Consider the following 288358-nt stretch of genomic DNA (forward strand, 5'->3'; position numbering starts at 1 on the left):
AGTCGTTTTTGACGTAGATGGTTCCATATATGTGTAATAAGTCAATACCCTGGAAACACACAAACATAACCCGCAGAGACGCACTTGCACAAGATGACACTATAATCTGCTGCCAGGACACTGACCAAGGTCTTTTACATCACGAAAATTTGATTATTACCCGCGTTATTATCTTCATACTAGAAAATAACTTTGTATTTTTATTCATCTTATACAAGTCTCAGTATCTCGAAATTAAGATTTATTTGATACGGTTATAAACTTCAAGAAATATCATTTTACGGCTGGCAGAGCTGCACAAGGCACTGCTCAGCTGATTTTCCGACAGGTAGTGTGGCCAACCTTGGCGCCCGTTGCTGTGGCGATACTGTGGTGAATGTTTAACACTGATTGATAAACATGTTATTCCCTAGTTCAATATAATCTGAGTACTACTGTACTAGTCTTTACAAAGTTATAACAACCCGAGCTACAAGCTGAATACTGTAGTCTTTAGTTCAGGGTCATACAGTATCGGTATTGTTTATGTAAATTCTCAAGGCTATAACAATTTGTATGTGAGGAGCTGAGCTGCTTCTCACTTCCCAGAACACAAAGATCTTATCTCTCGTGTTGTGTTGTGCCTGGTTGTACCAAACCATCACGGCACGCGCGTTATGTACAACAAACGTGTACAGTACATCATTTACGGACATTAAGCTGAAAAACTGTACCTCGCCTCCGATTTGTTATCAAATCTCAACACTTAACTCCCATACCTGTTCTTCCTTCACAAGTGTAACTTTCACACAACTAACACCTGTCATCGGAGGCGGTGTGTTCCCTAAACGTACTGGTAAGCACGTGAACCACATACTGTACGGGCTGGTATACTGTACACGGACATAACCTCAGGGATAATTGAGTCATGGGCGACAAGTGGCGGCACAACGCCCACAGGTAGCGACGGCGGCCCAGGTGTTGCTCACTGCACGGGGGCGGATGCCTCTATCATCACCACCAGGCACCCACTGTCTTCACCTTGTTCCTCTCTCCTCCACAACAGACTATTCCAGTATCATTATCTTTCTCGCAAAAAGTTACCGCGTTATGTTTATTAAGTTCAACATACATTCAAATAGTTAAAGAAACTTTAGTGTTTTATTTATTTATGTATTACTTAAAAATAATAGTATATTTGATAAGCAGAATGAAGTATTATGTCCCCAGCGACTGAGGAGAAACCGGTAGAGAGTAAGGGCACACTGGGTGGTGTCCTGCCACCCACACTGAGAGCGTGAGTGTGGTATACACCACACTGCAGCGTCGCTGCCGATAAAACTCTGGTTATTTGGTGCTGCTGCTTCTGGGAATGCAGTACAGGCTGCCCAGAATACTTGGTGGGATGTTCCCGAGATCGGCGCTTCCAAGAAGGAGTAAGGCATGATGGAGGGTTCTCGAAATGCCAGTGTTCCCAGAACGTTGGTCGGCACGTTACATGGATGTCAAAGGTTAAGGCTCGATTAATTACAGAAATTTCCAGGAGATGGTGTGTGGCCTGCGGGAGGGCGCTTCCCTTGGTAGCAGCTACACGCAACAAGGAAGAGAGATCGATTCAAAAGGTGGTGGAGTGACCCTGCCCTTGCCCTCCACCTTCCCCATGTGTGGTGACACTCTGGTCACCTTCCTTATAACTTGTGACGCCTCTTGTTATCTAGTGTGCCCTCCGACCCTTATGCCCCGCCCTTTCCTTGCTACATGGTGTCGCTTCTCTCACCTGCCACCTTGTCAGTAGGCACCCGTTGAGGACACGAGACACCATAACTGTGTCCCAGCACCAGGACTGTATATAGTGTCCACACACACACTACCACAGCTACACACAGGTCACGTAAACAAACCACAGCTCATGCACCCGTCCCTCACAAGGCAGTGCCGGCGATAATGTCTAATCATTCAGTATAAAAGATATAATTCTAACAGCATTCTAATTCCCGAATCAATAGTAATGACGTTATATTATTGTATATAATAGCTCCTCATCTTTAAACTAAAATATAATGTGAGGTGATGTCTGGAGAGGAGGAGCACGTGTCGGGTGTTGTGCGAGGGTAATAAGGTCTCCGAGCAACAACATCCGGAAGAGGTGTGGACACGTGCAGGGAGGAGCCCCCCTCCCACCCCCTACTGTTGCTACACCATAACGAAGTTCTACACAACCCAACCGCTGCTACACCTAGTTCATGTCTAGTGTTCTTCTGAGTAAAAATAATATGGAATCAACTCTGTAATAAGCTGGCGAGGTTATTTATCTGCTGAGACGTTCTTAAGCTTTCGTTCAAGTGAGAAGTAATGACAGACATTCGAGGTACAGAAGTATACAACAGAAGGTGGACCTCTGATCAACATAATCACACGAGGCCTTAACTTCACCATAAGTTGAAACATGTCAGGTGAACAGTTTATTGTCACACACACACACACACACACAGTTGTCAAATATATTTCTACTGTAGGTAGCGCTACATACATCATCATTGTGACAGAAAAAGGTAATTGGTGATTGATGAATAAATCCTAATATATAATGGCGTTTTATCAATACCTAAAAGGGTGCTATTAACCCATTGTGTGTAGAGTTGGTTTAAATATATTGGCGCCATTTTAAGTATTTTTTTTCCTATGAGCGATGAGTCATGCCCTTCTCCCTGTGAGCCAAGAGCAGGTGGTGGTGGTGACGGTGGCTCTTTTAAGGTATATATTTTGCTGAGCTACGTCACCTTCCTCCCTCCAACACCTCCACCACTTGACACGTTGAGTAGACGTTTGGACATGGTTAGGTTAGGTCCGAACCACCCTGGCCCATACCAAGCGTCCATGGTCCAAACATCCTATATTCCTTCACACACACACACACACACACACACACACACACACACACACACACACACACTACAAGGCATACTACTGGTGTACACACAGGGCGCCGTGGGGTTATCGCCTTCAAGCTATCAAAATCGATCCGTACGTGGTAATCCCCGAAGGCTGAGAGCTATTGGTGAGGATCAAGGGTCAGGGTCACGAGGTCAGGTCATCACGGTCGACTTCCTCTTTAAATTTCAGAGGAGGTCATAGGTGTTGAGTAATTAGTGCTCTTGTTTGCGTTTTACCTATCGTATACTGTTCAACACACACACACTGATTCATTGTACTTTATGGGTTAGTACGATAATGAAACGGGTTAACACGGCTATTTAAGAGGTTAACACGGGTACTTAAATGGTAATCACTGAATTAACACCCAATGTCGAGAAGGAGAAAATAATCTAACAATTCATGACCGCGGGTGTGAAAGTCATATACAGTCGAGGTAGTGAGAGGATTTAGCGTGGTGGTAATGGTTCAGCGAGCAGGTCACTCAGATTTACTCAGTCAACGTGAGGGAGTCCGCGAGTGGATGCTGCAACACGAGTCGGTAGTGGAGTGGGATAATAACTGGTCAGGAAGGGATGTAGCGTGGGAGGATGGGTGAAGGATGGGTGAAGGATGGGTGGGAGGAAGGTTAAAGTACTTGTGATATTGGAAGACTCGGCTATGATTAATAATGAAACACTGGGGGGGGGGAGGATCTCATTAATGCGTAAATATCTGTTAAATGACTTGGCTTTAGATACTAAGAGTGGCATGTTAAGGGCGGGAGCAAACAGCTGGCTGCCTGTGTTTACACAGGCGAGGCAGGAGTGTGTCTCAGCTCCCATATTACTCGGAGGGTTGAGTGATGGAGTTGTATGGAGCAAACAGCTAATTTGTTTTCTGTAGCTTGAGAAGCGAAGGATGTGTTAGTGATACACACGACTAACGCTGAGAGTCGTCAGAACAGCAGATGAAGAGGTGGGTATACAAGTGTAGTCTTCCTCCAGAACACAACGAATTAAATTAAGTAAGTCTGTCACTGCAACATATAAATTAGCCTTCTCAAAGAGTCGCTGAGTCACGGCTGTCTAGTTTTATCCGTTCAAGCGAAGAGGACGTCAAGGCTGTGTTTCGTGTTGTATATCACTCATGAGTGTAACATACAGTCCAGTCATGGTGTGGCACACGGTCCAGTTATGGTGTGACACTGTCCAGTCATGATGTGACACACGATGTAATGAACTGTTTGCTCTCCAACATCTGATGTCATCGGTAAAAATAAAGGACTTAAATCCTTACCTGTTGTAATCTGTTTCATTGTGTGACTCTGACCAAGGTAGTTTGACCATGACTCTGACAGGCGACACACACACAGTCCACGTGTAGGGAGGCTGCATGGCCACACACTCGTGGGACCGAGAACCCACACTGGTTGACGGAGACACCTGTAGAGAGAGAACGTTTATCTGTTAGGGCGATAAAGAGGTTCAGAGTACAGGCAATTAAGGGTGACGGACACCTAATTATGAACATATCTAGCCAGGATGTAAGTTTATCTCATAACCCGATCAGGTAATAAGGTTAAGTGAGAGGAGTGAGAATCTGTCTATAGTATAGAAAGGGGGGGGGGAGAGTTGTCTGGAATGTGAGACAGAGTTAATGAGGAGTCACGCTAAAAGACATCCAGTGTGTCCGTAGGAAGCTGGTGAGTGTCGCAACTTGTGCTCAGGATTTAAACAGATTCACGTGCATATCATTACACGTTCTCCCGAGGCATTTTGTTCTAGAGGTCTCAGTATGTTAAAACTTTCAGATACATTATACAAAAGCTTAAAGGATAATACTGATAAGAATAATGGAACTAGTATTCAATTAAATTAATCTATGAAATATTAAATTATGAAGTGAAACATTAAACTAGTGTATTGGAGTTTACAAACACTCTCTCTCTCCTTCGAAAAATACCAGATAATGCCAAAGTTCTAGATAGCGCCCAAAATGCCAAACAGTGCCAAGTAATGGACGGTGTTAAAGACTAAATAGTACCAAAATGCCAGAGTGCCAAATATCAAACAGTGCCAAAATGCCACAGTGCCAAATGCCAGACAGTGCCAAAAGTGTCCAAGGAAGTTTGTCCACAGGTGTTATTGAATGTCTCCAGCCGACACTCAACCTAACCTGCAGTTCACTATACAGAGGAAATACTGGATCATGCCTGCAGGTGAAAATTTGTGTGGCGAGGTGGTGAGGTGGTGAGGGAGGGACTGTGGGGGGGGGGGGTTGATATTGTTATACTACTGGTACTGACTCACATCCGGGATCAACTGCCAGCCCAGGACATTGATCACAATACCAATCTGCATTATAATCATCAACATGAAAGAAAAAGGTAAATAATTTCACAAACTCGTTAAAACTCGGGCTAAAGATACAGATGTTAAAACAAAGGCTATCTGCATCCTGTTACAGCGGGGGGTGTAACCTTAAACTGACGCCCACTGCTGCTGGGAGTACCCATGTTCAGGGCGGCACTAAGGGCACCACACACATTAACAGTCTTATTAACGACGAGGTGAGTCCCATTTCTAAACACCTTTATAAAGTCCCCAAAACTGTCTTCGTATATAAGACCAAACTTCATCAAGTTCTTGGGGATTCAGCTGAGTCTCAATTCTAGTCGGTGTGTCGTTTCCGGCAGTATGTCCTCCACTTGCACTGGCGATTCCATCATGCTTGGCTGACTGTGATGGTCGTGTGTGTGTGTGTGTGTGTGTGTGCAGGCTTACTCATGACAAGTGGCCTGCAACACTCACCACCAGTTGACAAGCACCACCACAACCCACCCCACACAAGGAAACATAACCACAAACTTTATATTCTTAAAATATGTACAAAAATAAATAAGCAAATGAACGCGGTATAAAGCAACATTGAGATAACCTTAAATTTTCGTCAGTAAGGTAAAAAGACAAAAACTTGCCCACTGGTGATGATTTATCCGCTGGAGAAGTTGTAACATTTAAGATAGTGTAGTGTTCGTTGGGTTCACCTGAGAGTGGATGAGACCGTTTATGGGAGGCTGCCTGACTACCAAGTGCTGTGGGGGTGATTATTAACTCTACTGCTGGCTCATGCTCGTCTTGTGCCTAGAGTTAAGACGCTTTATGAACACCACCACTTTACAGTGTGTGTATCGCACAAAATGAATAGTGTCTACCTGCCTTACGGAGAGTATTACCTGTGTGTGTGTGTGTGTGTGTGTGCTCTAGGAGAACGGGTGAGAGACCAGCCCAGGAAATACTTGGCTTCTCACTGGCTAAATTGAGTAAAAAAATATATATATTGAGAAACATTCATTTACATCACCTTTGTTGCAACCTTTTACCCCAGACTTGTATTAAAACTGGTCCTGTGAATGACCACCTGCCAACACTGCCTTGGTGGTGGGGTGAGTACTGACTACCCACTCCCTATAACTCCATGTCACCCCACCCGCTAACTCCATGTCCACCCATCCCCTACCTCCGTGTCCACCCACCCACCCCCTCCGTGTCCCTGGGTGCTGCACTCCGTCCTACAACACACAGGTGATGGTCCGTTGGTGTGAGGCAACAGGTGGCCCTCACACAGCTACAGTAGGAGCACCTTCTCTCATCTGCGGCAGATGAGCGTCGTGTTACCAGGCCACCACCAACCCTACCTTCCCGACCTGCCGTGCCTTCCTGACCTGCCGTGCCTTCTGACCTGCGTGCCATCTTGACCTCCCTGCCATTCTGACCTGCCCTGCCCTGCCTTCCTGACCCGCCATGCCTTCCTGACCTGCCTGCATCCTGACCTGCTATCTTAGTGTTGTTGCTGCAGGTTGTTTCGGGCTCAGATGAATATATGTTGTGCAATTATCTTATGCCAAAATCTGTGTGTGTGTGTGTGTGTGTGTGTGTGTGTGTGTGTGTGTGTGTTGGCGTGAGTACAGTACATGTTTAACCAGCCCTTGTTAGTTGAGTCACCGTCTATTATTTCATTGCGTCAAGACAATAACACACCCGCACGGTAACACTAACTGAAGCTTAACGTAACACACGGAGCTGTACCGCGTCACCACCTACAGTAGTTTCCGAGTTCTATTGCCTTAGAGAACGATAAGGAAAAGAGTTTTTTCTTCGAATTTGTTGTTTTGTTATGACCCATAAATTATGTTATTGTTTTTGTTATAGTGTGTTCATATAAATAATACTCAACACTGCACAGCACACGCATACATACATACATACATACATACATACATACATACATACATATACACATATACACGCAGGGAGGAGTATTGATGGAGGGGTCTTGGAGGAGGAAGGAGGGAGAGGGGGCGAAAGGGTAGGGAAATAAGACTTCCTGAGGAAAGGGGAGGGAAAGGGGGGGGGGAAGTCTTGGGGTGGAGGTGAGGTGGAGGGGGGGTAGGAGTGAGGGAAGGAGGGAGGGCGTCCTGGGGGAGGTGCCATCATCTTTAGTGTGGCTCGCCAGGTAACGCTCCCCCCAATACACCGCCCGCCGCCTACCTCAGTTTATTTTCCACACTGACACAGTAACATACATACATACATACATACATACATACAAAAAAGATGTTCTATACTGCCACACACTTACACCTGGGTCAGTATTTATACATTGAGCTCCACACAACCCGTTAATAGACAGATTTGTTAAGAGTGTAATCCTCCGCTTATCTATACACGCTGATATTACTATTTAGTTATAGTCTACATTCAGATTACCAAATATGACGCCATTACCTTCTATCTGATACCTGTTGGGTGGTGGGGGTGGTGGGGAGGGGGGATGGGTAAGGGGAAGAGAGGGGAGGTGGAGGGGGGATGGGTAAGGGGAAGAGAGGGGAGGGGGAGGGCGGATCCATGCACAGGGGAGGACCAAACCGCCATATTACTGTGTTAAATGAAAGATTAACCAAACATTATGTATTTCTGTCACAACATGTCAGTCAACATGGCAACACGGGACAGGGACACATAGCCAACATGCTAACACGGGACGGGGACACATAGCCAACATGCTAACACGGGACGGGGACACATAGTCAACATGCTAACACGGGACAGGGACACATAGCCAACATGCTAACACGGGACGGGGACACATAGCCAACATGCTAACACGGGACGGAGACACATAGTCAACATGGTAACACGGGACGTGGACATAGCCAACATGGTAACGGGACGGGGACACATAGCCAACATGGTAACGGGGGCGTGGACACATAGCCAACATGGTAACGGGGCGTGGACACATAGCCAACATGATAACACGGAAAAATTCACTCCACAGACAAGGCGAGGAGAGTGTGAAAGCATAGAAGAAGATAAACAAGAATAAGGAATGTGCCGAGAGGAAGGTTGGAAGATGGAAAGTTACAGTAATGGTGACAAGAGAAAGTCCGGTGAGAGTTGGTCACTGCCGGCACTGAGGACGAATCTCTTTTAAGTGAAGAATACGGTTGAGAAATTCAGAGATGTTGGAGTCTTAAGCCTGTGTGTGTGCGTTACTCATCATCATAAACAATCATGATAGGATGACAGGTAACAGGTAAATATGAATATAATCTTGTTAATGACCTTGTTAGTTCTGAGAGTGTTGTGTTGTAACAGCTTAGCACTGCATTGAGATACGGGAGGGAGGGAGAGGGAGGTAGGGGGGAGGAGGAGGTAGGTGAGGTAGGGGGGGGAAGGAGGAGGTAGGTGAGGTAGGGGGGGAGGAGGAGGTTGGTGAGGGAGGGAAGGTAGTGAGGACATGAACTCTGTGACGTCATGTACCCACGTGACCCTGCTCTAAGTTTAAACGGTGGAGTCCTCGCCGGTCGCCAGTAGTGATGATGGTCGTAGGCAGCACCCTGGCTCTGACCACCGCTTAACGTTCACGCCATTCTTCTCTTGATTGGGGGTGAAGGGGAGAGATGGGGTGAAAGGGTGGAAAAGAGGGTGAAGGGGAGGAGAATGGGGGGAAGGGGAGGAGAATGGGGGGAAGGGGAGGAGAAGGGGAACAGTAGTAAAATAAATAAATAGTTGAAGATGGTACAGGTATATGACAGGTATGACAGCCATTAATAAGACACTGGAATGACTTGTCCTTGTACACTGCTATTCCGCCCTCACTACAAACGCCAACTACTACCCAAGTCATAATAATAGTGTGTTATAATGTATAAGTGTTAATGACAGGTGGATACAGTACATGGTCACAGGTGTTCTGGTGAAGGTCACCACTTACTGCCTCGTTAACCTCCAGGTGATCTGTGTTAACAAGTTTATTATAATGTACAATATATTCCAGCGTGGATGATATGAAAACTGGGAGTGTAGACATGTACTCTCGTGGCCATGGTCTCCCAACCTAATCTAATCTAATCTAATCAAATCTAATCTAACCTAACCTAACCTAACCTAATCTAATCTAACTTATTTCATCTTACAATAATTATGGATTATCACACTTGACACACCGGGTAGCCTTACCCCCCGGCGGATATTAATGGAAGCTTATAAGTGAATCATTCCTCTTGGATGTTTAAGTGTAAGGTAACAAAATACAAAACACCCATAGTCTTCTGTCGTTACGAGGTGAAACATTGTCTAGAGGGATTCCTTTAGATATGATGTGTGTGTGTGTGTGTAGTAATCAGGCTCATGGGGGACGTATAGTGTTAGGTACAGTAGTCGTCCACACACGTTACCCTGTAGCTTGACTGTCGACATAATATATACTTCACTTCCGAGTCTTGACAGAAATGTGAACTTACTGTTTTTTCCCCTGCAGCGTCAAGCAGCTATATGAATGCCAACCCTGAGTGACTCTTACTGACTCACACGATCGGTGAAAGAACTTTTTTTGCTTGAGCGGCGACTACTGGAGAACTGATATTGTGGGGGAGCAGCTGCCGGGTTGTACGATTATTTCTGTACTGACATTTACATGTTTAATTGCACGTTTAAGCCCTCATAAAAAGTACTGAACACCTCAATACTGACGAGATTTAATACCGTGTTCACTACAGGAAATAGGAAGCTTTCATCAATCATTATGATATCTTCAATGTATAAATATATTCCTGGTCGCTGTTTATGAGATGTATACGGCTGAGACCGTGGCCACGAGAGTACTGTACGTGTCTACACTGGAGCACTTCATTGTCATTTCATAGACATCCTTGTTTCCTTGGTGCCTTCCACAAGCATCATTAAGTAGTGATTGTTTGTAACATCTATAAAGTATAAAGTAATCAGTTTCTTCATGTTTTAAGCAGGTGGTCGGGAACCTACCCTGCTGACCTCCCGGGCGCTTCTGCTGCTCACCAGGGACGATCAACCAACCTTCCTGGAGGTACCAGGAAGTGTTGGTGGCTCCGCTAGGCCACACCACCACCTCTCTTGTTAACATTCTTAACACACTAGTAGTTGCCCTTATTCCTGACACACCAACAGGCGTCAGTCCTAGAAGATATATTTACAGTACAGTACAACATCCGGGCAGTTGTGTATTTGTACAACATAAACTCTTTACAGCGCCTACAGTCGTAAACACTGGAAACCGATGATGTTACTGTATGTAGCTACTGTGAAAGTGCGCCCCGTGTGTATGGCGGCCCGTAAGGGACAGTGTGGTCGGCACTGCACTGGACCGCCTAGTGCCCTGAGCGTAACCCTCGGGGCACTGTATCCACCCGGCTGCCACATCCGTTATGTTGTCTAATGCAACATTTATCTAAATTCTAAAGCATGATGCATCGAATTGTGCGGTGCAACAATACAGTATATACAGGTATCACATGCAGAGTAGTTACGGTATATATCGTTCCTTCATTGGTGAAAAGATGTCCGACAGCACACTGTAGAGTAAGCCGTTGATGCACATGGTGGCAGTGTGGACGACCCCTCACTCCTCCACCTACGTGTTCTCCAACTGTAAAGTTAGTTACCCGTGTAGAGCTGGGTTAACTGGGGGTACCGTAAATGCGAACCAGCGACCCTAAAGGCAGAAACCGAGAGTTATAACCACAGGGCCGCTGCACCACTATTACATGCTTTAGGTTGGCTTCAGTGTTAAGACTGACAGTGTTAATAACCATCAGTGTTCAGGCTGACAGCTTTACAGCCACCAGTACCCCACAAAAGGCAGGTTGGCCTCCAAGCTGCCCAGAACAAGTGTCAAGAGTGAACATTCAATCGCATTTCACTAAACTATTTGGTCATTGATGGTCAGTGATGAGTTCTCATCCACTGTCGCTCATGATGTGTCGAGGATGAGGTGGTGGAGGGGGAGTGACCTCGAGGATGAGGTGGTGGAGGGGGAGTGACCTCGAGGATCGTGCCCCAGACGACAGCAAAAACCTGTGAGACGTGTTGAAGGCGACTCGTACTGTGGTCATTGTTTTGTCTTGTGTGTGTCGGAGAGCTGGTGGCTATCCCCCACCCTGCAGCACCTCCTCCTGCTGGCGTCCTTCAGGGGGTTTACTGGGGAGTTACAGCAGGGAATAATGTAGACGTTCATCACATACTTTCATTTAACAGCGTTCTGTGTGAGAGAATAGCGGCGACATTCATGGAAATACAGTATTGTCTCCTTCCTGTGGTTCCTGGAGCCTCAGCGGGGAACAGTGACCTCGCCCCATCATACCACGGCAGAGAAGGTCATGATGCTCCCATAACCTTGACTCACTCCCCTAGATCGACCTTCCTCATATGGTCATACCCAGTACGTCGCTCCTACCGCTGGGGGCGAGACACAGCATAACAACGGTCGTTCCTCCCTCCTTCATACCGACTCGTTTCCCCGCCAGGTGTGTGCGACAGGCCTTCACCACATGAACCATCATCCCGCAAGGTACTTCACAACTCTTGCTACCTGTTGTGAAGAGTCATGCTGGTCTACCTTATGTTCCTTAACCTACAAGACAGTTCTGAAACATCTTTGTGCTTCTGTTTAGTAAAGTTTAGTCCTCGACACCTCAACTTAGCACAAAAAGAATATCCTATGGTTTTCATACACAGGTGGCACAGTAGAGCATAGCTGTGAACGTAGCAAGTAATGAGCGGAATGTCCCAGTGAGGCTTAATGAGGGTATTCCCCACCTGGTCGCTCAGTTGGTGTGTGTGAGAGAGGAAAGCGAGCGACCAGGTGGCGCACCTCTCAACACGTGCTCTTATCACACCTGTACACCCGCCACTCTCTTACACCTCTGAATAAAAGACTATACTGAACGTCCCCAACCCAGAAGTCACAATACTGATCAAGAATTAAATGTCAATGTGATTTTGGAGAAGGTAAATGAAGGTTTGAGCATATGTGGTTTAATGGCAACACTGAACTTGTATCCCCTGATGATAATATTCGTCCTGAACTTCTGAAGTGTCAGTCACGTTATTACAGTTTTATTACAAACATAGAGGATCGGGTGGGTGTTTAAGTTCACTGTATCGACCAACGTAAAACGCTACAACACTCAAACATAATTCTTAACCACAAACAATTTCAATCCTAATAACTGCTAGTTTACTTCCTTCAGTAACTTATATTTGAAAACATATTGTTGATTAAAATTAAAAGCATAAAGATGGCGTGGCGTATGGAAGTCAATTATTTATAACAAGAACAACTCTCAAAAACAAGAATACGGAAATTGCAAGTCGTCCTCATTGTTTGTGATTTCCTCGAAGGAAGAAAGAAATTGTCTTACGGAATAAAGACATACTGTTGTAAAGTATGAAAATATACACCAACGCCAGGGTTCAAAGCCAGCACAGTATCTCACAGGTATAGTGATGTACTACACCCCGTATAGATACCTGTAGAGTGGTACACAGGTAGGTATTGGACCACACAACATGACGAGTACAGTTGTATGATACCAATTTCAGGTAACACGTGTAGCCGAGGATGTAACAGACAGATAGACAGATAGATTAGACTTAAAGCCATACATCAGGGGGAGGGTGAGAGGGAGGGGGGAGAGAAGGAGGGATGGGGGAGGGAGGGAGAGAAGGAGGGATAGGGAAGGGAGGGAGGGATGGGGAAGGACCGAGAGAGAGAGAGAGAGAGAGCGGGGAAGGGAGATAGAGGAAAGGGAAGGAGGGAGAGGCAGCAACAGATGACCTTGCCACAGGTGAGGCCGTTCGCCGTCTCCCTACAGTCTCTTTAATGAAACGCTCCTCCCCACCAACACCTGTCTCCTCACTTCTCCTACCATATTATCACCTGTACATCATACAAAAATATACTAGTAATTACAGGGACAAGTCAGTGGATATACCCCTCCCCCCTCTCTCCTTGACACAAGTATTTGTCTCGGATACTTCAAGTTTCCGTCCCAGTACCTAAACATTACCTGTCCAATTTTCTCGCTCAAGGTGAATCGGACTCTGTCAATCAGCTCTTATCGACAACAGTTCCATACCCATGACATTTAGTTGTCAAAATCAGTAAAAAATATGGACATGACAAATATTAGTGGAGCAACGCCAATGGTGGAGTATTGTGTTGAGTATATGCTGTGCAGGAGTACATGGTACACAGCAAAAAAAAAAAAAAAACTTACGACAAACCTTATATACCCTGTACAACGAGAATAAAACTAAAATAATTAATCAGTAAAGAAGATGTTAGAAATATACTCATCCTTGTGCCTGTAACTAGGAAGAGGAGTTTGTCCACAGTGAACCACGTAGAGTTACACAAGATCAATTAATGGCCTTGTTAAGTTGTATATTTCGACGTAACAAAAATCATTCATTAAAATATTCAAAACCTTTACACCAATAGCAAACGTGAAGACTCGGGCGTGTGGAGGAGAAGGTCAACAGTCAAGGGTTCAGGGGCAGCAGATCATATCAAGCGGGCTCAGGCATGGTGGGTGGCGGCCATCAGTCACGTCAGGGTTACAGGTTTTTCTTGTAGCCAAGTCGAATATTTCAGTTAATGTAAATCGTAAATCAGTGTGTGTGGACGCGCGCTTTTATAATGTCCAGTCAGTAAAATCAGTATCGACCGTCCCAAGGAAGGAGGAATAGAAAATAAGTGGTAACAACCAATACATTGTACTGTATAGAAGAGCAGCCACTCTAAACGTTCTCGGGCTGTTTTTACCAATCTTCCGGGATTTGCATCTCTTGGGACCCAGTTTTTAATTTCATTCATCCACCAGTCTCTGCCTTTCCCTGACCCTCCTACCCTCAACTTCGCCCATTATCTCTGCCATTATCCCCTCAACCCTAATTATATGACCCAGGTATCTCATTCTCATTTTTTTCTATAAATTTTAAGTATGATCAACTTCACATTGGTTCAACATAAATATAATCGACGCATATATACAAACAATGTGCATAAACGGTGTAGATATTGCAAGTATAAAAACACTATACACAAAGTACAGGAATATTAAGACATGAATATTGCACGAACACCAACACAGAGTACAGGTATACATTATAAAGCATAAGTCGGTTTGACCAAGGACAGCACAAAAAAAGGATATTAGAAGCATTTTTCCATGGAGGGAGCTCTATTTCCACACCGCTATTGGTTCCTCTTCACGCTGCTGTGACTGACGAGCGGTGGTCACCTGCTCGTGATGGTAACTATTGATCGGAGGAACATGTTACACAGTGAACCTCACCACAACTTACACCAATACTCGACCAAGAATCCCCAATTGAAATAACATTTAATGGCTTTTGGGGGTTCTTCTTTGTCAGATCGACTCAATGTTTATCTGCACGGTCTATGTATATGCTGAACCAATGTTAATTTGACGGTGATTTTACAGAATATTAATTTATCTACATATCCTAATATCTATGAGGTCAACGACTTAATAGACGGTGGACTCAGAGTGGCGTGAGTAGTGACGGTGTGTTAGTCATAACTCACCTGAATTACACGACCTCGAGGGACGATGTTGTGACTCACATGGCAACACCACCTAGCTGTGGTGCCCCCGTGTGGTGATGACTCGCCTAGCAACACCACCTTCACCTGGTTGGAAAATTACTTTCCTGACAAGACACAGTAGAAGAGAACACAGTGCTTTCGTGTAAGTAACTTAGTGAAAACATTGACGTATGTCTCACCTACCCACATGTGACTCTCTTAGCTTTCTCTCTATTCTATAAATATTCTCTCAGTCAGAGTTGTGACGAGCTATACTCAATAGTGCCACCACCCATGACTTTTTTATACTTACATTTTGAAGAACCTCTGCTTACCAAAGCTCAAATATACCCCAGGAATAGTCATGTGTGGCACTCCCTACCTCAGAGCGTTTCTTGTCATATAACTTCCACCAATTCGCCTCGATGAATATACTTGACAACAACGTTTGTTTGATCTCTCTTTGCCCTTACCTCACCTTGGACACCTGTGATCGACCAAGACCCTACACCAACCCACACCCCATTTTGAACATTCACCGCCATTGAGTGGATCACACACCCTTGTTCCAGTGTGTGTACAGTAAAGGTGGAATTAAACCGGTGTGAAAGTGTCTCTCTTTGTAGACGTACACACTGACTCCCACATCTCTGTGCCAACACAAACCTTATTACTTTACCTGATGTTTCAGCAGGTGCTGTAAGTGTGCCCCTCGCTGCTCCATGACACTCCTTGATAACGTTATACAGTGACTCGTAAGGCCCAATACAACCATCGCTGCCTCACTGTTGGTGCCGCAGCTCACCTCTGTAACAGGTAAAGAGAATGAGGAAACTAGTTATACTTTGGGAGTCACTGTGGCCTTCACTGCCACGAAATTTTGCGTAGTACTTTATGTAAGAGAATATAACAGAAATATCTCTGGTTTAGCGAAGAATCTTAAATATTTTCCACGTATTCTTTGTGGAAGGTGAGCAAGGAAAACTACAAGAGGAATATATACAGAGAGAGCCACAGACCAATCGACCGCCCTATAGCAACAACCAAGATATAACTTCCTAAAATATCTTCATTTGAGTAGCTGGTGAATATCTGATTTACTTCTCTGAGAGTGTAAGAAAGACGAGTAGCCGCGGGGAAAAGGTCACCAGACACACGTCCTGACACGCGTAGACACTCGCCGAAGGTGAGTATGTGGTAGTTGTTAGGGATTTAGAACTGACTGTAACTCGTGCGTGGTGGACGGTACCAGCTGTGTGTACGTGTGACAGGACGTCAGAGGGCATGACAGAAAGGACGTAAGAAGGCAGGGCTGAGAGAGAGAGAGAGAGAGAGAGAGAGAGAGAGAGAGAGAGAGAGAGAGAGAGAGAGAGAGAGAGAGACTATTAACGAAAAATAAAATGTGTGCGTTTCAAGACATTAATTACCAGACACAGCTTAGAGCGAATAAAACAGTTTTGTGTGTGTGTGACAGCCATGTGGGGTTATTATGTACTAAAAGGAAGGAAGGAAGGATGACGTCTAGGATAGTGTTTGAAGAAGGTTAGATAGACTATTACAAGCTTGAGACAAAGTAGAGAACAGACTGATCGTGCAAAGAGAAGTGAAGGGATGGAGTAATGCAGATGAAGATTGAATAATAAGTGAATGAAGATTAGGTGAAATGGATACATACGTCAGTGTGCTTGTGACTGACAACACATCATCCTCTGAACAAACACCCGTACACATTTACACACGGTGCAAGATACAAGGAAAAGGAGGGTAAATAGTAGTATAATGGATGTTGTTTTATAGGTTAGGTTAGGTGAGGCCAGACACAGGTAGAAGAGAGGCCAGACACAGGTAGAAGAGAGGCCAGACACAGGTAGAGGTGAGGCCAGACACAGGTAGAAGAGAGGCCAGACACAGGTAGAAGAGAGGCCAGACACAGGTAGAAGAGAGGCCAGACACAGGTAGAGGTGAGGCCAGACACAGGTAGAAGTGAGGCCAGACACAGGTAGAAGAGAGGCCAGACACAGGTAGAGGTGAGGCCAGACACAGGTAGAAGAGAGGCCAGACATAGGTAGAAGAGAGTGATGACCTGAACAACTCTCGTCTCTAGAATCTCACTTCACATTCCTGGCTTATCAGAGAGTCGCTGTGTCCTGAGGAATGTTGAGGACAAGTTGGCAGTCGATTGATGGGGGACTGATGGATCATTATTTCCCTGTGTGTGTGTGTGTGTAAAGGAGTCACAACAGGTAGTGGTAAAGGTTGTCACAACAGGCGGTGGAAGGGGTGTGTGGTTTGTCTCGGCCAAGTTCTTCTGTCAGGTTTACAGTACGTAATCAGCTGGTACGTCAAGGTCTCTTTGTTTACATTCTACTGGCCACATTATATCCACCACCTAAAGCACTAGCTGGCGGTAATCTACCACGTGAGGCACCAGTTGGCTGTCGAGGTGTTTCACCCATCGTGAGTGTGAGTCTATGGTCAGGTAGGATATACAGGTATATCATGGGCAAGGAACCACCGCCTTCCTCACTCCACCGCCTCCTCCTTCACTCCACACCGCCGGAGTTTGGACCCATTGTTTTCGTTTTGTTTATTCTCCATATTCTATATCCTTCCAAAGAAAACAAATCACCACTATATTATCATCAAAACTCACAGGGTAAACAACTCTCTTCTAATAACCAAACAAATCCTATTTATCTAGATTGTTTTTTCATTCAGTTGATGGTAAATCTTCCGTAGTTGTCATTCGCGGAAATTTATAAGGGAAATAGGTCTATATAGTGTAGTATTTCGCTGTTTCATACGAATTTCACCTTCATTTCCGTGGGATATATATATATCAGTAGTAATGGAGATATGACCTAATTACCAACTCGTAAACTATAAATTTCCCAACTGAACGTTATATACAGATAGTTTGCTACGGCTCACACACACTGGCGATTATAAACACTGTTAATGTGTCTGGTAAAATGCTCTTATTCGCCTCCATAGATGGCGTGAGACTTTTCTCGCTTCGTCACATTTCGGCCGCCACCTGATGAACAAAACGCTAACATTAATAATCCTGGGCACATAAACTTGGTACTTTAGAGACTTTCGAAAACACAAAAAATATATATATTTACCATAAGAGTAGTTCATATCCACCCCAGGAATAGTAATTTACATATTCAATTTTTTCATGGCTTGCTTACCGAGGAGTCTAATGCAATTCGTCGTCTCGCTGGAACTGTTTTGTGATTACGATCTCTACATCGTCATTCTTGATTTTGTTTTTACACGTGTAATACTTTTTAACATATTTCTACCCATTATAAACTAAAAAAACAAAACAAAACATTAAACTCTTAAACTGCGACTGTCAGAGGCAGACTCGACGTGAAATCATTTATTCAAGACATGAACATTAAAATACATTTAAATTGTGTAAGATATGTTAGATTAGGTTTGTTTGGTTCGCTTCACCTGTTTTAAAAGACTTCAAATTTCGGTATTATTTTAATATCGGTCATCCGGAGAATCTTAGGAATTTGGGTTAGGTTAGATATTCCTGGGTTCTGTGGCTAGTTTAGGTTAGGTTACATTAGGTTAAGTTACGTTTGTTTGGTTAGGTTTGGATATATAAATATAGAGATGACCGAAACTAAAATTTTACCTAAATTTCTCCAGAAGAACCATGGAAAACCAGAATGTGTAAATTACAATTCCTGGAGTGGATATGAGCAGCAATGGTAGGAAACAAATTTATTTCAGAAAGTCAGCAATAGCCTGTTCGGGTGGGCAAAAATAGCAAATGATTACAAATAACAGTAACACTGGAGAAGGTTACCACCGCAAGTTTAATTTCGTTCGTTTTGTCCACGGATGTTCTTTTCTATGTGGTAAGTATTTTAAAACAGACGAAAACTTTATTTTAATTATGTTTTTAGCTTTTTTCTACCTACGATCACAAATTACTTGTGGTGGGCAGGGTAGGAAGGATGAGGGAAAGTGCGGGGTAAAACGCGGCGAAATTACTAATCATATGACACTACGTGCTTTCTACGCAAAGAAATAAAATATTTACCGTAAAAAATCCCCCGACTCTGCATCTGCTGTCCTCGTCAACACGTGTGTCGTAAACTATAGACCCATGAATCTGTTATTTGCCCGCTTGAAAAATAAACAATAAAGCATCGTATTAAGAGCTGTAATACCTGAAAGAAGCATTCAAGGCTTTTAATTTTAACTGATATTGTCCCGGGTAATTTTTTGTGGTGTCTATTAGTGTGCAAATCCCTTTCAGATTTTTATGTGCAGTGCCATAGGTATCAGAAACTATTTAATGTTTACGTTAAATAATCATATAGTTGGAATATAACCCATACATGGAGTTTGGTATTTAATGTTTACGTTAAATAATCATATAGTTGGAATATAACCCATTCATGGAGTTTGCATACCTTTCGTTTAATTTTGAAGTTTTATTTTCAGGTTGTTGTGTGAAATAAGCTTAAAATAACTAGATCGATTCAACACACTGTTTACCATTGGGTTAACACAAACACGAACACTAGTATCAGTATCAGATCGTTTACTTTTAATTCACATGGAAAATTTGTACAAAATAATCATCTCACATTAACAAACAATAATTTAACAACAGAGTAACAAGATGCGTCCAGGAAGAGGCTGGTGAGAAGTTATAATTCATCCTTTTTGTTCTTTTTTGTATCATTTTTCGTCTTTGTCTTCTGTTTCGTTTTTTCCTCCCCTTTTTCTTTGTTTTCTTTTTCTTCCCGTGCTTTCTTTTCTTCAGCCGCTTTCTCCGTCTTTTCCTGAAATAGTGAGAGAATAGTTATCATGATATTCCACGTCATTACATACATAAATACACAATCCAGTCTTTTTTATTGATACTTCTTGGAATTTAAATTAAATATATAAACATACATTGAAAAAACAAACAAATAGACAATAATAAATAAATATAATCGCCTCATGACAACAACTTCACGTGACAGGGTATGTAAAGGATTAACGCCTGATAACCCCTTCCTGCTTTGACAGACCCGACCATTCGAGAAATAAGTTCCATATTTCTTCTTTGTCATTTCTTGAGAACATTTAATCTTTTAGGTCTCAGTTGAATAAGTCTCCGTTGTAAAATTGGAGAAAATTGAGAACACGCACACACACACACACACACTTTACTTTTGGATATATTAAAATCCTTCTAACAGTATAGCCAACAACTGTTCATGAAGTCAACCCGCCTCTTCGCCTAACCTACAATAGTGTCCATGATAACACTGTCCCCACGCCCACACAGTCACCTAGTGTGTCCTAACCTAACCTAACATATATTTAACTTCGGTGTCCTCATATCCTTAGTAAATAGTTTTGGTAAGAGTACTCTATTGTATATTCATTTGTCACTTTAATCAAACAATGTTAGACTTGAGATGTTTTTAAGAATCAAAATGTGTTGGTACCTAATTTTAATCTTCTAGTCCTCTTGTAACATGTTGTATGAAATTTTACTCAATAAATTCAGATCAAATCATGCGTTAACTTTTCACACACAGTAAGAGAACACTTTAATATACAGTCTCAGTGAAATTCTTTAACAGAATTTGGCCATCGTGTTTGTGTTGCTGGTTAAACAAGCCAATTAGACGGTGGTGTCATATCTCCAGTCAGGGGAACATTCAACATACGACCCTCTCAGAATCCAGGATCTTAGTGTACAGGAGTTTATCGCGGTATTCCCTGACAACTGCTGTGACGCAAAATGTCTGCTTTGTTGATGAGGAAATGACACTTCACTGGGCTTTTACAGTGACGGTACGCTGATGACTCAAACTACTCTTAAACTGCCGGGAACTCTGACACAACAAGGAAAAAATCGCCCTAAATTCTGGATCACGAAACAGTAGTTGAACAGGAAAATTTGCTGGTATTATTGGTGACTTGCAGAATTTTCCTTTTGTAGTGAGCGGTGGAATGTGTGTGTGTGTGTGTGTGTGTCAGGGCCACTCTATGATATCCCTTTTCCTGTTGCTGTCGTCGTGAGTGTAGTGGGACTTCCCCAGTGTGCGGGATAGCCCCCTCGCCTCCCGCTGCTGGCCGGGTTCCCGTCGCCCACGTCTTCATAAAGGAATCATATTTTCATACTTCAGTTTTTCTGTTTTGGGTTATGATTTATTTTTGAAATCTTTTCTAAATCTCCTTTTATGACAACCCCAAACAATTCACAAGTCGAGAGTCAACACCTGGTGCCCCAGCGTCCAGTTGGCGGTGGTGATGGGTGAAGGTCCTACACCATCACCACCACCCTCCCCCACCCACACCTACTATCTCTCACTCACTAAAATATACTTCACTATCGGGTTCTCTGTCTTCTCTTCTCTTTCCATTATTACACACACTCATATTTATTTCATGCGCCTCTCCTACACACCCCTAAGAGCTACATTCCTCAGGCTGGCCACTCAATCACATCATTATTTTTGTTTATCCCTTTAGCAGCTCACTTCTATGCCCGCTATCCAAATATTGTCCCTGCCTTCTATGTCCTCTTCCCTCGTCCTGCCCTGCCCTCCTCCCGGCCTTGCCCTCCTCTCCCCATTATCCCTCCCTGCTACGCCCTCCTCCCTGTCCTGCACTACCCATCTCCCTGCCCAGCCCTCATCAGCCACAACACAGGGAGGTAGGGGCTGGATGGAGGCGGGACAGGCGGACATAAACCTTGTGTATCTGAAAATAGACTGGTGACGACTGTCCTCTCCCCTCCTCCCCTCACTCACCCATCCTTCCCTCACTCTCCCATCCTTCCCTCACTCTCCCCTCTTCCCCCCTCACCGTGTTCAGATCAATAGATGGGGAGAGCAGGCCACAGAAACCAACGGGAAGAGGGGAGACAAAAAGGGAGAGGTTGCAAAGGGAGAGAAGAGGCAGAGGAAAGGGAAGATAAGGTAGGGGGGATTTAAGATGGGAGGGGGAGGTAAGGGAGAGAGGAGTTAGGGGGAGAGAAACAAGGGGAGAGGGCAGACAAGAGAAGAAAGGAAGGAGGTGATGCAAGGGAAGAGTGTAAACAATAGGTAGCTAATTTTACAGTCTAGGGAGTAAAGATGGTTGAGTGCAGTGGCGACCGAATAGAAGCTTAGTGTACAGTGAGGATGAAGAATGAGGCCGCAGCTGTGGTAGCGAGGAGGACCACTGACCAGGACTCAGCCTTCAGGAACAGATAGACTCTTGTGTTTTGAGGACGTCCCTGCCTCCACAAATTATGGCTTAACATCAACAGTTTTATTCAGTGTTAAGACCACAGGGATACATACAGTTTATGATCCAGACGGCCTCTGCACTCAGCCCGTCAAAGGTATCAGACAGACGCTTAGGTCAGGATATTCATAGCCTCGTAAATTTTAGCCGAGGTTGAGGATTATGACGACGCATACACCTGTCTCCCTTCCATAACGTCTGGCGCACAAAAGAGGTACTGTACATAAAGAATAGTGTCATTCTCCCATAACTAATGCGTCTCTCGTCTCCAGTTAGAAAAATATATATGTACATAATGTTCGAACCTTAAAAAATCATTTAGTGAGCAGACCAAGCGAGCGCGCGCACACACACACGTGTATCTATAATAATAAATTGAAATAAAACGCTTCCTTATATATGTTTTAATATGAATCGTGAATGTTAGCTAAATTCTGAATATATGAAGCAGAATTCTGTTCAATTGCTAACACTTGACACAGCTCACTGCGAAATTAATAACGTCACGAGTTATTTTATTTTCAAACAATAGTTTAGAGTTGGTTATTTATATCTGTACAACAATAACACCACCAGATTGTTGTGTGGGTCAGTAACAGTAACAACAGAAGCATGACGAGACTTTATAAACACCAGTACCTGAGAGGGTGTTGCACTGTCAGGCGAGGAGCTAAATGTTTCTACGACTCGTCACTCTTACCAGCCTTAAACAAATATCAACACATATTTTGCAATTTATTCTGTCTCTCTCGACATGTTTTTTTTTTTTTTTGCCCCAACCGACGTAAACATCGCTCAACAAAACCAAAACATTTTAGTGCAGTAGAAAACGCAATGTTCGCTGATTTTTCCAACTTGTATATGTATAAAACTGACACTATAAACATAGCCTCGGGGTTTGATTTTTCTGTGAGGTAAAACTAACTCGCATTGTATTTTATTTCCTCTCTTATCGTCTTCGTTTTGTCTCTCGTTCGTTGCGCTTCGCTGTTTACTATGATATAAAAGTATGAATGTGTAGATGTTCTCGTGAGGTTTCGAACATAAACAGGCGATCAGAGAGAGAGAGAGATAGACAATTAAGCGGTGTTGAGACGAGTGGCTCTTAATCCCAAAATTACTGGAGTTCGTCTTTCACTCTTCAAATTTCTAGATGAGCGTAAGACGATCCTTGTGAGAGGGAGGGAGAGTCTACCAGTAAGGAGGGAGAGCCTACCTGTGAGGAGGGAGAGTCTACCTGTGAGGAGGGAGAGCCTACCCGTGAGGAGGGAGAGTCTATCTGTGAGGAGGGAGAGTCTACCTGTAAGGAGGAAGAGCCTACCAGTGAGGAGGGAGAGTCTACCTGTGAGGAGGGAGAGCCTACCTGTGAGGAGGGAGAGTCTACCTGTGAGAAGGGAAAGTCTACCTGTGAGGAGGGAGAGTCTACCTGCCTTAACACTGATCAACTTCCTCTCGAACCATCCAACTCATCCTCCCAATCGAGCCTGTGGGATGGCGGTCAGCAGACGATCAGTAACAAACAGATGAATGACTTACTTTCTGTATCCACTTGATGCTTAATGAATTATTTAGTCTATCTTTAATTATCGAACCTAAGTGTAGAGAGTGTACTTTCCTCGTCATTTTACTTAGTATTAGAAGTTGTCGGTGTACACTTTATGTACTTTTGATGATGTAAAGAGATTGTGTTTACAAATCTCCCAGTCCCAGGTGAAGCCGTTTTCTGTTGCACACACACACACACACACACACACACTCACAGTAGTTCTGATATGACTATCCATTACCATTCATTTCGTCAGTTGATGGAAAACTTTAACATACAGTACTCTTTGATATAGATTTTACGGAATATTACGTCAGGATTCCTCACATTGGCAGCACAACGTATCAACAGTACCCCTGCTGTTAATACAAGTTACTCAAGGATGTTAAGCAAACATATAACGTCTAAAAGTGAGTTATTAGCACGAGGTTCATTGTGTACTTTTCTATTTTGACCCAATAGGAAAATCTAAGATTTGGTGTAGGATACCCTACAATAAGTTCGTTTTCTTTGAATGCCTAAATTTCACAAGTTACTTTTAAATCCCAGTACAATGAAAGATCTGTGCTCTGATCACCGAGGAAAGAGTTAAATTATTAAATAAAGGAAATAACAAAATATATTTCATCTAACACTTTATATCAGTACAGCTTTAACACCTTATCTCATTATCCCGAAAATGTATACAAAGATTTACTGCAGGAGATATTAATGGTATGAATAAAATCCTATTTTAGCGGAGACTAAATTAATTTGTGATGTAAATCTAGGTGATGAATCTGTCGTTTTATATTACGTCCATAAATCATTATAAATAAAACATATAATTAATTTAAATACATATTATTTAAAGATCTGTATTTATGTAATATCGGTTATTTCTGAAAATGAGCCACGGCCCAGGGCATAGTAAACAAACGTGCGCACTCATCACCTCTGAGGATGATCGTAACAATGGTCGGTTTTTCCACAAACACAGTAGCTAGACAGCCTTCTTTACCCGGTAGATGTATACACAGGTATTAATCTCAGCAGGGGAAATGTGGATACTGGTATATCTGATCCATAGTGTTACACCGTGCCGGTATACTTGTGGTCTATATTTTCATACTATAGTGGTATATCTGGTCTATATTGATATATTTCACTTATATAATTGTGGTCTATACAATATAACCTGACCAGGACCATATTACACACGATTCTCCAGTATAACCTGACCATAGAAAATGTCACCCCGTCTCTTGCACGTCACATTCAGGTACTTTCAAGAGCCCATGCATACCGACGACCTTCTAGTTAGCTGACAAATGACGAAGATACAATGAGGATTAATTGAGACTCCTGTGCCTTCATTAGACACGTGATGGGTTGTAAAGTTATTGACTGACCTTCCTGGCGACGGACATAGGCTTGAGTCCTTTAGGGCAGGCTGGGATGGTCTTCTTGCAGAAAGACTCAAACACCTTGTCAACACTAGGCTTCTTCTTGGCGGAGTACTGCTTCAGCATCACCAGCCCAGCCTCGTCCTCGTAGTGAGCTGCAAGTTACACGAGAGTCATAGCCAGACAGGAGTGATGTGTGGGGGGATGGTGATGATGGGGGGTAAAGCTGCTACATTGTGGTGAAGGCGTGAGCCAGATATTGGTAATAATAGTATTAGTAGTACAGCACAGTAATAGTAGTAAGAAGTACATCGATAATAATTATATTGATAGTGGTATTAACAGAAGCACTAACCGTAGCAGGACTGAAACAAATAGTACGAGTAGAAAGAGATGTAGTAGCTCATGTACCTGACTCACTGATCTGAGCACAAAGATTACAGCCCACAGTGGAGGAAACAGCACCCAAACTCTGCCATGTCAAGATATTTTTCTTTCTTCTAATTTAGGAAGAGTGATTAATGTATGAGTGTACAGAATGATACTTATTACCCTGACTTGCAGAACTGACCTCTAATGCCGGAGCAGAGTCGCACCATCTTAGGAGGAGAGAGGACGTAGGCCCTAAGGCGGTCTGTACTACACACCGCCAGCAGCGCCGCGTCGATGTGATCCTCCAGGGAGCCCTTCTCCTTCTTCCACTTTAGCAGCAGTTTGTGCAACTCTGTGTGAGAGGGTAGGAGTAATGTCACCCTGAGTGGTAAGTGAATACAGGGTCATATTATCACCCAACTTGTTAATAAGGGTGAGTACCAATGTTTATATTACTGATTATTGTTAACAAGGCTTAACTACCCCGGGTTGATTAGTCGTTAGTTTTCCTCATTTATTCCTTAATATGACTAAACAAACTGTGTGGTGCACTGGAAGAGACGCTTGATGGGGAGAGCCTCAAGCGACCACGATATGAAAGCAGCCATCATAATACTGTCTGACTAGCGTGTCTATTAGAGCCATGGAAAGTGAACCACCACGGGCCCGGACGACTCTCTGATTCACTTTTAACTTGTCTGTATGATGATAATACTATCTATCTATCTATCTATCTATCTATTTATCTATCTACCCATCTATCTATCTATCTATCTATCTATCTATCACTGTGTCACGAGAGGACACCCACCAACACTTTAACAATATACACAAGTGTAGTCTCCCCCTGCAGGCGAATAATTATGTCAATACAACTTTTTAGCGACGTATGTTAATGAGACGAGAAGATTATTACCATTATCTTCCTCTTATAAAAAACAGGTGTTGGTGGTTTTATGTAGAACGTTTGTGTCAGTGAATTGTGTAAATAATCATAAGGTCGTACACCCAGACACATACACACAAACATACACGCTTTAAAACATACATATACAGTCACACACACACACACACACTTATATATATATATATACCCCTACTTTTCTGCCTCTTTACTTTGTTGTTTCTACATTTACCTCTCTGCACACGGTCGTCAGTACCCCAGCAGGTCACTACTCACCGTGTACCATGCCATAACATCCTTCACAGAAAGCGGCGGGGTCCTTGAATAAGGTGTCGTCAGGCAGTTGTGTCTTGGGTCCCATTTCCTTGACGCCTCCCACCGCGTGCTGCCCGACCACCAGCACCGCCGCCACCATCCACGCTGCGGGGAACCCCATTGTGTGTCTTTCACTGTCAATAACACACCCCGGGACCCCCTTGATCTCCTACCGTCACCTGTGTCTTCCTCGGGAGGCTTCGCTTTGCCTGCTGGTGAATTTGAAGTCGCCCAGGGGAGGAGGAGGAGCAGTAGCAGTGTGCAAGGGCGGTAGTGGTGCAGGAGAGAGTGTGAGGCGTATGGGCACCACCTGAGTTAGTTAGGCTCCTTGTTATCTTATCTGACGTTAGGCAGGAAGGGTGTGTTCGCCCCGCCTCTGATAACACACTCTTTGTTTGCACCATACTTCCCTCTCAACTTTGGTTATGTTCAAAACTTGTTCATTGTGATTGTTTAATTGAAAGACGATTACATTGATCGGGACTTTAAAGGAATGATGTCAAGTGTTTTGTTCAGCAGTAGGTGAGAGTAGAGGAGGGTAGGAGGAGGTGGGTGGTGGCAGGTGATAACAGTTGTAACTTAGTCGTGGGCTGTTGCCACGTGTACGTCTTTGTCACCACCGTAACTTCTCTACAACAACTCTCATAATGTTACCCACACCTGTGACGGTACACACACAGGTACTATGTGGTGTTCTCACGTATGACATGTGGTTCTTGATGATTTGCAACAAAATAAGTCTTTCAATGGAGTAAATTATAAAAAAATGGTATTATTATAAGTGTTCACGCCCACTTATGAGTGGGACCTACCACGTGACATTAGCCAGAGTTGTTGCCACCTGCTGCAGTTGTCACTTTTATTGTTTCTCATATTTTTATAATAATGTTATACATTGTGGTGTACCGTGAGCATAGAAGATTGTCACGTCACGAGAAGAGTGTTGATGTCACCTATTAAGAGTAACGTCATAGCGTACTTGTAACCATTACTAGTGATCATGACAACAACGTTGTACACACCTTTCACCCCTGGCTGATGAGATATTCTAGGGAGGCGCATTAATGTTTCAGAATATTGTTTAATGTTTCAGACGTCACAAATCAGGTTAATATCAAAAATATTTTATTTTTTTCTGTACACAGGATAAGTCTGTCGCGTTAATGCGATTAAGCGATTTTTTTGCAGGTCTTAGAAGTCCTTCCTGTCAACAGCTGGTGTTGAAACTGAAGAAGTATATAGTTGACTAATGAGGTAAACATCTTTCAGTTCAAAGGTGTAAACAAACTGACGCGTCACGTGCAAAATATCTTATACTCTATCATTTGTTTCACATACACTCACACACAACACACTATGGTAGCATGACGGTGTAAACAAACTGTGACGCCACGCGCAAAAACCTTTTATATTCTATCTTCGTTTCACGTACACACTTGGCTACCAGTTTAGTTATCCACAAACCACACGATGAAGGCTTCATGTAAACTAATGTATAGTATTATATGTTGTAAAGTTTGATAAGTTAGCGTAGTGCGTTCACTATAATTTACCCGATTTTTACAATTTACAATTGTCCGATCAGAATTTAAACAGCAATTATATGTTTACGCTCTGAGAATTGTGTACGTGAGGAAAATTACGTATTATATTTATTAGAGTACTTTTACCTCCTAATATTTATACATATAACATATAATTTTGTTAATAACTTAATTGTACTATCATCGAGGCTTCAGTGTCTCGACAATGTTTCACACACCCACGACCCCACGAACCCAAACCTTATATATTAATCAGTATTTTCTAAAGGATTTGATTCTCAAGTAATGTTACAAAATCACTTACCGGTAAACTGAGGCTTACTACTGGATCCTTGAGTCTTAGCGGAGACTTGACTCACAAATTTTACAGGCTAAGTTATCAACTTCAGTGAGAAGAGTAGACTTGCGGTAGTGAGTCGGTGAGTGAGCTGCCCGTAGGTTTGTAACGTTTGAACTAAAGAATTCGTAAATAGATCGCTGATATGAATATTTCTGATGAACAGATTAACATGTGCTACAAGACGTGCCATAATTTGCTATTGACGGACTCGGGACAGCGGACAGAGTAAGCTGATGTCACATCACGTGACACATCTCGTTAATTATTGCAGGAACGCTAGTTTTTCCTCTTATAAAATCTGACTCATAAACCTGCGTTAAGCTTCGTAAATCGTAAATAAATGAGGCAAACTCTGGTGTGGAAAAGATTAATGTTACTTTAGAAATACGTATAAACAGACAACACCCCCGACACCATTGCAAATTGGCCACCTGCCGATGTAAAATAGGTCACGCATTCACTACGTAATGACTCGCAAGGCCATTAATTTTTGTGATAATGAATGCTTTCATAAGTCTAGCGGGGTACAATTACTCTCTGCAAATTCACTCTAACTACCTCACTATGGGACCACACCTGCAATCACGGCGGAAGGGGGGTCCACTTTTTGCCAGAAAATACACTAAATATACAGTCATGTTGGACGTAGGGTGCATAAGACGTGTACATGGTCCATTTGCCTTTTCAAATCACACGGTCACGGGGAAGCATGAAACTGAATTATAAACACGTCTCTCATGCAAAAAAAGTGTGTGTGGTGAGGCGTGGGAAGATGGCCGCCACGCACCGCTATGAACAATGTATCCAGTAAATTGTCCTTAATAATAGAATTACGTAATCATCATCGTGTTCTTGTTTTATAAAGTTATTTAAGACTTTATTGCAGCTACGCTAGTGGCCACCCTCCCCAGGCCATTATCTTGGTGCCCACCCTCCCCTGGCCACTACCTAGATGCCCACCCTCCCCAGGCCACTACCTAGATGCCCACCCTCCCCAGGCCACTACCTAGATGCCCACCCTCCCCAGGCCACTACCTAGATGCCCACCCTCCCCCAAGCCACTACCTCGATGCCCACCCTCCCCAGGCCACTACCTAGATGCCCACCCTCTCCAAGCCACTACCCAGATGCCCACTCTCCCAGGCCACTACCTAGATGCCCACCCTCCCCAGGCCACTACCTAGATGCCCCACCTCCCCAGGCCACTACCTAGATGCCCACCTCCCCAGGCCACTACCCCCAGATGCCCACCCCCCCCAGGCCACTACCTAATGCCCACCTCCCAGGCCACTACCTAGATGCCCACCCTCCCCAGGCCACTACCTAGATGCCCACCCTCCCCAGGCCACTACCTAGATGCCCACCCTCCCCAGGCCACTACCTAGATGCCCACCCTCCCCAGGCCACTACCTAGATGCCCACCCTTCCAATAGAATACGATGAGTAAACCTTGAGTACCATGATTTAAATCTCGAGATGAATTGGTAGACTATTGAAAGTGGCGGGACAATTTTTAACCGACTGTGTTGTGTACTGAGAGTGGGGTGGTCCAGACTACAGAGGTCACTGTGGGTGGCGCGGGTCTCTGTCCAGGAGGAAGCTTCACCCGGATGTAGAAAAACGCCCGACTGAATTTATCTAATGTGAGGATAAAGATAAAAATATAGTTAAAGTGAAGGGAACAAGAAGCAGAGATGACCAGGTGTGAAGATAATGCTGAACAAAAGAGAGAGAGACAGCCATCATAAAGACTGTTGAAGGGAAGCGGTGGAGAGGTGTGAGGCAAGGAAAGAGATTGGTATGGGAGGGAAGGAGGGAGGACCAGGTATCACGACCCCTGCTCGCCTGACCTTCTGACCTGCTGATGCATTACACAGTGTGCGTCGCCCCCCTCAACCACCACCACACGCACAAACACACACACAAACTCTCTCTCTCTCTCTCTCTCATATCCTCGACAACACCACAAAAGTCCATGTAGTAACCCCACCCCCCCGCCCCCCAGATAATGTTCATCAACTTCCTTGTCACATCATCAGCCTTGTACCCAAAACACCAACTCGCCATAAATGAACAAACACACACATGAAAATTAATTCAACCCTTTAGCTATTACACAGGTGGTGAGTAGCCCTTGTTAATACCAAATAATGGAACTGACATTAACACACGTCTTTAGGTCTATTCTCGTTTTCTTGCCGACAAATTCTCGTCTTCTTTCGTCGACATAATTCACCAGGTGTTTGGGGCTAACTAAGTGTCTGAGCAGGTATGAGACAGGTGAGGTGGGCAGCGTTAAAGTGGACACACCCGTGCAGGTGAACCAGTGATTGGGTCAATGAAGGGGATAGCTTGTTTACACTCCTCACCTCACCCCTCTACTTCTCCCGCGTCATCCTCCTCTCTCACCTCACTAATGACACTCGTGAATAATACAATAAGCTTAAAGGTGAATAAGCTTAAAGGTCAATCTCTCCCAGTGTGAGGAAGATGGATGTGAGGAAGACAGATTTGAGGGAGACATGTGAGGAAGTTAGGCGTATGGAAAGGTTGAGATGATTGGTGAAGGGAAAAATCCAATCCTCGTGTTTCCTTTTTTTTATTAACCTTTAACTATATTTCGTAATCTCTAGTGACTTAATCATTACACTCCCGAAACACCCGAATCTTTCTGCTAATCCTTCCCCGCCCCTCCCATCCCCTTGTCTTTAACATATCTGGCGGCAATAATAGTGAATCCATTATTGTTTTACGTCACATTATTGTGTATTAACGAAGAGTTTGTATGGGAGTGAGGAGCATTATCACTCCTTACTGATAATCTGATTCAATTATTGTCCAAGAAAAGGGATCGTCACCTAATGTGCAAAATGTGCTAGTCAGGTGTTCTGATTGGTTGGAAATGTGCTCGTACACCTGATGTTCTGATTGGCTGTAAGAGTCCTCTAACGAATTTAAGAGAGGCAATAAATTGTGTCCAATATCCATTTGGCGAGGTAATTTTTATTTCCCCCGCGGGACAATAAGACAGTTGCAGCGTATTAAATTACCAGATGCTGCGGTGAGGGTGGCGGCGGGCAACATGCACCTGACACTGTGAGGGTGGCGGCGGGCAGAACCTATTACTATGAGGGTGGTGGCGGGCAGCACCTGACACTGTGAGGGTGGTGGCGGGCAGCACCCATTACTATGAGGGTGGCGTCGGGCAACATGCACCTGACACTGAGGTGACGGCGGCAGAACCTATACTATGGAGGGTGGTGGCGGCAGCACCTGACACTGTGAGGGTGGTGGCGGGCAGAACCTATTACTATGAGGGTGGCGGCGGACAGCACCTGACACTGTGAGGTGGTGGCGGCAGCACCTGACACTGAGGGTGGTGGCGGGCAGCACCGACACTGAGGGTGGCGGCGGGAAGCACCTGACACTGTGAGGGTGGCGGCGGGCAGCACCCGACACTGTGGAGGTGGCGGCAGGCAGCACCTGACACTGTGAGGGGGTGGTGGCGGCAGCACCTGACACTGAGGGTGGCGGCGGGCAGCACCTAATACTTGGAGGGTGGTGGCGGGCAGCACCTGACACTGAGGGTGGCGGCGGGCAGCACCTGACACTGTGAGGGTGGCGGCGGGCAGCACCTGACACTGTGAGGGTGGCGGCGGGCAGCACCTGACACTGAGAGTGGCGGCGCGGCACCTGACACTGAGGGTGGCGGCGGCAGCACCTGACACTGGAGGGTGGCGGCGGGCAGCACCTGACACTGAGAGTGGCGGCGGCACCTGCACTGTGAGGCGGCGGGCAGCACCTGACACTGTGAGGGTGGGCACAGCATCATACCAGAGTGGCGGCGGGCACCTGACACTGTGAGGGTGGCGGCAGGCAGCACCTGACATTGTGAGGGTGGTGGCGGGCAGCACCTGACACTGAGGGTGGCGGCGGCAGCACCTGACACTGTGGTGGCGGCAGGCAGCACCTGACATTGTGAGGGTGGTGGCGGGCAGCACCACACTGAGGGTGGCGGCGGGCAGCACCTGACGTCGGAGGGTGGCGGCAGGCAGCACCTGCCACTGTGAGGGTGGCGGCAGGCGGAACTGACACTGTGAGGGTGGCGGCGCAACACCTGACACCGCCATATCGTTGAGGTCGCGTGTTTTGTGTAACGTTGTTCGTTGTGAATCTTAACATAAGTTCAGCTCTCGGCGCCATCTTGCTTGGTCGTATGTAAGATTATTTTTAACATTTTCTTTCCGTAGAGTTTTTATTATAATATCGGTTTAGAAAGTCATGTAGCTCAAGTAGGTGTACGTAAAATGCCAACAGAAAAAAAGAGTTGTGTTTTGCTTTGCATTATGTTCAACAGTAATAATTGAACCACAGTGTTCTGGCAGGTGCTAGGTGTGTGGAGGTACAGTGTGTGTTAGCTGAACCATAGTGTTACTGGTGCTAGTGTGTGTGGAGTTTGAACAATAGTGTTACTGAGTGCTAGTGAGGTACAGTGTGTGTCTGAACCATAGTGTTACTGGCAGGTGCTAGGGTGTGTGAGGTACAGAGTGTTAGCTGAACCATAGTGTTATCTGGCAGGTAGGGAACAGGTTGGGGGGGTGAGGAACAGAGTTAGCTGAACCATAGTGTTACAGGCAGGTGCTAGGGTGTGAGGTCAGAGTGTGCTGAACATAGTGTTACTGGCAGGTGCTGGGAACAGGTTGGGGAGGAGCTGAACCATAGTGTACAGGCAGGGGTGAGGTACAAGGTTACGCTCCATCTCCAGGAATCTGATAAAAATCGCCTGTTTTTGCGTCTCACACATTGTGATTATATTGTCCTCGTTCCAACAGAATACCGAGATATCTAGTCTTACGTTTGACGCTTGTCTACCTATCGCCCCTTATTATGTCGCAACAAAGGAATATTACTTCCCAGTAAAGATGTTGTTAGTATGTAGTGTAGTGACAGCCAGCGAGCTGAACCATGTTGTCCAGCATGTGAACGAACATAAATGGAACACTCTCACGTATCAAGCACCAAAAACACTTGCTGGAAAAACCTGATGTACAGGTAAACCCATCTATTGAACTCTTTTATAATAATGTTTCACAGTGTGTATCATCACCACTCTCCTATGGAATGTCCTCAGGTTTTACGGTTCAATAATTTCTTATATATATTGCACGATGTCATGTTCGAAGAGATTCGGACTCTCACTGAGATTGGATCGTTATTTGGTCACATGACTGATACTGGCCTGCCTAGTAACAACACAGTAACCGATCACAACACCTCGACCAGTACAGTAACAACACAGTAACCGATCACAACACTGGCCAGTACAGTAACAACACAGTAACCGATCACAACACCTCGACCAGACAGTAACAACACAGTAACCGATCACAACACCTCGGCGTAGTAACAACACAGTAACCGATCACAACACCTCGACCAGTACAGTAACACAGTAACCGATCACAACACTCGGCCATACAGAACACACAGTAACGTCAACACCTGACCAGTACAGTAACAACACAGTAACCGATCACAACACTCCAGCGTATCACAACACCGACCAGTACAGTAACAACACAGTAACCAATCACAACACCTCGGCCAGTACAGTAACAACACAGTAACCAATCACAACACCTAGTACAGTAACAACACAGTAAGTACCAATCACAACACCTCGGCCAGTACAGTAACAACACAGTAACCAATCACAACACCTCGGCCAGTACAGTAACAACACAGTAAATCACACACCTCGGCCAGTACAGTAACAACACAGTAACCAATCACAACACCGGCCAGTACAGTAACAACACAGTAACCAATCACAACACCTCGGCCAGTACAGTAACAACACAGTAACCAATCACAACACCTCGGCCAGTACAGTAACAACACAGTAACCGATCACAACACCTCGACCAGTACAGTAACAACACAGTAACCAATCACAACACCTCGGCCAGTACAGTAACAACACAGTAACCAATCACAACACCTCGGCCAGTACAGTAACAACACAGTAACCGATCACAACACCTCGGCCAGTACAGTAACAACACAGTAACCAATCACAACACCTTGGCCAGTACAATAACACCCGAGCCATTGTCAACAAACTCACTCGTGTAATAGTACGCGTGAAAGTAACTCCTAAAGTCTTGGTCATATACCTGCTGATATCAGTAGTTTCTAAAAGAGTTTAGTCAGTTAAGGTGTATCATTCTATTACGTCACTTAGGTCTTTGTTATTTACTCTTCTGAACTGTCTAATCGGAAGGTAATATTTCTTACTCTTGGTAGCAATTACTCCTATTGAACTTATGAAAATACATTGTAAACTTACATACAATAATAAATGCTTACAGGTGCAGCTTGGTGAGGTGGATTGAACACCGTCGTGGCCGTGTGGGCGTTTAGAGGAAAGAAGCGACACGAATGACTAATCAGGTAGAGGCAGGTGTGTAGGAAATTGAAGCATAAATATAAAGTGAGTAATGCATATATGAATTAATTGACAAAAAATATATAATTAACATGTAAGTGCGCCATCCCAGCTCTATGTTGATACACTGTACCAACGAAGTGAGATGAAATTAGTTTTAATTACACCGATCGTCATATGAGTCTCGTGCTTCAAAGCTGAATTGAAATCTTTGCAATAATTACATATATGAATTATCATTAGTAGTCAAAATATTGCTTGAAGATTATGTACTGTAATTGTTGGTTTGTACAGGAACGCTCGGTAAGATTACATGCAAGCGACAGCAAGAACTTGTTAAACACCTCCAGTACAATTATCTCGTGTTGCTGTTACTATACTGCCAACACCGCTTTATTCTCATTCGTTTCTTTTCCGTTTTCACCTCTTCTACTGTTCATTATTTGCTTCTTTTAACACTTGTTTTCTCTTTTTCGTTCATCTATACTGACCCCTTCCATTTGTCTCTTTCCGCCTTCTCTTTTATTTTTCTTATGTGTATTTTGCCTCTAGATTTTGACTCTGCCTCTCCTTCGTTTCTTCGCCTTTTCTTCCGTCTATTTAGTTCTTCATAATTGTTTTCTTTTCGTTTTTTAGTTTAATCTTATTTCCTCTTCCTTTGCTTATTCTATTTACTGCCACTTAACTACTACTCATCAGGGGATATATTTTCACTTAATTAATGGTCTAGAAATGAACAAATGACGTCGAATAATAATTATATTCAATTTAATATGTGAAAGTAGAAATATGTTGAGTTAAACGATGATTATGTGTTATTTGATACAACTAATTATCACCAGTATTGACGAAAGCTCCAATGAAATCATTGCAACTATGACGTCAGTCGTTCGATGTATCTAAAGTTTATTTTGGTCTGTGATGATATTATGTATTACTGGATGAACAAATAAGATCCTTAAATGCCTATTCTAGCTTTGTAAACCAACAGTATATGATTTAGAATTTATGAACTTATTATGGAGACTACGTTTTTTGTAAGTAGAAAAAAGAAACGACCTTTTAAAAGCCAGCACAGCATGAACTAAAAATCTGGTAATAGAAATTAATTACTTATTTTAAAGTAACAACCGTATAATTGGGAATTTCAGATTTAACGAAAAAAGTTATGAGCTATGGAGACTAAAATCACTCGCATTAAATGGCAATTATATTACGGACGAAGGATTTATACGGCTCTATCGTGTTCTTCATGTGGGCTTCTCTTGATGTTATGTTATGTTATGTTATGTTTACAGTGGCATAGCGAGGAAAACACTACTTTGAATATAGCCCTAGCATGAACTGGAAACTTTCTTTATCAGATTACGATCACAAACATATGGTGATCAATGGAACGAAATCGTTATGGGTACTGTACTGTCCCAGTGACAAGTGGGTGCCATAAAGCAGTGTGTTAGGACGATGTTGTTCGTTTGTTTTAAGTTATAGATGATATGCCAGATGCTATTATTCTTCAATGCATATGTTTGTAAATGATGTTAAGCTATAGGTACTCGTGCCCACATTGGAGGGAAGCGAACAATTGAGCGATATACTGTACACATATACTCAAGTTTGGCGATACACAATGGTTCTTGTCTGCTAATCACAGCTAATAAACGAATTCACAAGTAATTGTTTCATGCTCAACTACTGGATTTACATTCTTTAGATTAAAGCAATGTTTTATTTGTGAAAATTAAGAGGAAAGCAATCCATTATCACAATATACCCTAAAATATAGAATTATTCTTGTATCCTAATGATATATATTTAGGCCTCAGTAGCAGAACATGACATGACATTTGAATGAAGTACTCTTGTTACTGCACGAGTTAAAAAAAATTGCTTATCCTCTCCCTGGTCAGCAAATAATCTAATGAGCTGTCGTCTTCCGTCACTAGTTACCTGTTGCCCGTAAGTGTATAGACAACAGGGTACCACTTTATGGGTCTGTAGCATCCCTTGCCAGATGTTGCGGATACAACATTATAAATGACAAAATTGTTTGAACTTATCGGAATTACCTTCAATTTTTAATATATGGTTTGAATTATTTCAAATTTAGTGCATAAATATTTTGAAACAATACAGAGTAATGCTATGAAGTGTTCTTAACAAATACTCCGGGGTTTTGCATAACAATTGTTATCATTCACATAAAGCTTTTATAAGCTATGTTGTATATTGAAGATTTCTCTCACCTAATTTATTCAATCGGATATAGAGTACGTTTTGTAAATAACAAAGAAATCATAGACAATAGGTGAAATAAAGGAGTGAGGCGTTAGAGTTTACACACAGGATCCCTAGCGGTGTGCCCCACTACCTGTGGTCTCGTTGTCGCGTCTCGCAACTCGCGAGAACTACGTGCTGGGGTTTTTGTAAACAGTGGACTTTGTTTACTTCATATTCTACCTTCGCATCTTGAACTAATTTTTTGAGTGCTGAGGGCTTCTGTTGCTCAACTAGGCGGTAGAGATGGCTACTGCAACAACACAAGTCGTTCAAGGTAACTATTGATAGAATATTTGCCTTCCAAATTATTATAATACTCATCCACCAAATTAATGTAGGAGAACGGGTCTGGTCAAGCATCCTAAATTTTTACCGCACTCATTCTCGGGATTATGCTTTCAATGTTGAATTATGAGTTTATGCCGGGAATGGGACTTGTGAAATGCCTCCTCAATGCTAAACTTAATTGTGTAATTCCGAAAATTGTATCCGGTGAGTAAATTGTTTTCCATGGTCAACTAAATTACTGGTTGTCAGGATGACCAAGCTTGTTTATCTCCTCTATAGCCAAGTGTTGGATTGATCTTATCTCGACTTATCTATAAACTGTGTCAGAAATCATTTAGTTAACTTCCGAATCTTAACCCACTGCTTTAGAAAAAATGGTGCAGAGGCTCATTTAAATTATAGCAGCTAGGGTGCAGTGTTGCTAGACCACGGATGATAAAATTAAATTATACTTGTATCATAGTGCATTAGTTTCTCATTTAGTTGTTTAGTAGTATGTTACTAAAAAAAGACAAGAATATAGAGGAGTATGGGGGGTCCAGTGTAGTTGATATTGGCTGCAGCAAGTACAGTTGTGATGATTCAAGTTTTATTGCACCTGGGAATTAAGGTTTTATTACTGCATTGAAATGTTTATGCAGTTAATAGGAAAATTTAATGTCTTCAGTAGAAAAATTATTGGAAGTTAGATGATTTTTCTTTACTGATGAGAACTGTGATGCTGTATGACAGGATCTTAAACTATGGCTTGGTGTATGCTTTTCAAGTTAGTTGGTTGACGATCTTGGAAATTGCAAAGTTTGAATTAGAGTAACCGATCACAGAAGACATATCGGTCATAGTTTACCTTCATGCCGAAGTTACTGTTGCTCTACAGCATCTATGAATATATCTCGTCTTTTTGATCAGGTTTCTGTTTACGATATCTTTTCTATATTCTGTTAATCATTACATTACAATATGATATTAGCTTTTGTTAAGTTTATATGGTGAAGTCAAGACATTATAAGAATGTCTCAAGTCTGTTTTCTCAATTACAAAATTATTGGAACATGCTATACCCTGTATTTACAAATGCATTCTCTGAACTGTACAGTATATGATTTAAGCAATATGAACCAGTGATACTGCCAGGCTTGAGTGTGTATTGCTCATTGGTTTGCTTTAGCTAAAATCAGACAAAGCTTGGACTACAGCTTACTTGCTATTTCTTAAATAATAACTTTATAAATGAGAAAATAAGCAATTTAGTTATTTTTCAAATTTAATAAACGCATAAGAATTTACAAAATTTAGTACAGTACTGTATATATGTAACATAGTAAAACTATGAGAAAGAACATGTTGAAATCTATTGAAATGATCCTGCATTATAAAACACCACATTACATCAACTTTCTGTGTTATGGTATTAGAACAAAACACAAGTAATGCTCAGTGACAGTTCATTGATTAACTTAAAAATTAAATACAGGTACAGTATTAAAAAATACCAGTTTTTCAGTCTTTGAGACCTAATTTATCTCAGATACCAAGCAACTTTTATGACAAAAAATCTATTATTGTAATAGTTAATGGGGGAAAGTAAAAAGAAGTACAGTACAGTACAGTACAGTACTATACAGTATTACCAATTGGGTAAACAGACTATTACCAGCCCATTTAAAATCTTTCTAAATTTGAAAAGATTTGTGTTGGCTTTTTTATAGTTGAGAAAGCATCTTGATGTACTGTAATTTTTTGTAGATTTTTTAGTTTATGAGGCTGAATGTATAGTTTTGTAGTTACAGTATTTTTTTCTGAATAAATGTTTACAAAACCAGTGATAAAGATCAGTTTTTGATGCACATTGTTTAGTATTGGAACCTTAGTGTGTTTCTCCAAGATAAACATCACCATCAATGTTTTACGGCCATTTTCCATGTTTGTATGGGTTAGTCACAGACTCACGATTGCCTGTTGGCAGGGGAACAGCCCAGAAAATGTTAGACAGACATCAGAGGATGGACTTGGCTCTGCTGGCCCAGTTGCCATCAGGCTGTAATGTTTTTATATGCTATTGAATTACTGTGAGTATTAATGGTAACAGTGTGATAAGTATGGTATAAAGAGATTGGGAATGTCATATTTGTTTTTATATAATTAATACTGTAAAAGTAATCCTTTGGTGGTTTAGTGGTAATGCGCACAACTCTCACCAATATGTCAAGTGTTCGAGCCTTGGCCCGGACACACGTGAGAAGGGTGTTATCCAGTGTGACCCTACGAAACACCACAGGTTTCCCAGTTTCCTCTTGTACTAACACTGTATGAAGTGGCCAAACGGCTAGTAAGCTGATAAGTGGCGAATATGAAAAAAAAAATTACTGGTTTGATATTTTTAGTAAAATGTTTTACTCAATTTCTTCCTTACCCTGTCACCAGCCAATTGTGTGACCATTTAGAGGTGATCCTTAATAATCCATAGACAGGGAATTTCTACTACAGATGGTGGTTAAAAGCAAGTCTTCACATGGCAATATGCATTTATCCACTGGCTACGGGATCCTTGTGTGCCGAATAAAATCGTCTGGCGTTAACCATATAAAATATTAAAAGTGACGTCCCTATAGTGAAGGGGTCAGGGGAGTTATTCTACTAACCATTTGTGTACGGGATCCTCTTTCTGCTGAATAAAATTATCTGGCGGTAACCAAATACGATAATACAGTAAAATTGGCATCCTTTATTAGCACCAATGATGGGACATTTCACTCAAAGACTTGGACTACCATACCCTACAAAAGTGATAAAATGAAATAGGTGCTCGGTCATTTATGGATTTCTTTGACCTGAAATGTTAATTTTTAGTAATACTGTACTATATAACGGTCTAAAGTACGACATTAGGCCAATTGATGTAAAGATGTCAAGTAGTACCAAAAAGTTAAACATTACATATATAGAATTGTCCGTTACTGTACATGATACTGTATGTGAGCTTAAATTTTTAGACATGTTTTGCAAGACAAGCAGTTGGTCCTCATGTGTGATTGACTGAATTTTGGTTACCATTCAGATAAAGAAGGTAATGGATGTTTGCTCAGTTACACACCACACTACAGTGTTATGCAATAACCCCAAAGACCAGCACTTGACGTATATAAAGATATATTTGGCGACTTCTTGGCTACTGGCCATGGAGGCGGTTGAATACTAGTCTGTGATATTTGTTGCTTCTTCTGGTGACAACGAGTCAGGTGTGTCATAGGAGTATATTACTGTACTCACAATGACATAAATACATTGGAGATGGATTTTGAGGGGGGTCACTTCATAGTTGAGGGCGTATTACTGACTTGTACTTGACCTCACCCCTCAACATCTGATAATTCTTACTTAAGTTTGTGGTATGTGCGGTTGAGAATTTGAATCCTCTTCTGATCCTTGAAATAAAAAACATAATAGCACCGAAAACATTGCTTACATTATAAAGTTAGAGAAAAAAGAAATTTAGCAAAAAAGAAATACTAGTTTATTTTGTCATTTTGCCAACTTTCATACAGTACTTTGAAAAATATAACCTGTAAATTACAGTATATATTTATTTTATTTTTTAAATTGTTACACATATTAACCACTTAAAGATATTTTCTTTATGACTGTAATTTTTGGGTTATTCATACCCTGTATCTCATATTTTTTTACCAGAAAATACTGTACAGTAATCACCTACTGCTCATTGCTCATCAATGCAGACATTCAGTGTGGGAGTACTGGAGTACTGTTATAGTTTATTTTCCCCAACTGGTTAAATATCCACCATTTTGGAATAGGATCATTGGGCATACGGGAGTTTTAGATGGGTTAAGACTGAATAGTACTTCCTGGGAACTTGGTCCCAAGTGGAAGGTATTCAGATATCCTGCTGGATATGTTACTTAAATTTGATTCAGGTTTTTAAGCCAAGTAATTTTTGGTGAAGCTTTCCCATATTCCAAAAGTAAAGGATGATCAAGTAGTAATTTTAAGGCCCACATCAGTAATTTTGGTGTATCCTTATGGAATGTGGTATGATGGGGTGTCGGGTATTCTGATACAGTATTTATGAGTACCGGTAGATCCCAGTCACACGAGGCTTGTTGGCTGGGGATTCAACCCCCTAGGCTTGTTGGTTATAGAGTTGTCTATCCAGACTCTTGTGTATAACATGGGGCCTCGGAATCAATCCACCGTTCAGTAAAATTGTCAGTTGAAAAATATTATTGAGAATAACAAGTTATTCCGGAATACTACATTATCAAACAAATTTATGTCCAAATTTGGCCAAATTCCATTGTTAGAAAAGGATGTGATGGATTTTTATTATTTTTTTTTTTTCATTACAAAGTTAAAATTTTACAATAAGGGACACCACTAAACTAGTGATTTTGGGATATTTTTATTACTGTACATGTAGAACATCTGCAACTTAAATATACTGTACTTGTAGTTAATAGATCCAGTTTCAAATTGCCAAAGTTGACTCAATATTGTATGTTAAGAAATGACATTATGGCTGTAAACCCCATGCTGTCTGTGTTTATTGTATCAGTGTCATCTGGGATGTGGGTGATGGGCATACTGTACCTTGAAATGTAAAGTTATTGCTCCTGCACTCCTCCTCATTTATGTGAAATTTTTGAAGGTGCCCACCAGGAACAGGTTTGTTGATTATACAGTAATTTCCAGTCCACTTACTGTATTTTGTAAGGCAGAATTGTCGGGAGGGAAAACAGTTTTGTTGGACTGAAGGATTTCACTGAGCTAAGTGATTATTCTGAAGAGATTTAAGAGATAGTTTGCCATGGTAAGGAAAGAAAAGCTAACTATTCTAGTTGACACCATCTTTGACATTCCCATTGATGCTACTATTATTGGATGAGCTTGCAAGATGTTCACAGTGTAATGTAATAAGCAATTTTAATTTAGCAGTTATCAAAGAATATGATAAAATGAATGTATTGTACAGTATATCGGTACGGAATAAAATATATTACGGTACATTATTTTAGACCTCGGCTGCTTTGGGTATGTACTATATCTTTATCTAATGTGTCACTTGTACTTTACTTTGATGTGATCGTTTTTTTATTATTTTTTCTGCTCGAAAAAATCCAGCAAGCTGCAACTTACTTTTTGTATTTATTAGATATCATTTTAATATCTCTTAGTAATAAGTGAGGAAAATGCAAAGTTTAATTGAATAAGTAGTGAGATTGTTATCAAATAGATAGAAGATGGATGTGGTAAACAACTCGAAATACAACTTGAAACTGACATTGTAGATGTTATTCTTGAAGTTTTGATAATGTTGCCTGCAGATTGTTATTACAGTAAATTAGACATAGGGTGAATAAAACAATATTATTTATTTATTATACATAATTTATATGCATGGTTTATTGAACAAAATCAAATAGTACTGGTACAGTATTAAACAAAGAGAAGAACATTTTATGAATTTTCACGGAAGGGATCTTTATATGAGAAACTCAATCACTGCACCCAGGATCATGTCTTGTGCTATATTTTCCATACTCAACTAAAATGAAAGTCTGGTGATGACTGCTTGATCATTGCCGAGGGTTCATGCCTTCTCTCACCTCATTGCAGAAATATAACTCCAATAGTACTTGATGCATTTGCTTGGTATGCTCTGCCAATTGCTGCAGCTGTTATAACATTTTTAAGACTTTTCAATACTGTATCTCCAACTTAATCTAAGGTTTCATCATGAGGTGTGGATTACATGTAGGAGGACTCGATGGATGCTTTGGGGGAGCCATTATTGATGGCAAAAAAAAAAAAAATCAAGTTTGTGAATAGAACAAATGTTTGCACTGATCAAGGTGCCTTTACTGGCATGTAAGATGTATTTTTTCTGAAGCAGTACGTATGGGAAACAAAAATATTATGTGCATTTGCACAGGTGCAAACCTTAGCCAGGTAAAGCAAAATTTGTGTTATAAAAAGTAAACTGTATGTGAGTAATGCTGGTAAAGGTGAGAATGACAAGTGTACAGTTGTGTTGTTCTTCAACACTTGCCCTGACTTGAGTGACTGAAAGAACTTCTCAGGTGATGTCAGTTGTCATAAGAGATACCAATAAGATGGTTTCATTTGGGGCCCAGCTCTTGTATAACAAAGAACTGGCATATGGGAGGAGCATTGCTGGATTCAGTAGTGTTCAGGGTGTGCGCAACATTATTTGGGCACCCATCTTTAAATATAGAAAAGAAAGTATAGGAAGCTAGCTTCTTTAGGATTATTTGTATTATGGTATGTTATTGGCTAGCTAATTTTTTCATTTGTTGTATGTAGTACCACCTGGGAAGATATGTGTTGCCATATGGCATCACAAATATTGTGATAAGGCCCCAGGTTGTTGATATGGCTGACTTTCTACCTCATTTACACACAATTGCAGGGTCTCAATTGTTGCTCTTACTTTGGCAACACAAAATGTACAGTATATCGTTTTTCACTTTTGGTCTGTTTTATTTTTTCTATTTCTTCATTTATGGTGCAATATATTTTTTTCCTCTCCGGGCCCCGATGTTGGTCGGTGACCTATGCTCGGGTGGGCCAATCCCCTTAAAAAGTTGGTAACCCTAGGGGGGGGGGAAGTATACCTGTTTAAGCCAGGATATTCCATTGTTTACTTAGAATTTTAAGGTAAAATAAATTTCCCATATTCTAGGCCTAGGGTAATACCGGTAACTTTATTGGGCATTTTATAACTCAACAGCTTGTGGGTGTGTTATTAAAATTAAGTACTGCAGTGTGGAGCCCAAGGCTCCTACACGTCTGAACTGCACAGAGCCCTCACAGGCCTAAATCCGGTGCTGGGGAGAATTTGTGTAGCTTCATATGTGGTGTCTCATGCGAGTTAACATTTCAATCTATAGGGCTGCTTTTGATCCCAAGGAAAAGCATTATCATTAGGGGCTTCGTTAAAGGGAACTCTGAATAAATAGTGATGTTGCAACGTCCTACTCTGTGTTAAATCTGTCTATGGTGGGAATTCTGCCTGAAGGTACAGGTATAAATATTATGGCAAGGACTGTTGTATGGTAAGGGATAACTTGAAAGTTTATAGTACACTCCAAACTTTTATAGATAACTAATAAAAAGAAAGGATCAACTCTTCTGGGGGGGGGGTTGCTTGACTTGTCTTGGAATTATTTTATACCACCACCTTCTTTTTGTTTAGCTAACTTTGGATTATGAGAGGCCTGATGTTGGGCACAAACCAGAAATGTGAGATTAATTCTGAGTTCTCGATACGGAGGCTCGGATACCCTCCCTCCTCACTGAGTTTTGTGCCATAGTTGGTTAGGAACTGATTCATAGATAATGGACTGAAGAAGCTGAATGCCCAGTTAGCAGCCTCTGTTACATGAGGAGGCTACCTGGCCACATACTCTCCCACAAAAGGGTTATAGGATCAGTCCTGCATCTACTGTACAGTATTTATATACAGTGTTCTGTGCTGTATTTACAGGATCGGTGAGAAATAATTGACATATAAGTTATTTCTCACTCAGTGTATTTGTTGAAATATTCTGTATTAATATCTTCTATATATAAAAATTTTCTCCCCATTGGCAGTGTGCATGTTTATGATCACTGAGGTTCATACAGTATTAATAATTGTTGTGGATCTACTACCTGTAAGTTGGTTGTTGATTAGTATGGAAAGATGATAAGAAATCAGATAGTTTAAGTAATTAATAGTATCACATCAGTCACTGCTATAGTGAGGAAACTTTACCTGAATTTTACTCTCTGTTTACTTAGTGCCTGACCGGAATGACACTTCTAGTGATTCAAGTGAGTGTACTTTTTGTTTTCTTGCGATAGAGCAAAAGAAATAGCATGTGCCTGAATTTGTAGTGTGCAGCTGAGACTTGCACTCACTGTTCTTGTGTGACATACCACGGCCATTACTACTGCTGCTGTGGTACTCTTGATTAGAATTAACATTTTTGAAATTCTTAATTACATCATTATGTAATATTTTATGCATAAAATTAATCTCAAAGGTTAGACGAGTTCAATGTATTGTGTGGACTTGGGTCATGTTAAGCACCACATTTATTTTTTGAGATTTTACGTTAGATTTAATGAAGATTTAAGATGCTGTATATATTTAGAAAAATTTGTAGATAACTCACAAAATTTAGTGTTACCTTAAAATTGATATTTAATGAACAGCCAAGCATTGCATGATTATTTCAATCTTTATAATGAAAGATTCCTTTATTGTATACTTCAACCAGAACACGTAATTGTGAACGAGCACATTGTTCACTAGGGAGACTTTATATCTTGTACTGTATAGTATTTACTTTATTATATGCAGTAATGGTAATATAAAGTTTGTTGTTCGTATTTTTATTTCCGTTTACTATAGTGGTCTGTGTGTATGTGTGTGTGTTATAAGTTGCCTGTCTATTGTATAATCATAACTTGTTTGTCAGCAATGAAAAATTATCTGCCACAAGCTGTCTGCTCTACTATCACCAAAATATCTGATGGGTTTGTATTTAAAACAATAATTAAAAAAAAATATATATACAGTATTCACATTTTTTTGATGAAATGTTCTTCGGGGGGGGGGGTGAATATTAGTGTGTGTACGCTCACATAAACTTTGTTTTAGCTGTACACTACATGTCTAGGATGAACAAAACAACTCATTAACCGATACAATAGTGTAAAGACTTTTATTTAAATATCTTATGTCTGGTGGGTTTGTTTTGAATGAGAATGATATACAATACAGTACAATATACAACGTCGATAATTTTTTTTAAATACAATTGTGCAAGAGGAGATGAGAGTGAGACAGTGTTACAAATTATGGTCAGTGACAAGCATGTACAGATACAGTGGGGGCTCATGACCATTCAAATTTGAGCGACTGCAGATGATTCATAATCAGAAGAGTACAGTTGATAAATGTAGACTGTAGATCATTTGTACACAGCTATTATTTGAATATAAAATACATGTGGTGGCTTTTAAAAGTACGTAATGAAGCTATTTGTAACTTTTTAATTAATTTCTATTCATTGTAAATATAAAACACCAGGAGAACAAGAGAAAGCAAAAACCCAATGTCTGTCTAGCTCTCAACTGAGGTGTAATACTGTTTCCATGTCACCTATATGGGCATCGTTATGTGAAGTTAAAGTGTTGCCATCTGTTTTATTGAAAATACTGTGTGAATATTTTGCCCAGAGGTCAGTACAAAAAAATAAATGATTTGTAGATATGAATTGGCACAACTTTTTTCAGCTTCAGGATCAAAATATCTTTTGTCTGCCATATTTTTTCCAAACACATTCACAAGCTTAGTCCTTTATATTATACCCAATTGAATGTTTTTTCAAAATCCATAGAACATAATACTGTACAGTGTGTGCAAACATCTTGAAGATGAGAAGTAGTGTAGTTGTTTCATATCTAAGCTTCTTTATATCTCTAGAGCGTTGAGGGGTCATTCAGTAACTCTGAGAATGTGACTGCCCTGTGTGTACAGTACAAGAACACACCATTGTTACAAGGAACTATAGAGATTATAAGCAGACTAATTAAATCAAATCAATGAGAGAATCTTTGAAAAGTATAATTAAACAATTAATTGATTTTGAGCTCATATCATGACTTATTATATACAGTACTGTACTGTATGTAGGTGATGAAATGTTAAGCCTCAATCAAATCAACTACAAGATATTCTATATTTTTTTCATGTTTTATTGACTAATAAAATTTTTTCGCGATTAAAGTTTTGATTTTTACATGGCCAGCTTTTTATGGTTAGGTTTTCTTCAGAGCACCAAGGAAAGAGTGTGAGGTCTTCCTCAAGAGTAAGTAGGGTGTCCTACATGTTAAACTTTCCTCCTCCCATTTTGAGAGGTGCTTACCGTAGGGACTGTGAGAAGTAGGTCATTTCTTCAGCTTCATGTGTGGAGCTGTGGAAGTATTCCGGTTTTGAGACTAGTAGTCATCATCATTGTACAACTATTTTCCACGCTTGCTTTGGTTAACCGTAATTACCTGATGGCATGCTGTCTGATTGCCATCAGGCAGATTTGAGGCAAGTTTTATTGCTTATTGCCCTTCCTATCACTAACCCACAATATATGTGGGACATTCAAGCACAAGACCAGGCAGGGTCGCTATTCCCTGAGATAATCAAAGGTACCTGTATTATCAATTTGAAAGATTCATATACAGATAAGGTCCCTTTCTTATTGAAGCTTTTCTGTGCATTTAAATGGTGAAAAACTACAGGTCAGAAGTTTTCCAGTTTTATCAGGGCACTTAAGTAAGTTGAATTATAAATTTGGAAATGTATTTAACCTGGATAATGACTGACATTTTTAACTCTTAAATATTGGCCCAAATCTGTTTAATGTTGTGACCACCATCAATGGATGTTTCATGTTCGTTGCATTCCAGTTTTTGCACATGGGGCAAATCAGGGTATCCTTACCCATTGTTTCAGGGCTAAGTGTGAACTCTGACCATTTAGTTTTTTCTTGCTACACAGTATTGCCTTCTCTATATTTTTCTTACATTATAGTACTGTACTGTACAGTACTTTACAAGTAAAGGTTTAATGAATACTGTTGACTGGTTGTAGTCTTATGGTTTGTTTATTTTTTTCATGAAATTTTACCTAAAGTTGAATGAAAATAATCATTATATTGTGGAGTTATACATTGAAAACATTTTGCTTTAAAGCCAGAGTAGCATTTTTAATAATTTAGACTACATTTGATATAATGTTAGCTAATTTTTTTACCATAATGAAGAGGGAATCCATCAATGCTCTCCAGGCATCCATCCATTTGTGATAGCAGGATATGTGAAAATTTGCAATTACAAATACCTTTATTGAAAATAAGGAACAAATTCTGATTTACAAAGTTTACTGTCATACATTGAAGAATTATATTTCTAGGGTAACCTCCAGTATTTCACAAGACACAAAATAACCCATAGTTACTGTAAGCTAAAAATAAAATATGGAAAATACAGGATTACACTGTACACTGCAGTCATATTGGTTCACAGGACTGGTACAGTACAGGAACCAGTAACCAGACATTGACCCAGGGTTCATATGCTAATTAAGTATACATGTACAATATATAATGTTAAAAGGTGTACCTGTACTGTACTGGAGCATTCAATATTTAGCAAAAGTACAAGGTATAGATCATAACATACTGCACAGACATTCCCCTATTTAAAAAAGGGTTCCATTCCTGAAAAACCTTTCATAATTAAATTTTTGTGGAAATCGGATCTAAATTACCCATAGACGCCTATTATAAAGCTGAGATATGTTCTTGTGTGAAAAAAATTCCCAAAACATCTTGAAATGCTATGAAACATATTTTTGATGATATTTTTTTTGTGTACACAACTATTAAAATTCAATTACAGATATAAACATAATAAGTGAAATACTATACATGCAGTGGAGGACGTTGATGTTTCTGAGGAATTATGTCACAGGTTGTGATGCAATGTGAGACTGCGAGGCCCAGCCAAAACATATGGTTTTAATTTCGTAGAGACACCAACAGTTAGTCTACTGTGCTGTACGTAGAGGGTATACACTTTGAGATGTTTTAATGAGGTTTTATCTGAAGAAGAAATGCTAAAGATATCCATTTAACATTTTATTTTCCATTGACATCAGATCAAACTTTGGGATGCTACATCGCTGCTGTGCCTGTATTTTATTTTTAGTTTAATGAAGTTTATTAATACAGTAGCTACAGTACTGTACACTGTACAGTACAGTATTGCTTTTAGTTTGTCTTTATAAACTGACCAGGTCTGATACAGGGAGTCCTGAGATGTCTTTGTCAGTGGCTCAGCATCTTATAACGCTGTGAAAAATTCTTAAAGGGGGATTTTTTCCTTAATTTATGATTTTCGGTACATAAATCGAAAGTTGGGACTTTTTTTAATTTCACATTTGCGTAAACCGGATATTCATAAATAGGAGATTTCTTGTACTGTATATGTATTATCATTGATTTGCAGTATAGATCATGTTTCCTATTAATATGCAGTTAAAAAGGCCTTAGATGTAAATAGGGTTTGGACCATGTTATTATTTAGGAATATACAGTACAATAGCAAAAAAAAGTATGACAGGGTGGGTCCGACGACTTCAAAATTATACGTACAACTTGTGATGTCTCGGGAGGGTTAGTATACGTGTCTTCACCCACCGCCATTCAGTATCCAACACAGGGTGAGTTGACATATAGGAATAAAATAATTGGTTAAATGATTACTATCACATAGTATAAGGAGACAACACACATATCCCAATACCTATCGTCTATGGTCTCATATTGTTTCACTCAGAGTATGCACAGTTACTTTTTTTTAGCTACTGTACGTATCTCTGATTATATAATGGAAGTCAATGGGAAAATTGAATTCAAATTATGAATGAATACTGTACTCAAGAATGGAATGCTTTTCTATACCGAGGGATGTGTGGTTTATTTGATTTTTTTTTCATACAGGCAGACCTCTTATAATGGACATGGACCATTCCCGAGGAGTGTCTATTAAGCGAATTATCCATTAAAAGAGGTCAATATTACTTATAGAGATACATTACTGACCGTGTCAATTCTTACCCTATAAATACTACAGGACAGCTTGGGTGTTGGTAATGGCACTGCAGATGTTGATCTGGATTTTTGTAAACAATGATGTTTTTTTCTTAATTAACATATGAAGCTAAAGTTAATAGACACTCAAGTTAATTTTGTCGGCCTATTGGTTTAATGGTAGAGGAAACTACTTAAAGTGACTGACCCATGTCAGCATGACACTTGCCTCCATCAACCCTCCATATCACATTCACTTTCACATCCCCACCAGTTCTAATGACTTTGCTTGTCACTTCAGCTGCTTTACCAACACACTCTTGCTGGCTACTTTCCAGTCATGATGGACCTAAAATTTTTGCTTAGCACCCACAGAAGTTTGTAAAAAAAAATTATATGGTACAGACACAAACCACGCAAGTTTTGGCAGGTGAGCACTGATTGGCTGATAGGACTTGAACAGAGATGGCTGTGAACTTGTTTGTTGCTTTTTTCATTTGATAGAATTTTTTCTTTATAAGAATATAGAATATTAAACACACACACACACACATGGTGTGACCATGATTTAGTCACTGAAAGAATGAGATTCTGTATACTGTATTCAGAAAATAATCATGATAAATAGAATGTAATAATTATGATTTTTTGGGGGGAACACTGTGCCTTCATGGTGCTTTGTCTGATCATCAAGTATTTCCACGGAAAGGATTACAGTACTGTACTGCTCATTTGTTTCCCTCTCTCTATGTGTAATTTGTCTCCTAACTGTACAGTACACCATCATATGACCAACATGGATTGTTTTTACTGTACTGTGCTGTATTCAGTTAAGCTTATGTGTACAGTACAGTACAATATATTTGTATGCAGGTCTTTGCACAGCCCCCCACACTAGTGAATGTAGCCAGTTATTACTGTGATAGATAGATAGTCTTGTTCATATGCACAGTGATAAACTTCCCCAAAAGTTTGCATGCCATTAACATATTTTGTAATACTGTAGCTGTACACTATGATATTTTGTGTGCTGACAGAATTTCATACTTCACCCAAATTAAGGTAAAGGTTGCACATTAAATTAAACAATTAATGAAATATCCTTTAAATTTTATTCTTACTATTTGTTTGAATATGTTATAGACGACTACCGTATATTTCTGTTTGAAAGTTATGTGTTTTAAAATTGTATTCAGTAATTAAAATACTGTGTCAAGTGTGAACAGAAGTTTTCTACAGTATTTTATAGATGGTTTTACAATTTTTTTTGACTAAGGCTGTATTTTTTGTTTTTTTTGCAGGCAACATAGATGCCAGAAAACGACGTGCTGGCTCCCTGGGGTAAGTACTGTAATATATTCAAAATCTTAATATCATTTCTTTGAAGTCTCTTTTCCTAATTTTTAAATTACGAGTACAATGAAACCTCACTAAGGCGGACTAATTAGGGGGAAAGGGTGTCCGGGCTAAGAGGTTGTCCGCCTTAGAGCAAAAAAAAAAAGAAAAAGAAAAGAAAAAGACCTCTATTTAAAAAAGAAAGAAAGAAAGTACAACACCAATGTATCCAATTTTTATGAATGAAATACATGTTTTTTAATAAAAATTAATAAAAAAAAGTAATAAACACAAAGAACTGTACACCTACCCCCCAAAATGGAAGGCAGATCCAGCTGGACATGCCTCTCACTGCAAGAGGCTTGCAGTCTGAGTGCTTTGAAATTCCATATTCAGCACATATTTGTGAGGGAGCATGTCATCTTACAACAAATTATGTCCTTTTTTTCCTTAAAATAACTTTGTCCGGGTTAAGAGGGGTCTGGCTTAGCGAGGTTTTACTGTACAGTACTGTACACAATACACACTGTGGAAAACAATTACTTGTATACTGTATAGCACATTCTGATAATGGTAGATCATTTTTCATCCCTCGAATAACTTTGATTTAATCACAGTTATTCAAGGCATGTAAAATTATTTACGATTATTGCATCATAATGTGCTATGACTTTGAAGATGTTTCAACAGTTCGATGGGAGGAGGATTATGGTTAGAGTACATACAGTACAGTATGAAGTGGGTTCATGGTCCCTGGGTCATATCTAGCAGTGATTTATATGTGTGATACAGGCACCTTGTTTCACTGTCAGCCCCAGGGGTGTCTTTAACAGCTGGTGTTCAGTAATACATGAACCGGTATCTGTCATCCTGGTGGCAACCCCTCCCTCCCTCCACCAAAAATAAAGTAAACAAAATAAAAACCAAACAGAACAGAATTAATAGATAAACTTTTAAAGGGACAAAACAGTTTAATTTTCCTGTTTTAGAGAATTGTGCTTGTTGTCTTTTGAAAGTCTGAAATAATTTTATATTGCATTGTAATGATTGATGTATGAAAAATGAAGTTAGGTCATTTAATATATCATCAATGAAATTTTTGACTCTTAGAACAAAGTTTAGAGCATTGCTGTCATAAAATTTTTGTGGAATATTTTTTAAATAAAAATACTATACACTATAGTACAGTATACAGTAGTTTTTCATGCCCAATCAAGAAACAAAATGGTCAAGATCACTTTGCATAAGAATTACTAGACTCACTACTGGTACAACAGTGAGTCTAGTACAAAAGAACCATTATTGTTGAAATTGAGAGTGAAGACACAAGAAAAGTTATAAAATAAGAAAACCAAGATGTTTTACTGTACTTTTAGCAATACTTGTACTGTACTGTACTGTACTGTGATTGACTTTGTGGGTTTTTGTTACTAAGTGGACAGGTTAGTACTGTATGATGTTAGTGCTCAGGAATAAAATTCAATTTCAACCTGGACAATTTACTGCAGATTATATACTCCCTCTCTCTCTCTTGAGGGAGAGAGAAGGAGGGTTGGTGGGGGGGGGGGGGTACAATTGGCACCTTTCTCCACCCCGAGGGCTTGGACCAATGCCCTCGGCTGGTCAAGTTTTTGGCGCCCTCCGGCCGGGTCTAGGAAAATTGCATTGCTGTCCGCTGCTGTCAAGAGTCGATTGGAATACTTCCCTTTTTTGGGGCAAGTTTTAGGGCGTTATTACCTAATTTGGGCAAATTGTTGATAATTTTTGGCTGGTAATTTCCTCGACTCAAAGGCGTAGTGCAAAAACATGAGTTGTAAATTCTTTTTATTTATGCGAGTGAAAAAGATGGTTGTGTTTATTTTCGCGTTACCCAAAGATTAAGCTTAAATGGGCTGGATAATATAAAGCTTTGAGAGATAATGATGCTAGTTAGGTTATTAGTGTGATAATTCTTTATTAGGACAAACATAGATGTGTGGATGCTAAAAGAAAAAACTGAGAAACTTTATCTGATAATTTTATCGGTTGGTTAGCCTCTTCTGATGTGTTTGTGTAGGTACCGCAGTGAGGTGGTGGACCATGCCGCAACCCCTCCACCAGCAGGCCCACGCTCTTATCTATTACTGGGCAGCATCACTAGCTGTTGACACTGTGCATGTAGCCTTTTGATAATAAGAGAGCATGTCACAGCAGTCTGGTGTTGGTTAATTTGTTAATTGTATCTTCTGAAGATGACGAGATTATGGTGTTTCTATTGTGTGTGTATGTCACTCACTCATGTCATTTATACTTGCTGCGACTCTGTACAGTATAGAGCAGTGGTGATGCACCAGAGCTCTGTTTTTGTGGAAGTAGTTAGTGTACACCAGCTTGTGTTCCTCTGGTAAAAGAAAAAACAAACAAACGTAAATTTATAGACAAATTACTGAATCATACGTCAGTGCGAGTCTAATGGATTTGATTACTGTATGTAGCTACAGTAGTTGATATTTCTTAATTTTAAATACCCCACACTTAACATTTTTTCATATACTTTTTATCATTTTAACCTGTGCAGGTTTTCTTAGGTTGGGTGTACTTCACATAATAACAGGTAAGATGAAGTTATTAGTTACCAGTAACTCTGTACTGTACAGTACAGTAAACTTGTCTATTTTATTGTAAGAGTAAGCAAGGTTTATTGAAGTGTCATATTGTTATTAACTTAATATTAAATGATTTAAGGATAAAATAATGAATAAGCTTTGAAAATGGGTAAACTAGAGGTTTTGTAAGCAAAGCTTTTAGCATGTTTGCACTGTGGAGAGAGAAACAGAGTTGGGAGGGGAATAACCCGAGTGAGAACATCTGCATATTATTTTCTCCGTATCATAAATATTTACTGGAGTGTTGGATATTGCCAAGTTTGGGCGAGAATTGGCTATTTTTCAGGTTCACTCTGCCCTAAATTGACGTCACGTGGGACTGATATTCAGGAAATTCGAATGTAAGATTACGGTACCTGTATTTCCGGAGGCTACAGGTGTGGTGTTGGGAGGGTATGCAGTAATAATCTTCAGCAGGTGCAGCGTGTGTGGGTTACTGTAAGAAATGGTAAGTGATTATTGTATGAAAGAACAATAAAACAAACAATATCCTTTAGCTGACAGGGTTATGGACATAAGTTAGTGATAAAATTGGGAACTTAAGAGTAAAGTACCTGTACTATAGCAGAGTTTAGTACAGTACTGCTTAAAGTAATGAAGTGTGGTAGGAAATGGCGGATTTAGATAGTTTAATTGTGATGGATGTTTTTACTCCTCGAGGGGATATTGTTCTGGCAGCTGACATTATTTAACGAAGACGAAGCAAAACACGGCAAGTAAAGGACACGGGTACTTGATATAAAGAGGGTAGTGTTAAATATTAAAGGATGGGACGCAGGTAAGATGGTAGTGTAAAGTAAAGATGTGTGTGTGTAAAGAGGAACACGAGGGTGAAGGATTGTGTCGTGTTGGGTCACTGTGTGCTTGTCTCACCCACCGTCTTGTACAGCAACACTCAACCACGCTCGTGAGGATGAATTTTTATCATGGTAAGTGGTTATGTTGACGTGTGTGTGTGTGTGTGTGTGTGTGTGTGTGTGTGTGTGTGTGTCTTTATGCTGAAGCTTGTACCTGCTGGCCAACGTTAATCCTCTGCATACCCACGAAGCTAAATAAAATGTGCTAGATGTTTCGTCACCTTTAGTATGTGGATGTGTCTGGTACTATTCCTGGGTCCTTGTATTAAAGATTAAGTTTGTGGTGTAAGTTTTATACAAATTTAGTTGATAAAATTGTAACGTATCTACCGGGTGTGTTGAAACGATATCGTGGGTTAGTGACGACGGATGCAGAGCAGGTAACACTACACTCTGCTGTTATTTGGTGTGTTTGATAATTTTGAGTACAATACCGATTTTGTTGTATTTATATGTGCATTCGTGCTGCATCACATTCACCGCCAAGTGAGTGTTGCATCACGTCTCCCGCCAAGTGAGTAGTACTGTATTATGTCTCCCTTATGGTGAGTTGCATTACTTCTGCCTAGTATTGTAGCACTCACTAGGCGGGGGGACGTGCCGCAACACTCACTAGGCGGAGAGAATGAAAACCCCTTAACTAATGTGCCACGTGCCAATGACTCGGTGGGTAATCCGTTTTCTGCTTATGAAAGGTCTGAGTGTAAACAAACAAGCTAGCAAGACTCGGCTGAAGTTTTGACCGGTGTGTTTGTGTACGACTATAAACGTGTATGATCCGTAATAACTGCGTATTAACCATCATAAATGCGTATTAACCTTCATAAATGCGTATTAACCTTCATAAATGCGTATTAACCTTCATAAACGTGTATTATAAACCATCGTGTGCGCGTAGTATCCTGGTATTTCTGAATTACTTGTGTCCCCCCTTTTGTCTGGCGATTGTTGCTCCTGGCTCGCCTTTTACGGTACCCGTACCTGGTATGAGGCAAAGTACATATACAGTTAACACTAAGCCATGGTAATATGTAGCACTAAACTGTACCAGTGTAATAGGCTGTGTACATAATTAAAGAACGCACGCACACACACACACACACTCACTGTTTACAAGACGTAATGAGCGGTACATAATATCTTCCAAAAATATACAAGTATACAAGAGACGTATATAAGCAGTGCTGTACTCAAACACAACGCAAATATACAACGAGAGATACGGCTAAAAATACATTTATAATTAGTTTAACATTCACCTATCCGTTGACAGGCAGCAGGTACTTGTGGACATGCGTTAACAGTCATAAAACCTAAATAACTGCTGCATTCCGGTCTTGGCTGATTCGAGAACAAATTAAGAATGTCAGATTAGAGTTGATGGGTTAGCTGAATGTTTTAGAATAATTCATTTGATATTATTCTGAACAGCTTCTAAGTCACAATTCTCCCACGCTCTTTAGTTACACTCTTTGTTATTTTTTTTAATAATTCATTTAATAATTGACGTTTGATATTTGTAATTTCAGTGAAAAAGGGGAAGGCGTTTATAGAGCTGGTAAACATATCCACCTAACTAGAATATTTTGAGGGGAGACCCAGTCCAGTTCTTTATATACCGAAGTTGTTTACTTGGTTAGGAAGGTGTGTGTGTGTGTGTGTGTGTGTGTGTGTGTGTGTGTGTGTGTGTGTGTGTGTGTGTGTGTGTGTGTGTGTGTGTGTGTGTGTGTGTGTGTGTGTGTGTGTGTGTGTGTGTGTGTGTGTGTGTGTGTGTGTGTGTGTGTGTGTGTGTGTGTGTGTGTGTGTGTGTGTGTGTGTGTGTGTGTGTGTGTGTGTGTGTGTGTGTGTGTGTGTGTGTGTGTGTGTGTGTGTGTGTGTGTGTGTGTGTGTGTGTGTGTGTGTGTGTGTGTGTGTGTGTGTGTGTGTGTGTGTGTGTGTGTGTGTGTGTGTGTGTGTGTGTGTGTGTGTGTGTGTGTGTGTGTGTGTGTGTGTGTGTGTGTGTGTGTGTGTGTGTGTTATATCATGTCACAAGAGTCAAGACAGAAATACCTGGAGTGTATGAGGGTAAGGGTGGGAGGATTATGGGAGATGGTGGTTGTTGACCGTGGGAGATGGTGGTTGACTGTGGAGATGGTGGTTGTTGACGGTGGGAGATGGTGGTTGTTGACGGTGGAGATGGTGGTTGTTGACCGTGGGAGATGGTGGTTGTTGACGGTAGAAAATTGTGGTTGTTGACGGTGGGAGATGGTGGTTGTTGACCGTGGAAGATGGTGGTTGTTGACGGTGGGAGACGGTGGTTGTTGACGGTAGAAAATTGTGGTTGTTGACGGTGAAACTTGAACAGTGGAACACAGCCGTCAGTGAGTGGAAAATGGTTGTCAGTTTAGGAGAGTTATTGTGGGCGGGGATGGATGCCCAGAAGGTGGCGAGGGTCAGTCACCGGAGCAGCGGGGATGGGTGGGAGATGGGGTGGGTGGGTGGCGCAGGGCTTCCTCACCACCGTTACTCTCCTTGCATTAACCACTTGCCTCGTCCACAATTTTCTGTGTCAGTTCTCAAGTATTTTATTTTTTTTTGGTAACCTGGGTAATGATTATTCGTGACGTGGTGGGTCTTGTGGAGGACTGCCAGCCAGTCAGTCAACCAACCAGCCAGCCAGTTAGTTAGCCAACCAGTCAGTGTCAGTCAGTCAGTCAGCAAGTCAACCAGCTCGTCAATCAGCCATTCAACCAATCAGTCATCCAGCCAGCTAGCCAACCAGACTATTATTCAATCAGCTAGTCAACCAGCCAGTCAATCAGCCAGCCAGTCAGTCAGCCATGTTGTGTGGAAATTGCCTTTAATACTCGCCAAGACTGTAAAGTTGGGTGTTGTTGGTCGTGTGTTGCGGGTGAAGGTGATGTGTATCGTTGCGGCATTGTCAAGGACCTACTGGTGTCGGTCACTGTGGCAATGACGAGAGAGAATGTGCCAGTAGTTACGTGTGGTAGAGTAGTTACCTCTTCATCCTCCTCTTGGTGCCTTGTTGTCTGCTTATCACACACACACCAGACCTCCCTCTCCTCATCTTTCCTACCCTCCCCCCCCCCTGTCTATCCCCTTCTTTCTATCCCCTTCTTTCTGTCTCTCTCTCTAGTCCTCCTCCTCCCCTCACCCTTCGCAAGTCTAAGCTCCGGATGTCATGCACAGTGGCCGCCATTAGTTTGGTGTTTTGATATATATCCTCTCGTGATGTGTTGCCTTGTCTGCCAGCACCGGTCCTCACCCCAGCCTGACGGGCCGAGTGCCTGCCTATAGGGACATCTCTGGACACCTAACCTCGCCTTGTGTTGTTCTGGGGTTAATTTATTCACTCCACTGCCTGATGACCTCCTATGTCTTCTACTTCCCTTCCTTCCTTCCTTCCTTCCTTCCTTCCTTCCTTCCTTCCTTCCTTCCTTCCTCGCCAGTTGGTACTGTTGCAATTTGTCGATTGTTTATGTTCTTCCCCCAGCTGGTGTATTGTTACCCCTATTCTCTCTCTCTCTCTCTCTCTCTCTCTCTCTCTCTCTCAGCTGGCGATGTTGCGGAGAGTGGGAGAGTGCTTGCTAGTGTTTTAAAGCATCCTGGTGGTACACACAGGTCGTCATGGTGTGTGGTACCTTCGCCCGTTCCTATGAGATATGTTGGGCCTGTCCACACATCCTTGAGTCACTGTTTTGTCAGATTTGCCCTGGGAGGTTTCGCTACAGGGAGATTTTACAATGGCCAGATTATGGGGATGTCATATGAGTCGTCACACCACCCACCTCGACACGTGTAAACAAGATATGTAAACAAAGCTAAGGTGTCTTTTGAGGCCTTGTTTACCCACCACTTTATTTTAGTATCGTCTATGCACTTTTACCCGACCCTAATACAACGACAGAAGGCCGGTGTACTTGAGTGAAAATTGTATTGAAAATAAATCTTTTCACCGGGAGAATAGCCAACTGTCTGAATCTGGGTGAATATGAGTGATTTTATTGGGTGTCGATTTGTTGGGCGGGGCGTGGTATCTGTCACCTTGAAGACATGGTGATTAGTGTATATTAACCTAACGTAACAGAATTTATGGAAGGGAAATAAAAATGAGTGTTCTCGATTGTGTTTTGTGTAATTTACCTCTTGGAGTTATGTGACGTGAAATAGTCATTTGTGGAGAGACTAATCACAAGGCACCGTCGATATTTTGTGAAGTAGACACGGTGATTGGGAAACCTTATCATGTATTTCTCACGTACGGTTACCAATTTGAGGTGATTCAGCTGTCATAGATGATTTCTTTCGTTTTTGTATCTAATTTGAGATTGGTTGATACGTGCTCAACACCCAGGGGAGTCTGGCTCGTAAGTGTATACATAGGGAAGGGCGCGCTCTGATATACGAGGAGCGGATGTGGCGGAAGAGGGTAATCTTGGGGGTAACCATCAAGACAAGAATTATACTCGTTTCGTGGGGGCAGGTGCAAGGACCATCTGGTGGGCGGCCATGGTATAGAAAACCTCTACTCGTGTGGTGCCTCTTCTTACTGTCTGTTTACCACACACACACACACACACACACCTGTCTCAGTAAACCTGTGTTAATCTCGTCAGCCCCCCCACCTCCACTCCCCAAGTACCCACGTCTCAATACATGTACAGCCGCGTTATTGTGATCCACCCCAGCCTTTCAGTTTGTTTTCCCGTCGCGACTGTCTACCACCTGCGCTCGTCAAGCTTATCCTAACCACGACATATTTCACTCCCACTGCCTCTCCTCACTCCCACTGCCTTACCTCATCCCCACTGCCTCACCTCACTCCCACTGCCTCTTCTCACTCCCACTGCCTCTCCTCACTCCCGCTGCCTCTCCTCACTCCCACTGCCTCTTCTTCATCTCACCACCCCTCGACTACTCCATGTTTGTCACTCGTGTGTCGCGACAGCTTGAAAACAAAGCTTGGCAGCCGTTTAAAATGTTTGTGCGCCTGTTGCTGCCAGCATAACAAATGTTTCGAGCTTAAATTGGTAGGTGAAAAATCTAAATTCATGTCAGTGAGACAATGTTGCTCATTGGAAACTCGTCCCCTCCTCCCATGCCTTAGTAAGACCCGTGTGTTGGTGTTCCCGCTGTAATTTGCATTAGTAAATCACGCACCGAGTGTAAGACAAGAGGTGGCCCCCAGTCATGTTCAACAGGTGGCCCCAGTCATGTTCAACAGGTGGCCCCAGTCATGTTCAGGAGGTGGCCCCCAGTCATGTTCAGCAGGTGGCCCCCAGTCATGTTCAACAGGTCATGGGCCCCAGTCATGTTCAACAGGTGGCCCCAGTCATGTTCAACAGGTGGCCCCCAGTCATGTTCAGCAGGTGGCCCCAGTCATGTTCAACAGGTGGCCCCAGTCATGTTCAACAGGTGGCCCCAGTCATGTTCAGCAGGTGGCCCCAGTCATGTTCAGCAGGTGGCCCCAGTCATGTTCAACAGGTGGTCCCCATATTCAACAGGTGGCCCCAGTCATATTAAACACACTTTCACACTCTTGTTTGACTACAGAGGTAAGTGTGACTGAGCGTGATCGTTAGTTGAAAAAGATGGCGGGCAACACACGCGATGATCAACATGACTCAAATTCCTTTCTGGTGATAAAAGTATATTAAAAGTTTCTTCTCGCGAGTGTTCCTCCGTCTTACCGATGGTGGTACCGTGACACTCAGGCGCCCAATGATGAACAGAGGGGTAAATGAAGGTATCATTAAGAGAAAGTGAGATCATAGTGGTAGTGGTAGTAGTAGTAGTAGTGATAGTGGTGGAAGTGGTAATAGTAGTGGTGGTAGTAGCAGTGTTAAGATCAAAAAGACTACTGGATGACTTTTTTTAGAAATTGTTTTATTATTGTGTTTTATTTGAGCCTTGATCCTGCTTCCACCTTCCCCTCCTCTCCTTCCCTCTCTGAAAATGTTATATACTTCTCCACTCGCCTCTAACCCCCCAACAAAATAAAAACAAATAAACAAACTCCTCTCGACCCTATAAATGATATGGCTTTTGTTAATTTATCTGATTATTTAATACTATGTTTATTAATTCATTTATGCCAAGGTCAGATGTGTGTCTCATAAATATTTGACCCAGCCTTTGCAGGGTAGCATCCCGGCTGGTGGAGTTTGTACAGGTAATAGGTTGCCATTAGTGGGGAGGACAGACGATAGTATTTATTGAGGATAAGTGTTGGAGGAGGGGGTGAGGGTGAGGGGGGCGGGAGGTAGAGGGTAATTTGTAGGCATGATCGGTGGGGGGTAGTTTGCAGGAGCTTAATGATCGTCTTTGTTCCCCGGCGCCGTCGACCAACACCTGTTATAGCGCGACACCACCTTCTCCCCCTCCTCCACCCCACCTGATGACCTGATGGTGCCTTCTATAGTACTGAGTGTTAGAGGGATAATTACATATAAAGTCTCTCTCTAGTGTGTGTGTGTGTGTGATCAGATAGATATTAAAATATTCTACCAGAACAAGCCCCCGGGAGGAGGATCACCCGCCTCCCGCACTTCGTCCCTAAGGAGGACAGTCAAGATGCTTTCATCATCCGGGGTTTTCATCCCTGTAGAGGAGTGACTACAGTGGGAGGTGGAGGGGTTATGAGTACCTTGCCAGGTTGTCTTGATTGGTATTACCTGTATTGTTGTTATGCTGTGGCCGGTCGTGTGGGTAGAACATTACACCCAAGTTGTGCCCGGGATTGTAAATGGACTCCAATGTCTCTTCTGTTTTGAACTTAAAACATGTACTGTACTTACACTCAGGCTGACTCAGGGTTGGTCTGTCTGCTAGTGCTCGTGCGTGGTACAGAGCGATGGAGAGAAGAGGTAAAAGTTGGAGGTAATAATAGATTGAGTAATTGAGGTGTTGCGAGGCAAGAGGAGGAGGAGGAGGAGGAGAAGGAGAAGGATGAGGAAAAGTGAGTGAGGGAGAGCCGCGGTGAGGGGGGGGGTGCTGCCGGACACGTGACCCCGGCCTATAAATCGAGCCATATTAATCCCAGCGTCACTGACTCTTGAAATAAATCACCTGTAACGAGGAGCTGGTGGGTAGATGGTGACCAGATCTGAAGTGCTGGCCAGGCGGTGATGAAGGGGGGGTGGGGATGCTGAAAGGAAGAAAGTTAGGTACACATTGATGGTACAGGACGGAGAGAAGTGCTGGTAGGTAGATTTTGTAAACTCTCAGGTGTATACGGCCTCGTTCACTCTTACCTCAGTGTTGATGATGATGTGGGACGGTAAGGACGGGGAGCGCTGGGCTGGTCTGGAGGAGGGAAGGGGATAGGAAAGGCTGGTCAGTGGAAGGTATAGTGGGGCTGAGAGTTGGTGATGGGAGAGAGCCGCCCCCATCACCGCCGCCACAGCAGGTAGTTTTAACATCCCGCCGGAGGTCAGTTTAGTGGGTGCAGCAGGTCTTGTTTACCCCGTCTGCTGTAGGGTTAGTTTTAGTCTGTAGCTTTACAAATAACAAAATGAGACGAAACACACACGAAAAGTTTAACAACGTATATTGATTTAAGGTGAAGTGATGCTTGTGAAATATTTATAATCAAGAAAATATGTAAAAAAAAATATGAATAACGTTTGCTTGTTCTTCCCGTTATTTTTATCAACTTGTTCGTAAATGAGTAGATGAGAGCTGTGTGGATTAGGGGAGGTTAGGTTAGGTTTGGTTAGGTGATGTGAGGTTAGGTTAGGTTTGGTTAGGTGATGTGAGGTTAGGTTAGGTTTGGTTAGGGAACGTTAGAGATGTGTAAATGCTCGCTCCAAAAAAAAAAATCTTTACGGAGGGGTTCAGTTAATTACAAAATGAACACTGCGACTCCTGTTGTCTCGGTAGGGTTGTCAAAAATCCTTCTTCCGTTGTGTCATCGTCGTAAAGATACTGTTTGGATACATTAAGTCAGATGCTAAAGCCCTCTTTCTCCGTGCTGCTGATGACCACACCTTCGACTGCTGTACCTGACCCTTATATATCGCCAGTGATTGGTAGACATAGTAACGACTTACACATGGTCGTCCTGGTGTTCTGGGTATATGTGTGAGAGTGTATGCATGTCTGGGCGGTAGAGGTCTGGTGGTTGTGATAGCGTGAGGGTCCTCGGTGCAACTACTATACAAGACTCGCTGTGACTCATTGTTCACCGCTGATGAATCTCTCCATCGCATGCACCACCCCGCCTCCCTCTCTGTACCCCCGCTAGTTGATGGTAAAGTAGCACCTTCACTCTAAATACTCATTGATGTGCCTGTCCACCCTTTTCCTCCCCCTTTTTGCTTTTTCTTAATTTTAGGTGTGTGTGTGTGTGTGTGTGTGTGGTAATATTCAGAGTTGATTATTTCGTTTATCTTCGCGTGTTGATGTTTTACGAGTCCGGTTGCAGGAAGCTTAGTTAGTAAGGTGTTTATTTATTTGTAGGTGACGGTTTGAGTGTGTGTGTGTGTGTGTGTGTGTAATATATATATATAATAATTAACGGTTTATTGAAAGCTTGGCAGCCAGAAGGCTGAAAATATACAGTTACATATTTGGGGAATGGGTTACGAGTTACAAATAATGTGTGTGTGTGTGTGTGTGTGTGTGTGTGTGTGTGTGTGTGTGTGTGTGTGTGTGTGTGTGTGTGTGTGTGTGTGTGTGTGTGTGTGTGTGTGTGTGTGTGTGTGTGTGTGTGTGTGTGTGTGTGTGTGTGTGTGTGTGTGTGTGTGTGTGTGTGTGTGTGTGTGTGTGTGTGTTCACCTTAGCAAGACACACATACACACACTGGACGGTAAACCATATTAGTTGTTGTTAATTCAGGTGATACTCTGTATGTTGTTTAATAAATTTCTTGTGATAATTGTATAATATTCATCAGGTATACCTTCAAGACAGCTGCTGAATTTAAAAGGCTTTGTCATGTTCTTCTTCTTGTGGCTGTTATTGATGTTGAAGTTCTTGTTCTTGTTGTTCACTGTGTATTAATTTGGCTATATAAACAGTTTCGACTTTACCTGTCATGGGTTAGTCGTGTCAGAGAGAAATGTGGTGTTACAGGTGGTATTTTTTTTAGGCTTTAAGTATATAAGACATTACGAGCTGACGTTCCTCTGAAAATGATATTGTTTATTCCAAGTAAGGTATAAGGTGTTGTGGGTGGAGGTGGGGGAGCAAGGTGGGTGTTGTGGGTGGAGGTGGGGGAGCAAGAGAGGGAGGGTGGAGGTAGGGGAACAAGGCGGGTGGGTGAACCATTGAAGTGTGTTGACCGATCCCGTGTTCACCATTCGTGTCTTTATGACTGTGAATTAAAAGGGCGGACCACCTGTTAATGAGGTGGGTTAGACTTGCCATGTGTAGCCGTTTTTTTATTATTATTATTATTAATGTTGCCTGTGTGTTAATTCCGAGGGCGTGGCCGGTGGGCGGGGTCGGGGCCGTGTGCTGCTCCCGTGTGCCGCCTTCATTAGGTGCGTGTGTGTACCCTCACCAAATTTACGGATTATTTGGTGAGAGCTCAGTTACTCCTCGTCCATTTACCAATATATTTTGTTGTTGTTGTATTGAGTTAGTTAAGGATCAACACTGTTTGAGGAATCTTTTAAGGTACTCTGTTAGCGGCCTGTTCACCTAACACACAACTCTTTCTATATTACTGTTTGTTACACAGAAGGTCGCGCGTACATTAAACATAACATAATCCATAACAAAGGTGAAATTTAATTAATATAGGAGATATGTGTTGAGGTATTTAGCGGTACTTTTAAGGGTGTGTTGTTAAGCCATCCCCACACACCTAGGTGATATATGGTGTCTTATCCTCGCCTCTGTTTATGTTTGTACTCTGATGTTATTCTCTTCCGGGTGACTATTATTAATGTTCCCGGATTGAATAATGTCTCGGAACAGGACTGACGAGAGGTGTATATATAAACTGGTAAAGGTGTGCTCCTACATACTGCTCAGTCATTGTTATCCCCGGCGTGCTGGAGGCGAGGGACTGGTATACGTCTGTCTGTCTTCATTCTCCCAGTTGCAGGACATCTTGTGAACACAGTGCAGTAGATGTAACCCACTAAGGTCTCGGGAGAGTTTCATCATTAGTGTTTTACTTCCCAAGTCTGGAGAGCTTTAGACCAGTGTGTATCTGTGCCGATGGCGGAGACTGGATATGGCAGCCAACTTATTTACTTTTTTGTTTTGTGAAACTAACTTATATTTTGACCAATAGTTACGGGAGTTGTTTTATGTTTCATAGTGCGAGAAGTATTGAAAATGAAAACTAAAGTAAGTAATTATATTGTTAACAGTATTTGAAACAGTTAATAGGATTTCAGTCGCCATAGTGACAAAGTGTAGAGTTAGGTGATCGGTCGGTCGTCCAGGCTAGAGGTCCACCACATCACTGTGGGCAGACATATAGGTCGCACCGCCACACTTCTGGTGCACCAGTCACTGTCCTCTGAGAGTGGACTCCTCCCCCTCCTCATCTTTCACAGTCATGTGTGTGTGTGTGTGTGTGTGTGTGTGTGTGTGTGATACAGCTATCGAGGCGTCAGATATTGATGCTTATGGTTCGTTTACAAGTGACGGGTTCATGTTTTGACATAATTAATGGACCAGATTATTTTGGTCTTGGGGTTTTTAGTGGAGAGATCGAGTTAAACATTTAGAGACGAGAAGCTGGTGAGAATGGGCCGAGTCGGGGAAGATTTTAATAATAATAATTAACGGTTTATTGAAAAAGCATGGCAGCCGGAAGGCTGAAAATATACAATTATATAATTGAGGAATGGGTCTCTTGATTTACAAATGATGTACAAGTAACATAAGTGATACAAATATGATATATAATAATTAGGTGTTGATAATTTTTACAATGGTTGGGACTGTGCTGTTTGAGGGATTTGATTGAAGTTGCTTAGGTTAGGTGGATGGTTAACCGGGAAGGGATAGGTCAGTGAATGTGGAGTATGGTTGATAGGAAGGCAGAGTGAGGGGCGAGGAGGTGGAGCAATGGAGGGCGAGGTGAACTGAGTAAAGATAAGGTGGAATTAAAGGGAGAGTCCAGTATGAGGTCGACTAAAGGTAGACAGTGGTGGACGTAATGTTGGTGAGGGTCCAAGGTGTGTTCGTGATATCCCCGGCCGGAGGGATAGACTGCATCTTGGCCAGGATCTGCGGGCGTGAGCGGTGGGCGTGGGTGGGGATCCGTCTTCCCACCAATTTCTTCCAGTACGCTGTCTGGCTCCATAATGGCCGGCGCGGGAGGTAAGTTTATCTCGCTGTTAGTGTGAGGAAGGTACCGAGCGCCACGAGGAGATGGTAATGGTGCAGGTTGATGGTGGAATACTCCTCTTGTGGCCTACTACTTCCCCCCCTCCCGTCCTGTCCTCTCCTCTCACACACAGACACGAGAGAGAGAGAGCAATAACTCAAGAGTCTCCAAGGGCCTACAGGAATGACCGTAGGAAAGGTGGGGGGAGGTGGAGTGGGGCTTCGTTAATTATATGACGAGAAGGTCAGAGGTCAATGGCACTAAATACAAATATAAGTTTTATTCCTTTACTATGACATAAATTTTCCTGGATGTGTTTAACAGGAAGTGGGGTAATAGTCTGTTTGTTAAGATGCATATGAAGTTACAGAGTGGCGCGTCAGTAATGGGATAAACAGTAACATCGCCGCTTTTTAACGCAGTGTATCATAAAAACAGTGGATTGACAGGGGACAACAGGTGTGGCAGGTTTGACAGTTCCCCAAAAAACACACTTAACACCCAGTCATTTGTGCCCAACCCGGGTTTACTCAAGTGTGTAATACTCTTCTTACTTGTACTCTGTCTCATGATGGAAGTTTTTAACACAGTTGTATCATCTGTTCAATACTGTGTAACATGCTATAGTGTCTAGGAGCGAATATTTTGTTATTATGGAAAGTAAGAGGGGGGGAGGGGGTTACCAGAGAGACAGACAGACACATCCCTCATACAAAACATTCACCAGATACAATTGGGATATTTTTTTTATCAACTTTCAAATGGTAAAGAATTTGGTGCAGAATACCTTCATGTTATACTCGTCAGATATTTGTTCTCATGGCAGATATCAGTAGTGTAAAGTACAGCATCTTAAGTTGTATCTTCGAGGGCCACCAGCTTCATCAGTGTGTGTGTGTGTGTGTGTGTGTGTGTGTGTGTGTGTGTGTGTGTGAAAGAAATATCAAGATATGTGAGGTTGGAATTTACCTTATTAATTACCATGTTGATTCGGGTGATCAGGAGTTGTCCCATGGTGGGTCCCAAACACACTGGTAACCAACCCTCAAACGGAAGGAAATAAAGACAATGAATTATTTTATTTTTGTAAAGCGGAAATCGTACCTACCTACCTACCTCCTCTTCGTCGTCGTTGTTAGTTTTTAGTTCACTTTTAACGTTTTAAGTCACTTGAGGTGGTTAACGTTTGTGGTCACAGTGTTCAAGACGGGGACCTCCGTGTCTTACCAACACAATTTTCTCGTTTAATCCATAACGTTTTTGTCGTCAGTCGCGGTTGACCAAGCCTGTGAAGTAGACGTTACCACCAGTTTACATTTATACGTCCTCTTGAAGTTTAAACATAGTTATGTCCACGATTTAAAGGTTCAGTAATTACATGTAAGATTTTCTTGTAATAATTTATCGTAGCACAACCTTGGTTCAGGTTCTTGTAGAGAAGTAACATAATAACCATGAATGTTGTTGCTTCCTATGGTGTTATCTCTTATGATGTGTAGCTACTTCATTTCCCCACACCATTGAAACGTCAAGTAATACCCTTCAATACTAGTGACACCTTGTTACTCTACGCATTACCTGTGATACTTTACACGTTACATTGGACACCTTAATTGTTTCTTTTTATTCTCAGATAGGTATTTATTCTCAGGTAATGGATTAATCGTGTTTACATAACGCTGGGGTTCATTGGAGCGTTACTCAGTGTACAGAGAGGAGCTGGCTGGGAGGGTTGAGTGGCAGGGTAAGACCGGAGGCAGGAGGACTGGAGGTGTAGGTAGGTAGGTAGGTTAGGTACTGCTGCTGTGTCGTTAAGGGACAAAAACTTGTGTGTCGTCTCATTGAGTGACTGGCCCGTGAGGTTCATTGTCACAAAAACACTCAATAAAGACTTGGCGTAACGCAAGTGCCAGTCAACATCCTCTCTCCTTTACAGCCTTCTAGCTTTACTGTGGTGCTGAGAGAGAGAGAGAGAGAGAGAGAGAGAGAGAGAGATATTACTGTGGGGTCTCCAGGTAGCTACTTCAGGTGTTTCTTGTGTTGATGACCTGCAGATGACCTCGTAGTAAACCGCCTGTGATAGTGACGCCTTGCCTCTTGACCTTCCTGGTAGCTGGTGGTGATTGATTTTGTTAGCTTTGGTTCACATAAGCTACCTGTAGGTGGACGTTCATGGTTGTTACATCCCTCTGGTTTGTATGTCCGGACGATGACAGGTGAAGGGCGGTGGTAGAGGTTTTAAGTCACCTGAGCTTAAAAAAATGGGTGGTATAAAATTTAATTACTTTCACGGGTTTTTTTTATTTGAGGAGGTACAGGTGAGAGTCGTTGAAAGGTCTTGCTGTTGTGGTTAGTTTTCATCCTTACCGGTAGAGGGTGTCTTACTTGGTATTCTATCAGGTGTATACGAAGGTGTGTGTCTTGATTAGGTTTTTGTTTACGTCTCGCTATAAACATATTATTGTGGTGTATATCTTGTGCCTCCCGTGGTGTATGTTAACCCCTTGTGTACACGGGGTAACCTCTGAGCTGAATAAAATCGTCAGGTGTTAATCAAAAGCACTGTATTCCTCCTGTATCCACCTTGGTACAGGTTTTGTACGTCTCCTGATACAGGGTAATGTTTTGTGTGTGTGTGTGTGTGTACCCAGTGGCAGGTTGTCGAGGAGGGTAGTGTGCGCCGTCCTGTTAAGAGTTCCCTTGACGTATCACGTTCACCTCATTGCCGCGGTCCAACTTCCTTCTCTACTTATTTATTCACCTGGTCTACCTGTCGTGTTTGGATTTTTTTTTATTTGCTTGCAGATACACCTGTGACTTAGTGCACTGGTTCCTGTGGTGTTGATGGAGGCTACCGAGCTTATAGATAATGTTGGGGGTCAGTTATTTGTGGCCGTGGGTAGAGTTTGTAGGTATGTTAGGGAAGTGTAGCCGTGTCAAGGAGGATGAGAGGAAGGGTTGTGTTTGTGGTTTACAAGTGGTGTTCATGTTGTGGCTTATTGTAAGTTGTTTGACGGGTGGCCAATGACGGGTGGCCAATGATCGGCAGCCAATGACGGGCGGCCAGTGATCGGCGGCCAATGACGGGCGGCCAGTGATCGGCAGCTAATGACGGGCGGCCAGTGCTAGATAACAGAGATTGTACGTGGTGATCGTCCCAGCTGGAGTGGGTGGGTGTAGGTTGCAGTGAGGCAGGTGATAAAACTTTGATGGGCTGGCCACCGTGTAGCGAGGATCAGCCTTCATCGTCAGTATCAGTAACAGTAGTAGCCCTGCCCTGCCTACCTTGACGCGCCTTAAGAGGAGGTCAGGTCCGCCAGAGGTGTCCTGCCTGCCACCAGTCATAACGGCAACACTCGCGACTCACCCACTGGGGTGTGGCCCTAGTAGTGCCTGGGGGTGTTACTCTCGTATTATTGCTAAGGTCTTCGTCAATCTACAGGTATATCCACGTTTGACTCACCATCGAGTAATTACTTATTCCTTCTTGACATTCGGTATTTTTCTCTGCTCTGTTGTTAAATTTTCGTTCTCATTTGTTGTCGATAAGTTATCCACGTTTGTTATCCATCAGTACATAAACAAATGGTCCTTATGTTACCCTCAACAGGACACTGATGTATCTGGTGCATATGCCAGGAGTCTGGTCTGGTTGGGAACGTTTGCGGTGGCCCCAGTAAACTCACGGCATTATTGTCTGATAATGACGTGCGGATTAAAACCTGACAGCATTTCAATTGGGTAATTTGCAGTGTTTTCCGGTTATTTTCTCAACCTGGTGTGTAATTTGTGTTATCAGCAGACAACGTTCCTCAGTTTCACACACACACACACACACGATGCTTCTCGTTGTGGCCAGTGTACAGTTTTTATGCGTAGAGTTCATCTGAATGGGATGCAATTATCGTGAGTTATAAATGCTGGCGTGTTCATATATCTCACGGGATAATGATTTATGTGACGGTAAGTTCTTTGGTCCATATCTTAATGAAAGTGGTGGTTGTGACGATCGCTCTCAGTGGCTACTGTGTAGGCAATATTGACTGTGTTGTATCTTGGATATTTTGTTGCTGTTTACTGCGCTTGTGTCGTCATCAGGAACCACTAAAAATCTTGTGGATTTCTCAATAGTGAGTTATGGATGACTAGTGTATATAGTACTCTAGAATACACAACCTTAATTGCTGAAGTCCAGTAATATACTATAGATAAACACATCACTTTGTCACTTGTTAAACTAGACAAAGGAGTTGGTGCTAGTAAGTTTATTTTTTTTTTTTACCGGTGGAAGAAAGCATTACCCTGACCCATGACTTTTGTTGTGTCATAGGGAGCAATAGGAACCATTTTCCCCCTTTTTCACCAGATATTTTTACGTTCTTAGCTCAGGCCCAACCTATCCCCCCCCCCATTTTGTTTACAGATTATGAAACCGATGACTTTATTGTTCAAGAATAAATATTTGTAATTTGTAGTAAATATTCAATAAATAGGTAGATCGTTTCTCATACTTCCTTGGCCTCTTCTCTGAGCTGTCTCGTACGCTACACCTTGACATTACCAAGTTGAATATATTATTACATTGTGTGGTTTGACATTAAGAGTTTGTATTACATTAAACTTAACCAACCTTAGACCTTTTGATATTGATGTTAGTGGACGGGAGATGACACCCTGATCAACCACTCTTAATATGTGAGTAACTAGACCAGTGTAGACGGTATATTGTGGTGGCGTGTGCAAGCTGGGGAGTCTGTCTGCCTGTCTGTTGGTGGATTAAACAATTTTCCTTTTACGCTCTTGTTTACACACCTGTCTTTGCTACCGTCACCACACAAGTTTGTTATCAGGATTACCGAGTGGTCTTGGTGGTGGTAGTGGTAGTTGTGGTGTGGTGGTAGTGTTGGTGATAGTGGCGTTGGTAGTAGTGGTGATAGTGGTGTGGTGGTAGTGTGGTGAGTGTGGTGATAAAGCTCCCCCAGTGTCGTATAGTTCATTATTAGTAAAAGCAAAGTAAGTTAATAGGCAGCACACACACACACACACACACACACACAGCATCTATATACACGTCTGTGATTTACTCGTCCATTATAAATCATTTCACCAGGAGAGAAATACTGAAAGTTGAATACCTCACTGTTAATATATATACCATGAGCTTTGGTAACACTATTAGGGTGAAGTTATAACGAAGTGTGAGATATAAACATGTTAAGTGGGTCTGGCTGGGTGGTGTGGCAATTCGTTTTACATTTTCACAACATTTAAGTTTCGTATTAAATCTTTATGTATGTGTAAGTTTGATCGGAATTATATTATTAAGGATTTTCACCTGATTTTCAACCTGATTTTCACCTGTATTGTGTTCATATTATTTTATTCAGAGGCTTGGTGGGTATATACTAACTAAAAGATATTCTCCCTTTATTAAGTCTTACGAGTGAGGATATTTATATGAACTCGTAACTGTGAGGATAATTTAAGAGTCAGTTATAAATAAAGTCGTGTTTGTATTCTTATCTTTATTATAATGTTGGTTATGAATAAAAACCTCTTTGTATTTTGTTCAGGGGTTTGAGGAACGTGTGGTGTTTGTTTTGTCTCTGTCTGTCTGTCTGTCTGTCAGGAACACAAACGATTCTCCACGGACTCAATTAAATGTTCTTCTCAGTTGTGTCTAGAATGTATAGTGTGGTGTAGCAGGTTCTTGTTCCGCATAAATGGACGTCTTGCCAATCCGAGTAATTTTTGGGGAAGAGTTACATAGAACCACCCATTTTCTGCCGGAGGTGATGCCCCATTCTCCAAGTGGCTCACAGTATCATTAAGAGTGCAGTTGTGACTCCCTTTGCTAGTCACGTGAGTAAAGGTTTAATTTTGTTGTCACATTAATCAGGGAGTTGTATTCGTGTTTTGTTTATAGAAGGACCTGTGGGCGGTCTTACTCGCAGGCTGTGTCCTTGTGTTTGTGTCATGTTTCCTGACTGAAGGCTTAACTGTGGGGGCAGTCTGTGAGCTGTCTGTTCTGTGGGATTGTCTGGGATATCGTAGTATGGGCTCGCCTCACAAGCCAACGGTCCCGGGTTCGATCTCCGTGAAGAGTGAAATCATGGGTAAGTTTCTCTTAGGTTATTTGCCTCTGTCTACCCAGCAGCGGTAATTGGGAATCTGGATGTTAATCAATTATCGGATCGTGTTCCGGGGCATTAGTTAGTCAGGGCAGTTGGCGAGTTGTCCGGTCTTCATGGATTATTTCTTCACACTGGGCTATACGGCTTGATAACTCGGGATGTGATGGTTGTGTTCGCGATAGTCTCTACAGCTTCAACAAATTCGTACGTATTCGGACCAACCAGCCTCCAACACGAGGGGCAGCAGTAATATATAATTTTGGGATGCATTTACTAGCGTGCGGTTGACAAGAATCACGGAAGATGTTTTACTGTCGATTTTTGATAACTGGAGAAATTACAGTGACTGAGTTGATACAACGCGCGTCATTCGTCCTAAGGGTCGCTGGTTCGCTCCCGGGACACCCTCTGTCAACCCATTTGTGAATAGGCACTTAACTTTACAGTCGGGGGAAGTGAGGGCGGCCGAGTGCAGTGCCACCTTGTACTGTATACCGGAAGAAACTACAGTATACAGGTGTATCTATTTTGCCCCCAGGTCTATGGTGTTGACTTTCACTTTCACTTTACGTGGCTCTTCTTAACCGTCGTGCCACAACCGCCACACTTCTTAAACGAAACTATTTTGTCTCCGCTTGGTCTTTATCAGTTCATTTCTATTCGAGGTTGTGGCCACAGTCCCAGGTGTTTTGCATGTTAATCACCGACTTATTACTCCCGGCTGGCGACCGTCCCTTTCTCTCTACACCACCAGGTACTGTTTCCTCTGGCTCCTGGCTGGCTCACACTGATGTAGTTATGGTGACATCCCTCCAACCTGTTCCATTTAACCCCTCCCATCTGTTCCAGTTAACTCACCTACCTCCCTCCCTCCCTCCCTCTGTACAGTGTCTCGCCTCAGTGACTCCTTGGTGCCAACACTGCCCACTGCCCCCCTCCTCTCCCCGCCACTCATTCACTCCCCTACCACAACCCACCGACTACCATCTCCACCACCACCATCCTATCACCACCATCTTGTCATCATCACCACCCTCCTTCCACTACCCTACCATCACCATCTTGTCATCACCACCACCCTCCTACCACCTTCACTACACCACCACCATCATCTCACCATCATCACCACTACCCTCTTTACTCTGCACGTCATCGCTCACACCCCTTGATACATCATTTCCATTTTTGGACGATAGAACAACAGTGGCCAGACTGAGAGTAAATAATTAACTGGCAACGTGTGGTGTTATGGGGAGGTGTTCTGTTAGTGGGGAGGCTATGTATGGTGGGGTGTGGCATGGTGGGGTGTGGGGTGTATGGGGTGGGGTGGTGGTGTGGTGTATGGTGGGGTGTGTGTGGTGTATGGTGGTGGGGTGTGGGGTGTATGGTGGTGTGTGGGGGTGTATGGTGGGGTGTATAGGGGTGTGGGAGTGTATGGTGGTGTGTGGAGGTGTATGGTGAAGGGCGTCATGATGCGTGAGAGGCTTAATATACTAAACGGTAGAGGTAGTTCAGGTGTGTTTCAGCTAGGGTGTGTAATGTCAAAACACGGGTTAAAAGGTTACCTAATAGTGAGGTCATGTGTGTGTGTGTGTGTGTGTGTGTGTGTGTGTGTGTGTGTGTGTGTGTGTGTGGCTGAAATTGACTTAATGGAGGTAGATGTACGACTGGTCGTTCACTGTAGGACGGAGCTACGACCATGCTGAGATACAGGTATTGGTATGGAGAGGAAACCCGGAAGGTGGCCAAAGAGACCTTGGAGGTGATGGTAGGGGGTGGAGGAGACCTGTGGTGTAGTGGAGTGAGGGTGTGGAAGTGTGTTATAAAAGGGGTGTAGATGCCATAGTGGGGGTGTAGTTGTTTTAATGGACGTGTATAACAGTGGAGTGAGGAAGATGTTTAGGTATAGTATAGTGAGTATAGTGTATCGATATATGAAGGTTTGTATAGCCGAGGTGAGGAGATAGGTTATGGTGTGTGTGTGTACAGGATATGGTGAGTCACGCTGCTAGTATCTTCTCTGACAGTACTGGTGTGGTGAGTTACAGTATTGGTATTTTGTGTCACTTGGTATAGTAATGTTATACCTGGTGTTGTATGTTGTGGTATGTACCGTAGTGGTGTTGATGGCCGAGGTTAATGGTGTTCCTCTACTTTAAAATGATACTGTTTACATGATGTTTATCCTAGTATGTTATAGTTATGTTTACATGCACTTATACCGCTGTGTTGTGTGGTGGAGGAGCCAGTGGTTGGGCGGAGGGAGGGTGTGGATAGGTTAGTGATAGTAGTTGGCATTATGGCGGCGGGGTCGGGGTATGCAGGGTAGCCGCCACAGTACTGGTGGAGGCTGTGGGGCCGGCCACAGGATCGTGGGCGCTGGTCACGACGGTACAAGTGGCCGGTCACGAATCCAGAGCGGGGCGCCCCGGGCCGCCCACTGCACCTCCTGCGTCCACTGCCCCGCGACCACTCACCCACCCTACAATGCCCCGATGCCCCGAGCCATAGTTATGCCGTAGTCCACCCACTTGGATCACATGCTGCCCGAATTGCATATTATTACCCCAACCAAGCGGCCACCCACTGGTCACCTGAGAGTCAGTTGTGGCCCGTCCTTTGTGGTCCATTGTGGCCCCTCACTGAATTGCACCAGGTCCTGACCACCACCATGGTCCACTTCAACTCACCCAGGCAGCTGCAGGACCCCGCCGTGGCCACATACCCTGGTGCTGCTGTTCTTGGTACCTTGAGGGGGAAGTACTGGCCGGCCACACGCTGACCTTTCACACGTACCCCTCCACCAGTCCTGCCTCCACCTCCAGCACTCACTCACTCACACTTCATTTAAAGCCCGCCATCTTTTAACATGGACTTAATACCAGTCAAACAGGTGTTCCAAGTCAGTGGATTAGGTTGGAATGTTGATCCCGTTTTCCCATCATGAAGTTGGTGTTTCAGTAAGACGGAGGCAGAGTTAACAAGAGCCCTCTTATATATGGCGCGTCGTGGTGAAATAGGTCATCTTACCCAATGGTCCACTCTCTCTCTCTCTCCTTTCAGTTACTATTATGTGTTTAACTTAGGCTTCCTTCCTTCTTTCCGCTACAAAGGTTCTTTTCTCATTTTATTTACGGTACATACATGCACTATATATATATATATATATATATATATATATATATATATATATATATATATATATATATATATATATATATATATATATATATATATATATATATATAACTTTCACTGCTAAGAGTTTAATTTAAATGACCTGGCGATAATGTATTAAACATTTATAACTACAGAGAAACACCATTTCAAAACTCGCTTTTTGCGAGTTTTATATTATAATTTTGTAAGTTTGTCAGCCGGAAGATTGAATACGATTGTGATGTGCTTGTATGTAAGACATGGGAGCGGCAGTATGAACAGCAAAGAGCAGCAGTGAGAGCAGCCTTCGTCACCTGGCGGTTGTTGCCTTCATCGGGATGCTCACCACCAATATGCAGATGTTGGAGCCACTCCCCACCACCTCTCCAATAGGGTCAGCTGCGATCCTCAATATAGATTTTATTATGATATCGTGAAGCCACTCTGGTAACGTGATGTGCCCCCTACACCACCGGCCCTCCGTGTGTTCACGTCGTAATCCTGGCGTTTCTTTTATGAGTTTCAGCTCCGTGACCTCTGCTGGGCCGCCAAGTAAAACCATTAAGATATATCGCTTGTACTTCAGGAACACCAGACTTGTGATGCTTATAAAAAGTGATTCCGAACGGCGACGTCATCCAGAATGTGATGCTCACACACACACACACACACACACACACACACACACACACACACACACATATATATATATATAGGTAAAGAGATATACAATAAGGAGATTGAGTGACACTAGCAATATAAAACAATGTAAGTTAAGCCAGAAGCTGCGGTGTTTACGAGTGGCAGCGAGGAACACTTCCCAACAAGGCCCACCTGTTGGCCCGGGTGGTAATGAGAGGAGTTTACCATGCAAGGCGGCGATGGGGATAGTCCGTGAAGGAGATTATAAATGGCAGCCCCTGTGATTTCGTGTATTAATTAGGGACGTTGGTGATTCCTGTTGTTGGAGGAGAACAGTTTACAGGCGTGAATATTAATGTTGAGGATTATATATGTGCTCATTGAGCAGCAGGTACTGAATCTCAATACCATATACAATAGGGAGTGCTTCAGGGTTGTGAGAACAGCTCCTGGCAGCGCTGGTTACCCGGGCAGGTAAGAGAGTACCATGCTGTGTCGGGAAAGGCAAGATGAAGTGATGCATGAGTGCAGGGTCACGCTAGGTCATGTGGAGCACTCACCACACCCTCACACACAGCACACCCTCACACACACACACACCACACCCTCACGCACACCACCCTCACCACACCCTAACGCACACCACCCTCACCACACCCTCACACACACCACCCTCACCACACCCTCACACACACCACCCTACGCACACACACACACACTACACTCACACACTATTTCACACACACTCACTAATGCACACTATTTCACATACTACACACACAGCACGCACACCACACTCACTACACCCTCACGCACACCACCCTCACCACACCCTCACCACACCCTCACGCACACCACACCCTCACGCACACCACACTCATCCACTGTATCTGACCTATACAGAGCGTTACAGAGAAATGATGTCTGGCCGTAGCTTGTGGCGGTGAGGCAAGGAAACACGAGCGTGAATGGCAAGGCTGAAGAAGCTCAGGAGATCATGACGAATTTTGCGACGTAAGGGAACAGTTACCTGACCCCTGACCGTCTCATGTGTGTGGTGGGAACGTCCTCGCTTGTGTTCCATAACCTGTGTGTTTGTTGATACTATTCTGTAAGGGGTAGCTGTTGAGATATTTAACCTGTAGATGAGGTCTCCATCCCGTAGGAGAGCTTTCATATGTGTCTCAGTGTATCATTGTAAAGATGAGATACGGCTTAAGAATTGATGATGCCCACGTACTTAAATTTTGCGTTGGTCTGTTTGTATTATTTATCAATTAGCTGGTATGCTTTTGCCTATTAGAAATTAAGTTTTTCAAAATGTTCCCCCGTGTACTGCCGCTACATATGTAAGTAACATACATACATACATGCATTATATCATTTGTAAAGGAAGACTCAGGTCACTTATAGTGCCCTGTTGTTCCTGTTTTCAGTTTCCAGTTTGCAGATCAAATATTTACTACTTACATATACAGTTTTGTAGCGGGCAGTTTCTGTAGCTGACTTTGTGTAGACGTTTCATTGCAGGTTTTTACTTTCTTGGGAATTAAAGTTATGATTCAAAGTACAAGTATAGTTGAGAGGGAGATATGGCAGCTCTTATCACCCAAGAAATTTTAATATGGTCAATACCGACTAGACTAGAGTGAGAGTATTGATCAGGAGGTTAATGCTGTACGGCCCAACATGGGATCACGGTAAAAGGTCATGGCTGATGTATTTTACCGAGGCTAATATACCATAAACCAGTGATATAGAACTTATTGGTAATGTTGTTGAGGCTCCATTAGGCTGTACTAGGGGACAATAGTTCTGTTCTTACCTCGTCGGTGTACAGTATGTGATGTCAGGTGGTGGTGAAGCGGACCCCTGCGTGTGGTACACCTCACCCGCGGCTCCTACCCTGGCCGACCCACCCACCAGCGTTCGGGGAAGAACCTTCTCATGGTCTGAACGTCGATATTAATGGTCGATATAGACTGCGAGGCATCTACCTGACCGAGGGAGAGTAACTTACTGGTGTAGGTGAGGAAGACACAGGTGGTAGGTGAGACCAGTGGTTGGGGCAGTATGAGGGCTTTGGGGGAAACTCATTCATGTATACTTATGAAGAAGGTAGTGATTCCTGCCCCCAGACAAGGAGACTCCCACGCTAACACCCGTCACCTGTATATACTGTACAGTCAAGAGCGGCGAGTATACACTGAGAGAAGTGCGTCGTCACTATTCCTTATATCATATCTGTAGATTTTGTAGCTGGTATTTGTTATGTTTTAGGAGACAACAACCTAACTAATTTGTTATAGTTAATAATAACCAAACTTGTTAAAATAACTTTATAAATTATTGAAGATGAGACTTGTACAATGAACATGACAAGTCTCATTATATTAGTAAACTATTGACAAAGTTCTGCCGTTGTTTGGGAAATGTTAACAAAGATTGAATAAATACGTGTGTGTGTGTGTGTGTGTGTGTGTGTGTGTGTGTGTGTGTGTACTGATAGTTAGATACCATAGATAATTTGTGTTTATTGTTTGTGTTTTTCATGTAAGACGCCGTTTACTATCATAGTGTAAACAAACTGTACGTAATTTTGGTTAGCTTAGTAAATCATAGTTAGTATTGCGATTATTTACTTGATAATTCCTCTTTATAGATTTACTAAGTTTACAAACGCATTACATAATTTTTTGTTGGCGTTTTACAGTTATCGATGTAAAAATGTGATGTGTATAGAGGTACTGTAATAATTGTTGAACATTTATGAGGTGAAGTGCATAAGAAATCGAAATAGCTTGATATTCTTTGTATTATATAAGGAGACATGACAGTTTGCACGGCTGGTGGTCACACTCGTAAATTCACGCCATTGTTCTGGTACGCTGAACAATATTGATGAAATGTTATAAACGCTAACACGTCTGGAACGACTAACTCTCGCTATAATGTAAAGTTTTTTGTCCAACTCTTCACGAAAATAGTGTTATGAAGTTTGTACTGAGAGAGTCATCCAGGGCTGTAGTTACCAATAGACCAATTAAGACCAACAACGGGGTGGGATGGTGATTAGTGTTACTTATCAGTTTGTCAGCATTTTAACGATAGGCAGGTGACATTTTTTTTAGTGACTCCCCTTCCCTCTCTCCCTCTCTTCACACACACACACACACATGATGGGCACGCACTTAGGACCCCGCCCTCAATATGAACCCAAGAATGAAAGAGGAGAGGTCATCCTTTGTCCACAAGTGAGTGTATGTCTTCAGTAAGTTGCGTAAGGCCTCCTGGCCAGCCGTGCTTACTGCAGGTGTGACCAGCGCTTCCCAGCTCCTAGTGAGAGCATACCTCAGGCAGTGAGAACTGACTTTCCTGACGCACTCTTGGCCGTATACAGTCATGAAGATTCACCACCACGTGCATCTTAATAAGTAGGCCTAGTAGAGTATATTAGAAGACGTAGGTTACTTTTACCTATAGGCTGCACGCCCTCACCGGAGCACCTAAGCTACGATTACCTATATTATTATTCTTGGTGACCTTGATCAAGGTTTGGGTTAACCTTTACGTTTGTTTCATTTTAGGTGTTAAGTTTTGTGGTAATTCCTTTACGGACACCGCTTACTCTTGGTCCCCGTCGTCCTGGAGGAGCACAAACATACACACGTCCGTCTTTCCGTCCCTCTGCTTGACTGAAAGCTTCCAACAGAATAATTGGACTGTGTAACAATATTATTTGAGCGGACTCGGTACATAGATATACCGTAACAATAAGGTATCTGATTTGTTTCCTAATCAGTTGTTCCGTCACCACCGTCCAGAGTTGTGGCCCCGTGAACTTTAGTGTGGCGGGAAGGGGGGTTAAGCCCACCCTTAGTTTTTGTCATTATATATTTTAAGTTTTATTGCGTTGAACATAACGGTAGAGTGTTTATCTCGGTGATGTGTGAGTCATAATTACCGTGTATGTTCATTTCTTACCAGTGAAATCCATGAAAGTTGTACACAATGTTTACCTGCCAGCCTGACTCGCCCGTACACGAGGACGGCCCTTCACGTGTGTAGCTGACGGTGAGAAACACGTAGTTGAGTTGGCAACCAGTAAGATATGACCCAAATAATTCGAAGGTTTTGTTACGACTGTGTGACGATGGTCGACTGAAGACTGTTTGAACAGTTACCCGATTGGTTCAACCTTCATCGCTCTTGAAGTTTGCTATTGTTAGTAGAAAACTGTCAATCGATCTATTAAGGTGCCGCCATCATCAGATCTGAGGGTAGGTGACCTTGGACCCCTCCCCCTTATTCCAAACGTTTTCGGACTGCCTTTACCAATCCTTCCACCTGGACGAGCGACACACCGTCATTCATCAGTAGGTACTTGGAGGTGTGGCAGGTACCCCGGGGTTAGTGACTGTCCGCACTAACCACAACACACACATTGTCTCTCAGTCTCAGTCTTTTACTCTCTCATTACTCGCGAGCCTCCTCAAGCGTGCCTCCACTACACTTACTGGTGGAGTAAAGCGTAAAATTCTTGTATTTGAAAGAGTGACTTAGGAAAACTTTGTACTGAGATCCCTCTTTCTCTCTCGTCATATTCTATTTAGTTTCCTTTATCTGTGATTTTCAGCTCATGTGGTTGAGTTGTAACTACGGCCGCCGTCCCTCATCTTAACACCTTGTCTTAGACACGACTCCCATGATCACATGACTATTTGGCTGCATGCACTCTGGAGCTGCTCTCTTGTGTGACGCTAATTGTATCCCAAGTTTGATATATATATATATACCCTGTACAATATCGCCTATGCAAGTGTTATTAGTATGTGTTCTCAGTATTGTACCTTCATCCTATCTAGTGGGAGGCAAAACAAGTGAATAATTATATGGACCAATAAATAACCAGGCCAGCAGGTAGTGGTGGCCGCCTCTGTGTGTCCAGCAGGTAGTGGTGGCCGCCTCTGTGTGTCCAGCAGGTAGTGGTGGCCGCCTCTCTGCTCAGCAGGTATGGTGGCCGCCTCTGTGTCCAGCAGGTAGTGGTGGCACCTCTCAACGGGTAGTGGTGGCCGCCTCTGTGTGTCCAGCAGGTAGAATAAGACACTTGAGGGAACTGTACACGAAGACGGGGCAGGACGGGACACATGAGCCTCCTGATGACAGTGACGCAGATGGTGGAGGAAGAAGATGCTAAGTGATGACGATGACAGACTTTGATTGTTGTGATGACAATAATGATAACACCCAGGACGACATGACTGTATGAAGACGAGGACGACATGACTGTATGAAGACGAGGACGAGATGACTGGATGAAGACGAGGACGAGATGACTGGATAACAACGGTGTGAAAACTGTAGTAACAAAGGAGTGGCAAGTGTCTTTAAGTTAACAACGACACAGGTAACAATATAAACTGGTGTTGGTGGTGAAGAAGAAGTGTAGTGATGATGATTAAGACACAGCGGCCGGAGGTGACAGCGAAGAGGCAATGGTGGTCGTGAACAATGCAGTAATTCGTCAGGGTTTCCTCGCCACGGCCGGCCCCGCCATACTTGTCGGTCGTGTCGGCGGGGTTATGCTTGAACAGAGGGACATTTCTAAGAGGGTATTCTCTTTATATGTGTCTGGTGGGATGTTTGTGATGTTTTCAAGGTTGGATAATGTTTTGAGTGGCTGGATAATGTTCTGAGTGGCTGGATTGATAATGCTGTGAATCCTGTGATGCTGTGAATCCGGTGTTCATTTGGAAGTAGTTAAAGTGAGTCCCGAATGCATTACGGCTCTTGGGACAGTGTGGATACAGTACACTGGACATCAAGACTTCTGTGGCTGACACTGCGTTGGCCGCCTTCACCTATCCAGTTGTAAAGTTTGGTACCCAATTATATATCGATGGTGAGGGTATCCACTCAGCCGTCGTAGCTTTGTGGTGATTTTTTTTAATTGGTTATCAGTTTACTAGCCGCTCGGGCGGTTGGTTTATCCAGTGTTAGTACACGATGAAACCGGACTCCAGGAGACGTTAAGTTTGGTAGTGAGGGTCACACTGGATAACACCCTTCTCACGTGTGGTCTGGGTCAAGCAGGATTCGAACCCTTTACATATTGTTGAGAGATGCGCCCGTTACCGCTGTACCACCTACATGGTGATAGACAACAGAGAAACCATTAAAACGGATGGTGTTGTGGTGGTGGCAGATAACAGGAATAATTAAAGTAATGGCAGACAACAGGAACAGTTAAGGTGGTGGTGGTGGCAGACAACAAACCATGAGAGTGGTGGTGGCGGCAACAGTAGTAGTCGTCACGACAAAGGTGGATGACAGTGAGGGTAGAATGTTAACGATGCGATACCATCAGCCGGTGGCCGGGGCTGTCATTGGCTGTCGACAATTGCCTCGTTGCCCTGCTGTCATTAGCCTCTCCCACCTCTTCATTATCAAATCCTGGTCATTATGTCGCTCTGGCAGTGGTGGATCATGTTATGTTCACCATGTGTTCATATTATGGTCGGTCCTCACATCCACCATAGTGCTGTCATCATCACTCGTCCCCGTCATGTTTGGGTCATGTCCGCCAGGTGTAACTGAGGGGGTTTAGGGCATTTATGATGGACTCCTTCGTCAGGTGTGTGTGTGTGTGTGTCATTCTTTGTACGAAACATAACAACATGAGCATCACTTCCTGGCCAGCCACCAAGTCTCACACAGTCAACAACACGAGATCTAAAACATCAAGAAAAGTGTCCAAAAATCAGAATGTGTTTCGGGTTTAATGGAGTCCTGTCGTCACCGTAAAATTGAGAAACGTCCGCGGCTTAATAACAACACGGAAGGAAAAAAAAGGTAAAAAAGAAGAAGGTAATATTGTTTAAATGGTATCAGATCTTACTGTGATGACTGACGATAACAGCGCCACAGTCTTCCCGCTGGTCTATGTTATTACAGACGGATGACCAGTCGAGTCACGTGCCGAGAGAGGACCAGTGCGAGGAGAAATAAACATGAAACTCGTGAAGATCCGAATAATTGTCTTGGATATATTGGCCTGGATTAGGAATACAATATTGAGGATTTTTTTTTTAGACCGCGTTAATTGCCGCACACGGTTGACACCCCCACGTAGACACAACCAACAGGAACACCACCGGAAGTTTGTTATAGTTATGTGCCTTTACGTATCGAGGACAGAGACAGGAGGTCGAGTTGCATGTGAGCCAATAACGAGGGAGTTGAGGGAGGGATTTTAGTGGTATCGACAACTATTGGTATGTGCAGGTGAGCCATGACCCACCCCACCCCACCCCACCCACTCTTCCTGTAGCATCTCGTGTTCACCCTTCATCTGTTATTGAAACATTCGTGAGTGTCGACCCTCGATTAATACATTCGTCTTGCGTTTTATTTTTTTTTCTCTCTTTTGTCTTCATTTTTTTCAAGCCTCGGAAAATGTTGGTTAATACTGAATAAGAATCATCTCTCTCACCTCCCCTCAATCCTTCCTCCTCCTCCTCCTCCCCCTCCCAGTTATCTCATTGTTATTAATTCTCATCCTCCTGTTAATGAAACTTCCTCTTCGTCATTGTCCAAGTGTCTTTTGTTTTGTTGTTATTATCACCAACTCGTTTCTTGTTTCGCCTTTTATTAATTTTTTTTTATTTAGTCACGTTTCCGATCTTAGTTTTCCTTTCTCCTCTTCGTAATCTTTCTCTGTTTTTTTTACCGGTTGTTGTTGTTGTGGTTGTATAGTGTGACAGGATTTACAGTATGGACGTGATTAAGAGGCCCGAGTTGTAGAAGATTAGGAACAAATGGACACAGGAGGATATCGTTCTCTATTTATCCTCCCCCATTGCCTTCTCCCCAGTTGTCTCCCTCCTCCTCATTTGTCTTCCTCCTCCCCAGTTGCCTTCCTCCTCCCTATTTGTCTTCCTCCTCCCCATTTCTCGTCACTCCTCGGCCCAGCGTCCACTTAACGCTGATGGTGGTCGTGTTGACGGATGACGGGACACTTGAGAGTCATATAAACCGTAATATATATACGTGTGTGTGGGGGGAGGGAGGGAGGGTGGAGGTGGCGCTGTAATGTTTGTGTACTTGTGGAGAGGCGGACGGTGTTGACAGAGAGAGTAATCTACACCATTTTATATTATTTTGGTTCATTCACTGTGTTGTTATTTGTTTTAGGTTTACTTGCTGGATAGTTTTAATATGAAAGACTCCAGATCCTCCCTCCCTCCCCCTTCTCTAGCTTCCTGTCATTATTCTTCCACTGTATGGCTTCCGTTTAACTAAGACAATGAACATTATTACCGTCCCTTCGTCGATGTGATAAATGGATACGTATAGTAAGGGTCGATGGCTCTATCCCAGCATCCTTATAGTCACGTGCATCATACTTCAGCCCAGTGCAGCAGCCAACAGTAAGAAGAACAGCAGTAGCAGTTGTGAATTTTTGTATAAACAGCCCAGGGCAGGTGGTACGGTATACGTAGGAGGGGACGGGGCGTGACGTGGGTCTTGTAATGAAGCCTTAATGATTTCTTAGTCTCACTCTCCTTCCTGTTATTATTTCATGTCTTCCTTTGTGTGTGTGTAAAACATGTTGTTGTGTACATTTGACCGTCTCTCAGGACAAAAACTGCAGTTCGGGTCATTGTGATAGTTATTCTTCAGCCCGGGAGTTGAGAGAGAACTGATCTTAGTGAAAGTAGGTCCGGTGGGCCTGATGGATAGTCTGTTAGGGGCAATGCGGATATAGCACACCGTATATTATGCCAGCACTGAACTCGACCTCTTCCACTTCCCCTACTTCAATGTTCGATGCTCCAGGCACGAATCAAGGACCCTCAAGGATAGTAGTCGAGCATTGTATCTCCTCGACCGCCTTACCCCAAGCTTACCTCAGGGTGATGCTATACTGGACATACCCAGTTTATACACGGATGCTTTGAGGAGTGGGTGACCATCATGCCACCTACACATTGACTAGAAGATGCCTTGAGAGAAGATTCTTTCCACAAGAAGTCACGGTGTGGATTTCTTGTGTGTTCCATACACGAGTGTCTCAAGGATTGGTGTTTGGTTCAGTACCTAGGGTCGGGGGTAAAGGTCAGGCTGCCGGGTTGAAGATATTGTCTATAAGCTTCCATAATAGTCTTGGGCTTTCAATTGATAACTTCTTCAGAACGACTGGTGTCGACTTTCGCCAAGAACCTCTTGGGAGCGAAGTTTTTTGTCCCCGGGATACCAACGTGCACTTAATCGGAACAATATCAAGATGTACACCCAACTTAGGTGCCAATTTTGCCAATTTTGCTTCTTTTATATGCCGACATTTTCTTGTATGTCGCAATTGGATAGTGCAGTTTTGTTATTCGTTTCGTTTACTTCTTTTGTGAATGAGAAATCTTGTTGAGAATTATCGCCTGTGATGTTGCTTGTAACAGTTGGTTGTAGTGTTGCAGCAGTTAGAGATTATTACCGAGGGACTAGCGGAACAATGGTCCCGTCCCGTGGCTGCCGCCTCCCCACTTGGGAGAAAAACTGGTGGCCGCCTCGGGAAAATAACCATTATTACCAAACCAGAAATACGACTTTGAGTGTCACTCCGCCAGAAATATGACGGACGTAAGTACGTAACTCCTTATCGCGAATATCATGAATATTCCGTGAGCAGAGATTGAGGAGGGGGAGTTTGTGTGACTCAAGTTGACGACTCATGGTGGTGAGTGTGGTGCGTCTCATGAGTGCTGCTGCTAGATCTTTCCCCACCACACACTTGGTTGTTACTGAGAGATGATGATGACGACCACATTAGTAACATTGGTGAACGTGTACACCATCTTGGCTCAGCTCAAAAGTGTTCCCTGGATTAATGTACTCCAGGTTGTCATTGGTGACGCTGGTGTGAACACAAAATGGCCTCACCAGTCATTCACACAATTTTGGTAATTTTTTGTCTCCCGGTAAACCATTAAACTGTTTTTGTACCTTGGGTGTCTTATTTAGTTTTTTATACACCGGACTGTCTTGTGGCGTTGAGAATTAAACGGGAACCAACACAGGAGTCACTTGATCATTTTATTTATTTTTATGTCCTCTCTGGTGTCTGGTGTCTGGTGTTGGTTGTATAAGGAGAGCCGTGTTAGGTATCAGGATGAGAGTAGATGAGGCTGAAGGCTGGCGGATTTCTGTGTCAGTCCTTAAAGTGTAGCGTTTCTTTGCTCTAAGTTAAGGATTCGACCACGCACTGGTCTTTAGATGGTTTTGATTACAAGCTGGCGTGCCGTAGGTGGTAGTGTTTGTTCGACGAGTCTTTTTTTTTTTAATTAGTGTGTTGGTTATGTCTTTTTAAATGTCATTTTATCAGTGTTGGAGGGTCACGGCTGAAGACTGGTTGTTTTTGCTTAAGATCAGTCAGAGGTGAAGGTCAAGGTCATGTGCATTGCGTGACCTCTTGAGAACCTTCGGGTGGCACTGGCAAGATATGAGTTCGCTAAGTATCATCGAATAAATTTTAATGTTGTATTTTGTTGTGAATAAATACAGTCTTGACACATGACCCATTTGTCACTCAACATCTATTAAAAAAACACTTAAAATTTAAAGTAATATAAATATTGTCAATATGTTATTTATATATTTGTGGAAATAAAAGCTTCATGTGGTGTTAAATAAAGCGAGTCATAACTGGTTGTGTTACAGTGTTATATTAATGATGAAGACACCAGGATATCATCAGGAGACTCTGGCTTAATTTAATGAGAGGGTGCGTGAGCCTCTGTGTTGGGCTGCGTATCACGAATGCTTGATTATAATTTTGTTTTACACTTTATTGAGGTGCGGGAGTGAGGCTCGTGTTGACGTTTTTACGACTGACTCTTCCTAATTAATATTTATCATCCTCAGATTTTTAATAAAGGTTTAAAATTATAAATTGAATAACTATTTAAAAGAACTCTATAAAAATGATGAGCCAATGATGTTATTTACAATCTTGGTGAATAAACTAAATATTACTTATAGAAATAGTCAAAAAATTACGTAATGTTTAGCTATTTTCCGTCTATAAACTTATCATTAAATTACCCCATGTAGTTTATTCATTACATTCTCTGACGTTTGAATGATACTGACTCTTGTTCTTGTTTTATTTTTGTTTGGTTTTATTTCATTGTTGAAAGTAATTGTAGGTGTTAGGATGCTGTGGGTCAGAGGGTGGGGCCCTTCTGTTATCTCTCTCTCTCTCTCGGTGTTATATATATCCGTGATAAAAACTGGTCTTGTGTCGTGTACTGTACTCCCCCTTCCCTTCACTCACATATTCATTATAACCTCGTGTTGGGGGGGGGGGTCATTATAGTGTCTAACTTGGATATCATTTTCATTGGGGGGGTGTCTTATTTCCGAGTCTGCCTAGTGTTTGTTCATCAGCTGACCGGGGTTAAGCAACAGGTATAAAAGTGTGTGTATGGGGTTGTCTCAGTCATGGCTCTCGTTCTCCATAAGATGTGTACAGTACATCTATCTCACTCGTTACGGTAGTCGAACCCTTAAGTACTTATTGCACCTACACACGGTACACCTGGCGACCAACCCACCTCAGTTCCTCTGCATCGTCAACATCTGCCAATTCCTCTCCTGCCAACAACTACCATCCCTCCAGTGTCACTTTCTCCAGGTTATAAACAATATTATTTTCGAAAGTTACAATTGATGTAACCTTGGATATTGTGATTTCCTGAGGTGAAAGTTTTGATAGGCTGTGTATGTAGATAATCTCGTTACTAGTGTGTGTGTGTGTGTGTGTGTGTGTGGTATAGTGAGGGAAACGTATACCTGTGTTACTTTTACTTCTGCAACACCTGTCAGTCTAAATGAGTCACCTGTAGCAGTATATTTTGACAGGAAAGTAGTGTAAGTGGTGGAGACAGATGACAACAATACTAAGGGTGTATAGTGTAGTGTAGTGTAATATAGTGTAGATGTAGTGTAGATTTAGTGTAGTGTGAGATGTAACAGAGTCCTCCTCCCTGCCTTCAACACTGCCAGCAAGCGTAACCAAACAGCGCCATCATCTCCCTTGGACCAGAACTTGGGTACGAACTTGAGGAACTTATTATACCTATCTTAAAATAATTATTACCATTAAAGTCCTGAAAATTATTACACAGGTGAAGTTAATTCTCACTCAGGTACAAGGCGTACATTGTTAGCGCGTGAAAGACTTACGAAATGTATACCGCCCTTAATCCCGTTTGATGGTGAGAGAACTACGCATCGTAATAAGGCTAGGGATCCCGTACCGTGAATAGGGGTTGGACTAATGTTATTGTTGTGGTTGTATAGTGTCGATATAGGAACCTCTTTAATTCATCACATGTCACCTGTAGGCTAATAATAATTATCTCCTGCGGGTGGGTGTCGTCTCCCGGAAGTTCTCGTCGTGGTCATCAGCAGGTGTACTGTGGGTTGTGAATATTTTTACGGAGCTCATTTGGGATTCTTGACTCTGGTCGCTTTGGTGAATTAAGCTGACCTTCATGATGTGTTCCTGGTTCAGTAGGGAGGTGGTCCTACGTGTGACAGTAGGGAGGTGGTCCTACGTGTGACAGTAGGGAGGTGGTCCTGGGTGTGACAGTAGGGAGGTGGTCCTGGGTGTAACAGTAGGGAGGTGGTCCTAGGTGTGACAGTAGGGAGGTGGTCCTGGATGTGACAGTAGGGAGGTGGTCCTGGGTGTGACAGTAGGGAGGCGGTCCTGGGTGTGACAGTAGGGAGGTGATCCTGGGTGTAACAGTAGGGAGGTGGTCCTGGGTGTAACAGTAGGGAGGTGGTCCTGTGTGACAGTAGGGAGGTGGTCCTGGGTGTGACAGTAGGGAGGTGGTCCTGGGTGTGACAGGGAGGTGGTCCTGGGTGTGACAGTAGGGAGGTGGTCCTGGGTGTACAGTAGGGAGGTGGTCCTAGGTGTGACAGTAGGGAGGTGGTCCTGGTGTGACAGTAGGGAGGTGATCCTGGGTGGCAGGGAGGTGGTCCCAGTAGGGAGGTGGTCCTGGGTGACAGTAGGGAGGTGGTCCTGGGTGTGACAGTAGGGAGGTGGTCCTGGGTGTGACAGGAGGTGGTCTTGGGTGTGACAGTAGGGAGGTGGTCCTGGGTGTAACAGTAGGGAGGTGGTCCTGGGTGTGACAGTAGGGGAGGTGTGGTCTTGGGTGTAACAGTAGGGAGGTGGTCCTGGGTGTAACAGTAGGGAGGTGGTCCTGTAACAGTAGGGAGGTGGTCCTGGGTGTGACAGTAGGGGAGGTGTTCTTGGGTGTAACAGTAGGGAGGTGGTCCTGGGTGTAACAGTAGGGAGGTGGTCCTGGGTGTAACAGTAGGGGAGGTGATCTTGGGTGTGACAGTAGGGGAGGTGTTCTTGGGTGTGACAGTAGGGAGGTATGATAGCAGGAAGGAGGGGTGCTCCTGAAGGTATCTCGCAGGTGTTATAGACCCAGTGTGGATGGGGCACGTCAACACACACGGCCGCTACTCCTGCGTTAGTAATCTTATTATATCGCGTCGGGTACATTAGCAGTTTAGCATGTAAATAACGTAGCGTGAATGATGTCTGCTTCTGGGTGGTGAATGCCTTGGTCGTCTGTATGTATGTATGTATGTATGTATGTATGTATGATTGTATGTTGTATGTATGTATGCTTGTATGTATGTTTGTATGTATGTATGTTACAAGTTAAGAGTTTCCGTTGTGTCCAGTTAAAGATTATCCTATCTCGTGTTTACATACCGACAGTGGAATAGTTCTGATGCTCCCCTTTCCCGCTCGTATGTACACAAGAACCGGCCGCTATCTTAAATGTGAACTCGTTACTTAAATTTGTTTGCCTGTAAGTAAAGCAACAAGTTCATTTATCTATGCAAAGGGGGACGGAGATATTAAGAACAGTTTTTCATTGGCTGGCGTTGTGAGGGGGGTAAAATTGTGTAGGATCTGATTTCTGACTTGGTGATAATAGTAGAATAATGGTCACCCCTTAATTAATAGGCTAGTCAGGGGCGGATCCAGGAATATCAAAAGGGGTGTCCCAAGAAATTGTGGGTGGAGGAATATGGCGAGTCTGAGTACAATAATGCATTAGAGAAGAGAATTGAAATTTTCCGGTGAAAAGGGGGGTTCGGGGGATGGGCCCCCTGGATCCGCCCTTTCTAGTGGATGGCATAGCAGTGAAGGCAGGATCGATACGGGCTTTATTAGTTCTCAGGGAGCGATATCAATTAGCTGGCCACTTGGTTATGTTAAAACAGAATGAGCCGGGAGAAGGCGGGGTGTAGTAGTCCCGTCCTGCATGGTGATGATCTGGTGGGTGACGGCTCTGAATGTTTACTAGTGTGTGTCTGTGTTATGTGTTTGTCTGTCTGTGTGTGTGTGTGTGTGTGTGTGTGTGTGTGTGTGTGTGTGTGTGTGTGTGTGTGTGTGTGTGTGTGTGTGTGTGTGTGTGTGTGTGTGTGTGTGTGTGTGTGTGTGTATGTCTAGCGTTGTTTGTTGTGTGTATGTCTGTCTGTATGTGTTGTTTGTTTGTCTGTCTGTAGGTGTATTGTCTGGATATATGTATATTCATATGTCTGTGTAATGTTGTGTATTTACGCGTACGTGGGTGTGCGTGTGCGTGAAAGAGTATCTATTTTGTTGCATGTGAGGGAGGAGGTAAGTATTTGGAGGAGGAAAGGGGGGTAAGTATTTGGAGGAGGGGGAGGAGGTATAAGGTATGCGTGCCAGTAAAGAAGGCTCGCTGGACATCTGCCAACTGTTTCTTACTGGGTCTTATTTTTTCATTATTCACCAGAGAGGTTTTTGCTTATTGCTTGACTCCAAACACGAACTTTAGCCGAGAGAGAGAGAGAGAGAGAGAGAGAGAGAGAGAGAGAGAGAGATTTAATTGTTAGGGATATTTTGGGGTCGAATAACAGAGATAAACAATTACGCTGAAATTACATCGTGATCGTCGGGTTTGTAATGATATGTCAAATGATTCGGTATAAAAAAAGTGAACTGGGGTGGTGAGGTAGTGTAGGAAGGGGTGAGGGGGGGGGTAGGGAGGGGTGAGGGACTGAGAAATGGCCAGTGACGTGCAGTTTCGTGTGGAGGTGAATTGCAGCAAGATGCATCCTGGTATTTTCTGACTGGTGATAAGTTAAGAATTACGGGATGACGACTAAATTTGAGGAGCTTGTTTTACCTGTACTGCATGAGGAAGAAATATTGAAGAGGAGGGCGGGGAGGGGTCCTGGTGATACCCCCTCCTCTCTGTGTGTGTGTGTGTGGTTCAGGTGATCACACGTGTACTATGCACGGGCGAACTTGTCCAATTGGTTGTATGTGCCTGGCATGAGAGGCTATGGGGGGGCTGTCATCGCCTACTGCCGTCGATGGTGTGTCGCTCTGACCTGGTATATGACACTTGAGGAGGATACACCGACACGTCTTGGAATCGATAAAGGAAACGGTATATAAATAGTTTATGTTGTTAGGTTGAAAAGTGCTCAGAATGTCTCGTAATAGTTTGTTAGTGTTTGAGTATCAAGAGTTAGTTTGTTTCATCATTGGTATTGACGTCTTGTGCATCATTGAATATTATTATATACGTGTTTATCCTCTTGAGAAATTTTTGATAGTTTTGTATTTTATGTTTTGTGCAATGAATAATATCCTCCATTTTTGTAGAGTGTAAATGTGTGATATAAGGACTTAATTCTGTATACACACAAGGTGATGTACCTACAGGGTAAGTAGATGTTTATGAAGCTATTGATGTATAAATAAATTAATGTTTTTTCTTCTGTTTTTCAGGTGAGTACTTGTCGTTGGTAGCCTTCCAAGGATGTATTCAGGCTAGTACAGTGTGAACCTTTTCTGTAGTTTGGCCCAGTGCCCCTATAAGGATGGGTGACAGGTTAATTACCAGGTGAATGATCCTGGCTGACGAGGGAAGGTGTATTTATATATATAATTATGACCAAACAGTGACACAGAACCAGGGAGATGATGACCATAGTGTTATTATTTATAGTGTTGACATGATGAGAGTAAGTTGTTTCTGCAGCTGTTATGGTGTGTACAATACTATATACTTACAAGTATTTTAATATATATTTTTATCCCTTAACCTGTAACTTGGGTAATATGCACAGTAATGCCGTCCATCCTTGGGGCACTCGCCTTTTAATTCAGTGGTCGCCGGTTCGAGTTCCACGACCTACCACTGAATGAGGCACCTCCAGTCGACCCAGCTGCAGAAAGGCCATAGAGTTCAGTGCCGGCCGCGCTGTCACCATACTTTATATACCTCAGGTTTAATCTCCAGTTAGCTGTGTCATCGCTGCCCTTGGTGTGACGTCAGGTATATGGGATCTACTCTCACTCTTCTTTCTTCCTTCGTCTGTCAGTGGCGAATTTGTCTTCTCTTCCATAAATTTCCTTAGGCGACACTTAACCATAATTTGAGAAAAAGGCTCCAGAAATGTTATGCATGGTCAGTACTGTCGTGTGGGGCAGAGGCATGGACACACACCAAGGGGAGGCTAGAGGTGTGGTGCTACGGGGGAATGTTATAAAGATAAGATACACTGACACGTAAACAATGAAGAAACACTAAGACTTAACAGAAACATCAAGAGTACTACCTGAGATGGTAATGAGAGGTATTGAGGGTAGGATGACCAGGAGACGGTAGGGACTGGGAGGGAGATGAATACATACTAAACCAGGCTGCTGCAGTATACCACATCATCAGTCTCCTCTCTGTGATTTGGTTCGTTCCTGGTTCCTTTGTGTCCCTGGGGGTGTGAACACGGTCTTATCTGGCATACATTGTGGTGGATGGCACTCACTGACCATGTTGACGGGGTGACAGTCCTCCCGTCTCTCCTCCTCACTCCCGTTACTTGCTGGCAAAAAACACTCCTGGAGGGGAACTCTGGAATACATGCAAATTCCTCCTTTCCTCTCCTACTCTCTCTTCTCTCCTACTCTCCTCCTACTCTCTCTCCTCTCCTACTCTCTCTCCTCCCTACCCTCTCTCCTCCCTACCCATCCAACCCCCCCCCCCTCCGTGAGATGTGTGAAGGTGATAACTCCAACAATGGCAATGGATTTTAACCAAATTTGGTGTGAGTGTTAGTTACCAAAACAAGATCTCAGACCAGTTGGATAATCAGTATTTTTCCGTCATTAAGTATGGAAAAATTATGGCCCCTTGAACTTTTGGCGTGGTAAAGGTGTGTGGGTGTGGGGTGGGGTGGGGTAGGGGTGTGGGGGGTGTACCTGTGTTATGTAACCTTGTCGTGGTGAGGGGTTTATCTCAGGTAAAGAGAGATTCTGGGGGATATGGTACTACTTTTTATATATAATGCTTTCTTCCATGGCCATTCTATGACCTCTGAAAGTTTGTACTGGGTGTGAGAGGCCATCCTACGACCTCTAAATGCTTGTACTGGGTGTGAGAGGCCATCCCACGACCTCTAAATACCTGTACTGGGTGTGAGAGGCCATCTTATGACGTCTAAATGCTTGTTTTGGGTGTAAGAGGCCATCTATGATCTCTAAAGGCTTTTAATGGGTGCGAGGCCATCTATGACCTCTAAAAATTTGTACTGGGTGTGAGAGGCCACCCTACTTTGTTTTTAATATATATGTCTTGAGATAATTTATGTACGGATGTGTGTTGTAAGAGATATTCTCCCTCAGCCCAGTAAGAGATATTCTTCCATACCCCAGTAAGAGATATTCTCCCTCAGCCCTGTAAGAGATATTCTCCCATACCCCAGTAAGAGATATTCTCCCTCAGCCCAGTAAGAGGTATATACTGTAGCGTTTCAGGTAAGGCAAGGAATAATTTATATACATTTAAGTCGTGTGTTAGGATGACGCGTGAAGTGGATATAATGGTGAAATAAGGCGAAGCGAAGCCTTAAAACACCGCCAATGAAAAACCTGTTTTAAATGGGCTATGATGGATGAAATCGAGGGGGGAGGGGGATACGTGCCTCCTGAGGGATACCCACTTGTTCAGGGGTAGTAGATATATAGTTAGTTTTTGTCATTGGATTATCCGAAGGTGGTGGTAGGGGGAGTTAGTTCCCCGTGTGAGGAACCAGGTGAGCCAATTGGATGTGTTGTCCAGTACTTGGAGATTATGTAATTGGATTGGTCCTGGGAATTGTATCTGGCAAGCCTAATGATCGGTTATGTTGGTCTGTGCTCCTGCCTTTGCCCTGGTATCAAGTGATCTCATGATGACTGTTATGGATTTCCCTTCATTATTATTCCTCTTGGCAATATTAATGTTGGCCTCGTCCTGATGGATGGCTCGAAATTGCTGGTCTCCAGACTCAAAATTTGGGACCGAATTTTGTCCGGTGATTAATTGGTGTTATTTTGTTTCCCGAGGTAGACGAATATTGTGAAAACATCGACTCATTAGTTTGATTGATGAAATTGCATTAAAAGTTATGAGACGACTTGTTCATCAGGGAAAATTCTCGTGAACTCAATGTAAACGTTTGTCGGTGCGAGTTGCCACGTCGTGTATTTAGCGTCGCTCCCAACCAGCAGAGCTGTGGGTCTTATTTCACTGGCTAGTCATGTTTTGTGTGTGTATATTCACGAGTTAGTGTCACATGTTGCAGTAGAACACAGGATAATCTTCGAGGTGGTCGCGGAGACGCTGCCTGGGCGTAAAATAGTGTAAAAATTGTCGAATTGGTCACCGCGAGGCCGAGTCACGATCATAGCGTAGACTGGGATGTTGTGTATTGAAGCGCGGAGGTGTGCGTTAGTGAGCGTGGTGTTGTGGAAGATGTTGTAGTGCAGACCGCGTCCACCGCCCCACTGTGAGCTCCCACGTGCTCCCACAACCTTACTGTGCCACAAACACACAAGGGAGCGCCACCCCTTAAGTTACCGATACCGACCTCGCTGCTCTTGTGAGTGCCGCCTGTGTGCGCCAGCGGGAGGTGGTAGGTCGCCTCTCTGAAACACACGCGTCCTGGGCACCACTCAAGAACTGGAGTTTTGCCGAAGGACTGTACTGGTGCCACCCACAGTGAGGGTCTGAGGTGTGTTAGGCCCTGCCGGATGTAGTGTACTTAAGGACTTATGTCTTGAGGTGACAGATGGCCGCACGTCATGATAATGTTGGTGTGGATCTGCCTATTTATCGTGAGGGCGCTAACAGATGCTCGAGTACGTGTGATTATGCAGGTGTTTACTCTGCGTGTATTACCGCACATCGTGTTTTGGTGGAAGAATAAATTACATGTGTTCACAACAGACATTGGAAAATCTGGCAACTGTGCTTGATGTAGTGGAATAGTGAAGTGAAACATCGGGCGGGAGACAGTGGAGAATAAACCATTGGGCGAGTGATGTGTTGGCCCAGCCTGTGTGATCATCACCTCGGGGCTCTACGTTATGGCTGGTTCACCCACAATACTCTTAATATATATAAGCTTAAGCTCCATTGTGCCTCTGCCTATACTGGCTGTAACGTCTCAACGGTGAACATTAAAAAAAAATATGTAATTGTGCAAACCAGAAGAGATTATAATTATTAGCGCCGTGATGGTGGACGGCCTCGCTGTGTGGGTGGCATCTAGGAAGGCGCAGCGCAGCCTTAGTGTTGTACACGTTGTGGACTGTGGCAGGTGGTGACCTCCTCTTTACTTAGGTTGTGACATCCGCCAGGATACTGCCACTTCAGCCACCATCGAAGGTGGTTCAAGAGGGTGTTGCTCTAGACGTGAGAACACTGTCTGTCGCACTGGTATAAGAACACTGCAGGTAAACGGGGAGACTACTGGTGCAGGAGTAAGGAATAACCGACACAAACCAGCTGGACACCACGTAGAGAAATTATCTTCCACACCGCCAACCTGGTGACGGTGTGTGTGTCCTGCTCCGGGTACTGTGTTCTCCCGCTGGTATGTGACGTGCGTGGGTATTGTTCACAGGGATTTATTAAGTAGTACTGAGTTTGGGACAGTTTGTTGTGTTCTATAGAGATTTATTGCATAAAACTACAGTAGTGGGCGACTAGTTCGTTGTTCATGACAGGGCCCACAGTACACAGAGGGTGCCGGGTTCAGTGTCATTCACGTGAACACATTGTACTGTAGTCGTTTACTTTGGACCTGCCAAGTTATTACTGGATGTGGCAACGAGTGGTCGAATTATTGCCCCAAGTCCTATAATCATTTGAGTCCCTTGCCGTAAAATTTTTCAGAATTATTATGTCCGCTCTGTATGTAATGTTTATGCCAGCTTTTATTCATCGTCTTTCTTCTTTGTCTAAGTGTAGTAAGGGGAAGTTTTTATTACCATAAATATATTTTGAATATTCTGTTTTTGCTTCTTATGTATTTAATGACCGAAGATAAATAGTGTAGTGTATAAATTTATTCCTCGAATATTACTTTACTTCGGTTATATAGAATATCATATATATATATATATATATATATATATATATATATATATATATATATATATATATATATATATATATATATATATATATATATATATATATATATATATATATATATATATATATATATATATATAATATATATATATATAATATATATATATATATATATATATATATATATATATATATATATATATATATATATAATATATATATATATATAATATAATATAATATAATATATAATCGTTACTTACCAATTATTTCCATATCAAATTATTGAAACTTAGTGTTGAATTAGTCAACAGTGATATACCTGTAGACCGATATTAACAGATGAAGCTTATTTGGTTTTACTGTATATGAAGAAGACAACTTCGGTTTAGTTTAGTTATATTTTTCACCTTCAGGTAGAGGCGACACCCACAGAAGGTATTGGCGGTAACCCAAACTAATGAGCTGTATTACAGGTAAAAACAGTACCGGGGCAATTATGTTACCTGCCAGAGAGGAGGACCCAAACTAGGGTGAATATCACCTACGTTAAGTAAAACAGATACCGGGACTATTTTTACTGGTCGACACCGGGGCATATTAATTACCGGTGAAGGTGAGGACTAGAGGCTGTACTGTAGTGATAAACAACAGGACTGGGACAGGATTGGTGATTAAGTGTAAATTACAAAACCTCTCAGGGAATTATGTTCTTATATATGAGCTATAAATTGTACAGGTGGTCGCTATACACTGTAACACCTGAAATTATCCTTTGAATATGGTATTGTTAAGTGACCTGGTCATACTCAACTACACTATTACTCCTACAACACCGCCAGAGTCCACATTATTAATATTTAATCATGAGACCAGTTTATCCCGTTAATGTAGATTATAAAGAAGTTTGTATTTGTGGGTAGAATGTTCCTGCTACAGTGATTTATTAAACATGTAACTGAGGGGCTAGGAGTGAACTATGTCCCTGTGAGTGTGTAGCTGTAGCACCTTGTAGCCAGCACGCCGCCCACCCAGATCACTAAACACTTGTCTAGTTTAATTCCCGACCTGTGAAATACGCCCACCTGACTGGGGATTGAACCCGGGACCTTGGAAGTTCAAGGCTAGTTGTGCTATCCTTGGTCACGACCAGCGCTAGTCCTGTTATATAACACGACAAGTAGTGTATAGTGGAGAGTATGAACAGTAAGATAACAACGTGGGGTCGTGAACTATATAAACGCTCTCGTATAAACAGTGTAATATTAAATTGATAAGTGATGGCGGTGTCAGCAAACAGATCTCTCGTCACTACGTATACAATATTGGACTCGTTATATGCGAAATTATCTGTAGTGTTGATAATTTGTAACTTTACGCTTTAATATTAGTGAATACTGTACGGTGATGGGGTGTAGTAGACGAGGGTGTGCGGTGAACATTATTATTATTATTATTATTATTATTATTATTATTATTATTATTATTATAATTATAATATCGGATGAGCTGCGACATCCATGAATGACAGTGGAAAGACAGCCAGTATTTTCTTATCATTTCGTCCCCAGAAACTTATGTCCCAGTAATTCTTATCTATAATAAGTAATTAAGAGACAGCCAGTACGTCACAAGCGACAGGAGTGAGATAAATGTCTTGAGCTCTTATCAGTCCAGTGGTGATTGTGTGGGTAGTCCGCGGCAACGGTACCTTATCAGTTGCGTTGATGTGCGATGTGGTTTATACTGTATAGTGAAGGTGTGTTATAGTGTAGATCAAGTCTACAGCAATATAGTTTACGTGTAGTGATGTGTAGTTTAGTGTTACCTGAAGGAGAGAACATTTAGGGGACTTTTTTGTTTGTCTTGCGTGTCCGTCGGTATGTATGGACGACCTTCTGACCGCCACGCTTGTACGCCCCGGGTGTAATTTTGAAACTTTGAGATTGATTCCCTGAAAGTTTCTATGAGTAAGAAGAATCATGGGACGGTGTTCAGTACTGGGGAACCATAACTCCTTATCGTGAAGGTCAAGATGATGATAAAATTACACAGAATGAACGAGTAGTATTTTCCTATTGATATTATGTACGGTAGGACTGACAGTCACATTCGCATAAGTATAATAATCTGAGTATTTAAATTTTGTTACTTAATATCGGACAAAAGTCAAGATCACGAGGCTCTTAAAGGTCCCTTTCTTGACGTAATATCCACATTATTAAGTAAAGTTGATGATAATGTCACATCTGATTAGGTTATGAGTAATTCGTTATCTGTAAGTTATTGTCGAACTCGGTTTAAAGGCCAAAGGGAAAAAAGGTGGTTGACCTCTTGATTTTTCACAATTATGAATTTATCTCTGCCCCGATGACCACCTAAGAAGGTCAGTGTCAAAGGTCACCAGAAGGTACCAGAAGAGTCAGTAGGCGGACTACACTGGGACTCACGCCAAGTGTCAGTGTTCGTCACGTTTCAACAAGACTGTGTGTGATTCGCGGACAACTTCTTTCTTTCTTTCTTTTTTTATTGGGAACCCCCCTACATCCTTGTGTAAGGACAACTACCAGGTCTGTTTCGTGAAGGTCAAACGTAGAGGTCAAAGGTCAACAGCGGGTACAGTATTGTGTTGGAGGAGCATCTATCTTTTACCGACTCTTTTGCTAGGTTGGCGGTGCGAGCGAGGTCTTGTTCCAGGAAGTGTCTAGGTGAGGTCATCTACTGGTAGGATTAGTAATTATTTTATCATTGCATAACATTAATATATATACTTGATTATTATTTGACTATTTTTGGGGGTGTTCGTGTTAGGTCATCTTGGTAAGAATTTATATATATGTATATATATTTCATGTAAATCCACAATGGAAACGTGGATAAGATAAATCTTGATAAAATCACACGGGAAAATGGAAACAACGGAGTACCTTAGCTTTCGTCTTTATTCAAGACATCTTCAGTTGCCTCTGAAGATGTCTTGAATAAAGACGAAAGCTAAGGTACTCCGTTGTTTCCATTTTCCCGTGTGATTTTATCAAGATATATATATATATATATATATATATATATATATATGTATATATATATATATATATGTATATATATATGTATATATATGTATATATATATATGTATATATATATATATATATATATATATATATATATATATATATATATATATATATATATATATATATATATATATATATACTGTAGTGTCGTTAGAATATTTTTATCATTGAGGAGTAATGCCTAGATGAGATAGGAAATGTAGTGTTAATCCGAATTTAGTGATTACTGGATGGAAACTGGTACCCAGACAGCGGGATTGTGTAGGTCACTGCAGCAGCGTTATATGTGGCTTCTGTGTACTGTACTGTACATCCTTCACCGTCCGGGGTGTTGGCCGGGTGTAGGTCAGTGATCGTTTACGGTGACCCACAAGTAACACTGGCCGCCAGGTTGACACACTTGTGGATGATGCCGCCCCAAGGTTTAGGAGGAAGACGTGAGAGTCAGCCGTGAGTCAGCAGGTGGAAGTTTATCATATGTCGTTTTTTGATGGAGACGTTATATTGTTTTGTCATCTTGGTTGAGGAAGGACTGGCTGTGACCCGCGGCGTGTAACCTGTCTTGTGTACTGCGCCGCCCGGCAGATGTTCACTTTATTCCTCTTAACACGAGTTTTTCTGGCACTTCACAGGCTGCTACCAGTGCCAGACGAGCTTACTGGCCCTCGCTTACCTTTACTACACTATATAACACTGTAATCAGAGTGGTGAGACGGTGATGCTGTAATACGGATATTATTGTAATAGAAAAAGTGTTGGCAGCCTCAAGTCGACTGTTTTAATTATTTTTGTTTTTAATAAATTGAAATATTTATTGGATGACTTCATAAATGATTGTGTTTTCCTTGTATAAGTTGAAAAGATTAATTTTTTTTAAAGTTCGTAATGGAATATTTGGTAAAATATTAAAATTAAAACATTATATCGACCTTTTTCAGATAATTGTATCATTAAAGAATAAAATAAACCTTATATCCTTTTTTACTCTCGCCAGGAATAACTGTGATAACACACCTCGACGCCGTTGTGTTAGTCGTCATTATCATTTTACATTTTGAATTTTTTTTGATCTGTCATATTTACTCAAACTCATTTTATATTGTTCGTGTAAGATAGTGTTCACGCGACAGTTGGTTATCTGGTACTGTAACCCACTGATACAATGCCTCATGTTCTGTTCTTGGTCAGTATGGAGGCTGTAGGAATCGCTAGGAGAAGGTGAACGTGCCCCCTGTAGACTAGTGGCGTCCGTTTACGTGTACGACGCTGCACTTTAATTTTATTATGTTTATATATTACGGGTTAATCTTCTCATTACGCCATGGTTGTGTTTATGTACTGACTGTGGATTAAAGTTCAAAGGAGCCCCCAGCGGCCCTCCCTCCCTGACGTGCTTAGCGGCGATAGTGGAGGTTGTGTGTGCAGTTGTGTCAAGAAGCACAGGGTGGTGTTGGCCTGCTGCACCGCTCCTAAAGTTCTCTACTCAGTATTTAAACTCAGTTCCAGAAAGTTTATTGGGAAATATTAGCACAAGTAGCTGCAGGTTTACATAAGGTACAGGTAAAGTAATTTCTTCATTATGGCATTATGAATGATGTAACTTCTCTTTGATGTGATAAATATGCGCCTAACCTGACCTGTTGTGAGGTACTAGTAGTGTGTAGTGCTGAGGGGAGGTGAGCCACATAGGGTAAGGCTGCCCCGGCGGGAGGTAATCACCAAGGGGCATATATGGAGAGGCTCGGTGTGGGGCACGGCTCTCACATCCTCCTCTGGTAATAATTAAGGATAGAGAATGACGGACGAGACGAGCCTTGTTGCCCTAGTTAGTGTCGTGTGGTGGGCCGTCCTTGTGTGGTAGTACAGTGATCGTCTTGACTGCTGGCCGCCATACTCCAGTGTGTTATCATGTTTTGGTTATTGTGGTGATGTAACAGTTTCTTAGTATTATTTTATCAGGTAAAATAACACGTTTCTAGCGCTGTTTAAGTTAGGTTATAATTACACTATGAAATGTGGCTCGTGGCACCACACCGGCGTCACACCTTGAGGGATCATCTTGCGGAGAAGAAATAACAGCTTACACGGTGAAGGCTGTAATCAGGTGTACCGCACACTGTTGTGGGGTGATGGTGTTGTGGTGGCACCATAACACTAGTGCCAGGGTGGGTGTGGTGGGTGCCACGCTCCAGTCATCACTGTGAACCTCGTCTTTTGTTCATCATCATATTTGCTCCTCCATATTACCACTTCATAAGTTACCTGCTGGTGTAGCTTCTCCCTGATTTATTATTAATTAAGCACGTGGTTTGTGAGGGTGTAACATGTGATAACTTCTTTGAGACTCGGTGTTTTGCCTAATTTATTATTAATACACAGACATGAGTGTAGCAAAGTGATGGCGGGCTGTCACGTCACTACAGTACGCGTTACTGTGTTGAGGGAGTGTGAGGTGTAGAGCACTCTGCACCCGAGTATCGTCTTGTCTACGCTGCACAGAAACTATTAAACATATACTGAAGCGGAAGATTAACTGCCGCGTGACGTTGGTGGTACAATACGACATTTCACAATATTTTGCGGTAATGTTAACACACCAGAATATATTACCTCGCTGTGCTAGTAATTTGATGTTCATTATATCCACACTGTTGAATATTGGCGGAGTAGCGCGATAACGTGTGCCTTGCCCTAACGTATCTCTCACGCGATCTTTTTCATTTCCAGACTTAGCTCTTGTTTCTGGCACACACACACTTTTATATATATATATATATATATATATATATATATATATATATATATATATATATTATTTGTTATTGTGCAGTGTAGAGTTAACGAAGGCGATTATTATATAGGATTTCTTGTTTTTCTTTTTGGCTTTTAGTATATATTTTCATGCCTCTTGTACGTCCGTTCCGAAACTATTGTTAATGTAACTAGTTTGATAGTTTCTGTTGGATTGACTTAATGTTCCAGTGGGCTATAGTGTCTAACCTCACCTCACCCAACCTCACCTAACTCCCTATACCCAAATCGAAGACAATATTTTAAACCTCATGTCTCGTGCCTGGTGAGGTTGGTGCTGGAACACGACTTGACCTCCCCAGCCGAAGAGAACTCCCGTGGGCTGGTGTTGCTAATTACTGTAATAAGGGTGTGGTTACGGGGGCAGAGAGCAGGCCTCGGGGCTCAAGATGAACCCACCACCACAGTCCCGCTACCTCTGCCTCACACTTGCTAGTCGAGCTAATAATTGCCTTTACTCTATAAGGTTAATAATGTGGTTTAGTCATATCGCAGTGGGTTTTTTTCTTTTTTCTTTTTTTTAGAGTTTTATGAAATTAGTGTCCTTGATGCTCCTTTGATTAAAATTTCTTTGTTTATTTATTTTCCTTCTTGGTTTGACCGTCAGGAAGGGTGCAGCCAGGTAGGTGTATGTATGTGTGGCCGGCGTGTCTAATGGTTATGACTGGCGCTGTGACACCCTCTTCCTCGTCCACTCTTGGTGCACCGCCTTCCACAGCATGGCTCGTGTTCTTCAGTGCATAGTGAATCCTTATTGTAACTTTTGTTGTTCCTTGTACAGCGAGACTCTTGGTTGCTGGTTACAACAAAACTATTGTTCCTTATACAACAGGACCTGGGGTTGGTGGTACAAGGGGACTGTTGTTTCTGCAGGGTGTTGTGATAATCTCCCTGGTTGAGGACAAACACCCGCTTACAGTCTCTGATGTATTAATGAAATCTTCAAGTAGACGGACGATAACAGTTGAAGTCCGTCTGAGGTTAAGTTGCAAGAGCTCAAATGGGATGGTACTCGACGGTCTCAAGAAGCCAAGTGCGTTGTGTAAAAGCGACACAGACCTACTTACACGAGATCACAACACATGAAGGTTAAAGGTAACGGTGCCGTGTGTGTGTGTGTGTGTGTGTGTGTGTGTGTGTGTCCTCGTTATTGGCTGTGGCAGTTCTATTAGTCTGCGTTATTATGACACCCTCTTTATGAGCGTCAGCCTGAGACCTAACAACCTCCCAACAGAATGAATCACTCAGCTGTTATTACCACGAAGCTTTTAGCACTTCTGTCAAGTCAATTTTCTGCTGACAACGTGATGTGTGAGAGAGAGACTCATTCACACATACTATAATGGTATCCCCCTTACCCCCCCCCCCCCTGGCATACGCATGTTACGGCACACACACACACACACCGACATGGAGTCACGTAAATGCGCGCCGAGAAGGAAATTATCAACTAATATATCGACACCCTCTCGACTTCTTCATCTCCTCTTAAGACGTCACCTTAATACACTTGAACGCCACAACGATCATCCCATTATAGGCGAGACCACCCCACACACTGACGGGAGAGGGAGGGGAAGTTGGCTGTCTGGTGATACTGAGTTAACTGGTTGAGATAGTGTATGGGAGGAGTTATTTGTAAAGGGGGAAGGTGGTGACGTTGTGGTGTTTGTGGTGGAGATATTGTGGTATCGTGGTGGCGGTGGGTTAGACGTTGTTGTGGTGGTGGTGATAATGAAGGTAATTTTGAAGTTACGACTCCAAGAATACGGTGTGGAGGAGATTGTAGGTGGTGATAATGTCCAGAATTATACATGGTGTGTGTGTGTGTGTGTGTGTGTGTGTGTGTGTGTGTGTGTGTGTGTGTGTGTGTGTGTGTGTGTGTGTGTGTTCACCGGAGAGATCGTGGTGGGGTAGAGTACAGATGCTGAGCTGGTTCTGGGAATTGGTTGTCACTCGTTTCCACTCTCCGGGAAATTGGTTCTGGGAAGAGTTATTGCGACGGTGTCTCCTCTACTCTCGGCTGTTGGGAATGATCTGTATACGTCCTGGAAATCATCTATTGGTAGTGTTGTTGAATGTATCGGTAGGTGGAGGAATGTTTTAGAGGGAAGATAATGAGTCGTAAGTCGCAGATGTTAAATTCTCTTTTTAGAAATCTTGCTATTAAGTGCCTTCGATTTCTTTTTGAGTAGAGAGTGAGAATAATGCGTGTACGTTTGTGTTCATGCGTGCGTGTAAGTATGTGTGTATATCTCCATGTGTGCCTGGTTACACCCAAGTGTTTTTGTACTCGGTTGTGTGTTTGTATTTTATAGTACAGGTCAAGGAAGGAACTATAACTAGGAGGTTCAGTTCAGCACATCGACCTTGAAAACTGAACATGGTACATAGTGCGTCCTGAGTGGTGAGTGACGCCCACACACCTCAGGGAGTTCTGGAAGCGTATAGAGAGGGCAGCAGCTGAGGTTCCATGCCCTCCCCCCACCCCCCACACACCTGAGAAAGAGTGTTGGCCGCCATGATAACACCTAGGTGTACCGGAACACTGCAGGTCTCTGTTGGGCGTTACACTCTCCCACATCCTCTGGTCGCTAATTCTGAAACTTATGACCAAGAATTACATTAATTCGCGGTGGAAAGCATGTTGTGGTCAGCCGAAGAGTGAGCAGGTCAGCTAGGTAATCTACTGTGGGTATCAGATAATGAAATACTCTTGTAGGAAGACGCTGCATTCGTGATGTCGTGAAAAGGTTTTGGGAACTTCGCCGTGTTTCAATTAATGGATTTCTGTGAATGGCTTTGTGTAATGTAATGAAAGAAATTGGAACGCTCGAGTCATCCAGTTATTTTAAGACTGAGCTGGCATTATTTTTTAATATAACATAATATAATCTACTAGAGTGGTGACTGTGTATTAGGTGGAGGGAAGTGAAGAGTATAGATGTACGCTGGTGGATAAAGGTTGGAGGCTGATGGTGAACCGGTATAAAAACATTGTACAAGACGTCTGGTGCTACTCGTAATACCTGGTGACCGAACATTTACCAAACTCAGGTCGGGTGTATTTCTAGGGACAGGTTACAGGACAGCCACACACCAGGCTATAGATGGTCAGCAAAGAGTTAACGAGGCTGAAGGCTGTTAGTGTGTGTGTTTATGTGAGCGAACTAGCTAGCTCTCGTCTGTCTGCCATCATAATGTGTTGAGAAGGCTGGTGGTGGTTTACCTGGAGTGTGGGATTAGTTAGCCTGGAGCAGGTGAGGGGCGGAGGACCTTGCGTGTTGTCGGCCCGCCAGCCCTGGATCCCGTCGCACGCCACCCGCCCGAGGGGAGCCCAGGCCTCCATCACTCCAAGAGTAGGCCCGACCTGCATCATCGTGAGGGGAGGACACGGCCTACAGTATAATACCCTAAGGGGAAACTACGCGTCTACCACACCAGATAAGGCCACTACCTACAGTACTTCGATTTATGTCAGCCAGGGCGAAGTTCCACCCAATACACCTGTAATAGTAGGCTCGGCTTGCACCACCGCTGGGGCGAATTCTTGTGCTTATATTATCATGATGGGAGGTCTAACCTGTAACCCCTCCCCGCCCCGTCTATACCTTGGCCTTTTACCAACAATTCCACCCGTACCCGCCCGCCCCATCTTGGCCAGGTTTCTGACACAAGCTACTGACTGCGCCCTTTGTTAGTGCAGGCAAAAGCGCTTCTGTTCGACCGCAACTCAACACTCCTTGTACTCTATAGTTGGGCCACCCTTGTGTGGTTCTTGCCCCCCCCTCTGTTGTCAGGCATTCCTGTTGCTTGTGTCTTTCTCCCTGTTGATTGTGACTGTCTTTTTTCTGCGCCGTTGTCTTCCTCCTGTTGTCTGCGCCGTTGTGTCGTTCCTTTCGAAGTTTATTGTTGTTACCGTTGTTATTTTTCTTCAGTGCCCCTGCGTGCAGTAAGCGTGTGTTTATTTATTTATTTGTTTATTTATATTGTTTGTGTACTGTATATGCATTTGCAATCGACCTTCTTGTTTAAAAAGCAAACTCGTAAAAATATTACAGAACTAAATTTCGAAACTTTCCTTCGATGGTATTACGCAACATTCACTCGCAACGTAATAATAATAATAATAATAATAATAATAATAATAATAATAATAATAATAATAATAATGAGAAACAGTATCCGACAACAGCCTCGGTACACCACAATATTTTTTTTATATAATAATAATACCGCATCTTGCTTGCAAAATTCCTCGACAGATTGTGATCAGTATTCTGGTGAAATATTTCTACACTTTCCCACGATGTTCCCTGACACAAACTAAGCCCTTCATTTCTGTTATTATTTCCTCCTCGTGAGTGATGCCGGCGGTGAAGAGTACAGACTTGCCACCCGTCCGCCCATCACCAGCTGCTGTACTATGTGTCTCTTGAATTGCTATATACCTCAAGTGTTGCACAATGATTGCTCGGTTCATTAGCTGGTCTGCACGTTCTCGATATTTTTCCCACGAGAGAATAAGAAAGTGGTGAATGAAGACCCCGGGGGCTTGTGTTACACCTGTGGGGTTTGTTTCTCTTACCCCAACAGGTTAGAGGTTGGGTATAGTGGTCGAGACGCCGAGGTATAGTAGTTAAGTGTGTGTGTGTGTGTGTGTGTGTGTGTGTGTGTGTGTGTGTGTGTGTGTGTGTGTGTGTGTGTGTGTGTGTGTTCTGGGCTTTTACAGGTATACAGTTCATAACTATTCTGAGATATTCTTATAATATAGATTGTGAAAAAAATTTTCTTGTGGGATGAACATGTACTTCGTGGTTCATCATCATCATCACCACCACCACCACCACCACCACACACCCAGTCTTTTCTGAAGTAGAGTTTCCTTGTTGTAGAGTTAATTTTTTCGTGGTGTCATCGCCTTGTTTACATATATCTGGGACGTGTCTTTATCGGCCCCTCAACACGTGGCACTCGACCCATAACACGACCTGCTGCTGGGGGTCGTCTCCAAGTGTCTTACCTCGATATAATTTTACTGTTAAATTTGTTGCCACTTCAGCTGACACTTCCCTTTTATGCTCGTTGATAAAATGTTATAACCTGTTGGCACACGTGTATCAGGACAGCTTGGCACTCTTGCTGTAGTGTTGGCTCGATCGTAAGTGACGTTTTGGCATCGTTCCTCTCATCAATTCCATACCCCGTGGTGTGTGCCTTACTCCCTCATCAAACTAGTCTGTTATGGTATCCTTTTTAGTTGGCTAATTAATTACACTCTAGATATTTGTGCCACTGTGAAATTATCCAAATTTAACCCTTTGAATACGAGGACCGAGTCAATGCAGTATGAAGACTTCTCAAGATGGTTGCGTCATCGGCGTACTCAAGGGGATAACTTCTTCGTCTGCTCCTTCGTCATCACCTCCATAATCGTGGCAGCAACATTAGTTAGTAATTCAGTCGGGTGACTTTGATAGTGAACACCACCGTCATCACGAGGAGGAAAGTGATGAGTAAAATAATATAGACGGCCTTGTGGGATATATATCATTTGATAATGCAGCGTTTGTGGTGGGCGGTGGTGCGAGGGAAGAACTCGTGTGGTTCTAGACACCGCTTACATATACTACCTTATCCTGCTCCACTATTCACTGCGATAAAAAAGAGATCACAACGCGGGAGCAGTGTATATAGTCAGCAGGAAGAGATATCCAGGCAGTCCGTAGATGCTCGTGTACTCGTTATCAAACCCGATAACACTCTTAATACTATCGTAGTTTAAGAGCGTCGTTATCTGGCCGATTTTCCATCACTTTTCCTCCTGAATGATTATTTTTTATAAGAAATGACATCATTACAGAAGAGATAATGTACTTGGGAAATATTTTATAGTTAATGAGTGAAGTGTGCAGACGGTGATAAAAGCAGTGGTGGCCCTGGGGTGTGGGAGAGCACAGCAGTTAGACAGTTGTATCGGTGTGTTATGGGTCAGCACCGAGGAAGTATAGTTTGTTTACCATTATACTAACACCCCTTGTTGCTACACCGCGGTATATTTATCTGTGTATCATTATTTAAGTGTAGCGTGTTAGTAGCTCGACAGTAATTATAACTTGTGGTCAAAATAGAGGAACAGTTCAGTGTTTTTTACATGATGGCGAGAGTGACGTGTTAAGACAAACACTGGAGGTGACAGTGTCTCCCCCACACCCACCAGCACCCACGTTACTCTCCTCGCTTTAATTTGACCTTTTGTTCCCAGACTCCTACAGGTCTAGTTTATTATGTTTGGATATTCGGATCACCGTAATGGGGGTTAGATTGGGGTGGTTATTCTTCAGGTGAAATAAGGCTAATATTCAGGTGACCAGTACTACTTGAAACGTTCCGCTACCCATACTAACATTAATCTTTGTCATAAATAATTTTGTGTGTCGTAAGGACCGTATTTAACATTGTTGTGTTATTTCTTTGACTTCGGGAAGGGGGGAGTATCGCTGGGGCCGGGTGCGAGGTAGTCCACGTTCAGTATAAGCGGAGTCTCTTATGTGTGATGTTAGTGTTAATGCTTGTTGTCGTCTTGCTGCCGGATGTGGGCCCAGCTGTCATCTTTATCATGTGTGTGGTCATCAGCGACACCTTGAAATATAGGAAGTTTGGTTAGGTTAGGTTGGGGGGGGGGGAATTTGGGGTCGTCAATTTCACTCTATTAAGTTGCAGAACTACAAGAGTCAGGTGAAAATGTTCAAAATAATCTCTGTTCTTTAGGAGGCAAAGTTTAGGTTCGAACATGTAATTTCATGAACACAGGTGACAGCAGGAACCACCACATAGGATGACAGTATTTAGTGAGGTTTATTGTCACGACGGGGAATGTAAACAAGATTACACAATTAGACACGCGTTTGTTGTTCGGTAAACCGACTTGACAGCTGATACCTGGTAAACACCGCCGTAATTACTGGTAATTATCCTTTGTTATTTCCGGTAAATCAGCAAAATGCGCATTAATACAGAATTTCACTGAGTGAATTTCGAAGCGTGACGGTCTGGGATTTTTACCTGGGCGTTAATAATTCAAGCATGGCTGGTCCACCTGCTTGACCCCTTGTGGTGACCACGGATGGTCAATGGACCTAGACTCCTCACAACCCTTAAACACCGAATTTTCCTTTGAATCAGAGGAGGTCAATGGTGGGGGGGGGGATAGTTCTGTTCTGCTCCATCGACTTCACTTGTAATACTGTATTTGACAGCTCCGACAGGCGGACCCTGCCAGGTAGTAAACACACGCCGGCATTGTTATTTTTTTATATGCGTGTGTTGGTACACAAGGTTTATTCCGATAAATTAAAAAACTTAATGGAGAAACACAACTACGGCTCAGACAACAAGACCGGCGTTATGTCATGGTGTTGGTCTCACTGTACTTGTAATTAAACCATCATTTGTAATATTGAAGGATTATGAGTAATAACAAGGCAGCATTTTTTGTTTTTACTGGTGGCCTTTGACTCATGTTAGAACAACGTAAACACGCGATGTTAGTTCCGTTGTTAACACGACGCGCCCTGCTGTGTTGTAGTAGCTAGCGAGGGGAGGGGAGAGGTGGGGGTTGGGGGTGAGAGGTAAACAGTGAATGGTGGGGAAGACAGCAGGAGGGTAGGGTCTTGCTGGTTCCGTAAGTTAATTATGGTTCATTATAGTGTTTGAGCATCAGACTCTATTACAGCAATGGTTGTTCCCGTGTGGTCATCTGTGAGGCTCCCAAGGATCCTCGACTCTTTTTTATTGTTTTTCTGATCCTTCATGTTTGGGTTACTGGTCCGTTTTGCATATTGACTGAGTTTTTGTAGTGGTGGTTATGGTAAGTGAGATGCAGGGTGGTGGAGTGGGAGGGGGAGTCACCGCTGGTAATTTAGATAAAGACTGTTGTGTCCTGTGTTTTTGTTCATCTCAGCGAGTGATGGTGATGAGGGGCGGCAAAGCACCCTCCATTATTGACATTGCCTTGCCAGGTTTTTACCCTCGGTGGGACACGGACCAAGTGTGAGTGATGGCCAGAGGTGCGGGGATCCTGGTGTACCTCAGCGCCGCCGCCACCCTCAGGAGACCACCACGTGTGAGACAGACTTGTTCAACAGTTCGTGAGGGTGGGACAGGTGTCAGGCGGTGGCTGTACCCATCACACACCTTTATTATGGAAAATATAATAACGAGGGTGAGTGTGGGTCGTCTTACTGGACTTAATTCAACCGTAGCACTTTCTTCGCCTGGACATGATCAATGTGACGGTGGCCCCGCATGTTATAAAGCATTGTAGTCGCTGGATTTTCACTTTGACGAGCGCGGCAGACTTAACAAAAGACACTCCCCATGGATGTAGGTTGTATATTTTAGTAACGAGCGAAGGGTCTCGTGCAAGGCTTTGATCAAGTGACAAGTTCACGAAATATAACCTCAGTAAAGTGTAATTGTACCGTAATTACGTTTCAGTGACAATTATTTATTGTGAACCATGTGCGGAGGTGTAGTGAGGTGAGGTGAGGTTGAACCACACGGTCGACGGTCGTGAGTGCAGGAACAGTGTGTGTGGTGAAGCTGTGGGCTGAGAGGATAAATAAGCGTGTACACTGACCACCAGCAGATGAAGGGCACCACTTTTGTTGTTGTCTATTGCCATGGTAACGGTGGGTAGAGGGAGGGGGGGGGGCCTCTGCGTGCTGCACCTCAACACACACACACACACACACTCACTAGTGCTCCTTCTGTACAACTGTGTGCACATAAACCATCCTGCTAGTATACATGATGAGTGTTTTGACCCATACACTCATCTCTTCCCTCTTGGTGTGATAGAGTATACATATAATGGTTAGGTCATTACGTCACTAACCATTTGTTCTAGTGAATCATAGCAATGAGTGTAGGAGTAACTATCGCCTCATGTCCTTCCAAAACTCTGTAAGACGTCATCGTTTGTGAGGGAGGTGGGTAGTGTAGGAGAGAGGGTGAGGGAGGTGGGTAGTGTAGGAGAGAGAGGGTGAGGGAGGTGGGTAGTGTAGGAGAGAGGTGAGGGGTGGGTAGTGTAGGGAGAGAGAGTGAGGGAGGGTGGGTAGTGTAGGAGAGGGTAAGGGAGGTGGGTAGTGTAGGAGAGGGTGAGGGAGGTGGGTAGTGTAGGAGAGAGGGTGAGGGAGGTGGGTAGTGTAGGAGAGAGAGGGTGAGGGAGGTGGGTAGTGTAGGAGAGAGGGTGAGGGAGGTGACTGACGTGGACACGGTGTACTAATTATCAAGCCAGACTGGGTAACCTAACCTCTCTCCCATAAAAAAAAAACATCCACAAGAAATAAAAAACCCAATTTAATGTTGCTTTTAAAATTAAGTTGTCGTAAAATCTCTTCGGGTAGTGTTTATTTTATAATTTTAATCCTGGAAGAAACACCCAAACACTCTTATTGTAAAGTTAAGTTAGTGTGTATCTCTCCTGTCTATCAAGAAACTTGGTGTCAGCATCCCGTAGACTGTAGACGTTGGGGGGGGGTACAGGTTTAGTGAGACATAATTCTTAGAGTGAAGCAGTGTGTGTGTATGTCCTCTGGTGTGGTGAGGTGATGTCCGTAGATGAGAAGAAACACAAGTTGTTGGATGTGAGAAAATAAACGAAGGCAAAAGGAGAGGAAGAAAGAAATATTAGATTAACAATTACTGTCTGTACTGTACCTTTGTGTTAGGGGCCAGAGGCTATTGTTATATACTGTACAACACTCTACGTATCTTTTACATCTTCATAACTGATTAAGTAGACAGCGGTAAGTTTCTGTAGGGTGGTGAATGCGTACTGCGGCTCCACCACCCTGCACGACTGGCCAACCAGGTATCGGGGAGAGCGGGTGGGTCGCCATCTTGGGTGCGGGAGGAATGGTTTGTTGCAGTTCACGCGGCAGATTATTCGGGGTCGTGGGAACGTAGGGAAGTTCGGAATGTTTAATGAATGGGTGAGGTGGTGAGTCTGTGGAGGAGGGATCTAGCGTGTTTAGCCTCGCCTTTACCCCTCCTACATCTACCTCACTCCTATCCTAACCAGGTACCGATGCCCCTCTCTCCCAAATATCCCCCCCCCCCCCACACACACACCTGCTGGGTACGCGGCAGATGGGCACACCAAAAAAAGAAGAAAAAAACACGCCTTGCTCCCTTGTGGCAAGTGTGTGAGCTTTATTATTTCCCCATGGTATTCTCACCCAGTAAACTGAAGACTGATTTAAGATTGGTGTCTCCTCTTGACGCACAGACAGACAGTGAAGATGAAAGGCTGGTGACAGACCCGGGTGTTGTGAGCTGTGCAAGAAGGTGAAGGAAGGGAATGACGGAAAATTAAGGGAAAATGAGGGAAACTTTTGGAGAACGACGGAAACTAGAAGATTATCACACTCATCCTCGCTAGACAGTATTAGACGCGGTTGAGATCAATCATAGTTGGATTTCAGACGTCATCCATGTTTTATTTTTCTCTAAGGGATGATAGCATGTATTAAGGGCGTCCTCCGCCTTATGTTCCCCATGTGTGTATTAATATATTCCGCTTCTGTCTTCATTTAGTAACATCTGTTGTGGTCTTGGTATCAGAGAGAGAGAGAAGAGAGAGACAGACTGTCGGCCCGTCGGAACACACCTCACGAACTCGAGACTCTTAACATGTTGGACAGAAATACAAGCGAAGACTTTATGTTGATAAGATGTGACGTTGGTAGATAAAAGAGAGGTTGGGATTGTGGTAGGTCGACAATTTGTGATGAGGGCTGGGCAGGGTGGGCTCGGGTCGTGGTTGGGCTGGGTCGAGTCGGGTTGCCAGCGTTTACAGGATCATTGATGTAGCAATTATTATTCCCAGGTAAAACAGATAATGGATATAGAGTAGCCGTAAAGCCTCAGGTGATGGTGATCGTGTGGGTGAGTCGTTAGCGAATGGGGTGTGTGTGTACGGGCCTTATTGTTAAGAGTTTATTACGGGGGTCGTTAGTGATGCGGCGCACTTACTGCAATACCCGGCAAACACCAGATGATTACCGCTAATTAAACACACACACACACGCCTGAGGGGGGGTTGTGGAGGGGTGAGGAGGGGAGGGAAGAGGACACACCTATCTGACCCACCGGTAAATTGGCCCTAAGTCCTCTCTCCCTCTCCTCTCCCTTCTCTCAATCTCAACCTTCTCATCCTCCCTCTCCCTCAACCCCCCCCTTCCTCAATCTCCTCCTCTTCCTCCCCTTCCCTCAACCTCTTCCCTCACCCCCCTCTTCCCCCTCCCTCAACCTCCTCCTCTCTCTCCCTCAACCTTCTCTCCCGGATATTATTTTTTCACACCAGGAAATTGACGGAGGGATGACCTGGTGTGTGTGTGTGTGTGTGTGTGTGACAATAACTAAAACTGATAGCCTCCCACACCTCCTCAGTATACACCTGGATCACACCTATCGTTAGCTTTAAGCCAATCACGCCATCCCCCCTCCTTCTCCCACCCCCTAGTCTTCTCTTATCACAACGAGTCGTATCATTATCGTCTCGTAGCGTTGCGGAATGTTACTGTTTTCCATCATTGTTAATATTATTTATCTTACATACATACATACCAGACATAGCTAATTTTGGTATATTTATGTATATTTTTATTATTAACTCTTTACCTGTCCATCATCTCATGTTAACTTATTTATGTTAAGTTCTGTTTATTGCTGATGATTTTTCACCTGTATTATTAATTCAAGGTATCTATAAGTCAGTTTAGTTAAGTTATTTTATCATTCCATGTTAATTACCTTCTTATACTCCCAGTTAACATTCATTATCATCCATTATGCTTGTTAATCATTCCATTGTTAAATACATCTTAATACCCCCCTCTTGTTAACATCCAGCTATATGTTATTTTCCTCGTTTATCATTCTGCTTTCCTCCCCCACGTCGTCGACTCTTCCTCAGTCTCTCTATTTCCTTTACCGGTACTGGCCGTGTAATTAGAGGTCAGGGGATAATGGTAGTGATATTAATGGTGTTGAAGCGAAGGTAGGAGGAGGCAGCAGGTACAGTGTCTCTTAAAGGAACAGCTTCTCAGATTTGTGGACTGCTAACCTATCCTAACCTACCATAACTTAACCGAACCTAACCCGGTGAAAGGGACTTATCTTTTCGGAAACCTGTCATGAGGGGAGGAGCTTGTTGGAAACCTGTCATGAGGGGAGGAGCTTGTTGGAAACCTGTCATGAGGGGAGGAGCTTGTTGGAAACCTGTCATGAGGGGAGGAGCATGTTGGAAACCTGTCATGAGGGGAGGAGCTTAGAAACCAGGGGCGAGGGGCGGAGCAGTGTGTGTGTGTGGTGCCCAATGAGGGGAGGAATGTGTGTGGTGAGGTGGGTGAGGGGGGGTTGGGGTTGGCGTGTGGTCCCTCGGCCGTGTGGTTGTCAGTGCACGGCACATCCAGGCTGCTCCTGTCAGCCCCGCAGCCTCTCTACTTGTCCTTCTCTCCCCCACTTCAACCCCCCTCCACCACCCTAATACTGATTGCCCTTCCTCCCCTTTCCTTCCCCTCTGTGTACTCTTTCCCTCCCCCCTTATTCCCCCTTTTCTTCCCCTCCCCCTCATTTCCTCTACTCCCCTTGTGTACGCTGGCACCATGTCGTTGCTCAGTTCCCTGCTGCCAGAGTCACCTGTGTCTCACCTGCACACATGTAGCGCATACACACGACCCCCACACCTGTTGTCACCTATCGTTTCTCGTTTACCTCATAGCAGCAAGTTAGGTAACGTATTCCTCTGTCTGACATAAGTCGAGTGGTGGTGGCTGTGTGCGGGATCTGCTCACGTGGACGAGGTTAAGTGGTTATGTTATGGAGTTAATAGGCAGTTGTGTTCTACCGAGGCAGTTGTTGTGTAGAGGAAGTGAAGGTGTGTGTGTGTGTGTGTGTGTGTGTGTGTGTGTGTGTGTGTGTGTGTGTGTGTGTGTGTGTGTGTGTGTGTGTGTGTGTGTGTGTGTGTGTGTGTGTGTGTGTGTGTGTGTGTGTGTGTGTGTGTGTGTGTGTGTGTGTGTGTGTGTGTGTGTGTGTGTGTGTGTGTGTGTGTGTGTGTGTGTGTGTGTCTGTGTGTGTTAATACCGATAATAATGATAAAACTATAAATCTTGTTGAAAATATTACGATTATTAATAGTAAACGTGAAGACACTTAACGAGAATGTAATACGTATCACCGCATGTTATCAGACCACAGTGTGTAATGTTATATAGAGATGCTGTATATACATTTCAATACTCTTTACCAGAAATACTTGGGATATCATTTTATAATAAGTAACGTGTATATGTCACTCTGTCATGGTAATACTATAGTTGTCACGGATGTATGTGTCATGTATATATACGTATGACTCCCATGGTAATGATATAGTGAGCGTGACACAAGTCCTTTTACCCTCTACTTGTTCCCCACTGAGACACACCACACTTGATGTTCTCTGTGTTTTACTTATCTTTACCAGGTAGATCATTTTCACCTTGTACCTACGTTGATTGTAAGATGTAGTGTAGTGTGGTGATAATGGTGATTGTTATGGTGTTTAATGGTTGATATATATATACACTGTTAGGTTATTGTTATTAGTGGCACTGGTTAAACACGCTGATGATTGTGATGATCTTGGTAGTGGTAGTAGTGGTAGTGGTGATGGTTTCAATCAGTCATGTGGCGTGTGGTGGTGGTGGTGTGGGGGGGGAGGTGGGGAGGTGGTAGCCCAGCCAGCTAGTCAGTCAGTTATTCATTTCGTGTCAGTGTGTGTGTGTGTGTGTGAGAGACTTATGTGCTGTTCAACGAGGAGCTTCTTATTAAATTCTCCCTCATGGGATTATAACATTACTCGGAGATGGGAATGTGAGGATTTCCACGTTACTGTAGTTGTAGCACACATGGTGAACTCTCTTAACAACTGAACCACCCCAAGACGACCCCCCTCCCCCAAAAGACCCTAAAACGACCCCTCCTAAACCCCCCCAAACAAGGTGTTGTGTTACATTAATTGTGGAAATAAACGAGTGCCACAGTGGGTAAACAAGGCGTGGTGTGGCGTCTGTCATGAACGGCGGCTGTGGCGGCGGCCTGGTGTATTACCGACCCCATGATTTGTGTTACAGCCGGTTAAGTGTGGGAAAGGTGAATGGCGACGCTGTTCAGTGTCAGGAACATGTCACTGGTCAGACGTCTCCTGTCTCCTGTCACCCCCCACACACACTCCATCAGACTTTACTCACTTCCGTCATATTGTATTAATCACGTCAAAAGGAATCAAGATCCTTCACACGCGATGGAACTCTACTGAACCCAGCAGGAGTCAGGGGGGTGAGGTGCGGCCGGGAGTCGTTTAGTATTGGCAGTGTGAGGGGGTGGTGAGGGGCTGCAGGTGATAGGGTGAGGGTGTCAGAAAATGAGGGCCAGGCTTCTGAATGGCTCCGCGTGGCTAATAATATTTACTTTCTCTTCTTCGGTATTTTCACCATTTATTAGTTTGAGGTCATGAGAGAGAGAGAGAGAATAGCGTTGGACGTTACTTAAATTATGAAGTGTTAAGTAGGTCATTGCTTACGTGTGCTCGGTATGCTGTGGTGAGTGAAATCTTGACCATCCCTGAATACTGTCTGATTTTAGCGGGAGCGGACCATTCTAAAACTAAGGTTCAAGGATGGTTTGTTTTTATTGGTCTGGACGGAGGAACATACACAAACCCAGTGGCTAACTATTAATACAAATAGCTGGAGATCATAGAGAAAAAAATAACCTTTTATGTATTCTTGAGGGAGGACGTGCCAGCTTATGTTATGAGCTTGGCCCTCGTGTACTGGTTACCTGAGGGCTACCTGTTTATCACCTGAGATTTATTATTATAGGGAATGTATGGCTACCTGTGTCTATATATATATACTCAACAGGTATTTAAGTGTATTGAAGTTATTGGGCGTAGAGTATATATACTGTAGACCAGAGGAGGAGGGGGGTGTACAGGCCATGGGTAGACGTACAGTGGCGTTAACGAGGACTTGGAGTATCGATCATGGAGGACCTGCGTGATCTGTCCTGAGCTAACAGATATGATGGACAGTTGGGCGGTGGTAGTCCTTCTCCCCTCCCCGTGCCCTCCATCCTCCGTCTCTAACCTCCTCACCCTCTTAGTCTCGCCTCCCTCTCCATGAGTCTTATATAGCGGCCATAAATAATTCATATCAAGTTATTGTTGTTTCTTCCTTTGTTTATGTGGAGGAAATATTGAACAGTGTGATCCAGTGTCCGGTTAACTGGTTATCGGACGTTCGGTATCGGCAAGACTGTTAGTGTTATATTGTTGTGGTTATGTTGCGATGTTGGCACTTTACTGTCCACAATATTCATCCCGTTTTAAGGAAAATTTCACAGTGGTCGACCTTGGTCCACCAGACGCTGAGCTATTTTTGTTTTTATACGTTAGAGCGGCAAGACTTAAGTGTACCTGTCCTTACCTTAACTCTTTGAGAAGCTAATTGTGTTTATTCCCATAATAGGTTACAAGAACTGACAATAATAAACTTGATATTTCACGCGATGAATTGACAAAATCTTTACTATGTTGATTGGAATTACTTAAGTGGTTAACGGCGTGCGTACACAGACGCCCACACGTGAGTGAAGGCAACACTGTAGAGTAAAACAATACATTGGTGTTGTTTGTGAAGTGACAGGTGTTGGTATATTTAGTGAGTGAACCTGTACCAGAGTACATGTCCTCGAGAGTTGTACTGGTGTATGTAATGAGTGATGTTATATAATACAAGTGCACCAACGTCTCTCTGTATATAGTGAAGTTATTTTGTGTGTATACCATTAATGAAACAGGATATTAGTGTTGTGTTAAGAGGGGTAGTGGTGTTTAGTGAAGTCTGGAGTGTGTGTACAGACTATGCAGTGGTTGGCCCACTGGCGGCCAGGAACCCGGGAGAGCTGCTGCTGCTGCAGGTGATGACGAACACCGTGTAGTGTGAAGGTGGCACCACCGCCATGTACACCTACGCTGGAACCTACCCTGGGGCCTACATGGGCGTGGGATCAGGGGTGGGTAGCCTGTCAGGCGGGAGCATGACGGCGCCCTCTGCTCACCACCACCAGGTGCTGGCCACGCCCACGCCTATACCTGCAGCAGCAGCCGCCGCCGCCCACTCCATGACCACCTCCCTCCCGCCCACCACCGTCAAGAGAAGGTAAGTATACGCCTCACTTGTCTCATCTCTCAAGTTGCTGGGTTTTGAGTTTTAGTATAGACTTCTGCCATTGTATTAACTCTATTGTTACAGAAATTCTACTGTTTTATTTTACTGACATTGTTGGCTGTCATACACAGTACAGGGCCAGGAACACCAGATCTGTGGTCCAACATGGAAGCCATCATGTTTGGCAAGAGACCTTGATGCTGCCTGGCTGGTGAGCGACACAAGGCGGTGTTGACAGACAGACCCCTGGACAAGGACGGTGTTTAATAGTTCTCTTACATGTTGTGTTCAATGCTACCAACAGTTAATGTGTGGGGGGGGGGGGTCCTCACGTCTCCCAACAAGATTTAATATTGAAGTAAACCAAGTCGCCATTCAGGTGCTTAACGTAGAACCTTTTGTGTTGAGGTAGGCAGCGCCAAACCCCCTTCAGTGATACATCGAGAGAGAGAGAGTGTATATACCGCAAGTAATTGATGACCAGAGAGAGTCGCTCACCGTGAGGAAGATAAATGTAGGGGGAGGTGTTGAAACCCCATAAAAATTGATTAGGAAGTCATAGAGCGTAGAACCCACTGTGGCTCCAGGTACTGTGAAGAATGGGTTGACCACACTACCGCACTGTGGTGATAATGGGTCTCAAGTGGGTGGTTGAGAGAGAGAGAGAGAGAGAGAGAGAGAGAGAGTTCATCACCATGTACATAAGTGATGGGATCGTTCCTGAATGACTCCCTCCCTCCCTCCCTTAATTAGCTTAGTTACGTCAACACCAAGTTTGTTCAGTAAATTCATTCCCGTGTAAGCTCATTGCCTCGTCAGAAGAGAGCCGAGAGTGAACTTGGCGGCCATGAGTTCTAAACCTTCAAGTGCAACAAGAGAGTGAAAGAGCTCGTGTTTGTCTATCTTAAATGGATCACCCCATGAATCTCCTCTCCCGGTTAGGTTAGGTTAGGTTAGGTTAGGTTAGAGGGGTTAATCTTCAGGTGAGGAGTTAAGGTCTTAGGTTGGTGAGGTTAGGGTCTTGGGTTGAGGGTGAGGAGTTAAGGGTCTTGGGTTGAGGTGAGGGAGTTAAGGGTTTTAGGGTTGAGGTGAGGAGTTAAGGGGTCTTGGGTTGAGGGTGGGAGTTAAGGGTCTTGGAGGTTAGAATTTGAGGAGGTAAGAGGTCTTGGGTTGAGGTGAGGAGTTAAGGGTCTTGGGTTGAGGTGAGGAGTTAGGGTCTTGGGTTGGGGTGAGGAGTTAAGGGTCTTGGGTTGAGGGTGAGGTAAGGGTCTTGGGTTGAGGGTGATGGGTTCCACCTGGATTAGTGTGATTTACACTGAGGAGGAAATGAAGTGTAGTCATGATTTAAATGTGTGTGTGTGTGTGTGTGTGTGTGTGTGTGTGTGTGTGTGTGTGTGTGTGTGTGTGTGTGTGTGTGTGTGTGTGTGTGTGTGTGTGTGTGTGTGTGTGTGTGTGTGTGTGTGTGTGTGTGTGTGTGTGTGTGTGTGTGTGTGTGTGTGTGTGTGTGTGTGTGTGTGTGTGTGTGTGTGTGTGTGTGTGTGTGTGTGTGTGTGTGTGTGTGTGTGTGTGTGTGTGTGTGTGTGTGTGTGTGTGTGTGTGTGTGTGTGTGTGTGTGTGTGTGTGTGTGTGTGTGTGTGTGTGTGTGTGTGTGTGTGTGTGTGTGTGTGTGTGTGTGTGTGTTGTGTGTGTGTGTGTGTGTGTGTGTGTGTGTGTGTGTGTGTGTGTGTGTGTGTGTGTGTGTGTGTGTGTGTGTGTGTGTGTGTGTGTGTGTGTGTGTTAAGTCTCAATATATCAGGCTGACGAGGGGAGAAGGGAAGCAGTCACTAAGTAGATCAATTAAGCCATCTAGCGTGTCCTCATGAGACTTTTGACAACAATCCAGCAATCAGATCAGTGCTGTGGTGGAGAGTGTGGTAAGTCCGCCAGCAGAAGATGCAACACAAGAAGATGCAGGGGGGAATTACCTTGTGGTCTCCGGCGTGTGACCGACCACTTGTTACTTGGCAATATTCGAAAAATTCCACCAGGTATATCGATCCACTGGGTGATTGTGTATTGTGTGGTTGAATCACCTGTGTTTATTGTAGCGTGACCTCTGCCATCAAGACTCGACCATCCATGTAGTTATCGTCGTCTCCTGTCTCCTCCTGACGTGATCACCTCCGTCAGTTGTCGATGAACGTTATTATTATATTCTGAAAATGTCTTAAGAGATAATTTTCACCTTAAGAAGATCAAAATTTATACTTAAAGAGACAGTCAACACTAAATCTGGATATCATTTTCATTAAAGTATATGCCAGTTACTGTCGCACCCTCGTAGTTACTCTCGCACCCTCGTAGTTACTTTCGCACACTCGTAGTTACTCTCACACTCGTAGTTACACTCTCACACTTGTAGTTAAATGACACACACTCGTAGTTACTCTCGCACACTCGCAGTTACTATCACACACTCGTAGTTACTCTCACACTCGTAGTTGCTCTCACACTCGTAGTTACTCTCGCACACTCGTAGTTACTCTCGCACACTCGTAGTTACACTCTCACACTCGTAGTTAAATGACACACACTCGTAGTTACTCTCGCACACTCGCAGTTACTATCACACACTCGCAGTTACTATCACACACTCGCAGTTACTCTCGCACACTCGTAGTTACTCTCACACTCGTAGTTGCTCTCACACTCGTAGTTACTCTCACACTCGTAGGTACTCTCACACTCGCAGTTACTATCACACACTCGTAGTTACTCTCACTCGTAGTTGCTCTCACACACGTAGTTACTCTCTCACACTCGTAGGTACTCTCACACACTCGCAGTTACTCTCACACTCGTAGTTGCTCTCACACTCATAGTTACTCTCTCACACTCGTAGGTACTCTCACACTCTCGCAGTTACTATCACACACTCGTAGTTACTCTCACACTTGTATCCGGTCACTTGAAGTCAGGGGTGCGTGTTGACAGGTGGTATTAATTAAACAGTAGGTAATAGATTCTTCAGGTACAATGGGCCACTTACGCGGTGTTTATGATGACGTCGCTTAATGAAACGAATTAATAACTACCGCGCGACATTGAGCGCTTGTCTGTGTTTACTCATGCGGGGAAAATATTGTGAGAGAGATTTTTTGGCCCAGCCTGCCAACGGCCTGCCAATAGCCTACCATCAGCCTCTCAACAGTCTGCCTCCATGGTCTTTTGGCCACCAACCTGCATCCACTGCCTATCATGGTCCCAACTGTTACCGCGTCTTCTTATCGCACTCGACCTACTCCGCCATACTCGACCTACTCCGCCATACTCGACCTTTACTCCACCATACTCGACCTACTCCGCCATACTCGACCTTTACTCCACCATACTCGACATCTATCCCACCTTCCCTTCCTCCGTGTTCCCACTTGTCTTCCTCTCCCGCCGTGTGTGCCGTGTTTGTGGCGTACCTGTCATTTGGTAACTGGATATTCATGTTTGAGCGCCGTACATCAGTGTGGTGGACCCCGCCCTCCGCCACGCGTGTAAACTTACCTTCTTACCCCTCATTACTGTCTTCACTACGCTGCCACCTGGCCACTCTTTTCCTGCCCTCTGATGTATCGCCCCCCCTCCCTCGTTACCTCCATCCCCGTGATTTTTTCTTTCTTTTGTATTAGGATCAACTGAAGATTATCCCATCCCTCTCCTGCCTTCTCTAAGTTTATTTCACCTGGCGGGGTGTTGGGTGAAATAGGCTTGGAACTAATCATCAGGTAATCCCGTATTATGATTGGTATTGTTTAAGCCAAATAAATTGACTTGTTATGTTTATGGTTATTATGTTGGAAGAATTTAGACTCGGCACAGTAATGTTATGTACCGATATATATGTGTGTGTGTGTGTGTGTGTGTGTGTGTGTGGGTGGGTGTGTGGGTGGGTGTGTGGTTGATGAACTTATATTGTAAAAACCTTTTCTAAAAAATAATATGCGACAATTAACTATTTTATATGATTAATAGGAAAGAAATAGTCAGACAGACAGACATACCTTCAGTAACTTGTAATGAAAATAGAAGTAAAGGTGTACATAATATATACCGTACATGTAAGTAAAGGTGAGTAGCCGTAGTACTAGAGGGAGGCAGAAGGTGGCGTGAACCGTGGCGATGTTTGCCATTACTTACAGCCGCGGACGAGGCTGTGTTTACCCACTGATCCCCCGACGATTCGCTATTTTATATAACTACGTGTGCGTGCTTCACAAATCGGTGGGTATTTGCCCAGCGAAACGTGTGTTATTTGGTGCTCAGGGATTAAATAGAATTGTTTAGCAGTCAATCAGGGAAGTGATAGCCTGTGGGCGAGGCGGAGCGTGGCGGTGTGTCAGGGCGGGGCCTCACACCTCCTGTATAAATGGTGCAACACACACACACACACTCGCTACCTTTTATTTGCTCAGCCACACACATTAAAGGGCAGTACTCTGTAATGTAGTTTTAATAGATATTAAACACGCCTTAGGTATTAATTTGTCTCCATCTGTCTTGGGCAGGTGTTTGTTAATTACTGCGCGACACTTCCGGCTGTGGGAGGGACCTCTTCACACCTCTGCTCACCGTGTGCAATGACAGACACACACACACACACATGTACGGGAGTGTGGTGGGTCATGTTGTGGAAGATGGTGGCAGTAGTAGTAGTAGTGGTATTGCTAGTAGTAGTAATGGTGATGACGAGAACCACATGGCTGGGGATGAAGGCTGTCTCTGTTGTTGCTTGTTAATACATCGCCTCTCGCCGCCCCTCTCTGTTGTTAACGTGATCCTCCATCGTATATTCCTGTTACTGTTGTTATTTTACCTGCTGTTCCATCCTCCCCCCTACTCTCCATTTGTTACTACTATCGCTACTTATGTTATTACGATTGTTAATATCTGTAGTTATCGTCGCCGCCTCTCCCATTGCCGTTCGTTCGTTCCACTACAGAAATTAGGCAGTATTGTCCTCCTGTGTTGGTGTATGAGCACTGAGCAGCGTCGGTGTTATCTGGAGTTGTTGGTATTTTCACTGGCGGAGAAGGAAAGTAATGGTGTGTGGTGTAGCGGCCAGTATGAATTACGAGTCAGGTTCAGTTTTGACTTCGTTGGTTTACCAGATTACGCCACGAATAGCCATAAACTCTCTCTCTCTCTCTCTCTCTCTCTCTCTCTCTGTTTTCCTCCATTATATTGACTCGTCCCCTCCTTCCCTCCCATCCTTTACTCTCTTCATCACTACACTCATCCTCTCCTACCTTCCCCTCTTCGTCTTCTTCCCTCATTTACCCTCCAAATAATCCCCGTTCCTTCTTTTCTTCCCCGCTCCTCTCTACCACCTGTCGCTGAGCCTGGGTACATAAACGAATCTCCCCCAAAAAATTCAAAACAAAAGAAAAACAAAATGAAAACACCTTGAAGTCTTCAGTACAAATATGAAGTACCTTTCGCTAACCTGGATTACTTGCTGAGACGTACAAGGAGGGTGGGTGTGGTAACGAGACAAACGTACCATTACAGCCGTCACTACTCTCTCTCTCTCTCTCGGTGGTAATGGTAGTATGTTGTAGCAGTAGTAGTGTGATAGTACCGTGGTGGTGGAGCCGTGCAAGTAGCCTGAGGCCAGCCAGCATCACCAGGACCCACGCTCGTCACCTGGCCCCTCTCAGCCTCCCTCACCCATATTAACCTTCAATAATTACCACCATGATATAAGTTATAAAAGAATAAGTCATCCTCGTCTCCTGTAAACCATCTAATTATCTTATATTATTTATCTCGTGAGTTTCCAATAAGTGATGATTATTCTCCTCTGCTTTAAGTTCGTTTATTATGATTATCTATGGGACATATTTTTAGGCATCGTGGAGAGGCCAGAGATGAGTCCGGCTTCGTTACTAAGACTCACGAACTGGGAGTAATGGTAATGGGAGCGATCATTGCCCAAGGGTGTAATTTGCATGTGTGTGTGTGTGTGTGTGTGTGTGTGTGTGTGTGTTTTATCTGGAGGCTGCTTGAACAGTTATGGTTACCTAGAGGCTAAGGTGGTTTCATGGTGCGTCTCGGTTACCTGGAGATGAAATGAGTTACCTGGAGACTATTACCTAGAGACTGTACTGGTATTAGTTTCCTGGAGACTATTACCTAGAGCTGTACGGGTATTAGTTACCTGAAGACTATTAGTTACCTGGAGACTTTGCTCTTGTATAAAACTTTTAATACTTGTTTAAATCTGTTTTGAAAGCTGTTTTTTTTTTTTTTTTGCGTCTATATAAATTGGAGTTAATTTTTGGCATTAACAAAAGTGTGGGGTGATTTATTTTCCTTAATCAACAAGTGAAGTAAATATATATTTTCCTCTAATTTGATTATATCTGTATTTCCTTTATCCAGTCTTGGAGTAAGAGGTTGAATAAACTACAGGTCGACGATATGGTTGTATAAAAGAAGTGGAGTCATTTTAATACAAAGATACATTTAGGTAAAAAGTCTGTCTTGTAAAATCGTGGACTGTGCCTGATGTATATAATATTATCGGAATTTTGGAGTCACCGGACACTTCAGAATGATACAAAATTGAAGTTGATAACCGATGACTTTGAGAATTACAGGTAAAGGTTATTGTTTGAACACTAATTTGGATTGTGAGGAAGATTACAGGTAGGAAGTAGTGTTTTAGCGGCAAGAAATTATTGTGGTGTGGCAGAGCTGAGGTGAGAACGCTGCTTTTTATACCTAGACGGCAGACTCTCCTCCCCCCAAGATGGTCTCTTAACAGCCACATAAATAACAAAAAGCAAATTAAGTTTTGTTGGTGTAATGAGCTGCCGTCTCGCTCGGCTGGACCGGGTAAGACCATTAGGGAGAATCAATAGGAATTAGAGATCGGCAGCTTGTTCAATTGGTTGTAATACTGCGCCTTGCTTGACTTACCAAGATTTATATTATATTACCTTGCCAATAAAACGTTGGGTCTCGCCTGAGGTAGAGTGGTGGTGGTGTGCTGCAGTCACTAGCCTCCCTGCTGGTGTGTGTCGTCTCTTACTTAACTGATGTGGTGCTGTTCAAACCTAACCTTACCTAACCTAACCCTTCAATTGATGGGTGTCCGAAGTTGGTGTGACTTATTAACAGGACACGACTTGTATCACCGCTCTCATAGTTATGTTGCGTTATTATGCCTATTGTTACCTCAGTGTGAATTACTTGACCAGTGGATATGTGAGATAGGCTGATAAAACACGACTAAGCCCAACACACCTGATATATTTGAGAATCTAGAGAGTCAACTTAACAAGACGTGGAGGGGAGTGGTGGGATAGTGTGCAGTACAGGTGTGTTTAACCAACCTGAACTTGTTCCAGCTCAGGGCAAAATAATTGTTGAGGAAAGCTTGTACATTAGTTAAGTCTCCTCACACCTGCCGCTGCTGTTCACATCAGTGATAATAGTTAATTGGATGGTAACCACCGTTACCACGAAGCGTTAAGAGGAAAAGTAAAAATAAAAACTGATTTTAATTAGGTACTTTGAATACATTGGCTGTCCTCAACCTATAAGGAAACTACTTCTCCAACACAGCATAACGAGGTGTTACCAGATGGCCTGACACAGTTTCACTGTTGCTCTGAGGTAAAGTGCACCAGGTTTTTTTATCTCTTCCTGACCTTACAGTGTACGAGGTGACAGGTAGAGAATATTATATCACCAAGAGGTTAATTATTGTACTGTGTGTGTGTGTGTGTGCGCGTGTGTGTGTGTGTGCGCGCGCGTGTGTGTGTGTGTGTGTGTGCGCGTGTGTGTGTGTCTGTGTGTGTGTGTGTGTGTGTGTGGAGAGATATATAAATGCACTCGGGCGGTGTGGGTAAGGTCAGGCAAGAGGTGGGCAGTAAGTTAGTGTCACAGGTGTCGTGAGTGATGGGTTGTGTTGGCTGTGATTGCCTTAGTCCAGCGCTGTTTGATCTTTTCGTTTCGTTCACTTATTTAAAGTGTGGATTTTACAGCTGCACCAACACCGCCATTCATGACGTGTAGCACCTTTGACAGTGTTCGTGTACACCGGCCGTTGTTGCTGGAGTGTTGCAGTATGTCATGATAATGTTATGGTCAAGCAGCAAATCTCTCTTTAATATATGGCGACCTTTACTCTCTTGGATATTATTCTCGCCTCTCGAGCCAGAGGACCTGGTCTCGATTCACGGGTAAGATGGAGCTTGTACAAGGTCTTTTGTGACCGAGGCCTCAATCTACCCAGGTTCGGGTGGGACACGGTCTCTGCCTCTTCCGTTAGTACCTGCCAGTGGCACCCCCAGACCACCCTGATGCGAATCTCTCCCTAACATTGCAGTTGAGGAAATGAAGTGCCGTCCACACTGCCTTCTTGTACCAGTGTACTGTACTGTATCCACACGGCAATTAACTGGCCGCCTGGCATATGGAATGGACTGTCGCCCAGGTCTGGGACTTACTGTCTCCCCTACCCCGGCTGGGTCACTGCTACGTGTTGTGCCAAGAATATAAATCATACAGTATGTGGACATAAGTTTTGGTAGTTACACTTAGGAGCCTTTGTGTCTCGCGTTCAGTGAGTGATAGACGGTGACCGCACCGTGTGCCCGTGAGTGAGGATGTTGGCCTGGATGAGGGTAGAGGACAGTATAGTGACGGTGATGGTCCTGGACGGCAGCCATGGTCTTAGGGTCGAGTAATCGATACCAACGCATTCCACGGCGTCCTGGTGTGTGTCTGTCAATCATCGCGTGCATGACTGCCCCCCCCCCCATCCACCCACCCGTCCACCAACCCGTCTACCAACCCGTCTCCCCCACTTCCCCCCACCGCCACTGTCCCCTCCAGCCGTCCATATGGTCGTGTTCTGTACTGCGGGAGGATTGTAATCAATGTATATGTAATGATTCTTATCATACACGAAAGTTATTATACACGGGCGAGGAAACCTTCCTCGTGCATAGTTAACAAACCGTTTTTGTCGACATTCAGTAAACATTTGGGAAGTTTCACCTTACTGACGATCTGTGTTAGGACGCCAGTTCACCTCCCTCCCTCCCTCCAGTTAATTACTTTATGGTGTATCATAGAGGGTGGCGCCCACCAGCTAGGGTCATGCCGTGGCTCAGTGTGGAGTTTGTACTGTGTATGGGCCTCTTAGCTAGTATCTGTCCTTCAATCAGGTTAAGTGCATCCTTGACACACTCATTACATACAACGAAATTTCAGTTGCTTTTATGTATTTCTTTCATATTTGTAGTATCAATAACATGTGGTATTAATAGATAGTGACGATGCAGGTTTGTAAATTACTTTTGTGTAGTACACTATAAGTTGAGTCATTAAGGGTATTTAATTGCTCCCTTCTCTATCATGGTGCTGCAGTCGGTGGCGAAGTGGACATTTAGTTGAAAGGTGAGGAGGGAGGGTGTTGAGGTGGGTGGAGGAGCGTCGTGGGGGTGTTGGGTCAGGTAGTCGTCGTTAAAGTGATCAAGTGATGGTGTGTCTCCCAGAGGTGGTGATGGTTCCCCCCGTGTACCTGGTGGCTGCCACACGGGGGACGTAACTCGCCCCCATGAACCACCTAGTGTCGTTTTACGGCTCGTGTCAGCATGATGGATTTGGGGGGCCCGGTGAGATGTGGTGAGCGGTTAGCGTGCAAGGGGGGATCGATCCGGGTGAGGTGTGGTTGTGCTGGTGGACCCCACACTCCCACACTCCCTCTGACGGATGGATTGATGGCGGCTCACCTGGATCATACCTTACATGGCCGCCACACTTACCCGCTCTTTATATGTTTACTCCTGTCTATCAGCATTGGGTTAGGTTAGGTTAGCCATCAATTTACTTCACTGTTTTGATATGTTCTGTACACTTACGTCTCCCTGTTTGTTATCGTTTTGTTAATGGGTAGATAGATACCTCTGTCTCAGTCTACGGGTTACCTTGATACCTTTCCTCAGACGTAGGTACTAGTCAGACTCTTATTCTGTATGTGTCATTATGTTTCACTTTCTCATTACCTGCGTCGTTACCTGTCTGATCTCTTTACCTTCCTTTGTTCTCTCCTGCTTCTGAGAGTCAATCGTTTTTTAAACATCTGTGTATCTTTTTTTGTTGTCTTTTTGTTTACCATTTCTGTTTTTGTTCCTCTTGCATCTCATATCCATTGGTCTCTCTAACTGCTCGCCTCACCTGGTCTTACCTTACACTTACTTGCTAAATATCTCTCTTTTAGCCCACCTAGTGAGTCAGTCCACCAACGTCATGTTTTACTAACCAAGCATATGTTCGTACCCCCCCTCCTCCTCCACACACTGTTATTATGAGTGTTATCCGACAACACTCGCCACCAAACAAGATCTTGATGGGTTGAGTGAGGATTTATAAGACGAAGAACACGTCTCGTTTCACACTGAATACCTGTTTTATTCTAAAGGTGTAATCAAAGTCATTGGCCAAAAGCGCCTACCCCCGGAAATTTGACTTCATGTGGTGTTGTAACTGGAAATTTTAAGGAAAAGGTCCTCAATTTAGCCATGTAAATTACTCGGCTAAAGTAGGTGTTCCGGGTGGCAAAGCTGGGCGTTGATTACAAGGCAGGTAGCTCAGGTGGACCAGACGGAACTATCAACCCTGACTTATTTATTACTCCTAAGCTGCAGCCTCACGTTACTCTTAAGCCTCTATGAAAGTTAATCTTATATTCCAATGTTATCTTCACGCGAAATTTGACGTCATGTATAAAAGTTAGCGTCCGGTACTGTGAGAGAGTGAAGGTTTTTTTATGTTGCCATTTATCTACATGCGACGCTCTTCCTCTGCCTTCCCCCCCCCCCCTCTCTTTCTCTTCTCTCCCTCTCATAGGACCTCAGTAGACAGTATGTGTGTTATTAAAGGGATCCCATTTCGTGTATTTCCATAAACACCCCATTTTCTTCTCGTGTTTCCTTTCACACCTTAGTTTCATTGTTGCTGTGAGGTGTGTGGCCACGTTCTGGGTGTGCGAAGTTGTCACGTATCGTAAAATAAACACGAGTAGAGGTTCTTTATTATGTCTTTTTCAGCCATAGTGTTGTTGAAAGAACTAATGTACACACACACACACACACACACGCACGCACACACACACACACACACACACACACACACACACACACACACACACACACACACACACACCGGTATTTGTAACGTAAGGCCATAGTTAATTACAGGTAGTAGTATTTCTAATGTAATACCTGAGTAGTTAATTTGTTGTGTAATTCTTTAGTTAATCAGTAGTATTTATCGTGTTGTACCCAAGTTAATTAGTAAGTATTTGTCGTTTCATGTTAATTAATAGTATTGGTAATGTTATTACTTCGTTACTAGCATCTATAGTGTTATACCCTAGTCAGTTAATAATACTAATACTAATAATTCGATCAATATAATTAGTTGTTGACACGTTATATTTTGTATAAGTAAAATTATTTCTTCGTGAGCCTGATGGACCTACTGAGACTTTCTTTCCAAATGAGAGTAATTGAGTAAAATTAGCAGGAAGAGGAAGAAAGGGAAGAGAAGAGGACAGGAAGAGGAAGAGAAAGAGAATGGGACTGGAGAAGGATGAGAAGAGGATAGGGGGAGGAGGAAGATGAAGAGAAGGGGACAGGAGGAGGAGGGTGAGTGGGTCTTGTAAGGACCACCCCGCACTCTCTCTCTCTCTCTCTCTCTCTCTCTCTCTCTCTCTCTCTCTCTCTCTCAACACAGTATTAATGCCACCCCGAGTTAGTGGTCAGCATTATGTGTTGTTTCCGCTGTTTGTTTCCCGGATTATGACATTTTGTGGTCGCCGCTGCAAAAGATGAAACGTAAGAGATTATATATATATTTTTTTTATGATTCAATTTATATACTTTCCGAAATTGTTATTTTGGTGTTATTAATGCGGGGTTTAAGACATCGGTTACAACACGCTATCTTGATTTCAAACTATCCTTCCTCCTCCTTTGCCTCTTCCTCCTAGTGTCTCACCCCCTCTCACTCCCTCTCACTCCCCTCACCCCCTCACCCGACTGTAGCATTTAACTGGTTGACTGTGTGTGTTTTAGTTGAGTGTGGTGTTGTTTCCCTCTTAGTGTCTCATTCGTTACACTTAAAAAGACTGACTGAACTGTTAACGTCAAGTTGTACTCTGACGTCTTAACTAACTTAGCGAACACACACACACGTCTGATTTTTATCCCGTGTACACTGATATGCTTCCAAGCACGACCACTGGTATTCCCCCACTCAGTTGACATCTTCGACACGTGTCAAGGTCGTGTGTTGGAATGCCTGAAGCTTATTTATGAATGCCTGAAGCTTATATGAATGCCTGAAGCTTATATATGAATGCTTGAAGCTTATATATGAATGCCTGAAGCTTATATATGAATGCCTGAAGCTTATATATGAATGCCTGAAGCTTATATATGAATGCCTGAAGCTTATATATGAATGCGTGAAGCTTAGTTGTAAATGTTTGAAGCTTAATTGTGAAGGCATAGATCGTGAATAAGTAAGATTGCTGTGTACTTATGAAAAAAAATAGGAGTCAATTATCTGGGTGAATATTTTTGAAAGAGAATTGGTATGTCGAGGGTAGAGTTAGGACTGCTTAAATCCCTTGTTACCTCCCTCCCTTTCACCTCCCCCTCCTCCTCCCTCCGTACCCCACTCCTTCTCCCTCCCCCTCCTCCTCCCTCCCCTCGCTCCAGAAGGGGAAATTACAAGCTTTCATATCCCTTAGTGTGTGTTAAGTTTAAAATCTTTAGGAGGTGACAGGCGGGTTACGCACCGCCCGCACGGAATACATGAATGAATTAAACTGTAATGGGCCGGTGGACAGCTGTTGCACTCCTCTAGTTTGCGGCGATTAATTCTTACTAAAACAACATAATCTGTGGTCCGGTAATCTGGGACATGATATTAGGGATTTGGGGAGCGATTACCTCGAGGCCAGGCAGCTACTTAATAGCGGGGATTTACGCTATTTTTGTATTGTTAAGCCGGACTAGTGAATAACCCCCCAACCTCCCCACCCACACCGGTGATGCCTGCCCGATATGCTGTCTTCTTCCCCTCCTCTCTCTTTCTCCCCACTCCTCCCTCTCTCTCTCTCTCTCTCGGTAGTGAAGGCCACGTAAGGACAGAAGAGAAGAGAGGTGTGCAGTAGCGTGTGCAGAAATAATCAGGTGGTGAGGAGAGTCGTGTAGTCACCAGCCAAGAGAGAGATATACTTTATGGCTTTCTAACTAGTCCACGACACACAGAGTCACTTTCCAATTCGACGTTGCATGAAATATGAACATGTTAGTTATTATCGGTGATGGTGACAAAGAGAGCATAGTTGAATGAAGGGGAGAGACAACTGTACCGCCAACCATACAATCTGTGGTGGGGAACAGGTTTGCTTAGCCAGGGTGAGGTTATTCCATGCGTGTTTGGTCTATTAATGTGGTATTCCTGTGTCGTCACTCACAAGTTCGGCCGGATATTTTGGCTAGTGTGTACAAGGTCGAGAGTTCACCTTGTTAAGTAACGTCTTTTTTTTTTAATTAATTGGATGACTGTTTAGTGTTTAGGATTGTGTAGTTAAGTGTTTTGGAGGGGGGGGGGTACTGGTGTTGTGACGTATGGGAGTACAGATTAAGAATTCCGTGTTATGGATACAACTTGTTCAGATCCTCGCGTGGTGTGAGGCAGGTAAAGGTGTCACCAGGTTTTGGGTTATAGTCAAGTAACTGGTATTATGTGTAGGTATGTGTGGGGCGGTGTTCTAGTGGCTAAGTTTCTAGTTCAGTGGAACATTGGAGACAAAGTTGTTGGTGCGCGGTAAGAGAGCAAGTGTGTGCAATTGTCTCCAGATGTCACCAGAAAATGGCCTCCACTACGAGATTCGTGCGGTGAATAATATGAGTGCTTGGCTGTGGTGACGCCGAGAGGTGCATCATCATGGCGGCCACCGTGCAACGATAAGGTATAATATTAGCTCACCCGCCCACTGTTAGAAGTGACCCATACTGCTGGTGGAGGTGTGACCGCTGATACTGGTGAAGATGTGGCCACACCACCTCTGGTACTGGTGATGTGGCTTTACTACCGCTGTTACTGCTGGAGATGTGGCCATACCACCGCTGCTACTGGTGGAAATGTGGCCACACCACCGCTGCTGATGCGTAACGCTCAGTCATTATCAGTGGTGGGCGTGACACTTTACATCTCTCGCTCATTATGCGTCCGCCCATTATACTCGCCCGCCCTTCATACACTCATGATATGCACATATATAGCAGTGAATCGTCGTACTGTGCATGTATGCTTACCTGCTCATCTAACTTACCTGCCCAGTCGCCTAAATACCTGCATATAGTTACCTGTTCTCACGCGACATCTCCGGCACCTCCCAACACACCTGGCTCCAGCACTATGTAGAAATCTTATCCCTTATTGGCCGTATCACCACAACCCCTCTCCCCCCCCCTCCTTAAGACACACCAACCCCCACACATCACACCCCCCTTTACCCCTCCTTAAGGCACATCCTGCACACCCTCCATAAGGCACATCCTCTGCTCTGGTGGTCTTCACGCTCATTAGACACACCGAAATGTTCTGTGTAGCCTCAATAACGGGAAGAACGATATGTATTTAGTCTTGTTTACTGCGGCGCGTGCTGGCTGTCTGGGAGGAGGGGCAGGAGGAAGAAGAGGAGGAGGGGGGGGGGTGTGTTAGGGACCCACTGCTGCCCCATCACAGTAACTCGGGCACTCGTCACTCACTGGTCACTCTTCGACGGTAGAATAATGTAGTAAATCACGTGCGTTCTTGTGCATCGAACCGCTGTACCAGATAGTCACTCACTCACTCAGTCAGCCAACCACCCTGCCACTCTGTCAGTCATTTACTTAGCCAGCCAGCCAGTCAGTCATCCCGCCAATCATATGCCGTTTAGGTAGGCAGACAGGCATGTAGGCTGACTGGCTACTTGGATGGTTTTAGGTCCATCTGTCGTGTCAAGGTGCCTGTCCGTCTCATCTATCCGTCTGTCCTTCCATTCCTTCTTCTGTGTTAGGATAGAATACATGTCTGCCCCCCCCCACTCTCTCTCTCTCTCTCTCTCTCTCTCTCGCCTGTGTGTGTGTGTGTGTGCGCGCGTTTAGAGATGATCTTGCGGCAGGAAGAAACGGATTATAACTCATTTTTATCTTGTTAACATCTGATTGTGTTTGTTTTCCTTCAAGTTAAATTCATCTGTTAATACTTGTTTGTTTGTTTTGATTCGATATCGTCTTGTAATTATCTCTTCCTTGTGTTTGTTTTTATTGTTTCACCTCATTTGTTATCTGTGTTTGTTTTGTTGATAGCAGGCTCGTTTGTTTGGTCTGTACACATCTCTACCTGTCAGTTTGATTCAAATGTCGAGGTCGATACTGTTGAATTTAATCTCGGTCGATTAGTTGATGGTTTGAGGTCGAGGTCTGGTCTTGTGACGGTCGAGTGATGTGTTAATTGAGCTCTTGTGACGGTCGAGTGATGTGTTAATTGAGCTCTTGTGACGGTCGAGTGATGTGTTAATTGAGCTCTTGTGACGGTCGAGTGATGTGTTAATTGAGCTCTTGTGACGGTCGAGTGATCTGTTAATTGAGCTCTTGTGACGGTCGAGTGATCTGTTAAATGAGCTCTTGTGACGGTCGAGTAGTAGTATTAGTTAGATGGACATGGGTGCAGCAGAAGGAGGAGCAGCAGTAGCAGGAAGGAACAACAGTAGCGGCAGGAAGGAAGGGAGGAAGGGAGGGGTCAGGGCAGTCAGTAGCAGTGGAGGGAAGAGGCGGTAATGGTGTGGCGTGAAAGAGTGCGAGCGACCATTACCAAATTAGCGGTGCATGAGGACAAAGTGGCAGCCACATCAGTGTTGCCTCTATGGACGCCTCTGCCACCACCACGACTACTACTACCATCATCATCATCATCATCATCATTATTATCCATGTTTGAAATTTGTTAATGGATTATATTTCTCTTTTCGTGGCCTCTTGTGGTCTGTGTGGCTGGGTGTTGACCAGTGTAGAAGCTCTCAAAGTAAACTGACTCGGTGACATCTTGTAGTGGTCTTGTGGGAGGGGGGGGGCGTCTGTTGGTGTGGTCTTGAAATTAGTTCATCTTTCAGTTTTCAAGAATTTCACACAACTTGGTGCAAATGGTGATTGGATGGTGTGAAGGGGTGATGGTGGTGGTGAAGATGGAGGTTGTGATGGTGGTGGAGGGAGGGAGATAAGATGAAGGAGACGTCAGGTGTAAGTGAACAGCATGTAGTTTATGGCAGCTCTCACACCAGGGAGAGGGAGGGCAGCGTTCAACACCGGTAGTTATTACCCAGGGGAGAGCCACTTCCTCTCTCTAGCTACGCCCTCGCCCGCCCACCTGCCTCACGCCCACCCTCTACCCCACACTTTGTTTCCCTCACCTACTCTCTGATACACACGCTCACCCCCACCCCGTCCCAATTACTTACCTGGGTGCTTCGCTTCCGTTCAAAAATTTTAACAAACGGAACGGAAGCAATCCAGAAGTTGTCAGCATGTATCTATAAGAACCTTAATTGATCACTTAGCTCCCAATACATTAATAAATAATTTTGTATTGTTTTTGGACGATTTCATTAACTGTAATTTCCTGTATGTACTTTCTGATTTGTTTGTATTGGTTAGAACTGTCCGTCACTGTGGGGTCGGCGTCGTAACCAACTTAGGTCTCGCAAGGTGCCCATTCCAGCTGGGTCGACTGGGGGTTGCCCTGGGCGACATATGTATCCACTGGGCCACCACACACACCATTTACCCCCTAGCCAAGGTCTACCTGATAATGAACCCTCCCGCCAGTGGCCTTCAGTAATTTGGCGAAGATAAAAAAAAAAAGATAATCTGAGGAGCGCCGATGCATGACATGTTTTTGTTCTGTGTTGACCAGGGCCGCGACCCACCACATAACGCTGACTAGTTAACACATCCACACACACTTTAGGAGTCACTGGTGAGAGCTGCTGCAGTTTAGGAACAGGAACACGTTGATAGATAGATATATAGATCGATAATTATTCAGTCCATGCAGTGTATGAAATGATAAAAATGATGACCAGGCTACGAAGAAAAATGTATAATCAGTGTTCCCTCACATACATTACCGTGAAAGTGTTCCTCGTTGCTGCCTACAGTGTGGTATATGATGACTTTACAATGTAGGTTTCCCGTCAGGTGGCCAGCAGGGGCGTGGAAGGAAAGTGAGCGTGTGTTTAGTTTTCAGTTATGGTGGGCGTGGCTGTTGACGGTGATGCTGTGGGGGGCCTCCTCCTCTTTCTCTCATATATTGTACCTGCCCTCCTCACCTCTCCTCTCCCACGTATCTTAGAAGAGTGTGTGTGTGTGTGTGTGTGTGTGTGTGTGTGTGTGTGTGTGTGTGTGTGTGTGTGTGTGTGTGTGTGTGTGTGTGTGTGTGTGTGGTTCTCCAAATACCGCAAGGTTAAGGTATAAGTGTCAAGTATCCTCAGTATTTGCTGCGGTTCCTGTGTCGGTATAGATTGGTTCTTGTAATAAGTGCTTGTGGAGTGTTTGTGGTCCCCGTTCACTATAATTGTGGTAGATGTGTGTGGGTAAACGCCGGTGATGGGGGGGGTAAGTGTGTGGCCGTGTGATAGCCGGTGGTTGTGTGTGAAGTGTGTTAGACTACGGAGGTAATGGTGGGGTGTGTGGGTAGGTTAATGTTGATTGATGTTTTGGGTGGGTGGGTGGTGGATGTTGAATGGGTGGGTGGGTGGTGGGTGTAAGTGAGTGGGAAGGTAAGTGGGTGGGTGGGGTGGGTGGAACCTGGTCGTTTCAGGGGCTCGCGTGATGGTAATTAGTTCAGCAGAGGAGATTGGCCTCTGGATCATCCTCCTTGACCCCCCCTCCCTTACCCCTCATACCAGACCTTCATTACCCTAGTCTTTCTCCCAGACCACCACCACCCTTCACCATACCCGGCCTTCCTACCAGATCACCATCACCCTAACCTTGTATGTACATCTGGACGTTATACAATAGTTACATTATATTACACCCACGTACTCAGCAAGTCAGTCAGCCCGCCATCTACTGCCTCCGTCTCCATTTCTTCAACTTTCGCTTCGTCCTTTACAAAATAAAAAATGACGGGGATTGGGGCGGGGCGGGGCGGGGCAGGACGGGGCAGGACAGGACCTGGAATCCCTGCCATAGATGTGAGGATCAGTGTAAACTAAGGTGGTGGTGAGTGAAGCCTTGTGAGACATATAACTCTTAACATTTTATAGGTCGTGTCTCTGGGCACCTCGGCAGCAGCGTGAGGCCTCTTGTCTTCAGTTTCTCTCCTCCCCCCCCAAGGTCCTGTTCTCGGAGAAGAAAAAAAAAGTTTAGATTAATTATAATATATCGGCGTGAGTTATTAAGTGGTAAATAATTCTTTGTGGTTCTTTGTAGTTTGTGTTAAGATTATCACCGTGTAGGTCACCAGATACTCGGTATAGCGACCAGAGTAAACGTCGTTGATTGAATTGTCTTCTCCACTAAAGTTTCTCTTTCTTGGCCGTGTTGTGAGGGCCGGGGTGTGGTGCCTCACGCCCTCTTCCAGTACTCCAGACACCACCTCAACTGCTCACTATATTAATTATTTTCAGTATGGTGATAATATTAAGTATCTAGGCTGAATAACATATCGACATCATCTTATTTATTGTCGCTGTGAGAGTTAGTGTGATGGTACTGACAGGAACCCACACACACACTGTATAATGTCCACCCCCCCCACCTCCGCCTCCCCCAATAGCTCGGATATATGCCCACTAGGTCTGATAGTTAATTCGTGTTCCGTTTTTGTTATTCTCCTCACCATCGTGTTAGCTGATGGATATAGCGGAGGGATTAAAAGCTTTGTATAGTCACCAGCTCCTCAGTAAACAGTAGGTGGTGAGGAGACTTTGCTGTAAATATAATAGACTTGTGTTTGTATTATATTGATGACAGAAAAACTTGAACTTGTGATCATTTTTCATTCCCCTGTTCTTATAATACCCGCTGTACAGTTCTGTGTAATTAACTCTTTGCAGTATTATGTGGATTGGTGTTACTTGCCGCTGTTATTACATTCACAATAGAGTTTGTGCTTGGCATTATGGAGGTGATTACGTCTTCAAAAAATAAATACACTTGGCTTTTCGAGGTGGTGTGGGGGGAGGAGGGGCGGCTTGGAGGTGTGGAGGGGAGGGGGGTTCTAGTGCGCCTTAATGCACTCCCTTGTTTCAGGTTTGTGTGTCTGTGTGTGGCGTATGGCTCCTGACCTTTGCTTGTGCTGACCTCGATACCAGCCTCTGTCAATACTCTGATTTGCTTACTGTGGCGGCTTTCATCTTTCACGTTAAATCGTCCTCCCTCCCTCCCTCCCCCCCCCCTTCCTCACCCCCATTCGGCTAGTGATCCCCTGAGCTTCCCTATAATTAAGGTAAAGTGTTCACTGTTAACTACATATGTTTGTCATTAACCTGAGGATCATACACAGTGAGGAGGGAGGGGTACAGAGGTGTTAATATTTCACCTGTGTTCTATTTAACGCTCAGTTTTTTACCTCAGTCCTGCGTGGATTAATATGGAATTAAAAGGTAGAGCTCTGTTTGTGGGTGCGTGTGCTCGCGCGCATGCACCACTACAAGAGACAAGGACATATTGTGGTGATAATTGGTGGGGAGCGCCATGAGGTGGGTGTTGTTGTGGTATAAGATTAAGGTAAGGTATTGGGTGTTTAGTGAGAGAGGGTCTTTGTAGTAGTAGTGACGTAGGAGGGACCACGGCTTACCCCACACACCTCGTGACCTGTACCACCACCAGCAGTAGACAGGGTCGTTAAAGCACAGGTGAAGGTGACCTGTTTCCGTCAGGTGTGTAGTCGTTCGCCTTGACACAGATCCATGGTGGTGGGTGGAGGCAGGAAACCAAGAGCTGTGTTGGGAGGGTCTTGGCCTCACTGGGGTACACATGCCCAGTGTTACGTGGTCATGCAGCCCCTCATACCCCTACCCCCTCATCCCCCTCCCTTAGCCCTTCCCCCCCCCGCCCCACAATGCCGAGCTTGACAAGGTTCACTTCATGCTCCCTCATTATAGTGACAAAGATTCCGCTCTTGCATGCTGCTCTGTGTATTCCTCTGGTGTTTTTGTTTATCCAAGTTAACTTATTACTTGTGAAATTACTCTGGATGACCCACTAAGTGTATCATTTATAGAGCAGCCTTCACAGAGGACTCCCCCACACACAACTTAACTCACCGTCCGTCACTTTCCCGTCTAGCCTCACCTAGTTCTTTGTGCACACGTTTTGCACCACTTTGTTTTGTCCTAGTTTTTGAGTTTTCTCTGCCTCACAAAGTTGAGAGTAAAAATATTATAAAAAATAACAGTTAGATCAGAAAATACTAATACTTTTATGTCTGTGTTGCTAATAAAAGTAACGTAGTGGTACCATGCATGACTGAAGGTACCAGTAGAGATGGTATGTGCTGTGATGTGGTAACTGTGTCTCTCCATGATGTTGTGGTACCGTTAACTGTGTACCTCCACCATGGTCTTGTGGTAGCGTTAACTTCCTCTCCATTCATCTTGTTTAAATAATGATGCAATAAAGAATTCTCGGAAAGTTGTGTTCTCGGTAAAGCCACTTATGAGCCACCCTGTACTGAAGGGAGGGTTAGGTTAGAGTGAGCGCCCTGAGTCTCCACAGATGCCTCACTAGGAGCGCCTCTCAACTGCTCGCTTTGTTCTCCCACACATAGTCGCCGCTGCAGGAACTTAAACTAAAAATATTTAAAGGTAATTAATAGGTTAGTAAGGTACCAACAATGTAATTACACTTTATAAACTTTTAAGGTTCATTTACATTATATAAGATGGATGATATACTTTGGTATTATTGTCCCATTAAATAAATTGTTATTCTTATTTAATTCTTATTTACCCCCCTTGGCTCCATCTCCCCCGGCCCCCTCCCTACTCCGTCCGTAAAGCTCAGGATGTTTATGTTATCAACGCGTCATGCAATGTTCAGTGAATTCATGTAGTGAACTTGACACATTAGTTGTATATGTGATGGAGGTGTGTTTGTTTGTTTGTTTGTTTGTTTGCACCTGTCTAACCATCGCTCTATGGAGATGTCAGAGGTATATATTAAAAAGGTGTTATGGTTTGACCTTATCCCATGGCAGGTGTTACTGATTTTAACTAACGTACGGTATAAGAAACTCGACCAGGTGTGACTCTATCATTAAGTGCAATTTGTGATGGTATCTTCCCGTTATTAAAGTAATTTATGAGAAGATAATTATTATTGTCTCTGAAAGTATTGTTATTTTTTTTTACAGTAATTGTTATATTTGCTGTTTTACTCTGTTTATTACGTGTGTGTATTACTGTGTTTATGTGAAATATATACCGTATGTGTGTCTGTCTGTCTATCCATCTTTCCATCTATCTATCTATCTATCTATCTATCTGTCTGTCTGTCTGTCTGTCTGTCTATCTAGCTATCTGTCTATCTAGGTATCTATCTATCTGTCTATCTATCTATCTATCTATCTGTCCATCTATCTATCTATCTATCTTGTACTGTAAGTTAGTAGCGTCGATACAATAAAGGCAAGAGTCTGTATATGTATTTAATCGCACAAACAACCAGGTGAATTTCGAAGCGTCTGTTATAGCGGCCACCAGTCACTTCTTAACCGCCCGCGTGTTATTGTAGGATGTCGTTACCTCCGGGATGAGCCACAATTTGTCAGGCTTATGTTAGGGAATTTAGAACGTTGTTTAAGTGGTTTACCGAGCCATTGAGGCGTGGTGGGGGTCGACCATTACCTGGGTGGTGAATGACGGGGTTCACGAGCTGGAAGAGACCTAAGCTGATCCCGTGTATAGGGCGACACGTTCACGGCGGCGGTGTGTTGTGAGGGCTTCTTCCACCAGGGACGAGTTTTACCTGTCACTAGCTACCTGAGAGGTCACTAACGAGGAAAGGTGTATTGTAATTGATGATGATATTTTTATTATTGTTTTTGTTTATTATTATTATTATTATTATTATTATTATTATTATTACCGGGTATTATTATTAACGTTGTAGTAGTAGTATTTGATAGGGTAAAACAAAGTAAAACCACAAAAGTCTTGGAAAAAAAACCAACCAGAGATGTTCAAATTCTTAAATATCTCGAAAGGCATCTGGAAGCTGTAGTGTTAACGAATTTACGAGTTACTTAAGGCAATAGAGGGCGTTTGTGACAAGCCTGGGTACTTGTTTAATGCTGTGTGATGTTTTAGAATATTTTATGTGTGAAGATGTTAGTTATGAAGGAACAAAATTTAATGATAAAGTAAGAACAATTATAGTGGGAAGGTAGATGCTGCTGCTGCTCTTATTACCGATAGTAAGGAGGCGTCACAAAAACTGGTCGGCAAACTAGTGGAAAAAGGAGAAGATTGCTTGGTATGAGTTAACGCTGTAAAGACGGAAGTAATTGTGGCTTCCAGAATTGAAAGTAAATTCTGAAATTCAAGTTTTAGCTGACAACAAGGGCCTGGGGGGGGGGAGATGATGACCATTTATGTATATAGGAAAGTAACTTAAGAGTTGAAGTGATAGTTGAGAGAGAAATCAATACACAAATAAACTGAAAAAATACAGTACAGGAATTGATAATCTTAGTTTGGGTAAGAGATTGATATCGGTATTGTTGTAGGGGTCAGCAGCTTTGAGACTTACAGCAGATGCCAGGAGGAGGTTAAGAGGCCTTTGGGATGTGGTGCACAGGAAAATGATAACGATGTATTAGACTAGGATATATTATTATATATTATTTACATGTATCGCTCGTGTTTTGAGTGGTGGGGACACACAGGTACAGGTAGCGGACTTTAGGAGATGTTTTAATTTGTTTATTAATATTAGGAATAAATATGCATCTAATAAATTATAATGTGGAAAATAGTAAGATTAGATTTAGCATTAGATAAATTCTTGTCAGTATGTAGAATAAACTGTTTTTTTTAATCTTTTTGTCTTTGGTTACAATATAAAAGTTTAACTGTTTCCTATGAATTTATTGATCTATTAACGAATTTCTATGTTCTGTGTGAATTAAACTGTCAAGACACGAACACTTTATTTTATTATTATTTAATTTGATGTACAGTGTTGTGATGGTAACCCAATTTTATTTTCACGAACTTATATACTGAGTGATTGTTACGTGTGTGTGTGTGTGTGTGTGTGTGTGTGTGTGTGTGTGTGTGTGTGTGTGTGTGTGTGCGCGCGCTTCATCAGGATACATGAAGGAGTTGTGGAAGATACTAACACGGAAAAATAGACAGTGACGTTACTTTCAACTCTTGGAAGACAAACGAACATCTGACTACATAAACACGTAATTACACTACAACTGTTTAACTATACCTCCCCCCCCCCTCCCGCTACACACCTCACACACCAGGATGACGATGGCTTAAGAAAACTGTACTATGTCTTATGTCTTATATTGTTTTTAATCTACTACATAGTGGAAAGTGTTCGGATATTTTTAATCATGTCATTACGTTGTGGAGAGTATTCTTTTAGAGTGTTCGGATATTGTTTTTAATCATGTCTTAATGTTGGACAGGTGTAAGACTTAAGGCAGAACGTAAAAATGTCACTGGTCGCTACACACGGTTGGATAACATCGGTAAAAACCTAAGTCAAGGATGTAAAAAATAACGATCCGTGATATGTTGACGAGCTATGATGCAAAGTTAAACTACTGCTCTTTTAGATCAGTAAATGTTATTGTTGACAGTGATGAAAAACGGCGTCAGTGTGTATGTTTTCAGATACATTATAATTATACCCTGAGGTCCTCTCCTACGCCTCACCTTTCTCTCTCTCTCTGGACCCACAAAACCTGGGCTAAAGATTCACAAATATTCAATAAACTTAATTTTCCTCTTAGATGTAAGTTATAAGAGTGTAATGATCTGGTCGTAGGTGTTAAAGTGTGTCTTATAACCAGGTGTGTAGATGCCACCTGTCGTTCACTTACATTGTTAATTCCCATACTTCAGAAACATACAAGTTGGTTGATAGTAATTTACGGATACCGAGAGTTGGTTGACAGTGTAGTTGTCGTCAGGGGATACTATTTAATTCACGAAAAATATTTATTGTTTATGGTTGGTGGTGTTTGTGTGTGGTGAGCGAAATTTTATGGCGTCTCAGATTTACTCGTGGAATGAAAGGTAATATTGATCTAAAATATACTGTTAACGCTTTTTTAATTTACGCTCGCTTAAGATCTAACCTTAAGGTGTGCGTTTTGTACAGGTGAGAGTGACACCCTCGGCACACATACACGCCCACACATACACATATGCTAGGCAGCTTCTCTAACCTCATAAGTACACAACCCTCCTGACTTCATAAGTACAAAGCCCTTGACCTCACACATACCCTCCACACCTCATACGCACACGGCCCCTCCTTCCCCGCAGATAACCCACCAAACGTGTCGTCAGCTTACCTTTGCTTCTTAAGGTACATTCCTCACCAGCTGTAGGACGGGTAGGTGTTAGGCCTGTGGTAGGTCCTGCCTTAAGATCCAGGTAGGAGAGAGAAGTCTAGGCGGCCGTCGTACCATTCCCCTTCCCATAACTATCAGATCATGTCTTTCAGGTGAGTTGTTTAGTATTTACCTGGGTGTCTCCCCCACAGGTAGGCGGACACGGTCGTGTGTGCGTGTGTGGTGGTCAGTTTTGGCCTTTCTTGGGAGGGTGACGAGTGTGCGTGCAGTTCACAGATGCGGCATTTTGTGTGTTGAGTCCTGGCATGACACTGTGCTGTCCGGGTTAAGCGACTGGCTAGTGAACCACTGACCAAGAACCTCGGAACTGAATGCAGCTTTTGACACTGATGATGAATACTAGTGAGGGGGAGACTAGTGTGTGTGTGGCTGTGAGGCGCCATAGTGATACGTGTTGTGGTGATGTTGACGCGCCTCGGCAAGTAGACGCCATATCATGACTGAAGATGCCAGCCAAAATGACACGGTAAGAGACTGAAGTGTGGCATCTGTCTGCGGTGTGATCCAGTGTCGACGTCCTCCATCATGTACCGCCAGGGTCAAGTTGACAGTTGATTTACCCTCGATATATCTCTCTAACTTGCTGACGTAAACAAGTAGAATTATCACAGGATGTTCTGATGAGTCTTGGTAAGGCAGTTCTTTAATCATCGTCAGTTTATAATGCAGGTACTGTCAGTGCTGGGTATGGTGGTTGAATGCTTTGATGATAGGCACGGGACAGCTGGCCAAGGGAGAGAAAAGGAACAAATGTATCTGAAACGTTTAGTAATTATAAGCTTAAATGATCAGAGTTCCCCTAACCATCACGTTATTAACCTCGATCGTGAGTGGCGAGGTACTTGAGTCCGTCTACACCTTCCTCACCTGACCCCTAGTACAGCCTCACTTGTTGGCCTGGTTCACATAGACTCGCACCACTAGTAGTTGTTCATCAGATCACGTGTTGTGTGTCCTGGTGTTTATCTCCCGTCACATTTTTTTTACGTAAGTGAAATCTGAAACTTGTTTGTTTTTAAGTTCTTGTTATGTTAGTGTAAAGTGACTCGTGTGTGTCAGGCGGAGATGTGTACGTTCTCGAATACAAGTTGCCTCTGTGTGTGTGTGTCAGTCAAGAACGAAGAGTGATGGCAAGTATTGCTGTTGTGTGCTTATGTTTCAAGGAAATAGCAGTAAAATATCTTGAAGTGCATTTTCCTGTGATTTGTGGTAGAGTGTTGGTGGGCGAGGAGTGTGAGCGGCAGCTATGTGAAACTCACACCTCACACCACACCACAAACACCACATTTATCGTCACTCAGTCATGTCTCACGTGTATACCTTGCTTGCTCGGTTATTACTGCGTATTTCTCCGCCTCGTGTACACTGTGTTGGTCTGTGAGTTGTATTAATGTGTGAACAGATTGGGAACTACGCGCCCTTGATGTGGACTATGAAGGTGTTGACAAGCCGTAGGTAGTGAAGATTTGGGTTATTTTCCCCTAAGCCTGTAGGCACCAGTCATATTTGGAATTGTAATATTTAAGTGTATGGTGGTGATGTAATGTACTCAGGGCCACCACAATTTAGAATTACAAGTTGTTGGTATGTGATTGACGCTCTCGTAGGGTCGTTTCCAAGGAGGACAGGAGGAGGGTCTTCTTCCCCTGTGAAGTGTAAAGGCTCACAAGTAACATTATACTGATTCCTGTTTCTCCAGATCTTGTTGTTGAGCATTATAAAAAACAAAATCAGGTTTATATATATATGTGTGACTAAGGACATTTGTTGTAAGTCTTCTTATACTTGACATATACTAAATTTATTATGAGATGTGACTCGATGGCTTGCCACGCTACATTGTCTTGGCGACCATTGTGTGCGTGTACAGGTGTCGTAGTAGACTGGTGTGACTTAACGGGGACATGTGTTACAGGTGTTCAGCAGCAGGTGTTCCCATTGATCATGAGGATCCTGTGTGCCATTAACTACATAGGGCAGGATGTGACAAATGTGTAGCAGGATATAAAGCAGGTTTTCTCGTGTTACAGGTCAGATGAGGAGGAGAGCTCAGGGTCCAAGTATGGCCGAATGGAGTCGGCTGATGACAACATGCAGGACAAGGAGCGATTTGCCAGGTAAGAGGAGTCTACCGTTCTCTCATTATGAATCACAACAGATGATGGCTACTGTAGCAAAGCTCTCTCACCGGAATAGTTTAATGTGTGGCTAAGTTACCTCTTAAAGCACTCCATCCACCCCCCCCCTTTATCCCCACCACCACCCCTCACCTTACCCTCCACCACCACACGCACCAACACTGGCCACCCACCACCCACACACACTCACACTCGTAGCAGCCTTCGCTCAACACTCACGCACTCACAAGTGGAACACGCAGCATGACCCTCTAGCTTGGTCTTAAAGGACAGCTGGGCTTGGGATGTGTGCCTTATATATTAATTGTGTAAATAACCTGTTACCCTCAAGTGTGTGTGTGTGTGTGTGTCTTGAGCTAGCTACACCCTCCCCAGGTGGTGTCATCTACGCTACACTCGGGGACAGTTAACATTCCTCCGTGTTTTATTTTGTTTACACCTGTACTTTAGCTGCTACCTACCAGCTGATGCACCCCGCGGCTGCACGTCAACAACACTGTCTCTGAGGACACCAGGGAGACACACTACTGCACCCACACACACACACCCGGACAGACACACACACACACACACACACACACACACAGCTCTGGTTTACAGCCTTTTCCCTCTTTCATTTTGAATTAATTTTTCAGTAGCATGCGCCTGTTCTTATTTGATATGATTACTAATAATTAAAATCTGTTTTTCCTGATTTTTAAAAAAATATATATATTTTTTCGCTTGTCTGGTTTCTGCTTTCAGGTTAATATTCTTTGTTTTTATCCACGGAACATTTAATTTATCCGTATGTTAGGTGATTTATTTTCTGGCCAGTGTGTTTTATTTTGGGTGTGTGTGGTTGAGTGTTGTGGTGCAGGACGTGGCGTGAGTATCGTGGCTGCTGCTACGCTTCGTCAGGAGTGGCGGGCCAGGCTGTCACTTCGGGAGTCAGGGGGAATGGTCAGAGGAAAATTAGGGAGGGAATCAAGTCCTTCAAATGAGGGGAGGGGGGGGGCGGAGTCCCTCACACTAGGGGAAAACCAGAAAAATAACCCCTTTAGTGGAGGGGAGTCCAGGGAATTTACTGGTAAGTCTTGATATTTGTTTCTTGTACAAAGTGTGGAAGATGAGAGACCCGCACGACGGAGAACTAGACCATCTTCCTCGTGTGTCGTGGAGTGTTCCTGGTGGTGGCGGGTCAACAGCAGGAGTCGTCGTCGTGTGGAGGGGGGGGGGGTGGTTAACAGCTAATTTTAACATCATTATGGGTTCATGTTAACATTGTACGAGCTGGTCGACGACTTCGGAAGTGTTGAGGACAGGACGTGTGAGAGTAACGTAGTAGCGAGGCGCAGAGATATTGTACCGGGACTGAGACGAGGGTGAACTAAATTTATACTTGGCGCTGAGCTGCTGTGCTGTGGGGGGGATGATGTGTATGTTGTTGTATAATGAAGATCTGGTGGTTATCTTGTAAACTACACTACAGCATCCCTGGCTCATCCACCACCTTAATTCTAAATCTTCCCTCCCCCTCCCTCAGAACCCACCACACTCAACACACCCAGATACCTATTACACCCATCCCATCTCAGCCATAACCTCCTGCGTCTTAACCTTGGCGACACATGTCTCCCTCCATAAACTTAAACACTCCCCACAACCCTCGTCCTCTTCCTACAACTTTTCTTCTTCCTACTCCTCCTCTTTTTTCTTTACCTCTTCACCCATCTCCCTCCCCCCCCCTCCTATCCTCTTCCACCCACCCCAGCACCATCGCCGTTCTCGTTGTCGTTCTCAGGCCAACTCGCTGTCCAGCCTCGGCAACAACCACCCTTCATTACCCGCGTTGTCTTCAATATTGTCTACTGGTCCCCTGGGTCTCTCTGCCCGGGAACATGTCTCTTGTCAGTCACGGATACAATTCCAATCGACGTGGGACGTATTTTACTTCACAATTGGCCGTAGGGGGAAGGATTAAGTAGGTGGTTGGGTGATTATGATAGAATCAGTGGACATGTTAGCGGTAGACAGCGTGTAATTTGGAAGCGAGGAAGCTGTGCGGGTGACCAGAGGGAGTAAATTAGCGCAGCAGAGGGAGAGAGCTTGTGTTTACGGTTGACAGGGAGGTGATTGGTGATGGTGGTATTCGGCGCACAGTTGGCCGAATGCCTGCCAAAAATTGACAGGGAATTGACACCAAAAGTCGGCAATCATGCAGCTGTCTACAGCATTTGGGATAGTGTGTGTGTGTGTGTGTGTGTGTGTGTGTGTGTGTGTGTGTGTGTGACAACTTGTAAGAGGACTTAACACCTGACTGTCACTGAGGTACATTATGACTAGTGGTGCACCTCTCACCTGGGTAGGACGCAGGTAACATCATTACTCACCAGGTAGTGGATTACATTACCAGGAGCGAGCGTGGTTAATGGCGGGTCTACACTACACCATCTCATCCAGACCTAAGCACCGAGGTAACACAGGGGAGTGGTGTTAACGGAGGTAGAGCGGTTAAGTCAGTAGTGGTAATAACTGCAAGAGGGTGTTAGGTGGTGGTGGTGGTCATACACGCGTCAGTACAATATCCAATAATGACTTAACTTCTCCCCCCAAAACGTCAAATATTACAGCAGGAAGACCCGAGTGCTCTGGATCACTCCTGCCTGGCGTTAAATGGGATGACGTGCAGACTAAACAGATGTTGCTTCTTAATTCAATGCGATAAGATGAATTGACTGCGCTTGAATATTATTACTTGTATCTTTTAAATGGAAGGAATATTAACTCGTAGTTGGAAGGTGTGTCGACTATTGTGAGTGGTTGTAATTTCCTGCGGTGTAAGTTAGGGAGGGGGGTGAGGGTGAAGGAGGGACGTGTGGAGGGGGTGAGGGAGGAACGTGTAGTGGTAGTCAGGGGGAAGGGTGTACATATAAGGGGTGACCAGGGGGGTGTACAGGTAAAGGGTAGCCAGGGGGTGTTGTATACCTGTATAATCGTACACTGAGGACAGGTAGGTGGGTGGCGGGGTATGACAGGTGATGACTATCGCGAGCGTAATTATCGGGGCTGGTGACAGATAATCAGACGAGATAATTGGCGGTTTTTTTATTTCTTTTGTTTTCTCTCCACTAAAAAGTTGATCTGTGTGAATAATAAAAACCACTTGAAGTTGTAACGAGTGTTTTTAATTGGGAAGATGATGTCCCTGACCATTCAGTCTTCTGTGTTTTAGGAAGGTTTCATCAGGTTCACTGTATTACTCGGTTTATGATTGGTTGTTGTGGGGGTAGCCTTCAGATATCAGCCAATCAGATTACGTCGTGGTGGCAGCAGGAGACAGACGAAGCTCCTCGTGTTATAAGGAAGGTTCTTGTTATAACTCGTTTTAAAACTTCATGTTAACTGAAAACAAAATGTGTATTTATGCCTATTATGAGTGTAGTTATTGTAGATTTATGCCACAGCAGTAACACAAGAATATGTTTGTTTTTTATCAAGTGTGTGTGTGTGATGGTAGTTTAAGCTGTGGCTAATTGAGTTTTTTTGTGGTGGTAGTAGTATGTACACCTGTAGGAGTCATTAATTAGGATGTAGGTGTTGTGTTGACTGGTGCACCGCCTCTGGTTGTAAGGGAAGTATACTGTATATAGTCGTGATACGCCAAGTACTCTGGTGGTGATCAAATTGTGGTGGCACGAGCAGGTAAGTTTATTCAGGTAAGACTTCTTCATAATAGATGTTGGGCATGATGCTGAGTGTGAGGTGGTGACAGAGATGTGTTGATGAAGGGATCCCAAGACGGTGGCAAGGTGAGGTGTGTGTGTGTGTGTGTGTGTGTGTACAGTAGATCATGTATTTAGAATAATATAGGGTGAATTTACGTTCCATCTTCGGGGTAATGAACGGGACAACTCAGTCAAAGGAGTGGTGTGTGGGTGTGTGTGTAGGAGAGTAACTACTGGCCGGCGCTGGACCCATTTTACTGCTGGATTTTATTTTCAGGTCAAAATCATGCTATTTTTGAGGACCTGCATATTATCCGCACATTATATTAACGAGTAGCAAAGAACAGTTTGGGTGAGCCAGCCACTATTCCAGAGCAGGTCTCTCCATAAACATATATATTAGGAGTGTTGTGTGTTGTACAGAGCTTTCTGCTGCACTCTCTTGCACCTACAGAAAATTTCACTCAGCGGTCCCCCCTCTCTCCCTCTTTCTTCACCTCCCTTCCCTTTCCTGTTTTCACTTTGGACTCTCATGCCTAGATACTGAGTGAGGGGGAGGGGGGGGGACCATACTCTCCCTAGGTGTCACCGAATGACCCTCTCCCCCACCATCACCTGCATCGTTCAGTTTTTGTACAATGCACGATGGTAAAGTTTGCTGGAACTTGAGTGTGAGTGATCGGATGTCTGGAGGGTAGGAAGTAGTGACGGAGGAAGCCAGGCCAACAAGGAACCAGGCATCTGGTTGACCAAAGTGGTGGGAGGTACTGGTGCTGAGGGTTAATGACTTCATTAAGATGACGCAGCCGGAACGGTGAAGGCGAGGAGGAGGAAGAAGAAGAAGTTTGTGTAGCGAGCGAGGGTCCCCGGCACGGTGGGCGAGAGAGAATGCGGCCACCATCACGTACTGGATGATGGAGGCTCCAGGGGCAGCGCGGCTAATTAAACTATGGCGAGACCACTGGAAACAATCGGCCAGGGCGTCGCTCACTGGCAAATTGGCCGTGTTCGTGCGCTGCCTTAGTCCGCCGTCACGAGCGTCTTTTGGGAGGCAGGAGGCGTTAAACCCGCCTTGGTGTGTGCCAACTCACGGGTATTATGCGCTATGTAAACACTAGCACAAACCACCTCCTACCTGCCTCCTGGCCCACCTCCCTCTCCACCTCCTCCTGGTCCACCTCCTCCTCTTCCACTCTCCCCTCGCATTCTTTATCGTCGGGGCTGCTGCTTCCGCTCCAAGACTTCGCCCTCTTCACTCGTCCTTAACTAGCATATTCAGCCTCGAGAGAGTTAATTTGTACAATCTCTCTCTCTCTCTCTCTCTCTCTCTCTCTTCATCAACTTCACTTTATTGTGGGAAATTTTAGATGTTTTGCTGTGAAATTCATAATGACAATTAAAAGATTAATTCGATAGATTTACGGGGGTATTATTGTTTACATTTCTTCTGTATTTTAAGATCCCCGAACCTTTTGTTTGTTTGTTTGTTTGTTTGTTTAAGCAAGATTATGTAGAAATGTAGAGTTTGTTTGCGTTTGTAATTGTTGTCATCGTGGGACACTTTGTGATGAGGGCAACTAGTGTACACGTGAGGGTTATACTGTGTGTACCCTCATGAGTCCCCTCCTCGCCACCACCCTACACTCACCTCACTCACCTTGGTCACCTGGCCACGCCCCCCTAATACTATCTTACGGAGACTACCTGTTGGGTGCTTTATGCCTCTTTAACAGACACTGGTAGTGGTCTCTGGGGTGGTGTCAACAGAGAGATATGTGGTGGGAGGTCAGTCAAGATTGTGTTTACTCTAGCGTCGTGATGACCCTCTAGTGAACGTACAAGGCGACTCATTCAGACATACTGTACAGTAATGCATTATCACCATCAGTACCGTGAAGTAATCTGTCGGCCGTCAGTTCCAGATAGAGAAATAATTATACAAGAAAAGATTCATTTGATATTTTGAACATTAACGTCGATAGTTAGAAGTCAACTACTCTGTGTGTGTGTGTGATTGGAAAGCACTTCTACTGTTAGTGTACTCCTCATCGTTTTATTCAACTGCGGCACTGAGTTGAATCCAAAGTTCACTAGGACACAAATAACCTAGATCCATTCAGTGCCACTAACACACACACACACACACACACACACACACACACACACACACACACACACACACACACACACACACACTACCGGCTTCCATTACACCCAGTTACACCCACATATCTAATCACGCCCACGTTACCAGCCGCTAGTAACGGCCACATTATCAGCCGCTAGTCACGCCCGCACTATCAGCCGCCAGTCACGCCCACACTACCACCTGCGAGTAACGCCCACGCTATCAGCCGCCAGTGTCAGTGTACGTAATCATACAGGAACTATTAACCTTCCCTTGGAGTCACCACGTTGTTCATATTTTAGACAATGTAACCAGGAAATTGTGGGACCTTCCTTTGTGTTCGTCATTGATTTATTTCTCGATCCAGACAGTCTTTTTCCCATTTACAGTAGCCATATCCTCTCCCAGCAGTGCTCTCAGGCGTGGCGGAGTGCACACTCCCTATTTATCATTATTAAACACCAAAATTGAACTCTTAAAAAACTATTTTCATCGTTCACGACTATAGCCACTGACTTCCTCCTTACCTCCCCCTCCATACACACGGCCGGCGTCTCACTCTCTTCTTATTGTATAGTTAAGTCGTTTAGCTCTGACTTCCTTATTCATCGTGTATAAGGCGAGTCTAGGTTGTCACTTGGCTTTTGTATAACAATTGAGAAGCTACATGTCCCCCCCCCCTCTCTCCACCCATACAGTCCCCCAAACACTGTGGAGAAGGATTATGTCCTCCTTTGTCCCCCCTACCCCTCCTTCTATGTTCCCTTCACCCTGCCTTCCCTTCACCCTGCCCTCCCTTCACCCTGCCTTCCCTTCACCCTGCCCTCTCTTCACCCTGCCCTCCCCACTCTCCTACCTTTCTTTCTGTGCTTCCTCCTGGATATTACCTCTGTCACCCACACCAGCGTTTAATGATACATTTTCTCCCTCTCCACTGATTATTTTTCATTATTTCTTCAGTTATCATGTTGGCTATCTACCATCCTCACACGTTTAAATCTCGCCTGAGTGACATACAACTCTAATTGAAGTGTGCTCCTCCTCCTCCTTCACACCTTCCTCCACCTCTTCAGAAGCGGCATGTTAACTGTGTTGGAAGCAGAGCCTCATTGTGTCCATAGCCCCACCTCCATCACCTGGCAGTACCCGAGGCGTATAATACCTGCACACATGTGACTGACAGATGTAAATATTCCAGTACAGTCACAGACGTAGACCAGAATTAATATATTACTTTCTTGTCAGGAGACTTCTTTTAACTCCCATGGCTTGCGTTGACGGCTGTATAGTAGTGGGGCGCCCCGCTATTGTACATACATTATTTGTTATTATTCATTCAAATCATGACCTCCGCCTCATTGGTTCTTGAAACAGTAAAAATATCGAACTTTTTATTTCTTAATTTCGTGTCGTATTTTTTTTTAACTTGACTGTGGATGGTAGTGGCTGTTGTAGCTACTCTTAGTGTGGTATAGAAATGGCCAATTTCTGGTGCACCTGTATTTACAGAGTTCAGTTTTTTTTCAGTGTTGTGTGTGACGCGAGTTTAATCACCACTGTCAAGTAACATACACCAATCTTTTCCTCTAATCACTATCTAATCACGACCATTAAGTAGCATGTACACAACTTGTTTGCCTAATTACCAGCAGTCCACCATTACACATTATCATCACCGGATGTTCCCTAGTTTAACGAAGAATAGAAATGTCTTCATATAGAGCCAACACACACACACACACACACACACACACACACACACACACACACACTTAATAAAACTTTCATGTGATTGAGATCGGATTTGAAATGATTAAGCGGAACTTAAGTAAAAATATGTTTGAATTTGATTTGAACTAAACCTTTATATGCACTGGTATAGGAGAGGTGTGTTTGTTGAGGCTGTGTCTGTCACCTGCCTCCCGCTTGTTACCTGAGTTTACCTGTTGATGTTGTCCCTCAGGTTTGATATTACTCGGGTTAGAGCGGCTGTTGATTGGTGGATTTTATGGCTGTGTAGGGGGGGGGGTTAATTACTCCCTCCAGTTCAGTCCTCCTCCTCCCCCACTCCCTCCTTGTCCCTACTCTCATCTTCTCCCTGACTCCCAGCACAGGTGTAACTCAATCAACGTCTTCTCAGTGCTGGTCCAGTTCTCTTCCTCCTCCTCTTTCTCTTCTCTCCCTCCCTCCCTCCATACCTGCCTCCTCAACGCTACTTCAATCTCCCTCTCTAGCTCTTCTACGCCGCTCGAGCTGACTCTCCCTTCTACCCTTACACGTCACCCTATGCTAATTATTTTGTCCCCCAAATCACCTTAAACCTCACTCACTAAACCCCGTATGTGGCTCCTCCGCGTAACACCCCAATGATTTTTTTAGCTGTCGACCATTACTTCTAACCCCAGTGTAGCTACTCAACCCCATACCAGCTTCCCCCAGATGTATTTCAACCTTCCAGTATTATCCCTCACCCCACTCCTCTCAGTCCCTCCCTATCATCACTATAATTAAACTTAGCTCAATTCCTCAACCTCGATTTCGCCCCCCCCCCCCCCCCTCCCACCCAATTCCTTTCCAGACCCACGACCTACCTACTCCCCTCCCCGTGTCACCAGCCCTACTAGTTGTAACCCCCGACACGACGTACAGTACACACCATAATAGCCCCGTGTCAACACCACCTCACTGCTACCACACCTCACCTCACGCTATACCCTATTGTAGCCCGAGTTCTCATTATTCATTGAGGTGCCGCATAAAGTTCGATATATCCTCATCTGTCCCCACCCTAACATGGCCATAACCTCGAATACCTTTCCCTCCGGTAATACTCCAGTTGATGGGTTCACTGCTAACCTAACTCCGACCACTGTCCACGCGTTGTAGAGTCAGCCAAGGTCTTCGTTCTAGCTTTCGTGTGTCATCGAATTCACGGTCCTCACCACACTCACCACCTTCACCCCACCCACTGCCCTCACCACACTTCATTACCCCAGCCTTCCTCCATCTTTTCATCATTGTGCCAGACTACCCCCACCCCCCTCCACGACCCCAGCTTCGCCTGCACGCCACAGTGCCACCTGTACCCTGGCCCCTCTCGTCATCCTGGCTCGGTTCACCTTCCCAACAGTACAGTAACTGAGATGAAACTACCCTATAGTATTCTGAACACGCTGCCTCTAATAAGACTATTAATGGATCAAGATTTTATATCGGAAATTCTCCAAAATGAAGTTAGAGGTTAAGAAATACTGTGTAGTGTATGTATCGGTGGTGATGGTAGGGGGTGGTAGTAGTAGTTGTAGGGGTGTAAAGGTAGTGCCGGTGGTGGTGGTAGGGGTGCTGGTAGTGGGAGGGAGAGAGAGTGTGTGTTGGGGGTTAAGCTAAATAAGGTGCTGCCTCCTCCATATATTAAGTCTGCATCGCCAGCCAGGAGTGTCATACCGTCTCCATGTTGACTCGTATACAAGTGACCTGGGCCTCTAGTGAAACATATTGTCGGTATGATGATGAACAACGACTGTTAAATGGCTAACGACATGGATTTGCATTATTTTCATAGATTGATTACGCTAAGTTACCAAGGTACAGTAGGTAGGGTGGACGGGTCTTGACTGGTCCGTCTCTACCCCTGTCACCTGTCTGTCTGCTTTGAGCGACGTAATTATAGCAGAGAGAAATTCCATGGATTTCATACCGTATACACTCACTGCGTCTCCTGGATGCTGTGTATAACTGCGTACACACACACACACACACACACACACACACACACACACACACAGCCAGAAAAAAGTGTACCAGTGCGTCACTCCAGCTATGCGGTAGACGTTATCCACTCGGCGTTATTTGATAAACCAGAGGACCATAACCAGACGATGTGGTGTTGTGTTGCTCGATACCGTCTTCCGTGTTGTTGCTCTTTGGTACTACTTGTTATTTTCTTCTCTTCTGTTCTTGTGTTAATTGTGTTCTCGAAAAATTCTACACTGGGTAGACCATGACTGGTAATATTCAGGCAAGTAAAGCACTCAAATGTCATCCTCGACATTCTTATGCACTTGTTGTTGAGGGACTCGTCATGGTGTGCCTTGGAAGAAGTCGACTCATTTATCTGTTGGTGATTGATTGCATTAGTAACCCGTTGAGACATGCACATGGGGTCAGCTCAGTGTAGCCGGATAATCCTCTCAGAGTTACACAATAACCACTAACTTATCTCTCCACCACCCTTAACCACCCGTAACACACCTCTCCCTGACACTGCCTGTTGTGTGTCACCATTAATCCCCCCCTTTTCTGTACCTCAGTGCTCCACTCACATTAATCTACCTTTACTTTCTATATTACTGATGAATATGTGATCATAGTTACCAGTGTAAGTTTGTCCCCGGCTCCTACCTCCCCATAACACATGTTCTCATAACCTTGCTTCTCTCTGGGTCACCGTCCTGCTTGCCTCTACTGTATGCGGTACTAGACTCATCCTTCCTCCTCCTCTACAGTTACCCATCCTTGGTGACTACATGACACCTTATACAGTACACGACTCTCACCTCACTACATCATCATACACTTCCATGTGCAGCATAACACCTTGTTTACACCTTACACAGTGTTTACACATTACACCCTCCCAGTGTCTACGATACTATGCAACAAGGGTGTAGAGTAATTTGTACTCACAGTTTACAGGTGGTGTCATTACTCACGCCCAGTGTTCTCTCATTTCACTCATTTTGTATTACTGTACATCCACTCTATGTTTCTGAACCTTTCCACTGTTCGCACCCTTGACACCCCCCAGTGTTCCTTACACCTAGTATTTCTCACCATATACACCCAGTGTTTCTCACCCCATACACCCTGTGTTCCTTACACCTAGAATTTCTCACCATATACACCCATTGTCTCATACACCCAGTGTTCCTAACCCCCATACACCCAGTGTTTCTTACCTTTTACACCCAGTGTTCCTTACCTTTTACACTCATTGTTCATCATCCCATACACCCAGTGCTCCTCATCCCATACACCCAGTGTTCGTCACCCCATACACCCAGTGTTCGTCACCCCATACACCCAGTGTTCGTCACCCCATACACCCAGTATTCCTCACCCCATACACCCAGTGTTCTTCACCCCATACACCCAGTGTTCGTCACCCCATACACCCAGTGTTCCTCACCCCATCATCCCATACACCCAGTGCTCCTCATCACCCCATACACCCAGTGTTCGTCACCCCATACACCCAGTGTTACACCCAGTGTCATACACCCATACACCCAGTGTTCGTCACCCCATACACCCAGTATTCCTCACCCCATACACCCAGTACACATACCAGTGTTCAGTGTTTCACCCCATACACCCAGTGTTCGTCACCCCATACACCCAGTGTTCCTCACCCCATACACCCAGTGTTCTTCACCCCATACACCCAGTGCTCTTCACCCCATACACCCAGTATTTCTTGCCCTCATACACCCAGTGTTCCTTACCCTATACACCCAGTGTTCCTCACTCCATACACCCAGTGTTCCATACACCCAGTGTTGACACCAGCCCCTTGCTACCCGGTCCCTGAGTCACTGTAGCCGCCAGGTGTGGTCGGTGTGTGGTGTTGACCGTCACTGTAGGCTGATATACTCTTGAGCCACACCCCTTGGTCTTGTTTGTGTTATATGATGCTGGAATATATTTGTGTTTATTACGTTTGATACATTACAGTGGTGGAAAATAGTGAATCATGCAATACGTGTTCATATCATGTTCTCCCGCACTAATATTTATTTCCTTTATAGTCGAAGGCCGAATAACCACCTGTAAGTACTTTTCTTGTTTTGAAGTACATTACAGAGATATACTTTGTAATCTGTTGGAGAAAATTAATAATTTGTTTGGATTCGAATGCACGTAAAAGGGTAATAAACAATAGTAATTATTATTATACTGGCAATAATAATACTAATAACTAATTCGTTACAATGTTACATTAACCCCCTTGATAATATAACAGTGACGAGGGTGTTACTCTATGTTGTTACTCAGACTGAATACTTTATATATATATATGTTTCATGCTCTCTTTTAATTGCTGGTGTTATTGCTTCCGCATTGGCTAGAGGAAATTGCATGGTTCTTCAGTGTCCTCATAATTTTCCACTACTGTATGTGTTGAGTGCGTGACTGTGGTGGCGGAGGGTGAAAGACCTGTCAATCTAGCTAGCATGTGTTGTAGGATGTGCTCTCATGCTAGGATGTGTCTTGATGAGGATGTGATGTACTGTAGGTGTGGCAGCTCAGGTAAGCGACGGAAAGGTAAGGGTTTTTTTTATTATGTGAAGCTACAGTCTGTGGTGTCTTGGCTGTGATGTTTGTTTTTCTTGTGTTTAACGTTAGTTTTGTTGTTCTCGCTCTGCTGGCTGGCACTCAATGTGTGTGTGTGTGTGTGTGTGTGTGTGTGTGTGTGTGTGTGTGTGTGTGTGTGTGTGTGTGTGTGTGTGTGTGTGTGTGTGTGTGTGTGTGTGTGTGTGTGTGTGTGTGTGTGTGTGTGTGTGTGTGTGTGTGTGTGTGTGTGTGTGTGTGTGTGTGTGTGTGTGTGTGTGTGTGTGTGTGTGTGTGTGTGTGTGTGTGTGTGTGTGTGTGTGTGTGTGTGTGTGTGTGTGTGTGTGTGTGTGTGTGTGTGTGTGTGTGTGTGTGTGTGTGTGTGTGTGTGTGTGTGTGTGTGTGTGTGTGTGTGTGTGTGTGTGTGTGTGTGTGTGTGTGTGTGTGTGTGTGTGTGTGTGTGTGTGTGTGTGTGTGTGTGTGTGTGTGTGTGTGTGTGTGTGTGTGTGTGTGATTATTTCTGTTTGGGGCATAAGGTGTGTTGTCTCTCTCTCCGCTTTATAATAAAAGAATATGAATAAGTAATTAGGGTGTAATCAGGTGTGTGCAGGTAAGGGTGAGGTTAAGGGGCTGGTGATTCTTATCTATTACACGAGTGAAATATAGTTCCAGTCAGGGGGGGTAACATGTATCCTGTACACTACCTGAGTTGTCCCTGAGAGGAATATACAGTCATAATAACCGTGTGTGTGTGTGTGTGTGTGTGTGTGTGTGTGTGTGTGTACGAAACGATGACGTAAGCGGAGGAACTATTAATAAGTTTCACCTTTGCTTGATGAGCTGATGAATAAACAGCAGGTGAGGGTTGGCGGAGTGGCTGAAGGTGGCGGTGAAGGATAGATGGACCTCACTACTCCTGCAGGGTTCTTCCCCCACGAGGCACCAGGTCCTCCCCTCTCCTGCTATTATATCTCATCTCGCATTTAAAAGACTTGAGAGATTCTGCCTCGGTATCTTGAAATAATAACATATTCTATTCCTACATGTTAAACAATAGACGTCTTAACACAGCCACAACCTAAGTCCTTCCTCACACGAGTAACTGAAAGGCCACAGGTGCAGTAGCCAGTAAACCAGTGACATTATCTTAACGTCTTTCTTCTTATACGACTCTGTGGTAGTTTTTGTTGTGACGTGTTTCTGCTGGTCAGGACCTTGGTGAACGCACGCTGTTAAACCTCTGCTCGACTCTGTGGTAGTTTTTGTTGTGACGTGTTTCTGCTGGTCAGGACCTTGGTGAACGCACGCTGTTAAACCTCTGCTCATAGTAATAAGATACACTGGTCTTTACAATACAAGTAATGCAGGTTTATAAAGTTTGGTTTTATAAAATGTAACTAATAATGGCTACTAGATTATCGTATATGACTGAGTCGTTATAGAATTTCTCTGTACAGTGTGTGTTGACTTTTAACTACATCATAAAGTTATAAATGAAACACTTGGGTAATCATACAGTAGAAGCAATTATATCTACAACTGGTGTTAACACTGTTGTGGTGATATTAATGATAATACATCTGGTTTGTGTCTTAGTGGAGGACTCGGTTATGTAATAATTTATATAAACACCAGGCGAGCCAGGGAGCCAGCGTCACTGCCTTCACATAATGATGGGCTTGGAAGCTTTACTATACCTGAAGCATTTTACCTGTGTGTTGCTGGAGGTGAGCCACGTGAAGCTCTCAGTGGCTTCGTTACGTGTTCACTGCTCAATATACTGTATGATCCCAGGGCAGGGTCACGTGTGGCCTTAAGGGGTTAAGTGGGCAAACATACTTTAAACGTGTTTGTTAAGTGCTTGATATTGCATAAATTTGCCTTGTTCTTAATGAGGCACTTTTAATAATTTCCTTTGCATATACTGTACCGGTGGGTCTACATGTTATCCCTTCAATAGCACCATGTAAACAAACTTACTGTATATCCTGGTCTCTGAAGGGCGCCTTACATTCAGATTTATAAAGTATTTACCTGTGTCTGACTTCCTCAACACGTGTAAGCTCGGGGGGCATCATTTACACATATGTAAATACCCGGGCTTAAGCATGCTTGACGGATGTTGAGTTATAGGAGACAGCTGAGTACCTATGAGAAGATTATTATAAGTTGTTTTCCCTCGTGTGCCCTGAAGAGTCCCCTCGGTGTTGTAGGTCAGGACAAGGTGGTGGTGTAGGCCGGTGGTGGTGTAGGCCGGTGGCGGTGTAGGCCGGTGGCGGTGTAGGCCAGGACAAGGTGGTGGTGTAGGCCGGTGGTGGTGTAGGCCAGGACAAGGTGGTGGTGTAGGCCGGTGGTGGTGTAGGCCGGTGGTGGTGTAGGCTGTGGTGGTGTAGGTCAGGTCAAGGTGGTGTGCAGGCCGGTGGTGGTGGTGTAGGCCAGGGCAAGGTGGTGGTGTAGGCCGGTGGTGGTGTAGGCCAGGACAAGGTGGTGGTGTAGGCGGCCTTGGCTGTTCGCTCAGTATGATATTCACTCACTTGACGTTATACTATATTCAGTTATGCACCAACAGGCGGACTACAGAAGTTTGTGTGTGTGTGTGTGTGTGTGTGTTATTTTGTATATGTTTCACACACACACACACATACGCATGCAGTGTTAAGAGCCTTATACTATACTATACTGTATTAGGATACCGATAGTATATTCACAGTACTCTCTCTCTCTCTCTCTCTCTCTCTCTCTCTCTCTCTCTCTCTCCTGCACGTATTACTGTACAACTATTATATCACACATCTGTCTTAACTCCGCTTAACTATTTAATTTTTTTATTTGTATGTATTGCGAGGCGTTAGTATGGTCTGTTGGGTTCACTGTATGATAAAGAGTAATTGGATAAGAAGTTACCTCGGTATAATTACTTAATTTTGATTGGTTATGGATTATTACCGTGTTTGTGTAGCGTTGGATCCTGGAGGTACCTTGGAGGGGAGGGGGTGTGGACGCCTGGCTGCTCCCACACCCACCCATGGTTAAGTGCCTAATGGAGCGTGTACTGTTATTCGCGTTATCTCGTCCCCGTGTTGAGGGTCAATTTGGTATTATCTCTGGTGATGACGAGGTGTCCTTGGGGCAGAGACACAAGCAGGTGGTGGAGTGTTTGTGAGAGTAGAGGATGTTTGTTGACTGTTTGTGTGTGTGGCCTGTGTCTGATGTGTGGTAATTACGTGTATGCACTCAAACTGGTAAACCCACTTAGGTTGTATACTCTCGACACACAAGAAGTTGTGTGTGTGTGTGTGTGACACATTATATTCGAGAAAGAAAACATAAGGTTAACGCTTGTCTTCAGGCCGGAAACTTGTCACGTGAACACTTCTATTGTTTTCTGCCTTCGGTTAGGTTAGGTTAGGTGTCGTGTGGGTGGACTGGCAGGTGTACCAAAGTGACAAACAAGGAAGACCGGCTCCTCGATGTAACCGACTCGTTTTTGCTCACGTGTTGACGACCGACAAATAATGGTTTTAATTATATTTTTATCAGCGAAAGGAATTATTTTTGTTATGGTTCGCCGTGGAACTTCCTCGGTCTTGTAGTCTTGTCGCGAATACCGATGGTTTTGTTGCTTCCTGTTTCCTGTGTAGTGTGAGTACCACTTGTTGGGCGTCCCAGGTCATTGCCCCGTTCTCTGCTATAGAGGGCCCAGGTCACTGCCCCGTGCTGTTCTATAGAGGTCCCAGGTCACTGCCCCGTGCTGTGCTATAGAGGGTCCAGGTCACTGCCCCGGGGTTTAGAGGGCCCCGTCCTTCCCACAGGTCCTAACGAACACCTCACATGACACAGTAAACTATCGCTATTATCACACCCATATCTCCTCTTCACAACAGCGGGGAAGCCTTAACATGTTGTCACCATCGAGTCACTCTTATAGTTAATGGCTGGTGTTTACGTCGGGAATAACTCGATATTATTTTTGGTGGTAGGGGAGGGCAGGGGTGTGGTGGGAAGGGCAGGGGTATGGTAGGAAGGGCGGAGGTGTGGTGAGAAGGACAGGGTGTGATGGGGATGCTAGGGCTATGGTGGGGAGGGCAAGGGTGTGGAGGGCGGAGGTGTGGTGGGAAGGGCTAGGTTGTGGTAGGCGGGGGGACTTGGATGATACTATGGCGATTTAGCATCAGCATCAAGCCATTGCTTCACACACACACACACACACACACACACACACACACACACACACACACACCTGCGACAGGAAGTGACCGGGAGTAGCAGGTGGGAGGGAGAGGGAACTAAGTCAGGTCATCATTGAAGCATAACGCGATGTGGAGGTGAGCGTGGGAACTGGTAGACCGTCTGGAGGATGTAAACCTCTCCCCGGTACTCTGGAGGATGTGAACCTCTCCCCGGTACTCTCTGGAGGATGTAAACCTCTCCCCGGTACTCTGGAGGATGTGAACCTCTCCCCGGTGCTCTCTGGAGGATGTAAACCTCCCCGGTACTGAACCTCCCCGGCAATTTCTGAGGATGTGAACCCTCCCGCAACTCTCTTTCTGGAGGATGTGAACCCTCCCCGATACTTGGGGATGTAAACCTCCCCAGTACTCTGAGGATGTGAACCTCTCCCCGGTAGTGGAGGATGTGAACCTCCCCAGCACTCTGAGGATGTAAATCTCTCCCCAGTACCTGAGGATGTGAACCTCCCCGATACTCTGAGGATGTGAACCTCCCCAGTACTCTGGAGGATATGAACCTCCCCCGGTACTCTGGAGGATGTGAACCTCTTCCCGGTACTCTGAGGATGTGAACCTCTCCCCAGTACTCTGGAGCATGTGAACCTCTTCCCCAGTACTCTGGAGGATGAACCTTCGGTACTCTGGAGGATGTGAACCCTTTCCCTGTACTCTCTGGGATGTGAACCTTTCTTCCTGTACTCTCTGAGGATGAACCTCTCGGTACTCTGGAGGTTGAACCTTTTCCCGGTACTCTGGAGGATGTGAACCTTTCTTCCCTGTACTCTCTGGAGGATGTGAACCTGGAGTGATGAACTTTTCCCTGTACTCTCTGGAGGATGTGAACCTCTCGGTACTCTGGAGGATGTGAACCTCTCCCCGGTACTCTGGAGGATGTGAACCTCTCCCCGGTACTCTGGAGGATGTGAACCTCAACTAGTACACTGTAGTAGATGTGAACCCCCACCACCACCACCACTACTACTACTATGTATCCCGGGTGAGGAATTTGCTGATGGACGGAATCACATCACCAGTATCTCTGCCTCTACGTCTGCCTTCCTACGTTTGAAGGAGGGGAGGGATGGCTCTCAAACTTAACAGGGTCATCGGTCTCCCTCAAGGATTTATAGGTGTTTGACAATAACCATATGCCGATGGAAGACGTTCGGGGCTATATTGCGTGTTCGACCTTGCCAAAATGGACACTTACCGTACTTGGGTTTGAGTGTAATTTACGTGTGTGTGTGTGTGTGTGTGTGTGTGTGTGTGTGTGTGTAACAGCGTCAGTCGTAAGTAGAAAGTTCCATTTTTTAACGTGTCATGAAAATTAACGTGTTGTTATTTGGAGCAGTTGTTGTTGTCCTTAAGTGAGGTGTGTTACTTTAGGTTAGTAGCTGTAATGAGTTTGTTGTTGAGTGCTACAGTCTGGTGGGCGGTCTATTTTGTTTGTTTGTTAGTATACGTGTGGCGTGGGTGTTTTTACTCCTGGCCTCAGGCACTTAATTGTTTTGTTTAAAGTCAATTACAGTTACGGTTAAAGTTCACGAAAATCGGTTACCTGATTCTTCCCAAATTTCACAGTTTTTGGCCGATCTAATAATTTTCACCGGGTGGGGAGGAGGTCACTGATGGAGTTGTGGCAGATGAGGTTTGTTGTACTCAAGCAGCTCCTACGGGTCAATGGCCACGCCGGCACTGTAGTAGGGAAAGCTGTAGATTTAGTGGGTTTACGGTGCCTCCCTCACCTTCACGCGGTACAGTAGCCAGGTGGATGGTCAGTGAGAGCGCCCATCCAAGTCACTGGCTACCACTTCACCGCCCAGTGTGGCTGTTAACGTGGACGGTGTACGCAGCACTCCCCCTCCTTCCACTGACCAACCACACCCCAATCATGAGAGCCAGGAGGGAGGGGCGTTGACCTGGTTGGGGTACACCTCACTACCCTGCAGGTCACTGTGCAGCTCCAGGTATACTAGTCAGGGAAGGAGGGCCACATTCTGGGTACAGGATGAAGGGAGGGAGAGGATGATCTACCTTTTCTGATTTCTAGCAGAAGGTTCAGGTAGCAGCAGTTGAATATTTTTGTATAATACAGTTGAGAATATCGGAGGCCGCCCGACCTGGCCCTGCCCGCCGCAAGGATGGGAAGTCGTAAAGACTTTATGGCAGGTCCGGCGGGCCTGTGTCGTGACCCGTAGTCAATGGCCGGTCTCTGCCTACACACACACCCACGCCCGCCCTCCTGTCCGTACCATTGTTCCACGCCCACGCCACGCCCTGGCCCACGGAGACATTGTAGGCAAGGGTGTGTCTCCCCGTCTGAATACCCACACCGACGCCCTCCACATACATATGTAAATGTGTTTATGCTTAAATACTTGGTGCTATTTTCTGTAGGCACAACCGCTGATGCTGGCTCAATTGTTCCCTAGCGGTGGGTACTGGTTGTTATCAGTCATGTGTGGGGCCATCACGTGGTGTTTTGAGAGCTCCTGGAGTATGGTAGGGTGAGGGGGTGTGTTTCATACATTTAACATGATCAGACAGCGTCCAAGGGTCCCAGGCAGGCTATATATCCCTCATTCCCCTCCCACCCCCACACACACATTCCGCATCAATACCCTCTATCGCGGAAATGGCCGTTGTGTGACCGTATTGCAAATGCGACAGTTCATTGCTGTGTAAACTGCCTTTTATTGCAGTGCAGTTAGTGATATTGCCTTTTGGAAAGGTTGTGCCTCGTTTATCCTGGAGTCTGCCATCACCTGTGGGCAGTTTACTGCTTCACTACCCACGATGTACTATATGTACTGCCCCATTACCCATGATGTACTGTACTTATTGTACTGTGCTGTTACTCGCGCTCTACTCTCTGCACTGCTCTCTTTACCACGATGTACTGCACCATGACCGTCTTTATACAGTACAGTGAACTCTGTTTCTCTACACTACTCTACATCCAACACTGATGCTTAGATTAACCTTCCAACACTGATGCTTAGATTAACCTTCCAACACACTTCTTGTAAATTTACCATGACCTGTAGTGGTGTCAGGTGATGGGGGATATTTGTGAAGGTTCATCAGTCTTCACTTACTTCCCAGCGCCAGGAGTCTCCACACCACAGGATTCAGAGATGTTTTACGTGGGTGTCTTCGTTTACTGTTATTTCATCTCCACTTGGTCAGGGTTGAGAGTGTGGGAAGCTGTGTGCTAGCTATGGTTCGTGTCGTTCAGTGTATAAAGAGACTGAGTGGTTGGTCTTGTTCGTTCGTCAGTAATTGCTTTGGTGCTGATTGCTTGAGGTGTGTCAGTCGAGGTGGTTGACCCCTTCAGTGGAGAAGGCCGTTGCCTCTGGGTAACTGGCCACTGATGGAGATGGTGAACCGGGAGGTGGTGGTGGAGGAGGGAGAGTCAGGGAAGGGGACATCAGAGGGAGGGATCAGAGGGAGGGAGGGGGTTCGTTGTGATGGGGAAGGGAAGGAGGGGGCCTGTTGTGATGGGGAAGGGAAGGAGGGGTTCTGTGATGGGGGGAAGGGAAGGAGGGGGGGTTCGTTGTGATGGGGGAAGGGAGGGAGGAAGAACTGGAGAGGGTGATTATGGGGAGGAGGGGGTGTCAGAGAGGGAGAAATACTGAGAGTAGAGATTGTTGTAGAAGGCATGAATAGTGGTAGTAGGCATGAATGGTGGTAGGAGACAGGCATAAGAGTTAGGGCGGGAGTTTGGTGGTAGAATGCCAGGAGGGGTTGTGGTAAGTGAGGGTTGAAGGATGGGAGAAGAATAGTGGTAGGGATAATTTTAGGATTGGAGGATGGTGGTAGTGGTGATGGTAGGTAGTGGTGGTGGATGAAGCTCTCACGGTAACAGAAGGTTGTCATCACTCACTTACGCACCGGAAGGAAAAACTGTCTACTTGATGAATTGAATTGAATTGAAACAGCTTATTTAGCGTTAGAAACACAGATACAGGGTAGATAATAATAACAATATTAACATGGCTGAGCCAGTTGAGAACCTGAGCTATCTTTGAGGCACCTGATATATGCTATACATTTATCTCAAGGAAGTATTATGTAACATTTAGTAACATCTGGAATAGTACAATAGCATGGTGGTAATAAGAACATCTCATAATGTTACCACAGTTATCACTTCAATATTTATTAATTGTATTTTTTTTAGCTTTTTTTTTAATATTATAAGTATATACATAAATTACAGTGGACTTGAAAAACATAAGTATAATGGGGGAGCAGTACAACATGGGTGGTACAGTATTAAGGTTGAACAAGAGGACAGAGCTGTCACGCCTTTTGAGGGGTTAGGTTTCCCTGGTGATGATGGGGAGGTGTTGGAGAGGGGAAGTCTTGGTGATAGTGGGGTGAAGGGAAGTGTTCATCGTTCATCCCTCTCTCCGTCAGTTAATTAACACAGTTAAGTAGTATGAAGCACTTAAGGACACATGAGTAATGGTAGCGGTGGTGGCTAACGAATAACAGGGTGAAGCAGTTTACACCGTACATTTTGTGTGTTCACCTCACCGAGTCTTGTGTAAATTGTTTCCCTCAACACGTACAGAAGAAACGATGTAGCCAGGTTTTATACTTCTCATGATTGAGATTGGTTCAGGCTTATTAATCATTTACAAGTTCATTACGTTTCTTTTTGTTTTTGTTCACAGCGAGTATAGGTTTTTTACTGAGGGCCTCGTAGTGTGTATAGGTTGTGTGGTGAAGAAAGACTGTAGTGAGGTTGTGGTAAAGTTAACATATAGCTGAGGCCAGGGAGAGGTGTAATGTGGTTCTGTGAGTTTGTTGTTAATTTGGATATACGAGTTATTTATCTTGGCGTATTTAGTAATGGGACAAGTCAAAAGATGTACAAGGGTGGAGCAGTGCTAGAGAGCTTAGAGAGAGAGAGAGAGAGAGAGAGAGAGAGAGAGAGAGAGAGAGAGAGAGAGAGAGAGAGAGAGAGAGAGAGAGAGAGAGAGAGAGAGAGAGAGAGAGAGAGAGAGAGAGAGAGAGAGAGAGAGAGAGAGAGAGAGAGAGAGAGAGAGAGAGAGAGAGAGAGAGAGAGAGAGAGAGAGAGAGAGAGAGAGAGAGAGAGAGAGAGAGAGAGAGAGAGAGAGAGAGAGAGAGAGAGAGAGAGAGAGAGAGAGAGAGAGAGAGAGAGAGAGAGAGAGAGAGAGAGAGAGAGAGAGAGAGAGAGAGAGAGAGAGAGAGAGAGAGAGAGAGAGAGAGAGAGAGAGAGAGAGAGAGAGAGAGAGAGAGAGAGAGAGAGAGAGAGAGAGAGAGAGAGAGAGAGAGAGAGAGAGAGAGAGAGAGAGAGAGAGATTATTGGGGTCAAACATAAACAATACCAGGTTATTAGGGACAGGGAGTATCAGGCAGTGTAGGCAAGAAGAGAGTTAATGTCAGGTAATTATTTTGTCAATATGAAGACGTGTACTCAGGTGTGTGATTAGTGACGTAAGGAATGATCGCTTTCTCCCGGGGTGTGTCAACAATATATCCAACTGTAGACATTGTGGCATTACCCTCACGACTTGTATTCATACTTGGACACCTGAAGATGTGATGACACACCTTAATGACACTGTTCATGGTTGAGTCTGTTACTGTCCTCTGACCACACCATCACCACACCATCACCACACCACACCACACCACATCATATCTACTACTTTGCTCTCACTTGTCACTTGAAATCGATTATGATGACGAAAACCTGTTGTATAATGAATATGACAACAGGGAACCAGTTAACCCCTCCACCTGCCTGATGAAGGGGCACATTGTCTACCTTACCTTACTATATCTATGTCTCAGCCTCCCTCGCTCTCTGAAAACACTCTCATGTAATTCCAAATGTTTATCTAGTTGAGGACTCGAGTAGGTATCACCGTTCATCGTGTGTGTGTGTGTGTGTGTGTGTGTGTGTGTGCGCGCGCGCGCGCGCGCGTGTGTGTGTGTGTGTGTGTGTGTGATGATAATAATAATAATAATAATAATAATTATTAACGGTTTATTGAAAAAAATTCTGCAGTCCGAAGGCTGAAAATATACATTGGACATAAATTACTTATTACATACATTGGTGGTTTAACAAAAGCCTTCATTAGAGAAAGGTAAAGGAACATACAGTGAACATACAGATTAATGTAGGTGTTGAACAACAAACTCGTAGTGTAGTCACTCCCTCCCAGATGGTGTTAGGAGGAACTTACGTGGTGTAGTAGTTCCCTCAGATGGTGTTCTGAGGGACCTGGCGTGGTGTAGTAATTCCCTCGTAGATGGTGTTATGAGGGGCCTCTGTTTAACACTGGTTCCGTTCCTTTCCTAAATGAAATTGTAATTTCTGGCGAGAACTTGTTGATATTCCGGTGGGGAGGAGGGTTCAGGGGAGGGGGTTGGTATGGGCCAACTTAACAGTTGACCTGGCTGCCCCGAGAGGAGCGCCAGGTACGTCTTGACCCTTCGGTGGTCAAGGATGTGTGTGTGTGTGTGTGTGTGTGATGCTTATGAAAGACGTGGTACAGCATGGCAACCAGTGTGTCCCAGGCAGTAGTATTCTGAGCCACTGCCGGTCTTCACACTTCACAAGCATGAGCATAATGTGAACACACACACACACACACACACACACACGGGATGGGGGTGGGGGGGCATGTCAGGTGTGATGGTCAGTATGGGTAATAGTGTGGAGGTGTTGGCCCTCACTGATCGCGTGTCGTGGCTCCCCCCCCCCCCTCCCCAATGTTGACAGGGGGGTTGGTGAAGGGGTGAAAAGATAAAGGGGAGGGGGTTATCACCGTGATTAATTTTTTATGATGTAGCTGTCGTTCTGTACAGCTGCACTAGTGTGTGTGTTTAACAGCGAGACACACACAAGAGAAGGACGACCATGGCTGTGGAGGACATACACCCCGTCAATAATATAGCTGTAGTTTATGTGTTCTACCCGGCGTAGTTGTGTTCACTTACCCAGAGTACAACTCATGCTATAATGAAAGGAAATAACAAGTTTACAAAGTTTATTGTGGGTAGTATTTGTGTGGGTGGTGGTTAGCCCCCTCATTATCGGTGTCCCTGTACTCACGCCTGATACATTATGTGTCCGGCCAGCTGCTGACGGTGCAGTAGGAGGAATTTGATGTTTTTCAACCTTGCATAAACCAGGGAAGATAGGAAGGCAAGATGTTAATACTGAGTCATAACATTACCCGGTCGTGTCATTATGGTAGTTGATTTAGTGTTGAGTTGTGAGGATTGTACCCGGTGGCTCCCCTTCACCCGTCACTCATAAGGATGTTCCTCATCAGGGTGTTATTTATCTTGTGATGCAGCGGTGACCACGACCTGTTACGCCTCTACCTCAGTGAAGATGTTGTTACTTGGCCCAAAATTTCAAGTTTTTTTTTTCACGATACTATGATGGTGTCAGGGATGAATAGAGCACTTATGTTATTTTTTGAAGTCAGGGATCTTTTAGCTAGACTTTGTGATGTAAATATAGTTAATATGCAGTAAAAAAAATCCTGCCATTGACCATTAGAGTTTCACATATCTCTTCTATGCACTTACAATATTGCGTGTGCCCCTACCCCAGTCATCTATAGTCGACGTTATAATCACGATGAGGCACCACCAGTTGACCTCTGACCTGTGACGGTAGTCTTGTAACTGCTGATTGAACACACAGAGTACCTGACCAATCAGCATCGAGTAAGATGGAGTGAAAGTCATTTAGTGTTGTTTTTACCTGTTGTTTCATACATGACAGCTGTCGCGACTGACAGAGAGAGGAGCTGTCAGGGGTCAAGGAGTGTAAGGTGATCTCTCCCTCGTGTTGCAGCTTCAGTTAGTTTTTAATTCCCAAAGAAGATATAAAAGACACATCTGATGGGGCCAGTTAAACTACGGTACAGTATTCCGATGGTGACCGTAACTAAACAAATTATCGTGTACCTGTGTTAAGAGACGCTGTGGTTTTATAAGTCTTTGGTGGTGGTTGTCAGGTCTTGGTACTGGCCCCAAACATATACCCCTACAACACCAGTACCAAGGCTGTAACACCCCCTTAACAGAATGATCCCCCCCCCCCCAAGCACCAGAAACACCGGGGGGGGGGGTATAAACAGAGGCGTACATTCACCCAGGATTATTCACCGTCACCAGTTCTTTTGTTGTATGTCACGTGCAGTGTAGATCAATAACTCCCCTGTTGTATATATTAAATACCTGCTGAGTGGCTCCGTTGACCACTAAGTATACTTACAGCTGTAGTTGTATTTACCTTATATATATATCAACATTAATTGGTTGTGGGTGTTGTAGAGTGAAAGCGTTGGTTCCGTTTACCTTTGGGTGGGTTACCTGTGCTGTTGGTTAAGTCGTGTTGGTTATGTGTCGTGTTGGTTATGTGTCGTGTTGGTGGGTTTAGTGTAATTGCAAGGTGTCTTCACGTTATTAAATCGACTTAGGTTGTGGCAGACTGGAGCCTCACTGCTGCTGTTTACACCGTGTATGAAAGCCAGTGATCTAAGCAAGGTTTGTGTGTTGATCCCTCGTAATGGCTGGCCTCGTAACACCTCTGGGATTATATGTCATATTTGTAAATGTCTTATAATGGTGGTGGTGTTAAAGACGGTGTATTGTACTGTACTCAGGGGATCAGTAATGGTTTGTACTCGGCGTTACATGTACTTTTGGCTAATCAGAGGTCATATATTAAATGAGTTGCTGGTGGCTATTGTCAGCGACTTGTGTGCTTTGTTTCCCGTACCCAAGACGTGACAAGTAGGATTAAATGAAGGAGTTAATCCAAGCTTGTCTGGAGGCCGTAATACAGGTGATTCCTCGGGTAATTACAGGAACCACACGTACCTTTTCAGAATGACTAGTTCTTTGTCTAGTAATTTTCTGCCACTGCTAGTGACTGTGGTGCGTCCAGCGTGATAGTTGATGTGGGGATTGCCAAGCGTCACGCCCTCCATGATCTGAGTTACGATGTGTAATGCCTGCTGGGGGGCCGCCCGTAATGATACTCCACACCCCTTTATACTCTATTACCTCTACTGAATTATTAATGCCCAGTGACAGGAGGGTTTGGTGAGGTGATGCCGCCCCGAGGCTCCCTAACCAAGTGACGGCAATGAAGGATTCAAGACTCTCGAGATAGGTGGTGAGGCTCTTGGATCACCGATAATACAAGTCTAGAGATGGTCACGGAGAAGCTGTAGCACATACTAGATTATGGTGTAAGTTATAGTGTCGGTGATGGTAGGGTGTAGTGCATCGCCAGGCGTCACATAGACAGTGCATGGGGAAGCCAATTGATATGCTTACACATTCAGTCTGCCTGCCTTAAGCCTCCTCATCGATTAGGTTGGTAAGGTAAATTAGGATAGGGTAGGAGTAGGATAAGATAGGTTACGTTACTTTAGTTAAGGTTAGGTTAAGTTAGGTTTGGTCACGTTAGGTTACGTTAGGTTACGTTACGGAAGGTAGAATGACTCGAACAACTAAGCGTAACGTAATAAGAAAACTTATTTGTAAAAACTTGAGTTAAAGAAAAAAAAAGGTCATCCCGTAGAGAGTAACGTGGGAGAGCCTGTGTTTACGTCGGTGTTCATCCGTCTTGTTTATGTAACCGGAAACTGGTGTTTGTTTTTGAGTTTTAAACTGATGACTTATAACCGGACACAATTGATGGACCAGGTTGATGTTTATGTGGCGAAACTATTACTCCTCCTCCTCCTTTTTTCCTTCCTTTTCCTCGTTCTCTTTCCCCTCTCCCTCCCCTCCCCTCTCTTTCTTTCTTTCTTTCTCTCTCACGTAAAATCTCACCCGGAAGAGGGACCAAAATCTATAAATATTACGCACCAATATATTAGTTGTTTACAAGAATAACTGATCGTAGGCGAAACTTCAGTACAGTGTGTTACATTATCATCACAGGACACCGTTGACAGGTAAAATAGCCTCTCAAGACTCTTACCTGTCGTGGTGGTGATGGGAGGCTTTGGCAACTGTCAAGAATATATTGTGGTATTTTAATAGTGGTATTGCAAGGGTTTTACGATGGTGGGGAATTTTTAATGGTTACTGGCAGGGAATATTTTGGTAGCTGGCAGGGAATATTTTGTGACAGTGATGCATCGGGCCATCGTGTTGGTGGTAGTGTTGGTCAGTGAGTTAGGACTGAATGGTGGGTTAAGTTAGGGTGATTAATCTTCAGGTGAGAAGTGGTGGGTGAGTAGATCTCTTTTCCTGAGGACTCTTGTCTACCTTCTACCTGTGTTACCTCTAAAACACAACTTGATGCACCAGATCTTCCTCTTTTTCCCAACATTATCCTCCCCCCCCCCCACCCTCCCACTCTCTCTCACGGATCTGACCTCAAAATAATACCACAATCAGACACACTCGGATGATGACAAAGCCAATAGCTCTGTGTCCTCCTCCTCCTCACCCTCCTCCCTCAAGTAACAGTGGTAGTTAAGGAAGCATTTCTCACAGCTCGCTCAACAATCTTAGTGAGATCAGCGGCGATTCTCCGTCTCTCTCCCCAGCATGATATGACTCCCATTCATGTTAAACACAGTATCGAGGTGTAAGAAGAGGGAGGGCCGTGTTGAGTTGTGGTCCGCCTCTTAAGATTGTTTTTTCTTTCTTGGGTCCTGGAATGTAATACAGCTTTGGTTTTTCTGTTAGTTTTGCCTCTCTCCCTCCGTTCCTGCTTCTCCCTTACCTTCCCTTGCTTCTCTCCCCCCCCTATCTGCTTCTCCCTTCTTGCTTCTCTCTCTCCCTACCTGCTTCTCTCTACCTTCCTGCCTCCCTCCCACCATTGTTTCATAGTGAAATACACATCATGAGGTTTTACAATTATACACTATACTTGAATAACTTGATCCACAGCTCTCTTGTACTTGATCTAGATGAGGTACAGCTCCCTGTGTGTGTGTGTGTCTCTGTCTCATTTAATAAACAGTCGGACAATCAACATTTATGTTATAATTGGCCATGACGTAAGCACTCACCGTATTAAGAAACATTACAATTAGTTAATAACACTGTGGCTGGACTGATGGTGGTTGTGGCCGCCAGCAGGGAGAGTTAACCCCCGCCACTTGGGAAGGGACCGACGCCTCTCCTCTCCTCTCCAATGTATTGTTAACCGTTTAACTGGAGTCGCTAAGAGATTACCACACCTTATTGCTGTAATTATGTGCAAAGGTCCTCTCGCCTCGTCTCTCCTTGTATCCCGGGCTAACACTAGACTGTGACCCAGTACTCCGTCTATCATGTGCTGACACTCTTGCCTGACGAACGAAGCTCAGTGCTCGCAAATGTGAAATATTTATTAACTCAAAACTGTGCATGCTAGGAAGTTCCTCTTTGAAGCCTTGTTAATACTTGGCTGTACGTAAATTACACACACACACACACACACACACACACACACACACACACAAAACAGTTTTTTCCTGTGAAATATTTTAAGGGTTTATTTGTGAAGGCAAATCATACTATTAAGATGACTCTGCGGGTGTCAAGAATAATGGTAATGGCTGGCCGTCACGTTATGTGTGTGTTTAGATGATACACAGACATATATAAACACACACACACACACATGCGTAATATATTAGTATATGTGTTTGTGTGTGTGTAACAGAGAGCAGGCCATAAACAAGTGTGTGGTAGAGATTTACTCACGAGAGACAGGAGTAGAATTTAGGGTACCAAGATATTCTCTTCCCCCCTCCCCCCTTCCTCCTCCTTCCCTACACATCCATACCCCGGTGAGGACCTTCCGTGAGTGTCCCATCCATCCATCCATTATTTTAAGCCATAATTAATGACTGTTATATAGGGTCGTGTTCTTCACCATATGATTGTGTTATTTTACCTGCCGTCACACCTGACTAGTTTTCGTCTCTTCTTGGAATTTGATTTAATTGTCGGCCACCTGTCTTGACACTACCGTCCCCGCCACCTCGACAGCCTCCGCCACCTCCCCCGCCTCTGCAGTAGTGTGACCCCTGACTCCCCCGTGTGTGGTAGAGGACTCCCCCCCACCACCCCTCCTCTTCCTGCACCAGTACTGTACCTGGCTTTGCATCTTAATGAGAGAGTCATGCGGGAGTCTTGCTGTCACTGCTGTATCAGCGACAGCATATATCTGAGTTGACTTACAGTACTTACGCACGTGCGCCCACACACAGTCCTCCTCCCTTCACCCCCCACTCAATGTGCTGGCTTGGAAAACCGTGCCTCCACGCACGCTTACACCCACACGCTACACCTCATTATCACGCTACACTGCCTTACTTAATATACTCGAGGCTGCACCTTAGTATCAAGTCACCGTTGAGGAGGGAGGGAAGAGTGGTTGGAGCCAAAGACATGATTAAATTAGTCCAAGTTGGAGGCACACAGTGAGTGGCCACCATGTTGGAGTCCTGTATCCCTCTGACTCACCCTGGGAGGGCAGCATCCTGACTCACTCTGGGAGGGCAGCACCCTGACTCACCCTGGGCGGGCAGCACCCTGACTCACCCTGGGCGGGCAGCACCCTGACTCACCCTGGGAGGGCAGCACCCTGACTCACGCTGGGCGGGCAGCACCCTGACTCACGCTGGGCTGGGAGGCAGCACCTGACTCATCCTGGGAGGGCAGCACCTGACTCACCCTCCTGACTCACCCTGGGAGGGCAGCACCCTCCCACTCACCCTGGGAGGGCAGCAGCACCTGACTCACCCTGGGAGGGCAGCACCTGACTCACGCTGGGCAGGCAGCACCTGGCCCATCCTGGGAGGGGGCAGCACCCTGGCACTCACCCCTGGGAGGCAGCATCCTGACTCACCCTGGGAGGCAGCACCCTCACGCACTCACCCTGGGAGGGCAGCACCCTGACTCACCCTGATCGGGCAGCATCCTGGCTCACCCCTGGGAGGGCAGCACCCTCACTCACCCTGGGAGGGCAGCACCTGACTCACCCCTGGTCAGCGCACCTGGACTCACCCTGGGCAGGCAGCACCTGACTCACCCTCAGCACCCTGAGCTCACCTGGGCGGGGCACCCTGCACCCCTGGGCGGGTGGCACCTGACTCACCCTCACCTGGCTCACCCTGGGCGGGCAGCACCCCTCACCCTGGGCAGGCAGCACCCTGGCTCACCCTGGGCTGGGAGGCAGCACCTGGGGAGGCTCACCCTGGGCGGGTCAGCTCACCTGGGAGAGCTCACCCTGGGCAGGCAGCACCTGGCCTCACCCTGGGCGGGCAGCACCCAGCTCACCCTGGGCGGGCAGCACCCTCACTCACCTGGGAGGCAGCACCCTGACTCACCCTGGTCGGGCAGCCTGACTCACCCTGGGCGGGCAGCACCCTGACTCACCCTGGGGCAGCATCCTGACTCACCCTGGGAGGGCAGCACCTGACTCACCCTGGGAGGGCAGCACCCTGACTCACCCTGATCGGGCAGCATCTGGCTCACCCTGGGAGGCAGCACCCTCACTCACCCTGGGAGGCAGCACCCTCCTCACCCTGGTCGGGCAGCACCTGACTCACCCTGGGCGAGGCAGCACCCTGACTCAACCTGGGCGGGCAGCACCCTGACTCACCCTGGGAGGGCAGCACCCTGACTCACCCTGGACGGGCAGCACCTGACTCACCCTGGGCGGGCAGCACCCTGACTCACCCTGGGCAGGCGCACAGCTCACCCTGGGCGGGCAGCACCCTGACTCACCCTGGGCGGGCAGCACCCTGACTCACCTGGGCGGGCAGCCCTGACTCACCTGATCGGGCAGCATCCTGACTCACCCTGGTCGGGCAGCACCCGCTCACCCTGGGCGGGCAGCACCTGACTCTGATCGGGCAGCATCCTGACTCACCCTGGGCGGGCAGCACGACTCACCCTGGGCAGGGGCAGCACCTGACTCACCCTGGGCGGGCAGCACTGACTCACCCTGATCGGGCATCCTGAGCTCACCTGGGCGGGCAGCACCCTGACTCACCCTGGGCGGGCAGCACCCTGACTCACCCTGGGCGGGCAGCACCCTGACTCACCTGATCGGGCAGCATCTGACTCACCCTGGTCAGGCAGCACCTGACTCACCCTGGTCGGGCAGCACCTGACTCACCCTGGGCGGGCAGCACCCTGACTCACCCTGGTCGGGCAGCACCGCTCCCTGGTCAGGCAGCACCTGACTCACCCTGGGCAGGCAGCACCTGACTCACCCTGGTCGGGCAGCACCCTGACTCACCCTGGGCAGGCAGCACCTGACTCACCCTGGGAGGGCAGCACCCTCACTCACCCTGATCGGGCAGCATCTGACTCACCCTGGTGGGCAGCACCTGACTCACCTGGGCGGGCAGCACCTGACTCACCCTGGGCGGGCAGCACCCTGACTCACCCTGATCGGGCAGCATCCTGACTCACCCTGGTCGGGCAGCACCTGACTCACCCTGGGCGGGCAGCACCTGACTCACCCTGGGCAGGCAGCACCTGACTCACCCTGGGAGGGCAGCACCCTGACTCACCCTGGGCGGGCAGCACCCTGACTCACCCTGGGCGGGCAGCACCTGACTCACCCTGGGCGGGCAGCACCCTGACTCACCCTGGGCGGGCAGCACCTGACTCACACCCTGGGCGGGCAGCAGCACATAACACAGTCATAACTTGTGATTAAGGTTGATGGGCAGTGACAATTCCTATGTAATAATGTGTGTCGTTTGTTTTGTCCCAGGAGAACCACTGCGAGATCGAGCGCAGGTGTGTCTCTCTCTCTCTTGTTATGTTTATTATTTAATTGCCCTCAGCCAGGCCAGAGGTGCCTTAGCATTAGTTGGTGTGTAAGCGAGGTGGTGTGTCCTCGTGTGTGTGTGTGTGTGTGTGTGTGCGTGCGTGTGTGCGCGTGCGTGCGTGTGTGTGTGTGCGTGTGTGCGCACGCGCGTGTGTGTGTTTTGTACTGCAGTGTGATGATGTTTATGTGATATGTGTTGCACGCTTATATAAATGTATTGTTTTCTCTCTCTCTCTCTCTCTCTCTCTCTCTCTCTCTCTCTCTCTCTCCCTCTCTCTCTCTCCCCTTTGTTTCTTTCTTTCTTTCTTTGCATGGTAGTCTTTATATGTGTATTGCTCCGCTATTGCATGAATAGTGTTATTAGTGTTATGAGCCAATTAAGTGATAATAACCGTACCTGTGTGTTATAAGGTAGTGTATTGGTGTAGCCAGGTGAGTGTAGGGGTGTTTTTAGGTGTTTATATAGGTGTCTCGACTGATCTTGATTACCCATGTTTTTCTTGAGATGATTGTAATGTATAGAGTTCAGTAAATGACTTTGATCTCCAAGGTATGTTAAGTTACTTGCTCACCTGAGTCGATCTTCACTTGTTGATCTTCATTTAGTTGTTGTATTATTGTGTGTATGTTAACGCTGCTCTCTGCTAGTTCGCTCATTAGGTCATTAGTACTTCATGTGGTTCCGCCAGTCGCCTTGTTTCCCCCCTCCAGACAGGCAGCTCTTATTAGTGTGTTATTTTGTATATTACAATACTTATATCAAGGTCACATGTCCTCCTGTAGCTGATGGTGGTGTGTGTTGTGGTGCTATATTTGGTGGTGGTGAGGGTGGTGATGGTGATGGTGGTGGTAGTGATGGTGAAGGTGGTGGTGGTGGTGAAGGTGGTGGTGGTGAAGGTGGTGGTGGTGGTGGTGAAGGTGGTGGTGATGATGATGGTGGTGTGTGTTGTTGTGCTATATTTGGTGGTGGTGAGGGTGGTGATGATGATGGTGGTGGTGTGTGATGTGGTGAAGGTGGTGTGGTAGTGGTGGGTGGTGAGGGGTGGTAGTGTGAGGTAGTGGTGTGTGAGGTTGGTGGTATGAGGTTGGTGGTGGTGGTGAAGGTGGTGGTGATGATGATGGTGGTGTGTGTTGTTGTGCTATATTTGGTGGTGGTGAGGGTGGTGATGATGATGGTGGTGGTGGTAGTGATGGTGGTGAAGGTGGTGTGGTTGGTGGTGGTGGTGATGGTGGTAGCAATGTTAGTAGTTGTTGTGTGGCCAGGGTGTGTTAAGTTGAGTGAGTGGCCCAAACGGATCATATTGTACAGTACTACCAACGCACTCTAGTGTTGTGGCTGCCATGCCGGGGAGGGGGGGGGAGGGGTGTAGCAGGGGTCACAAGGTTGTAAGGCGGACCTCGCTCACCCTGGGGTAAATGTCACTCGGGGTACTAGACTTCCTACTGCTGCTTGTGTGGTTTTTATCCCAGAGATCAATTCTACTTATCATTTGGACGTTAATATCGATAATCGTCATTTTTTTTTTAACATTCGTGGTCATTATTTTACTGCTAGTTACTTCGGTTTTAATGCCACGGTGCCACCTATTTCCCGGGTTGTAGTGCCAGTGTTGATTGTAGATTCCGCCTTGAGAAATGTATATTATTTTACATGAGAAAGTTTGTAAGAAGTAATGAAGAGGTAAAGTAGAATAGTGAAGTAATATCAGTATACGATTATTGTGGTAGATGGGAGGTGTCATAGTGATGGATAGATTAGTGGAATGAGGCGATTATTGGCTTAGAGTTAATACTGGGAAGGTGGAAGTGTTGTTGGTGTATAAATTAACAGTAAAAATGAATAATAATTGGCTATAGTTTGTCCCTCACATAGGATGATTCTACCTTTAATTGAGTGACTATGATCACATTCGCACCAACAGTGACACACCTTCAGTCAGTTCTTTTCAATTACCTGGTGAAATCTACAGGTATTTCTCATGTCATTCTCTCACCTTACTCCAGTGGCCACGTCAGGTTAGGTTCAGAGTTCTTCACCCCCAAGTCACCACACTGGAATGTCCGCAGATATTAACCGATCTCTATGGCATTGTTTTCCCTTCAGGTGTGGAGGGTCTGTGGTGTGCCAGTCAGGGTTCTTCACTGTAATTTTTGCGGTCTGTGTGGTGAATATGGTGGTGGTGACGAGGCAGGGATGGTGTGGTGGTGGGAGATATTGGCTTAGATGTGGTCATGTTATCAAGGCATTGTTGTATTATTGCTGTATTTTTGTTGTATTTTTTGTTATTTTTATTATGGGATATTCTAAAAGATCTACATAATTAATGGTTCTTAATCAGTGACTGGTAGTGGTTATGACGGCGGACTGACAGTGATTGTGACGGTGTTGATTGGGTTGTTGAAGACGTTAAGCACGAAACGATTGGTAACGGAGGGGGTAATATAGTTGATTAAAACGAGAGGTGGAGAGTGAGCGATTGGGTGGGTGTTGGTCCACACAGGTAGAGTTAATGGTGCGTTGGATGATAGTGTGGTTAACCGCGGGGCACACGGGGCGGGGCGGGGAATTAGGTGATTATTGAGGAAATGGGCCCCTTGTCCTAATAGCCCCCTCCCCCTCCTCTCTCCCTCCCCCCTTCCCATCTCTCCCCCCTCCTCTCTCCCTCCCCCCCTTCCCATCTCTCTCTCCCTCCTCCATCCCCCTCTCTCACCCCCTCCTCATGCTACTGGACCCCCATCATTATGAAGTTGTAATAACATGTTTTTGTGCGTGGGTGAGTTCTTAGGGGTTCATGGATGGGTTCTAGAATGGGTTCATGGATGGGTTCTTTAGGGGTTCATGGATGGGTTCTAGAATGGGTTCATGGGTGGTGCGTTGTCTTGGCGTTGACTTGAGATCTAGGTAAGCTGAGGAGGTGGGAGGGGGAGAGGTTATCCAAGAAAAGTGTTGAAATTTAGGTTAAGTTAAGTTATAGGCTAGGTTAAACTAAGGTATAGGTTAGGCTAGGTATAGGTTAGGTCAGGTCAGGTCAGATCAGGTCAGGTCTAAAGCTTCTCTTACTGATGTATAATATCAGTTGACCATCTTTCATTACTAAAGGTGTCTGTGTGTCTGTCTGCCTGTGAGTATCTGTCTCTTATCTGTCTGTCTATCTGTCTATCTGTCTGTCTGTGTGTGGTTACGGGTGCATTATTAGCCTGGTAAGTAAACAGTAAGGACAGTCTTGAATGCATCCCTTGTATAGTACATTAGGAGTGTGACCTGCAGCCTGTGTGACCTGTAGCCTGTGTGACCTGCAGCCTGTGTTTGACCTGTAGCCTGTGTTTGACCTGTAGTCTGTGTTTGACCTGTAGCTTGTATGTGACTGCAGCCTGTGTGTGACCTGCAGCCTGTGTGACCTGCAACTTGTGTGTGTGTGACCTTTACAGTTGTTTGTTGACCAGGTTCACAGTGGTTCCTAATAAGGAGTAATTGGCTGACTGGGAGATGATGGTACAGTATATATTATTAACAAGGGTATTTGCCAGTACTAAGCCTTGGGTATTAATCTTTGCTTTGTATGTTAGTTAGTATGGGACTTTGGTGCTATGTGTTGGGTGATTCTGGTGTCTTAGTTTAATATACTTTCTCTCTTGTATTTTTATTTTTATTATATGTATTTCTCTTTAAAACAAAATTCTAGTAGATTTATTTTCACCAAGAACTGTTTTGATAATTTGAAAATATTTGAGTATTATTTTTTGTTTATATTTAATGGTTATATAAATATTTACCCCCCGTGTGTTGTTGTTCTTGATAATAAAGTTTCTTCCCTGTGTTGTGGGCGCAGGGAGAACCACTGTGAAATCGAACGTCGGCGTCGGAACAAGATGACGGCTTACATCGCGGAGCTGAGTGACATGGTCCCCACCTGCTCCGCCCTCGCCCGCAAGCCTGACAAACTCACCATCCTCCGCATGGCCGTCGCCCACATGAAGGCTTTGAGGGGTGAGTACCAACCCTGTCTCCCTGTCTTCTCTCTCTCTCTCTCTCAGACATTCTCTCCCTCTCTCCCTCACCCTTCCTTCTATCCTCTAACCCCTTCTTCACACCTTCCCCCATCCACCACCTTCTCCTAATGATTCTACCTAATCTTCACCGCCTGTTCTACCACCATCAACCACAATGTGTCTACCACAACAACTATGTTTGTATGTACAGAATGTATAGTCTCGTGATGGTTTTGTCAGGTGTCGTCTTCAATGCAGTGTGTCGACCTTCATATACCTCCTGCCACGTGATGTATGTACAGGGGTATGTATGTATGTATGTATGTATGTATGTATGTATGTATGTATGTATGTGTATACCGCGTGTACTGTGTCGCCAAGATAATAGCACACCGTAAACACCACACGCCGCCATTAGTTACTTCTCAGTGCGCCTCGAGAGTTGGATTATAGAGTAACACCCTCTTAACTGTTGCACCACCTCGTATTGGCAGTATATTCAGCCCTTCCTGATATATTTACACCATTGCTGCACCATTACACTGTTCCTCCTATGTGTACACCACTATCAGTACACTATCTTCACATCAAACGCCATTAAAATGTATCTTTGTTATCTATTCTGTCTAATTGTGTTGAGTTAATTCCCCCTGGAGGGTTGTATATATGTAAGTAATATCTGGTGTGTGTGTGTGTGTGTGTGTGTGTGTGTGTGTGTGTGTGTGTGACGGTAAGCCTGCACATGTGACTACTTGATGGAGCACATGTTCGTCACACATCAGGCATCTCTCACTCTTCTAACGTCATCGGAACACTTGTGTGTCAACTTGAAGTATATCGATTTTGACACGTGTACCCTGACACCTGTACCACCAACACCACACCTGTGACGCTTGACTATTGCTGTTAATAACTACCATTCAACACCACCACACACCACTGGTTACAAGTAATCCTGTAATAACTACAACCACCACCACTATAATAACTGTTGCCATAAATACCACAACACCACATACTACCGTAACTGTGACATAACTACAACTATAACCATCATAACTATCATAATTGTAACCACAAGATCTCGGCCACACAGGAGAGCGGTCAGCAGCCGACACAGGCGCCCGGGTGTTGACACTGTGTATGCCTATCAACCGTAAGAGCTTTACCCACTTACCCCGACGCAGTGTATGGGTCTGTTGTATAGGATGTCACGCCCTCAGCATTATACCCTCGCTCCTCACCTCTCACTAGTACTAACATACATATACCACTGCTTGTACCCGCTACTCGTATTGGCTCCCAGGTACCGTCCTTACTACTGATATAACGAATAGTAACATCATTTTTGCTTTGGTTCAGACATTAATGTTGTTGTGTTTTGAATGAGAGTTAGGGCTGTGTCAACCTATATGTTAAGGTCTTCTTTGATGTTAACCAAGGTCGTTTAGATACCAGGTTGTATGTTAGTATATATCCAGGAAGATATCATGCGACATCCCTGTGTGAGGTGTAATACAGTAGGGTGTGTTGTGGGTGTGTTTCTTATAGTTGTCCCTCGAGGTTGTGTGGAGTTGTAAGTCACAGCATGTTTTGGTGTTATTCCTAATAAATCTCTGATAATTGTCGCGGTGCTTTTAATGTTATGAGCGCGATTAAACAGTAGAGCGAGGGACGTGTTGGTGGTGGGGGGGGAGGAAGTCAGGTATCGTAATTATGTGCGAAGGAAGTAGTTTGTGTTGGTGGGGGTGGATAACGCCGTTTATGATGGTTTACAACATTGCACACTTAGTAAGATAAAAACTGTGATTATTTCTAGTGTGATGAAGTGTGAATGGCAAGGGGATCGAATTTGTCAAGAGGATGAATGTTTGGTTTATCCGTCTGTCTGTTCCATCGCTCACACACAGGCGGTATATTTTTAAAAACACAAATATAATTAATTAATCCTTGGCATAATTATTTAACTGTGGAACACATATATAAATAAGTTTGTCAGGGAATATAATTATCACCGTGTTTATATTTTTTTATTTATTTATTTTAATTTTTTTTGCCGTTGCATCACCTAGGTTTTTTTTCAAATAGTATTCCAGTGTTTTAGAGGCATAACTTACAGCAGATGATCGTCAGTGTTGGCTGGCTACCTCCCTTCATCACTTATTGGGGCCGTGTAACCAGTGGGGTTCCCCAGGGGTCAGTACCTGGCCCACTCTTGTTCATAATCTACATAAACGATCTAGATACTGGGATCAGCAGTGACATAAGCAAGTTTGCGGATGACACCAAAATAGGGCGGCAGATTAATTCAGGGCAGGATGCAAATGCATTACAGGAGGATCTAAATAAACTGCAGGGGTGGTCTGAAAAATGGCAAATGAAATTCAACACCAGCAAGTGCAGTGTACTTAATATTGGAAGAACATATACTGATAATGTATTCAGCCTTAACAACATCAACCTAGAGAAGTCGACTTGTGAAAGAGACCTAGGGGTACTTGTAAGCCCGGACCTACGGCCTAGAAAACAGTGCGTTAATGTTCGAAATAAGGCAAACAGAGTATATTGGGTTTTATATCTAGAAGTGTAAGTAACAAGAGTGCAGAGGTCTTATTGCAACTATATCTTGCGCTAGTCAGGCCGCACCTCGATTATGCGGTTCAGTTCTGGTGCCCCTATTATAGAATGGATAAATTCACTAGAGTCGGTGCAGCGAAGAATGACAAGAATGATTCCGGGACTTAGACACCTTCCATATCAGGATAGGTTAAAGAAACTTAACTTGCATTCCCTAGAAAGACGAAGAGTGCGGGGAGATATGATAGAAGTATTTAAGTGGGTGAAAGGAATCAATAAAGGGGATATAGATAAAGTTCTTATAATATCTGAGCAGGATAGGACTCGGAGCAACGGATTCAAGTTGGATAAGTTTGGGTTTAGGAGGGAGATAGGAAGAAACTGGTTCACAAATAGGGTGGTGGACGAGTGGAACAAGCTTAGCAGCTTTGTAGTAAGTGCGGGAACTCTGGAAAGTTTCAAAAGGAGGCTAGATAGATTCATGGATGATAGAGAGTGGTAGTAACTGTCGACAGGAGCTGCCATGCACAGGCCAACCGGCCTATTGCAGACTCCTTATGTTCTTATGCCCATCATCTTTAACTTCACCCGGCGTCTGTCTCTCGTATCTGGTGACTTGACTGTGACACGACCTACCCCTACTGAAGAAGGTGCTCCGCGGGTTCCTGAGTGTGTACGTGTATATTATTAATCGTGGAACTTCTTCAGGTGAGTTGGGGGAGGTAGGGGTGAACACGTCCGTGACCTTGTTCGTGTACTTAAGTGTTTCCTCCCGGTCCTTGATTAAATAAGGTATATTTTGGATATGTGTCTGGGTGATGTATGGGGTGTATAGTTAATGAGTGTGGTGATGGGCGGCGGAGGTGTGGTACTGGACGAGAGGGGTGTTGGTGTCCTGGCCATCACACTGATTTATTGGAGAGGTTAAAGGAGAAGAGAGTTGAGAGTGTGTCTGTGAGTGTGTCCCCTCCCTCCCTATTATAGACATTTATTCATTCTTTAGTGTTGATTCTTAGTACCGTCCTCCTCCTCCTCGTGATCACCACAACTGGGTATAATGTGTGTGTGTGTCTGTCTGTCTATACTTGTGTGTTTCTCTCACCATATAACTCACACTTTCCAGACACTATCGCATCATAAGTTGTGTGATTATAGTTTTGTACAAATGATACGTTGTGTGTTGAGGGGTATGATGGCGCTGACAGTTTACAACCTGGAATTTATGAAATTTTCTGTTTCCTCCTCGTTGAGTTGAGTTTTTTCGAGCTCTTAATCCAAGTCAGTATAAGTCATTTATAACTTTAACCTAAGTCGCCATTTTCTCATTTCTCTCCATCTTATTGTCATTTTTTCCCCGTACTAAAAACTCATATTTACTTCACTAGATTATTTTCTTTTTTAAAATTTGTGTGGTCGTAAGTTAATACAAAATACAGACCAAAGTACTGTAGTATTGTTGTAGCCAGACTGTTAACACGTCCCTGTATTTTCTGTCTCGCCTTGTACCAGTCTCCAGGTTGTTTACACTAACAGAGCTCCACTTACGCTTATTGAATACGATGGTTGTAAACATTGGATAAATTGTCTCGTGTATAAATACATTACTAGGTTCGTCCTCCAGATGGCGTGTTCTGGTCACAGGTATTGACTGTGTGTGCGCTGTGGTCGTAAAAGAAATTAGCAAAATTTTTCCCAGAAATTAAAATATAGGACAGAGTCTCAAATTCCATGGATGGCGTGTTTCACTCCCTGGCATCGACTGTATGATGTGGTCTTAAAAAAATGGGAGAAAATGCCACAGAAATTAAACATTGACGGAATTGTCTCGGAAATGTGAAATTATTATAGAAGGTGGTGAGGTGAGGTGGCGTGTTGCTGGTCCTCAGTAATTGGTTCATTATCCTGGAAAAGTGAGAATAATTTTTTTACGAGCGGCAGTGATGACGACGGCTATGAAATAATAATAACGCTCACGTGATTCCTGACTTGAGTCACTTCTACCTGGCGTTCCTCACGTGTAATGTGGGCCGTGTTGTGTGCCGTGTACAGCACTGTGGGCCGTGTTGTGGGGTGTACAGCACTGTGTGCCGTGTACAGCACTGTGGGCCGTGTTGTGGGGTGTACAGCACTGTGGGCCGTGTTGTTTGCCGTGTACAGCACTGTGGGCCCGTGTTGTGGGGTGTACAGCACTGTGGGCCGTGTTGTGTGCCGTGTACAGCGCTGTGGGCCGTGTTGTGTGCCGTGTACAGCACTGTGGGCCGTGTTGTGGGGTGTACAGCACTGTGGGCCGTGTTGGGTGCCGTGTACAGCACTGTGGGCCGTGTTGTGTGCCGTGTACAGCACTGTGGGCCGTGTTGTGGGGGTGTACAGCACTGGGCCGTGTTGTGGGTGTACAGCACTGGGCCGTGTACAGCGCAGTATATACACCAATGTGAGGTGTGTTAAAAGACACAGGTTTGGGCCTTGTTAAGTAACTTACATCACTGTAGGTAATAGTGGTTGTAAGGAGGACAGATGCAGAGGTTGAGTGAGACTGACCTACCCCAGTACAGTATGTGTTAACCCTCACCGTTGTTGGTCCGCCGTCGGGCTGCTGAATAACTTGTCCAATAATATCAGCCGCGGCGTCTTCTTCATTTGTGTTGTTAACAGATCATTACGTACATGTAATTGGAATTTGTCTGTGGTAATAAATTTGGAAATAAGAGTGTGCGTGCGTGTTTGCTTGCTTGTGCGTGCGCGCGTGCTATGTGTACGTCTATTCGTGCGTGGTAGCTGGGGCAGGAGGACCTGGTGTCGGTGATAAATGTGACCTACGGTGCTTCGCCTTCAGGAACGCTTTACAGGGACGTGGGGCGGCGACCTCGACTAAGATGCGTGATGTATGCACCTTTCTTACTTCATAATTACGCCTCGTATCAGTGTGTGAGTGGACATGTTGGTGGATAATGGCGAGAAGTGTGCGTGTGTTGTTCAGATGAATGCTCACAAATGTCTAGTAAAGAAGTTCTTAATGGTCATAGTCACACGCTGTTGCACCTCCAGCTGAATTCTTTGATATTTTTGTCGTCGTGCTTGTGTTGTTCCCCCGCACTGTCGTATTCACACCTACGTATACTGTAGCGTGTGGCACTTACCTTTGGCTATGGACACGTCATTATTCTCTGAAGTAGAAAGTTAGTAAAGCATTGCGAGGTGACTGGTGGCCAAACTGCTCTTATGTATTGAGAGGATTATTATAAAACTGCTGTGTAGGGGATAATCCCTTAGTCTGTAACACACACCTACCTCTGTACCCTACCTGGAGCTGTTCTGTTCTAATTGACTTGCCTATGACCGGTGGAAGGTAAGTGTTAGGGTACAAGGCATTTTGCACTGCACATTGCTGGTTATGGCGAGTATTAACATCTTGGGTTTATTTAGTGTGATAAACTCTCCTCGTGTGTAGCGTTATTTAAAGAGTTTGCAACGTAATTGGTGGACGTGTAGCTGATAGGCGGGTAATAAAAGAAGCGATATCGTGGCTGTACTGAGCTGAGGGAGGACTGGAGTGTTTTGTGTGTGTTTGTGTGTGTGTGGGGGAGGGTGTGTGTACTGGGGGAGGAGGAGGCAGGTGTAAAGGACACTACATTCTCCCTCTTGTCCTCCACTTTTAATAATTACTAGTTTCTCCTTTATCATCTTTTACTTCTGTTTTATTCGAGTTACACCATTGAGTTTATTCTTGATTAATTTTACTTGACCCTTTGTTATATATCGTCGCTGAGGTTGTTGACATTATTTCCTGTGAGCTGAGGGCCACTTATGCGGGTTCTCAGAAGGGGGCGTAGAGGAGGGAGGGGGTGTAGGGGGTGAGGGGTGGGAGGAACAGCTCAAGCACGGACGTTGCCTCAGTCTTAATGGCCTTAATGCCAAGTCGTTGATAATTACTGGGTTGGGTTGGTTGGAGGAAGTGCTGCTATATGTGTATCGCCAGCAGGGACAGTCGGTGACTTTAAATGGCGGCTGGGGAGGGGGGGGGATTGACACACACACACACACACACACACACAAGAAGGAAAACGTGGGGGGTGAGGCGTATTAATGTGGCAATTCGTACACACATCAGGACTCCGTACGCCTGTCGTAAATCATGGAATTTCATTAACAGAATTCATGGTCCGAGAACTCATGTAATTCTACTAATATTTCTAGTCATGATATTCTGTTGTTAGTTCTCAAAAATCTTTGCTTATATCTCTTTAAAAACCATTAAATTTACTGAAAAAAAAAACAATAATGGGAATTTTACAGTATATGTTTAAGAAGTAAGAGCATTAAACTCTCTCCCGTACCATGAACTATCACGGTAGTTGTCAACGACCGTGTGTCATATCAGGTCATATAGTGGTCTGTGAGCGTGACTTGTCGGTTTATGATACCTTTAGATTGACCTAACCTAACCCGCGTTAGTGGAGACATTACTTGGAGACATTACAAGTTTTTTACATTGAATTGTGGAAAACGTTCAATGAGACTTACGTCTTACACACACACACCATTGTTAATATTTTGGTATTGTGTATTTTGTATTTTCAGGTTAGGTGCACACGGTCGAGTATTTCTGTTTCACGCATGAGTAGTTTAGTATGATATGGATGTTATACCGCGTAGCACTATGGTCTTGTGTCCGTGTAAGAGCTGTTTAGTGCTCAGTTTTTCACACGATTGGATATACCACACTCAGCCTGTACTAAACCTTCACTTAGCTGTAAATAAGTCACAAGTTGAGGTCATTGACAATCCTATGAGTTGTGGTTAAGTTAGTTTGTGTAGTGATGATTTGAAGATTTTGCTCCTCCTGAAGGGGTTGTGGCAGGCTAGTAGATACAGTTTTTGTTTCCAGTCCTAAAGTATTTCGCCCAGGGCACCCTCAGTCAACCCAGCTGTGAACGGTTACCTGGCTTGACAGTTGGGGGAATGAAAGGCAGTCAAGTGCAGTGTGTATTATTATTACCTTGGGAGTTACGTGTTTAATACCCATATCTCAATATCTTCAATCCACATTGTTAGTTCAGAAACAACAACAAAGTCACAGAAACAAATGTTGTACAGGAATACTTAAACAAATCTCCAGATTTACCTACTTGTGAGACTTATATCCTGACGACGAAACTTCATGAGATTTGAGAAGAGTGCAAATACGAGACCCTTCCCCTGGTGGTGTATGGGACGAGGCCCTCCCATGGTGTACAAGATTGTCAGCATTTCTCAACTCATATGAATCGTGTCCTCATTGGGTAAAACTAGCCTAGGGCGGAGGAGGAGGAGGAGGTCTAGCGTTCTTGTGGAGTTGACAGAAGCGTTTTATGGCGGGGCGGAAGGAAGGAAGGAAACGCCGCTGTGTTTTTGAGTGTCCACATTAGCCGAGGGTTTATGATGCGGCCTGTGGATTCAATGAGGCTTGGAGGTCAACTGCCTCCTCCCAGTGTCGGTGGGGACCTGCAGTCCTAGGGAGCAACAGGTTCCTGGCTGTTGTCCGGTATGTCACACACACACACACACACACACACACACACACACACGATATATTAGATAATTATATTGTGGAAGCTTTCATTTTAACTCTCACCTTCACGCCATTGCCCTATGCTTCTCCATATTATTTATCGCCGTTGTGAGATTTTATCCAGATTGTAACTTTTCTTTGGGTGAAGTCATTAGCGGGTAGACGGTATAATTGATGGCCTGACTCTCATACTGAACACTTAGTTTTACAGAGGTGATAAGTGTGAGAACATTTTCCTGGGGTCGGGAAAAACTGCGGGAACTTCACGCCAAGACTTGAGCATATTGAAGTAGCTTGGTCGTGTTTGGCTAGGATTGGTTAGGTTAGGTTTGGTTAGGTTAAGTTGGTTTGGTTTGGTTAGGTTTGGTTAGGTTAGTTTAGTTTAGTTTAGTTATGCTCCTGGGTAAAGGTGTGGTAATTAACCTCACCGTCACACCTGTTGGCTTTATGAACACCTTTAGTACAGTATAGTATTGGGTGACGTCATGTGGTTTGTTATGAGTCGAGGGATATTTTATTATTATTATTATTATTATTATTATTATTATTATTATTATTATTATTATTATAAAGGTAAATAATTCCTCTCTCTGTTCTCATAAATGTTTGAACGGAAAATTGAAATACGTTTATGATACGAAATAGCCAAAGGTGAAGATAAAACTAAAATATATATTATTCGTTGTGACGGACGAGGCTTGTGTGTGTGTGTGTGTGTGTGTGAGAGAGAGAGAGAGAGAGAGAGTCGATACGAGGAGCCAGCTACTTGTTATGAGACACCGATGTACGTAGTCAGAGTTAAAGGTCGTGAATTGTGTTTTTCATGAGCCTCCTTCTCCACATGTTGTACCGAATATATATTTTTTTATTTATTTTTTTATACACTGAGGCAGTTACTTGTACATGGGTGTGTGTCAGGCCTTGTGAGTAGGACATGTTTCTGTGTGTGTGTGTGATTCATGTAGATATAATATTTCTCTATTATAACTTTATATTGTGGAATAAACTCTCCTGTTATGCACACACACAAGTTTCCTGCATAAGAGAGAGAAAAATCCAAATCGAAATGTTGATAAATAAATAAATGGCTTCTTGTGTAGTGAAAATATTGTCACGCTTGGTGGGGCGTGACGTGATTTACACCTCCAGAAAAATATTATCATTCTAGGCGTCTGTGAACCAAACCGCAGGTGTGTGTTTTATCTTTTTCCTTCATACTGCTGACATTTACACTTTGTTGCCAACTATTAAATGTCAGAATCATTTTCTCGACAGTGGAGTGTCTTGTCTTGGTTATGATTGTATATTATAATTATTTTACTACATGGCTGCCACGGAATATTGAGATTATTACAACCAGGTGAAGGCTTGGTCGGTCACCTGAGGCAAGAACACAGGTGGTCGTGATGGTGGTGATGGTAGGTGGAGATAATGGTGGTGGGTGGTAGTGGTGAGTTAGGTTACATTACGTTAGGTTCTGAAGAGTTTATAGTAGTCATGGATCAGGAGTCACTAAAGGGTGTATCATTGTGGTTGAATATTTTTAAAGTACAAGTCTCACTGTCAGTCAACACTACCCCACCCCTCCCCCCCCCAACATGGCCGCCACCAATTTTATCTTATTTAAGTTATTGCTAAAAAATCATCATCATTGCTTTGTTATATTACAGACCTGAGTGTCTCTTGAGTTGTGACAGCCATTCACCTTTTTAAATGATTTATGATAAGAAATAGTTTAAAGAGCCAACATTCTCAAGTGACTGCAGCGTGTTTCTTATCATATACACTCTCACACGACCCGCTTGCGGCTATAATGACCCAAACACCTCAAGATTGTGTATTATAGATGACCTTTGACCTCTGTTAATGTCTGTGTGTGGGGGGATGGAAGTAAAGCATTTTATATATCGAGTCTCAGGTAAATTGGCAGAAGTACGACTGACCAATGGGCCAGACACTTCTTTTAGAATTATAAAAACAAAAATACAAAGGTGTTTATATCATTGTTAAGGCATCTGTGTATCTGTTCCCACGTCGACTAGTTTCACCGTGGCGGAATAGGGTGCATCAGCCCGGTTGATATAACGGGTTCGCGTCCCTAGTCCACCTAGCTGTGAATGGGTACCTGACTATACAGTTTGTGAAGTAGAGAGGGTCGAGTATAGTGCCAGTCAGACGTCCTTGTGTATTTTACGAAGGCTAAGTCTACAGTATCCATAAGATGAGAGACAGAGACCCTCCCTAGTGACCACACCTTTATACTGAAGGTTAGTCACTAGACCTGCACGACCCCTGTGTCCACGAGATTACCAGCTGCGCCGCCTGCAGTATTTTACATTGTTAAGTACGATAACTGTGTGGGTTTGTCTTTCCGAGTTTGTCTGTGTGTGTGTTTTTTGCTGTCAATCAATCAGTCAAAACAAGTCACCTGTCTTCATAGATCGTGTGTGTGTGTGTGTGTGTGTGTGTGTGTGTGTGTGTGTGTGTGTGTGTGTGTGTGTGTGTGTGTGTGTGTGTGTGTGTGTGTGTGTGTGTGTGTGTGTGTGTGTGTGTGTGTGTGTGTGTGTGTGTGTGTGTGTGTGTGTGTGTGTGTGTGTGTGTGTGTGTGTGTGTGTGTGTGTGTGTGTGTGTGTGTGTGTGTGTGTGTGTGTGTGTGTGTGTGTGTGTGTGTGTGTGTGTGTGTGTGTGTGTGTGTGTGTGTGTGTGTGTGTGTGTGTGTGTGTGTGTGTGTGTGTGTGTGTGTGTGTGTGTGTGTGTGTGTGTGTGTGTGTGTGTGTGTGTGTGTGTGTGTGTGTGTGTGTGTGTGTGTGTGTGTGTGTGTGTGTGTGTGTGTGTGTGTGTGTGTGTGTGTGTGTGTGTGTGTGTGTGTGTGTGTGTGTGTGTGTGTTTGTGTGTGTGTGTGTGTGTGTGAGAACACCAGCCGTTGCTCACACTATAAGTACAGTATACACGAAACACTGGGAGTGGCCCCCTCACTATGGGATTACATGCAGGTGGCTGGGTGACGTAGTTGTGTTCACGTTTAAATGGAACCACAAGTCTTCCCCTCAACCCCGTCCCTCAACTCCCTTCTTGTGTGTAGTATTCCGTCGTGGTGGATGATATTTATTAGTATGGGAGAGGTTACGGTGAGAAGGGAAGATAATAAGCTATTACAACAGTAAGTCATCATCTGGTGTAATGAGTCGGTTCCACCCCCTTGGCCATCACCACAACCACAGTATTACAATCTAACTTATGTTATTTTGTTTTTGTGGAGTTTTCAGTGTATGGGAAGTGCACTCAAGCTTATGTCCTCGAGTCACTCCGTTAAGTGTCTTATATTATTTTATATTTTACGTGGGTAGTAGTAGTGATATAGCAATAGTAGTTTGTATTAGTAGGTGGTAGTAGTACTAGTAGTTAGTAGTAATAGAAGTAATAGTAATAATAATGATTTGTAGTTGTAGTAATAGTTTGTAGTAGTAGTATAGGTAGTTAGTTAGTGATAGTATTAATGTTGTAGCATTATAGTAGCAGTTATAGTAATGAATAGTAGTTGTTGCTGTTGTTATTACTATTTACCAACGAAGGTCTTAAAATCACGTAACACATTTACTAATACAATGAGATAGAGAACTGTGTGTTGGTAGTAGAGAGAAAATGTGGTCATTATTACCTGCGTGTGTTATGAGAGGGGAGGGGGGGAGGGTCGTGGCTAAAATAATTCTAAGTATTTGGTGTTATAAGTGATGGGTCAAGGTGAAAAAAATGGATTAAAAAAATAAAATACTGGGTGTGTTTGTTTCCAGGGATGAAAGTTATTGATATCTGAAGTTGCATGTTGGAGAAAGTGTTGTAGATCTTTAGGGGACATGTGTTTGAGAGATGAAGACTTGCTGTACCCGAAGAGATTGATGATGGCTTCAGTTACTTCGTGTGTTTGGGTCAGTGGATGATTTGTCTTCGTTATAATGGGATATAAAAGGAGTACAGAAACCGAGGCTCATTTAATACCATCTTTGTGCACTGCTGACGAACGTGTTGGTCACTTCTCTGCCTGTACACTGGTCCACTTACCCACCTAGTCCAGCTGTCCGTTTACCTGTTGGACAGATAACACCCCCCCCAGCTTGTTGAAGTCTCCCCCGTCCACCTGTTACACGAGACACTATCACCTGTTTGTGGAACGAGTCATCTTACCGCCATCTTGTTGAAGTGACCGCCCGCCCCCTGCCCTCGCTTGTTCTCGTTTACAAGTCTCGTTCACTATCTGGACAGTGTTAAGAGGCCGCTGTACACTCGTCATGTTAACTTGTGGCACGGCGGATAAACATGATACTCTCGGTTAGCGTGATAGTTTTTGTCTCATTTTATTGCGGTTTTCGTAAATATGTTTTTTTTTTTTTTTTTTATACTCATGCACGTTCGATGTTAATATTTTATGTTTCAGCACCTAAAGATTGGGAAGGCGTATAGAAAGGTCTGAGAGGTGGGTTTGTGTGTGTGTGTGTGGTGCCCTAGGCAGGGTCAGGTGAAGAGCATGGCCACCACGGTCGCGTCGTGGTCGCCATCGGCCCTGGACACTCCACTTTCCCCAACCTGGCGTGGCTGCCTTCTCCTGTACCACCACCAACACCTGCTGCCCACCACCGTCGGGGTGGCTTCCCTCCCCTCCCTCCTACTGCCTACCCCACCCATCACACCCCACCCCGTGCTTATATTAGTTAGACAACCAAACAAGACACTGAGGATATTTAAAGTCACTCCTACACACCCCCCGCACCCCCCGTGAGCCAGTGTAGGACTGACTGCTACTTTGATGAGGTAAACACAGTGATTGGCAAGTGAGTGTTCCAGTGTCCTGGTAAAATTAATGGTATACCAAGAGCTCATTCAGATCCTTTCAAGTCACTGCTGCCTTCAACAGTCACCCGGAGAGATCTTGTCTTAAGTGAGACTGTGGGAATTGCAACACTATCCTGTTGACCGACCTCGACTCTGTGGGGAACATAATTTTTGTTGGCTTAGTGTATGATGGAGTCGTTATCTGTCCGCTGTGATGGTTAAAGTATACAGAAGGTTGTTCAGGTGGGCACAAGGTTTGGTGAGGGAGGGTATAGCGCGAGAAGGGTGCAGCTGATGTAGGATGTGCGTGGTATCGTAGGAGATAGAGTAATGGCGAGGCTGGGCGGGCAGGCCACGCACGCACCACCCCATTCCTACATCCTGGCCGTCTGCCCGATGCCCGCACTACCCTCGGCTCCCACCACCGCGGGTCCTGCAGGATGCTGCTTCTGGCAGTGTCCTCCCTTATACTGGACACCTCCAGCCCCCAACTCCTCAAAATTTAATCGTGGCGATTTGTTTTGTGTAAAGCTACGAACATATATTTGATAAGCTATTATGTTATATGTATAGGTAAGTAACGAATCCGTAAGAAAGCGTTTAATATCACGATAGTTACAATGCGCAAGTGTAGGGAGATAAGGTGAGGTACCATGCCCAGGAGGGGTATTGGCGGCGGCGGGGCGGCAATTACGTTTTCTTTTGTCTTGTTTGAGCTACGTGCAGCCTGACGACCAGGTAACAGTTGGACATCGAGACGACCCACAACACCTGTAATTATTACATTGGATGTGGCTATCACAAGTCAAGCCACACTACCTGCCCCAACACGAGTCACTAACCTTGTCACCTTGATGTTTACTAAACCAAAAAGTACCATATTGCTCCGTAACCTAACCTAACCCCCCACACACTGAAATATCCCAGCTGATAATGGCACAGCTTTCTCTAACTTAGTCATATAGGTTTTTATTTCCTTTACTCTACAATAAGTATCGTCTTGTCTTAATTGTAATGACTGTAACAATAAATGGTATGAGCGGGGAGAGTTGGTGGGTGTATATCATTTTGGAAGGTGACCAGCGTGAGGCTACACCCGTCACTCACACACGGGAGGAAAAAACGAACATGGGAGAGTTCTCAGTACATCATGGGAGTGGTTCCTCAGTACATCATGGGAGTGGTTCCTCAGCACATCATGGGAGTGGTTCCTCAGCACATCATGGGAGTAGGTCCAGGGTACATCATGGTGGTGAGGAGCGTCATCTTGTAAACTGTGTACCAAAGAGGTAAACCATTGATAGGTCCATAGTCACACCACTGACTGGCACTCGCAAAAGCCAACACGCACAAGACTATCACACACACACACACAACGTTCACTACTACTTAGGTCACCACATATGTTAACTAAGATGAATAAAATGGCTTCCATACACGGTTGATATAGTTCGGTGAGTCAGCTAACGTTAATAGAAAGACGTTTAATCTTCTTGTGTTTAAAGCCTGGTATATACAAATCGAGAACACACAGCTGGTTAGTTCTCAAGAGGTGGGCAGCGTTGCTCCTTGTCACGGAGTGTGTACCAGTGTGGAGTGGGTAGGCACTTCATTGATGGTGGAGGCTGTAGGTGGTGTGTGATGCAGATTTCGTCTCTCTCTCTCTCTCTCTCTCTCTCTCTCTCTCTCTCTCTCTGACCAGCCCTCGCGTTGAGTAAAAATAGTGTTATCTAATTACTCTTGAGCTTACAAGCATCCTCCACCATGTCGTTGTCTATCTTGCAACAATCTGAGCAATCCAAGTAGTAGTATATTCGCCACATGTTCTCCCACACTACACTATAATTATTTTGTTTTATTACTTAAAACAGCTTCGTCATTTGTGTTTTGTGTGTTGCACATCTGGGCAGACTCGCGTGTGTCGCCCTGCACGATGCAGATGGGGGAAGGTTTGTTCAGTGTTATATACTTGCCGCCTTAGTTTTCACGGTGTCCTGTGACATTTGATATTGGCCTCCATTTTATTTTGCTTCCTCCGTGGGAGGTTGATAAAGTGACTTTTCCCCACTGGTTTTAAATACATGCACATTTAAGTGGAGGAAATAAGTGTAAAATGGTCACTTTCTACGGGAGTCTGCGACTCTGCGTCTGGCGGACACATCATTTCAATATTACCTCCCTCTTAGGCTCGCACCTTGCTTTCTCAGTATCTCTCTCAAGCATCACTCTACTTGTATAATAATTCCATAAGCGAACACTTAACACGATCAAATATAGCGTAGAGTCATGTACAAACTCTTGAAACTGAATAATGACGCGAATGATCAGCACTGGACTGTCTTATGGGGCTTAAGACACCATTATCTAGTTAACCATACCCTCCTCTCTCCTGTGTGTATGTTCAAGAGAGAGAGAGATCCCGTCCTTCCCCCCTCATCCTAGTAGGATGCAAAGGGATGGCAGTACTGTAGATAGATGCTCAGATCGAGTTGTCTAGATCATCACAAGGCAGGCTTTGTGAGCGGTTCTCAGCGATATTGCCAACCGTAACATTTTGAAACATATGCAGAATGAATATTTAAGGTGATGTATTGATGTAAATGGTAAAGGGAAGGAAGGATCCTAGAGAAGAGAGAGAGAGAGACAAGTTAACTGTAACGGCCACGGAGTGTTGCCCGCAGCCTGCTTCCTCCTAAGTAAATCGTGACTGACACAGGGCGGCGCAAAATGTTTTTTTTCGTCGCTATCAGTTGCTTAGTGTGACGAGAATTGCTAAGTTAACACTCGTACTGCATTTTTCTTTCAAGAGTTTGACTTAATAAATAATAAACTAATTTCGTTTTTGTTAATTTAAAATTAGTTTAACATTTAACCACCCGTAGAACATGGTTAGGTGTATGATAGAACGTGGCATTTCATTTTGTGCACCACTGTACGCGCGTCCCCCACTACCTGTGCTGCGATCCGATGTGTAGCGTCGTGTACGAACTGATGAATTAATGAATATATTGTTATTGTTATGACTATGAACAATATATATATATATATATATATATATATATATATATATATATATATATATATATATATATATATATATATATATATATATAGGGTTCAATTAAGAAAGTAGGTAAGTGCATTGTTAAAGGTCATTTCATTTCGTTGCACAGTTCAATGGTAATTACTGAAAAATTGTACCCGTCAGTTTTACAAGCGGGCGTCATGAGCGTAATGCTAGCAGCTGTTGTACTAAATCTCATTAAAGTGAAGAGTAACTCGTAGCTTCTTGTGAATCATTTGTTTAAAGTAGGTAAAACTTAAGTAGTTCATGGGTGGTTGCCGTCAATTATTTACCGGTAGATAACAAGGTAGGATGTGCTGGGGCAGGTGTGTCGAGGGCGGGGTGGCTGGCGGTCGGACCGGCTGAGGTTTGATGGCGACGGGGTGGAGGTGATGGCAGGGGTGGGGAGGTTATGGTAGGGAGAGGGGTCACAGGGCCAGCTTACGGATGGTTTCCCACGCAGGCTCGTTGATATGCAAGCTTCATACAGGGCCGCCTTCCCGCTGATATCGGTTAAAACCCCGGCCACCGTCACCCTGGCGGGCTCTGAGGGACGCCGCCACACTGCCCTGGTTAAATATTTGCGTTACCTGGACTTTTCAGAAAGGAGAAATAACTCTTGGATGTTCTTGTATAAGATCATTAAAAACTGTTGTTGAAGCGCTAATGACTTGCGTTTAATCATCTTCATTTAAGATATTAACCTTTTTTCTGATTTAGCTAAGCCTTGTTTGTCAGTGTTTGGATAGATAGATATATTTCATACATTATCCAGCGGTAGTGGCATCATAATAGTGTAATGTAGTATATGTGTTAGCAGTAAGTGGGGACAATAAGGATGTGTCAAGTCATCCGCCAGTTTTTGTGAAGTGTGGGTTGTTGTCTCATTAATTTCCTCTTCATCGTGTTCACACCGTGAAAACACTGTCCGGAATTCCATCGTTAACCTATTTCGTGGGTGTCGAAAGTCTTAGGGAATGAAAGCCGTGTTCGTAGAAGTCTCTTTCTGAAAATCTTTTCTCTGGAAATATTTTGTGGCAACTTGGCCGCCATTGACGCTGGCACAATAGCGGGAGATTGGAACACTGGAGGGACGACAGGTATTATTATCCAAGGTCTCGTCGTTACCAGCCTCCAGCGCATACACAGCGCTCTTTACGTAAAACATCTTTTAAGTAGTCATGTGGATATCGACTCCACCACCACTGATGGGGTATATGTTGCAATGGTGTTTTAATTAAAATTAATTTTGTTTTAATAAGTCCCGCATCTATAATGCTGGAACTTTTTATCATTCAACCCGCATATGCTGCCAGCCAGGCCGCACCACTGTTGGACGAAACGTCTTCGAATTTGGTGCATAAATTGTTTTAGTAATAAATGTTGAACACAAAGTACAGTACAAAATTCAAACCCCTATCGTGTATACCATCTGTGGAAAGAGGTGTGGTCAGACTGTGTTGTGGGATTAGCGGGGCCCTTCATGACTTTGTCTTGATTCACAACTTTTATTTCATGTTCCAATTCGGTAATCTTAAAATAGTAAATTTAACAGTTTCCTACAAAAAAAGGTGCAAGAACTAGTCTTGGAAGTGCGTACCGTAATAGGAAAGAAAATGGTGTATGGCTGGATGATTTTTTTTCCCTGCTTCTTGTTCTTGAATTAACTAAATACCGTCGTTCAGCTAGTGCATACCTGTCGTTGACAACAGGGGTAGGGGGCATGACCCTGAGTATGGGTGTAAGGGGTGGGAGGTTCCTGTTCTCTGACAGCTTGAAAATTAGGTAAATTTAGAAGGTCTCGTGATACCTGTATATACATACATACACATACACGCGCGCGCCTATCTACACACACACACACACACACACACACACACACACACACACACACACGCACGCACACACACACACACACACACACACACACACACACACACACACATATATATATATATATTAACCAGACGATTCTATTTAGAAGTGGGGAACCTATACACAAGGGGTTAATACAGTGAAATTGAAGTGAAAGGTTAAGTTCAGCATCCAAGTGCTGAAGATTAGGCCTTTCTCTGTTATTCAAGGCAATTTTCATGGATTTTATGACCATTTGAAACTGTCTGAGCTCAATTATATTTTCGTCCCAATAAGCGTAACTTTCATATTTTGTATTGTGTAAATAGAATATATACTGTACATTCATATGATAGGTTTCGTAAATCTCTCAATGGCACCTTTATGGTGTACAGTCAGCAATATGTATTATTGTAGTTCATTATGACTGACTCCTGGAGAAAAGTTGAGAGGATTGTGGCAGTGATGTCTGCCCATCCACCCATCTGACAAATTAGTTTCCTTCTTATAACTCTCCATATATTTAATGAATTAATTTAAAATTTGGTGTGACACTAATACGCTGTAATAGGTTCTTGTCGCTCATTGTTTGTTTATTAATACCTGCGGAACTTGTTGAACTGTTGTCTTCAGTCGGGTAATATATCATGAATAATGGCACTATGAGCTGTAGCCACAGAGATCCCCAAATCTTCAGCAGTCTTTGATTATCCCATAGTCTCACATCAGCCATGTTTAGAGTTGAAGACTTTCCATCTCTCAAGTTCGAGTCCCTCATTGTATGATGCTCCCCCCCCCTCCTTTTTTTTTTTATAAACCTAAACTTCTTGTACTCAGTGGTGTAGCTGGAGAGGGGGAGGGGTGTTGACTGTAACCTTTGATTAGAAACACATCTGGTCCAGTCAGAAATGTAGGACCAGTTGATAAAAGAATTGGCAGTAAGATAGAGCGAGCAAAAGATTTGGTTATTAATATCTATGATGTCGTTTTTTTTTATTAGTTTAGCTTGTGATGCAGTGGCTTTTGCCTAATTTTGACCCCCCCCCCCCTTGGTGTGACGAACTATTGAAATACTGTACTGTAACAACCTATTTTTCTTTAAAAAAAATTCAACATATTATGAGCACAAATGTATGAATGTGTTTTGTAAATCTCCTGAGATCTTTCTATACTGAATATTGAATGAGAATATGCACGACAGTTTTTAAACTGTGGTAAATTCATTGACACTTTTGCCAAGATGAAACTGCAGTGCATGGTTACTGTTTGATATCAACTTACAAAGTACAGTACTGTACTGTAGTCTAATTTCTATAATCCATTTCTTTTCCCTCTACCTGTCTAATAATCCTCAGACAAATTAAAAATATATTAAATTCCTTTTTATTAATAATTTACATTTATAAATTTTGACTTCAAGATTACAGTATTTACTGTACTGTACTGTAATTCAATGTCGTGTCTTGTTGCAAATCCGCATCCTTTCACCCCCAGGAAAATACAACACTGCCTCCATTGCACAACATTCAGCTTGATCCTGGTATGCTTTTTTTTTTCTTAACTATCCGCAAAATTTAATATTTTAGTTGACATTCATTTTAGGAAGGCAATAATGTACCACCTTCTATAAATGTTATACATTACATGTACCGAGATTTATTGATGGACTAAAGCAACTACACAATTAACATATTCTGACTTGCCCTTTCATTTATTTTTGTAATATTAATCAGTGTCCAGTTATGGACTCTGTTTCATTTCAAAGTGAACAGCCCTCCTTATTATGTGTGCAGCTTACTTGTGGTACTGTACTATCCCTTGTTTTTGCTTATGGAAGACAATTCTCTACTTAATCAGAGGCTTTATGTGTTTATCACTGTATACGATAATGCTTAGGAAAAATACAATATATATATGTATGGATTAAAGAAATAGCTTTTCAATACTGTATATACAGTGCTGTAGAGGGGTCCCCAGGTTATGAACGGGTTCCATTCTTCAGGATGTTCTTAAGTCGGATTTGTACGTAAGTCGGAACACATGCTATGTGCATACCTTATACTTAAAGAACTATGTTTAAAATCCCACTATATCATAGCCTAAGTCCTTATATACGTACATCTCAAATCACTTAATTTAAGACAGAAGAAGAAATATAATGACAAAATACAGCAAATGAAAGCAAAAAATAAGTCATCAGGTAAAAAAATACAGAGTACTGTAAATTTAAAGTTTAACCCCGTTCGCACCAGTGGGCATTTGTAAGTCGGACGTTCATAAGTTGGGGACCCCCTTTATTACTATACTGTACTGTACTGTACTGTACTTTAGCTAATGGCTTCATAATGTATTTAAAATCTTTCAACTAATAATTACACAGCATTATATTTAAGTTAGAGAGTGGTCTTGTTATTACAGTATTATTCTTTATTAGCACCCACACATTATGTTTATGTTAACATTAGCAGTTCAGTGGTGCATAATTGATGTTGCTTTTGTAGGCTTTTTTGCGACTGGGGAAAGAATTACTAGATGTAGCCACTAAGATGATTGTTCCACATAATATATTGGAAACATTGTGTTTACAAGTTAAAATATGAGCATCTTTGTAAAATACATGGTAATAGAGAATTAATCCCCTATAGAATTGCTTCTCTTTCAAAGTTAGGTATAGAAAGCACATTAGAAGATCACAAGCCTTCTGTTTCTTTGTTTTATTAAAGAGACAATGAAATGTGGACATGTAGTTCAAATTAGAATCGTTTTTCCTTGGCACTTGAAAATTTAGAGGTGGTTCTTCAGCTGCTTTAATATTAAATAGTAATTATCTATTGTCCACATTTCATCCCCTTCCTTAAGCAGGTCTGAATTCTGGAACTGCAATTCATCCTTTTTATGCACTAAAGCTAGTGAAACTGCATGCAGGATTGCAGGTGTCAACAAATGGAATCTCATTTTTTTGTTCTCACTTAAATGCTTCAGAATCATATACCTGTAAGTGCTAATATAGAATTCGTACTTCAGTCAACTAGCACTCTCTGTGGTACCCCAAGCATGACTGGAAGTGTGTTTTCCAGGTATGGAGATTGCCAACGGGAGTGGAATGGGTAAGCGGTGACCCCCGTAGTGTGCGTAGCGTGCTGTCCCTCTTGGATTGGTTTGTCAGTCCCTGGCTCTTTGCTCACATTGCCTTCTCTCAAGATTAAGATGCTCTGCTAGAGTCCACTTTTAAAGCTGGAAATCTTAAACTTTCTTGTGAAGTCAGTTTTTGCTGCCTGCAGATTACCTCATACTTCTGGCCTATCATTAAAGTACAGAACAGTAATGGGACATGTTTTCCTGAAGCATAAAATTGTTGGCTCATGAATGTGACGCTGCATGAAAAATAAAACTTTTAACTTTTATTTTGCAGTATCGTACAGTTACAGTACAGTATATGGTTTATTATTGTGATGGAGGACTATTTTGTTAATATGTTTTGGTTTACCTAGTAAGTAGTAACTTTTAAAGAGACAATAATGTCTTCTATATTACCTGATGAAAATACAGTACATGTACAGTGGAGAAAACTTTTTACATTGCTACAGAGAAATATAAAAGAATGAAAAGATATTTAAAATATTTACACGTTTTTGTAAATATTAGTAACTTAAACTTGTATTTCATTCATTAAAAATTTGGTATAAAATGTTCCAAAAAATTTTATTTCAGGATTATTAACTGAATCCTAAATATTGACTGTGAAGATATGAAAGCCAGAAAGTATGAAGTCCTGCTTTACTGTAGTGTGAGATAATTTATTTAATTAATACAGTAGTTAGATTTTTAATTATTAGACAGTGGCCTGCAGTGTTGTAGGATTTGACAAATAAGTAGATATTGCTTAAATAATTAAGAAAAAAATATACAGTAGTCATATGAGTTGATATGTGTAGCAACTGTTGTCTCAAGTGATAATGAGAAGCTCTCAGAGTAATGGGTGTTATTAATATTACACTACCAACACCAGCAAATAACTGTCCCAGGTAAGGTGAATTATATTGCTTCAACCGTGTTGTAAGTTTTCAAGGCTCTAAAATGATTAGAAGATATTTACTGGAATTGCGGTAAATATACAGTACTGTACTGTATAACTACCTAAGTCTTAAAAAACTCTAAACCTATGGCAGGCTTATGTTAACTGGTACTGCATTCTGTTGCAAGAGTATCCTGTTTGTAAAAAAGGTTATTGCTTTATTGTGTTGCAAGAATTGGCCAAGCATGTATTAACTGGGATTCATTATGAATATTAGAAGTACAGTAGATTACAACTGCCTTGTTGCTGGAAAATCTAGGGTTTTGCTCATTACCTTGAGTAAAATGATAATGTATTCATTCATATATGCATTCGAGCAAATCCTTCTATGGGAGGTAAGACGTGGTTGGTGTGTGTGTGCTCCTGGCTTAACCTGCCCTTAATAACCCTCCAGTATTTGTTTAATCCACCTGCTTGACTCGTCATCATAACCCTTAGCTCTCTTGAAATTAGCAGCTGTGTCTGTGCTTGGTGGTAATTGTACTACTATACTAAGTTTGCTTTATATCCCCTTGCTTGTTTGTATATGTAGTGTATCCCAAGACCTGTTTGTGATGTACTTGGTGTGCCTACTGGTGGCTCATCTTGTGCTTGATCCCATTTAATTTAAAGCATAAGATTAAATTAGTTTTCTTGTGTATCTTAATTTGTTCATCAGTAGTGTTAATCACTTACACATTCATATTATTAATTTTTTTATTAGAAACTTACAGGTACAGTATACTGGATGTTTAACAAGTGTTATGCATGCTATTGATTTGGGATCCTGTTGAACATTTACATAATAAAGTACTGTACTGTATAATTTTCATATACCTACAGCTTTTATTGACATCTTTTAGGGAGATGTTTATTAGTGAATTACACTTTCACTTATACATTTATGATTTTTGGAAGTTTTCAGTGATAATACTGTATTACTGTAGTATTTTTAACAGATGAAATTAACTTTGAAACAGTAGAGTGTAATATTTGTCTGTTTAACTTTATGTACAGTATATATATATACAGTATATATATATATTCTTTCTTACAATTTACAAGAACTTCCTTAAGACATATAAAATGCATATCATAGAGAGAAAGATGCAGATTCTTTTACCATGTAATAACATTAACAGTTTTACAACAAAATATTTAATCAATAATTTTTTTTCAGGTACAGGCAATACCAACACAGATGGAACCTACAAGCCATCATTCCTCACTGACCAGGAGCTGAAACACTTAATACTGGAAGCTGCTGATGGGTTCCTCTTCGTAGTGGCGTGTGACAATGGGAGAATTATTTATGCATCAGACTCTGTCACTCCCGTTCTCAATCAGCCTCAGGTAAGTGACTCGAGGAATAAATATGACTAAAACTTAAACACTGAATCAATTATTTATTTTTATTTTATGAGATGTCTCAATGGAAATTTTATACAGTACATTATAAGGTTTCCTTTCCATAGTACTGTACTACTGTACTGTGCTGTAATATTAGTACAGATAGTAGTAGTAGTGGAGTAATAGCCCCTTTTTGCATTATACTGTAATGTTTTTACACAGAATTTCATAATAGACATCTTTCTTTATATCTATGTGTCATAAACTGTGACACCAAATCAGTACATGTATACTGTACAGTACATTACATCGATGTTCCATGAGACCAGTGTACTACGACATACTGTAAATGCAGAAAATTATGTACACCTACAAATCTTCAAAATATAGTCACATTAAAATAACCAGGCTAATATAACACACACTATTAACAAACAGTGATACGAATTTCATTAAATAAGGCAGGTAACGTAACAACATCAGGTTGCAGGATTTGTTACAAGTACAAAAAAAAATGTGAACAGTTACTCTATACAGCATATATGCTGCTTAAATTTACCATAAACTAATATGATACCCGCCTATGTATATATTAAAAAAAACCTCAATAGCAGGTAAGCACAACAAAATAAATTGTCTACGGTACATTCATATAAAAACTTTACTCAGGTATGTTTCATCAGAAACTATTACCTGATTAGGGTGACAGTTTTTCAGGATTAAAAAGCAAACACTGTTTTATTCCTACTTACCAGTATTTTGAGTTTAATGGCTTTGTTATTTATAATCAGCCATCATATTGGATTTTGTTTTTTGTTTTTTAGTACTGTAGTTACCTATTGATTTATTGTTGAAAATTATAAGTTGTGAGAGAATATGAACGTGTCAAAGGGGTAACTCTGCGTGATAATCATTAGCAAAATTCTGATGTTCAACAATTACTCCTAGACCTGTTTAATATTGAAATGTGTTCCTTAGGCAAATTCACATGCATGGTAGGCTAGCTAGAGACCCAAATAACTTTGAATTATCTTTCATATGAAGGCGGGAAAAATTTTAACAACGCTTGTGGAAATCGTCCTTAAAGAGTTAATTCCAGTAGAGAACACCAGACCTTCACCTTCTGGACAGTTGCAGATTATTCTCTGTAAGGTTGGAGTAAGAGATCTTCTTCACCACTTCAGGAACACTCCCACAACATTAGCCAATGGTGTACAGTATGCTCTTTGTTTTCCTATACACAGAGTGACTGGTTTGGTTCAAGTGTATATGAACATGTACATCCAGAAGATGTAGAGAAAGTCCGAGAACAGCTGAGCACACAGGAACCTGCAAATCAAGGACGCATATTGGATCTCAAAACTGGCACTGTCAAGAAAGAGGGTCATCAGTGTAAGTAAACCACTTATCATGATATAAATTAGTGTTGTAGGCACTTAATGTGAGGATCTTATATGTATATTTTCTTCTCTCTGCAGTCCATATTTTTCTGCTTTGAGAAAAAATTAACTAAAATATATCTTCTAGAAACATAAGGCAAGTCTTGAAGTAGCTAATTTTGAGAATCTTTGGAACTGAGGGCAACAGACTATTTGTACCTGTGCCCAGAGGGTATTACAGCTTAGAGTTTGTGCTGCATCATCAAAGGACAATACCTGCTAAGTTGCACTGCATTGTTTTAGGTAGCAGAATGTGAACATGTCATTTTGAGTCTCCAAAGAGGAATACAGTACGAGGATACCGGTATGCATTTTGTCGAATATTTGATGCTGTGATGCTGTAAGACGAGTGAGTGACCCTAAGGGTCTTTGTTGGGTTACATATTCCTTGGTCAAACAAACCAGGGTGTGTGTACAAGCTCAAGGCAGCCATTTTGAGCAGTTATTATACCAGCAGAGACAGTACTAAGCAACACTGTAACCTCTGTACAATTTCAAAACATGTTACAATTAGCAACCTCTTATTGATCAAATCATCGTTTCTTATTTTTACATCTACCCATATTTCCGTAACCATTGAGAATCAGACCCATGTTCATAAAACATATCTGAAGGGTACTGATCCTAGGAATTGGCTGTTGATTTTTTTTTTTTAATTTTCTGTACAGTAGTCGTGATACACCCTGTACAGTAATATTGAAAAAGAAAGTTTAGTCATTAATTGCACTATACTGTACAGTACTTGTACAATATTGAAGCACAATGTACATAAATTATTTACACAAAATTTTTCTTTTTTTTTGCTTTAAAAGTTTGTAATTGCTAGCATGTATCACAAGTATACCAGCTGTGAATTGATATTTGCTACCTCCTTAGGGAGCAAAATATTTGTTTATTATTTGCAAATAGTGTTGTTCCAAGTTTGCTTAAACTGGGTAACACTGTCTGTGCTATACAAGGATGGTATCATTGTCTAGGACTAATTTTCACTATATAAACTTTATAAACTTGTCTAATCATAGATTGTTATAGGAAGCTAATGTTTGTTACCTGCAAAGTTTTTGTTCTGTTACATATTTTACTCTGAATATTGATCAATTACAATCTTTTACAGCATCAATGAGATTGTGCATGGGCTCCAGAAGAGGGTTTATTTGTCGGATGAAGGTAGGCACAGTTACTCCAGAGAATATGAATTCTGGTCATTTGAACAGACTACGACAAAGAAATTCCTTAGGTCCTGCCACTGATGGCCACAATTATGCTGTTGTCCATTGTACAGGGTATATCAAGAATTGGCCCCCAACTGGAGTTCAAGTAAGTTTTATGTCTGCTGTACCACATAGAATTTATTTAACTGTCCAGTAAATTACTGACATTTTTGTGTGTGTGTGTGTGTGTGTTTTTATTTGGGTATGCTATTTACCTCTAATTTTAAATCTTCTTTGTGTTTGAGAGTTTAAATCTGTATAATTTCTTATCCAAATAACATCTCAAAAATTTTAACATCACAAAAATTTTAATTACTTTGCAATGATAATTACTCACCATCTATCGTTTTTCAATGTCACTTTCTTGGTGTTTATGTGTTATTCTGGATGTACTTAAGCCTCTGTGGTTTAATGTGGATTACATTTACAAAAAAAAATCACTCACATGGTAAGAATCATTTGTGGGAAAACAGTTTTATAAGTAGAAATAAGCTGTTCGACACATAAGATGTATAATACTGACTGCTTGATAGTGTACTGTAGTTGAGCAAACATGCTGATTACCTCAACAAATACACCAGATGATAAGATGATTAGTAACAAGTATGATTAAGGTAAATTGTGGATAGATAAATGGACATGTGTAATTTAAATAACTAAGCTGTTATTTAATAAAAAGTATTGTAAATGAAGTATGACATGAGCACCCTTATACAGTACGGGGTAGTGTGAAAAAGACTCATATTTAACCCTCGAGGAGAGTAATGGTAATTATCTGAAATAATACATCAACATTCTTACATTTATTATGATACTTTCTGGTACAGATGGAGCGTGGTGAAGAAGAAGCACATGGTTCAACACATTGCTGTTTAGTGGCAATTGGTCGTCTTCAGGTTACCTCAACACCTAATACATCAGACCTCATGGGATCAAACTCACAAAATGGTTCGTAAAATATATATTCACTACATGTTAAGAATGTAGGGTATTGGAGGAAAGTAAATAATGCAGTAAAAGAATTAATATAGAATGATGGTTGGAAGTGAAGTTAAATTTTGCTCTACATGTATTACGAGTGATCAATAGAATCAATAAAAGTCTTGGAAGTACTGATGGGGAAATCAATTACAATTAGTACACACGAGGTATCATTAACACAACATTATGATCATCATTTATCATCAACATTTTAGAGTCTTTTCCATGCTAGCATGGGTGAATTGTGATTACTTTATGGTAGTTGTTGGGTAAAACCACTGCCTGTAACCCCATGGGTGTCAGCTGTGAAAAATGCAGCAAAGTCAACAGGAGGTACAGTATTGTATAGAAGGAGATTAATCATCCAGAAAGCTATGGTGTATTTGCTTGATGAAAGAGCTTGGTGTTTTAATGTACAGTACAGTATACAAATGAACGTGCTGATGGATGATGTGAGGTCATATGAAATGACAAGTATAAACCAAATATTTATATTTGGACCATGTTGTTAAGGGATAATGCCATAGTTCATAACATATATTACCTCTATTAGAAAATGAATAACAGAGAATGATGAAACAGTTGGTATTGTTCTTGATTCTGATGATCCTGAATCATGCTGGAAAAGGCTTACAAGAGGGGGTAGGGAGACCAAACGTGTGTTGCTTGTGTTTTTCATCATAAATGTTTTTAACCTGTGTATTGTTAGCTTGATTATGAATAATGAACTAGCTTATATATTATATTACTTTTCTTTAACAGAATTCATATCCCGCCACGCAATGGATGGAAAGTTCACCTTTGTTGACCAACGTGTGATGACAGTGTTGGGGTATTCCCCTCAGGAACTACTAGCTAAGCCTTGCTTTGAGTTTTTCCATCCTGAAGACCAGACACATATGAAAGAAAGTTTTGACCAAGGTGAGATATCTGTAAATTCAATTACAGGCAAATCTACAAGAATGAGTGGTTGATTTAAGGTCCAATGAGTATTTAAATCAGTAGGATTCAGAAGCTTTGAATAGAATATCCATTTATTGCTATTAAAATAAACAAAAAGAGTTTTTCTAGTAGAATTCTAGTGGAACTGCTTCAACCCTGAACCATCTGAGTGAGAAATGCTATGTGAAGTGTAAAATATTGTGTACAATTTTTCACCTGTGTATCCAGCCATTAATTCTATCAGGGTAATATAGGTCTTACAACCTATTGTCTAATAATCCAAAAATGATTACGAAAACTGAGCAGCATGCATAACTTCATGAAACTTATCCATTATTGATTTTCCTCAGTGTTAAAGCTGAAAGGACAGGTGATGTCTGTCATGTACCGTTTCCGAGGAAAGAACCGTGAATGGGTGTGGCTGCGAACGTCTGCATTCGCCTTCCTCAACCCGTACACAGACGACATTGAGTACATTGTTTGTACAAATACTGCTGCCAAGTAAGATATTCACAGTGTACTGTATTATAGTTTTTGTTCATATGGTTAGCAAAAGTGCACTTGTTATTTTATAGGCTTTCTTTTCTAATCAAAACCAAAGTGAAGAGTTGAATAGTGTTGATCACTTCACTGTGTCAAAGTATTGTGTGTTTGGACAGTACAGAATTTATTTTAGAGTAATTTGAAGTAGATATTTTAAGTTTTTACGGTTTTTCTGGAATGAAAGTCATTTGTAAATTGATCAGGCCTGTAGTCTCCAATTGTGCACAATATATAGTCATCATTGTAATCACTGGATTAATGCACATTCAGCTTTCAAGTTATTTTGGCCTTTTTTGTAATAAATTTTTGTGTCTTAGAGGTTTTTGTGAGGTACATGCACTGTTCCCTTTCATTATGTTACATAATTGAGATTAACAGACTCAAATACTGATTCTTAATCAAGTTATACCAGATCACAGTTGGAAAACATCTGTATAATGTGTAGTTTATGAAATAAAAAATGATAAATAGCATAATTTCTATAAGAAAAAAGTAAAAGGAAAAAAAAATTAAATAAAAAGGTGTTTAATGCAGTATCTTAAGAGAACAGTGGTAACCATTAATCATTAACAAATTATAATTTTATTCTTTCAGGACTGTACAAGGTGGAAGTGAAATGAGTGGTAATGCCTCTGAACAACAGGAAGTTAGTTCTTTAAGCAATCAGTACGCGACACACCAGCCCGGTCTAGAGTATTCTTTGCAACGACAACGTGACCTGTACCCACACATGATCCAGTCACACATCCACAGTAAGTAACATCATATAATCAGTCCTTGGGATAGTTTTCAGTTTCAATGCTTAAGTCTTCCAGGGTTTATTATTAATTGAGGATATAGACTTGTATCCTTGCAGTTTTATGCACCAAAATTCTGAATATCTGAGGACTTCTAACTTTCTGTAATCAGGAATCTTGGGTAGATTCTTTTATGGGTATCAGAAGGTGCTAGATTTTTCTGCTTTGAATTCTCAAGATTGAACTAAATAATTTTCATTTTTTATATCACTTGAATGGTGTGACTCATTACAAATTGTCTTTGATTCCCATTTTACAGATTCTGGGCGACCAAGTAGTACCCAAGGGGTGTACAGCAGCTATGAAGCAGGTGCCTCACCCCTAGGCAGTTATTCTCCCAGCACTCCACAGGCCACACCCCTTACAACACAAGCATCATCCAGTATCTCACGGATCACCAAGTCCTCTTCCCCACCAACCACTGCACATCCCACAACGTGGTCTAATCCACATATCAGACAGGTACAGCTTTTTTTACCCTTAGCAGGCTGTTTTAATTTTCTTAAACAGTATTTGTTATTCAAAGTCTCTTTCACCAGTGTTTTGATTTATAAGTTTTAAGCTGTAGGCAACAAGTTGCTACGTGTGCATGTAGCTGTAACATTAACATCATCGGCTTTAAAGATTACCCGGCATACAGTACAATGATTCTGTGAGAATACTATTCAGAGGAGGTTCAATTAACAGAGTTTTGTAAGGTGTTTAAAATAGTAATGAATATATTGTGTGCACTTCAGTGTGGATACTTCCATTATACAGTAGTTATTTAATAATCTGATTTCTGTATTTCTAGGCTGAAGGATACAGCTATCCAAGTAGCATGAGTCCATCACGATCTCCGTCTACCCCTTCCTATACATCACTAAGCTCTTCGAGTCGTTCCCTGCCTTCATATACCTCGGCTGCTGCATCAGGTAAACTTAATCCGTTAAATGAAGATAAAAGTACAGTACTGTATTATAGTACTTTTAGATTTGTTGTGGAGTTTTTATAACACCTTTAGACTTTCTTCCACCACAGAACTTGAGTTGACACCAATGCTCCTTTTATTTGCTTGACACTGAACATTAATGAATCTGAAGTATAATTCCTGAATCATGTTTTAGACTATAATATCAGTCTTGAATGGGCCTGATATCGCTCTGGATAAAACTGCCCTCACACCATAGAACAGCACAAAGTTCCTCCCATGTACTAATTCTTTCCTGAAGTTTAGAATCAAGTCATTAATCAAAATACTGTACTTATTATATGGATTTGGAATTTTTTTGTTTTTGGAATTTGGGCATATTGGGCTTAGACCCCTCTGGGTGACCTACCACTCACCCAGTGGAATCCAGGCCAAAGTTTATCAAATGCATTTATTTTAATTTTTTTTTTAAGCATTTAACTACATATTGAGACACAGCCTATAACTAAATGTGTAACCTAGTAAAATTATATCATAGCCCCTATACAGTGTACCCTATACCAGGATATCAATTAAATAAATCTGTGCAGCTGATTTATAGAAGTAGATACAGCAGCACACCGGTTGTTTACAAATGACAGGATATTTAATTATACATTAAATTTGTCTAATGTTTAATTTTTTAGAGAAGCATTAGACTTTTTAATACCATATGATTCTTTAAATATGTTTTAAAGGATTAATGAATAAATATCAAAAGAATACAGTTTATCAACTGATGGAAATGCACTGGTGGTTTTCCTTGCTCTCACTAGATGGCAGGATGGGTGTGTGAGTCATCTACAAAGCCTCAGAGGCCAAGCACTACGCTGTGATTCAAACACGACACAAGTCACATTAAGTCTGAACAGCTGTAGTCCAGGAAGCAGCTTGTTAAAAAGTGTTTTGGAATGATGAAATTGGTATGAAACACGAGGGACTATATATACAGTATTTCATTTTTAGTCCATATATGTTCAAGTCCGCGTGTTATATGGACTAAAAATGAAATATATATGGTACCTCGTGTTTCATACCAGCTGGATTCGGTAAAATGCTACTCCCACCACATAGTGGAACGGGCAATCCCCATTGGGAGGTTCACGGCGTCATCAGCTCAATGAACAGGCTTTGTGTTTTGTGTGAAATATAACATTGTCTAGGATTGCTTTTAGTGTCCTTGTGGCATGGTTGATAGCGTTCCCTGGTCACACGTATTAGGTCGAGGGTTCGAGTCACACGTAGTCAGGTCAGAGGGTAAGCTGTAACCAGGTGAGAAGGTTGGGTCAGCTTACCCTCTGACCTGACTACCAATTGCTGCGGTGCTTTTTGAAGATTGGTATGGTCATTACCTAATACCTGACCATTGTGGACTTGATCTCACCCTCCTCTGTATATATATACCTTGTTTTGTACTTCTCCTTAGTCTGTACTCACCCCTGAAGATGTGAATTACACGAAAGTGCTTGGGAACTTCGTGTTTTCTTCTTTCCTTGTGGTTATCAGCATATACCTGGATCACGCACACCCACAGTGATTTACTTGCATATATATATATTTATTTATTTTTCTACATTATACAGTAAATTAAATATTTTTTTGCAGGTATGTGGCAGTATGGCAGCCTAGGTGCAGAAGGAGCAAGTGTAGGCCCATCCACCAGCTCAGTTCACCCAGGTTCTGGCGCAAGTCACCAAGGTGGAGGTGCACCAGGAGCGCAGCCAGAACTCACTGATATGTTGCAAATCCTTGATCAATCTGGCACTGCTAACTTTGATGACCTCAACATGTTCAATACAAACTTTGAATGAAAGGAATTGCTATTTGTGTTGAATCCTAGGATGAATCCTAGAATGGCTTGTAATCATTGAAGAACTTGGGTAGTACTGAAGTGTATAGGGCAAGTGTTGGTATCCACCATCTCAAAGTTTTTAGTTATATCTCAGCAAGTGCCTCTATGACAGTTTTATGAGATTTACTGATTATCAGTTATTGATTTTATATGTAGTAACCTTCTTGTTGAGGGTATAATGATAAATTGTTTGTAATCAGTAAAAAAGTTCAAATAATGTTGGATACTGAAGCTTGCCTGTCCGAGTTGCTTTTTGAGAAGCCGTTGTGAGCGGTATGATATCCAATTTATCAGGAAAATTGGTTGTCCGAGTTGGAAACTTAGGTGCTGGATAATGGAAATGTATACTGACAGGTCATAACCCTCACATACTGTATAACGGATGCATCATGTTCAGTACATTGTATCATATTATTAGGACATTAAACTTCTTTCTTTTTTGTATTAATTTCCAAAAAAGTTTCCTTTATATGTGGTATTTTTTAAAGCAGTATATCAATTAAAAATCCAGCATTTATTGCATATACAGTATTACCATATATAGTGCAACATTTGGGATATATTTGTTGTAAAATAATGTTTCAATTGTTGTGCTGATGATCAAATTGCAGTCTGCAATTAGAATTTTTGTTTGCTGGTAATCAAAGTGTTTCGTCCTTTATAGTTATTACTCTTACATGATCCCTCAAAGGGAACTGATGATTGAATTATTTTTTCATGCTATACTTTTATCCTAAGAATTTTTACCACACTGTATATTTATGCACATTTAGAAAGCTAGAGCTCAGGCACATGTCCAGGAATGTTAAGCATTTAATGAAGAAAATGTAAGTGTCTCAATTTTTACATGAGCTAATGCAAGTTTTGTGGAGAAGTTAGCAGTATGATGTGAGTGCTCATTGAAATTTTTCTTCTATTGAAATGGGGTCTTCTGAATCATTAAGTAATACATTTCATTCATCAGTCCTCCTCAGGCACCAGGCAGGTCATTCATGTTATTGTAAAAATTAGTCACTGTTGAATTAAACGTTATTTAGTTGAAGATGAATTTGTTGATGAAGTTAACCTGCCTATGTGTGTCAGGTCATGAGGAAGACATTAGGGTGGTTAGGGACTTACTAATTGTTATTTTGTATACTTTTACATAACTGAACCTGGGTTTTGGGCGCTAACATGTCTTCATTATGAGATGGTAAACTGGAATATAAATGATCTTTTCATAATTGTAGTTCAGGTGTCTAATAATACACTATGTTAGGTAGATTTTGTGACTGTAAATTTGTGTTTCTCAGTACTTTGAAGGTTGAATAACCATTATCAAGTTATTCTCTTCTTTTCACGGTTTTCCAAGCTTTTATGTTGTTGATTGCTTGGTTTGTACAATGACTGTGTAATATATATATATTTTGTCCTCTTATGATGTCAGTACAAGGTATCTCAGTGCTCTGAGAAAAAGTTTTGCACGGCTGGTGCCCTCACACCACTATTTAATTTTTGGACATATCATTCATAGTTAGAGGGAAAAACTTGGCTTTTGGCCCAGTTCACCACTGCCCAGAGACACACAGAAAAAACAACTTTGAAAGTTTCCATTCTAAAATTATTGTGCATTTGGTAGATACGTTCTGTATTTACATACATTGCTCATTTGTATTGGTAAGAACATTCATTACAGTGTTAAACCTGTCTCTGTGGGTCTATTTTTGTGTACAGTCAGCAACAGGTGTTGTAGTTCATGATCAAACTCGGCTCATTGTGAAGGCTAGTCTTAACTTTGGTTAATATTTGGAACGGCTTATTGAATTCTGCTGAAATGCATTAGTGACATCAGTTGACTATTACCTTTGATACATTTTGAACGATAATCTTACTGTTCTAATTTATTATTTAATTTAAATAGTAGTACACACACACACTGAAATTTTTTCCTTTTATCAGTTGTCGTTCATACACATATTCTAATTGCTGTACAAGAAGTATTCTGTTGTGGAACTCTTCACAACAAGGCCCCAAATCTGATCACACAATGATTTACCTAAGTTGGCAGCATGTCCTTCACCAAGAATTAGTTCTCTCTCACTTCAAGTGCCTCCAGCACCCCATCCTTCCATATCTTTCTTGATCTTTCCCCTCTCTCCCCTGCCATCCACCTTTGAATTATAAGCCTTTTTTTTTATTAGTCTTACAATTTCAGGCTTCTCATTATGTCCACACTACCCATGCTACCTGAGATCTACTCTGTCCAGTATTATTTTTACTTGCACGCATCTTTATATCTGTATTTCTTATTTTTTTAATGTTAATAACTTCATATATTATTCTCAAGCACATCACTTGTCACTTCAAATATGTTTCTTCTTTTATTCACAGTCCATGCTCCCCACCTATATATTAATAATGACCAGGGAACCAATAACATACTGAAACACCCTTCTCTAATTATGCCTACACTCCAAATCAGACCCAACACAGTACATAACAATTAATGATATTGGTATTAATTTGACATTGTATGACATGCCTCTCTTCATGAACAGTTCAGTAAGTTTTACTTGTTTTTAATCCAGAACACTTCATTAAGCCATAAACTTTGAGATGGAGAAGCATATGTAAATTTCCTTGTTTCTGTTTATAAATTGCAGTTATACTGTAGTGTGTGGTCAAAGTTAACTTGTGCTGCAGTCTTGACATGCTAATGTGAAAAACAGATTATTAAGTTACTATTGGTGATGTTTTGGAGTTAAGATAAGGGTTTACTTGATAGCAAGATACTGTGAGGAAAGGATTAAAAAAGGCTATTAAATGGAAGTAAGATTTTAATACGTTTTATGGTTTCATTGTCAAACTGAATTTATTGTGCTGTAATTGAAGTTGTCCTCACCTTAGAGTTGGTCTGTCCTTCAACATCTGTTGCAAATTTATATGGGCTACAAGTCAAGAAAGTATAACCTTGTTATTTGACATGTATAGATGACATTAAACACTAAGATTATTTTTTTAAAGATCAGAAAATAAATTGGCTTCAAACTCATGTCCAGATAAACAAGGTTTAACTGATGACCCTTTAGCATGTAGTTATAGGTGAATAAGACTGATTTGCTGGATGATGCAAATTTAGGTCTTTGATGTGTGTATGCAAAGGCAGGCATGACTATGTATGCTTTAGAAGAATAACTTGTGTACAATTGAAGGTTTATATATATATGGAACTCATACCTGTAAATACAAACCATGTCTGTATGCAAGTGTGAATATCATTCATTTTATTTGTATTTTTAATGAAAACTAACCAAATTTTTAGCATTGTGCTGGTATAAATGTACATTGATGTTCACCGAGTGATATGAAATAAGGAAAATCCTGGAAGAAAGTGTGAGGAAACAGAAAAAAAACTGTAGTAAAAGTGTGATGCTGTTTGTTTGAGCCAAACTTGAAAGTTAATTATGTATGTATTAATCAAGGTATTTAAATATTTTGTTAAGCCATTATTTGTGCATCAGTAAATATGAGGCACAAGTTTGAATAGCTTTTTCAGTGGCCATATTAATATAAGGGAAGACTTGTGTTGTGGATTCCTTGATCAGGCCTAGAGCGAGCCAGGGACCACACTCTCCAGGACGCTTCACCAGTGCAATATTTGCTGCAGCAGCCATGCCAGGCTAGTGGGTTGCGGCCAACTCAAGATTTTTTTTTTTTTATAATTGCATTTGAATTAGTAAATTTTTGTACAATTATAATCCAATTGAAATACACTTTAGTGTTACATCCACAGTCCAACCAGTGCACAGTTTGTAATCTTAAGGAAATTAACAAAACATGCAACCTATTTATTGTTCAGCACTTTTCTTATGCCCTTCTGTAAGTTGATGCCATTCAACACAACAGGAAATATGTGTGGGGTTTTCCCACAGTAAGGAGCCTCAAGTTATCAGTGAAACTTGATAAAAGTGTCAAAATTAAATTCATATCTACCATTGAATAACCATCTTAAGATGCTCGTTTATATAATATAAGAATGCTTATGGCATATTTTTTAAAGATGATGTAGCATTTTATATTTTATAAACCAAGTGCCTTAGGCTGGTAAGCCACAATGACTTGGTATTTGTGAAAGATTACAGTAGAGCTCACATTTCAGTTGGAATTGTCAATTTTTATGTTCAGTATACTGTATGCATAAAAAAAATGAATTAATCACTTAATTATACTTCAAATTATTTTTTAACATTTTTATTTTCAGTAGATGAACCTTAACTATGTTGGCAGGACCACATGGGATGCTCAATTACAGCTGGCTGTCTGTCAAGCTCTCCCCCCTGGTAACTTCATGGATGTCCAGAAGATTTTGATCAGATCCCTTGTGTCTTGTGGCAGCATTGCCTTTACTCCCTAATTTCAAGCTTCCCCAGTCAGAGCTTTGTTATTTAAAGCTCAACATCAAACTATCATCACTGCTTGTGAAGATGTGTTATACTTTGACACTAGATATTAGATACTTGAACAGTACATAGTTATGACCATATAAAAGTACAAGGAATTGGAAGTGATTTATCACTTCAGATGTATTTTATAAATTATTTTTATCATTTTTTGTCTAAAACTTCCTATTGACCTCAATATTTACAAACAATATTTATTTCAAAGTGATGTTACAATTGGTGGTATGCTGTAGTTAATAAATCATAAAAGAAGGGATGGTGCATCACAGTCTCTTGAGTTCATGAAGACTCCAGTGATGGGCTAACATGGTTGCAGGTTAGGTTCACCTGTTCTTGGTGTGTAAATATTGATTTTCAGTGATGTTTTGATATACAAGTGCAATGTCATATAGAACAATTATTTAAGTACATAGATTTAGCAGTATTAGTGTATGCTACCATACTTTGATAAGCTTATGTAAATTTAATGCATTTGCAACCGGAGGACAGGTGAACTCGCTGAAATATTTGTCCTGTGTGTTGACTCATTACCTAGTACTACTTCTAATAACTTACACTTATCTGACCTAAGTATGTAAATCTACTGACATATAAATAAAATTATGTCTACACATTGTGTATTTTTGTTAATGTGAACACAAATATATTTCAATTATATAATGGGAACATAAATTGTTGCATATATTCTATGGAGTTCAGAATTATATTAATTTCCTATTGTAGTAGTATCACATACCAAAAGACTACTTGGGGTTTGAGTACTGTACAGTATTTGGTTTACTTTGGTTTTTGTATGTGTAGCACCTAGTCTTTTAGTTTGGATAAAATTTTATTACCAAATTAACCCTAAAGGTCTTCAGAGTTAGGACTCAACTTGTAAGGAGACAGAATTATTCACAATTATAGGCAGTCTACGACTCACGAATACCCACGCTTGCGAATGGGATCCCATTATATCCATCGCAATAATCTGTAACTAAAATCTCATTTTTTACGTTAATCTCATTATTCTATTTTTTTTTACTTCACTTTATTTACGGAATTTACATTATTTGTTATGTATGAGATATTAATGTTGTTTTGTATGTGCAGGGTTGTGCTTTAACCTAACCTAACCTATGGAACTAACTCTGTTCCGACTTATGAACAAGGTCCAGAAACATAACGAGTGAGTAACTCCGAGACTGCCTGTATTATAGTATTAAAATCCAAAACAGAATTAGACCGAATTATTTATAAAACAAACATTAGCTCGTGAACAATCGTATGTTAACACTTGATCAACAAAATATTGTACAATAAAGTATGTAAGTAAATATTTATATAAATATTTGAAAAGTTTGTTAACGACCACAGCATAACATTTAGTGAAACAGATTGTAGGCCACTACTAAAAATGTAGTTACTCTTATCTAACACCAGTAGTGATCACGAGAAATTGTTTTAAGTCAATGAATTTAATATAAATCAATCGTTTAACTAGAGTGAATGCCAACCAAGAGAACCGGACTCTCTTTACTTAGAGAATAAAGTACCAACCCCAATCCTGTGACCACTGTTTAAATGAATTTCAAATGGGTGGGGCAAAGATCACTCCACATGTTGGTCTTACACACCTAGACAATTTGTAACTACGCACAGTACTCCAGTAACTCTCTCAATAGCCATTTCACTCTTTACCCAACACCACATTAACCCTCTCACCGGGTGTTACACACACACCATTGTATTCTGGCTACCGCCAGACGATTTTATTCAGCTTAGGGTAACCTCCCTCTGTAAAAGGGTTAAATCTTAAAATTTCCAAAAATTATCATTCTGAACCTAGTGGTTCTGAACTACTATATAAAAAACAGAGAATATAACATCATCTCTATGGACAAGCCTCACAGTTTTACATTCTATATATTCCAATATTTATCACAGTTGCTGGTTCAATGTATGTACAGAATTTAAGTCTAGTCGTAGTTTTATACCCAAGAGAATATACACACTCTTTTGGACGGTAATGTACAGCCATCTATCATCGAACTTAATGGTGATAATTTTTATCCTCTTGATTCAGCTGCACAGATGCAAACTGAAAAGAGACATTAATTTAGACTAGCTGCTTAGTAGATTCAGGCTTCAGACTTCTCCAGCAGTCAAACATTAAGGAAGCCATTCTCAACATATTGTATCTTCACTATAATACAGAAACAGGTAAAAAGAGATAAATTACCTAAATCAACAAATAATAAAATGAGTGTAATGGATTTACTGACCTTTTTGTGCTCAGGGCACCACCAGTCTACCCAGCTGTGAATAGATACCTAACTATTGTTGAAGAAGTGAAGACAGTCGAGTGCAGTAATGGCCACACTGACTCCTTATGTACCAAAGGCTAAGGACTTAATTCAGAATGGTGGTTTGAACCGATGCAAATAAGCCCCCCCTTTTTTTTTTCTCAGAAAACATACCTAACTTAAAGTAGAGGGTATTTTTATATCTGGTACCAATGAAAGCAACATTCTTAAAGTGTCATAGTGTAATTTTACGTTTTTGATGGCGTGAGCGTCACATTTTATTAGCTAGAGAACATGCATAATTTATGTATATATGCCTTAATAATATCTAAAATAACTACTAAGTGGAGGTAGAATGTTAGCCTATTTATAATTACTAATTTTACACTTATCATCCTGTAACTATAACCCAAATTTTTCATAAATTCACGTGGATATGTGCTTTAAAATGACTGGTTAAAATGGAGTTGAGACTCGCTGAGTAACTCCCTCAAACCGCGCGTGTGTGTGTATGGGTCCAAGACCTTTGTTTGTATTGTCTGGGATAACTGCGGAAGTTCATTGATGCCATTCTCTGCAAATTAATTTTCTTTGGTCAGTACTCTTCGTCCGAGATACGTAATCATTAAATGAGTTAGAAATTTTAGTCTTACAGAGTCTTATGTAAAGATTAATACGATATATCAAAGCGGTTCATAGACAGGATCGATGTTCTGTACGGTATTTAGAAAAACTACCGAATTTTTCAAAGGATGATAACAGTTTTTTTACCTAGAAATAGATATAATGGGATAGAAACATCACTTGTGAAACAGGAGTGGAACCTCACACAGTCTTTACAAAATCTTAATGTATCATAACCTAACCTAACTTAACTTATCCATTGAAACAATCTACCAGAAAGTGTTGTGACGGCATTGCGTGTAATCTCTTCTTGACCAACACTGGAGCAGGTTCAGGTACATTCAGGAGCCGGTGCATGCCCAGTACTTGCCAACAGTGCATAACAGAGACGTGACCGATCACCCAAGCGGCTAACGAGCTGATCAGTGATGAAGAGGATAAAAGTAAGTAAAAGTAATATAACCGAAGCTAACCTAACCAAACCTAACTTATCATAATATAACTTAAGCTAACGTAACCAAACCTAATCTAATCTAACTTAGCCAAACCTAATCTAACCTAACCTTACCTATCTAACCTAACATATCCTAATATAACCTAACTAAACCAATATAGTACTAGGATTCCGAATAATCCTGAAATCCATTTTTTTGCTAATATCTGTTATGTAAAATTTATTTTTAAAAAATTTACTTAATTACATTATTTGAAGTTTTTATTCAAATTTCTATAGATACCGGTAAGGTTAATTTCTTTAATATAACTGACCTGAATTCAGTACATTATATTGCAGATAATTTTTCTATACGTGGTTAATAATAATAATAATAATAATATTATTACTATTATTATTATTATTATTATTATTGTTATTATTGCCACCAACCTAATTTCAAGAATTTTATCTCTGCAATCAATAGTTCACATATATCTAAGACACTTTTCTTCTATGACGTTTCCCTTGCATATGACCTATATTCTTCGTATTATTATTATTGTTGTTGTAATTGTTATTATTAGCTAACAAGCCGATCAGTGGCGAAGAGGATAAAAGTAATACTACGGTAAGACCTTTAAACTCATTCAAAGTTTAGGTTCGGCCTTTAAACTCGGTTATGAAACATTATTTATGTCCATTTTCTCTGTTGTTTTAAAAGAAAATGGAACTTTTAGTTGGGAGAACATTTATATTTTATTGTGGTTGTAAGCTGGAGCAATTATTTTACTTTAGTGTACTGTTCTTTATTTTATTTAGGCTGTTCCTCCTTGATTGGCCTGTTAGTAGCTTAAGAAGTCAGTCACGTCTCTGTTAGGCATTTTTGGCTCTGGGGGTGTACTGGATCTCTGTTACGCACTGTTGGCAAGCTTGGGCATCCAGAGGATTTTCTCCCATGTTTAAGGTAGGTAGTACTGTATACCAAACAGGGAGGTACTACCGCCCGGGAAGATATTGGAAGTATAATGTGTTGTCATGGTAGACCCTGTTGCTATATGGCATCACAGTCCCAGGTTGCTGGTCTGGCAGACTCTGCCTCATTTACACACAACTGCAGGGTCTTAATTGTTTCTCTTACTTTGACAACAACATGTATATCGTTTCTCACTCTTGTTTTATTTTTTTCTAAGATGCAATTTGTTTCCCCCTCCCCCCGATGTGGGTCACTGACTTCTTTGCCCGGGTGGGCTATTTCCCCATTAAAAAAAAGCAAGACAAAACCTGACATATCAGTTTAATCAAAGCAGGTATATAAACCTATATAAACATATGATCAAGTATAATCGAGTTACTTTAGAGGACTGTATGATCAGCAAACAGTTCACTTAAAAACTTTTAATATAATACACAGTGTGAAGAAGGAATGCGTCATGACCAGGGTGTGTGTATTTTTGTATCGTTTTATGATGTTTAATCTGTCAAGTTTTACGGGGGATTATGGCAGTAGCGTTGACGGATATACGGGTAATATCACACTAAATGAGGGGATTATAGTCAGATTAAGCCTTCAAATGTAAATGGAGTTTTTGCCTGGTAGGAATAACGTGCAGGTATTATTGCTGTAAAAACTTATTAGAGTATAAAGTAGTTCAGATATGGTCAAATTGATTGCTTCACCTAAGACATTATTTATTATTCATAACATAGCCAAAATATACCTAAATTAAGTTAGGTTAGGTTTTTTATGTTGGTAATTATGTTATTTACAGTTTATATTATAGTTATCTATATGATAATCTCCATACACAGACCAGTCAGAATTTTTTGCATCAATAAATATACTGGAATTATAGCTTTTTTGAAATTATATCAATGTTGTAATGTTATAGTATATTAGATGTTTCGGTGTGGTAGTGTCAGCGGTTAATACGCCCCACATCACAAGCATCGCTCACTGGCTCCTATGAACTCAGTAGCTTCTTGGTAATATTATTTTTATTTCAAAAGTTGTAATTTGTTGTTGTTGTTGTGTTGCCTGTTTCTTGTTTTGACTTAAACCTGAAACAGTTTCTTCTGCTCTTGTCGAATGTGGAGTAAGCTTCTTTTACTAAACGTGGGAAATTATTGTTATTTGGGTGTTAAGGGGTTTTCCTTGTGTTTCCAAAATCACAACACAATAACGCAACGAGTATTAGTGATGGTTGATGAGCCCGTGTTTGGTGTGTGGTGTCCGGTCCTCGTGCACCTGTGATTACCAGGTGTCATCACGCATTACTCTAATATTTCACCCTCATTATCCCGGTTGAGGGGCGCGGCTCTCCTTTGTGTTCATATCCACACATGCTGACACCTACACGCTCTCACGCACTCAATGTGTATGCGGCTTGGACTCCTGCATGCGTTCCTAAGTAATTTTGTAAGTATGCCTTTCTATCCCTGTTTACTTATACTCCTTAAATGCGTTCGTATGTACGCATTCCCACGAGCTTATATGTACACTTATTTGTTATACTGTACTATCAAGAACAATGGAGGGATCCTACATAGGCCATTGACATCCTTCCCTCGGTATGGCCACTTCTAGTTTGAGTGGTCATCGGGAAAATAAGGTAAATATGCACTCTCACACACACAGTTACCTCCACCCTAACGCTTTTCATCGTCGACTGCCTTTCTCACACCACTTCACTTACATGCTCACCCACATCCACATGCAGGTACTTCCCTGGGATATTCTCAAAGTTTATAATGACTTCTGGGAGACACGGCTGATAGGCTCCCAACCCCACATATGACTCCAATGGAAATAAAATTATACATATTTTCTTGGGTTGCGCTTAGTAACATAATCTTACTGTAATTTGTAAAGGAACGGGTCGAGTGGTGGTGTGTCGTGAGATGTGTACTGTAGAAAATGGGTTCTGGAGGGGCTGTGAGAATGAGCTTCCCCGGTGACTGCTGGGGTAAAGAGGTGAAATACAGGTATATTTATTCAGTAAAATCGTCATACAAGTTTACATTGATTCAGCATGTATATTGTCAATATAGGTATGCGTTTTACATGAACAGTGGAGGTATACAGTATCCATAGATTAAGTTGATAAGTTTTCACTTGTTAAAGTAAGAGAGTACATACAGTAAGCAAAAAGTTGCGAAAAACAATTCATATGTACTGGAGGAGCTACACACGTGTACCGTTTCAGAGTAACAGTAGGGTGCTTTCCTATCACAATGTATCCTGGGTTCAATCCTCGGCCTGGGTCACATGTGAGAAGTGTGTTTCCAGTGTGACCCTACCTAACAAGGCAGGTTTTCCCTGGGCGCTCAAGTTTCCTCCTGTTGTAACAAAGTAACAAAGAACAGACCAACCGTCGGAACGGTTAGTTTGCTGATAAATTGTAGAAATGGTGAATTAAAAAATGGTCAATGAATTTACCAGAGAATAATAATTTTGTTTATAACTAACCAATGAATGTTTTACAGTGATCCATCATCAGTCTTGGATAGTCTGAGTGTAATGTTGTACTTGTTTTATTCAATCACAAATTTACAAGTCTGTTTTCTTAGATTTACTGTTACTGATAAGTCCTTCAACCTAAGCTAAGGCTAACTTTGTTGGGTTATTTTTTGGTCGAATCGACTTACTGTTTCCAATTGTTTGCATCCAGTACTTGCACTGTTGGGTACATTGTACCTATATTGTCTATATACAGACTGATTCAGTGTAAACTTTCTAACTATTTTGCTGATTCTCTCTCTCTATCGTTATCACTTTGTGGTCATCAGGCACATTTCATCAACTGCTACTGCTGCTCCATTTTGTATACTTTTACAATCGTCTTCTCACAAGTACAGTTAATATCAATATTTTACATCTTTCTCATGAGTTCCACAGATCATTTTGTGCTTTTCTTAAATATATCAGTAGCCTACCGGGAATTAAGAATATGTACAAATAGCTGGAGGCAAGGGAGCATAACACTGTAAGCTTGTGGTACTATCTTCACTTATCTCAGTATCAGTGATAGTTAATTAGCTGACGATGGCTGAGTGGTGAGATGAGGTCAGGTTAATTAGATAATTGTTAATGCCTTTTACTTACAGATATTTATGGCAGGTGTTTAGTTTTATACATATGCACAGATTTCCTTGGAGTGATAAAATCAACAACAACAATTAATCCTGTTTTTTTCAAGAAAGTTCGTTGTGTTTGGCGGCTGAGGGAGGCATCGGAGGGATACCCAAGACAGGTCACATGGCGTAGCGTTAAGAAATAGGCAGAACATATACCGTTGAGAGGACGTGTTCAATGGTGGCAGTTGCAGCCAGGGCGGGAGGGAGGGCTCGGTCGCCATTATCTTCTGGAAACCATTCTCTTACCTACTCGCTAACCCCTCCTCCAACCCCCTACCCCACCCTTGTGTTGCAGAGCCGCGGTCATTTTGCATTTCTTTATTTCCCTCAGCCCCCTCCTCCTGCCCCCGGCCTTTTCACCCCTTTATTGCTCCCCCTCCCCCGTACCCCCTCACCCTTTCGTTGCAGATCGCCCGCTCATTTTGCATGGCCGGGATGATCATTTTTTAGCGCGTGTTGCTCAACGGTCGACGGGATTGTTGGTTTGTTGCAGCGGTGGGTTGGGCAGCTATTGTGAGGGGCGCGCCGCCTCAGCCTCCCACCACCACCACCGACACCATATACCTGTTACCGCCACCATCACCACTTGGTCATCTATCTCTACTTCAGAATTTTTAAATTTGGTAATATATCGATCCTAAGATTTAATGAGAAACCAAATTGAAGAGCACGGTAGATTAAGATGAGTGAGCCGTAAGAGGCGGGTGTGGGCAGGGTGGTCCCCGAGCCCAGGATTGAGGCAACAGTGGCCGCCAGTAATTTATCCTGTAGTTGATGGACAGCCGTCGGGTTTTCGCCCCCCTCACCCTGGAACATCTTGCAACAATAGTGTTTTTTGCAACACTTGGTTTGGTTAACCACCGTGACGACGGCTGTTGACAGAGGGCCTGATGGAAGTCGTTACTGTGAAAAGGTGGGTGAAGAGGAGGGCGAGGAGAGAGAGAGAGACATACTGAGGGAGGAGACAGCTCAACAAGAGAAACTTTTGTTCTAGCAACAAACCATCAGTTACACCAGCTGATCACTACCGGCATTCCGTTAATAAGATTGGTATGTAAGGGGGAGACACTCAAAGGGCCATTATTGTGTCTGTGTATGTGTTGGGTCGTGGAGCCACAGGCGCCCTTCATCTCTCACGCCCTGTGAAGTGTCCAGTGAGTTGGCGCTGGCTATGATAACATCATATCTTTATAACATTTTGTTACATTACATTCTGGAATTTTGTGGACAAAGATGTACCTTCATTGCCTGGAAACTGACACTCTGTTTCTCCTTAAATGTTTGCACAGTACAGGTGTTCCTGCGGCAATGTTCAGTTACGTGGTACTTAATAGTCTATACGCCTTACTCCAAGCCTCATGGATTAGTATTGTGCATCTAACCATTATCTGGGCTACAGTGCAAAATACATAAAAATCTTCCATTGACTGTGTTTTACTGTTGGAAATATTTACTGGAGTAAAACACACTGCAGGTAGACACAGTACAACAACACACCTGTAGAGAGCTTTACTAATGTTAATGATGTTCTCACCTGATCAGTGATCATTCATTACAGGACATTAACAGGTCGGTATTAATGTTTTATGAATACAGTATATGAGTTTTATTAGATAATTAGTGTGCGTGACTCACCTGAATTTATTAAGAACTATAAAGTGGGTGTTTGAGTTATATGTTCGTTAGTGATTATCATTAAAACACAAACAACGTAGATACTGTTCCTAATATCTGTCTGGTCATGGTAGTCATAGGTTATTTTGGTCAAGATAAACGAAATGTTGAAAACCCAAATTTATTAACTTTCTCCAAATCTGACGTTTGGAACAGCTGTAAATCCTCTGAGATCCGTGTGATAGTAAACTGTTTGTAGATGTTACTACAATAACAACTGTTTGGGCAGGCGTTGAGTGCCACCTGCGTCATTAGTGTCACAGCAGGTGTTAAAGTCGTCAGTGTCACAGCAGGTGTTGGGTGCCACCTGTGTCGTCAGTGTCCAGCAGGTGTTGAGTGCCACCTGTGTCGTCAGTGTCCAGCAGGTGTTGAGTGCCACCTGTGTCGTCAGTGTCCAGCAGGTGTTGAGTGCCACCTGTGTCGTCAGTGTCCAGCAGGTGTTGAGTGCCACCTGAGTCGTTAGTGTCACAGCAGGTGTTGGAGTGCCACCTGTGTCATCAGTGTCCAGCAGGTGTTGAGTGCCACCTGTGTCGTCAGTGTCAGCAGGTGTTGAGTGCCACCTGTGTCGTTAGTGTCACAGCAGGTGTTGAGTGCCACCTGTGTCGTCAGTGTCAGCAGGTGTTGGGTGCCTGTGTCGTCAGTGTCCAGCAGGTGTTGAGTGCCACCTGTGTGTCGTCAGTGTCACAGCAGGTGTTGAGTGCCACCTGTGTGTCGTCAGTGTCCAGCAGGTGTTGATGCCACCTGTGTCGTTGATGTCACAGCAGGTGTTGGGGAGTGCCACCTGTGTCGTCAGTGTCAGCAGGTGTTGAGTGCCACACGTCTTGTCGCCAGTGTCACAACAGGTGTTGAGTGCCACCTGTGTCGTCAGTGTCACAGCAGGTGTTGAGTGCCACTTGTGTCGTCCAGTGTGTCACAGCAGGTGTTGAGTGCCACCTGTGTCGTTAGTGTCACAGCAGGTGTTGAGTGCCACCTGTGTCGTTAGTGTCACAGCAAGTGTTGAGTGCCACTTGTGTCGTCAGTGTCACAGCAGGTGTTGAGTGCCGCCTGTATCGTCAGTGTCACAGCAGGTGTTGAGTGCCACCTGTATCGCCAGTGTCACAGCAGGTGTTGAGTGCCACCTGTGTCGTTAGTGTCACAGCAGGTGTTGAGTGCCACCTGTGTCGTTAGTGTCACAGCAGGTGTTCAGTGTCATAAGCGGGACCCCTTAGTAAAGTTTATTTTCTTTAACCATTCAATGTCAGTTTAAACACAAATGATAAACAAAACAATAAAGTTAAACCTTCTAAACAACTACCCCGCCCACTCAACAACTACCGCCCACTCAACAACTACACCCACTCCTTAACTACCCCGCCCACTCCAACAACTACCCGCCCACTCAACAACTACCCCGCACACTCAACAACTACCCCACCCACTCAACCTTCACCCCACCCACTCAACAACTACCCACCCACTCAACAACTACCCCGCCCACTCAACAACTACCCCGCCCACTCAGCAACTACCCCACCCACTCAACAACTACCCCGCCCATTCAACTACCCCGCCCACTCAACAACTACCCCGCCCACCAGCAACTACCCCACCCACTCAACAACTACTCCACCCACTCAACAATTACCCCGCCCACTCAACAACTACCCCACCCACTCAACAACTACCCCGCCCACTCAACAACTACCCCGCCCACTCAACTACCCCACCCACTCAACAACTACCCCACCCACTCAACAACTACCCGCCCACTCAACAACTACCCCCCGCCCAACAACTCCCGCCCATTCAACAACTTCTCCACCCACTCCAGCAACTACCCCGCCCACTCAACAAATACCCGCCCACTCAACAACTACCCGCCCACTCAACAACTACCCCGCCCACTCAACAACTACCCGACCCACTCAACAACTACCCACCCACTCAACAACTACCCCGCCCACTCAACAACTACCCCGCCCACTCAACGCTACCCGCCCACTCAACATACTACGCCCACTCAGCAACTACCCCACCCACTCAACAACTACCCCCCCACTCAACAACTACCCGCCCACTCAACAACTACCCCGCCCACTCAACAACTACCCGCCCACTCAACAACTACCCGCCCACTCAACAACTACCCGCCCACTCAACAACTACCCGCCCACTCAACAACTACCCCGCCCACTCAACAACTCCACCCGACCCACTCAACAACTACCCACCCACTCAACAACTACCCCGCCCACTCAACATACCCCCACCACTCAACTTCACCCGCCCACTCAACAACTACCCGCCCACTCAACAACTACCCCACCCACTCAACAACTACCCCGCCCACTCAACAACTACCCCACCCACTCAACAACCTACCCCGCCACTCAACAACTACCCGCCCACTCAACAACTACCCGCCCACTCAACAACTACCCGCCCCACTCAACAACTACCCCGCCCACTCCAACAACTACCCCGCCCACTCAACAACTGCCGCCCACTCAACAACTACCCGCCCCTCAACAACTACCGCCGCTCAACAACTACCCGCCCACTCAACAACTACCCGCCCACTCCACAACTACCCCGCCCACTCAACAACTACCCGCCCACTCAACAACTACCCGCCCACTCAACAACTACCCCGCCCACTCAACAACTACCCACCCACTCAACAACTACCCGCCCACTCAACAAATACCCCCGCCCACTCAACAACTACCCACTCACTCAGCAACTACCCCGCTCACTCAACAACTACCTCACCCACTCCAACAACTACCCGCTCACTCAACAACTACCCCGCCCACCCAACAACTACCCACCCCGCCCATTCAATAACTACCACCACCAACCCTCTATGATCATCACCACCACCAACTCTCCAGCATCACCACCACCCCAACTCCATCATCACCACCACCACCAACTCTCCAGCATCACCACCACCCCAACTCTCCATCATCACCACCACCAACTCTCCAGCATCACCACCACCCCAACTCTCCATCATCACCACCACCAACTCACCAACAATACCGCGTCTCTGTGAGTATCAAATGCAACCACTAATTATTTCCCCCCACCACAAGTGATGTCCTGTAACTACCAAGCGAGGTGTTGTCTGGTGGTGTGGAGGCAGAAGTGTCTTGGCCGTCGCTACAAGACGAGGAGGGAGGGAGGGAGGTGGTGTGTGGCGTGTATCAGCGGAGGCCCCAAGTAGTTTCCGGTAACAAAAAAATCTTTGCATCTCGTCGTCATCAGCGACGCTGTAAAAAGCAAGAAGGAGACACAAAAAAACCTGAGCCAGGGGCCCTGCATCACAAAAACCGTGTAGTGGGGTGGGGTGCTGAATGGGTTGGACCGCTGCAACAGTTTTCCCCACACACCCCAGGTAACCGGGGTGGCCCGTCAGCTTTCTCTCCCAGATGTAAAAATGTTGCAGGGTGTTGCAAGCTCGTGTGCAATATTGTGACGGGCACGGGTTCTTTGATTCTTAAAGGGCTCATAATAGCGGCGCTCCGCAGAGGAATAGAGGTGTAGCACGCGTGTATGGGCGTGTTGCAGGGTGGCGGGGAGACGACGCAGAGCTACCACACCACAACCCTTGGTCTGCTGGTTGATGCTCCGCTGTGAGTTATGTTCCTGCGTGCTTCTTCGTACACTGCTTGACCTATGTTCCTCCTGGATAATGTCTCTGGAGGAACGATAAATGTTGTTACATATGCTGTTACATGTCAGGTGCTACTGGTAACAAACACGATAGAAACAGATGAGATATTTCCTTATGTCACCTGTGGGAATATCCATTATAGCAGCGTTTGAAGTTTGTGGTGATAAAGGTTCTTCTTGTACTGGTGGAGGGCCGCACCCAGCTGTGCCACCGTCAGGTTGTCCTCCACTTCTCCAAACACCTGGCTGCTCGTCAACCACTGACTGACAACACTCATAATGCACTATATGGTTATGTGTGTGTACTTCACCCTACCTTATGGCCGACGGGCCACACAAAGTTGAATTTAAAAGCGCCTGAACACAGAGACATTCAAGTGATTTGATGGTTAATGATCAAGCAGAAGTAGTTAGCCCTGCGGAAGGGTCTTAGTTGAGCCACCAGGGGAGGGATATGACAACAAAAAAATACCCAGGCCCGAAAAAACGATGGTGGTGGCGGTCCCTCGCGGACAAAAAGGTGTATCCAAGGGTCCGGCGTGAATGGTGTTGACCAGTGCAGACCCGGCCAGAGGGTGCTCCAGGTACCCGCCTCAACCCGACACTATATACCCAGCGTAAAAATGTTGCACGGCTATTGCAAGCTCGTGTGCAACACATTGTGAGGTCGCGTGGTGGCTACTTTGTGTGGTAGTAAAAAGATTAGATTGCACGCGCTGAGATGCTGCCGGCATCTTTGACTCATAAAGCTGGTTATGTTTACTGGTGCGGGGTGTAATGACTGGCTGGTGTTGGACTACGTGTGAGGTGCAAGACAAGTGGTGGTGGTGGAGCCGTGGGACGAGGCTGAGGAGGACAGTGACAGGGCTACAGTGTGTGGGAGCTGGGGAGGACAGTGACAGGGCTACAGTGTGTGGGAGATGGGGAGGACAGTGACAGGGCTATAGTGTGTGGGGAGGACAGTAATAAGGACAACAAGCCAGCAGTTACAGAGATAATTTAGTTTATAATTAACTTTTAGACAGGTTACAGGTCAGGTACAGGCAACAGACTATACGTTACAAGTTACAGTTCAGGTGGGCTACAGGTTACAGGCAGGGTAAATGTTACTGGTTAGGTCCAGGTCCAGGTAACAGATCATAGGTTACAGGTAGCTACAGGTTACAAGGGAGGTGGAGGGAAGTACAACCCACTAATATTAACTACACATGACACAGGTGTAAGAATAGCAGCTCAACCTTAATTAACTTCTAAAACTAAGATACCACCTCTAAAATCAACAGGTTCTAGGGGAGGGAGCTGCAGGTTAGGTTAAGTTAGGTAAGGTTTGCATTAGGTTAAATTAGGTTAGGTTAGGCTAAAGCACTATATCAACATGAATGAAAAAAACAATAACACTACAACTATTTTCTCACTCATCACAACATCCCAACTTTAAGGACAGTGCATCAGCATGGAAGGGGAAGTTGTGTCCTGGTGGTGTGGTGTATAGATGGAGGAAAGACCCTATTTGAATTTCAAGTCAGGTCTGCAATACGGGTTTTCTTTCTTTTTCCATTGCTTAAAGGGTTTTAGGAAGAGAGAGAGGGGAGAGACCATCGGTTGGTATAGCTCAAGCGGTTACAGCCCTACTTAAAAAAATATATAAAGTAGTGAAATCAGATATATCTACACTTGTTCCTCATTTTTAATCGCTAACAATACGTCTATTATTATCAACCATCATAGTCGCTCAGAAAGGGAGATGGAAACCCCCTTTTGAGAATGAGCAATGGAAGGATTCACCGTGGTCAAGAACCCATTCTGCAGCCACCCCTTTGCAACCAAAGCTCTTTGAAGGGTGGCCGCAAAAACTCGGGGGGAGCCAGCCAAGACGGGGGCAGTGATTGGTGCGTTGCAGAGCGCGCCTCGTAAATGAAAAACGTGACGAAGAGGTAGAGGAGAGCATGCGTTGGGAGGGAGGTAGGGGTGTTAGGGAAAGTGAGGGAAGGTGGGTGGGAGGGAGAGAGGTGATCAAAGGTAAGGAAATGGAGGCTAGACTATGGTAGATCCCTTTGTCGAAGAAGCTGGGGTGAGGATGAAGGTGAGGGAGGAGAGAGAATATGATGCCAGATTTTTGACAGGTGCTAAGATGACTGGTTACAGGTTACTACAGGTCAGGTAGAGGCTAAGATGACAGGTTACAGGTTATTACAGGTCAGGTAGAGGTTAAGATAACTGGTTACAGGTCAGGTAATGGTTAAGATGACAGGTTACAGGTTACTACAGGTCAGATATGGGTTAAATCCTTATTCTATCCCTGTCTGTTTTGAAATTTTCGAAAGCTGATTGATTATTGTTATATTTTCGTTTTAATTTCTTATTGCCAAGTCATTGTATTTAGCATTAAACTTAACTAACAGAACTACCTGACACTGCCCAATATATCCTTTTACACAACTACCTGCTAGTTTACAAACACCTCACTCATACTTTTCACCACATGAATATATGAAGTAAAAATCTTGTCCATTAATATTACTTGAACCTGTGCATTTTATTTCATACAATCCCCAAATGTTCCAACTCCAATCTCTTAACGTCCAGGAAATATTTGGGTACAGAATTTCCCACATTCATTATATTTTACAGTAATATCTTCACACTATGTTCCAGTATATGATGACCTGATGCCTGTTCACTCATTAGTACAGATAACACTATACAGTAGTTAGTATGAAGATAAACATTTAAGCCTTGACCTACATAAATTCATTCAAGGTTACGTCAGCATTTTATGGAATCATAAGTCAAAATCTAACTTTACGTAACTTTAGTCTTGGCTACACCAGTATCTGCCTAACTTTTAAACAATAAAACCTTACCTAACTTACAGTAAAAACTTAATAAATTATTGACAATGGCGTATTTTTTAATGGCAGGTCTAGGAAAGCTAACGCGTTAGCTATTCCGGGCATCTAAAACGCCTAATTATTTCTTTCACTTTTTCCTCTATAACACCCTTAAAAAACGAGCCATCACGGTAATTATATAAATTAATTCACAAAGGAAGTTGGCAACTCACTAATTGTTCCCGAGTAACGAACGATCCTTTACTGAACGTCCGGACCTTGGTTCACTGCAAAGATAAACAAACCAAGGTTAGTGCCGAGACTGACAGTTGACGGCGGGTGCACGACATAATTGATGAAGAAAACGACGATTTAAGGTATTGTTCGGTTAATTTTCTTGTTAAAAGAGTGAGCTTGATTAATCTAAATGTTAATTTACGGATTTAACCGTAAGGTAGGTACTAAGCAGCTATCAAACAGAGTTAATATCGCCCTGGAAGATATTGGAAGCATAATGTGTTGTCTAATGGTAGACCCTGCTGCTATATGGCATCACAAAAATTGTGAACACGTCCCAGGTTGCTGATCTGACTGACTCTGTCTCATTTACGCACAATTGCAGGGTCTCAATTGTTTCTCTTACTTTGACAACACAACATACATATATCGTTTCTCAGTATTGATCTTTTTTATTTTTTTTACTTATGGCCATTTATTATTATTATGAATATATTTTCGCCCTAGTCCCTGGTGTGGGTCATTGACCTGTGACCTGGTGGGTTAATCCCGTAAAAAAAGCCTTCATTTTGAAAGGTTCTGATCCAACCGATGGTATGTTATGTTTGATCATCTTTTAACGCAACTTATATAAAATTTTCGATATTATAATTCCATTTTCTTGTTATAGGATTAGTACACTGATATTTATCCATATTAGGTAACTTGTGGTGGTAATGGACAGATATGAGTAAGTGTTTTGTGTGTGTGTTTATCGTTATCAACCTTCACCTCATATTTCAGGTCTTGGGTCGTTCATGGTAGTTGTGGTGTTGGTGGAGTATCGTTCACACGCGTTTGGGTAACCTCAAATTATGCCTGGCGGGCGTACTACTTAACTACCCTCATCCGCCAGCCTATCGCCCACACCCTGGTTGGACCTGTTGGCCGTCAGCACTGGACCTCCTTCAATATAAGGTAAACAATTAATTTTATAATTTCACCAGTTATCAGCTTACTAGCCGTTCAATTCTCCTCCTCTTTCTCCCTATAAACTATTAGTGTGTAGCAGTAGCCCGGGATGGGTTAGATTATTTTTTCATAATCTTGGGTAAGAATGACTTCTTCTCATTTTATCCTCGCTGCCAGCATATTTTTCCCCTCACCCGCCTCTTCCTCGCCGCCAGCATCACTCCGTCTCCCACTCTTTCCTCGCCCCTAGACCCCCTTCTCTCGGGCAACGGCGGCACAAAAACCTCTATGAGGCGTTGTAATGAATGGTCCCCCTCCCTCTCCCTCGCCGCGCCCCTCTCCTCCAGGTACCTGCGACCCCGTCCACACACACTGTCTTGCACGAAAAAGTATTGCACGGTCTTTTGCAAGCTCGCGTGCAACATAATGTGAGGGCGCGTGGTGTGGTGCTTCTCGGAAGGCTGCCATTGCAGCACGTGCTCGTAAGACCCTTTTTTCTGGGTATGGATCAAGCCTTGCGCGTGCTTGATTGTATTGCAAGATTTTACGATTGTCCGCTTGCTTGTGGAGGGAGGGAGGCCGGTGATCAACATGGCAGGGTCGTACAGTACTGTGGTGGAGCAACTGAAAGCTCTCAAGATCCCGCGCACTGAACTGGATATCCTGTAGTTGAACCATAAGCTGTTTCTGCTGCACGCTAGCACGTGCATGTGTGTGTGTGTGTGGGAGGAGGTGGGGGGATACTCATTCCTGTGCTTGGTCAATCTGCTTCATCACAAACCTTCAAGGCGCAAAGAATTAAGATAACTCACTTATCTCTCAAATTCCTCTATAATGGCCGGAGAGCGCACCAGTCAGCCTGTCTTTTATTTTTCCTCTGTAGAGTAATGACAGGGGGGGGGGGGCACCCAACCCTCTTCCATGAACACCAGCACCACTCTCACTTAACTCTTGTAGTTACTTACCGCCTCCCCTTTAGTCTTCTTTGCTAGAGGATTCTATCTCTCATTTTTTTAATGTTGGACTAGTCACTAGAGTAATTGCTAACCTTTACGCTTAGAACATTCGTTGTTGCAGCGCGGTAATAACGTTATAACAACAACCAGTCCTCGCACTTTTCTCCGTTCCTTTCTTCTCACGTTCTTTCCATTCCTTTTCTATCTTTCTCCTTCTTCTCTCCCTTTCTTCAACTTCGCCTGAGGGACAGAACATTAAGTGTTATGGTGACAGTTGGTCGTTTATTGCTACAAGTCGCTCCAGGAGAGTTGTGTTGTGGCCAGGAAGAAATTCTTCTATTATTTAAAAACAAAACACCCGGAGTTAATTTATTTTAATGAGTTACCGGCGTAGCCTTCCGTCCTTTCACAGAGAGTTAATTAGAGTCATCTGTTACCTCGAAAGAGAGAGAGAGTTGTTATTCTCACGGTCTGTGATAGCTTAGCGAGGGAAGCTTCAACAGCAGCAACAATTATTGCGAGGTGAGGTACAAGTGAGGTTCAGGCGAGGTGAAGTGAGGTGAGGTACAGGTGAGGCACAAGTGAAGTTCAAGTAAGGTGAGGTGAGGTACAGGTGACCAGGGACACCGACCTGTTTCTTGCGTACTGGGGAGGTGACGACGACCCCGAGAATCGCTAAGGGGGAGATGAACTTGACGATCAGTTATACACTGCACCGTTAACTCCTTCCCTCCTGTTTGCCTGGTCTGTTTCCCTCCCTCCCTCCCTCCCTCCGTTTGACTGTCTCTTTTAATGTATTTCTGTAAGTCTAGTTTTGTGGCATATTTGACTGTGTACATGTATGCGCAAGCACATATTTGGGTTAATGCCCGTGTTTGTGCAAAGGATTAGATGCATGTAGGCACCCATGTTTGTGTCTGACTTCAGAAACAAGTGTGTTTACTCTGAGTTGAGAGCCTTAAGTAGGCATTTTATATAGTAGGCCTTCATGTTCAATTCTGATTCCCTTCTTTATTGCATTATCATTAGGCCGAGTCACAATGGCACCACTTCCAGCCCTCCCACAGGCAGTGTTGAGAGAGCCAGCAGTGTAGATGGTCTGTGTTAGTCTGTAGGTTGTGTATATTTTCAAGAGGTCTCACTCTGGCGGTGTGTTGGAGATAAGAACTGTATATATTGCCAGTTGTTTAGGGGTACGGTGTGTGGGGGGGAGAGCTCGTTGTTCATGCCTCTCGTTTATTTCTCTCTCCCTATCTCTGTATCTCACATAGAAGATCTTAGCGATATATTACTATTATCAAAATGAATTACAGGTTGACAACCCTTTATCCGAAATTCCGAAAACCGAAAAGCTCTAAAAACCGAAAGTTTTTTGTGGGGCTTTTTTTTTTTTTTTTTTTTTTTTAACAGGGATTATTAGCCCAGCCAGGCACAGATCACTGACCCACATCGGGGCCTGGGGGGCAAAAATGTAATATTAATAATAATTATTCTTAGAAAATAAAATTTTTAATAATTATACACCAAAATAAAATAATAATGATTACAATAATAATAATAATAATAATAAAATATAATAATAAAATTAATAATAATAATAATAATAATAACAATAATACTGTAATAATAAAATAATAATACAGTAAAGAAATACAAGAATGAAAAAAAGATCAAAAGTGAGAAACACGACCTAGACCTATGAATTATTATTATTTTTATTATAATTTTTATTATATTTTAGACCCCCAGGCCCCAATGTGGGTCAGTGATCTATGCCCGGGTGGGATAATACACATAAAAAAAAAAAAAACCCTAACCATTCTGAAAACCGAAAAATTCCGAAAACCGAAATGCCTCTGGCCCCAAGGATTTCGGATAAAGGATTGTCAACCTGTACTCTCTCACGCTGCTGTTATCACCGTCCATGTCTTACTGTGCCTCGCCTCTGTACACTAAAAGTAGAGAATATTGAAATCTATCTGTCTGTGTCTTATGTCTCATTTGATTCCCGCGTAAGTCTTGATGTAGTCAAGGAATTGGTCATTAATTTTGATGTTTTTTGTTGTCTCCTGCAGAGGTTGATGACGGTGGAGTAAATCCCTATATTGGTGTTACGGTTCTTGGCATCTTCTCCCAATGTCTCGTCTTGTCTCTCTTCTCCACCCCTTGTACCATCTCTCCTCACCCCCTCCACCCCACCCCCACCTCATAGCTGTTGGTCTTACGCCTATGGGAGAGCTTATCTGTCCGGGATAAGATAAGATAAAGGTACTGCGATTCACTAGGTCTATGAAGGAAGGGTTTATTCTGCACCCTCAACCACTCGAAGTCATTCCTCTGTAGCTGACCCGTTCTGCCGTTCACTGAAGAGAGTTTCAACGTTCTAAAACTCGTAAATTGTGGCGTCGTTCAGTGATATAAAAGGAGAAGGTTCACGTTCGCCGTTTCACTTATCTGGACCGTTTCGTACACGGATGTAAAATCTAATTAATGATTTTTTTTTCATCACTTATACGATAACTTGGATGCTTTGTGGACGATAATTTTCATCCCTCTCCGAAAACAGAAATATAAAAATAAGGAAAAAACGAAGAGGAATTGAAAAACACAAACAAAAACAAAACAAGGACACTGATTTAAATTTTTTGTGAAGGGACATTAGAACAGTGTAATTGTTTTCTGGGCGGTGTTATACTCGAAGTGTGTACCAAGCTCCTGTAGGTGCCGGAACACGTCAACAAACTGACTCTGTGGACGTGTTGGGTCGTGATCATAACTCTCGGGTAAGTATTTTAGGCATTATTTGTTCAGTGAAGTACTTGAGGCTTAGGGAAATATTTAAGATATTTAAAGTAAATTCGAGGGGAATTTGTACAGTGTTTAGGGTAAAATTTACGGAATTTTTTACGGAGATGTTTTAGAGGGCGTAAATTTCAAGGAAAATCTTATATAGTTTATGAGGTGTGTTGGGCTAGTGTGAGGATAATGTTCCTCCTTTAACACCAGTGCAGGCAGAAGGAGAGGGTCTTGCGAAGTGTCTAATACCGTAATTTACAAGGGTATAAGAACGCCAGGCACTGTTGATCGCTTTTTCTGGCGTTGTATTGATGGTAAGACCGACGAGTATTGTGTTGTGCAATAATGAGGCCTATCGACAAAGACATACAGATAACACGTGAAGGTCATCTGGATGTATTACAATGCTGTCTACCCTATCTTATCGCCCCTACCCCTTACACTGGTGCCCCTGTGCTCAGACAAGAAGCATTTCTATCCTCTGATGGAACGACGGCGTTTGATTGGCTAATTCGCTAACCAATGAGAAATGAGTCCTAGTCACAAAAGCATAATGAGAAAAAGGAATTATTATTTAAAAACAAAACATGCGCCTCTCATTGGTTATCGTGTTAGCTAATCATCAAGCTTGTGAAAGTAGGTCACATAGGGACTACGGTACACTAGGAGTCAGCGTGGATGGCACTGCACTCGACCGCCTTCACTTTACCCAACTGTGAAATTAGGTACCCATTTACAGCTGAGTGAACTGAGGTGCCCTGGGTGCGAAACAGCAATCCTTAGAGAAGGAGGCGAGCGCTGTATCCACTGGGCCACTGTGACCAGCTCGTGTAATTGTTAATGGACAGTTTTATCCATATGTAGGCCAAGACATCACCTGTAGGAATACTATTCATACCTTTATCTCCTGTCGGTGATGGGTGGTGTGTTGGCTCAGGTGTATTGTATATCTGCGTCATGATGGCGTAATTACAAAGATCACCTGAAGATTCGCTGTCCCAGGTAATTTATTTCGCCTTACACATTAACCTAACCTAACCACACCCCGGTTATCACGTTAACTGTTATGTTAGGTAAACAAGGCATGTATTGTGATGGTAGTGTCAGTCATGACACTTGTGGCGTATCAGTGAACTCAAACCCTGATAAGTCTGGTAAATTGTAAGATAGTTAACCTTGGCCCTACTTGGCGGTGGTAGTGTTGAGAGCCACGAAGACTGGATGAGTGGGTTATGTGACACAACAATCGCCTCTTCCACTTCAGGGGAACACGGGTTGGATCCCCCACACGAGCACCAGTTTGAGTGGTGCGTCATTACTCGAATTCCGAGAAAATGATCTTTTCGATCTGTAAGGGTCCGAGTGACCTTAGCTCTTGATTGGCCAAAAGCTGATCCCCGACCTTTCAGAAAGGTTGCAGGGAAGACAGCCATGAAATCTTGAAGGCGTGGCGGCGGGGTACAGCTCTCCACGCCGCCAGTCGCTGACACAGTTGCAACTCCGTATCACCTACACATAGGGAGGTCCTGAATGTTACAAGCACCTGGCCGAGGGGAATTTCTGAACATTACAGTCACCCCAGCAGAGTAACACTACTCGAGGGAGGCGGTATCTCACGCCGGCTAATGTTAGACTCTTTTATTTAATATTATGAGTTGTTCTTCTTTGACCTTCCGATCCCCAAAAATAACAACACTAAGGTTTTTCACGGGTAATATATACACCAAGTATGACCACTGTCGCCGTGTCCATCCCCGAGTTATGTTATGGACGAGGGAATCCATAACAGCTGTGATCTGACCCCAAATCACAGCAGCTCTAACTGTACCATGTTTATGAAGTGCACCAAGCAGGGATGTTGCAGCTGTTTACGTTGTCGAGTTAAGGGTCTGACAGATAGAGAGAAATAATGCAGTAATTGTAATGTACTATCGGTGTACATTGTAGCGTTGGCTGTGTTGTGTGTACATGTTAATAATGATGATGATGAGGAGGAGGAGGAGGAGGATAATGATGATAATAGAAGAATAAATTGTGGTTGATGATGATGATTGTTGCTTCAAGATGATGGTGATAGTAGTTGTTTGTATTGCAGGTTGAGGATAGGTTTTGTCGTGTCCACAGGTACAATACGTGTTTTACTTGTTGCTGGTCACGAAGGTTTGGATAACACACCAGGCTATGTGTGTGTGTGTGTGTGTGTGTAGGTTGCAGACATAAGCTGAAGGGAGGGAGGGAACAGAAGGGTGTTAGTGGGATGAAGGGGTGGAAAGGAGATGGGGGAGGGGTAAGTAGGGGTGGGGTGTGTAAAAAGAGGAGTCGGGTGAGGAAGGAGGATGAAGAGGAGGAGGAGAGGGGAGGAGAGGAGGAGGGAAGGGGGTTGCAGGACAGAGGTAGCGGCGCCTGCTTACTATTGATATGGTAATGGTTGGAACGACCCTCCCTGCAATAGCTACTATCCTTCCCCCCATCAACCTCCTCCTCCTCCTCCCCCCTACCCCTCCCTCCTCTCTCTCTCCCAGCTCTCAAAATCTCTTTTCAACGCCTTTCATCTCTCACACACACACACACACACTCTCTCTCTCTCTCTCTCTCTCTCTCTATGACATCACTATTCCTGTAATATTTCAGGAGTCTCTGGTAATGGCTGAAAATGTTATTAATTTTTTCATCGTAATTCACATCAATTACTTTAAGTGTGTGTCGTGCTGATAAGTAATTGATTTTTTTTAATGAATAGCACCAAGTATATCTAAGTTTACTTATACGGGAGACACGCTAGTATACTTAACACCATGTATACAGTATATAAGTATTCCAACCCAACCAACCCAACCCAACCCAACCCAACCCAACCCAACCCAAGTAAGTTGTTGGTTACGTATGATGGTCGTGTTGTACAGTAGTGTGGAAATAAATGAAGCTCTAGTATTGGTCACACTGTTACACTGAGTCAGAATACTTTGCTTGTCTTGCTATTGTGTTCAGTGTTGATAGTTTATAAATTTTCACTACCATGAATGCGGGTTTTTTTTGGTTACCATGTTGGTTAAAGTTTAACATGTGGGTTGTTGACAGATTCGTTTCTTTGAGTGACAGGGATCAATATGAACTGCTATACGTTGATGAAATACGAAAAACAATAATATACACTATAATGGAAATACTGTTGTTACCTTACGAAAAACAAGATGGACATACAGACAGACATACAGACAGACAGACAGACAGACAGACAGACAGACAGACAGACATCACTACCATTATCCACCATCTCTAATCTACCCTATACTAACTACTTCTCTTTCAATTCAATTTTCAATTTCAATTGTTTATTCCTTGATAGAGGAAGCGGGATCCTAGTGCTGTCACTAGGTACCCCTCTACAATGACACCAGAAGCATCTGGCAAGTGTGACAAGTAAATACAGCATAAATATTATAAAGGGGCTTACTAAAGCCTAAGGAAGGAATGATATTCCTTTAACACATAATCAATGTTATTTTCAAAATATCTGGCCAGTTTGGGGAGGATCATCGTGTCTCCGTCAGGGGGTCGTGGAGTGGTGGTCCAGCAAGCGTCACGGAAGCGTTGTGTGTGGGGACATCTTAGGAGGTAGTGGATAAGGGTGCTGCTGTCGGGTCTTCTGCATAATGCACAAGAGCGTTGCTCAGGGGATGCGGGGATACCAATCTCCCAAGCAAAGTCATACCCAATGATGATACGGGCAGCAATCACGTCCCCTTTCCGTGACCCTTTCCCGTAGACGTACGAGAGGTACTTCTCTTTCTCTACCATCTATCTCTCCCTCTCTGTTGTATCTCTTTGCTTCTCTCCATTTACCCCCTACCGCGTCTCCCCCCCTCTCCTTAGTGGGGGAGGGGGAGGGGGAGGGGCAGCGTCCACGGTAATAGCCTCCTCTGTGCCCTGGCATCACGTAGAGTCAGACACACACAATGTAAACAGTTCTTATCTTAACGTGTAATGGCTGTGTTTGTTTATCGTTACACATATAATTTGCTATGTGAAAATTTAATGGATTGGTCGCATGGAGGCGGGGGGGGGGTTGTTGATAGGGAAGATATAATCAGAGGGAGAGAGAGGGGGCTTGTACAACTCGATAGCTTGGCCTCCATTGTTAATCTTCAACATACCAACATAAATGAGTTTATCTTATCACATAAAGCGACAGGAAGGAGTGTTTGGCCAGAGACGACATTGTTGTTCATTAAAACCTTTAACAGCAGGTATCTCCAATTTGATCTGACGCGTGTAATTAGGTCAGGCTAATTAGGGGGTTAATTGGCCACTTATACCTTAGTAAACAACCTTCTCTCTTTTTTTTCACAACTTTGGACAAAAATATTTTAATCACAATATTGGTGAAACAACCGCCATCTCATCTCTCAGGACAAAACAACCACTATCTTCTCTCACAACAAAACAACCACTATCTTCTCTCACGACAATACAACCACCGTCTTCTCTCACAACAAAACAACCACTATCTTCTCTCACGACAAAACAACCACTATCTTCTCTCACGACAAAACAACCACCATCTTCTCTCATGACAAAACAACCACTATCTTCTCTCACGACAATACAACCACCATCTTCTCTCACAACAAAACAACCACTATCTTCTCTCACGACAAAACAACCACTATCTTCTCTCACGACAAAACAACCACCATCTTCTCTCATGACAAAACAACCACCATCTTCTCTCACGACAATACAACCACCATCTTCTCTCATGACAAAACAACCACTATCTTCTATCTTCACGACAAAACAACCACCATCTTTCACGAACAACCACCATCTTCTCTCATGACAAAACAACCACTATCTTCTCTCACGACAAAACAACCACTATCTTCTCTCACGACAAAACAACCACCATCTTTCACGACAAAACAACCACTATCTTCTCTCACGACAAAACAACCACTATCTTCTCTCACGACAAAACAACCACCATCTTCTCTCACGACAAAACAACCACTATCTTCTCTCACGACAAAACAACCACTATCTTGTCTCTCACGACAAAACAACCACTATCTTCTCTCAGGACAAAACAATCACTATCTCGTCTCTCAGGACAGATCCCTTGATGACAACAGTTAAGAAGGAAACTAATTTCACTTCAGGAAATGTCACAGAAACTATATGGTTGTGTGTGTGTTGAGGCAGCAGGGGGCAGGGTAAAGGGTGTGTGGCGTCATCATTAAGGCGTTGTTGTAATCAGAGTGATGGTCGACGCCATATTGTGTTGAGTGTGCAGCTTGCCATGGCAACGGCTGCCCCCTTCCCTCCCTCTCCCGGGATGACCAATGACTTAGTTTTTAATCATAAATACAACTCCTCGGTGTGACACAAGTTGTTATGACGATAGAGGGAGTTATAGCGGTTCACTTGAAGGTCAAGACACACAAACGTTTTTTTGTGTGCGGTGTGCGTGGTGTCTGGCCCAAGTTGTTAGGCCTAGCGGTGCGTATGTAACAATGGCAGCTGTGTGTACCAAGGCCTACCAGCCAGGCCTCCTGCCTTACTCCTCACTTATCATTAAATGTCAGCTTACACCTAACCTTATCATCTGTGTCCCAGCATCATTGCATGAGCCCCCCCGAGATGAAACATTCCAGATCAGTTATAAGTTACATTAATTTTTCCTGGACGCGACTCAGTGTTGGAGAGATTTGATTTATTATAATCACAGTTTCATGGTATTGATTGTGACGAGAGAAAAAAAAAAAATCATTAAAACAACTAAGGCAGTTTCCCTAATTCCGGCCTATGTGCAACTCCTGCTGTGATTGGTCTGTAGGAAGCGGCTTTGAGTCAGAGGTCTGCAAGCTGATTGGTGGCCAGGGTGAAGGGGTTGAAGGTGCCGACTACTCTTTCTACGTCATATCTCAACATGTTGTCCAGCTGCCTGCCCTCGCCTGCACACAGCTCTCACAACTGATCTCAACTGAAGTAACACAGTTGTATATGGCCGCCAAAAATACTCCTAAATGCAAGAAACAACGAGAACTTAGAAAGGAATGGGAAAAGAAACTGAAGTGGCAGGGGTGGAGGCAGTGCGCGCGGCCGCCACGTGCACGAGCTGTTGCAATATGTTGCCGAGCCTCGCCCACCTACCCTTACGTATATATTCTCACGATATTTACAAATTTATTAATAGCCCTTTATACATCTTGGCATTTTACTGAAGACAGATTCCAAAAAACAAAGATTATTTCAACTTTACTCTGACTGTAAACCTGAAACGTGAGGTACGAAATGACTAATAAATCAACTATAGAAATCAATTAGTGGAGACTGGCCGCCTCCTCCCCCGAGCGCCATCATGATTTACACATTTTTGACATTTAAATTAGACTGGAAGAAAATCAATACTGGGAGACGGAGGATGGCACACACTGTCAACCAATAAAGACCCTCGCCTTGTTGCACTGGGGGGGTGATAGTTACTACTGGGGGGTCCTGGAGAGTGAGAAAGGGGGAAAGGAGGGGGATTTGCAGGGTGGGAAGGGTAGCCAGGGCGTGTACTCCTGACTACGGTGTAGGCTGCACGGGTATACTGTATGTGTCGTGGTGGGGGTAGGGGGGGGTCATGTATGATTGAGTATATGTAGGGTGTATGTGTATACGGTCAAAATTAATCTTTAGAATTTTTGTCGCGGGCAGCAGTTAGTTTATTGTTCACCCCTAGTCATCCTGTGAGCGGTGGCGCCTAAAGGGTTACAGAGTAGTTGTTACAGTAAGTGTTTAACCGACCCTAGTGATCTGGGTATTTTAGTTATGTAATGTTAGAATATTTCCAGTATATTGTATGTGTAGTTCTGTTCCTAGGTGTTGATTTACTTACTAGGTACAAAATGTAGTCTTAATATAACAGCTATCTCACCATCAGAGATAAAGTGCTGTGGCATTGTACACACAGTAAACTTGGCTCTGTCCCTGAAAGGCTCTATTTTATCGTTGTCTTGGACGTTGTTTTGGGGTGAGTCTCCATATGTCTGGCTACACACTTTACATTTAAATTTGTTCACATCTGCTTGAGGGACAGACTGCCAAAGGTATTTATATCTTAACCTTAGTCTAGCGGTAATCTATTAATTTTGTTACTTGCTCCATATACATGTTGAACTGAATCTATCTCATCATAGTACACAAGGTATTGGCTGTTAGTTTGTATTACTTTGCTTGCTTCAAATTCATCAGTAAGTTCTTTCCAGATTACAGTATTTAGGATTCAGTTTAACAGTCCTAGATTGTATTCAACAGTGTCTTTGTTAGCTTAGAGTTGGTTGTGTGTATGTGTAGTGATGGTGGCGTATGTGTGGTGCTGTGGGATGTGATGTATGTGTGGTGGTAGGAGGTGGTGTATGACTGAACGTGAATTGAGCAGCGTGTATGTGTATACGGTCTTGGGGTGGTGTATGTGTGTGTACGTAAAGTTTGAAGGGATAGTGTATGTGCTTCTGTATATGGGGGTCGTGTGTATGCGAGTGTAGGGGAGGGGGTCGTGTGTGTGCGAGTGTAGGGGGGGTCGTGTGTGTGAGTGTAGGGGGTCGTGTGTGTGCGAGTGTGGGGAGGGCCGTGTGTGTGTGGGTGTGGGGAGGGTCGTGTGTGTGTGTGGAGTGTAGGGGGGGTCGTGTGTGTGTGTGTGGTGGGGGGGTCGTGTGTGTGCGAGGTGTGTAGGGGAGGGGGTCGTGTGTGTGCGAGTGTAGGGGGAGGGGGTCGTGTGTGTTTGCAGTGTGGGGGAGGTCGTGTGTGTGTGCGAGTGTAGGGGTCGTGTGTGTACCATAAGAAGGATTGAAGTCATCTGTTGGGACCATGTACAAGGAGGGAAGGAGGAAGGAGGGAAGGAAGGATTGACGGAGGGGGAGGGAAGAAGGAGGGGCAGCCTAGAGGGTTGATGGGATTATTTTCACCAGAACTACTTGGCAGAGCGTGATTAAACTGAAGATATTGACGAAGGGGGAGCAGTGTGTGTGTGTGTGTGTGTGGAACGATCCGCCATGGTCACGTGTTTATTAAATACATCAAAAGATATACAAGTCACATGCTGTATAATTTTAATATAATAACATGCAAATACAATGTCAGGTGTGTGTGTGTGTGTGTTTTGACGTAAATATTAACTACGGTCTAATTGCAGGTGTCTGTTGATATGAATGACCAGTCTTGAATTGGTTAATATATCAGATAAAATATACGAGTATACACCACAGCATACCTTAGTGATATAAAATTTAGTATCATACTTTACTGATTTTAAACACACACACACACACACACACACACACACACACACACACACACACACACACACACACAACACACACACAAACACACACACACACACACACACACACACACACACACACACACACACACACACACACACACACACACACACGACTTAGATTATTATTGTCGACCTAAACTGTTGGTGTTGGCGGCGTGATCTGTTGTCTACCTGATCACCTCCACCACTATCACCACTACTACTTCCACCACTACCAGCACCACAGCGTATACTTAGGTAGTGTTAAAGGTAGTGTTTGTGGTCGTTATGGTGGTGTTGGGTGGTGGTGATGGTGGAGGTGATAATGGTGGTGGTGGTGAGTGTTGGGTAGTGTGGTTGACCTATGCGTTAAGTGCCTTTGTTCGTGTGTGTGTGTGTAGTAGTAGTAGTAAGAATAACAGTAGTAGTAGTAGTAGTAGTAGTAGCACCCCCTACCCTAGTGTCTGGACGCGTGTGTTGTGGTGAGGATTATGTCCAGTACAAAGCCACCCATCGGTATTATTATCAAGATCACGGTGAAGCTGGTGAGGATGTTGGTAAAGCTGAGGATGTTGGTAAAGCTGTGGATGTTGGTAAAGCTGAGGATGTTGGTAAAGCTGAGGATGTTGGTAAAGCTGAGGATGTTGGTAAAGCTGAGGATGTTGGTAAAGCTGAGGATGTTGGTAAAGCTGAGGATGCTGGTAAAGCTGAGGTTGTTGGTGGAACTGAAGCCGTGCCTGAGGAGGAAACCATTATCATCCGTTGCGTTGGTGTGTCAAGTAGGCACGTGGGTGTCCTCCTTTCACCTTTCCTCCCTCCTTCCCTCCCTCCCCTCTTCACCCCTTCTTCGTGATAGGCCTACAAGCTCCTGGTAATCTACTTCAATATAACTTCGCTGGTCATACTCAGAGGTAGTTTCTCGAGGTTGTGGCTGGTCGTTCTCGAGGCGTGGCTGGTCGTCCTCGACACACACACTGCCTCCATGATCCAATTTCTCAACTTTGTATTGAGTGAAAGTTTGCGTGTGCGGGTATGTGTGTGGGGGGGGGGTGTAGGGGTGAGGTGTGTGTGTGTGTTGGGGTGAGGTGGGTGTGTGTTGGGGTGAGGTGGGTGTGTGTTGGGGTGGGGTGGATGTAGGAGGAGGTGAATGTGTTTTTGAGGGGTTGGATGTATGTTGGGCGAGTGTGTGTATGTGGTGGATGTGTGTCTGGTTCTAGTGTAACAGCCATGGATGATGGTCTCCAAGTAAACTATATATTCTTAATGGATGATGATTATTCGAATTTATTTTCACTTCTGGTTCACTTCATTACCTCCATCGGGCAGTTCTCGTCTCCGTATAATTACCAATCACTACTTGCTTGACTAATCCACCAATTATCACTAATCACCTTTGTTATATCCTGCCCTGGCCACTAATCTCTTGACTAATTCATGTGAAATGACCAAAAAACTATTATTCAGATATGATTGGACACTTTTCTTATTGAGATTATAAAAGTAATAATTATTTTTTCTTCAAATGTTTTTAAGGATAGTTTTCCATTACATTAATTATCACTGTTTAGGCTCAAAATTAGAGATATGAGTGACTGAGGTAAATTTCTTCAGGTGAGGAGTGTAGAGAAATACCTCACTGTTGCTATATGAGTCTGTGTTAATTACTACGCAAGTGAGGAGTGTTCAGGAAGGTGAGATTAATTTAATCCTTAATTATTCCAGGTCTGGTCAATACCGTCTGGTTAAGTCATGGCAATTTGTTATGGGTTCTCAGTATGGGAGGACGGGGTGACATTTCTTGGGCATTATGTACAGGTCTATGTTAGGTAATCAATCTCTGTCTGTCTGTCTCTCACTGAATAAATCTACATCAAGTTTATTTCGTTTAAGCTACTATTATGTGCCGTACATTAAAACAAATCCTGAATAGTTTATTAACAGTAATAGTCGATGTTTACACTCGTGTGCTCAGGCTGGTCCTGACAAGACAACACTACGTAGAGAGCTATAAGAGACCTGTAACCTGTAAAGTGCCCAGCCTGCCTCCCTGTAGAGTGATGGGCAGCAGGCAGAGGACCAGCCTGCCTCCGTGTAGAGTGATGGGCAGCAGGCAGAGGACCAGCCTGCCTCCGTGTAGAGTGATGGGCAGCAGGCAGAGGACCAGCCTGCCTCCCTGTAGAGTGATGGGCAGCAGGCAGAGGACCAGCCTGCCTCCCTGTAGAGTGATGGGCAGCAGGCAGAGGACCAGCCTGCCTCCCTGTAGAGTGATGGGCAGCAGGCAGAGGACCAGCCTGCCTCCCTGTAGAGTGACAGGCAGCAGGCAGAGGACCAGCCTGCCTCCCTGTAGAGTGACGGGCAGCAGTCAGAGGACCAGTCTGCCTCCCCGTAGAGTGACGGGCAGCAGGCAGAGGACCAGCCTGCCTCCCTGTAGAGTGATGGGCAGCAGGCAGAGGACCAGCCTGCCTCCCTGTAGAGTGATGGGCAGCAGTCAGAGGACCGGCCTGCCTCCCCGTAGAGTGACGGGCAGTAGGCAGAGGACCAGCCTGCCTCCCTGTAGAGTGACGGGCAGCAGGCAGAGGACCGGCCTGCCTCCCTGTAGAGTGATGGGCAGCAGGCAGAGGACCAGCCTGCCTCCCTGTAGAGTGATGGGCAGCAGTCAGAGGACCAGTCTGCCTCCCCGTGGGAGTGACGGGCAGTGGGCAGAGGACCAGCCTGCCTCCCTGTAGAGTGACGGGCAGCAGGCAGAGGACGCCTGCCTCCCTGTAGAGTGACGGGCAGCAGGCAGAGGACCGGCCTGCCTCCCTGTAGAGTGATGGGCAGCAGGCAGAGGACCGGCCTGCCTCCCTGTAGAGTGACGGGCAGCAGGCAGAGGACCAGCCTGCCTCCCTGTAGAGTGATGGGCAGCAGGCAGAGGACCAGCCTGCCTCCCTGTAGAGTGATGGGCAGCAGTCAGAGGACCAGTCTGCCTCCCCGTAGAGTGACGGGCAGTAGGCAGAGGACCAGCCTGCCTCCCTGTAGAGTGACGGGCAGCAGGCAGAGGACCGGCCTGCCTCCCTGTAGAGTGACGGGCAGCAGGCAGAGGACCGGCCTGCCTCCCTGTAGAGTGACGGGCAGCAGGCCATGAGACAGGAGTATACCAAGTTGTACGACACCGGTAATACAAGGAGGAGGTCGGGCAGTCTCCTACCACCCACCCTCCACACCCACCCTCTACTTCACCGACCGCCCACCCTCTCCTCCACCCGCCTGCCCACGTCACCAAGCGTTAAAGCACGCATAACTTTCCCTGAAACGAAAGAGAAAGGGAAGGAGGGATAATTTGATACTTTAATCAAGTTCACACGCTTATGTAATTAAGGCCTATGCGTCTGACGAGATCTTAGGCCCATCCCGCTGAGTCTTGTTGATGCTTTCCTCGGCGGATAATACTCTTCTCGCTCAGGTCTTCACGTCATTTATTGGGGACTTCATACAGAGAGCTTTTGTGATACACGGAACGGTTTATTTACGGAACATTGGAAGTGCCGTATCACCTAACTCCAGAGGGACACGGTGAAGTAAAAATCCAAAGCGAAACCACAGCTTGGCCTCAAAGGGTTGAGCATGCCGGAGTAGCTGCCACCAACCTCCATATTCTCAAACTTGACTCGACACAATAATGACCGTAGATATTCTTTAAGATGAAAATATATCAAGAGTGTTATAATATGGCACAGGTAGGTAGGACCAGTCGCATTATATATGGGGTGTGTTGAGGAGGTAGAGTGGTGCGTGAGGGTCGTGTGTTGGCAACAGTGTACGCCTCAACCCCTTTAGGCCCAGCAAGCTCTACACATGACTTTCACTCACCCGCTGCAACCTCCCCTCCTCTACACCCACAGTTGTCTTATTCTCCTTCTTCCTCCTTCTGTTTCTCCTTTATTGTCTATTAGTTTTGTATTGTTTCGTATATTTACATGTGACAGGTGTATTAGTTATCAAAGGTGTGTGTGTGTGTTGTGTCATAGTGAATGATTTGAGTATGAATAGGCGGTGCAGAGCGAGGAATGTGAGGAACGGTGATGGTGGTGGTGGCTGGGTAGGGGTGACCTGGAGGTGGGAAGCATAGGCCTACAATGTGAACCCTCCCTTATACCCCTACTAACTCAACCCCCCCCTCCTTCCTCCTCCTCCTCCAATTCCCCCTCCCTCACCACCTATACACCCACCCCCGTCGTTTCTCCTCCCCCACTCGCAGCAGGAGAAGGAGGAGGCGGCGACGCGGGAGCCTGACTCATACAGCCCAGGTTCCTCTACAACATTTACCTTCAGTGACTTGCCGAAAGCGTCGTGACTGTTGAGAAAAGAAAGGAACTTATGGTGGAAAAACTGAAAGGTCAAGAAAAACCACTTAAACAACACCTCACCCGGCGGCCGTTCAGGGCCCTATGGCGGACACCTCATAGAGTTATATATCACAAACTATGCAACACTGATCTGAGTTATTTGACCTGGAACTACGATGCTTATCTTAACGACTTTGGACGTAAATATACGATTGTATAATTAAGGAGATTAATTTTTCTTTCGCGGGAGATAATAACATCTCCGGATAATTAGAAATACTGACAGCTTGGCCGAGAGATGAGAGACCCCCCCAAAAAAAAAGAGTTGAGGAGAAATAAAAACGAGAGACGGTGTAGAAGTGGTATCGTGTGTCTCAAGGCGGCCTCAAACACACTCCTATTTCATGTGTTTTTTTATTAATAGTGGATAGTGTGGAGTGTGTTGACACCCTCTTGTGGCAGTCCTCCCTAGTGTGCTGTGTACTGCACCTATACTGTCTATAGCTTGGGCCAGTCCCTTCTCCTCCCCACACACTCTTCTCTTCCTCCCACACACCCGTCGTTGCACCTTATAGGAACCACACCACGCGAGGACTACACTTGTCACCCCTATGCCTCCTCCCCGTCCCCCTCCTCTTCCTCCTTGACCTCTTCGCTCTCCTCTTCTTACTAGTCCTCATTCTCTTCCTATTCCTCCTCCTGTATCTCGTTCAGAGGGTCACACACAGGACGACACCCATCTCATATCCGACCCACATCGAGAGGGCATCGAACCTTATCCGCATTGGTGAGAGGCAACCGTGCTACTACCACCACCATGCCTAATAAGGACTTAGGCTGTTGATGTGTCCTGTGTGAGTCATTGTAGTTGGTGTAACAGTCATGTGATCGAGTGTCTGTCTGTATCTGGCGCGTGTGGTGTGATGGTTGTGGTGTTTCGGTGATTGTGGTGGTGTGATGGTGGTGGTGTGATGGTGATGGTAGTGACTGTGGTGGTGTCTGGTGTGTTCTGATGCCTGGTGTTCTTTCATACCTGGTGTAGGTCAGTGTGTACGGCAGTGAACAATGACGTGTGTTGTGTGTCTCGAGTGGTACCTTGATCTCAAACGTCACATTAAGACAAGTGAGTTTTACAAGACAGTATCAACTATAGCATGAGCGTCTTACCTGTATAAACCACTTACTCTACCTGGCTGATGACCTCCGCGTATCACAGTAAACACACCAATCATCCTAAAGGGGTAAAGGTAATTTATCGCTAGGTAAATTGATCACCGAGTATGGTTATTACAGGTGAGAGGAAGGGGGGAGGGGATGGGTGAGGAGGAGGTAGGGGGAGGGGGGAAGTTCTCACCTTGATATAGTATTTACAGGAAGTCGTAAAATTACAACACGGGAGTAAAGTTATCACCTGTAGAACTCATTACATGTTTTCCTGTAACTGTAACGGACTTTCGGGTTAGGTTAGGTTAGGGTAGTTAATATTCCAGTGGTAGGTTAGGTTAGTGTTAGGTTAAGTTAGGTAAGGTTGCGCTAGGGTGGTTAATAATCAGTTGAAATAAGCTGGGGTGTCTGATTTGCAGGTGATCCAAATTGTGTGGTTAGTTCTGAGGTGTAGTAAGACGATACTGTATTGTTTTAGATAATAGAATTCAACTCTTAGGTAAATTATGTACTTCTTGTCTCTACTTGGTTAGGTTAACCCCCCACCCCACCCGTTCCCACCCACCCACCCACCCCTCAAGGCACCTGGGTGGGACCGCTCGGCTTCCTCCTCCATATCAACGACGCCCCGAAGGATATTCCCGCTTGTTGGAAATATGTCGACGATTCCACCGACGGCATCATTGTGACCAACTTGGCTCCTGACTACAGCGCCCCCCCCCCAACACGAGTAAACAGTCTCCAAGATTGATTCGCCACCAGTCACGTCACCATCAACCACACCGAGAGATCATGGTTCTAATAACATTAACCTCTCCTTTGTCCACGTTCCGCCTCCCTCCGTCACACTGGACTCCAACAGGTTGAGAATTCCACCACATTCCTCCGTTTCTCCGCGTCAGTATAGATGACAAATTGAGCCGGAAATCAGACGTCATTATGATCGTCAAATCTTCCAGCTCTCCTCTCCACATCCTTCGTCGTCTCAGAAGACTCTATACTATTTACAAAACCGACAAAATTCCTAATCTCACCTACGCTTTTACTGCTTGGTTTTCATTGGGATAAAGTTGCTACACTGTCCTCCACACCGCCACTTGCTGCCACCTGAGATCCCTCGTCTGTGGATTGTTGTTCGACACCAAAACCGTATCCTGCTCATACGACCTTGTACTGGTTACTGTTAGAGCTGCCCCATTTATATATAACTTGTGTGTTTACTCCTTTCTTCTCCTTTAACGTACACACACACACACACACACACACACACACACACACACGCGCGCGAGAGACTGGAAATTTGTTGGGTAACACCGTGAGACACCTCCTTCACCTACGTTAGGCCTAACAGACCTCGCAGGAAGTGAGAGTTCCCATCACGGCTCAACCTTCACAGTTCATCATTAAACTCTGATGAAGTCATGGCAAACGTCCTTTCTACACACACACACACACACACACACACACACACACAGACCACGCTAGCCACGGAACACGGAACAACAGTTACGTAGAAGAAACACGGAACAGGGGTCAGAAGTCATCACCTACCTGGACAGAATTCGAAACAGGAGCAAGGACGAGCCAATCACGGGGTAGATATACGGAACACGAGCCAGGTGCCGACACTTACCTGGATGGCACACGGAATAGGAGCCAGGGGAGAGAACTGAGGGAGACGAGAGATGAGGGGGGGGGTGGGGGAACTGAGGAAACATGCAACTAGTCTCATCATACAGTAAAGTAGTACCAAGTGATTCTCCTAGTAGTGCCAGGTATTTCTTCTAGTAGTACCAGATAATACGGTTAAAATTCGGAAAAGATCAACAATGGATTCCAATACTGATTTGTATATTGGGAGATAGAGCCCTTCATTCGCCCTCCCTTGCCTCTCCTCCTTCGCCCCTTGCCCCTCTCCTTACCCCTCCTTCTCTCTCTCCATACCCCTCCTAACCCCTCTCCCTGCAGTACATTAAACCCATATCTACTTATAAACTTTAGTGACTGTGACTCCCTCCAGCAGTACACTACACGGGGATAATGACCAGTCCACACGCACTAGTTCATATAAATGTAAAATATACAATTATACTCGCGTGCCTGTGACTGCAAGATTATTATGGCCAAGTTCGTGTAAACACAAGAACCCAAATATAACATAACATATACTGGTCCATTCCCGTCAGCGTATATGAGGGTCGCTGTGTGTTGGTGGATGTGTTAGTTAGGGTGTAAGATCATGTTAGAGACAATGTTTAGCGGTGGAGGGGAGGTGGTCGCTAACGGTGGAGGGGGAGGTGGTCGCTAACGGTGGAGGGGGAGGTGGTCGCTAACGGTGGAGGGGGAGGTGGTCGCTAACGGTGGAGGGAGGTGGTCGCTAACGGTGGAGGGAGGTGGTCGCTAACGGTGGAGGGAGGTGGTCGCTGGTGGAGGAGGTGGTCGCTAACGGTGGAGGAGGTGGTCGCTAACGGTGGAGGGGGAGGTGGTCGCTTTCGGTGGAGGGAGGTGGTCGCTAACGGTGGAGGGGAGGTGGTCGCTAGCGGTGGAGGGAGGTGGTCGCTAACGGTGGAGGAGGTGGTCGCTAGCGGTGGAGGGGGAGGTGGTCGCTAACGGTGGAGGAGGTGGTCGCTAACGGTGGAGGAGGAAGTGGTCGCTAACGGTGGAGGGGGAGGTGGTCGCTAACGGTGGAGGGGGAGGTGGTCGCTTCAGCACTGCCCTACTACGCTGGAGTCACCAACACCCACATAGTATCAGCAAGACTTAGTAGCTTGTGTGGGCTGACCTCCGGAGAGATTTATTACAGCAGGGAGTAGAATGTTGTCTGTCTTGTTTACATGATGTTATCTCGACGTTGGTATACAATAATTTCATGATATCAATTCGTATAATCAGATGACATTAAATTTTACACTGGCTATAGATATGTTACTCAACTGCCTTAAATTAATGTAACACCAGTCCACAAAACAGTCGTAGTTGGTTACACGCAACAACAGTGTATAACTCTTGGCTGGTTCTGCAACAAACCATTTGACAATTGGTTGTATGGCTTGTACAACACGGACAAAGAAAAGTAGTAATTTGTAAACCTCTGCCTATACAATATTGGTTTGGTGGCAACATAGTACTGTATTGCCCCTTGCTGGTACACTCTCTGGCCTCCCGCTGCTGTTACTATGGGCCTCTGGGACTGCCACGACCTTGATGTAGTACAATTGACTTCGTATTTTGGCACCAACATGGACGACACTAACGTTCTTATCCTCTCCGTCCGTATGTCTGTTCGTTAAAAAAAGAAGTATTCGATTATTATTTTGTTAATGCAACCGTAAGCTTATGTCCGTGATTATTCAAGTCATATTTATGTTTCGTCACGATTCCACGATTTCCTGTTACGTGATTGGTGGAGAGATTTCCAGGGGGTCATTATCTTCGAATCTGCTAGACCAATTACCTTCAAGATGCAATTGTAAATCTAATCCTTTGCTTTCTCGGAGTTATGATTGGTCATTGTTGACTAGTTACTGCCCCCCACCACCACCCCTCTCTTCCTAACCTAGTCTCTCTCTAGGTTCCAGTTATCAGAATACATACGTAGTTTCATAGACATTTAAGATCAAATAAACTTTATTGATCAATGTTATTCGATTTTTGTCTTGACGTAGTAGTTTATTGTTATTACCGTTACCTGTTGACATGGTGATTAGTGTTACCTGTTGACATGGTGATTAGTGTTACCTGTTGACATGATGATTAGTTTTACCTGTTGACATGGTGATTACCGTTACCTGTTGACATGGTGATTAGTGTTACCTGTTGACACCTGTTGACATGGTGATTAGTGTTATCTGTTGACTTGGTGATTTGGTACCTTGCCCTTAGGTCGAGGACAACTATATTGAATTTGGCTCATTAGGTCAGAGGACAAGGTCGAGCGAACGTCTTCCGGTTAGAGTGTTTTTATTGCTCTGGGAATTTTGTGGCTGTGAATCTTATCGTGTCTCATTTATTTATTTATTTATTTATTTATTTATTTATTTATTCATTCATAGCGTGACATATCAAGATCTAGGCAGCCACACCGAGGTCTTGTGCAGGTCATCTCGTGAGGGTTGGTGACACGCGAGACGAGTTGGAACATGTCTTGGTTTGTTTAGACATGTTTATGATCACGTTAGGTTGGTGGGTTGGTAGTCATCGTCATCATTGAGATATTCGGTTGTTATAGGTCCTCCCGAAGTTATCTGTACGGGAAGAGTTTAATGTTATCACTGGATTATCGCCCCTGTGTCTTAGTCATTACATAACCGCATTGAGGAAGATCTTGGGGTGCTTCACTGCCTTAGTACCTACCTGATAGAGATGTTTTTTTTTTATTAGTGTTATTTTTTATGTTGTATGTGATTATATACAACAGGTGAGTCGACAGGTAAAGGTGCAGCAGCCTTACCTGAGCGCTTGGTCTTGACAAATGTTTGGTGTGTGTGTATATGTGTGTGTGTGTGTAAGGGACTCTACTGAACACAAGCACCAGTTACGCCCACATGTTGACTACAGGTAACTAATCATCCTGGACACTCTAGCCACAGCTCTGATGCTTGTTCCTCCCCGCCGCTGTGGTCACTTAATCATAGTTCACACCGCACACTTCCTGCGTTTTATCAACACTGTATCGTAAACTTTATTGGAGGTGAGAAAAAATAGCCACTTTACCTTACATCCTCCTGTCATGCCAACGATTCATTTGTGAGTTGGTAGACAATTAGTGTGTGTGTGTGTGTGTGTTGGCGGGGAGAGGCGCCCTTCCAGTGGGTAAGGTCCTCCCGCCAGTGTTGCCGCGTTCTGATAAAACTTTTTTTTTCTTTAAGAGGAGAAAATTTCGCTTCTGCAACTCTGCTTCTCTGGTGTTGCCTGACGTTTCACACTTCTTACTGGGTATTGTAATGTGTCATAATGTCAGCCGGTGCGTGTGTTTTCCTTCCCTGAATAACGAGTTACTGTTTACTTTTATTATTGATTTCATCTACATAGTTGTTGGTTAATATGTTGGGTTAATGGGGGCAGCGTGTGGTTGAGTGTGTAGGGAGGCAATGGTTGGTGGTGGTAGTGGGTGAGGTGTCCATATTTAGGGGTGTGGCGACGGCTTAGGCCTAGGCTGGGGGGCGGCTGTATACCATGTGTTATTGACCGTCCTCTCCTAAGGCAAGAAGCGAGTTTAGAAAAATGTAAAGGGTAGGCTTATACTCCAGGCCTGAAGTTATGAGGTTAAGGGATTCATATACATGTCTGGAGTGGCTGTCTGGCGGTATAGTTATGTGCAGGTAAGAACGAGCTGGTACCTACACAGCTACTCTTAACGTTCATGGCTCCGACACACTCAGTATATTGGTTACTTCACCGGGTATACTAGTGTTTGACGTCATGGTGTTACAACTCACTAAACCTTTTAAGTTTTATTCATTGAAGTAAAATAATCTATAAATTTTTTGGATAAATTGAAGAAAAGTAATTATAGTGTATTTCACTTGATGATTAGACAGTAGACACCCTAACGTTTAATGGACGGGTTAAGTTGGGTTAGGTTAGGTTAGGTTAGCATTTAGGTGTTAATCACCTGGTCAAATAAGCTGGAGTACCTATCTGATCTTCTCATGTACAGGGCGTCTCAGATAAAATATACAGAGTTGGTTAAAGATTTTCATAGACTTCACGTAAATGATTATATTATAACAGCAACATTGTCCACACTTGTTGATCTACAAAGGTCTCCCGTAAGTAACTAAAGTAGGAAGTTAAGTAGTACAGTGCCCCTTGAGTGATGGCAGCTTGTGATAACTGGATATTCAGCATCTTTTAACTATATAAATCTATTTTAGTCATCTATAAACACCAGTAAACACAGTTGCTTCAACGCCTACTTCCTCAAGGGTGACATAGTTGAGTTGTTGGCAGTTCCTTGACGTGGTGCTGGAGAAAGAGATCCGCCAAGCCGCCTCCCCCCTTACTCCTCCCCTTTCACTCACAGACATCCCCCCCTCCCTTACAGCCCCCCTCACTTACAGCCCCATCCCCCCCTCACTCACATCCCCCCTCCCTCCCCAGGCTACCAGGGTTAATTAAGCTAATGACGTGGTTGATAGGCAAAGGGGGGAGCTGAAGGCACTGTTTAACGTCATTGCGGTCTTGAAGTATTTGTGTACTTGAGATTAGAGATTATTTCCCAGATTTTGGGCTGGGTAGATTAGTATCCTGTGTGTGTGTGTGTGTGTGTGGTGTGTGTGTGTGTGTTTGTGTGTGTGTGGTGTGTGTGTGTGTGTGTGTGTCAAGTCACTACAAACAACAAGAGGTGGCGCCATCCTGTAGAAGTAGATAAACACAGGTAATTCAGTTTGATACGAGATGGAAATAAAATAATGTATAATTAATCATAGGGATCACGTACAGGGTGTCCCAAAGTAAAGGGTGTGTAACAAAGTACGGGGTGTCCCAAAATTCGGGGGTGTCTTAAATTACAGGGTGTCCCAAAAAACGGTGGTATCCCAAAATACAGGGTGTCCCAAATTATAGGGTAAGACTAGCATGTACAGTGGTTTTGTAGCACTGAGGTAGAGGTGACAGGTAGTAACTACATATCTGACTACATACCTGCCACCCTTTCATAAAAAAACTTGACTTAATAACCCTAGATATACCTGTCCCGTGTAACCCGGTGTGTGTGTGTGTGTGTGTGTGTGTGTGTGTGTGTGTGTGTGTGTGTGTGTGTGTGTGTGTGTGTGATAACTTGCGACCTTCACCTGTGCTGACTTGGATCGCACTGATCATTAACCTGAGAGTGTTATGGGAAGACGACATGCTTTCTAATCAAAGCAAATAAGCAATTTAAATATTAATAAGATACGACTAATGTTCTCGGAATGTATACGCGGGACCTTGTTGGACACAGGTGACGGTGGTGATGGTTGAATTTTAAGAGTAATAAATTATCTTTGTTTTTGTTATTCGTGGGTAAATATAATGTTGACATGTTGATAAAAATGTGAATGTATTTTGTTTGTAGTAGATGTGATTATTTAGGTAAGATTGTCAGAGGAGGGGAATTTTCACTCTCTCTCTCTCTCTCTCTCTCTCATCTACTGATTAATTCACCGACTTATTTACTCAATCAGTCACGGAGAACAATTGTTACTCAGTCACTTATAAGCAAAAATGATTTATATCTACTTATTAGTGTGTGCGTGTTTATCGCTGTTGGGCCGCGGTGGTCATGGTAGAGTTGCTGCCTGTGTCCACACCTGTCTTACCTGTGCCCATACCTGTCCTCCCTGTGTCCACACCTGACCTACCCGTCTCCACACCTGTCCTACTACCCACACTGAGAGTATATAAGTACGTCTAACCACGGCATGAGTGACGTGGTTGAGGGGTGGCGTGGGAAGCCTGGCGCAGCTCCTCTTTACACCTGGTTGTAAGAGAACCAATCAAAGTTTTACGACAAGCTGGAAGGTTTATGGTCATACTATTCTTATTTACCCTAACTCATATTCAAATGTTACCTCTTAGTGATGATGCCGACCTACCGCTGGAAATTCATAAGAGGATGCGACAGTTATCAAAGGGAAATATTTTTGTTTTAGTCTTCCCTGAAGATTTCTTGTTGAAGCTCGTTTTTTCTTACTATTTTTTTCGCATAGGTAATATATTTTCTCACTGGGAATATCTTAAGAGTTGAGTAGGTTAAGAAGAAAGTTGACTAATTTATCTTCGTCAATTCACTGTCTATCATTGAGCCACAGAGCAATGTAGTAGGGGTGGTAGTGGGGTGGGGTGGGGTGGGGTGGGGTGTGGTCGGGTGGGGTGGGGTGGGGTGGGGGTGGCAAGTTTATGGAATTCGATGACTGTGCACAACACATCAGTCAGACTCATTACCATATTAAATTCACCAAAGTTGTGTACAGTAAATAAATCAAGTTTCTCTCTTATAAACTGCCCCTTGATAGAAGATGGGATGAGGGTGTTAAGAATTATCAAGTTTGGGGTGATTGGGGTGACGTTAGGTTAACTTAAGTTGAGGTGACGAAGGTTAGATTAACTTACGGTGGAGTCTGTTAGGAGGGTTAGATTAGTTTACGCTTGGGATCTATTAGGGAGGATAAATTAGCTTACATTTGGGACTGTTTTGGTAAATTAACATAACTTGGGGTCTATTAGGAAAGAACAGATTAGTTTAAATTGAGAATCTATCAGAACTGGGAGCAACGAGTTCTGATGAAGCTTTAAGAATTCTGTTTCTGGAAGTCTTAAAAATCAAATTAACTACAATCGGCATAAAGGAAGATAAGAGGTGTAGCCAGACTGAGGGAAGAGAAACCCGCCTTATATCCTGCTGGCCCGTGGGAGTCATTATCCGCCCTACCTGAACCTGCAATCACCTGGAGGCGGAGGGGGAGGGAAGGAGGAGTTGAGGGTCGTCGGTTGAATCCTATAGGCCTAGCTGGGGATGTTATAAAGGGTTGGGTGTTGTTATAAATCTCATGTATGTATGTATGTATGTATGTATGTATGTATGTATGTATGTATGTATGTAAAATGGAGTCTTGTTTAGCCACAGGGTCGCCGGCGGAGATGATAATTAACCTGAGGAGTTGATGAGGCAATGACTTACTAAGCTGGTAGTTAATATATAGGTAAATTTCGTCCTTAACTGGTGATTGGACGGCCACGAACAAGCTTGCATAGGCCTATACAGTTACATAGGAGTTTGGGGTAAGCTAGCCAATGGGCCCTGCTAGATACTCTCATCTGCCCGCTGCCTCACGCACACCTCTCCTCCTTCACGGCCTTCGTCAGTACTAGTTACCCACCAGATTATGACCTCTAATGCACAGGTCGACACAACTCTTCTTCAGCAGCCACCGTAGAGCTTAAATCCCATAGCCTTACTAAGGTATAATGGGCGATGTGGTGGTATAAGAGCCTAAGTCACTGCCGGTGACCATGAGACGTTTGAAGGTCACACACACACACACACACACACACGCACACACACACGCACACACACACGCACACACACACACCGGAGTTGCTCAGGACCCGAAGTTGGTGCCGCTGTGGTTGTCGAGATGGTGTGGTTGATGCTGTGAATTATCTAAGCTGTAAGACCCCTGATTGATGAAATTCCGCAATTACCCGTGGTTGATATTGTTATTTTCAGCTACAATAGGACCCAATTGATGCTGTGATTGGCCTAAATTCTCTGTGATTGGTGATACGATTGGTGTACCTGATTGGTTTGTGATTGGGTTTGTAAGGATTCAGAAGCCTCGAAGTTGGTGGAGATTATGAAGCATTGTGGTTGGTTGTATGGTAGACTGGAATGTGTCAGTCAGTCAGTCAGTCAGTCAGCTCCCTCCTTGGTCTGTTGAAGATATAAAAACTAAAAAATTATATAACTATAATAATATAATTCCAACTAAACTATAATCACTTAATCACGAGACATTACGAGTTATTAAACCTTAAGACGTGAATTAATTAGATATGTTATGAAGATAAACTAATATAATTAATCTAATAAAAACCTTTGTAATTAATTATTATTGTTATCTTAAGAATGTCACAGCGTCTTAAAGATTATTATTTTTTATTTTTTATTATTACAAGCTATTTCTCATCGTAAAAGTACAATATACAATTACATTTCATATTTAACTCTGGTATTGTATAATGCACGTAGGCCAGGGTGAGAAGCAGCCAAGAAAGGGTTATAGGCCTAATTCTGAGATTTGATATGGCAGGCCTAGTCTTTGTAGCAGAGACGGGGTTGTGTTTCGGGCGGGTAGGCTTATACTTCATTTTGGGCTCGATTTAGCTCATTTGAATATTCCCGAAAGTTGACGGTCATGCTGGCCTCGGAGACGTGTAGGGGGAAGGGGGCTTGTGTGTGTGTGTGTGTGTGTGTGTGTGTGAGAGAGAGAATTTGCAATGCTATTTACGATCTGTTTCAAGATAGTTCCTTGTCTATCAGACGTGGTGGAAGAACACTGGTTGACATGGTATTATTGTTTCCGTCTCTGTATTTCCCCCCCTCTCTTTCGCCCTTTTCCTTTCCCCTTCACCCTCTTTCCTCTCCTTCCCTTCTCTCTGCCCCCTTCTCCTCCCCACCCCCCCTTCCCCCCTTTCCCCCAAAGACCTAAAGACAGGGCGCCTTCTGGCACTGGACAAAAGAAGACAGACGATGATTGCACATATAAGGAGTCAGCTGGCCTGCCCCCTCCCCTTCCCCTTCCCCCTTTCACTTCTCCCCTCTCCCCCCCCTTCCTCTCCTCTCTCCCCGCTCCTTCCTCTCTTTCCCTCCCTCCCTTCTTTCCCTCTCTTCCTTTATCCCCTTTCTCCTCTTGCACCTCCATCTTCTCCCTTTTCCTCCCCTCTTCACCTCTTCTCCCCCTCTCTTCCCTTTCTCTTCCTCTTCTTTTTCTTCCTCCTCTCCCCCCATCCCTGTCCAATTAGGCCCTAGTGTAACGGGGCCCCAAGTTTAATGTATTTTATCTAATGGGCCCTAGTTATAATAGGCCCCACTTGAACGGACCTTAATTCTAATGGACCTGTTTTAGTGAGTGCCAGTTAAATGGACCCTCACCCCCCAGTCCTAAAAGGCTATAATAATAGTGGTTACGTTAGGTTACGTTAGGTTACGTTAGGTTACGTTAGGTTACGTTAAGATTGTCACCCATCTAACCTTATTTTGGGTGTGGGTGTGTTAGGGTGTATGTGGGTGTGTTAGGGTGTATGTGGGTGTGTTAGGGTGTATGTGGGTGTGTTAGGGTGGGTGTGGGTGTGTTAGGGTGTATGTGGGTGTGTTAGGGTGTATGTGGGTGTGTTAGGGTGTATGTGGGTGTGTTAGGGTGGGTGTGGGTGTGTTGGGGTGTATGTGGGTGTGTTGGTGTATGTGTGGGTGTGGGGTGTATGTGGGTGTGTTAGGGGTGTATGTGGGTGTGTTAGGGGTGTATGTGGGTGTGTTAAGTGTATGTGGGTGTGTTAGGGGTGGGTGTGGGTGTGTTAGGGTGTGGGTGTGTTAGGGTGTATGTGGGTGTGTTAGGGTGTATGTGGGTGTGTTAGGGTGGAGTGTGGGTGTGTTGGGGTGTATGTGGGTGTGTTAGGGTGTATGTGGGTGTGTTAGGGTGTATGTGGGTGTGTTAGGGTGTATGTGGGTGTGTTAGGGGTGTATGTGGGTGTGTTGGGGTGTGTGTGGGTGTGTTGGGGTGTATGTGGGTGTGTTAGGGGTGTATGTGGGTGTGTTAGGGTGTATGTGGGTGTGTTAGGGTGTATGTGGGTGTGTTAGGGTGGGTGTGTGGGTGTGTTAGGGTGTGTATGTGGGTGTGTTAAGTTGTATGTGGGTGTGTTAGGGTGTATGTGGGTGTGTTAGGGTGGGTGTGGGTGTGTTAGGGTGGGTGTGGGTGTGTTAGGGTGTATGTGGGTGTGTTAGGGTAGAAGGATATCCTGGTGATGTAGCGTGTGTGGGTCACCAGAGGCTACATCTGAGTCGAGAGTTCCGGCTGGCGTTGTGACTGTTGAGGACTGCCGAGGCACCTGAGGTGAGGTTCCTGGTACCTGAGTGGTGGTGAGCTCCTGGTATCTGGTGGTGGTGAGGGCTCCTGGTACCTGGTGGGGGCTCCAGGTACCTGGTGAGTGGTGAGGGCTCCTGGTACCTAATGAGGGGTGAGGGCTCCTGGTACCTGGTGAGTGGTAAGGGCTGCTGGTACCTGGTGAGGACTCCTGGTACCTGGTGAGGGCTCCTGGTGAGGGCTCCTGGTACCTGGTGAGTGGTGAGAGCTCCTGGTATCTGGTGTAGAGTGAGGGCTGCCTGGTACCAACATAACCCCGACCACTACCTCAAGTACCTGTGAAAAATAATCCATATCATTAAAGGTTAGGTTAGTTTAGTTGAGGCGGAGGGCAACTAACCACTGTAATGACGTTAAATTTACCTTCCTTAACAACCCTATTGACAACACTGACCTATTCTGAGTAGTTGTCAAGTGTTGGCACAGTGAGGATGTTGTCAGTGTTTAGTGCCACCTAAAGCTAACCTAACCTAACCTAACCTAACCTAACCTAACCTAACCTAACTCAATCTTACCTAAGCTAACCCCCCTACACACAGTTAGATAAATTAGATAATTAGATAGATAAATATATAAAGAGAGATATAGAGAAAGAGAGAGAAAGAGAGAGAAAGAGAGGTCAGTATAACTTTCACCCCTTCTGAGTGTGGTGGTGGTGGTGGTGGTGGTGGTGGTGGTGTGTGCGTGCAGGTGGTGGTGGGTAGTGGTGGGTGGTGGTGGTGGTGGTGGGGAAGGGTGGCAGGGTGGTGGTGTTGGTGTGGTAGAAGTGGTGGTGGTAGCGGTGGTAGTGTGTGGTGTTGGTGTTGGTGGTAGGCGGTGATGGTGTAGGGTGGTGGTGGTATTGAAAGTGGTGGTGGTAGGTGGTGTAAAGTGGTGGTGGTAGTGGTGGTGGTAGTGGTGTTGGTGGTGGTGGTCACATGTAAGAAATAACAATATACTTCCTTATTTTGGGGAAGACAAGAAGAAAAACCTACCGTGGGGAGAGAGAGACAGGTTGAGGCAACTTGTAGGGGAAGTAATAAGTTCCACTGATGACGCTGGTCCACGAATGAGTTTCCAATACCGTGGAGGAGGAGAAGGAGTAGGGAGGGAGGGAGCAGAAGTAAGGAGGTAGGCTGGGGAGGGAAAGGGAGAAGGAAGAGGCGGAAGTAGGAAAAAAAAACATGCCTGGTTGAGGGAGTAAAGGGAGGGGAAGAGAGGTGGCGCGCTGATAATGTTGTTGTTTGTTGTAGTTAATTCTGTTTTGTATGAAGGAGTGTGGGAGTTCTTTTTGTTCATGGTGTGTTTGTTGTGTTGCAGGGGCGTGTGTGATGCAGGTAGGAGGAGGGTGAGGCAACACACAGGAGGAGGGAGGCCTACATGCTGCCCCGTACTACCGCCGCCACCACCGCCTACCGATCGATGGGAGTGTCTGCGTGTCCGTCCGTCTGGTGTCCGAGGTCGGTGGTCGCTGGCGCCGGCTGCAGTAGTAGGTAGGCTTATCCGGCCAGGCCTAGCCCACCCCGCGCCGCCACCCTGTTGCAGCCGCGCCCGCCGCCCCCTCCCCCCTCCATCACCTCCACCAACTCTCTCTCAGGGTCTCCCTGCCTCTGTACCTCCTCGAGTCTTCACCTGCAGCTGCTAGCAATCAGAAATTAACACGTGTCATGAGTTTATTAAGAACATAAAAACATATTCTCCTCCTACGAGAGTTCCAACCTTCACCTGGTGTTATACGGGGTCCCCCTTGACGGAGGTGACACTCGTAGGCTCCTCCCGCCTCCCCAGCCCCTCCTGCCTCCCGCCCGCCCCCAGGCATTAGTCTTGCCGACGCCCCAGCACGCCTCATGGTCTACTGTGGGTGACCCCGTCGCCCTCAGCCACGCTCACATACTAAGGTGAGTACTCCATCTGTGTTCACCGCCTCACCGTCACCTCATATGTCAACACATGTCACGCCATCTACCTTATATATCATGTACACTTCTCTCTCCCTCGTTATACCCCCGGTGCCCCTGAGAGTGTCATTGTTTATGTCGCTGAGGTAACCAAGGCGTGCTGCTGCTGTCGTGCGGCCACCAGGAAACACCCGTCTTGTATGTTTTCTCTCAAGTCTTCCCGTTAAAATGATTTTAGTAGATTATATCAGATGGAGGTGATGGTGATGATGTTTGATGATGATGATGATGATGATGTTTGATGATGATGGATGATTATGATGTTGATTATGATGATGATGGTGACGATGATGGTGATGATGATGATGATGATGATGATGATGATGATAATTGATTATGATGTTTGTTAATTACTGTGGTAGAAGAGCAGAGTGTGACAGGGCAGAAGTGTCGTCAACAAGTGTCTGGTGACCCAGATACAGGTCATTGCACGTCTGTCGTGCTTTAGGCCTAAACTAAGTTGCTCATGCGACCTGCGGGTTGTATGTCGGCAACGGTGCTGCTGCTGCTGTTACTCTCTCCTGTCAACATCCTGGTGCACGGCCACTGTAGGAGGCAATGACCACCTTCACTATGTGTTTGAATATTACTTTTCTGGGTGTGTGTGTGTGTGTGTGTGTGTGTGTGTGTGTGTGTGTGTGTGTAGGGTTTTGTTCCTGTAGTACGTGTCTGTGTACCTGGTTGGGTTGTACCTTTGGCTGTGGGATCAGTGTAACAACATTGACTGTGTTGCCATAAGAGTGGGTCACTTACACCACTCGGACCGCCAGGGACACCGTCAGTGTACTAAGTCTCCAGTACACAAGGAGACAGCATAGCCGGTACTGCACTCGACCGCCTTCAACTGAGATCCATTTACTGTTAGGTGAACTGGGGGATGCCCTGGGCGCGACCGAGCGACCCTTAAAATAGGGGCGAATGTTGTCTCCACTCGGCCGCTGCACCCCTATACAGGTGTCAAGTCGTGGTAGATAATAGGTATATCGAACCACCAGTTTTAGTAAGTACCACCACCACCACTTCTACCATTACTACCAGTATTACCACTACAAATGCCACCATTATTGCTACCAGTACTACCACCACCCCCCACCACCACTACCTCACCTGTCTCTAGGGCCTAGAGCTTGCCCTAGACAGTCCTTCCCTGTTCTTCTCACTCTTGTTCATTGCTGCTCCACCTCACCAGGGCGGCGGCGGCCTCGGGGTCGTGGAGTGTAACAGGTAGACGGCAGCAGCTCTATGGTTACCTGAGATGCACTTGATACAGGTTATTAGACAAGAGTACAGTGAAACCTCCATTTAACGGACTTATCTTACATATAATCCGTTAGAAGGAAGTTTCATATATAACGGACTACCCTCTTATGTAGTCCATTAAATAGAAGTTACACTATATAGGAAATAGCGTAAATGAATGACTTTTAATGTTGACTTAGGTGAAATAAATGAGTGTATGATGCATATATCTATAACTTGACTGTAAATAATAACAAAATAAAGATCATAATTAAACCATTGAACGTAAAACCAAGAAACTAATAGTCAACCACTGTCAAGTCTTTCTTCTGTCATTAAATTAGTACTTCACCTGAGCTACCTGTTGTCTGGGCTGGCAGGAGTATCTCTTCACGCACCCAGCCTTTGTGCCTCCTCCCGGGAAGAAGTGGTGACGGGAGGAAAGTTTGACCTGTCACTATGACGTATACGTTGATGAAGTCTCTTAGGGATAATAACCTAACCTAACCCAACAATATTTGTATGGTGTGGCGAGTGGTGTGGTGTGGTGTGATGTGGTGTGGTGTGGTGTGGTGTTTGTATGGTGTGGCGAGTGGTGTGGTGTGGTGTAGTGTGGTGTGGTGTGGTGTGGTTACGGTGCAGCAGCGGTAGTAGCAGTAGTGTGCAGTTGCTGGCGGCATGCTCAGGTCTCCCCTCCCATCAACACCATCCCACCTCCTCCTCCTCCCTGGAATGACTGGAACGTAAAAATTCCTGGTGGGAGGGAATAAGGAGATGAGAAAGGGGTGAATGGAAGGGAGGGGCATTATGATAGGGAAGAGTGGGGGAAGATAAGAGGGAAAAGGGAGAAGGAGAGAGATATGAAATGGGAAATGATTAAAAACTACCAAAAAAAATATAAAAAATGTGTATAAATGACACTACAGGAGTCAGAGGACCATTTATTGGTTGATAGGGATGAAGGAGTGAGGGAGGGAGGGAGGGAGGGAGGGGAGATGAGGAGTGATGGGGAGGGAAGGGGGGAGAGATGATTATTATGTACAGCAAGTTGTCATGTTGCAGTGATAAAATGTGTCATCGTTGTATGAATGTATAGAGAACATTTCACAATTTACAACTAATTTTCGCAACAGGAAGAAGAAGAACCATCCAGACCACACAACAAATACTTGAATTATTTCTTAACACACATTATTATATGGTCCAAGTGGGCGTGTCTTAAGGAAGTAGGCGTGGTAGGGACATCATTGTGAGGGGTTAGGATATAAGAATATAGGCCTACTCTTTTTATTTTTTCCTGACCGCGTGTGTGTGTGTGTGTGTGTGTGTCTGTATGCGTGTGTCTGTAATGTTAGATCGTACAGACAGGATGACGGGTTGATTATACATATTGGGTGGTCGTAATGGAGGTCTCGTATTAGAAAGGCCTACATTATATTTACCTCTTGATTGTTAAAGTTTTTTTTTGTCCTTTGTGGATGAGTTTTGATTATGGTTTGGTTTGAGATAAGATGAGTTACGCCTGGGAGTTGTAGAGGGTCGTCACTCAAGAGTTACTCGGTAACCTGGAGATCCACGAGGGTCACTCACTCCAACAAGGACCTGTATGACTCAACCTTCTTCGTCTATCCCCCTCTATCCCGTCTATCCGGCCTATCATTAAGTTCTATTTACCTCACACACAGCCTTCATGTCGAACCCTGGTGCTGGGGACTTCGTACGACCTAACATCCACGAGACTCGCATCTCCACAGACAGACAGACAGACAGATAAATAGATAGATAGATAGATAGATAGATAGATAGATAGATAGATAGATAAATAAGTTTATTGACCACGATTTACTTATTATAATTTAAGAACGCAATAAAAATAAAAATAATAAAACAACTGTACTTTATGGTGATGTGTGTGTGTGTGTGTGTGTGTGTGTGTGTGTGTGTGTGTGTGTGTGTGTGTGTGTGTGTGTGACTCAGGGGAACTATCACTGGGCGAGTCTGTTATACCTTATTTATATTCCTGACTCATACAAAGCGAGTCATAGCTGGCTGTGACCACGTGGGGGAAGGTGATGCTAGGTCTTGTTAGGTGCTACAGGTGTTCTAGGGTCATGTCAGATGCCACAGGTGTTCTAGGGTCATGTCAGATGCCACAGGTGTTCTAGGGTCATGTCAGGTGCCACGGGTGTTCTAGGGTCATGTCAGGTGCCACAGGTGTTCACGGGTCATGTCAACCAAGGACCAGGATTAAAAATACATAACTTTATTTTTCTGTAATTGATAAAGTGAATATTTTTATATGTAATTTTACTGTATCTTGTGTTTGTCGAGATAATGTATCAACACTGGCTGAGGTGAGCTGAAGATTAGCCCCCCAAAGTTTATTTTACCTGGTGATTAGATGCCCTAAAGCTACCTGGGACTGTTAGGTTAGGTTAGGTTAGGTTAGGTTAGGTTAGGTTAGGAGGGGAGGTGTTGTGGTGTGTGGTAGACAGTTATATAAGTGTGTGTAGCCAGTAGGGGAGGTGCAAGTGAGGGGAGAGGGAGGAGGTCATATGGGCCTGGAGGTGTGTAGGGGGTGGGTGGGGGTCAGGCACTAGTCTGGCCTTGGGGGCGTCACATCGATCCACGCCCACCACTGGGCCTACACACGTCCGACACCTCCATGGACGCATGTCTCGGCTCACAGGATGCACCTACGCACGCACACGCTTACGCTACTCCTGTGACGTGGCTCTGTGAACACAAGGGGTGGCCGGGGGGGGGGGACCAGTAATACCACTTAATACTACAACAGGAGGAGCAAAGACCTGCATGAGAGTCTTCTGTTTAATCTTCTTCATCTACTGTAGAGGTGAGGAGCGCTGAGAGAGGTCCTGGCCTGACCTACTTTATGTTATGGTGAAAACAATTGATTTCAAATCTAAAAGCACCGATATTAGGGTGAATTTATTTGGTGTGTGTGTGTGTGTGTGTGTGTGTGTGTGTGTGTGTGTGTGTGTGTGTGTGTGTGTGTGTGTGTGTGTGTGTGTGTGTGTGTGTGTGTGTGTGTCGTTGAACTGGAATTGAAACATTGGAATTGAAGCAGTATAGAAGCCAGGTATTACATCATCTTCATTAGTCACACACACTGTACTCTTCACATGTTGAGTACAGGTGTAATTGCAATAACAAGCAGGTAATTATTATTAGTTTACTGTTGTACATCTGCAGGTCATTAAAGTACTGCTCTGTTTGTTTGTTTGTGTTGGTGCGATATAACGTCTTGTTGTGTGTTATTGTCTTCCTCTTTGTGTGTGTGTGTGTGTGTGTGTGTGTGTGTGAGCAGGTGGTACACACACACACACACACACACAAGAGGTTCCTTGACGTGCTAAACAACACCGTCTCCCTCTCACAACTTTCCGTGTTATTCGAGACCACATTCTCAGCTCTGCCTACAGGTAACACAAGACGGCACTGACGAACGTCTGCCCGAGGAAAGGTGTCATGTACTACCGGGGTGACACTAAGTATTTTTGTCACCTAATGGAAGGGTTGTTGTGTGGCCATAGGTGGTGGTGGTCCAGGTTGTGTGTGGCAATAGGTGTGGTGGCCATAGAAGGTAGTCCAGGTTGTGTGTGGCCATAGATATTAAATATTACACACTCCAACTGGGATCTCTATAAGCTTCAGATGATCCATACACTCTCCTTAAGTTATGTCTCTAACCATCTTCTCTAACTACAACCTGACGTCATTAAACTACTACATCTAACCAAACCACTAACAACCACACAACATACTTGGACAAACCCTCAATATCTTCAACGTGTGGTAGTGTGAGTAGTAACCTGTCTGGCAGTAGTAGGGGGTGGGGGGTGCAGTGTAAGGGAGCCACCTAAACTGACTCTCTTACTGTGATATATTAATTGTTTTATTCACTGATGCGGTTTAGGCCTGTGGAGTCTGAGTGTTTTGCTGTGTTTGAAGTGTTTGGCTGTATCACTATGCTGTGCTGAGTTTGGCTGTATCCCTGTGCTGTATCATATGTCTGGCTGTATCAAGTGTCTGTGTTTTCTGGTAAGGACATCCACTGGTAGGGCGACACTGGTGGGCCAAGTCTCACGCACTCACTGACCCCGGCCACTGCTGCACCCTCCCATCTCACCCACCCACCCTACCCACCCATCTGCCTTTCACACAACTTTGTACTTATCTATAATGTATACCTTAACAGTAGTTCTTAACAGTGTTTGTATACAGACACATCCAATCGCATACAGTACACACACACATTCCAACACACACACACACACACACACAATGACTCAAGCCTACCACTTTTGACACAGCCACACACACACACACACACAGCACACAGACACACACACACACACACACACACACACACACACACACACACACACACACACACACACAGTCTCCCTTGACACAGAGATCACCTACACTCACACACGCAACCCATCCACGCACATTTCTCACATATACTTCTTCTTAATCAACCACACGCACCACCCTTCCAGAAATATACGCCCCTCCTTCCTCCCTCTCCCCCCTCCACAAAATATACACATCCCTCATACACACAATCCTGCATCCACCTTCACATACACACAGCCTCACCGCCCACACACAACCCCACCACCCCTCACACACACACACCCACCGCCTTCCCCCCACACACATACCCCCACCCCTCTTGTCTCCCCCACATAGGGCCTAGGCCAGACTGAGGAAGGAGGGTCATCGACCCTGGCCAGACACTAGTAGGCGGCTTGATGCATTTCTCAGTGTCGCCGCAGGAGCACCAGGCTTAAAGAACCACAAACTTCCTCCGTGTACTTGATGTTAACAACAGATGGAATTCGAGTTTTGAGGAGATGAGGTATTGGTGTCCTCAGCTTCCTGGAGTGAGGCAAGTGAGAGATGAAGTGAGAGACAAGTGAGAGACAGAGGCAACTACTGAAGGAAAAAGAACGAAAGACATTGATCTCAACGAGCTTTGTAGGCCCCCAGGCAGATGCTGGTAGGCTTCTCTCCGCTGCTGGTGGGTGTATAGGCCTCCTGGTGGTGGTGTGTGCTCGTGCTGGTGTACCTGGTGGAGTGGAGTGAGTCTGTGTACATTGATTATATACCTGCGCTGTACATGGTGAGCCAGTGTGAACCTGTGTTGATTATTTTACTGAATCTCTCTCTCTCTCTCTCTCTCTCTCTCTCTCTCTCTCTCTCTCTCTCTCATATCTGACAGACATTTACTTTATGATAAAATACTATATACCTCAGTACACAGCTGACAGGGTTCATTAAATAATTACTTTCCTTAACAGACAAACAAACATGTACCGTATATGTGTGTATGTGTAGTCGAACAATTAGTGTTTATGGGGAGGGAGGGAGAGTAGGAGGGAGGGACGGGAGGAGTGATGAAGGGATGTAGTGAGAAAAGGAAAGGTGGGAGGGAGGGTTTTGGGAAGGAAGTGTCCAGGTAGTGTTAATATTAATTTATGTTCACAGTATTGTCGTGTTGATGTCATCCTTCCTACCCCTGGCCCTGTTATTTGCCTGTCTTCTTTTTCCCCCTTCTTCTCTCTTCTCCTCCTCCTACTCGTTTCTCTTTCTCTTCTTTCTTTTCTTCTTCTATCTCCTCCTCCTTTCTGCTACTACTACTACGCGAGGGTCATACTTCAAGTTATACTCAAGGTAGTTCTCCAGGCTACCACTCAAGGTACTCCTCCAGGCTACCACTCAAGGTACTCCTCCAGGCTACCACTTGTGGGTACTGTGAGGTATGTTTCATCATTTAGGTGAGGGGGTTAAGGCCGACCTGTATTACGTAATGCGCAATTAATCTCCTCTTCTTAGGCCTACAATGCAGTCAAGCCTATTATGCACTTAGGCCTACCATCAGTGTAGACAAGGTCGGGTACTGGCTGTGTGTGTGTGTGTGTGTGTGTGTGTGTGTGTGTGTGTGTGTGTGTGTGTGTGTGTGTGTGTGTGTGTGTGTGTTATCTCTCTGCACACCTTGACTGACTGACTGACCGACCGACCGTATATAGTATTCTGTGCTCGGTCTAAAGTTATGGAATTAATTTTCATAATGTGCATAAAAGATGAATTTTTTTCAGTGTTTACCTGCAGTAGTTCCTCCGTTACTCAAGTGTTAACAGGTAACTCAGGTGTTGCCTCTGGGCTTCCGTCTATTGTCTAGTCTTTATGATAATTCGATACTATTTTGTTTTTTATTGGAATACCTGATTTGTTTTAATAATTCACATGTTAATGAGTATAGTGTCAGGTAAATAAAGGACAGGTATGTAAGGACAGCTGTTTGTTTGGGATGCATTAGCGGGGTTTAGAAAGTGGTGACGTCATAAATGCACCGTAAGTAATGCAGTTACCCGCAGTGGCCGGCGGCGGGTAACTGCATTTTTAGGCCTACTGACCCTATGACCGACACCCTCAGGGCCTACAGTATCACACACACCGCCGCCCTCACCCTCGGGCCTCAAAGGGTTGTCCAGGCTCAAAGGTCAAATCTAGTCGGTAAAGAGGCAATATAACGGGGTTAGAATGTGGTGACGTCAGGTCGTGACCGTAAGAGGTGGTTAGGTGCAGTGTGGGGGGTAGGCCTACTGACCCTCCTCAGGGCTGACGCACACCTCCACGGTCTTTTTTCTTGGAGCCAAAGGGGTTGGAATATTAGGAGAAAGGGGTGTCCTGGGGGTGAAGGAGGGGGTGCTTGTGGGGAAGGGTGTCCTGGGGTGAAGGAGGGGGGTATGCTTGTGGGGAAGGGGTATCCTGGGGTGAAGGAGGGGGTGTTTGTGGGGGAAGGGGTGTCCTGGGGTGAAGGAGGGAAGTGGTAGGGGAGAGGAGGGAGCGCCCAGGACCCCACCATCACCTCGCCTTAAACCAAGTAAGTTTAGTTTAAAAAATATATTAACAAAGCTTGTAGTACAGTTTGTCTATTGTGAGTAATTCAGTCAGGTCTTGACACTGAGGGTGGTATCACTTCTCACTGCCACGCAGGACAGAGGTTCATACACAAAGAAATACATCATATTCATTAACAGTATATATAGGTCAGAGTCGTGTGGGTGATGTCACTGTTCACCAATATATTCAAATTATGTTTTAAGACCACATGAAGGAAACTGCAGCCTATTTTTTGACAATGTACAGTTTAGGCATTAGCTGTTGAAGGCTTAGAGGTGAAGTGCAGGAGAGGTAAGTGATGAGAGGAAGACTACTGATGACTGTACTTGAAGAGGAAGTGTAAACATGTAGTGGGTGAGTGAGAGACATAGAGTAAACGAGAGATAATCTGAGACACGATGGGGAAACAAGGTGAGAAAAACTTTAAATAAACTTATGAAAGGGATGGAATGTAGTGATGAGAGAGAGAGAGAGTGAGAGAGAATGTATAAACAAGGTAATATTGATGATGGAAGAGGAGGTAAGGAGAGCTGTGTGTGAGAGACGTCTGGCTGGTGGTATAGGCCGCGTCAGGTGGCGAGACCATTTTTTGTGCGCTTGTTTAGTGTACTGTGTGGGCGGCCTTTGAGTGAGGACGGAAGGCCTATTTCCCCCCCACACCCCTCCCCCCCATATAACGTTCATTATTACACTCCTCCACGCCGCCTGCTGCTCACAACCGTCTACAGGAGTCGGTTAGTACTTAATTCCCGTGAGTGAAGCAGCCAGCGCCCCCTGTCTCCCCACCACACCAAGACCTACTACATGACGGGCCTCGGTCACGAAGCTGCTTTGGATACGATCTCGTTCTTCATTCTCTCGTTTTTTCAAGTTAGTGTGTTGGTCGTGTGTGCTGGTGTCCTTTGAGAGCCAAGGGCAAGGCTCCGTGATGGTGATTGCTAGGTAGTGGGGAGGGATGGCGTGGGGGGGGGGAGGAGGGTTAGGGATGACGAGGCGGGAGAAGAAGAGGAAGAGGAGGAGGGGAAGAGAGGAGGAGGAGGAGGAGAGGAGGGGGAGGGGGAGGTGGGGAAATGGGTGAAGAAAGGGTTGTACTGACCCGCCACATCCCTGTTGTGTTGGCCCATACATGTATACCCCGACCCTCATCCCTTACACCCCCCTCACCCCCCTCTCCTCTTTCTCCCCCACCCTCATCCCCCTCCCTCTATCCCCCTCCCTCTATCCCCATCTGTGTGAACCATAACCCCTCTCCCCCTAAACGCCCCCTTCCCATCACACCATGTGGTAAACGTCAGCTCGGGTTGACTCTTCAAGACACTGTCAGTCATGGCAGGTGATTAAGAAACATAACATTGTCTTGACTGGGAAACATCTCGTCAACAGGGAGAGCTCTAGTACCTAACCTAACCTAATCAAAGATTCTTGTTATTGACTGTTTATAAAAGTTAATTACTAATGTATACCTGTGCTTCAATAATAACTATATTTTTCTTAGATAAGTTAAAAACGAGAGTGATATATATCGTATACATATGTATATTCTGTGTATATATAAGGATGAGTGTATATTATATTTAGTGGACAACAATTAACTTTAACGTTTTTGACACTGATGAGATCTCTTGACAGGTGTACTCCAGGTAACCTCAGTAATAGCCTTGCTGGAGTGGTTACCTTTACTAGGGAGGTTATTGAGGTGTGTGGAGGAGCGAGCAACAGTTTGTGACGAACACACACACACACATACACACACACACACACACACACACACATTAGAGTACAGCCCCAGGACAGTACACACCAGGATGCCAATGACTGCATACAATGATGATCCGCCTAGTGTGTGTGTGTGTGTGTGTGTGTGTGTGTGTGTGTGTGTGTGTGTGTGTGTGTGTGTGTGTGTCACCCTACCTCCTGCTGCTCGGGGAAGGCAAGGGAGGGGGTTGAGGGAAGGGGAGAGGGTTGTTAAGAATTAGGTAGGAGGTAGGGCAGAAATATGGAGATGAGGGGAGGCACTAGGGCAAGACTAGGGTAGGGAGAGGGATCACATGACGGTGGCCACCCGCAGTGATAATGAACAACTACGATGCAACATTAGCAATGTGAGTGTCTCTCTCTCTCTCTCTCTCTCTCTCTTACACAAACACAATATACACAAGTGGACTGCACTCTTTGACACGAACAGAGTGGAAAAGACCGTGTGCATATGTGTGTAATAATAATAATAATAATTAACGGTTTATTGAAAGAGCTTGGCAGTCAGAAGAAGGAAAATATACAGTTACATTTGGGGGAATGGGTTACGAATTACAAATAATATACAGGTAACATAAGTGACACAAATAAGACATATAATAACTAGATGGGGAAAAGCTCAAACTACAGTTCATTTCAACATAGTGACAGTGTAAGGAGCAGTGTTTACCGGGAGTGAATACACTGATTTATTACAAGTTATTGATAATTTTTACAATGGTTGGGACTGGGCTGTTCTTATAGCGATCAGTTCGTGCACGTATGGGCTGGATGCGGTTGTGGTGTCGAACAGCAATTCTCGGACAAGGGATCTCAGGTGGTAGTAGGAGCCGGTGTCGGGATGTGTGTGTGTGTGTGTTACGTCAGTGGTGTAGGTGACGTCACTCGTCCTTACCATAACAGGAGTCACCCATAACTCCCCTCTGTCCTCCTGACTATGATTCACTCTTCTTCAGGAAAAGTTCCCTGATTGTCCTCTATGACCCAGGAATATGTGTCTTTGTTCTCTTCCATCTGTCCTTATCTATACTAAGTAAATATATTTTCCTCAAACTACCTGCCATTATTTTTTTGGAACCACTGCCATTTTCACCACCTGTCACTGCTTAAAGGGATTATCTATCTATCTCTCTATCTATCTGTATTTACCACAAGGATTGAGGGCGTGAGGAGCACCTGGCGGCCAACACTGAAGGCCAGCTGGACGCAGTAGTGGCAGCGGCAGGAGGAGGGGAGGAGGAGGGGGGAGAGGAGGAAGGAGGTGCAGCTTATCGACCTACCGCTGTGGAGAAGAGGTGAGGGGATAGAGGGAAGGGAGAGTATGGGCTCGGGAGTCGTCTTGAGGGCGTAGGAGGAGGAGGGGGGGGGACGATGGAGGGGGGGCAGGAGGATGAGGAGGGGGAAGGTGTAGGAGGAGGGCATAGGTGGAGGAGAAGGGGGAAGGCGTAGGATGAGGAGGAAGGAGGGGAAATGGTGATCTGGTTCCGGAAAGCCTGACCGTGTGAGAGTCTCTTAATCCGGGGAAACATTTCGTCCAGTTGACATATTATTGTAATCTTTTGTTTGTTTTTATCGTTGTATTTTTTGTTATGTTGTAATTTTCTGTTGTGTTGTTGAGTTGTTAGAGAGTCTATTGATAGTATGGTTAATGCTCAAAATATACACCAGAGTGCCAGGTTGTATAGGGCCAAGTTGTATAACATGTCAAAGTGCCAAATTGCAGTGTCGTATTGAACTTATGAATTCATTTCAGTTTTCCCAGTGGATACAACACTTTAATACTTCCGTAGATGTTGCTGCACTGTAGGTTAACCCCCCCAAGCCCTGCCTCACGCTCCCGCCCCGTTCATCCAAACATGTGACCAACTATTTCTTTGTAGGGGAAATTTGATGTATTATAAGTTTCCATGGGTGTTGGGGGGTGGGTAATTAGTCTGTCTGTCTGTCTGTCTGTCTGTCTGTGTCTTGACGTCATCATCACGGGCCGTGGTTTGAAGATGTGTATTATAGTGATCACCACAGCAAGCTTGACTGCCGCTGTTGCCGTGATCGCCCGGGTGACGGTGTAGCTATCGTTCATCTGGTGTGAGGTGGGGGTCTTTGTAACGATATAACAGTGGAATTATTGTACATACATACACACATAAGACGGTTAAATTACTTTTTTTTCACGTAGCTTCTATCTGGCACTGTGCCATGTGTATACAAGGTCGTGCATGTCACGCACTTTATTGGCTGACAGGTGCGTGTGTGGCACTATTTGGCTCTGTTATGACATTCATTTTTTGGCTCTGTTGGTGTACCTGAATTTTAAAGCGAATGAGTATCAGAAAGGCTAAAATGTGTGTGTGTGTGTGTGTGTGTGTGTGTGTGTGTGTGTGTGTGTGTGTGTGTGTGTGTGTGTGTGTGTGTGTGTGTGTGTGTGTGTGTGTGTGTGTGTGTGTGTGTGTGTGTGTGTGTGTGTGTGTGTGTGTGTGTGTGTGTGTGTGTGTGTGTGTGTGTGTGTGTGTGTGTGTGTGTGTGTGTGTGTGTGTGTGTGTGTGTGTGTGTGTGTGTGTGTGTGTGTGTGTGTGTGTGTGTGTGTGTGTGTGTGTGTGTGTGTGTGTGTGTGTGTGTGTGTGTGTGTGTGTGTGTGTGTGTGTGTGTGTGTGTGTGTGTGTGTGTGTGTGTGTGTGTGTGTGTGTGTGTGTGTGTGTGTGTGTGTGTGTGTGTGTGTGTGTGTGTGTGTGTGTGTGTGTGTGTGTGTGTGTGTGTGTGTGTGTGTGTGTGTGTGTGTGTGTGTGTGTGTGTGTGTGTGTGTGTGTGTGTGTGTGTGTATTGCAGAGTAATGAAGAAAACTCAAATATTATCTCTTTCTCCATCAAAAACCTAACCTAACCTAACGTATTCTGGTGACAGAGGGTGAACGCGGACGGGCGAAGAAAAGGATAGAAAAGCCGGTGTGATGAATATTGTAACAGTACAAGGAAATAGAAGTAGAGGCAGTGTGTGTGTGTGAGTGTGAGTAGTGATGATGGTGGTAGTGGGGGGCTAGTGGTGGTGGGGGGTGGTGATGGTATTGGTGGTAGTGGTGGTGGTAGGTGGCGTGTCGTAGGTAGTTGGTAAACTGTTGCCTGGTGACCGACCTACTTGTTTGGGTAGAAACATTTCGTCACCTTGTATACCTGTACCACACCTTGTATACCTGTTCCACACCTTATACCTGTACCACACCTTATACCTGTACCACACCTTATACCTGTACCACACCTTATACCTGTACCACACCTTATACCTGTACCACACCTTATACCTGTACCACACCTTATACCTGTACCACACCTTATACCTTTACATAGTGTTAGTAAATACCTATTAAACTATTGTGCCACATTATCACAAATATTTTAGTTATATCTATATTTTTTCTCGTTTTTTCTATATTGTTTTGCTTGTGTTGCTAGATATAAGAGAGGCACATACACCACTCAACACCACTCACCACCACCAGTTGCTGCCTTACTCGACGCATTTCACTTATGCAGATTGAGGGCTCGGCGCAAGTGGGGACATTTCAATAAACTTTATGATCATAACCCAAAAAATTAACTGCCGTGCACTTAAAAAAAATCTTAGAGAGTGATATTAAAAAAAAAGAGTAATTTAACGTAGGGAGAGAGAGAGGGGGTGGATTTAGTCACCCCTTTGTCCAGAGACGAACTATGTGTGTTGTGTAGGAATCGAGGAGTAACTTGGGTCATCTTAAACTTGATCACTCACTCCTTAAGTTTATCCTTACTTGACATGACCGAGGACAAATAAGTCAGGTTTGTCCTCGGTATGCAAATAAGGAAATATATATTGAGAGGAAAATACCAATGTAAAACAAGATCACAGAGGAGGTTGTTGTGCTGGTGTGAGAGGAGGGATGGGGGCGAGACAAGAGGCCCAGAATGTAGAAAAAAATGACGGGAATGCTGTTAAGATTTTTCATTAACACTCAATAGTATAATGGCATGGTTAGGGAGGGAGGGAGGGGGGGGGTGGATATGAGTACTTTGAACGATGCCAAGCTTTTTAATAGCAGTGAGTGAGTGAGTGAGTGTTCATGACTACTCAACATAACTCATCACTATGCATATTCACGTACACACACACATACACACACATATTAATGCACATGTGGACTGTATCATACACACTCTTTGTATGCGCGCGCGCGCGCGCGCGTGTGTGTGTGTGTGTGTGTGTGTGTGTGTGTGTGTGTGTGTGTGTGTGTGTGTGTGTGTGTGTGTAGGTTAATTAGATTCATAATTGGGTGTGATACTGTAGTAGTGACACTAAACTGTACCTCCACCCTCGTCCTTCCCCGTTTTTGTAATTATTTGTTCAAATATGGTGTTTAAAAGTGAGGGGATTCCTGTTATTTTACCTTAAGGCCCTAGTTAAGATATAAAGTATTAATGTGGTGGACACACACACACACACACACACACACACACACACACACACACACACACACACACACACGGTAGGCGCCACTCTATACACTGTCACTCAAGCGGGGAAGTCGGTGCTAGTACTCAACAGGTATATATAGATTCAGATTAGTACGTTGGCTACTTGACCTCTCCTTCCCTGCTTACTTATCCATCCCATCTGCCCCCTGTGTTTTGCCACTCCCCCTCCCCCCTCCCTCCACTCTTCCTATTCCTCGTTAGAGTATCATTGCTCCCCTCCCCTCCCTTCCCTTCCCCTCGGCCAGAATGTGCTTGTGTGTATATGCTAGAGTGGGGCCCGGAGCGAGTGTGGGGGTGCATGATGGGGCAGTGAGTGGTAGGGTGAGAGGGAGGAGCGGGCAGTGAGTGGCAATGCTTGGGTTGCATGTGAGTACGAATATACCGTTGTATATTTTGCAGAGTTACAAATATTTCAAAGAAGATCGCCGAGCATTCACATCGACTCACCTGATGATTTACCTGTGCATCTGAACTTCGGGTTGGTGGACTACACAAGTCACTCACACTACAGGCGACCCATGTCACCAGAAAATAAATAAATAAATCCATCGTACCTAACAGTGTCAAAAGGTGCCCATCATGACTGTGTAAAAGACCTTGCAGGGGACCATGAAGGCTGTTCTTCAGTTGTGACCAAGATCAGTGTGGATCCGGGTATTTGGCTGTATCGATGTCCAGAAGATTTCGTAGTGTGGCGGAAGGCGAGTGATTTAGTCTGTCTACTCTCCAACAGCCGTTCAGAGGAACCCAGGGAAGTCCATCAGATCATTCTAAGTGATGGAAGGTGAAAGAAGAGTCGGGCTCAGACGTGTGGTTAAGCTATTACCAGTGTGGCCAGGTAAGTCACGTTCACCTGCGGGTTCTGTATGGCAGGTGTTGTGATGACGTATTGATCAAGTGTATCAACACACATCACACCTGACCTACACCACCACACACCTGACCTACACCACAATCGTAAATAAAAATTTAAGCAACACGAGATTGATTTCTGAACCAAAACATCATCATGGTACTTCAACACGGCCTTAGCACTCCCGGCGGCATTACGAGGATGATAGCCGCAGGTGAGCGCCGTGTGCTGTGGCAGGTATCGTCGATCAGAACAATTATCTCAATATCTTGATAAATCAGGGTTATATTGTTGTTCTTGGAGGGTTGTGTTGCGGACTTATTAGGGGTGGGAGAATTATACATTGGTATATGAGGTGGCGTCTGTACCCCAACCCTCTCAACCGCCCCTCCACCCCTCCCCTCTCCTCCGCCCCCATCGTGTAATTTTGCGATAGGAATTTTATGACATTTCTTTAATAAATTTTTATTCTAGTTTGTTATTTTCTTTGGTGTCGTACTTTAAACTCTCACTTAAGTACAGGTAATTGTACATTATTAGTCCAATTACCTGATACTAAAAAAACACAGGTACTGCCACGTTACTTTATTCTTGTATGTATGTATGTATGTATGTACCTTTTCGAGAAGTGTGTGTGTGTGTGTGTGTTTGTGTGTGTGTGTGTGTGTGTGTGTGTGTGTGTGGTAGCTAGGGTGATAGGTCCGTGTGAATGAAGAGTATTTTATTTTGTCTAAATGCATGTTAGGTTTAGTTGTGTGTGATTGATTACTAATACTGTCACGTCAACCACAATTCAATCACCATCTACCACTACCACCTACCACAATTCAATCACTGTCTACCACTACTATCACTACACCTCTTCACTCACCGCACTATACACACACCACACTACCACCACCACTACCACCACACTACCTACCACCACCACACTACCACCGCTACACTACCACCACCTACCACCATTCCTGTACACTTTAATAGAGTATATGTGTATTATTTTTTGTTCATATACAGGTACTAGTTTATTGAAGAGGAACTTTTTATCAAGAACTCTTATGGTTGAAAAGATCGCATCGACTTACCTGAAACTTGTAGCGAGGTCAGTACAAGAGTAACAACCCGTCATCATATTGTCAACAGTCCCGTCAATTAACACAGGATAGAGAAGATCACGTCATTCTCAATAGCAGGTGGGGGAGGGGGGGAGGGGGTAGGACAGGTAGACAGGTGACTATACAGGTAAGCAGGTGACCAGACAGGTATATTCCATTAACAGACTAACAAAGATACATTAACTTAAGATTAATAATATCTCAAAAGGTGGCTACATTGGTTTTATTTAATATTTGTATTAGTAAAGGTGTGTGTGTGTGTGTGTGTGTGTGTGTGTGTGTGTGTGTGTGTGTGTGTGTGTGTGTGTGTGTGTGTGTAAAGTTGAATCTCACGCACACACACACACGATACCTGATAAAAGGCTTGTAATATTCCCTAAAAATCTGGTCTACTTAATAAGGCTCTATCAGATCTTAGTTCCCATTACACCTGTACTACATAACACAGGTAAGTGGATGTAGTAATAGTGTGAGTGTTTGTCATATACTGGTGGAAGCAGATCAGAATGACGTGTATATGAGTTTAGCTGTATTGAAATTCCAAGTTCCCCTGTCTGTCTGTCTGTCTGTCTGTCTGTCTGTCTGTCTGTCTGTCTGTATTTGTCTCTCTTTGTATCTGTCTTTTACTCTCTCTCTCTCTCTCTCTCTCTCTCTCTCTCTCTCTCTGCAAAATAGGTAATTAGTGATGTAATGGCAGCCAATAGGAGACAGTGATCTTGCATGGTGATTAACAGACCCGGTCCACAACCCCTCATTATGTGACCTCCACTAATGGGTTCTCGCCATAATACCAACAAGGTAACATTGACCATTTAAATCGGTGACGAATTAATTCTCTGATCTTTATAATGACGGTATCCCGTGGTTTAATGGCCTCTTGGTTAGTTATGTCCTGACTGGCTAATTGGCTAGTTTATGTATTGGTGACACTCGATTGCGCTTATGTCTTGAGGTGAGTGTGTGTGTGTGTGGTAGGAGAGAGAGGAGGCCAAGGCATTATTTCTATACATTAGTTTGTGTCCCTCCTTGTCGTGTTTCCTACGCCTTGGAGGGGTTGAACCTGGTGTATTATTTGTCATGTGCGAGGCGACAGGTCCACCTGGTGTGAGTCTTAATCCACGCCTCAGATTATCCCGGCTGGTCTGGATTTTCTGGTTTTAGGTGGCTCAGGTCAGGTCAGGCCAGGTTCCTGTTTGAGAGTCGTGTAGCTTTGATGACAAAATTTAGGGAGGGGGGAGAAGGGGCCTGTCGTGTGCTGGGGATCTTTGACCTAAATTTTTCAAATCCTTAAAAAAATTGGCAATTCCCAGGCCTCTTGATGACGTGTATGTGTATGACGTGTATGTGTATGATGTGTACACCTGAAAGTGTACATACGATTATGCATATTTGTGCACACGAGAAGGTGGCGGGGTGTGCGTGCTTGGGTACGAAGTTAAGAGCGGAGGACTGAGCAGTGAATCATGCAACTTATTACTCGATATGCACCGTGCATGACTCCTCCACGTGCACCGTGCATGACTCCTCCACGTGCAGCGTTCACGACACTTACTCACATGAATCCTACACGTCGCTAATATTAATTAAACTGAGACAAAGCAAGAAATAATCACACACACACACACACACACACACACACACACACAGTGAAGTTGTCAAATCCTCCTTGTTTCCGTCTCCACCTCCGCCGACTCAAGTCCCTCGGAGTTCCTGCACCCGAGCTCCTCAGTGTTTACACAACATTCATACTTCCCAAGCTCACCTATGCCTCTCCTACCTGGTCTTCCTCCCTAAATGCCACACAACGTAAACACCTAGAAAAAGTGCAAAAAGAGGGCATGCAAGATTATTCTCTCCTTCCTACTCCACATATCAAGAAACGCTCAACACACTGACCCTTTCGACTCTCACTGACCATCACCACGACCTCATCTGCAAATTTGGTAGAAGCTTCTGCACCATCCTCGACACCGGCTCCTACTACCACCTGAGATCCCTAGCCCGAGAATTGCTGTTCGACACCACAACCGCATCCAGCCCATACGTGCACGAACTGATCGCTATAAGAACAGCCCAGTCCCAACCATTGTAAAAATTATCAATAACTTGTAATAAACCAGTGTATTCACTCCCAGTAAACACTACTCCTTGCACTGTCACTATGTTGAAATGCACTGTAGTTTGAGCTTTTCCCCATCTAGTTATTATATGTCTTATTTGTATCACTTATGTTACTTGTATATTATTTGTAATTCGTAACCCATTCCCCAAATATGTAACTGTATATTTTCAGCCTTCTGGCTGCCAAGCTCTTTCAATAAACCGTTAATTATTATTATTACACACACACACACACACACACACACCCACACACACACACACACACACACACACACACACACACACACACACACACACACACACACACACACCTCTAGGAAATACTAAGCGAGGACACTGAAGATAATATTCCAGGAAGGTGAGTCTCACTTTATCTTCTGTCTTACAAAAACTGACGTCAAAAGAATCCATTTATAAAGATGAGGAGTGGGAGACAACGAGGAACAAAGGTGGGGAGAGAGAGAGAGAGTAAAGCAAGGAGGAGGAGGGACTGGTGCAGGCTATAGGAGGGAAGAGGCCGCCCCACCGGAAATACCCAGCCAATGTGTCACACTGCATTGTCTGGCTCCACCGCTGTTCCTCCTACCTCCCCTACCACTACCCCTCCCCTTCTCCCTTCTGGCACTGGCACTCTCTTCCTTGGTATATCCCCTCCCATATAGGATTAGTACTCGTGTATATATCCCTCGAGGTTTCATATATCCTCTCCATGTATATACGGTCAGGTAAATGATCTTTAAATCACTCAAAAACACCACACTGTATTATCGACCCACCCATCCCACTACACCCACCCCACCCACCCACCCCACTACACCCACCCACCCCACCCACCCACCGTCTTCCTGTTCCACAAGTGTAGTTCCTCTTATCCCACCTCTCTTCCTTTCCCTTCTCCCCTGTTACTTCCTCCATAAATCAGAACTGCACCTCCCCACCGGCAGTGTTTTAAGAAGAGGGTGCGGAGGAGCCACATCAGGAGGGTTAGCACCAGTCAACTCAGGAAGTCTCTCTCTCTCTCTCTCTCTCTCTCTCTCTCTCTGTGCTGTGTGTGTGTGTGTGTGTGTGTGAGTATGATATATACACCCCTGCTTAATGTTTTTACTCACACGCGCACACAGAAAAAGATTATGTATAAAAAACACACAAAACCAGCCATACCCTCACCAGCCATACACCCTCACTAGTCATACACCCTCACTAGTCATACACCCCCACCAGCCATACACCCTCACCAGCCATACACCCTCACCAGCATACACCCTCACTAGTCATACACCCTCACTAGTCATACACCCTCACCAGCCATACCCTCACCAGTATACACCTCACCAGCCATACACCTCACTAGTCATACACCCTCACCAGTCATACACCCTCACTAGTCATACACCCTCACCAGCCATACACCCTCACCTAGTCATACACACCCTCACTAGTCATACCCTCCTGTCATACACCCTCACTAGTCTACACCCTCACTAGTCATACACCCTCACTAGTCATACACCCTCACAGCCATACACCCTCACCAGCCATACACCCTCACCAGCCATACACCCTCACCAGCCATACACACCCCTCACTAGTCATACACCCTCACCAGCCATACACCCTCACTAGTCATTCACCTCACTAGTCATACACCCTCACTAGTCATACACCCTCACTAGTCATACACCCTCACCAGCCATACACCCTCCACTAGTCATACACCCTCACTAGTCATAACCCTCACTAGTCATACCCTCACCAGCCATACACCTCACCAGCCATACACCTCACTAGTCATACCCTCACTAGTCATACCCTCACCAGTCATACACCCTCACCAGCCATACACCCTCACTAGTCATCACCCTCACCACCATACACCCTCACTAGTCATACACCCTCACTAGTCATACACCCTCACCAGCCATACACCCTCCAGTCATACACCCTCACCAGTCATACACCCTCACTAGTCATACACCTCACCAGCCATACACTCTTGCCACACCCTCCACCAGCCATACACCCTCACCAGCCATACACCCTCACCAGTCATACACCCTCACTAGTCATACACCCTCACTAGTCATACCCTCATAGTCATACACCTCACTAGTCATTACACCCTCACTAGTCATACACCCTCACCAGCCATACACCCTCACTAGTCATACACCCTCACCTAGTCATACACCCTCACTAGTCATACACCTCACTAGTCATTCACCCTCACTAGTCATACACCTCCAGCCACACCCTCACTAGTCATACACCTCACCAGCCATACACCCTCACCAGCCATACACCCTCACCAGCATTACCCCTCACCAGCCATACACCCTCACTAGTCATACACCTCACTAGTCATACACCCTCACTAGTCATACACCCTCACCAGCCATACATAGTCGTGGTCAGATTAATTATCTTTTGGGCGCACGATGTGAGGAAGACGGTCACCTTCTGGCAGACTGGAGGCTCGTTAAACCTCTCCCGTTGGTTAGGTTAGGTTAGGTTAGGTTAAACCCCCACCTGTTGGTTTGTCACAGAGGTCGGTGGTTTACATATATACTCCTTTCTATTGTTTCCGGTTTACCTGGGGCTGTTTACCTTATAGAACTTTTTTTTACCTGGGTATACAGTTTACAAGGGAGCACTGGCTATAAGAGGGGCTACCAGGCCTATTGTCTATTCAGGTTGTTTACGATATTTTCCCCTGTTTACTTGTTTACCTGTTTGACCACCACCATGCACTCTAGTACAAGTAGAGGTAGTGTGTGTGTGTGTGTGTGTGTGTGTGTGACTGCAGGAAGAATGTTACAAGTGCAGTCAATTATGTGCTGTTTGTTCACTCAAACCGTATAGCCGCTAACGGTGTTCTTTAATGGTGGGTGTCTTACCACTGTTGGCCGTTAGAGTGGTTCTGACACACTCTTGGTCACTTCCACTCAACCACAGAGATAGAAATTTTTTGTGTGTGTGTTTATGCGTCCTATGGCTATCACCACCCCGAGCCCCGCGGAGACTGTAGCTCGTAGTCACTGTTGTAGACGTAGGCAGTCCTGAGCCTGGAGGTCGGGCGTTTGATGTAGTAGGGGCAGCATCAACGGCAGGCTACACTCAGGATGACCCAGCTGCCCTTTTTTTGGAGGCACAGCTGGTCGGCGTATCAGAGTGGGCTAGGAAAGAGGTAGGTGGCCTAAAGTAACCTCCCTCCTCCTCCTCCGTACCTGCCCAGCATATTACGGCATGGGGAGTCGTCCTCCATGTGGGTGGAAGTAATGTACACAACGACCCGTAAAACCTCTCTCTTCTTTTTTCTACTTACAGCCTTTTGTTTACCCAGTACACAACAGAGAGGCTAAGAACCATGTAAAGGGTTACGTACACATAATCTTGCGAGCTAAAACACAGTCATTCTTACCTTAAGCTGAAATACGGTGTGCAGACGGGGTACACTGGCGGCTGACACGTTCTTCCGGGTCTAACGTCCAGCTGGTGAGCGCGGGGCAGATTGTGTTGTTTAATCATATGGAATTCTCTCGCGTAGGACGTTAGCTCTTACATCGTGTCAGTGATCGACTCTGTGATTCTTCGTCCACTTGAGAAGGTCTGGATGTCACCGTCAGTACTGAAAAGGAAACTCCTGTGTTCTTCTCGTGTGTTGTGTTAAACGTCGACTTGTTATTACCGAGAACATATTTGCAGCTACGGGAGACACACACACACACACGAGCCTAGGAACAACACTTTAAGTTTTACCATAACAAAGTTCGTCGAAAAATTGGACCCATATGCAAAGCCAGTTTCTCCCTCACTGATGAACTGTTGGCAACCATTTATGTAAGTCATGTGTGCTCCCAGATGGATTACTGCTGTCATCTGTGGGCTGGGTGTGGTGTTGGGGGTACTGTGGGCTGTGTGTGGTGTTGGGGTACTGTGGGCTGGGTGTGGTGTTGGGGTACTGTGGGCTGTGTGTGGGGTACTGTGGGCTGTGTGTGGTGTTGGACTGGCTGGTGTGGTTGGGGACTGTGGGCTGGGTGTTGGCTGGGGTTGGGCTGTGTGTGTGTTGTCTTGCTGGGTGTGTGTTGGGGTACTGTGGGCTGGGTGTGGTGTTGGGCTGTGGGCTGGGTGTGGTGTTTGGGCATTTGGGCTGTGTGTGGTGTTGGGACGGGTGGGGTGGTTTACTGTGGCTGGGTTTGCTGTGTTGTTGGGATACTGTGGCTGTGTGTGGTGGGATACTGTGGGCTGGGTGTGTGTTTGGGCACTGTGGGCTGGGTGTGGTGTTTGGGCATTGTGGGCTGTGTGGTGTTGGGATACTGTGGGCTGTGTGTGGTGTTGGGATACTGTGGGCTGGGTGTGGTGTTTGGGCACTGTGGGCTGGGTGTGGTGTTTGGGCATTGTGGGCTGTGTGTGGTGTTGGGGTACTGTGGGCTGGGTGTGGTGTTGGGGTACTGTGGGCTGGGTGTGGTGTTGGGGTACTGTGGGCTGGGTGTGGTGTTTGGGTACTGTGGGCTGGG

General features: G+C 43.8%; 4 protein-coding genes across 16 annotated transcripts in view; 2 read left to right on the plus strand and 2 right to left on the minus strand.

Annotated features, from left to right (window-relative positions):
• LOC121865403 (ribosomal protein S6 kinase alpha-5-like) overlaps window positions 1-4313 on the minus strand; it is a 72064-nt gene extending 67751 nt beyond the window's left edge. The window contains exon 1 of one of the 2 annotated variants that reach the window (XM_042364759.1): window positions 4192-4313. In XM_042364759.1, coding sequence (XP_042220693.1) covers window positions 4192-4210 — 19 coding nt within the window. In that variant the 5' untranslated portion in view covers window positions 4211-4313. Of the gene's footprint in view, window positions 108-4191 lie in introns of those variants that run through there. The other variant, XM_042364758.1, reaches the window with a different exon arrangement.
• A 15072-nt stretch (window positions 4314-19385) lies between these two features.
• Window positions 19386-26940, minus strand: LOC121865404. Its single transcript, XM_042364760.1, has 4 exons — window positions 26582-26940; window positions 25601-25753; window positions 25036-25184; window positions 19386-19649 (listed from the first exon to the last, which is right to left on the minus strand). The coding sequence occupies exons 1-4, from the start codon at window positions 26739-26741 to the stop codon at window positions 19515-19517; spliced, it is 597 nt and encodes a 198-aa protein (XP_042220694.1). The 5' UTR covers window positions 26742-26940; the 3' UTR covers window positions 19386-19514.
• Window positions 26941-37337: 10397 nt separating this feature from the next.
• On the plus strand, window positions 37338-218001 carry LOC121865405 (aryl hydrocarbon receptor nuclear translocator homolog). 12 transcript variants are annotated; one of them, XM_042364770.1, is made up of 17 exons: window positions 37338-37506; window positions 45342-45374; window positions 51502-51541; window positions 145663-145749; window positions 157413-157433; window positions 180804-180961; window positions 201911-201940; window positions 204068-204240; window positions 205482-205629; window positions 206791-206993; window positions 207715-207835; window positions 208631-208789; window positions 209161-209311; window positions 209948-210105; window positions 210410-210612; window positions 210944-211064; window positions 212705-218001. In XM_042364770.1, exons 1-17 carry the CDS (start codon window positions 37476-37478, stop codon window positions 212908-212910), a joined length of 2043 nt encoding a protein of 680 aa, XP_042220704.1. In that variant the 5' UTR covers window positions 37338-37475; the 3' UTR covers window positions 212911-218001. The 12 variants fall into 12 exon arrangements, with proteins under 12 accessions (XP_042220704.1, XP_042220703.1, XP_042220705.1 ...); XM_042364769.1 differs by lacking the exon at window positions 157413-157433 and adding an exon at window positions 176916-176942; XM_042364771.1 differs by lacking the exon at window positions 157413-157433.
• Window positions 218002-225551: 7550 nt separating this feature from the next.
• On the plus strand, window positions 225552-229369 carry LOC121865520 (mucin-2-like). Its single transcript, XM_042365038.1, has 2 exons — window positions 225552-225562; window positions 227785-229369. The coding sequence occupies exons 1-2, from the start codon at window positions 225552-225554 to the stop codon at window positions 229367-229369; spliced, it is 1596 nt and encodes a 531-aa protein (XP_042220972.1).
• The last annotated feature ends 58989 nt before the right edge of the window (window positions 229370-288358 follow it).

Source organism: Homarus americanus, unplaced genomic scaffold (assembly GCF_018991925.1).
Source record: "Homarus americanus isolate GMGI-L3 unplaced genomic scaffold, GMGI_Hamer_2.0 scaffold25483, whole genome shotgun sequence".
NCBI classification, from domain to species: Eukaryota; Metazoa; Arthropoda; class Malacostraca; order Decapoda; family Nephropidae; genus Homarus; species Homarus americanus.

What these genes read in the sequence shown, in the direction of transcription:
- LOC121865405 (XM_042364762.1), top strand. Translation starts at nt 118,704, where the DNA reads ATGTACACCTACGCTGGAACCTACCCTGGGGCCTACATGGGCGTGGGA. An exon ending in CACTGCGAGATCGAGCGCAG is followed by an intron (nt 176,943 to 180,803) that starts GTGTGTCTCTCT and finishes TTGTGGGCGCAG; the next exon opens with GGAGAACCACTGTGAAATCG. An exon ending in TACCTCGGCTGCTGCATCAG is followed by an intron (nt 211,065 to 212,704) that starts GTAAACTTAATC and finishes ATTTTTTTGCAG; the next exon opens with GTATGTGGCAGTATGGCAGC.
- LOC121865404 (XM_042364760.1), bottom strand. Translation starts at nt 26,741, where the DNA reads ATGGGGTTCCCCGCAGCGTGGATGGTGGCGGCGGTGCTGGTGGTCGGG. An exon ending in ACTCTGCTCCGGCATTAGAG is followed by an intron (nt 25,185 to 25,600) that starts GTCAGTTCTGCA and finishes TGTAACTTGCAG; the next exon opens with CTCACTACGAGGACGAGGCT. An exon ending in CTATGTCCGTCGCCAGGAAG is followed by an intron (nt 19,650 to 25,035) that starts GTCAGTCAATAA and finishes TCACTATTTCAG; the next exon opens with GAAAAGACGGAGAAAGCGGC.